Source organism: Gasterosteus aculeatus, chromosome 4, assembly GCF_964276395.1.
Source record: "Gasterosteus aculeatus chromosome 4, fGasAcu3.hap1.1, whole genome shotgun sequence".
Taxonomy (NCBI): Eukaryota; Metazoa; Chordata; class Actinopteri; order Perciformes; family Gasterosteidae; genus Gasterosteus; species Gasterosteus aculeatus.
Genome location: NC_135691.1, coordinates 10,113,911 through 10,375,819, shown reverse-complemented (window position 1 = coordinate 10,375,819; position 261,909 = coordinate 10,113,911). Strand labels below are relative to the sequence as shown.

Sequence of the window (261,909 nt, the reverse complement as noted above, 5' to 3'; positions counted from 1 at the left end):
TGCATACACGCACACACATACACCTACACATACACCTACACACACACACGCTCATGAGCACTGTGAGGAAAGGTTCTACCTTTGCATGGACCAGCTTGCATTTTGCTTGGCCACAGAGTTTACGAATCGCATGAAATATGCATATTACAAATAAACTATGCATACACTGGTGTTTGACTTTGTTACACACATACGTCCACACTCACTAACTCACTCACTCACACACACAAACACACTTGCCAAAGTCCTTTCTGGGCTCCAGCTGGGGACCCAGCTGCAGTGATGTCAGTGCTTGCTGCCACTTTGCTGATTGTGACTTTATTGAAAGCAGAGCACTTTGATTCAGCTTCAAGAGCGGTCACCGTGCACGGTGCACACCCACGCAGACAGCACATAAACATTAAAGTAGATTGCACACATTAAGCACACATACGTACATGCAAAGTCCATACCATCAGCATATTTTAAGCGTGTGCGCACACACGCGCACGGTGTTGGATCATAGTTGCCACATCACTTTAACATCACTTTTCCAAAGTAGACAAACATCTTGAATACTCAGTAGATGAGATGGAAAGCAGGATAAGAGGTGAGAAAAGCTAAAAGCCTGTTACCCTGAAAACCTAAACCTGAAAGAGAGAGAGCGCAAAGAGAGAGAGAGAGAGAGAGAGAGAGAGAGAGAGAGAGAGAGAGAGAGAGAGAGAGAGAGAGGGAGAGAGATGGGAATGCAGCATTGACAGTTTGCAGAGCACAGATAAGAGTGATGGAGTTACACAATGAGGGAATGTCTCCTTTGCCTCTCGAAGCTTTACCCAGATAAGTCCATCTCTCTCACACACATACGTTTACTCACACACCTAGACAGCCGCACAGGAGGCTGACAGACAAACACTCATTACCATGTGCAGAGGTAAATTCAATTCATCTGATATAAAACATAATTCTGCTCTTAATCTCCCCAACAGACACACACACACACACACACACACACACACACACACACACACTTTGTGTCTTTGTGAAAGTCCTGCCAATGTAAAAAGCTGCAAACATGTGAGATCAGTTCTGCACAGTTTCCCCATATTTTAGTCCATCTGGAACTGTCCCAGTACTCCCCCTTCCCTTCTAGCAGGTCTCACTGTCCTCACTGCACAACCCTCAACCTTCCATTGCCTCCTCCGTCACCCCCGCGCCCCCTTCATCCTCGAGACCTTTCCATCCATTCATGTCCCAAGACCCTCTAAGTTGGCCTTTTTCTAAACCTCCAAACCTCAAACCCCTTGCCCTGTCCCCTTCACGTCCCCCCCTTTCCCTCCCGTCTCCCCCTTCCCTTCCTCTCTCCTCTGCCTTGTATACACTCGTCTGTTGGCATGTCCTCTGTCTTTCCAGCCTTTGAAGGCTTTTCAGGCTGCTAATAAAAGACAGGTCCCCACCACAACAAAAGGGCTCAGCGCTGCCTTTGAATAAACAGTTTATTTCGCTCTTTTTCTCCCCCCACTCTCTAGCTCACTCTTGGCTAAGGGGGAAATATGTGCACTTGCTATGTTTTTTTCCATGTGATCACAATGCTCTGGAACAGATTAACAGAAGACAAGGGAGGGAGAGAGGGATGAAAAAGAGCGGAGGAAGGAACGAAAAGAGAGAGCAGGTAACTGTGGCGACCTTGGCCTTCAGAGTAGGCATGCAGTACGTGTGTGTGTGTGTGTTTTTGTTTACGTATACTTCTGTCACTCAGTCAGTCCATTTTTTGTCTCTATCTTTGTGCTGCCTCTGACAATATTGCTCAAGGGTCGTGGGACACATGCTCACCTCCCATCTCCGCGTCTTATCTTCGAAGCAGTGCAGCACACTCCTACAAGCACCTGTAGTCTGCACTCTGACGTAAACTCCCAAAACCCCATAAGGCCTGTGTACACTGGCAACACCTGGCTTTTCCCAAGGGGATTCAAATAAACATCTAGTTGAAGAGAGACCTGTTTTGTTGGATAAACTGGAACAACCTGGCTTTGAATCTGAGCTTAATCCCCCACATCCAGGGGAATCACGTCAAAGTTAACTTGACAATTTGTCCTGTTTTCATGTGTAGAAATATTTCTCTGGGTAGAAATGACTTATAAGGCATATTTGAAGAGGTGTTCCCCCCCTCCAAATGTAAATAAGTTTATTGGAACTGTGTGACTCTGCTAGCTAGAAAGACACTCTGCTACTGATCGGAGCCCTGGGCCAGGCTGGGCTGAGCAGAGTGCCCCCTCCAGCAGAGCTGGACAAATAAACACGGCTTAAAATGTTTCAAATGGATGAAGAGAACCTTAATTCGTCTCATCAGACACTTTGACAAACCTCAGCGTGGACAGAAATCACTTGGGAGATATGATGTTGAAAACTAATGTGTGTTTTAAAATGCTTACAATGAATTCAACAATTTTCTTGCCGGGGTTTGTTTGCCAGCGCGTTTCAGCCCAACCCACACAAGCCACAGACAGACTGTAACACTACCGAACGCTGCACCGGACCAAACCACAGCTCGGTACTCTACATCCACCAGCAAAACCCCTCTCGACCTGTAATTCCTTCCGGCTCATTCTTTTCTTGTTTGTCCGCCGCTCCTCCCTCTGTCCTGATCTGTTGCTGTCATTAGCCTTTCTACTCCCTCCCAGGTTTTGCTCTTTGACTCTTTATATTTCATGTTTTTCATTTTACTGGCAGGCTGTCTGGCCACAAAATAGAGTAAAGTAAATAAAGCCTATTTCTCTTGGAAGATGAAAAACAGCAAGAGGTGCATGTGTGTAAAGGTTTGCATTATCTGTTTAAGTGTGTGTGTGTGTGTGTGTGTGTGTATTCATACGTGTGAATAAATGGGAGTGTATATGTGCATGTGTGTATGAGGCAGCAAACCACAGGCTTATTGGAGCTATTGGAGAGCTGGCCGAGCAGCTCAGCATAGCAGCACCAGATGGGCAACTAGAAGCAGACACATTGAATGTGTCTGTGACAGAGGGAGGAGTGGTGGTACACACATATAAAACACACACACACACACACACATATATAAAAACGAACACTTTGTACACATACACATGGTGCACATTAATATTGTAAGATAGAGGCAGGGGGAGTAATAGTCCATACAACACACATGCGCATAAACAGACTTTGAATGGTATGCAAACAAGTTGATCACACACATGTAGACATGCACGGCTGCCTCTCTGCAGCCCAGTGATGCTCTGCGGTGAGTGATGGACGGAGTGAGACAGAGGACGGGTGACACCAGAGCATCCCTTCATCTCTGTCCCTCGGCTAATCCCTCTCGCCGCACATCAATTACGTCACTCTGCTTCTTGCCAGACACCCCCTCCAAACCCTCTTCCTGTGCGTCAATCGCTTACTTTTTTCCTCCTAAGTTTTCCTACTTTCCCATCCTGAGACTCATCTCATTGATTAACGCCAGCTACCTAAACCTTCAAGTAAAAAAAGGCCGTGGAATTTTTGTTACACTCTTTGGTGGGGGGCAACAGATTATTGCAACCTGCTCTGTCAGACCAGTATTGCAGTCTGAACCACACCTCTCAGAATAGATGATTTATTCGCTTAACATCTGCACCTTGCATTTTATCCAGGATAACCTGTCCAAAAAGCCCTCCTTCCCAGCACTTTCAATGCCACAAAATATCTCAAAGTTATCAGCTTCCCAGAAGTCATAGCAGTGCTTGTCTAGAATTTCTTATTTTCCCTTCAATGTTCCCAATGCATCTCCCTCTTGGCCAGTAAGAATTTACTACGGGCTCCAGCGTTACCCCTAACATTCTCCCATTTGTCATCCATCAAACCTCGCAAAGTTATTGGAACGTTGCAGTGCTTCCCGTGGCGTGGATGCGGCCAGCGGGCACGTTCTTGGGGTTGCAGTAAAACAAGCGTCTAATGACACCCCCTGTAACCACAGCAAAGAGGAGGGGGTTGTGGGGGAGGAGAGGAGGGCGAGGGGGGGGGGGGGGGGACACGCGTCACTAGCGCTAACCCAGGAAATGCTTTGGTTGGCCACAGGGTAATTGGGACTGTCCCATGTAATTTGGGCGGAGAGGCAGGCAAGTTTGGCCGCCACTCCTGCACTTGTCTCTCCCTGGCTGTTGGTCAACCACACAGTACCACAGAAACGACAAAGGGATTGAGGGACGGCGGGTGCGATGTGGGGGGGTGGGGGGGGTGTTGCGGTGGAGTCGATAGGAGATAAGGCCTTCAGTTGCAAATTGGGAGACTGAGTAAAGACAGAATACTGAGAGCTGCCTGGAAAGAGATCCACGATTAGAAAGCAGAGGGAGAAACTGCAGAGAGACTGACGGAGTGGCTTACCGTTGTGTGTGCGGGGGCCTGTGTGTGCTTAAAGAAGTGTCACAGCGAGTAGAGAAAGTGAAGCCTGGCGTGTGTGTGTGTGTTGGGCATTAGTTTTCCCCGCACAGGTTCTCCTGCGCTGAGGCAGATGGAAAATAGGAAAGAGGAGCAGGGGTAAATTCAGCTTACTCAGGTCTTCTGCTCCAGCAGGGTTCTCATCGCGCTGTGAGCGTGTGTGTTTTTTCTCTGTCTGTCAGGTCCTCTTCACGAGCAGCGCTAACTTTAAGTGGGACAGACAGAGTTCCATGTGCTGGTCTGAAACCAAAGGTGGGTGTTTCTGGGGAGCACACACTTGCATCTACCGCGTGTGTACGTTTTCAGACATTCCTGCTGTGGTGTGTACGTATAGGTTCAGATGTGACGGTCGTGCACGTATGGATGTTTATGTTTGTTTGGGAATGTAAGTGACTCAGATCAGGTGTGTTGGTGGCTCCAGCACGCGAGTTGCACCTTGCTAAACACACAACTGTGTACTGGAGTGTGTGTAATCTGTTTGTGTTTTCAGTGGCTGCTGTGTGATACCTGTCTGTCTCGGCAGATTTCTCCGCATTAGCGGATTTAGACGGCTTGTTCCGCATGTTGTCTGCGTGTGTGTGTGTCCTGTCTGCCTATCTGTCTGTGTTTTCTTGGCTCCCTTGTGTGTGTTTGTGTGCGTGAGCAGAAATATGTCTGCGCTGTGCTTAGGTTTATGTGTGTGTGTGTGTGTGTGTGTGTGTGTGTGTGCGTGAGCGTGCGTATAGAAATGTGGAAGAATGTGAATGTGTGTTTTGCAGGCTATGGGGTCACCGGCAGGTCCTCATCTCCTCAGACCAGACCAGACGATGAGGAGGGGAAGCAGCTTGGTGCGCTGCGGCGGCGTGCTGGGTAGGACTCTGTAATCTGGGACATGGCCTTGGGCTGCGACTAAATGAAAAATGAAACAGTGCAGCGTCGGGGGCCTTAAATGTTTGCAAATCGGAGACGGACTAAACCTGGCTGAACACAGAAAAACACACACAGTGCAGACTGCAAACAGATCTCCCACAAAACAGCCCCCTCTGACCCGCTTTCCTGGCCTGGTTCTGGCCCAAGTCCAAACATACTCAGGTACACACCAAAGGCGTTTTCTTCACCAGTGGTCCGCCTCTGGTTTATTTTCCTTGTAAAGGCTGCTTTGTTTTCATGATTAATCAGAGTGAAGGGTTCCCAAGCACGATTCATGACCGCAATTGAATGCATTTTTTACTTCAATAAACAAAATATTTAGCAAGTGTTGTTGTTCTTTGGCCCGGATTCTTGCGTAACAGTAATATGCTTAACAAAGCACAGATGCTGTATCAGCCTGGAGACATACGTCTGCGTTACAGAGGGAGAGAGACTTTTCAGAATGTCCCTACCTTTGCTTGAGCTACAAGAAACACTCTGACCTTTCCCTGGACTTTGCTGACCTATTCGCTCGGTATCATGTTTGTTTTGTGACATTTGGGTTCTGCTTTCCACGCGTGCTTAAGTGAAAAAGCAGGAGAGGAAGGGAGGGGGTGTAAAATGTGATGGAACGGGAGACAAGAGGCAAAATCGGAAAGATATACAGAGTGAGAGGCAAAACGGGGTGAAGTGAGGGGAAGAGGCTCCAGCCCTCAACAGATGGAGTACACGGTACATTTTGCACTAGGTGCCGAGAGAATGTTGAGCCTTTTATTTCTGCAGTTGAGGTTACGAGTAGTTTTCAATTCAGGAAGGAATCAACAAGTCAAAACAGTTCCAGTATTCCTGCACCAGTACGGCTGACAATGCCAAACCTCTGCACAGCTGGGAAAGTCCAATCTGAATCATTGGTGGCCTCCATTCAAAGGCTTTGCATCGGCAGATGGAGAAATACTGCCGCGGCATAAATAAGACCGGAGCAGTGAAATACTGTGCACGCATTCTTTCCACTCAACCTTTTCAACACTTAGCCCAATGAACAGCAGCCACTGACCAAATGTCAATCATCTGCAAGCCCCATTGCCTGATTGACTCTCAATTGATTTTTTTTTGCCTTTTAAAAGTAATTTGAGGAATTTTAGTGGATTAAAGAAAGGTTGTGAATTAATGAGGGAGATGGCGTGAATTAACTCAATCATGTTATGACATGTACTCTTATTTAAAGTATTGAAGGGACCTTTCAGTCTCAACAGATCTCAACACTAATAGTTGTGTCTCTGTTGTTAGGTGAATGAAGAATAAATGCGTTACCAACTTTCAGCCTTGCATCCATTCATTCTGTTGTGTTTGGGGAAATAACATAACATTCTTTCAAACATGTGTTCTCATGCATCCATCCATCATTCTGTGATTCCACACTCTTCCTTGTCTTCTGCTCTCATCCCCTCCCTCCTGCTCCCTGTTTCTCCTTCGTCGTCTTCTTTCATCTCAAGCCAGACATGCCCAACTGTAGCCAATTAGCATCCCCCCCACCCCGCCCCTCACTTTACCCTCCGATTTTACCCTGTCTTCTCTCCTCTTTCTGTTTGTTGTGTAAATTAGATTTAGGGGCTCTCGACAGATTTTGCACTGTTTCTTCTGTTCTCATTCTTTTAACATGAATAAACCTGTTGGCAATTAGACATTTATAGTACTGCCTCCATGTATCCCATCCCACTCCGTCTCTCTCTCTCTCTCTCTCTCTCTCCCAGAAGCTCTCCCTATCCATTCACCTCTAACCTGCTTTCATCCCGTACCGCCAGACTCTCTTTCTTCTTGTGTGTTCGCTCTGACGCTGATTGTCTCCTGCCCCATCACCTCTCAACACCTGCTACGCAGGTCGCTCAGTCACGCGTCCTTCCTCGTCCTTCGGTCCTCCACGTCTCTCCCTCTCTCTCTGGTTCTCTCGCTCTCTACGGCTGGAATAGGGGAATGATTAGTGAGAACACATTCAGATTTTCCTTCCATGTGTCATGCCAGTGAAACGCCCGTGTGCCCTGCAGCATTTGGGACAGCTGTGCCAGGGAAGAAGTGGTGTTTGAGAGTGTGCGTGTGCATATATGTGTGTGTGTGTGTGTGTTAAGGATAAGAAAGTCTAAGGTTAAAAAGCAATGGAGAATGCTGCACAAGCAACACTGTGTGAGGAACCGTGTAGCTGGTCGTCTAATGCGTGTGTAGCTGGGTGTGTGTTGTTGTGACTGTGTTTGTGCACTTGCCCGCCGCTTACAGATCAGAGATATTTGTGTTACAATCTGGGCTCATCAAGGTGTGTTCAGACGCACCTGAGTGTGTGTAGACGTTGTGTTTTCAGTCATGGGAAATCTAATTCTGCCTTCATAGCCCAGATGTGCTGCATGGTGCTATGTAACCTGAGACCCCTCCCCACCCCAACACACACACACACACACACACGCACACACCAACACCAACCAAAGCAGCCCCCTCTACTCCCTTGTCCTCCAAACCCGCCCAGAACTCTGCGTTAAGACGCATGTGGAAACAATTGAGTCAATGCCCTGAGCAGGGTAGCCCTCACACACACACAAACAGACGCGTACACACTCACACACGTACTCACAAGATGCACAGTCAGTTCACACTTACCCCTCTCGTTTACTATGCACACACGTACACACACCAAGCATATGCTCACATGTTGCTCTCGTCTGCCCCGTTGAGGTGCTCATTGCATGGCATTTGACAGTGTGTTGACTCTACTGTGATCCTAAACTGCTATCAGGTTGTCTACACTCAATCAGTAAGACATGTGTATCCCGGCAAAGCTAAAAGGTTTATGGAAAAGGTGAGCAGGGGGCTACACTTTCACAATAATATGTGCAGAATGGGGAGCCACAGATATCTGGGGGTAGTGTGACGTTGCAATGGTTGCTACTAAAGATGTACTTGTCATGCCGGCGTGTTGTCTGCTGTATAATCAGGGGGCCTGACATGAAGCGGTGGAAACGATTAAGATACATTAATATTTTAATATTTTTTCAAAGGTTATTTTGAGATCAAAAGCTGATATGGTAAGTAAACAATTTAAAGCATTGCTAACTAAAAAGTAATGTATTTTGCATGAAGAGAAAATTCAACTAAATATTATATATAAGTGTAATATACTGTTAATAGTGCTTATGTAGTTCAAAGTAGCGTCCTTTCTTAAACCAGATTACTTTGAGTTATTGTTTTGTATGTACTCTATTTGTACATAAACTGCCCTTCACTTTTTTTCAACCAGTGTATGTTGATTGAAATCATTAAAACACACTGATACACAAATTCATCCTATACAGAGAATTATTTATTTATCTGATTACTTTTTCATCTTATTTTAAAGGGCACAGTCAAGAAAAGATGGGAACATTTATATGTTTTCATAGTAGTGTGGTTGCCATCGCTGTTTTTCTCCAGATTTGGTGTGGATCCAATAAACTTAGTGTGATAATCCAAGATAATGATTTAAATCGATCAAGCAAATATTCCCTCCCGATAATCATTGATATCACTGATACCATAGTTCCCTTCCCACTATGAAAAGTCTAATTGTCATATGACGGCCTCGCAAAAGCGGATGCAAATCTTTTCGTAACGTTCAACAACATTTTGCAACAAACAACTGTGTTATATTTACGTCAACTGCTCAACTTAAAACGAACTACTGAAAATCAGCTCCTGACATTGGCAACGCCTGCAAAAATAAATAAACATGAAACCATTAATATTTATATGTAACTAAAGGGTCCGTTAACACCAGCACAGTAAAGGCTTTCTTTTTGCCAGCATCTAGTGGCGTCTACGGGGACTGCACCTCCAGCCAATTCGCCTCAAAGAATCCAGCTGCATTGGTTCTGGCTTGACTCTGATGCAGTGAGTGGAAAAGGTCGTCCTTTAAAACGAGCATGGTTTCGTAACTTAAAGCAAATAATATAAAGTATACACTGCTATCCTACTATACACGTCTGAACACACCATCAAAGCACTGACTGGAAAAAGTAGCAGTACACTCCGGAAGTACAAGCATTACTGTACTTTGGTCCTTTCACTTTCCGTGTACGGTCACACAGTTTGAAATGTCATTGGCAAAATGTGAGCGTGTGTGTGTGTGTGTGTGTGTGTGTCGGGGCAGAGCAGAGGCTGGTTTGTTTTTGATGTAGCTAAAGTGCAGAAAAAAAAGCTCTTTTCTGTAATTTAATATTTCACTGCCTACACATCTGGAGCTGAATGTAAAAATGGAAAATTGAGGGGTGGGATATGAGACTGACATGGAGTGAGGGAGGAAGAAAGAGGAGAGAAAAAACACAGCCTCCTCTCCGGCACATGCATTCATACCCTTCACTCACCCACTGCTCACTATGACCACATGCTCGTCGATGCACTTTTTAAGGTAACACAGGATGCATACTTGTTGCATTCACACACACTTCTTGTCCTTCTTCTTTATTTCCCCTTCTCAATCATGCTTGCTGTTTTGACAAACACACACACACACACACACACACCACTCTGGGGTGACTGGTGTTGTAAGTTGGCGTGAGTGTGTAGGTGATCTGGGTGTGATTACCGCTTGGCTCTCCGACAGCTCTGATGATGACATTCAGTGCTTTGAGCTCCTCTGGCCTGGGCCCGCTCCAAACACAACCAGGCAGTACATTCTCTGTTCCTCGCAGCCATGCATACATGTGGCCCATATGCAACTGCGCCGCACACTGTGCCTCACACACACTATGTGTCGCACCTACAGCTCAGCTGCACAGCCACCAGCTGCAGTTTGTGGTAAAAGAGAGACAACATCCCATGTGTCACCTGTGCACCTTGTGCTCCTTGTAGTCAAATGATGTCCATCTCTTTTGTTTTTAAAGTTCAGGTTTCAAAAGTCACCTTCGCTACCGTAAGTACACTTGCACACTTTATGCCGATCACTGTTATGTTGTTTACAGCCCAGGAATGAACGCAACCTGTTTAAATATTTTCTATATGTGTGTGTTGTCACCGCCTGTGTCTGTATTGCATTTGGTCCAAGTCTCGGTTTGCTTCATTTAAATGCCAAGCTTTGGGAGCAGCTGTGTGCCGGATCATTGCTATCAAGACAGAGTCAACACACACACACACACACACACACACAGACACACACACACACACGCACACACACATGCACACGCCATTCTCTCAGTTGTGGGGCTTCATGCCCAGATTGTGTTAATCCTCTCTGTCCTCACATATTTCTCTACACTCATCAACGTCAACGCCGCTTTGATGAAGACGCACACACACACACACACACCCTAACTACTCTCCATCATTATCAATGTTTCAGCTGGAGAAGAGTCAGTGCTTTTGTTTGTAATTACAGGGGTTTGAAGTGAATAATTATCAAGAAGAGAGAAGTGGATGGATGGAAAATGCTAGGTTAGAAAAAACACACCAGGATGTCTGTGACATATTAGTCACATTTTACCGTAATTGTTGTTCGACCCCATCCCACACTTAAAGAATGAAGAAGAAAAAAATACTTTTGGAATGTGCTTTGCAGTGGATGGCTTCCAGGGGTTGTCTGTTGTGTTCTGTACAAAGGGCAGAAGGAGCTTTGTGGCTAGCTGGTATGGCTTTAAAAACATTACAGCTATGGGTAAAGGCCTGTTCCGCTCCTAAGCTTGGGGCTTCGGTTAGGATTGACCCTATCAAAGCAGAATAGATTGTACCATTTGTAGAGGTTCTAAGGAGTCTTCAGCCATAGTCTTTCAGTTTCCCAAAAATCAAAACAAATCCCTCGGTGCAAAACACAAGATAAAGGAAACATGAAACCAACTTGGTTTCCCTCCATCTGGACATGTGGTGATAAGCCGACCAGATGATCTAAAAGACAGAAAATCCAATGGATTGATTTACATTTCAGCAGATATATCGATTCGACATGAAAAAGAGTTGTGCATGCGAGTCAGAAGCAAGAGCGTGTTTGAGTGAGGCACAGAACTGTTCAAAAACAACACGGCGGAATGATGATGGGCACATGGCACACAGTGACATCCACCCAGCTTGCAGCGCTCCCTCGGGGTCCATAAAAAACAAGCCTTGTTAAAGCCTGCGCCCCCATTGTGACGAGCAACGGAAGGTCACTGATCACGGATAAGGGTTCGCGTGAGTAAAATCAGACGGCGAAGGGAAGCTACCTAATAAACCATACTTTTTTGTCATGCCTTAATCCTTCCATTTTGTATTGCTCGTTTTTTGTAGATTGCCTTTTTCCCTTCTTGGTTTTGAGACAATTTACACAAACCACAATTACACCACAGTCACATTTGCTTCCTGCAGCATCGAGGAATAAGAGCACTGCTTTCAAGGGAACACTTATACGACGAGCAGAAACTGGTTCTGCAGAATGCCTTTAATTCATGCCCGAAACATTAGCACAAAAAGGTAAAAACACACATCTTCGCATACAACTGCTTTTAAACTTGAGGCGCTCGGGGAGCTGTGTGACCTATGCACGTCCTCTCCTGACTCCTAGTGTTGCCCAACAGGGAGTGTTTGTGTGGTATCCAAGGGCAACGGTGAGAGAGGGTGGGGGAGGCTGATGTAGAGAGGCAGGGCTGCAGCCACACTTTCTACTCTGGTTTGTTTGCATGTCTGATTGCTATGTGTGTGTATGCCTGATGAGCATGCAGGTGGGCTTATGCAAGATGTCATTGCGTGGCTATGTTTGTGTATGGACGTGTGTGCGTGAGTGATTTGTGCATGCGTTGTGTGCACATGCTGTGTGTGGAAAGCGTTGTTGTAGACAGACTAACTGTTACTGACAAGCACACACTGACTACTGGAGTCAAAAAGTTAAGCGCACTCTATGCTCTTTTCTCTCCCTGGAGGCTCCCTCTTTCTGCTTCTCTAACTTTTTCTCCTCCCATTTCTATTTTCTATATTTTTCTCTCTGTCACACTCTCCTGCTTTTTCTCTCTCCCTGACGATTTCTTTCTTTTGCTCCCTCCTCCCTCCCTCCATCTCTGATGATTTTAGCAGAGGTGTGACTCATTGGGCATCAAGCCACGATGTCAGGTAGTGAGGGGAGGGCAGGAATGAGGTGGAGAGAGAGAGAGAGAGAGAGAGAGAGAGAGAGGGAGTGAGATTTGATTTAAAAGTGGTGAGGTATAGTCCAAAGGGGGGTAAGAGATATGCAAAAAAGAGTGGAATGTGAGAGGGAAAGAGTGAGGGTGAAAGAGGGAGACTGGGGAGAGGGAGGGGTGTACAGTCAGTTCAAGGAAAACATAAAAAAGGAGGGAAATGAATAATTTCTGCAAATGGTTTCCGTCACGATTTACTTTTTTCCTCCTTGCATGTTTTCTCGATTGCTGCGCACGTTTTGGCCATGCAGCGCACTGTGTGAGCTGACCACCGTGTTTGTATGCAGACCTGTTCATGGGCAGGCCTCCATTCACGACTTTTCATGCTTTAAAGTAGCTAATTACCAAAGGAGTCATTAACATGTTCCTGCCTACCAATAAAAAACTGGAAAAAATAGGGAGGTGGAGGAGGGAAACAGGATCGGAAGAAATATGTAGAGGGTGATGAGGAGGGACGAAATAGGAGAAGTTGTGTGTTTAAGAGTATTTGATATTGAGAGGGTTACATGCAGGCACATTTGTGTGAATGTAGATTATCAATCAGATGTCTTTGTTGCCCTTAAGGCACACACACACACACACACACACACACACACACACACATACACGCACACACGCATGCACACACATGCACACACAGGACTTGGCTGATACTGCGGATATTCTGATGGTTTCTTCCTTGGGATGAGACATTGTACTGAATGATTATGTTTAATGTGTCTTAAGTCAGTCCTAGGACACACACACACACACACACACACAGGAGCGATGACTTCTGTCCTCAGTGCACACTTCATTCATGCCAGAGCCATGTCTCTGTCTCCTTTTTCCTTCTTCCCTTCCTTTACTTCCCTCACATCTCAGGTCACAGTGTTGGAAATCACAATAACAGGTAAAATGATTAAATCAGACTGCATTGAAAAAGATCAAGACTGTTGCTTTCACCTATCTATTTCAAAACATCCCGGTGGTATTGTTTAAGTTTCAGGTTTAGCGCAACTCAACTCAATGGAGCATCTCTCAACATTGCCCCCTTCAGATGACCATCTGTCACTGAACATGGTGCTCCTACAATAAAGAAATGCCGCTGTTCTTCTGCTTCTACTTTACTTTGGACAGAACGCAGGGAAGCATTGACAAGGCACGAAGACAGCCAGTGCAGCGCAACTGCAGGATCCGTGTCAGCTGGTGCTCATATTACCTGATGATGCACACTCACTCCATCACAACCACAGTTTGTCTTTGCGCGTGTTTTGGTGTGGCGCTGTTATTGCATCTCGCCCTGCATATATATGCACATTGTGATTAATTGCAGACCAGGCCTGATCCATTTCAGTGTGTATGTGAATGGTGGTGACAGAGGCAGGGGGAAGATCAGAGGCGTCCCGATAGATTGCTATCGCCACTCCCACCTGTTCCCTCCGGAATTCCCTCCTTTCCCAGTATGCGTGCATGCGCGTGCACGTCTGTTATGTCTATCAGACTGTTTGTGTTTCTGCATGTGTGCCTGAGTTTGCATCTGTTACCAGGTGGACCTGGATGTGTGTGTGTGTGTGTGTGTGTGTGTGTGTGTGTGTGTGTGTGTGTGTGTGTGTGAGCGTTTGTGCATGTGTGTGTAGTCTGTTCCAACACGTCTACAATTTGCGGGAATCTTATAATCTGGAGCTGGAATATGTGCTCATGTCTGTGTCTGTCTAGCCCTGCTCCACCTCTCTCTCCCTCTCTCCCTCTCTCTCTCTCTCCCTCTCTTTTCTCTCACTTTTTGACAGCTCTAATAAGTTCTGTAGATCAGGTTACACCCTTTAATACATGCCAACTTCTCCCTGTTTTTCTCTCCTCTTTCTCTCATTCCGCCTTCTGAGTTGTCCCTTTCCCCGTTAAATGCCATGTCTCACCGACAGACACTTTCTCACGAACATGATTACATGGACACACACACACACGCTGATGGGGAGTGAGACACAGGACATGCGAGCTCTGTCTCTGTAGGCCTCTCCGGTTGCTGACATTTTCCATTTTTGAGCATATAAAGTAATAATAATAATATTAGTGGGGGTGACAGAGCAAGGGTCCATTCGCTGCCACTGCCAGCGTCCTATAAATATCCCCCTTCTTCGGGGGAATCGGAGAAGCAGCAGAGACCTTCAGTTTACACAGCTGAGGAACATGTGGACGAAAACCCTCTCATTCTCTCTCTTTCCCGTTTTGTCCTGGCTCTCCTTCCCCCCCATTCCCCAGGCTTCATTTTCCTGTCATTTCACCGCTGCTGCTACTGTGAGATTTTAGCATCTTTTTTCTTGTCTGCCTGATGTTTGGTCTTATCTCCCCTCACCTGCCTTCCTCCCCCAGGAAGTATTCTCTCCCCTGTCGGGCATGACCTCACTCCTTCGGTTGCACTCTTGCATCCCCCTGTTTTTTAAAGTATGTGTCCTCTCGTGGATTATGTAGTGACACATTGGAAAGAGTTCAACAGGTTCTTGTAGAAAGTGAGGGATGAGGTGATGCTAATTGCAGGTGGAAGTCACCGTCCCTTTCACATTGAGCATGTATTCTATTGTCTAACATATGGTTGCCTTACCCCATCTAGACACACGTATGAAAAAGATATACAAACGAGGGGTCGGGTAGAAATTGTGTTCCCAGTCTTTTATTAGTCGCTGGCTCCTCCTGGTGGAGTTTTGATGTCAACGAGGAAAAGTAAAATGCATCTTGCTGTCCTTGAAGTATGATTTCATTCTAAACTCATTCTAGGCGTGCTGTGAACTCGTCCAGTTTTAGGTATTCCTCGATTGCAGAATAAACTTTGAAATAATATTTCCAAATGCATTGACAAGAGATGGAGTCCGAGTTGTACACGTTCTGAGTACAAGCCATTTATGCAAAATAAGTGAGAAGAAAAAAAAGACAATAAAAAATAATAGCAGCCATATTTGGGTTTATAATAATATGATCTAAATATTACAATTTCAGTTGACAGACTTGACAAACCAGAAATTCCTAAGACCGTAAAAACATGAATTGTAAAATGTTGATCTTCTTTACAGCGATATGTACTGCAGACACATGCTCTCATTAAGATCGTGATGCAACTGCTATAAGTATCGCTGGGTTACTATACCACGTGATCTGTAAGTGACCAGGAAGCTTCTGAATGATCTCATGTGACTTTATTATTTTTGGCATGTCTTCATCCAACAATAGCACTCTCTTTTGAATTGAGTCTTGAGAATAGACATCTCCAAAGCCCACATTGCGTTGCTCATATGAGCTACTTAAAGCAACTATTTAGCTTATTCTACCGCATCGGTTTAGCTCAGTGGTTACTTCCAAACATGAGTTTCTTTCTTCACGGGCTCTTCTGGGGCCCATCGATCGACCACGGGCGCTGTCCGATGCTTTTATTACTGTTCTTAAACATGCCAAATACGTTCTTGAATTCAGAATTTCATCTTACAAACCTCATCAAAACAGAAAGTCATGTCTGGAGTAGAAAAACTAATGTTGCGTTACGATAGATCTTGCACCATGAACAATCACGTAGTTGTTGATCTGTTTTACAGCGATCTCTACTGGAGACAAGCGCCTATGAAGGAGCTGCTCTCATTACTTGTGACCAACACTTCCTGACAACAACAACCGCAGGAAGCGAAACGTTTATTTCCCTGGAGTGTACAAAATCAGACAGAGCAACAATGTTTCATCGTCTTCCTGTATTTGTAACACATATGTGGAGTGCACGGTGAAGCGTAGGCTCTCATAAGTCACGTGATTGTTCATGGTGCGGGTTGAAGCTCTTAAACTACAGTATTCTAACACAACAATTGTTATTTTTCTCCGGACATGTGTTCCTGTTTTCATGAAAGGAATATAAAGTAAAAAAATATAAAGTTAAAGAGCATTTGAAATACGTGACAATCGAATAAAAGCATCGGACAGCGCCCGTGGTCGATCTCCGACGGACAGCAGCCCGTCAGAGAAAGATACGTGGATTGTAGAAGTAACCACTGAGCTAAACCGACGCAGGGAATCTGCTGATGCAACGGCTATAAGTAGCTCAGGCTCACCACACCACGTGATCTTGAACGTCACCAGGAAGCTTCTGAATGGTCTCATGTGACTCATTGATTTTAAAGTAATGTTGTCTGGTCTTTATCCAACAATAGTACTGTCTTTTCAATTCAGCCTTCAAACTATCCCCAATGGCCACGCTGCTGTGCTTACTTATTTACCCACTAAGTAGTTACTGCTTATTTACTTATAGCAGCTATTGATGTTTGGACAATGCGTCGGTTTAGCTCAGTGGTTACTTCTGGTTATGTGTTTGCCTTCCCTCGGGCTCTTCTGGGGCCCTGAGTTCGACCACGGGCGCTGTCCGATGCATTTTTTTTTTTTTTTACAATTGTCAAATCCGCTCTTGAATTCAGAACTTACAAACCTTATTATGTTACAAAACTGGAAGTATTGTCTGGAGAAAAAAAACGATGGCGTGTTCCGATATTATAGTTGAAGAGCTCGTACTATGAATAATCACGTGACTAGTTACAAGTTACACAATAATTACAAGAAGACAATAAAACATATTTGGTCTGAAAGTGCACACTCCAGGGGGATAAATAGTTCGCTTTCTGTAGTTGTTCTTATGCAAAAGTGGTCACAGGTAATGAGAGCAGATCACATATCACAAATCACGTGCTGCTCTTATGGTTTGAGGAATTTGGTTTACAGATTTTGAAGTTTGTTTATATTACAGTTGTCATTTTCGCCACTACAACTGGGTACTTTTACTCTATACTTTGAACCAATAATAGTAATAATGTTAAATAATAATAACGTATGGACGTGGTTATTAATACAAGTATAATGTTGGTAGGAAATAACATCAGGAAAGCTGCGCGATTACTGAGGTAACTTGTTATATGTCCTCACTCTTCGGCTTTAGTAACTGTTGTACTAATTATTCTCCAGTAGGTGGCAGACAAAGACCAGGGATGAAAAGGAATATGACCTCCAAAAATAGCAGACAATAATGAATGCCCTTTTATTGGGACAAAGTAACAACTGCTGAGATTGAATTTAATATACCGATTTGGGATAAGTCTGTTATGAGCATGGGAAACATACGATCAATTGTAATACACTAATCAATCCATTCATTTCATAAATGCAGATACATTGTGTATGTAGTGAGAACTAGTAAGAAACGAATTAACATTGTCCGTGCAATTTTCTTAAGGTTACTTGGCTGAGAGAGACGTCACTAAGATTGCAAGACAGCTGCTTATTTCAACACCTCTTTACATTGTCGAACAGTGCCCAGTAGATGGCGCACGCATATCAAAATCAACATGCAATACGCGTGTCTTTGCATACTGCCATAAAAAAAAGCAGCCGCTCAAATGAAATCCTTTTAAAAAATGAAATATAAGTGTATTACTCGTAAAACGATGAAATTATGAGTCAAAAGTGTCCCACCATCATCGCCCACCGCCACCTTCTCACCCGGTCACCGGTGACCCGACTCCAAAGTGCTGCGCAGCGGGTCACGGTCGGGTGGTTGTTGAGCGGTAGTTCAGAGAAAGTAAAGTCTGTCTTCCCGTTGGACAAAGGGGTTATCCAGGCGATAGGGGCGGATGAGACCGGCTTAAATGTCCGTGTAATGCATGTTAATGTAACAGGCACCGAGGGACCGCCAACCGGAGTGCTTTGGGATTATTTACCACAAAACATTTGTATTCTTCAGTCGGAAAACGGCTGATCCTGGATAGCTGCGCGTGCAGTAATCCTTCACTCCGTTAATTAAAAAGAAGAGGAAAGCAATGGAATTGGTGGTGGTGATTTTTTTCTTTTTCCAGAAATGTAATCTTTTCTGGAGAAGCTTAACCATCTGCTTGAGGTTAAGTCGCAAGCAGATTGTGTTTTCTGCTTATTTAAACCTGAGGATTTCCTTTTCCTGAAAATGGGAGGGTGTCGCAAATGGGGGGGGATTCTTGTCAGAGAGGGGGGTCGGGGACACTTTCTTATCACCAGCGCAGAGTACTTATTTGTATAACATGTTATTCCACAATGACCCCTTAATTCGATATCATTCGAGGTTTTAAGGCTTTTAAAGAACATGCCGCACGAGGAAGTTGATTTATTTTTCTTTCTCTGTCATCTGGCACTTTCTTTGTTAGCAGCTGACACACTCTGTGTCGTCAGCCCCAAGAAGAGACTTTCACATTTCAAGCCACCGCTTTACATTAGGATGCCACTCGTGTCTGTCTACAGACCAACCCGAATACACAAAGACATCCTTCAGTTTTTCTCCCTCTCTCTCTCTGTGCTTTAGTGGTTGTCTAACTGACACGGATTAACAGAGAAAAGATTAGATCTGAACAAACATGTGCAGTACTCTAAAGAGACCCGAGCTTTCTTCTTTATCCAACGAAAACGTCACTGCTCAGTGGAGTGTTTGAAACTGTAAACAACTCACCATATGTGGTATTTATCTAATCCCAAATATAATACCTGATTAGATGATGATTAAGGCTTCATGAAAATGCTTTCATGTTGATTATGCGGATACATGTTCAGGCCTACTTAGGTGGATTAAAGTCGTGTATCACGCATTTGTATGAATTTCACCCCGCTCGGGGTTGTGAGTGTAATCACTTTTATGCTCAAACTGCCTTTAAATATTGATTGAATTCAGTATCCAACCCATCAAAGATTATTTTAGTGAAACCCAATTTTGCGCGTGATGGTTAATGAATGGGATTGTTTTGGTAGTGTGGGCATTTGTCTTCACTGGGCTCTCATTAATACGCATTGTGGAATCCCAGATGCCCACTGGCAGCGGCCAATGGCCCATTTGAGTGCAAAGAGGATGAACATCCAGGCCAGTGTTTTGTTTTCTGCATTGCAAACTGTTATAATTTAACCAAGAAACGTTGAAATGCTACTGTTTATTTGGTTCTGTCCAATGAGAGTTATAACGGAAGAAAGTAAAAATATTTTAGCTACAGCCATCTGCGGGCTTATGAGCACGACAAATCCTTGTCCATCCTCATCTGTTAAATGCAGCCCTAGAAAACGACACCCACAACACAATTTGTCCCTTTAATCCAAATCTTGCTCTGACGTCTGGTGTCAAATTTACGCCTTCTCGTCTCTTTAGTGGGTCAGAGGAACAGACACGAGGATGTGAAAGGGTTACGCGTCTACAGTAATTAGAGTCGCACTTCACGTCTGCGTCCTCCAATACGGAGCTGCGAGAAGTTACGTCCACCCCCTCCATTTCTCTCTTGCACACACACACACACACACACACACACACACACACACACACACACACACACACACACACACACACACACACATACACACACACGCTTCCCCACCACCTCCTCGGTGCGTCTAATACACTGGAAGAATCTGAGCGCAAGCCTCCACCGTTCACACATAACCGGTGTTGCGCGTGGAGCACAACACACACGGACCGAGAGAGAGAGAGAGAGAGAGAGAGAGAGAGAGAGAGAAAGAGAGGTGCCTTTACTCTCTTCTCCTCTCTCGTCCTGTTATTAACTTATCCGTTCGCATACATGTTAAAAACTAAGTTCTAAATAGACATTTATTTATTTTCTTTTGGAAAGGCTTTGTTTTTGTGTGTACTTTTTGTTAGCCCTTTAGTTGAAGGGCTTTATGAGGCAAACCATGTCTGGATGAGATGATTTTTACACAAGCTGCTGAAATGGATCACAGACTCTCCAGAGGCAGCTGGGTACCGGTGACTGGGCTGGTTGTGTGTTTGCTTCTATGTGCGTGCGTCGTGGACCTGGTCCTCGCACAAATTCGTTACTCCATCCCCGAAGAGCTGGACCACGGAGCTTTTGTGGGCAACATTGCCGAGGACCTGGGCTTGGATGTGGCTAAGTTGTCAGCACGTCGGTTCCGAATAGTCTCCGGCGCCAAGAGGCAGTATTTAGAAGTGAACTTGGAGAACGGCATTCTCTTCGTCAACGAAAAGATGGACAGAGAGGAGCTGTGCGAACGAAGCCCGAGCTGTTTTTTACATCTGCAAGTGGTAATTGAAAACCCATTAGAACTGTACAGAGTGGAAGTGGAGATTTTAGATGTGAACGACAACTCCCCCAGTTTCCCGTGGAGCGAGTTTAATCTCGACATCACGGAGTCGGCTGCGCCTGGCTCCTGTTTCCCGTTAGAGAGCGCACAGGACCAGGACGTGGGCACCAACTCACTGCGCTCCTACCAGCTGAGCGCAAACGAGCACTTTGTACTGAACATCCAGACGCGCAACGACGGAAGCAAGTTTGCTGAGCTCGTGCTGGACACTCCATTGGACCGGGAACAGCGGAAACGGCACGAAATGGTTCTGACTGCCTTTGACGGGGGGTCACCGGAACGCTCCGGCACAGCCCTCATAACCGTTACAGTGTTGGACGCCAACGATAACGTGCCCGTATTTGACCGCTCGGTTTACCGGGCGAGTTTGGTGGAGAACGCACCGAGGGGGACGTTAGTGCTGAAGCTGAACGCCACGGACCTGGATGAGGGCTCCAATGGAGAGGTGACCTACGCGTTTAGTGGACACGCACCCCTCAAGGTGCGCGAGCTGTTCAACGTGGACCCGTACACGGGTGAAATCCGAGTGAAGGGCATTGTGGACTACGAGAAAGCCAGTGTGTATGAACTCTATGTGCAAGCGAAAGACAGGGGACCCTCGGCTGTGGCTGTGCACAGTAAAGTCCTCGTAGACATCCTGGATGTGAACGACAACGCGCCCGAAGTCATCCTCACATCAGTCTCCACTCCTGTTCAGGAGGACGCGCCACCGGGCACGGTGATAGCTGTCATCAGCGTTATGGACCGAGACTCGGGAGAGAACGGCAACGTCGACTGCCAAATTCCGAGTAACGTCCCCTTTCAACTCCATTCATCCTTTAAGAACTATTATACTCTAGTGACAAGCGAGTTTCTGGACAGGGAAGCGGTGTCTGAGTACAACATCACACTAACAGCCCGAGACTTGGGCTCTCCTTCGCTCTCCACCAGGAAAACCATCCTCGTTCAAGTGTCTGACATTAACGACAACCCCCCACGGTTCGCTCAACCTTCATACACAGTTTACGTTACTGAGAATAATGCCCCGGGCGCTTCCATTGGCTCCGTAACTGCATTCGACCCCGATTCCAACCAGAACGCCTATCTGTCCTACTCTATTGTCGAGGGTCAGATTCAGGGCATGCCCGTGTCCACTTATGTCTCAATCAACTCTGACAACGGCAATATCTATGCACTGCGCTCTTTTGATTATGAGCAACTTAGAAACTTTATGATCCTGGTGCAGGCGCGCGACGCTGGTTTCCCCCCTCTCGCCAGTAATATCACAGTCAACGTATTTGTCTTGGACCAGAACGACAACGCACCCGTTATAGTGTCCCCGCTTCCCAAAAACGGCACCGTGGCCACAGAGGTGGTTCCGCGGTTAGTGGACGCCGGGTATCTGGTTACTAAAATAACCGCGCTAGACGCGGATGCAGGGCAAAACTCCCGGCTCTCCTATCAGGTGTTGCAGGCTACAGACCCGGGGCTGTTCAGCGTGGCTCTGTACACGGGCGAAATCCGGACCATCCGCCGACTCGTGGAAAAAGACGCAACGAGGCAAAGGCTGGTCATTCTGGTCAAGGACAACGGACAGCCGCCGCTCTCCGCCACCGTCTCCATTGTCCTCACAGTGGTCGACAGCGTGCCCGAGTCCCTGTCAGATTTCGGAGATCTCACGCTCAGCCCACAGCCCCCCTCAAACGTCGCTCTCTACTTGATCGTGTCACTGAGCACAATATCTTTAATATTCCTCGTGGCTATAATTGTGCTTGCTGCAATCAAGTGCTACAAGGACCGGGAGACCCACAGCGGGTACAACCTCCCCCCCTTCGCCTGCTGCTGTTGCGGAGGGTTTCAGCCAGATCCGCCTCCAGAAGTGTTCAAAAAATCTAACCTCAACCTGCAGATTTCATCCGCGGCTAAAGTGCCCACGAACTGTATGGAGGTAAATGGAAACAGCAGTCTCTCCCAGTCATATTGTTATAAAGTGTGCCTGACACCCGAATCTGCCAAAAGTGACTTCATGTTTCTGAAGCCGTGCAGCCCCGGCAGCACGCCGAGGAACAACGAGGCGAAGAGCGCAGAAAACTCGTGGAACGCGCAAAGCCGGAGCGCATCTGTGAACAATGGAGCAACTACTCCAAACGAGGTAGAGTGAAAACACCGTATTGTATCAGACGCAAGAGCTCGTGTTATTAGAAGCCTCTGAGTGACCCCTGCCACAACAAAAAAAACAACAACTCAGTTTTCCATCGGATAACATGTGACATTCGCCCATGAAGGTCAAATCACACATTTGAAGTAAAATGAAGCAAACAAGAGATGCTTTCATAGCATTCATTTTCTTCTTAAAGAAGCATGTCTCAAATGTTTTTATATATGGCAATAATATTACCCAAGTGTGCAGTCAGAGGTAATGTTTTACACCCGGGAAATGACATGAGACGACGTGAGATTGCATTACAATTGACATGCATGGTAATGAGAGGAGCGTATTCTGTGCACGCACCGTGTCTTATCATCTCAGAACGGGAGTAGATATCAATTAGAGGTAGAAGAGATGTAGTTCAAGTTGAATCCTCTTCAGCACGGTACGTACGAATTACACGTGGTAAAAATATTGTATAACAACTCATTAACTTAATTATAAAGTTTGTGACCTGGGATATGAATAGTTCACCCAGTGCACTTCCCCAGAAAGGGAACACACGCCTGCCACCACTGCCCGTCTGAACAAAAAGTCAAGGTTATATAACGGGCAAGGTGAATGGCAGATGCATCTGTCTAGAGTTCAGACTGTTCTTTTTCGGCCATTCGTGTGAGTGTGGCACGCCTTCTTGTCCTCAAACTAACAAAATAGGACAGATAACCTCACTAACTATGCCTCAAGGGCACACGCACGACCATTATACTACACACAATGTGGCGTACGCCTATTCACGGGGGGGCGGGGGTGGGGGTGGGGGGGCTGTCCATTATTGATGAAAAATGGCAAATGGACGGTTTTAGGGAGACAGGGGAGGACATCCAGAGGGGAGGGGGCAAGGGCATGGCTGGACTGAGACGTGGGACGCCTGTAGATTGGCCCCGGTGTTGTCTTCTGAATGAGAGAGAAAGAGAGAGAGGGGGGGGGGGGGCTTCATGTTTGTCGAGGAAGGTACAGGGAGACGAGGCGAAAGGGAATTTACAGAGGCAGGACGTCTTGTGTTTTCTAATTCTAATAGACGGGGCGACTGGCCAATATGAGTGTACGCTCATTGTCGCCTCCGTGTTTTCATCACAACGCAGAAGGACAAAAACTGGGAGCCATGCAACCAGGCTCCATCAGGAAAATTGAAAAATGTTAGTTCGGGCACCAGCACATGCACCTCTGGCCATAATATGGATTTTGAGGTCACGGTGCCCGTATGCTCCGTCGGGAGAAAGTGTCCTTCCTGTCGTTAATTGGCTCCCCCAATTCACCTTCCGTCTGTCCTTCGGCGTACCCAGATGAGACGTCGTGACGTTTTCATTGACACATTTAACCTCAAAGACAAATCTTAATTAAACAGTTTGAGCAGTGCACAAAGACAGTACATACACCTGCTAAGATTGATTAATTCAAGGTGAAAATAGAGATTAAACAAACATGCAAACGTTAGAGGCAGTCGGACAGATGCGTGTGCGCGTGCAGCTGCGCGTGCATTCGTGTTGAGTTGTGCTGTTGCACACAGCTGCCGGCACCGCAAACTTTTCAAGGCTTTCTAAGAGACTTTTAATTAAAAACCTTGCTCGAGGAGCATCTGGCAAATATTAATGTAAAAATGATGCATAAAATCCACAAAACAATGACGTGTGTAATTTTCTTAATTTCCTCCCTGGCACGGTTTCGTTTGAAGATTAAAATCATGTTTCGTTTCATCCCGGTGGGGTTCTAATTGGTTTTGTTCGTTGTTGGCGGGGAGTGTATTTTGAATACCAATTATATTAATACGCTTACGTCGCACTCTCCGTGTTAACAAAATTAATAGAGCGTAGTATTGAAGCTATGAGACTCAGAACCGGGAATAAACATCAGTCGGGTGCTCTCATGAAATTCTTGCGCTGCACCACATACGATGCAAACGAAACTAAGTGTCGGCGGGTCATAGCTGAAGGCGACACTATACCTCCGCTCCGATTCCGTTCCACCAAATATCCACAGGGCGGCAGCCACGGTCCATGTGACACGAGCCATGTCTCCATTTCAGGACAAGCACAAAGATAGACTGCTCCTCATGTCAATTACCACTGACCTCTATTGATTCAATAGGATATGAGCAGGAGTCCTTCGTCATCAAGACCCGTTTGATGGAGAGAACTCTGAAGAGAGACATTTCTCAAAATAGACTCGGACATTGACATTGTACTTTGTTTTGTTGTTGTTGTTGTTGTTGTTGTTAGAAGCTGGCATTTTAATGTGTCCTGCTCTCTTTTCTGCAGTTGAAGCAGCCAAATACAGACTGGACTCTGACGAAAAATCAGAACTCCTCCATCAAAAGGTACTTTGGAACTCTGACCTTATCAACCCAAATGATATGTAAAGCATACATCACTCTAAGCTGAAGACCAGTCCTGTTCAAATGTATACAGTATATATACATACAAGAAAGTATGTTGTCATTACAGCATGGTATCTTGTTTGCAGTTATAACTCCATCAACATGGATGGCACCCTCATGCGAAAGGCCATGCATGCCGATCCAGAACACTATGTCACATCCATGGCGCCCGGACAATACTGGACCTGGGGAACCCATATGAGAGGGGTGAAAGGTAAGGCCAAACACACTGGACCACGAAGAGCCTTCTTCAAAACACATTCATAATTTCATATGCATTTAGCCCTGCATTTAACACTGCACACCTTTGTGCTTTCAAGGAAAGATATTCTGTTTTCTCCTCTGTTCCCTTAATTTGTTTGTTGGTCTTAATCAATCTCCAATAAGACACACGTCATTATGGCTCTTTATTTCCGTTGCTGATACCATTGTTTATTGTCCTGACAGCCAATCACTGAAGCGGCTATGCAAATAAAAACAACACTACACAGCCCTGAGTCAATATTGAATAATTGCTTATCCTCGTCTATATCCCCATCCATCCAACAGACTATAAGATGTCTCCCTCTACCAGTGAGGTCCGCTCTCGCCCCTGGACTCCTCGGTGCACTCCTCCTCCCCAACAGCAGCAGCCATCAGTCCCACCCCACCCTCACCCTCACCCACACCCTCACCCACCCCCTGACTACCACCACAATGTGTACATCCCTGGAACACCATCGGGTTTCTGCACCCTGAGGCCTGCAGCACAGCGAAGCGACCTGGACGTCCACAATGCTTTCTCCACCTTCGGCAAGAGACGACGTCTTCAGATGTCCCCCCAGGGAGAGGCGGCGATTATAAATAATGACCTGTACAATGACTGACCTTTCAGTGGCAGTCAAAGCGCATTATTAGAATGACTTGTAACCTCATTTGAAAGCAAGGGAAGAGAACATTCAGCTAGTAAACGTATGATTTACAAGTTGGATGATGAATACACAAAATAACTATTTAACATGACATTGTGGGTAAAAACCTGAAGGGAAATAAAGTGATGGCTATTTATGCGAGGGTCCGCTGCAACGTGGTCATTGTATGCATCCACATATTATTATTTAGACAATCAAACCGAAGCAGCAATTACATCCAAAATGTATTGGAAAAAGCATTAGTGGACAATTATTTTGCATCCCTTATGCATTTCTATTTTTAGTTTTATGAAAAGAAAAATGGTTCTCTTTTTGTATAATGTTTGTTTGCTGAGCTTGTGTGAGTATTATAATGTATATGCAAGCAGCAGAATGATGCAGTGAACTGTATAAAGGGGGCTTTCCCCAACATATGTACTGTATACATTTATGAAAATAAAGTATTTTTTTCACAAGGTCTATGTAATGACTCCGAGACATGCACGTTTAATTCATAAAACTGAAATCTAATCCAACCCTTGTGATCTGATTTACGTGGGTACTGAAACGCGGTTACGCTTATTTGCATGCAAAAAGAATTACGATGTAAGTTTCCCATATTTATTATTAGCTTGACTCAATTACTTTGAGGTGGATAAAGTTCCACTGCTATTCTGACAAGGGGGAGGGGGGAAGCCTTTCTTCTTGGTAAGCTGTTTTCCACAGTGAGGAATAAACATGTAGTAAAATGCTAACATATGCTAATTGGGGAGCCTGCATCTCCATTTGCCCGCGGAGACTAGTGGGATTCATTAACTGAACAAACAGAACCTACTCTTTCGAAATATCACCTTAATTAAGAACACGAACACAAAAACAAGCACCGGGGGGGGCTCCAAATGTCATACCTGGATGTGAGCTCGAGGGCCTGTGACTTCTCTCTCTGTGCCCTTTTAAATATTACTTCTCAGGGAATTAGGTCCCACCATCAGCAGATGAGAGCTGGCCACTGGCCAGAAATGAGTAAGGTAATTAGGTCATCATAATGCTCACATTGAAAATAATTTGGTTAATAAGGAAATGGGTGTCCTTAGGGAGCATGGAGGGGAGCAGGCTAACCTTCTCTGCGGTAAGGTGATCCATTGGGATGGCTGACGGGGGAAGCCATATTTAGGTCAGCTTGGCTTACTTTCAGATGAGGAATAGAGCTATTCTTGCAGTGGAGGTGTAGGATTATTATTTTAGCTCTTTGCTACAACAAAAGTTTAGTATTCATTTAAAGTAATAACACATGCTTATTTTGGACATAAACATTGAAAGGCATTGAATCCATAGAAAAGTCAAAGAAAGGGCCAAAATCAAGTTGTAGATAAATGATTGTGTGTTTATTGGCAAAATAGTCACTGTACCTCATTAAACCGTGTTGAGCATTTGCACTGGGAACTATCCATGGTGCTGACATTGTTTTGCCCGGTAGTTCTTTCCAAACCAGCTGCAATTACGTCAATGCTCCACCAGAGGGCGCTTATGCTACCACTCAAGAAATATTGGTGCAGTATGTTTTAATGTGGTGGGAGCATAATATTGTGGGAACCCCCCTTTTCCTTATCATCTCTACGACACAAACTTTGAAGGACTTTTATAGTCATTATTCAGATGTTGGCTGGGATCGAATCCAGACTATATATATATATATATATATTGATATATATCATGGGGACACGGTGTATTTCTTTCTATATAAAATAAGTGGGGGGAGAAGTGTATATGGAAGTATGGAGTATAATTATATATGGATACTCAAATAAGACTGGTACTAGTATTTGTATTTGAGTAATTTTCATTCCTCTTCTGCTTTAAGGCCCGGGGTCTTTAATGAATACTGTTGTTTTGTAGAACTCCACAAAGACTATGCTTATGACCAATTACATCCCAGTAATATTAGAGATATTGATCACATTAAAATACTTTATCCAGGTGTTTATCTTATATGGCAGTGGAATACTGGATCATCTTATTAAATAATGACTCATAATAGTGCCATGTTGTAACAGTGGATTGGTAACATGTTCTTCCAGCAGATGGCACCATGGAGTAATTATTACCAAAAAAACGGTATGAGCTTGACTGATGCCTTATAGTAAAGAAGGATATGAAGAAGGACTTGTAGTTCTCTTGTTTCATATGTTGTGCAAATACTTGGTTTTCCTCTTGTGTGTGAGAGAAGGGTTATTAGCATTGTGGTGCATTTCTCTGACTCCTCAGTGCCTGTGAAATCTATACGTGCTGTTGGTCAATACAGACTCATACACTGAGTCACTAAAGCCAAACCTGGAACTTTGACATCACCAAGTGACACGATACATCTCGGGTTTTAGTTGAAGAGTATGTTTTACTTTGATTTCATTTAGATAAATGTCTATTTCTGAGACCAAAACAGAACATTAAAAAGAAGCAAATTCAACCTGGAAGTGGGATAACTTTTCAATGCCGTGGTGGGTTTTTCAATCCAGGAGGGATTTCATTTCCACCCTCTCTAATCTGTGGTTACTTTTTTAATTGTTTGAATTGGATTCATTTGTTGTGAGGATGGCCTGTATTGCTTCCTCTCCACTGCATTGCAGACAGTCCATTAGAACTTGCAGGTGTCAGCTTTGCTTTTCGCTCTGCAGGCCACAATGTGTCTGGATGGTTAATTAATGAAATACAACCGCGTCCTCATACTAAAAACAAAGTTAGGCTTTCCCCCCCAAGCAACTTGCACAATACAGGATATTCTATCAGACATGGGCCGGACAACAGCCCATTTTCCAAGAAATTTTCATCATATTTGAAAATATCTTCTTGAGCCACAAATAGCACAAGTCACAAATCTCATCCTCAGCCAGTTTCCACAATTTATTTAAAGCAGCTGTTGGCTTTTCTGAGTATCATATTGCAGATATTTGACCGTGGGAATTACTTTTTCATCTGTCGACGACTTAGTAAATACGAGGGTCAATACCACTCAATGATCACGGCTGACTGCGATTTGGTTGCTGCTAACCAAGTATTTGTACTTCGTTACTTGACACCTCTGCCTAAAATACTTTGAGATTTGGGGCCAGCACTTTCCCGCCCTACGCTGCGCCCGTCAAGAGTCTCGCGACGCGCCCATGTAGCGCCATGACAACGGCGAGCAGTGTCCCTCCGACAGGACCAGACCCGGACTCGGTACGTTCTCTCCTCAAAGAGCCGTTTGACGGAATAACTTTCACCAGAGAAACTCGAGGTGAAAGAGGTGGACCGGGACCAGCCGGACCTCACGACCAGACAACGGACCGGTGTGAAAGGGAAGCCGAGGCTTCTGTAAAGACTTCTACGCCGGGAGGCTTAGCTAGCTAGTTAGCTACATGCTAACGGCGCCGGTCCGCATGACGTCACCGTGCTAAAGTTAACATCACTGCCCAGCTGCGACGCACCGGACCACGGTGAGGACACACAACCAGGACGTGGATGAAAACGTAAATGTGGCACATTTTAACCAAAATAGTTCATTGTGTGAAGTTCTGTGTGGCTTTTGAGTTGGTCTCTCCTCAACACACTGATGTTTCCCCAACAAACTAGGTTCATAGGTGCATCTAAATATATACATATATATAAACATGTTCTATTTTACATGTTTATTTAACTGCAAAGTAATGATGTGTATTTGATACCCTTTTTTGCATTGAATCATACAGGGATGTTTACTGAAACTGATTGGCTGGCAAAAAGAAAACCCACCAGCCGCCACTGATACACATAAATATACGTAAGTATATGTATGAAGAAGGCCGTCGAGGCACCGGAGGGGCGGTGTGGTAACTGACGGTCGCTGGAGGGAGGCCTTGTTCTTAGTGCAAACTGGACAAGCGGCCACAAACCCCTCCGTGTCCCTCTCAAGTTATGGCCACCAGAAGCGCTGCCAGAAGAAGCAGACCATCCGCCTGACCTCTGGCCGACATCTCATTTAAGGGGCATGTATCAAGGGCATCCTTTTTTAATTTGGTATAACCGATTTAATACAGAATAGTTGATAGCTTAAGTAATTAAGTAAAGTAAGTAAAGTCATTTAAGAACCTTTTAGGCTGTCTTGTGGCTGGTGTCTTTTTTTAACACTATATAGATATTAGGCTGTAAAGCCATTGTATTATTGTTTGATTAAACATTAGGGTTTTTGAATCGCTCTTAGTCTGGACTCTCCCCTGAGATCTGTTGTCCATCGCACAAGGTGCTTGTGCCACAGATCACAGGATCACTGAGCCACTCAAACTCCTCCACCACGTTAAGGTGGCGATTCGCGGAGGAGATTTTTTTTTATGTGGGAAACCCATAGATGGAGGGAAAACCCACAGTTGAACCCATTGGGGCGGACGTACCGGAGGGGGGCGTGGGTGTTGGGGCGCGCCAGGGGATATAATGCTATGGAAAACACTGCATATGATGTTAAGTTATATAATATTAGAAATACTAAGTATGATGCATGTTTGTTATATTAGTCCTATATTATGTTATATGAGATTAGTCCTATATAATCTTCTATGATATTAGAAATATGAAGTATAATAGTATGTTTGTTATATTAGTCCTACATAATGCTATATGATATTAGTCCTATATTATCTTGTTATTATCTATGATATTACAAATATGAAGTATGAAAATATGTTATATATATTGGCATGGCATCATTGAAACTATAGAGGGGGACATGTGTGTCAACCTTTCCTAATGCATAACTTGAAAAATCAAACCGAGATCCCAATGTCCAACGACAGACGAATGAAACTCGGTCTACCTTCACAAGTTGTCACTGTTGATTCGTCAACCCAGCCGTGGTAGTTCATCCAAACACCAGCCAAATGGTGTTCAGGGTTCAGGGTATATGCGCAGATACAGAAATCCCCTCATCTTCATCTGCAGCCTTGCATTAACCAAAGAAGGAAATGGATGAGATGAAAAAGATTCCTCATTCCTCAGAGGCCGTGCCGTGCTACTGTCCAGTCCATGAAGGTGGAAAAAAACACTTCCTGGAGCAAAGGGAATAAAATATACAATGGCAATGATATTTACGAATGAATGAGGAGGCGGTCCATGCCCGGGGTGGGGGTATTTAGCGCTGTGAAGCGCATGTGGAAGGGGAGCGGGGGTAGATGGATGAGGTAGGATGGAGTGGGAGGTGAAGGAAGGTGTTCTTACAGGTCCTGGATGGTCTCCTTTTTCTTTTCTTCTCTCTCCTATTTCTTTGTCTCCTTGTCCTGCATCTTGCGCCTCATTTTGTCCATCTCCGTCTGCCGGTCTTGCATCCGTCTCCCAAAGATGCCTCTTTTTTTTTTTTTTAAGTCGAGGCAGATGTTTTCAAGGACTGTTTTGTCGTCCTCTAATTGTTGGATCCTGGTGATAAGGATCTGATCTTCTTTGGAGATGGTATCCTCCAGTTGTTGGATCCTAGAGATCAGGCACAACTCAGTGAAATCACTGATTGTGACCATCTCGTGGTGGGTCTCCTCTTGGCTCTTTATTAAAGCAGCCAGAGAATCCCTCTGTGTCTTGAGCAGTTTTTTTTCTGCTTCCAACTGCTGCCAGGTCTCATTGTTGACCGTGAGTTCAGCACTTTTGACAGAAAGTTGTTTTGTGGTCTCGGTGAGCTTCAGAGATAAACCCTCGTTCTCCCTGATAGTCTCATCCAGAGCCTCTGTCTTGATCTTCAGCAGTTTGTGTTCTGCTTCCAACTGTTGGTTGTTGGCCTGCTGCTTGTGCAGCTTCTCTTGAAGAGAAATGTTGGTGGAGAGTAACCCTGTTACTTTAGACTCCAATAACTGTTGTTGGTCATCCAGTTTCTTGGTTGTCTTTTTCTCCAGATCTTCATATTTCTGCTGCCAGGTCTCGTTCTTGACCATGAGTTCAGCACTTTTGACAACGAGTTGTTCCGTCTCTCTGACCTTCAGAGATAAACCCTCGTTCTCCCTGATAAGGTCTGAAAACCTCTTTCTGTTCTTGTCAACCATCTGCTCATAGGCAAGATCTTTGCCTTTTAACATGTTGGTCAATTCGAACTTCACAGTTTCAGTGTGAGCGGTGAGTTCGCTCACTTGCCTTTTCAGGCAGTGCACTTCATTCCGTGCACGAGAAAGTGCAATGTTCACATTGTATCCGGTGGGAGGAGTCCCGAGAAGTGAAGCGCCAGCTCCAATTCTCTGGTTGTTTCTACGGTACATGTTAAATGACACTTGTGTAGTCTTGAAAAAGACTGTTGGTCAGCCCTGAAAAGGGGTGTAGTCTTGAAAAAGACTGTTGGTCAGCCCTGAAAAGGGGTGTAGTCTTGAAAAAGACTGTTGTTTTATTTGTCGCTAAATGACTCGATGTAACCTCTGAAAGATGGTGATGAATCTTCCAAAAAACTACTTAAGTCTGTAAAGGACAAATATCGCAGATACTTTCAAGAGAAAATATCCAACTGCACTCTTCTGGAACCAGAAACGCAATGATCTAGTGTTCCGAGACACATAAAAGGAGTTGTTGATGATGTCACAATTCCGTTGTCAGGGAAACGCAGCCCGTGTCATAGAGTGGACTCCATAACAACGGAATGGAGTCCACTCTATGACACGGGCTGCGTTTCCCTGACAACGGAATGCAAAATACAACAAAACTCACTTTGTGTGTTTTTTATATATACACAACGTGATGATGCCGATATATAAAGTCTCATTCACCTCTGTTTCTTCCTGCACCGTGATGCCCATTTCTGAACCACGTTTTGGATGAAGAAGCACTGATATTGAGTGATACAGATCAGACCAGCGTGAAGCACCTCACCATCCCACACATGCTCCGTATGGCGCGGCATGTCTTTATATGGCGAACCTGTAAATAAAGGCACTATTTGCCGTACGGTCAGAAGTGTGTGTTTGGCGCTGAAGTCCATCTTTTTACCTTCCCTGGCCCCAGAAGAATGTGTCACATCAAAGAAGATTTCCACAAGACAGTCCACATATTCCGTGTAAATAGGTGATTGTATTTGATGTTGTGAGATGCATGTAATGGTAAAATATGTTAAAACATTGTCTTGTGCTAAACCCGGGTCTCAAGTGTCCATATTTGACCCTGACGTGCAAAGAGCAGCATGATACAAAATGTTAGTTTGCAGCTGTGTCCTGCACAGCTGCACAAAACCAGCACAGTTAGCACATAAACACATATATAACACCAACACATAGAAAAATCATATTAAAAGCCAATAAAACAGTCTACAACTTTCCTAGCAAGTACATGTTTTTAAATCCTTTCGCATTCAGTCGGTCCACGATTGTTTGCCTGGCTTTTTCTCTTTGTTTAATTACAGTTGCAGCTCTTTATTTTCTTCCTTCTTGGCTTCAGGTGCAGTCAGGATGCAAAGCTCAACATATGTTGTCAGAATTTGCTAGTTGGTACGTTCATTATGCAGGCTGCAGAAGACTTAACGTCACGTAGTGATGGCTATAAAACATCACTAAACATCCAACAATGCGGTGAGCATTACAAATCATAGTACTCTTTGCACCGCAGGCCTAAGATACTGAAATACTTTTACCGTGATCCAAATAATTGCCTATGAGAGCAACATGTAATCCAGCAATGAACACATAATCTCTTTAGTGAAACAGTGTACAACTAATCACACTTTTCAACAAAGCAATTGGTTAACCAGTATGTTCAGGCTTCATGAGCAAATACAGAATCCCTTTGTGTTCATTTCCAAAGCCACATTAAGACACACATCACTTTATTTAATACGCTGCTTGCAAGTCGCTGTGTTGTGCCAGACTCTCAATAAAACATCTAGGACAAACCCACGGTCATGAAGAGACTCATCTAACGTTACATGGACTCTGCGTGAGGAAGAGGAGGAGGAAGAGGAGGAGGCTCCGTGTCGCTAAATACTAACTTTCCACCGACCACTTTTCCCACCCGGTGTCGCTCCGATCTGCCGGCGCTCTATCATTTTGTGCTACTTGTCGAGAACTGCTTCTTTGTAGTATTGGGCATGCGCCGAGTCGATTTTCCAAGTTTCCTTGACACGCCCATAATATTTTGCAACCCTGTCGGTGAACGACGTGTTAACGGAGTAACATCCTCAAAATCCCGATTATTTCCTCTTTTGGCCAAGTTAAAAAGTACATTGAGCGTGTAGATTGTACAATGACCGTTCTCTTGAAATGAAATATTAAATAATTGCATGGACTGTGTATCCTTGCCTCCGTCTACTCTGTTGTATTATCCTGCAATGAGTAGTGGGAGCAATATTTGATAGGGTGTTATTGTGCTATCAAAATCTGCTACCCCTGAACTTTTTATAATAATCGAGTGTCTGGATGCTCAATGTTTATACTTCTCATCCAATCACATTCACTGTCCGCATAGCGCCGTTTATCTGGAGAAGCCGGAAGTAACGAGACTGTTTTTAAAATTTCAGGAGTAGAAGTAAAAAGTCGTGTGAAAAATAAACACTCCAGTAAAGTTTCTACTGATGAACTAACACTTTTCCTTCCACATTATTCATTAGTCATTATTCATTTTAATTAGTAAAAATTAGACCTATCTCTGTATTTTGTTTTGTTGACTCTGGCTGGAATGATTTAGGCCATTGTTCAAATCTCCATTTCTTTTGGATTTTCTATTTTACACAATCAAACTGTTTAAAAAAATCTCCCTTGTGGCCTGAGATGCCCAGGTGCAACAAATAGGTTTGTACTGAATGTTGACATGTCCGCCCTATAACACACTATCATGGCTGAAATAAAGTGATGTTACACTTTTGGGGAAATACTTATTTTGTTTGATGCCCCATGTCCTCTTACTTTGTACGACTCTAAACCAAGTTCTCTAATACTAATGAATCAAAATACACTGACATCGATAAATTGGAGATTTAGAGTGGGCAATGCACCTGACCTGCATGTCTTTGGACAGTGGGTGGAAACCTGAGAGAGGAAGAAAGCCCACTGAGCCACTTCCTCACAGAACATGAAAAACAAAATCATTGCGTGTTCGGATTTCTATCCTGTGAGAAGTTTTTTGTGACAAGAAAGCTGATTCTAACTGCACAGTTACTGCACTACAATGATTCTCTGTCACAAAGTGTCGCTGTTGACCACTAAAGCATTATGCATCGCTCTGCTGATAGTCGTGACACACCCATTACAGTGTATTGTCGGACCCGGTTTTTGGAAGACATGCCGTTTATTTTTTGATTAACAGCACGAGAGTCAGACATGTCCTAGGATTATTTCGGGATTTTTAAAATCAACCGGCATCACATTTTAACTATTTGAAATATTCTTTCAGGCAGACAAAAGGATGCATTTTTGGTCCAACGTCTTTGTCCTGTCTGCAGTATGGCCCTGCGCGCTGTCCGTGACACGGTACTCCATAGCAGAGGAGATGGAACGGGGCTCGATTGTTGCTAATCTCGCTGCTGATTTGGGACTTGAGCTTGGAGGTTTGGCCCAACGTGAGGTAAAACTTGACATTTTTCACAATAAAAAATATCTAGATGTCAATAAAAAGACAGGGGAGCTGTACATCGTGGAAAAGATGGACAGGGAGTATCTTTGTCCGGCGAAAACTACCCCCTGTTTCCTAAAGCTTGATGTCATAATTGAAAGCCCCTTACGTATCTTCAACATTGAACTTGGAATTACGGACATTAATGATAACGCTCCACATTTCCGAAGAGACAGAGTTGAGCTCGACCTCTCAGAATCGGCCACACCAGGAGAGAGATTCTCCCTACCTAACGGCGTCGATCCAGATGTTGGCATTAATACAATCAAAACATACAGACTCAGTGACAGTGAACATTTCACCATCGAAATTCAGAAAGGCAGTGATGGGACTCAATATGTTGATTTGGTGTTGACTAAGTCTTTGGACAGAGAGGAGAAGGCTGTTCATAATTTAATACTGACTGCTGTGGACGGTGGGGTTCCCGTGCGCTCTGGCACTGCCAATATTATTGTGAGAGTACAGGATACGAACGATAATCCTCCGCGGTTTGACAAGCAGAATTACACAGTTAATATGGCAGAAAATTCCCCGATCGGAACATTAGTGACGAAGCTTAACGCTACAGATCTTGATGAGGGGGTTAATTCAGATATAGTATACTCATTCACCCTTTACACGTCGGAAAAAACACAAGACGTATTTGAATTGAACCCCAACACGGGGGAAATAACTGTGAAGGGTACTATTGACTATGAAGACATGACATTCTATGAAATGCACATTGAGGCAAGAGACAAGGGGACGCATCCCTTGCTGGGGCGGTGTAAAGTAGTCGTCCACGTGACGGACATGAATGATAATTATCCGGAAATTACGATACAGTCTGTAAAAAATACAGTGGATGAGAACATCCCAGTTGGAAGTGTCATTGCTCTTGTGGGAATAAGTGATAGAGACACTGGCAATAATGGAAACGTCAGCTTATCTATGAGTCAGCCGATGCCATTTAGTCTTAACAAGTCATCGGAGAGACTTATGCATTATACACTTATAGTGTCTGGACCTTTGGATCGTGAATCAATACCTGAATACGACATCAAACTGGTTGTGACCGATGCAGGAACACCACCTTTGTCTGATAACGAAACAATAACAGTACATCTAATGGATGTTAATGACAACGCACCACAATTCCCACAGTCATTTTATACTATACGCGTAATGGAGAATAACGCACCAGGAGCCTTAATCAGTTCCCTCACTGCGTTTGATCCTGACCTCCATGAAAACCAGTACCTTGTTTATTTCATCCTAGAGAAGGAGATCGCCAACACCTCCATGTCCATGCTGTTCTCCATCAATCCAGAGAACGGAAATCTTTACGCACTGAAAACATTTGACTATGAGATCGAGAATGAGTTTCTTTTCCACATCGAGGCCAGAGACTCCGGCTCTCCTCCGCTCAGCAGCAACGTGACGGTCCACATCATTATAGTGGACCAGAACGACAACGCTCCGGTTATTGTCTCTCCGTGGCGCGCGCAGGGCTCAGTGGTGGAGGAAACGATCCCCAGATCCACCGACAAAGGATCTCTGGTTGCCAAGGTGATAGCTTTAGACACCGACTCGGTGCACAACTCTCGGATTACTTACCAGTTTCTACAAGTGACTGACGCCACGTTGTTCAGTCTGGATCAATACAACGGGGAGATCCGGACTATGAGGATGTTCAGTTACAGAGACCCGCGTCACCAGCGCCTGATTGTTGTTGCCAAGGACAACGGTGAGCCCGCCCTCTCTGCTACGGTCACCATCAAGCTGTCCACATTTGAGACCGCCGTTAATAAGGCCTACTCTGACATGACTGAGGTGCCTCTAGAATACGACATCTTCTCAGACCTGAACCTGTACTTGGTCATCGGTCTGGGCTCGGTGTCGTTTCTCCTGCTGATCACCATACTGGTCACCATCGTGCTCAAGTGTCAGACACCCAAACCCAGCAAAGCGGCTCCTCCGTGCAGAAACAGTGTCCTCAGTGAGAGGAACTCCACCATCGCAGACTCCACTCTGGTCTCCAACGACGCGTACTGGTACAGTATGTTTCTAGCAGAGACCAGGAAAGGAAAGATGGTGGTTAGACAGCCTGTGCCAAAGGGCTCCAGATACATCGTGTCCAGTTTACCAAGAGGCACCGGACTGACAGACACTAGTGACTCAGCAGCGTCCACCTTGCAGGTAAGAAGATCTAATACAAATAGGTTTTATGCAAACAAATGAAATGTGTGAAACGTTTTATTTTACCATTATTTTGGTTTGGTCCTTATCGTGGTAAATATTCCATGCATCTAAACTCTGAAACACGTATTTTCTAATGTGTTTTAATGAGACTGGTGGTAATTACATTTACTTCCAAATGTTTCATTAAATGAATGACATGATAACGTTATCTTATAACTTCAACAAATCAGTTTTTTTTTTGCACGTGGCGTCCAATTAAGTAAAAATGGATTTAGCGAGTTTGCTTTTAGTGACAAATCCAAAAAATATTCAACGAGGAGACTCATTAAATCATTTAAAATAGAGAGTAAATAGTGTGTTAACACCCCATTAATCAATATTGCATTGGTTTTACGCACACAAACCCGCGTAAAAAACAATGCGAAAGTATGACACGGTTATGTGACTTATAGATCACCTTGTAATATATTTTATTCAAAAATAATTTAATGTTCCCGCAGTTGATAGTGCGATATGCATGTGTAGCAATGTCGGGAGGACGACCAAATAATCTTAATTAATATACGAGCAACGCCACCGTGGGAATTTCACCCCCGGAATTAATGACATGGAGCACCTAATTATGGTCAGCAACAGGACACAGATTCGAACAACACCGGCACTAGACGTGATTCCATTATACAAAATTATACGTTTATTTATGAGTACATCGTTCTTAAAAGACAGTCTCGAGACTAGTGATATGGTCTATAAATTGATACACGATTAGACCAAAACAATGAAAAATGCTTAAAAGTCATCCATGTTACAAAAAGAAATAAATCAAACCAGGAAAAGGGGACAGAAGACTGAGGGCTCGCTGGCAGAGATGACTTCTGAGAAAAAGGTGGGGGTGGACGGTCCCTAATGTCACAGCAAAGAAAACCAAACAAAATAAAAGAAAACCACACAGCTGAATATATGATGAAGTAATATAAATCAAACGAAGGGGACCGCCACCACCAGGCTCAGTCAACCACTCTTACCAGCAGCCCAAGAAACTCCTGTTCCTTAAATAAAGAAAGAAAACAATTAATAAACACAAAATATCGGCCACGGGGCCCACACACTCAAACAAAAACAAAGAAAAGAATGATTAATTCACAAAACGAGTTCAGACAGAACAGCAGTGGAGGGGGTTTCCGCAATATCTTGTGGGGCTTGCCTCCGCAGGTGATCCGCTGGTCAGCCGTGCATCAGGCCAGTGCCGCTTGGCTGCAAATTAACACATCGCTTAAAACAGCTGGCCAGAGCAACTGCAATCACAGTACAGATGAGACAGCCTACCGTCGGAATATGGTGTCACACTTGAATACACCAGGCTGGAGAACCACGCTCTTTCAAGCCAACTCAGCCGACAAGCTGGTGAGTACCGTTGATGGCACAGAATGGGAAGTTGCCACACCAGCTTCCTGCAGGCACGCTCCCTCAGCCGCAACCTCCAAACCACGGCTGACTATGCAGACAGGCGCATCAGCTACCACCAAACAATGCCCAACAAATGATATTACCCTAACTTACCCAAAGCCCACGAATGCCACGACCAGGTGAGTCTCACAGGAGCCCCCAAGCAACCATTATACCCCCGAGAAGCGGAGAGGAAGACCCACCACAGGTAGGTGTACTGAAACATATACTCTCCAGGGGAGAGCCCCGCCCTGTGATCACAACGACGGGGAATAATTGTTTGCAGCTGGGTATCCCACCGTGATTGGAGGTGCATAGGTGGCAAGCCACCTGAGTTAGACCAACCCACTAGACAGGTAAATTGAAGTGGACTGAGCCACTCTGTCACATTTACCCCCAGCTTTTGCATCGTCGCCCCGGCGATGAACCTACGGGACGGGGGGGGAAAGGTCTAGAGGTTAACACCAAGGCCGATGGAAGGCCACCTGAACATTGGACACAGCCCTCGGCGGTTCAACAGGGTTATTGTCAAAGCAACCAGCAAGCCGTGGAAGATGATGGACGTTAGGGTGCCTGCCAGCAGTGGACCGACCAGTCCGACGAACAGCGGGTTGACAGACACCGACCGGTTCTGATGGAGATGGACAAGTAACTAGTGTGTCGGCCGGGCCCTTTGCCAGAGGCGCATCAAGGACAGGCAAGTCCTTCGCCACAGCAGGTCCCCTAGTAGTTGGGTAGCCGGTTCCAGTGGTTTCAGAGACCATGACCCACAGATCATCATCGCTGGAGGAGTTACCCTCCGTTACTGTTGGTAACGGTGGTGAAGGAACGGGAAGGGCCACCGTAGGAGGCCCCACTTGAGCCTTCAACATGTTGCGGTGCACATTCCTCAATCTCTCCAAATTGTCTACCGGTGCAATAGTATACACCGGACCCTCGCCATGAGGCGCTCTAAGCACCTGATATACCACAGAACTCCAAATGTTGTGGATTTTATGACGGCCCCTGACACTGTTGTCTCTCATATAGACAAGCTGTCCCACCCGCAATGGTTCATCATGGACCCGCTGGTCATACCGCTCCTTGCGGCGACCAGCCGCTGCCAGCAGACGATCATGCGCCCCCTCAAAAGCCATTCTAAGTCTGGCCTGATGCTCGACCACCCAATCCTGTACTTTCCCGGGTACAGGGTCGCGGACCCGACCCAACAAAAAGTCAACAGGAAGCCCAGGGTCGCGGCCGAACATCAGGAAGAACGGAGATTCCCCTGTTACCTGGTGGGGCGTGGTGTTATAACAGAACAGGACCTGCGGAAGACATGACGTCCAGTCATGCTTTCGTGAAACTGGAAGCGTGCGCAGGAGGTTGTGTAGGGTTCGATTGAACCGCTCACACTGTCCGTTCCCTGCAGGATGGTATGGGGTAGTGCGGGATTTCTCCACCCCATACAAACAACAAAGTTGCCGTATCAAGGCACTCTCAAAACTGCGGCCTTGGTCGGAGTGGATGCGGCTCGGTACCCCAAACTTAAAAAACCATTCGTTCAACAAGACTTGAGCCGCGGTGGAAGCACGCTGATCCCGAGTTGGGACAGCCACTGTGTACTTACTGAACACGTCAGTCATTACGAGGACATTTTCCATGCCAGTGCTGGAAGACTCCAAGATCGTGAAGTCCATGGCAACAATCTGGTTTGGACGGGCTGCCAACAGGTGCCCCATAAAGCTGTGAATGACTGGTCCAGAATCCTTTGCGACCTGACACCGCTCACATTCTTGGACCCACTGCTTTATGTCCGAGCACATCCCTGGCCAGTAGCACCGTTCTCGAACCAATTCAGTTGTTCGATCGATTCCTTGATGTCCGTGCGCTTGGTGGAGCTGCCTCAGTGTCTCCTGCTTTAGACAAGCTGGCAAGATCAGCTGGAGGTTCTCTTCTCCACCATTTGATCGGAACACTCTGCGGTACAGAATACCATCTGTCTCAACCAGGCGGTCCCACTGTCGCAACAATGCCAAGGCTGGCTTGGACAACTCTCGCCTTTCCTCCAGGGTCGGTGGAACCTGCCGCCTCCAAAAAACCATAACCTCCTCTAAGAGGGGATCACCATTCTGCATCGCATGAATGTCCACACACGAGTAGGACGGAAGAGCAGATATCACCGCCTGAGATGCTGAGGGTAGCGAGTCCGAATGAGTAGCTTGCTGAAGTACAGCTGGGACTGATGTGCCTGGTAGAGCCTGTTCAAATAAGCCATGGTCCGAAACGTACTGCCGAGAAAGTGCATCAGCATTTCTATTGCTCCGGCCAGATCGATATTTAATTTCAAAATTGAAAGCAGCCAGTTGTGCAGCCCACCGATGTTCTGTGGCCCCCAATTTGGCAGATTGCAGGTGACTTAACGGGTTGTTATCAGTGAAGATAACACACTTGTGGCCCAACAGGTATTCCCGAAACTTCTCGGTCATAGCCCATTTCAGGGCGAGAAACTCCAATTTCATTGAACTATAATTGTCCATATTTCTTTCAGTGGGCCGAAGGCCTCGACTGGCATAGGCCACTGGCCTAATGCTACCTTCTTGCTCTTGGGACAGGACAGCCCCTAGGCCATTGTGACTTGCGTCAATCTCCAGAATAAAAGGGCAAGAAAAGTCTGCATATGCCAAAACTGGGGCTGAAACCAACTTGGCCTTCAAAGCCTCAAAGCTCTCATCACACAGAGATGTCCATTCCGAACCAAGATCTTGTTTCTGGCGTCGTTTGGACTTGGTACCCGCTTTTTCTGCCACTAGCTTATGAAGAGGGGCTGCCAACTGGGCAAATCCCTCTACAAAGCGTCTGTAATAGCTTGCAAACCCCAGAAAAGAACGCAGCTCTGAAACATGGCGGGGACGCTGCCACTTAGAAACTGCCTCAATCTTTGTCGGGTCGGTGGAAACACCATTCGCCGAAATAACATGCCCAAGATAGCGAACTTCTTTCTGAAAGAATGAGCACTTCCCCAAATTGACCTTTAATCCTTCCTTCTGTAGGCGACTCAAAACAACGTCCAGACGTTGGAGATGTTGAGTGAAGGAAGACGAGAACACAACAATGTCGTCGAGATATAAGAGAAGGGACTGGCAATGTTGAGCTCCGAACATCCTCTGCATTAGCCGTTGAAATGTACTTGGGGCGTTACACAGCCCAAAAGGCATCCGGTTCCATTCAAAAAGGCCAAAGGGTGTGCAGAAGGCCGTTTTAGGCTTATCCTGTTCCGCCACTGGAACTTGGTTATACCCACTGGCCAAATCCAAAGTTGAGAACCAACAGGCACCAGAGAGGGCATCAAGACTCTCCTCTATACGAGGGAGGGGAAAAGCATCCTTCCTGGTCTTACTATTAAGGAGCCGGTAGTCCACGCACAGGCGTAGACTGCCATCCTTTTTCCTAACCAGAACAATAGGTGAAGCATAGGGGCTGCTGCTCTCCTTAATCACCTTGGCCTCCAGAAGTTGATTAATATGGGCCTTTGCCTCCTCATACTCCGATGGAGGGATGCGCCTGTATCGTTGTCGCACCGGGACATCGTCAAGCAATGGTATGTTATGAGAAATAAGCTCGGTGCACCCCAAGTCACCCACATGTGCCGAAAAGACAGAGCTATACTGGCGCAGAAGGTGCCGAGCATCAACTTCGTCTTGGTCAACCAAAGCTGTTAAGTCTACCTCCTCTATACCACTCTGCACAGGGCCACCAGCCGTGCAAGAGGAAACTGTAGCCATGGTTGATCTCACTTCAGTAACCCCAGTGGGTAAACTGACTACTTTGGCACTACCAAGACTGCCCAGTGTGGTGCGTGGGTAGAGGAGGACTTCAGTAGTCCCTACGTTAACTACAGGGATGTACACTGTACCTCGGACAACTTTGATAAGGCAGGGGGATGCAAGGAGCCCTGCCGGAAGCCCAGATGCCCTGGGCTCAAATAGCACCACTGGACTGGAGGGCTGTTCTGGGCAGGTGCTCGCGATGAACTGCATGACCCCACCAGGCAGGCGTACTGCCTGTGGGCCTCGAACTCTCACCATTCCAGAGAGGTCCCTGGATTGTTGGGTGGTTGACTGGTGGCATTGCTGTAGGGCTTCAAGAACTGAATCAGGGGCCTGGTTAACTACCGGCAACGTGAACAGCCCAGTGCCATGTGCTCCAAAGAGCTCTTGGTAACAGCGTCGGATGACGTTCATCCCCAGGATTCCGGGGACTGAAGACGACCCCCCAGGAGGGTCTCGCACCACCAGTATCCCACAACCCTGAAACACCTGGTCACACAACGTCACATCCAGCTCAAGATAGCCGATGTATGGAATTGCCAAGCCATTGGCCGCTCGAAGTTGAAGCCAATGACAAGATTGTAGGCGCTCCTGGCCCCAAGATGAAAAATGCGCCAAAAAGAAACTCTCTATTATAGTGGATACCATGGATCCAGTATCCACCAAGCATGGGACCTTAATGCCTCCCATCAAAAGATTGAGTTGGGGACAAGATGACACTAGTTTACCCACGGCCTCTCCCGTTGAGTCGATTGACTCCCCACCTGAGCTGTGACTCGTGAACTCAGAGGGTTTCAGTTTTCCGAATGGGAAGCAGGAGCGGAAGGTCTTGGCATACTTGTACTTAAACCAAGTGCCGAACCAGCATGAGCGGGAGCTTGTCGGCTATGACACTCCCTGGCAAAATGGCCTGGCCGCTGACACCTACGACATATTACAGGGCCCGTACGACGAGGGTGAGGCGGAAAAGAGGAAGTCTGCAGGGAGGCCACCGTCTGGGTGAGCTGGTTGAGTTGTTGCTGCTGTTGTTTCAACAGTTCCTTCAGCTCTCCCAATTCTGAGCTTGTTGCAGGAACCAGCGGTAGACGAGGACTACTCTGTACTCCATACTGTAGACCGTACACGGCTGGAAGAGAATGACTTCGCTCTCTAACGCCACCTGGGAGTCCCTCTCGTTCCCAGCGGATAGCTTCTGCACGCACTTCTATCAGGGTGACGTACGGCTGACGACGGACCAACTGTTTCAGTTCCCTACGAAGGGCCCCGTCAAGGACATGTTCCACAAATTGGTCTCGAAGAAGAACGGCCGAATTAAGCAGACCATCAGGTGCCCGCTGCTTAACCTGCTCCATCAGGGCCATCAGGGCCAAGGAGAACTCCTGCAAGGTTTCTCCTTGCTGTTGTGTCCTAGCGAAGAAGGCTTGCTGTAAAACTATATATGACCGAGTGCAACCATACAATTCTCTCAGGACGGCAAGAATCTGGACCGAGTCCGCTTGTTCAGTGCTAGTACGATATTTGATCTCGTTCCTTGCCTCTCCCTCTAAATGATCAAATATGAAGTGGGCCTGATCAGCAGCTGTCAAGCGGCGAGTGCGCATGCAGGCTTGAATTTCCTCTGCCCAGTCATCCACACCTATACCGGTTTTTCCATTAAATATTGGACACCGCCGGTCTCGTGGCACCACGACCAGTCGCTCGGTTATGGTAGCACTAGTCTCGGCTAAGGGAGCACCACTCACCGGAGCTGAAAGGGTTGGTGTGATTGAGCTTGGGCCAGCCTGCGAAGCATCCGTTTCCCGGCGCAGCTGCTCATTGTCTGCCTTCAGCTGTATAACAAGGTCTCTGAGCTGTTGCAGTTCCTCTTCCATGGTACCAGAGAGGGACAGGAGCAGAACCTGCTAGGCAAATTTTAGAAATCCAATAGTTAAGCCAAATTAATCCACTGCTGTTCTGTCTCTACAACCACTCACACAAATAACAAAAAAAAATAATAATAATAATAATAATAAAAATGATAATATATATATTTATTTACAACAAAAAAAGGAATACACGTCCGGCTCAAAGTGTTGTCCTGCCAGCAACGCCAAGTTTGTAGCAATGTCGGGACAACGACCAAATAATCTTAATTAATATACGAGCAACGCCACCGTGGGAATTTCACCCCCGGAATTAATGACATGGAGCACCTAATTATGGTCAGCAACAGGACACAGATTCGAACAACACCGGCACTAGACGTGATTCCATTATACAAAATTATACGTTTATTTATGAGTACATCGTTCTTAAAAGACAGTCTCGAGACTAGTGATATGGTCTATAAATTGATACACGATTAGACCAAAACAATGAAAAATGCTTAAAAGTCATCCATGTTACAAAAAGAAATAAATCAAACCAGGAAAAGGGGACAGAAGACTGAGGGCTCGCTGGCAGAGATGACTTCTGAGAAAAAGGTGGGGGTGGACGGTCCCTAATGTCACAGCAAAGAAAACCAAACAAAATAAAAGAAAACCACACAGCTGAATATATGATGAAGTAATATAAATCAAACGAAGGGGACCGCCACCACCAGGCTCAGTCAACCACTCTTACCAGCAGCCCAAGAAACTCCTGTTCCTTAAATAAAGAAAGAAAACAATTAATAAACACAAAATATCGGCCACGGGGCCCACACACTCAAACAAAAACAAAGAAAAGAATGATTAATTCACAAAACGAGTTCAGACAGAACAGCAGTGGAGGGGGTTTCCGCAATATCTTGTGGGGCTTGCCTCCGCAGGTGATCCGCTGGTCAGCCGTGCATCAGGCCAGTGCCGCTTGGCTGCAAATTAACACATCGCTTAAAACAGCTGGCCAGAGCAACTGCAATCACAGTACAGATGAGACAGCCTACCGTCGGAATATGGTGTCACACTTGAATACACCAGGCTGGAGAACCACGCTCTTTCAAGCCAACTCAGCCGACAAGCTGGTGAGTACCGTTGATGGCACAGAATGGGAAGTTGCCACACCAGCTTCCTGCAGGCACGCTCCCTCAGCCGCAACCTCCAAACCACGGCTGACTATGCAGACAGGCGCATCAGCTACCACCAAACAATGCCCAACAAATGATATTACCCTAACTTACCCAAAGCCCACGAATGCCACGACCAGGTGAGTCTCACAGGAGCCCCCAAGCAACCATTATACCCCCGAGAAGCGGAGAGGAAGACCCACCACAGGTAGGTGTACTGAAACATATACTCTCCAGGGGAGAGCCCCGCCCTGTGATCACAACGACGGGGAATAATTGTTTGCAGCTGGGTATCCCACCGTGATTGGAGGTGCATAGGTGGCAAGCCACCTGAGTTAGACCAACCCACTAGACAGGTAAATTGAAGTGGACTGAGCCACTCTGTCACACATGTTTGTTTCAATAATGTCCGTTCATTAATAATTTGTGACATTTAACTTTGTTTTGGTACAAACCTGTATGTATAGCGTTAAAATCGATGTGTCTGGTCAGTGATACAATATATAAATTCACAATGATACCATAGAAATAGTTTTTGAGGAAAATCATATTAACTTTGTTTAAAAATAATTATTATAGAGAAATCTGCAGGATGGCGCTGTTTTCTCACTAAAACACGAGCAGCCCAAGAACCCTAAATCGTTTTCACGAGGACATTGTGAAAAAAACGAACGGCTGCGTGGTGCTGAATATCCAGTCTGAAAACTGCTTGGCCTATGAGGTGGATATACATTCTCCGGATTCAAATTGTGAGAACCTGCTTGGGGGCAGTAATAGGATAGTGCGTTATTCATGGAAATGTTCGGCATTTTTAAAAAATTGATTGAAACACGATGAAAACAAAGAAGGCCGTTGTAACAATGAAGGCTAAAAGGTACGTGCTGATCGTATTTTTTCTTTCTTTCGTTCGTAAAATATCAACTTCAGTGACTCATTATTCAATACCAGAGGAGATGAAAGAAGGATCAGTTGTAGCAAATCTCGCAACAGATCTCAGTCTGGACGTTAAAACACTGAACCAGAGGAAGATGCGTCTTGACATCATTGCAAACAAGAAATATCTGGATGTGAACAAAGAGACCGGTGAACTGTATGTTGTTGAGAAGATTGACAGAGAAAATATATGTTCTGCAAAGTCGTCTTGCTATCTTAGAGTGGAGATTATACTAGAAAGTCCACTACGAATTTTTAACATCGAAGTAGAAATATTGGATATGAATGACAACGCCCCGCAGTTCAGGAGGGACGCCATTCATTTAGATATATCTGAGGCGACGTCAAAAGGAGAGCGATTCTCTCTCAGTAATGCAGTTGATCCTGATAATGGAATCAATTCGGTGAAAACGTATCATCTAAGTGAAAGTGAGTATTTTGATATTGAAGTTCAGACAGGCAGAGAAGGGTCCAAATTTGCCAATTTAATCTTAAAAAAGACTTTAGATCGAGAGGAGTATAGTGTTCATAATTTAATACTCACAGCTGTAGATGGAGGAACACCAGCTCGTTCGGGGACTGCAAGTGTTATTGTTCATGTTTTAGACACAAATGATAACGCTCCCACATTTGACAAGTTAAACTACAGTTTAAAAATAATGGAAAATTCTCCAATTGGAAGCCTGATTGTACGTCTAAATGCCACGGATTTAGATGACGGGTCAAATTCTGATTTAACATACTCATATAGTTTATATACTTCAGAGAAAACCCAAGACACATTTAATCTGAGTCCTTCTACGGGAGAAATTACTGTTAAAGGAATGCTAAACTATGAGGATTTCAGGATTTATGATATGGAAGTTATAGCAACTGATAAAGGAGCAAGTGCATTATCGGGACAATGTAGTATAAAAGTTCTGGTTGAAGACATGAATGACAACCATCCAGAAATATCTATTAAATCATTTCAGAGTCCAGTAAATGAAAACATAGAATTAGAAACAGTGATCGCTGTAGTCAGTGTCAGTGATAAAGACTCAGGTGATAATGGAGTGGTTGATCTTCATATTCCAGATAATATGCCTTTCACACTGAGGGAGTCCTCTGATAACTATTATGAATTAGTTGTGTCAGAGCCTTTAGACCGTGAGAAGGCTCCAGAATATGACATCACTTTCACTGTGACAGACAGAGGTTCTCCTCCTTTATCTGACAATGAAACCATGACGTTAGAACTGCTGGATGTTAATGACAATGTTCCACAGTTCCCTCAGTCGTTTTATACTATACGCGTAATGGAGAATAACGCACCTGGAGCCTTGCTCAGTTCCCTCACTGCGTTTGATCCTGACCTCCATGAGAACCAGTATCTAGTTTATTTCATCCTAGAGAAGGAGATCGCCAACACCTCCATGTCCATGCTGTTCTCCATCAATCCAGAGAACGGAAATCTTTACGCACTTAAAACCTTTGACTATGAGATCGAGAATGAGTTTCTTTTCCACATCGAGGCCAGAGACTCCGGCTCTCCTCCACTCAGCAGCAACGTGACGGTCCACATCATTATAGTGGACCAGAACGACAACGCTCCGGTTATTGTCTCTCCGTGGCGCGCGCAGGGCTCAGTGGTGGAGGAAACGATCCCCAGATCCACCGACAAAGGATCTCTGGTTGCCAAGGTGATAGCTTTAGACACCGACTCGGTGCACAACTCTCGGATTACTTACCAGTTTCTACAAGTGACTGACGCCACGTTGTTCAGTCTGGATCAATACAACGGGGAGATCCGGACTATGAGGATGTTCAGTTACAGAGACCCGCGTCACCAGCGCCTGGTTGTTGTTGCCAAGGACAACGGGGAGCCCGCCCTCTCTGCTACAGTCACCATCAAGCTGTCCACATTGGAGACCGCCGTTAATAAGGCCTACTCTGACATGACTGAGGTGCCTCTAGAATACGACATCTTCTCAGACCTGAACCTCTACTTGGTCATCGGTCTGGGCTCGGTGTCGTTTCTCCTGCTGATCACCATACTGGTCACCATCGTGCTCAAGTGTCAGACACCAAAACCCAGCAGTGCGGCTCCTCCGTGCAGGAACAGTGTCCTCAGTGAGAGGAACTCCACCATCGCAGACTCCACTCTGGTCTCCAACGACGCGTACTGGTACAGTATGTTTCTAGCGGAGACCAGGAAAGGAAAGATGGTGGTTAGACAGCCTGTGCCAAAGGGCTCCAGATACATCGTGTCCAGTTTACCAAGAGGCACAGGACTGACAAACACTAGTGACTCAGCAGCTTCCACCCTGCAGGTGAGTATCTTATATACTTTTTTGTTTTCATATTGTCCATTCATTATTATTGTTTCACTAGTTCATCTATTACTGTATAATTGTTTGGGTCCAGACATGTCCCCCAATTAACTCAAAGCGTAATAAATTAGATTATGTAGGATGATGATACAACATTTAAATTATTAATGATACCAAAAATACGTTTTTAGGTAAATCCTACTATCCTGATGTAAAAAGAAAACTCGAAATAGCTGAAAGGTGGCGCTGTCTTGTTACTAATACACCAGCAGCCCATAAACGCCATTAAAGTGAATCGCGGTAAGAGGACAGATCGTCGCTTCTGTGGTGCCGAATCTCCAATCTGAAAACAGGCTGCTACATTCTCCGGATTAAAATTGGGAGAATATGTTTGGGAAGAAGGCTGTCGCAGGACAATCCAATATCATGTTCGTCATTTCCTTTGAGGTGCAGTAAACCCGATGAAAACAAAGGAGTCCGTTTTAACAATGCAGGCTTGTAAAAGGTACGTGCTCGTGCTCGTTACGTTTTTTTATTTAATTCGTAATACATCGACTTCAGTGACTCATTATTCGATACCAGAGGAGATGAAAGAAGGATCAGTCGTGGCAAATCTTGCAACAGATCTCAGTCTGGACGTTAAAACACTGAACCAGAGGAAGATGCGTCTTGACATCATTGCAAACAAGAAATATCTGGATGTGAACAAAGAGACCGGCGAACTGTATGTCGTTGAGAAGATTGACAGAGAAAATATTTGTCCTGCAAAGTCGTCTTGTTATCTCAGACTGGAAATAACACTAGATAACCCAGTACGAATTTTTAACATAGAAGTAGAAATATTGGATATGAACGACAACGCACCGCAGTTTCGGCGGGACATCATTCATTTAGATATATCTGAGGCGACGTCAAAAGGAGAGAGATTCTCTCTCAGTAATGCAGTTGATCCTGATGTTGGAACAAATTCAGTGAAATCATATCATTTGAGTGATAGTGAACATTTTTTAATCGAAGTCCAGACTGGCAGAGAAGGGTCCAAATTTTCCGAATTAATATTGAAAACGGCCTTAGATCGAGAGCAGCATTCTGTTCATAATTTAATACTCACAGCTGTAGATGGAGGAACACCTGCTCGTTCTGGTACAGCAAGTGTTATTGTGCGTGTTTTGGACACAAATGACAACGCGCCAAATTTTAACAAAGTTAATTACAACATAAATATAATGGAAAACTCTCCCATTGGAAGCCTCGTTATTGATCTAAATGCAACAGACTTAGATGAGGGATCAAATTCTGATATAACATACTCATATAGTTTATATACATCTGAGAAAACTCAAGACACATTTCAACTAAATCCTTCTACTGGAGAAATTACTGTCAAAGGAATGCTAAACTATGAGGACTTGAGGATTTATGATATGGAAGTTATAGCAACTGATAAAGGAGCAAGTGCATTATCGGGACAATGTAGTATAAAAGTTCTGGTTGAAGACATGAATGACAACCATCCAGAAATATCTATTAAATCATTTCAGAGTCCAGTAAAAGAAAACATAGAATTAGAAACAGTGATCGCTGTAGTCAGTGTCAGTGATAAAGACTCAGGTGATAATGGAGTGGTTGATCTTCATATTCCAGATAATATGCCTTTCACACTGAGGGAGTCCTCTGATAACTATTATGAATTAGTTGTGTCAGAGCCTTTAGACCGTGAGAAGGCTCCAGAATATGACATCACTTTCACTGTGACAGACAGAGGTTCTCCTCCTTTATCTGACAATGAAACCATGACGTTAGAACTGCTGGATGTTAATGACAATGTTCCACAGTTCCCTCAGTCGTTTTATACTATACGCGTAATGGAGAATAACGCACCTGGAGCCTTGCTCAGTTCCCTCACTGCGTTTGATCCGGACCTCCATGAGAACCAGTATCTAGTTTATTTCATCCTAGAGAAGGAGATCGCCAACACCTCCATGTCCATGCTGTTCTCCATCAATCCAGAGAACGGAAATCTTTACGCACTGAAAACATTTGACTATGAGATCGAGAATGAGTTTCTTTTCCACATCGAGGCCAGAGACTCCGGCTCTCCTCCACTCAGCAGCAACGTGACGGTCCACATCATTATAGTGGACCAGAACGACAACGCTCCGGTTATTGTCTCTCCGTGGCGCGCCCAGGGCTCAGTGGTGGAGGAAACGATCCCCAGATCCACCGACAAAGGATCTCTGGTTGCCAAGGTGATAGCTTTAGACACCGACTCGGTGCACAACTCTCGGATTACTTACCAGTTTCTACAAGTGACTGACGCCACGTTGTTCAGTCTGGATCAATACAACGGGGAGATCCGGACTATGAGGATGTTCAGTTACAGAGACCCGCGCCACCAGCGCCTGGTTGTTGTTGCCAAGGACAACGGGGAGCCCGCCCTCTCTGCTACAGTCACCATCAAGCTGTCCACATTGGAGACTGCCGTTAATAAGGCCTACTCTGACATGACTGAGGTGCCTCTAGAATACGACATCTTCTCAGACCTGAACCTGTACTTGGTCATCGGTCTGGGGTCGGTGTCGTTTCTGCTGCTGATCACCATACTGGTCACCATTGTGCTCAAGTGTCAGACACCCAAACCCAGCAGTGCGGCTCCTCCGTGCAGGAACAGTGTCCTCAGTGAGAGGAACTCCACCATCGCAGACTCCACTCTGGTCTCCAACGATGCGTACTGGTACAGTATGTTTCTAGCGGAGACCAGGAAAGGAAAGATGGTGGTTAGACAGCCTGTGCCAAAGGGCTCCAGATACATCGTGTCCAGTTTACCAAGAGGCACAGGACTGACAAACACTAGTGACTCAGCAGCTTCCACCCTACAGGTGAGTCTAATTTAAACACATGCGTTTTAATATATTTGATTTATTAATATATTGCGAAATCTTTTCTAAATATTGTACTATCTTTGACTTCGAAATGCTTAGTTTATTTACTCATAATTAGTGTCAATAATAGATTATACTGGACTGCGACAAAACATTTAAATAAACTATCATACAAAGAATTTAATTTTTGAAATACATATTCTTTTACAAAAATAATTATTCTTAAACCAAAGGGTGGTGCTGTTCTGTCGGTGAAAAAACAGCCGCCCGTAAACTCTCCGTCAGTGAGTCGTTTTCACGAGGACAGATCGTTAAACCAATGAACAAATACGTGGTGCCGAATCTCCACTCCAAGCACTGCTTGCTCCAGGAAGTGGTGATTCATTCTCTGGATCCTTATTTGTGAGAATATCCTTTGGATAAAGGACGTCGCAGCGATATTCAATATTCCCGGAAACGTTTTTCTTTTCCTTGGAGGTGCCGCAATACCGCTCCAACAACGGAGTCTTTCGTAACAATGCCGTCTTGTAAAGGGTACGTGCTGCTCTTTATTTGTCTTTCTTTCTCTCGAAATATATTGACGTTAGTGACTCATTATTCAATACCCGAGGAGATGAAAGAAGGATCAGTTATAGCGAACCTTGCTACCGATCTCAGTATGGATGTTAAAACACTGAACCAGAGGAAGATTCGTCTTGACATTATAGCAAATGAGAAATATCTGGATGTGAACAAAGAGACTGGTGAACTGTACATTGTTGAAAAAATTGACAGGGAAAATGTTTGCAATACCAAATCATTAGCGTCGTGCTATCTCAAACTGGAGATTATACTAGAAAATCCTGTACGAATTTTTAACGTAGAAGTAGAAATATTAGATATGAACGACAACGCCCCACAGTTTCGGAGGGACATGATTAATTTAGATATATCTGAAGCAACGTCGAAAGGAGAGAGATTCTCTCTCAGTAATGCAGTTGATCCTGATGTCGGAATCAATTCAGTGAAAACCTACCATCTCAGTAAAAGTGAACTTTTTAATATCGAAGTTCAGACTGGTAGGGATGGCTCAAAGTTTGCTGAATTAATCTTAACAAAGACTTTAGATCGAGAGCAGCATTCTGTTCATAATTTAATCCTGACAGCTGTAGATGGAGGAACACCTGCTCGTTCTGGTACTGCAAGTGTTATTGTGCGTGTTTTGGACACAAATGACAACGCGCCAAATTTTAACAAAGTTAATTACAACATAAATATAATGGAAAACTCTCCCATTGGAAGCCTCGTTATTGATCTAAATGCAACAGACTTAGATGAGGGATCAAATTCTGATATAACATACTCATATAGTTTATATACATCTGAGAAAACTCAAGACACATTTCAACTAAATCCTTCTACTGGAGAAATTACTGTCAAAGGAATGCTAAACTATGAGGACTTGAGGATTTATGATATGGAAGTTATAGCAACTGATAAAGGAGCAAGTGCATTATCGGGACAATGTAGTATAAAAGTTCTGGTTGAAGACATGAATGACAACCATCCAGAAATATCTATTAAATCATTTCAGAGTCCAGTAAAAGAAAACATAGAATTAGAAACAGTGATCGCTGTAGTCAGTGTCAGTGATAAAGACTCAGGCAACAATGGAGTGGTTGATCTTCATATTCCAGATAATATGCCTTTCACACTGAGGGAGTCCTCTGATAACTATTATGAATTAGTTGTGTCAGAGCCTTTAGACCGTGAGAAGGCTCCAGAATATGACATCACTTTCACTGTGACAGACAGAGGTTCTCCTCCTTTATCTGACAATGAAACCATGACGTTAGAACTGCTGGATGTTAATGACAATGTTCCACAGTTCCCTCAGTCGTTTTATACTATACGCGTAATGGAGAATAACGCACCTGGAGCCTTGCTCAGTTCCCTCACTGCGTTTGATCCTGACCTCCACGAGAACCAGTATCTAGTTTATTTCATCCTAGAGAAGGAGATCGCCAACACCTCCATGTCCATGCTGTTCTCCATCAATCCAGAGAACGGAAATCTTTACGCACTAAAAACCTTTGACTATGAGATCGAGAATGAGTTTCTTTTCCACATCGAGGCCAGAGACTCCGGCTCTCCTCCGCTCAGCAGCAACGTGACGGTCCACATCATTATAGTGGACCAGAACGACAACGCTCCGGTTATTGTCTCTCCGTGGCGCGCGCAGGGCTCAGTGGTGGAGGAAACGATCCCCAGATCCACCGACAAAGGATCTCTGGTTGCCAAGGTGATAGCTTTAGACACCGACTCGGTGCACAACTCTCGGATTACTTACCAGTTTCTACAAGTGACTGACGCCACGTTGTTCAGTCTGGATCAATACAACGGGGAGATCCGGACTATGAGAATGTTCAGTTACAGAGACCCGCGCCACCAGCGGCTGGTTGTTGTTGCCAAGGACAACGGGGAGCCTGCCCTCTCTGCTACAGTCACCATCAAGCTGTCCACATTGGAGACTGCAGTTAATAAGGCCTACTCTGACATGACTGAGGTGCCTCTAGAATACGACATCTTCTCAGACCTGAACCTGTACTTGGTCATCGGTCTGGGCTCGGTGTCGTTTCTCCTGCTGATCACCATACTGGTCACCATCGTGCTCAAGTGTCAGACACCCAAACCCAGCAAAGCGGTTCCTCCGTGCAGGAACAGTGTGCTCAGTGAGAGGAACTCCACCATCGCAGACTCCACTCTGGTCTCCAACGATGCGTACTGGTACAGTATGTTTCTAGCGGAGACCAGGAAAGGAAAGATGGTGGTTAGACAGCCTGTGCCAAAGGGCTCCAGATACATCGTGTCCAGTTTACCAAGAGGCACAGGACTGACAGACACTAGTGACTCAGCAGCTTCAACTCTGCAGGTATGAGGACACTTCATTAAATACACATCATACCGCCATTTCCATCCAAATAGAGATAAATTAACGTTTGCAACGTTATTCATCACAACCATTTTAATGTGGTCCTTCCAATAGTAGATATTAAATACATCCCAACGTTTTAAACATAGATATTTATTCATTCATGACTAAGTACAGAAACCTAGCGTCTTCCCAATTCTAAACCTTATTTGAATACTAATATATTGTTTTAATATTGAGATTCAGTTGGCAAGATTAATTAGACAAAACAAATGTAAAGACAAAACTCAGTAAATCCGTTACTATAGAGAGAAATACGGTATTTGTCCACATTGCAATGGTTTTACGCACACACACACAAACACACCTGTGCGTAAATATGTAAAACTAAGCCAAGGACTTTGATTTTCATTTTATTAATATATTAGATCGTATTTAGAATAATATAAAACACATGTGTATACATGTTTTTTACACAACTAAATTAATGTTAAAAAGTAATGTGCAATAAAACCTGTAAACTTTCTGCTGGCCCTAAGGAAAAAATACTGAGAGACGTAAAGATTTTTTTTTTTTTTTCCAAAATTAGATTGACACTTGGCTTTCCTTTACAAAATAAGGACATTTCGATAATTCAACAGCTGCAAAGGCACACTAAGGACATCCATGTCGCTGCTCTCAACAAAAACGAATATATGAAGTCCCCTATTTACCAATATTTCATTGGACACTGCGCAGCGAGGCCTATTTCACGCAATTCTCTGCTGAAACCGGCTAAAAGCAACGTTCTCCTCGAACACACAGGACGACGTTCACCGTTGGAATAAAGGACTTTTTCTCCGTTTTTCACCGGACGCCACATTTCTAGGTTTTAGGTGCGGAATATTTACAATGGCTCGTCAATATCCCGGAAGAGGGTATGTCTCAGTATTTATCTTTCTGTCTACCACGATATACATGGTCTCTACCGTCAGCCATTACTCTGTTCCCGAAGAAATGGAGGAAGGCTCTATCGTTGCTAATTTAGCAACGGATTTAGGATTAGAAGTAAAAACCCTGAATAGAAGAAAAATGCACGTGGACGTTCTAGGCAATAAGAAATATCTTGATATCAACAAAGAAACGGGGGAGCTGTTTATCTTTGAAAGAATAGACAGAGAGTTGTTGTGCTCATTGAAGACAGCCACGTCTTGTTTCCTGAAAATTGATGCTACAATTGAAAATCCAATACGAATGTTTAATATCGAGGTGGAAATCACCGATATTAACGACAACGCTCCTCATTTTCGGAGAGGAACGATGCACTTGGATATTTCTGAATCGAGTCCCGTTGGGGAAAGATTCTCATTGAATAACGCTGCGGACCCGGATGTTGGAACAAATTCTGTGAAAGATTACCATCTGAGCTCAAGTGAACATTTCTCCATTGAAATTCAGACCGGAAGAGATGGGACAAAGTTTGCTGATTTAATACTGAAAAAGTCTTTAGATCGAGAGAAGCAGGCTATTCATAATCTAATTCTCACTGCTGTGGACGGTGGAGTGCCCACGCGCACAGGCACAGCCAGCATAATTGTTCGCGTGCTTGATGTGAACGACAACGCCCCTTCATTTGACAAAGATAAATATATTCTAGATGTGATGGAAAACTCCCCCATCGGCACTCTAGTAGTGAAGCTTAACGCCTCTGATTTAGATGAAGGTTCAAATTCTGCCATTGTTTATTCATACAGTTTATATACGTCAGAGAGAACTCAGCAGGTGTTTAACTTGAATCCAGAGAATGGTGAAATTAGAGTGAAAGAGATGATAAATTATGAAGATTTTAAGCATTATGAAATTGAGGTTATTGCCAGCGATAAGGGTCCTAACTCCTTATCTGGACAGTGTAAACTGTCAATTCAGGTGACAGATATGAATGACAATCATCCAGAAATATCTATTAAATCATTTCAGAGTCCAGTAAAAGAAAACATAGAATTAGACACAGTGATCGCTGTAGTCAGTGTCAGTGATAAAGACTCAGGTGATAATGGAGTGGTTGATCTTCATATTCCAGATAATATGCCTTTCACACTGAGGGAGTCCTCTGATAACTATTATGAATTAGTTGTGTCAGAGCCTTTAGACCGTGAGAAGGCTCCAGAATATGACATCACTTTCACTGTGACAGACAGAGGTTCTCCTCCTTTATCTGACAATGAAACCATGACCTTAGAACTGCTGGATGTTAATGACAATGTTCCACAGTTCCCTCAGTCGTTTTATACTATACGCGTAATGGAGAATAACGCACCTGGAGCCTTGCTCAGTTCCCTCACTGCGTTTGATCCTGACCTCCATGAGAACCAGTATCTAGTTTATTTCATCCTAGAGAAGGAGATCGCCAACACCTCCATGTCCATGCTGTTCTCCATCAATCCAGAGAACGGAAATCTTTACGCACTGAAAACATTTGACTATGAGATCGAGAATGAGTTTCTTTTCCACATCGAGGCCAGAGACTCCGGCTCTCCTCCGCTCAGCAGCAACGTGACGGTCCACATCATTATAGTGGACCAGAACGACAACGCTCCGGTTATTGTCTCTCCGTGGCGCGCGCAGGGCTCAGTGGTGGAGGAAACGATCCCCAGATCCACTGACAAAGGATCTCTGGTTGCCAAGGTGATAGCTTTAGACACCGACTCGGTGCACAACTCTCGGATTACTTACCAGTTTCTACAAGTGACTGACGCCACGTTGTTCAGTCTGGATCAATACAACGGGGAGATCCGGACTATGAGGATGTTCAGTTACAGAGACCCGCGTCACCAGCGCCTGATAGTTGTTGCCAAGGACAACGGGGAGCCCGCCCTCTCTGCTACAGTCACCATCAAGCTATCCACATTGGAGACTGCCGTTAATAAGGCCTACTCTGACATGACTGAGGTGCCTCTAGAATACGACATCTTCTCAGACCTGAACCTGTACTTGGTCATCGGTCTGGGCTCGGTGTCGTTTCTCCTGCTGATCACCATACTGGTCACCATCGTGCTCAAGTGTCAGACACCCAAACCCAGCAGTGCGGCTCCTCCGTGCAGGAACAGTGTGCTCAGTGAGAGGAACTCCACCATCGCAGACTCCACTCTGGTCTCCAACGATGCGTACTGGTACAGTATGTTTCTAGCAGAGACCAGGAAAGGAAAGATGGTGGTTAGACAGCCTGTGCCAAAGGGCTCCAGATACATCGTGTCCAGTTTACCAAGAGGCACAGGACTGACAGACACTAGTGACTCAGCAGCTTCAACTCTGCAGGTATGGAGGAAACATAATTAAATACATATCATACCGCCATTTCCATCCAAACAGAGATAAATTAATGTTTGTAACGTTTTACATCACAACCATTTTATTGTGGTCCTTACAATAGTAGATATTATATACATCCCAACGTTTTAAACTAAGATGTTTATTTATTCATGATTAAGTAATGGAACTTAGTGTCTTCCTAATTCTAAACATGATCTAAATAATAATATATTGTTCAATATTGAGATTAAGTTGGCAGGATTACTTAGACAAAAAAAATGTAAAGTAAAAACTCAGTAAATTCGTTATGATAGAGAGAAATACGCCATTTGTCCACATTGCAGTGGTTTTACGCACACACACCATATGTAAAACTAAGCCAAGGCCTTTGATTTGAATTTAATTAATATATAACATTGTATTTCGAAGTATATAAAACAGATGTGTATGTAGGCCTATGTATTTTACAAAACTAAATTAATGTTAAAAAGTAATGTGCAATAAAACTTCCAAACCGCCTGCTGGTCCTAAGGAAAAAATACTGCGAAACGTAAAGATTTTGTTTTTTCATCCAAAATTAGATTGACACGTAACTCGGCTTTGCTTTACAAAATAAGGACATTTCGATAATTCAACAGCTGCAAAGGCACACTAAGGACATCCATGTCGCTGCTCTCAACAAAAACGAATACATAAAGTCCCCTATTTACCAATATTTCATTGGACACTGCGCAGCGAGGCATATTTCACGCAATTCTCTGCTGAAACCGGCTAAAAGCAACGTTCTCCTCGAACACACAGGACGACGTTCACCGTTGGAATAAAGGAATTTTTCTCCGTTTTTCACCGGACGCCACATTTCTAGGTTTTAGGTGCGGAATATTTACAATGGCTCGTCAATATCCCGGAAGAGGGTATGTCTCAGTATTTATCTTTCTGTCTACCACGATATACATGGTCTCTACCGTCAGCCATTACTCTGTTCCCGAAGAAATGGAGGAAGGCTCTATCGTTGCTAATTTGGCAACGGATTTAGGATTAGAAGTAAAAACCCTGAATAGAAGAAAAATGCGCGTGGACGTTCTAGGCAATAAGAAATATATTGATATAAACAAAGAAACGGGGGAGCTGTTTATCTTTGAAAGAATAGACAGAGAGTTGTTGTGCCCTTGGAAGACGACTACATCTTGTTTCTTCAAAATTGATGCTACAATTGAAAATCCAATACGAATGTTTAATATCGAGGTGGAAATCACCGATATTAACGACAACGCTCCTCATTTTCGGAGAGGAACGATGCACTTGGATATTTCTGAATCAAGTCCCGTTGGAGAAAGATTCTCATTGAATAACGCTGCGGACCCGGATGTTGGAACAAATTCTGTGAAAGATTACCATCTGAGCTCAAGTGAACATTTCTCCATTGAAATTCAGACCGGAAGAGATGGGACAAAGTTTGCTGATTTAATACTGAAAAAGTCTTTAGATCGAGAGAAGCAGGCTATTCATAATCTAATTCTCACTGCTGTGGACGGTGGAGTGCCCACGCGCACAGGCACAGCCAGCATAATTGTTCGCGTGCTTGATGTGAACGACAACGCCCCTTCATTTGACAAAGATAAATATATTCTAGATGTGATGGAAAACTCCCCCATCGGCACTCTAGTAGTAAAGCTTAACGCCTCTGATTTAGATGAAGGTTCAAATTCTGCCATTGTTTATTCATACAGTTTATATACGTCAGAGAGAACTCAGCAGGTGTTTAACTTGAATCCAGAGAATGGTGAAATTAGAGTGAAAGAGATGATAAATTATGAAGATTTTAAGCATTATGAAATTGAGGTTATTGCCAGCGATAAGGGTCCTAACTCTTTATCTGGACAGTGTAAACTGTCAATTCAGGTGACAGATATGAATGACAATCATCCAGAAATATCTATTAAATCATTTCAGAGTCCAGTAAAAGAAAACATAGAATTAGACACAGTGATCGCTGTAGTCAGTGTCAGTGATAAAGACTCAGGTGATAATGGAGTGGTTGATCTTCATATTCCAGATAATATGCCTTTCACACTGAGGGAGTCCTCTGATAACTATTATGAATTAGTTGTGTCAGAGCCTTTAGACCGTGAGAAGGCTCCAGAATATGACATCACTTTCACTGTGACAGACAGAGGTTCTCCTCCTTTATCTGACAATGAAACCATGACGTTAGAACTGCTGGATGTTAATGACAATGTTCCACAGTTCCCTCAGTCGTTTTATACTATACGCGTAATGGAGAATAACGCACCTGGAGCCTTGCTCAGTTCCCTCACTGCGTTTGATCCTGACCTCCATGAGAACCAGTATCTAGTTTATTTCATCCTAGAGAAGGAGATCGCCAACACCTCCATGTCCATGCTGTTCTCCATCAATCCAGAGAACGGAAATCTTTACGCACTGAAAACATTTGACTATGAGATCGAGAATGAGTTTCTTTTCCACATCGAGGCCAGAGACTCCGGCTCTCCTCCACTCAGCAGCAACGTGACGGTCCACATCATTATAGTGGACCAGAACGACAACGCTCCGGCTATTGTCTCTCCGTGGCGCGCGCAGGGCTCAGTGGTGGAGGAAACGATCCCCAGATCCACCGACAAAGGATCTCTGGTTGCCAAGGTGATAGCTTTAGACACCGACTCGGTGCACAACTCTCGGATTACTTACCAGTTTCTACAAGTGACTGACGCCACGTTGTTCAGTCTGGATCAATACAACGGGGAGATCCGGACTATGAGGATGTTCAGTTACAGAGACCCGCGTCACCAGCGCCTGATAGTTGTTGCCAAGGACAACGGGGAGCCCGCCCTCTCAGCTACAGTCACCATCAAGCTGTCCACATTGGAGACCGCCGTTAATAAGGCCTACTCTGACATGACTGAGGTGCCTCTAGAATACGACATCTTCTCAGACCTGAACCTGTACTTGGTCATCGGTCTGGGGTCGGTGTCGTTTCTCCTGCTGATCACCATACTGGTCACCATCGTGCTCAAGTGTCAGACACCCAAACCCAGCAGTGCGGCTCCTCCGTGCAGGAACAGTGTCCTCAGTGAGAGGAACTCCACCATCGCAGACTCCACTCTGGTCTCCAACGATGCGTACTGGTACAGTATGTTTCTAGCAGAGACCAGGAAAGGAAAGATGGTGGTTAGACAGCCTGTGCCAAAGGGCTCCAGATACATCGTGTCCAGTTTACCAAGAGGCACAGGACTGACAGACACTAGTGACTCAGCAGCTTCAACTCTGCAGGTATGGAGGAAACATAATTAAATACATATCATACCGCCATTTCCATCCAAACAGAGATAAATTAATGTTTGTAACGTTTTACATCACAACCATTTTATTGTGGTCCTTCCAATAGTAGATATTATATACATCCCAACGTTTTAAACTAAGATGTTTATTTATTCATGATTAAGTAATGGAACTTAGTGTCTTCCTAATTCTAAACATGATCTAAATAATAATATATTGTTCAATATTGAGATTAAGTTGGCAGGATTACTTAGACAAAAAAAATGTAAAGACAAAACTCAGTAAATTCGTTATGATAGAGAGAAATACGGCATTTGTCCACATTGCAATGGTTTTACGCACACACACCATATGTAAAACTAAGCCAAGGCCTTTGATTTGAATTTAATTAATATATAACATTGTATTTCGAAGTATATAAAACAGATGTGTATGTAGGCCTATGTATTTTACAAAACTAAATTAATGTTAAAAAGTAATGTGAAATAAAACCTCCAAACCGCCTGCTGGTCCTAAGGAAAAAATACTGCGAAACGTAAAGATTTTGTTTTTTCATCCAAAATTAGATTGACACGTAACTCGGCTTTGCTTTACAAAATAAGGACATTTCGATAATTCAACAGCTGCAAAGGCACACTAAGGACATCCATGTCGCTGCTCTCAACAAAAACGAATATATAAAGTCCCCTATTTACCAATATTTCATTGGACACTGCGCAGTGAGGCATATTTCACGCAATTCTCTGCTGAAACCGGCTAAAAGCAACGTTCTCCTCGAACACACAGGACGACGTTCACCGTTGGAATAAAGGACTTTTTCTCCGTTTTTCACCGGACGCCACATTTCTAGGTTTTAGGTGCGGAATATTTACAATGGCTCGTCAATATCCCGGAAGAGGGTATGTCTCAGTATTTATCTTTCTGTCTACCACGATATACATGGTCTCTACCGTCAGCCATTACTCTGTTCCCGAAGAAATGGAGGAAGGCTCTATCGTTGCTAATTTAGCAACGGATTTAGGATTAGAAGTAAAAACCCTGAATAGAAGAAAAATGCGCGTGGACGTTCTAGGCAATAAGAAATATATTGATATCAACAAAGAAACTGGAGAGCTGTTTATCTTTGAAAGAATAGACAGAGAGTTGTTGTGCCCTTCGAAGACGACTACATCTTGTTTCCTGAAAATTGATGCTACAATTGAAAATCCAATACGAATGTTTAATATCGAGGTGGAAATCACCGATATTAACGACAACGCTCCTCATTTTCGGAGAGGAACGATGCACTTGGATATTTCTGAATCAAGTCCCGTTGGAGAAAGATTCTCATTGAATAACGCTGCGGACCCAGATGTTGGAACAAATTCTGTGAAAGATTACCATCTGAGCTCAAGTGAACATTTCTCCATTGAAATTCAGACCGGAAGAGATGGGACAAAGTTTGCTGATTTAATACTGAAAAAGTCTTTAGATCGAGAGAAGCAGGCTATTCATAATCTAATTCTCACTGCTGTGGACGGTGGAGTGCCCACGCGCACAGGCACAGCCAGCATAATTGTTCGCGTGCTTGATGTGAACGACAACGCCCCTTCATTTGACAAAGATAAATATATTCTAGATGTGATGGAAAACTCCCCCATCGGCACTCTAGTAGTGAAGCTTAACGCCTCTGATTTAGATGAAGGTTCAAATTCTGCCATTGTTTATTCATACAGTTTATATACGTCAGAGAGAACTCAGCAGGTGTTTAACTTGAATCCAGAGAATGGTGAAATTAGAGTGAAAGAGATGATAAATTATGAAGATTTTAAGCATTATGAAATTGAGGTTATTGCCAGCGATAAGGGTCCTAACTCCTTATCTGGACAGTGTAAACTGTCAATTCAGGTGACAGATATGAATGACAATCATCCAGAAATATCTATTAAATCATTTCAGAGTCCAGTAAAAGAAAACATAGAATTAGACACAGTGATCGCTGTAGTCAGTGTCAGTGATAAAGACTCAGGTGATAATGGAGTGGTTGATCTTCATATTCCAGATAATATGCCTTTCACACTGAGGGAGTCCTCTGATAACTATTATGAATTAGTTGTGTCAGAGCCTTTAGACCGTGAGAAGGCTCCAGAATATGACATCACTTTCACTGTGACAGACAGAGGTTCTCCTCCTTTATCTGACAATGAAACCATGACCTTAGAACTGCTGGATGTTAATGACAATGTTCCACAGTTCCCTCAGTCGTTTTATACTATACGCGTAATGGAGAATAACGCACCTGGAGCCTTGCTCAGTTCCCTCACTGCGTTTGATCCTGACCTCCATGAGAACCAGTATCTAGTTTATTTCATCCTAGAGAAGGAGATCGCCAACACCTCCATGTCCATGCTGTTCTCCATCAATCCAGAGAACGGAAATCTTTACGCACTGAAAACATTTGACTATGAGATCGAGAATGAGTTTCTTTTCCACATCGAGGCCAGAGACTCCGGCTCTCCTCCGCTCAGCAGCAACGTGACGGTCCACATCATTATAGTGGACCAGAACGACAACGCTCCGGTTATTGTCTCTCCGTGGCGCGCGCAGGGCTCAGTGGTGGAGGAAACGATCCCCAGATCCACTGACAAAGGATCTCTGGTTGCCAAGGTGATAGCTTTAGACACCGACTCGGTGCACAACTCTCGGATTACTTACCAGTTTCTACAAGTGACTGACGCCACGTTGTTCAGTCTGGATCAATACAACGGGGAGATCCGGACTATGAGGATGTTCAGTTACAGAGACCCGCGTCACCAGCGCCTGATAGTTGTTGCCAAGGACAACGGGGAGCCCGCCCTCTCTGCTACAGTCACCATCAAGCTATCCACATTGGAGACTGCCGTTAATAAGGCCTACTCTGACATGACTGAGGTGCCTCTAGAATACGACATCTTCTCAGACCTGAACCTGTACTTGGTCATCGGTCTGGGCTCGGTGTCGTTTCTCCTGCTGATCACCATACTGGTCACCATCGTGCTCAAGTGTCAGACACCCAAACCCAGCAGTGCGGCTCCTCCGTGCAGGAACAGTGTGCTCAGTGAGAGGAACTCCACCATCGCAGACTCCACTCTGGTCTCCAACGATGCGTACTGGTACAGTATGTTTCTAGCAGAGACCAGGAAAGGAAAGATGGTGGTTAGACAGCCTGTGCCAAAGGGCTCCAGATACATCGTGTCCAGTTTACCAAGAGGCACAGGACTGACAGACACTAGTGACTCAGCAGCTTCAACTCTGCAGGTATGGAGGAAACATAATTAAATACATATCATACCGCCATTTCCATCCAAACAGAGATAAATTAATGTTTGTAACGTTTTACATCACAACCATTTTATTGTGGTCCTTACAATAGTAGATATTATATACATCCCAACGTTTTAAACTAAGATGTTTATTTATTCATGATTAAGTAATGGAACTTAGTGTCTTCCTAATTCTAAACATGATCTAAATAATAATATATTGTTCAATATTGAGATTAAGTTGGCAGGATTACTTAGACAAAAAAAATGTAAAGTAAAAACTCAGTAAATTCGTTATGATAGAGAGAAATACGCCATTTGTCCACATTGCAGTGGTTTTACGCACACACACCATATGTAAAACTAAGCCAAGGCCTTTGATTTGAATTTAATTAATATATAACATTGTATTTCGAAGTATATAAAACAGATGTGTATGTAGGCCTATGTATTTTACAAAACTAAATTAATGTTAAAAAGTAATGTGCAATAAAACTTCCAAACCGCCTGCTGGTCCTAAGGAAAAAATACTGCGAAACGTAAAGATTTTGTTTTTTCATCCAAAATTAGATTGACACGTAACTCGGCTTTGCTTTACAAAATAAGGACATTTCGATAATTCAACAGCTGCAAAGGCACACTAAGGACATCCATGTCGCTGCTCTCAACAAAAACGAATACATAAAGTCCCCTATTTACCAATATTTCATTGGACACTGCGCAGCGAGGCATATTTCACGCAATTCTCTGCTGAAACCGGCTAAAAGCAACGTTCTCCTCGAACACACAGGACGACGTTCACCGTTGGAATAAAGGAATTTTTCTCCGTTTTTCACCGGACGCCACATTTCTAGGTTTTAGGTGCGGAATATTTACAATGGCTCGTCAATATCCCGGAAGAGGGTATGTCTCAGTATTTATCTTTCTGTCTACCACGATATACATGGTCTCTACCGTCAGCCATTACTCTGTTCCCGAAGAAATGGAGGAAGGCTCTATCGTTGCTAATTTGGCAACGGATTTAGGATTAGAAGTAAAAACCCTGAATAGAAGAAAAATGCGCGTGGACGTTCTAGGCAATAAGAAATATATTGATATAAACAAAGAAACGGGGGAGCTGTTTATCTTTGAAAGAATAGACAGAGAGTTGTTGTGCCCTTGGAAGACGACTACATCTTGTTTCTTCAAAATTGATGCTACAATTGAAAATCCAATACGAATGTTTAATATCGAGGTGGAAATCACCGATATTAACGACAACGCTCCTCATTTTCGGAGAGGAACGATGCACTTGGATATTTCTGAATCAAGTCCCGTTGGAGAAAGATTCTCATTGAATAACGCTGCGGACCCGGATGTTGGAACAAATTCTGTGAAAGATTACCATCTGAGCTCAAGTGAACATTTCTCCATTGAAATTCAGACCGGAAGAGATGGGACAAAGTTTGCTGATTTAATACTGAAAAAGTCTTTAGATCGAGAGAAGCAGGCTATTCATAATCTAATTCTCACTGCTGTGGACGGTGGAGTGCCCACGCGCACAGGCACAGCCAGCATAATTGTTCGCGTGCTTGATGTGAACGACAACGCCCCTTCATTTGACAAAGATAAATATATTCTAGATGTGATGGAAAACTCCCCCATCGGCACTCTAGTAGTGAAGCTTAACGCCTCTGATTTAGATGAAGGTTCAAATTCTGCCATTGTTTATTCATACAGTTTATATACGTCAGAGAGAACTCAGCAGGTGTTTAACTTGAATCCAGAGAATGGTGAAATTAGAGTGAAGGAGATGATAAATTATGAAGATTTTAAGCATTATGAAATGGAGGTTATTGCCAGCGATAAGGGTCCTAACTCTTTATCTGGACAGTGTAAACTGTCAATTCAGGTGACAGATATGAATGACAATCATCCAGAAATATCTATTAAATCATTTCAGAGTCCAGTAAAAGAAAACATAGAATTAGAAACAGTGATCGCTGTAGTCAGTGTCAGTGATAAAGACTCAGGTGATAATGGAGTGGTTGATCTTCATATTCCAGATAATATGCCTTTCACACTGAGGGAGTCCTCTGATAACTATTATGAATTAGTTGTGTCAGAGCCTTTAGACCGTGAGAAGGTTCCAGAATATGACATCACTTTCACTGTGACAGACAGAGGTTCTCCTCCTTTATCTGACAATGAAACCGTGACGTTAGAACTGCTGGATGTTAATGACAATGTTCCACAGTTCCCTCAGTCGTTTTATACTATACGCGTAATGGAGAATAACGCACCTGGAGCCTTGCTCAGTTCCCTCACTGCGTTTGATCCTGACCTCCACGAGAACCAGTATCTAGTTTATTTCATCCTAGAGAAGGAGATCGCCAACACCTCCATGTCCATGCTGTTCTCCATCAATCCAGAGAACGGAAATCTTTACGCATTGAAAACCTTTGACTATGAGATCGAGAATGAGTTTCTTTTCCACATCGAGGCCAGAGACTCCGGCTCTCCTCCGCTCAGCAGCAACGTGACGGTCCACATCATTATAGTGGACCAGAACGACAACGCTCCGGTTATTGTCTCTCCGTGGCGCGCGCAGGGCTCAGTGGTGGAGGAAACGATCCCCAGATCCACCGACAAAGGATCTCTGGTTGCCAAGGTGATAGCTTTAGACACCGACTCGGTGCACAACTCTCGGATTACTTACCAGTTTCTACAAGTGACTGACGCCACGTTGTTCAGTCTGGATCAATACAACGGGGAGATCCGGACTATGAGGATGTTCAGTTACAGAGACCCGCGTCACCAGCGCCTGATTGTTGTTGCCAAGGACAACGGGGAGCCCGCCCTCTCTGCTACAGTCACCATCAAGCTGTCCACATTGGAGACTGCCGTTAATAAGGCCTACTCTGACATGACTGAGGTGCCTCTAGAATACGACATCTTCTCAGACCTGAACCTGTACTTGGTCATCGGTCTGGGCTCGGTGTCGTTTCTGCTGCTGATCACCATACTGGTCACCATCGTGCTCAAGTGTCAGACACCCAAACCCAGCAGTGCGGCTCCTCCGTGCAGGAACAGTGTGCTCAGTGAGAGGAACTCCACCATCGCAGACTCCACTCTGGTCTCCAACGATGCGTACTGGTACAGTATGTTTCTAGCGGAGACCAGGAAAGGAAAGATGGTGGTTAGACAGCCTGTGCCAAAGGGCTCCAGATACATCGTGTCCAGTTTACCAAGAGGCACAGGACTGACAAACACTAGTGACTCAGCAGCTTCCACCCTGCAGGTATGGCAAACAGAATGATTTTTACACACAGATCCACTTTGTCCATCAAGTCCACTATGGGACCATTTCAGTCATAAACCGGTTATATCAACATTCAAGAATTTGACTTGCCACTTCACTCATGTCAAGATACTTGACTTGAAATAAAAAATGGATCACAAGTAAAAAGTTGCATATTAAGAAATCGTTGGATAGGAATTTCTTTAGTTTTTTCAAAAATCTTAGTCGTATTAAATACAATCTAACAATTCTTTTTTTGAATAATCTATACTTTTATTTTATTCATGTATTGTTATAGAGTTGCCATTACGTGATACACACGCTAAGTACCTGGAGGAAAAAAAGAGTCGAGATGTGGGCCAACAAAATGTTTTATTTGGAAAAAGAAAGTTACCACGCCACATTAAACCATAATAAATATCAGCTTAACAACCTTAAGACAATACTCAAGTCACGTTGATCAGTTACTGAAGCAGAGACATGTTCATAATAATTAACCAAAGATTTTATTTAAGAATCAAAAGGAATAAGTTTGCAGGGACATAGGAAATAACCAAAAACCAGCATCCTATATAATTTTTTACTATGTTTTAATTAAAAAAGGCCTTACTCAAGTCCTGCAACTAAACTAAATACATGGTCTAAGGCAGTGGTTCTCAACTGGTCTGGCTCCGGGACCCACCATCACCCCTTAATGACAAGCTGCGACCCAAATCGAGGAACATTCTCAACTTTTCAAATGTATTTAATGGAAATATGGTTCAGTTTGAACCATAGATCGTATGGAGACAGAATATGTATGCCAACACAAAAACAAGTTTAATGAAAAAACAAAACAGCCAGCTGTTAATTCAAATTTTTATTTTCCCAGCCAAAAGCCAGCGACCCATTAAAAACAGGTCCCACCAGTTGAGAATCACTGGTCTAAGGGAAGCAGACTTGGGAGAGCCCAGGTGTGACAATCTGCTCAGGTGCAACACAGCAATCCACATTCCAAATGGTGCTTTCCAGGCGCTTACTCTAACATTTATGCACGCATGCAATAGGGGAACCTCACCATAGGTGCTGAGCCTCCCAACATTAACGCTCTATGAGTCCTTAAGAAAACAAAACTAAAAGACGTTTAAGACAATAAAACAAACAAACAGTTGGTTTGACACTGTACAATGTACATGAACACAATCATAGAGAAACAGGTAAGACAGACAGAAAAACTTAACCAGGCAAAACAGCAGCAGTTATCTTCTAAACTAGGGAAACAGGTCCAAAAGGGCATGAGGTCACAGCAGCAGGTACTGCTATCACCAAATAGGCCCCATTCTGAGAGCTATGTTAACAAACCCCTTCATACAAACATTATATTAAATGACAAGTCAAGGTCAAGGGAAGATATTACTAATGACACATGGACTTGTTTAATACCATCACATCTTGCAGAGCCTTTATGACCAGAAAATCCATGGTGTAATATTTGAGGATGAAAAAAAGCGGATAGCATTACCTTTATATCAGCATATACGTGTGCGGAAAACTAGAAGACAAAACGTTTATGAATAAATGTAAACATATCTATGACAAAACCAGAACGATCGCTTTCCACATTTAGGAACCAGAAATTGAAACTTTTACTACACTTATTTCCAGTTTACTTACTTCTCAAAACGCTCGCACCCTTTCCTAGTTTAAAAAAAAATACATTTTAACAAGCGCCAACGCTCACACTGGAACATTTTTGTCGCTGCCCTGCCCCAAAAAATCTTCATTGATGAGGTCATCGTTCTCACGACAGTTTATTGGAGCAGAAGCAGTTAGTGTGTCATGCGCGTCACTTCTGTGCACGCGCGCTGAAACATTTTTTTTTGAAGACCCTCGTTCCGTTTTTCTGTTGACGAAGAAGTCGGTTCATGCGCATTTCATCGCGTTTCAATAAGGAATCTACACGATGGCGCATCGTATCGGACGTTTATTCGGGGGACGGTACGTTTCCGCATTCCTCTTCCTCTCCGCAACGATATACACGGCGTCATCCGTGACCCATTACTCTGTTCCCGAAGAAATGGAGGAAGGCTCTGTCGTTGCTAATTTAGCAACCGATTTAAGATTGGACGTAAAGACGCTGAAGGGAAGAAAAATGCGCGTCGACGTTGTGGGCAACAAAAAATATCTTGACATCAACAAAGACACGGGCGAGCTGTTTATCTTTGAGAGGATAGACAGGGAAGTTCTGTGCCCCTTAAAAACAACTACATACTGCTTCCTCAAATTAGATGCCGCGATTGAAAATCCAATACGAATGTTTAATATCGAGGTCGAAATTTTGGATATTAACGACAACGCTCCTCATTTTCGGAGAGGAACGATGCACTTGGATATTTCTGAATCGAGTCCCGTTGGGGAAAGATTCTCATTGAATAACGCTGCGGACCCAGATGTTGGAACAAATTCTGTGAAAGATTACCATCTGAGCTCAAGTGAACATTTTGCACTCGAGATCCAGACCGGAAGAGATGGCTCAAAGTTTGCTGATTTAATACTGAAAAAGTCGTTAGATCGAGAGAAGCAGGCTATTCATAATCTAATTCTCACTGCTGTGGACGGTGGAGTGCCCACGCGCACAGGCACAGCCAGCATAATTGTTCGCGTGCTTGATGTGAACGACAACGCCCCTTCATTTGACAAAGATAAATATATTCTAGATGTGATGGAAAACTCCCCCCTCGGCACTCTAGTAGTGAAGCTTAACGCCTCTGATTTAGATGAAGGTTCAAATTCTGCCATTGTTTATTCATACAGTTTATATACGTCAGAGAGAACTCAGCAGGTGTTTAACTTGAATCCAGAGAATGGTGAAATTAGAGTGAAGGAGATGATAAATTATGAAGATTTTAAGCATTATGAAATTGAGGTTATTGCCAGCGATAAGGGTCCTAACTCCTTGTCTGGACAGTGTAAACTGTCAATTCAGGTGACAGATATGAATGACAATCATCCAGAAATATCTATTAAATCATTTCAGAGTCCAGTAAAAGAAAACATAGATTTAGACACAGTGATCGCTGTAGTCAGTGTCAGTGATAAAGACTCAGGTGATAATGGAGTGGTTGATCTTCATATTCCAGATAATATGCCTTTCACACTGAGGGAGTCCTCTGATAACTATTATGAATTAGTTGTGTCAGAGCCTTTAGACCGTGAGAAGGCTCCAGAATATGACATCTCTTTCACTGTGACAGACAGAGGTTCTCCTCCTTTATCTGACAATGAAACCATGACGTTAGAACTGCTGGATGTTAATGACAATGTTCCACAGTTCCCTCAGTCGTTTTATACTATACGCGTAATGGAGAATAACGCACCTGGAGCCTTGCTCAGTTCCCTCACTGCGTTTGATCCTGACCTCCACGAGAACCAGTATCTAGTTTATTTCATCCTAGAGAAGGAGATCGCCAACACCTCCATGTCCATGCTGTTCTCCATCAATCCAGAGAACGGAAATCTTTACGCACTGAAAACCTTTGACTATGAGATCGAGAATGAGTTTCTTTTCCACATCGAGGCCAGAGACTCCGGCTCTCCTCCGCTCAGCAGCAACGTGACGGTCCACATCATTATAGTGGACCAGAACGACAACGCTCCGGTTATTGTCTCTCCATGGCGCGCGCAGGGCTCAGTGGTGGAGGAAACGATCCCCAGATCCACCGACAAAGGATCTCTGGTTGCCAAGGTGATAGCTTTAGACACCGACTCGGTGCACAACTCTCGGATTACTTACCAGTTTCTACAAGTGACTGACGCCACGTTGTTCAGTCTGGATCAATACAACGGGGAGATCCGGACTATGAGGATGTTCAGTTACAGAGACCCGCGTCACCAGCGCCTGATAGTTGTTGCCAAGGACAACGGGGAGCCCGCCCTCTCTGCTACAGTCACCATCAAGCTGTCCACATTGGAGACTGCCGTTAATAAGGCCTACTCTGACATGACTGAGGTGCCTCTAGAATACGACATCTTCTCAGACCTGAACCTGTACTTGGTCATCGGTCTGGGCTCGGTGTCGTTTCTCCTGCTGATCACCATACTGGTCACCATCGTGCTCAAGTGTCAGACACCCAAACCCAGCAGTGCGGCTCCTCCGTGCAGGAACAGTGTGCTCAGTGAGAGGAACTCCACCATCGCAGACTCCACTCTGGTCTCCAACGATGCGTACTGGTACAGTATGTTTCTAGCAGAGACCAGGAAAGGAAAGATGGTGGTTAGACAGCCTGTGCCAAAGGGCTCCAGATACATCGTGTCCAGTTTACCAAGAGGCACAGGACTGACAGACACTAGTGACTCAGCAGCTTCAACTCTGCAGGTATGGAGGAAACATAATTAAATACATATCATACCGCCATTTCCATCCAAACAGAGATAAATTAATGTTTGTAACGTTTTACATCACAACCATTTTATTGTGGTCCTTACAATAGTAGATATTATATACATCCCAACGTTTTAAACTAAGATGTTTATTTATTCATGATTAAGTAATGGAACTTAGTGTCTTCCTAATTCTAAACATGATCTAAATAATAATATATTGTTCAATATTGAGATTAAGTTGGCAGGATTACTTAGACAAAAAAAATGTAAAGTAAAAACTCAGTAAATTCGTTATGATAGAGAGAAATACGCCATTTGTCCACATTGCAGTGGTTTTACGCACACACACCATATGTAAAACTAAGCCAAGGCCTTTGATTTGAATTTAATTAATATATAACATTGTATTTCGAAGTATATAAAACAGATGTGTATGTAGGCCTATGTATTTTACAAAACTAAATTAATGTTAAAAAGTAATGTGCAATAAAACTTCCAAACCGCCTGCTGGTCCTAAGGAAAAAATACTGCGAAACGTAAAGATTTTGTTTTTTCATCCAAAATTAGATTGACACGTAACTCGGCTTTGCTTTACAAAATAAGGACATTTCGATAATTCAACAGCTGCAAAGGCACACTAAGGACATCCATGTCGCTGCTCTCAACAAAAACGAATACATAAAGTCCCCTATTTACCAATATTTCATTGGACACTGCGCAGCGAGGCATATTTCACGCAATTCTCTGCTGAAACCGGCTAAAAGCAACGTTCTCCTCGAACACACAGGACGACGTTCACCGTTGGAATAAAGGAATTTTTCTCCGTTTTTCACCGGACGCCACATTTCTAGGTTTTAGGTGCGGAATATTTACAATGGCTCGTCAATATCCCGGAAGAGGGTATGTCTCAGTATTTATCTTTCTGTCTACCACGATATACATGGTCTCTACCGTCAGCCATTACTCTGTTCCCGAAGAAATGGAGGAAGGCTCTATCGTTGCTAATTTGGCAACGGATTTAGGATTAGAAGTAAAAACCCTGAATAGAAGAAAAATGCGCGTGGACGTTCTAGGCAATAAGAAATATATTGATATAAACAAAGAAACGGGGGAGCTGTTTATCTTTGAAAGAATAGACAGAGAGTTGTTGTGCCCTTGGAAGACGACTACATCTTGTTTCTTCAAAATTGATGCTACAATTGAAAATCCAATACGAATGTTTAATATCGAGGTGGAAATCACCGATATTAACGACAACGCTCCTCATTTTCGGAGAGGAACGATGCACTTGGATATTTCTGAATCAAGTCCCGTTGGAGAAAGATTCTCATTGAATAACGCTGCGGACCCGGATGTTGGAACAAATTCTGTGAAAGATTACCATCTGAGCTCAAGTGAACATTTCTCCATTGAAATTCAGACCGGAAGAGATGGGACAAAGTTTGCTGATTTAATACTGAAAAAGTCTTTAGATCGAGAGAAGCAGGCTATTCATAATCTAATTCTCACTGCTGTGGACGGTGGAGTGCCCACGCGCACAGGCACAGCCAGCATAATTGTTCGCGTGCTTGATGTGAACGACAACGCCCCTTCATTTGACAAAGATAAATATATTCTAGATGTGATGGAAAACTCCCCCATCGGCACTCTAGTAGTGAAGCTTAACGCCTCTGATTTAGATGAAGGTTCAAATTCTGCCATTGTTTATTCATACAGTTTATATACGTCAGAGAGAACTCAGCAGGTGTTTAACTTGAATCCAGAGAATGGTGAAATTAGAGTGAAGGAGATGATAAATTATGAAGATTTTAAGCATTATGAAATGGAGGTTATTGCCAGCGATAAGGGTCCTAACTCTTTATCTGGACAGTGTAAACTGTCAATTCAGGTGACAGATATGAATGACAATCATCCAGAAATATCTATTAAATCATTTCAGAGTCCAGTAAAAGAAAACATAGAATTAGAAACAGTGATCGCTGTAGTCAGTGTCAGTGATAAAGACTCAGGTGATAATGGAGTGGTTGATCTTCATATTCCAGATAATATGCCTTTCACACTGAGGGAGTCCTCTGATAACTATTATGAATTAGTTGTGTCAGAGCCTTTAGACCGTGAGAAGGTTCCAGAATATGACATCACTTTCACTGTGACAGACAGAGGTTCTCCTCCTTTATCTGACAATGAAACCGTGACGTTAGAACTGCTGGATGTTAATGACAATGTTCCACAGTTCCCTCAGTCGTTTTATACTATACGCGTAATGGAGAATAACGCACCTGGAGCCTTGCTCAGTTCCCTCACTGCGTTTGATCCTGACCTCCACGAGAACCAGTATCTAGTTTATTTCATCCTAGAGAAGGAGATCGCCAACACCTCCATGTCCATGCTGTTCTCCATCAATCCAGAGAACGGAAATCTTTACGCATTGAAAACCTTTGACTATGAGATCGAGAATGAGTTTCTTTTCCACATCGAGGCCAGAGACTCCGGCTCTCCTCCGCTCAGCAGCAACGTGACGGTCCACATCATTATAGTGGACCAGAACGACAACGCTCCGGTTATTGTCTCTCCGTGGCGCGCGCAGGGCTCAGTGGTGGAGGAAACGATCCCCAGATCCACCGACAAAGGATCTCTGGTTGCCAAGGTGATAGCTTTAGACACCGACTCGGTGCACAACTCTCGGATTACTTACCAGTTTCTACAAGTGACTGACGCCACGTTGTTCAGTCTGGATCAATACAACGGGGAGATCCGGACTATGAGGATGTTCAGTTACAGAGACCCGCGTCACCAGCGCCTGATTGTTGTTGCCAAGGACAACGGGGAGCCCGCCCTCTCTGCTACAGTCACCATCAAGCTGTCCACATTGGAGACTGCCGTTAATAAGGCCTACTCTGACATGACTGAGGTGCCTCTAGAATACGACATCTTCTCAGACCTGAACCTGTACTTGGTCATCGGTCTGGGCTCGGTGTCGTTTCTGCTGCTGATCACCATACTGGTCACCATCGTGCTCAAGTGTCAGACACCCAAACCCAGCAGTGCGGCTCCTCCGTGCAGGAACAGTGTGCTCAGTGAGAGGAACTCCACCATCGCAGACTCCACTCTGGTCTCCAACGATGCGTACTGGTACAGTATGTTTCTAGCGGAGACCAGGAAAGGAAAGATGGTGGTTAGACAGCCTGTGCCAAAGGGCTCCAGATACATCGTGTCCAGTTTACCAAGAGGCACAGGACTGACAAACACTAGTGACTCAGCAGCTTCCACCCTGCAGGTATGGCAAACAGAATGATTTTTACACACAGATCCACTTTGTCCATCAAGTCCACTATGGGACCATTTCAGTCATAAACCGGTTATATCAACATTCAAGAATTTGACTTGCCACTTCACTCATGTCAAGATACTTGACTTGAAATAAAAAATGGATCACAAGTAAAAAGTTGCATATTAAGAAATCGTTGGATAGGAATTTCTTTAGTTTTTTCAAAAATCTTAGTCGTATTAAATACAATCTAACAATTCTTTTTTTGAATAATCTATACTTTTATTTTATTCATGTATTGTTATAGAGTTGCCATTACGTGATACACACGCTAAGTACCTGGAGGAAAAAAAGAGTCGAGATGTGGGCCAACAAAATGTTTTATTTGGAAAAAGAAAGTTACCACGCCACATTAAACCATAATAAATATCAGCTTAACAACCTTAAGACAATACTCAAGTCACGTTGATCAGTTACTGAAGCAGAGACATGTTCATAATAATTAACCAAAGATTTTATTTAAGAATCAAAAGGAATAAGTTTGCAGGGACATAGGAAATAACCAAAAACCAGCATCCTATATAATTTTTTACTATGTTTTAATTAAAAAAGGCCTTACTCAAGTCCTGCAACTAAACTAAATACATGGTCTAAGGCAGTGGTTCTCAACTGGTCTGGCTCCGGGACCCACCATCACCCCTTAATGACAAGCTGCGACCCAAATCGAGGAACATTCTCAACTTTTCAAATGTATTTAATGGAAATATGGTTCAGTTTGAACCATAGATCGTATGGAGACAGAATATGTATGCCAACACAAAAACAAGTTTAATGAAAAAACAAAACAGCCAGCTGTTAATTCAAATTTTTATTTTCCCAGCCAAAAGCCAGCGACCCATTAAAAACAGGTCCCACCAGTTGAGAATCACTGGTCTAAGGGAAGCAGACTTGGGAGAGCCCAGGTGTGACAATCTGCTCAGGTGCAACACAGCAATCCACATTCCAAATGGTGCTTTCCAGGCGCTTACTCTAACATTTATGCACGCATGCAATAGGGGAACCTCACCATAGGTGCTGAGCCTCCCAACATTAACGCTCTATGAGTCCTTAAGAAAACAAAACTAAAAGACGTTTAAGACAATAAAACAAACAAACAGTTGGTTTGACACTGTACAATGTACATGAACACAATCATAGAGAAACAGGTAAGACAGACAGAAAAACTTAACCAGGCAAAACAGCAGCAGTTATCTTCTAAACTAGGGAAACAGGTCCAAAAGGGCATGAGGTCACAGCAGCAGGTACTGCTATCACCAAATAGGCCCCATTCTGAGAGCTATGTTAACAAACCCCTTCATACAAACATTATATTAAATGACAAGTCAAGGTCAAGGGAAGATATTACTAATGACACATGGACTTGTTTAATACCATCACATCTTGCAGAGCCTTTATGACCAGAAAATCCATGGTGTAATATTTGAGGATGAAAAAAAGCGGATAGCATTACCTTTATATCAGCATATACGTGTGCGGAAAACTAGAAGACAAAACGTTTATGAATAAATGTAAACATATCTATGACAAAACCAGAACGATCGCTTTCCACATTTAGGAACCAGAAATTGAAACTTTTACTACACTTATTTCCAGTTTACTTACTTCTCAAAACGCTCGCACCCTTTCCTAGTTTAAAAAAAAATACATTTTAACAAGCGCCAACGCTCACACTGGAACATTTTTGTCGCTGCCCTGCCCCAAAAAATCTTCATTGATGAGGTCATCGTTCTCACGACAGTTTATTGGAGCAGAAGCAGTTAGTGTGTCATGCGCGTCACTTCTGTGCACGCGCGCTGAAACATTTTTTTTTGAAGACCCTCGTTCCGTTTTTCTGTTGACGAAGAAGTCGGTTCATGCGCATTTCATCGCGTTTCAATAAGGAATCTACACGATGGCGCATCGTATCGGACGTTTATTCGGGGGACGGTACGTTTCCGCATTCCTCTTCCTCTCCGCAACGATATACACGGCGTCATCCGTGACCCATTACTCTGTTCCCGAAGAAATGGAGGAAGGCTCTGTCGTTGCTAATTTAGCAACCGATTTAAGATTGGACGTAAAGACGCTGAAGGGAAGAAAAATGCGCGTCGACGTTGTGGGCAACAAAAAATATCTTGACATCAACAAAGACACGGGCGAGCTGTTTATCTTTGAGAGGATAGACAGGGAAGTTCTGTGCCCCTTAAAAACAACTACATACTGCTTCCTCAAATTAGATGCCGCGATTGAAAATCCAATACGAATGTTTAATATCGAGGTCGAAATTTTGGATATTAACGACAACGCTCCTCATTTTCGGAGAGGAACGATGCACTTGGATATTTCTGAATCGAGTCCCGTTGGGGAAAGATTCTCATTGAATAACGCTGCGGACCCAGATGTTGGAACAAATTCTGTGAAAGATTACCATCTGAGCTCAAGTGAACATTTTGCACTCGAGATCCAGACCGGAAGAGATGGCTCAAAGTTTGCTGATTTAATACTGAAAAAGTCGTTAGATCGAGAGAAGCAGGCTATTCATAATCTAATTCTCACTGCTGTGGACGGTGGAGTGCCCACGCGCACAGGCACAGCCAGCATAATTGTTCGCGTGCTTGATGTGAACGACAACGCCCCTTCATTTGACAAAGATAAATATATTCTAGATGTGATGGAAAACTCCCCCCTCGGCACTCTAGTAGTGAAGCTTAACGCCTCTGATTTAGATGAAGGTTCAAATTCTGCCATTGTTTATTCATACAGTTTATATACGTCAGAGAGAACTCAGCAGGTGTTTAACTTGAATCCAGAGAATGGTGAAATTAGAGTGAAGGAGATGATAAATTATGAAGATTTTAAGCATTATGAAATTGAGGTTATTGCCAGCGATAAGGGTCCTAACTCCTTGTCTGGACAGTGTAAACTGTCAATTCAGGTGACAGATATGAATGACAATCATCCAGAAATATCTATTAAATCATTTCAGAGTCCAGTAAAAGAAAACATAGATTTAGACACAGTGATCGCTGTAGTCAGTGTCAGTGATAAAGACTCAGGTGATAATGGAGTGGTTGATCTTCATATTCCAGATAATATGCCTTTCACACTGAGGGAGTCCTCTGATAACTATTATGAATTAGTTGTGTCAGAGCCTTTAGACCGTGAGAAGGCTCCAGAATATGACATCTCTTTCACTGTGACAGACAGAGGTTCTCCTCCTTTATCTGACAATGAAACCATGACGTTAGAACTGCTGGATGTTAATGACAATGTTCCACAGTTCCCTCAGTCGTTTTATACTATACGCGTAATGGAGAATAACGCACCTGGAGCCTTGCTCAGTTCCCTCACTGCGTTTGATCCTGACCTCCACGAGAACCAGTATCTAGTTTATTTCATCCTAGAGAAGGAGATCGCCAACACCTCCATGTCCATGCTGTTCTCCATCAATCCAGAGAACGGAAATCTTTACGCACTGAAAACCTTTGACTATGAGATCGAGAATGAGTTTCTTTTCCACATCGAGGCCAGAGACTCCGGCTCTCCTCCGCTCAGCAGCAACGTGACGGTCCACATCATTATAGTGGACCAGAACGACAACGCTCCGGTTATTGTCTCTCCATGGCGCGCGCAGGGCTCAGTGGTGGAGGAAACGATCCCCAGATCCACCGACAAAGGATCTCTGGTTGCCAAGGTGATAGCTTTAGACACCGACTCGGTGCACAACTCTCGGATTACTTACCAGTTTCTACAAGTGACTGACGCCACGTTGTTCAGTCTGGATCAATACAACGGGGAGATCCGGACTATGAGGATGTTCAGTTACAGAGACCCGCGTCACCAGCGCCTGATAGTTGTTGCCAAGGACAACGGGGAGCCCGCCCTCTCTGCTACAGTCACCATCAAGCTGTCCACATTGGAGACTGCCGTTAATAAGGCCTACTCTGACATGACTGAGGTGCCTCTAGAATACGACATCTTCTCAGACCTGAACCTGTACTTGGTCATCGGTCTGGGCTCGGTGTCGTTTCTCCTGCTGATCACCATACTGGTCACCATCGTGCTCAAGTGTCAGACACCCAAACCCAGCAGTGCGGCTCCTCCGTGCAGGAACAGTGTGCTCAGTGAGAGGAACTCCACCATCGCAGACTCCACTCTGGTCTCCAACGATGCGTACTGGTACAGTATGTTTCTAGCAGAGACCAGGAAAGGAAAGATGGTGGTTAGACAGCCTGTGCCAAAGGGCTCCAGATACATCGTGTCCAGTTTACCAAGAGGCACAGGACTGACAGACACTAGTGACTCAGCAGCCTCCACCCTGCAGGTATATATGGCAGCTCCCCTTACCGCATTTTATATAAACCTTAATTTTTTTTCTTTTTTATTCAGAGTAAAAAACACCTAGCAAACTTTTATTGCAGTTCACACTAATATTTCAATAAGTTACATTTTCTAGCTGAAGTGTAATTGCAATTTTTTTGCACTTAATAGTATCTCAGGCAAGTAAAAGTGATATCAAAAGGCAATATTCACCAAGATAAAGACAATACATTTTGTGTTTTCAATCAATCTATAATTTAATTCAACAATATTTTAATGTACTATATAACAAAGATTCCAAAAACAACAACCAAATCACTTTATCAGTGTAAAATCAATGCACAGTAGAATCAGCTAAATTGGAAACAAAAATTAACTTTTATATTGCAGATTTAATTAGATTGCAGAAATCCTCATTTTGACAAAAAAATATGAAATGCAAAAATGATACAAAGAAAAGAATATATTTCCGCCGTTTGCATCTAAACTGTTGTGGTTATTTTAGAGAGCAGCACCTTTTTTTTCTCCTTCAAAACCGTTTCAGTCAAACCATCAGGTTGTTTCCTGTTTATTAGTGGGACCGTTGTGTCTTGATTGTTTTTGTCTCTTCAAATGAAAACTCAATCAGGTACGTATCTGAAATGAAAATGCTGAACACACTGCTTCAACTTCTGTCTTCTCCCCTGGACCAATGCCATTTTATTATTTCATGTATATATGTAAACACATTTATCATCACACCATCTATCAATCTAAGATGGTAAGTATGCTGCTGTAAGAACAAACAACATTTCAGCTCAATATAAAATTGTTTAAACCCACGTTCATAGAATGGATTGTAACAAGCTGCAACATCTGTTAAGGGTCACATCAACCATGCTTATTAGTCTGTGGTATTTCTAAATGAACATTTTAATTGATGGTGCCTCGACACTCTCAATCATAGGATACATACACAAATAACCCTTCCATGTCTTGCAATAACCTGATCATTAAATTGCTTGTTTTTTTTCTCCCCGCTCTTAAGTACCCTAAATGAGGAATGTCCGCACTGCAGTTGGAGGTATGCAGGAGTCTCTCTCCCCCACCCTGGATGCCCTTTTATGAATGATTTTACACCACTTAGTGATTTTTTTTTTGTGCGCAGTGGATCCTTTGCTAAAGTATTTCGTCTTGTGTAGTATCTTTTGGAGAGAATTTGTTTTAATGCAAATGTTGAGTCAGTATAACTAATATGAGGCTGTGTAAACTCCTCATCACTCAAGTCCTCTAAAATCTGTGTATGCAATTCAACTATCGGTGGAGTAAATACTACTTTTTTGTTTTCGTGACTATGATCCTACTCAAAACCTAAAAATCTAAAGCTAATGATTGTATTGACCACAGGAGGAAAAAAACATTAGGTCATACAAATCACAATGATAACATGACGAGTCTGACAAAATAATATGAACATACTGCACAGCCTTAAGGTCAGTGATCAGTTATGAAATGTTTCCAATTCAAGGCGTTACCTTTTTCCCAATCTGACTTTTACTGTTAATGCTCAGTTCACACACACCAAGAGAAAATATTGATATGTTGTTCATTAAATCACAGTTTTTAAGAAGGTCCTGTGCATGATTAAAAAGTGTTCATCCAATACTAACCTAGTCCATCATGTCCAGACTGTGTTGTTGATGTATCACTGGGTTAGTTACTGTAAATGGATTGAATGTAAATTACTTCAGAGAATGACAATTTACTGTCTGCTGTAGTGCAAATTGTGACCTAATTCTTTGTGCAGGAGAGACGGAATCCAGTCACCCTGTTACCTAGCAACCGCTCTCCTTCACATAACATTGGAGCATGGTATTCATAGACCTGCCACCTCACCACTACATGATCAAGGATCTGCCCAATCCCTCCACCCCCTCTGTCCTCTGCCTGAAGCCCCTGTCTGTGTGACAGGCTTTGGCTGCATGAGATGTGTAATTTTGTCCAGTCATATGGCTGTCAGTGCTGTGGTTTTTTTCCAATATTTATCTAATTGTTTTGTCTCATTGGCAGGCATCCAGCAGCAGCAGCAGCAGTTCCACATAAGACCCGATCTGAAGCTGTGTCCTCGTTTGAATCTGATAGGAAAGCTTCCCGGATGACAGAAGAGACCCCTTCTCATGAATGGCCCCACATCCACCCCACTCAGTCTGACCCTTGGTTCTCACAATGTGCAGTTGTAATGCCATAACACCAAATGGACTACGGTGGCTAATTAAGGACGGAGCCCTCTCCCTTATCTTTCTTTAAGCACATGAAAAGCCAATCAACAATCTATTTTCACCGTTTAATATGCACGATAAGACTGCATGACTTCAGCGTCACTCCAAGACCATCGTACATTGAAAAAGAAATCTAGAGGAGATACTTGAAAGGTTTTGAATTTGCAAATTGAAGAAGCCTCAACAAGGACTACCAGACTGGACACAGACATGTTGAAATGCCTTTAAGAGATCGATTTCCTCTTTATACATGAAAGACATTTTGATTACATTATTAACCTCTGTGCTTTAGCTTGGCCCATAACAGCATCAATCTATAATAAACAAGTTAAATAAGTGAAACAGCACAAAAAAAGAGAGCACCGACATCTACTTCTGTGTGAAACAAAAGGAAATCTGTATTTTATAGATGTTGTAGCTTTTAGTAGTTTTGTGTTTTGTACTTGACGTTGTGCTTTATATGTAAGCTAGGGCTAAACATGAACGTGATTCAAACAGACTAAATTGAGGCCTTCAGCCATTATGTATCTGCCTTTCACTTGTTTGTGCATGGGATAATCAAGTGCTTTGATAGCTTAAGATGTTTTATGGTATTGAGCAATTCAATTTCTGTAGTTAGGCCTCTCTGTTTAAGTCATTTTCAAAACAATGATGAGAACACAATGAAGAAGTGCAACAGCATATTACTTTTCCGTGGATCAAAGGTGCAGTGTACTCTCATCCCAAATTTGCATAGTGTGCTTGAATGTTACGTTCACTTTGACATGACCAGAGAACAAGACTGGTTGATCTGAACACAAGTGCATGCTGTGAGTGGAGAGTGTCGTGAGAATGGACTGATGTCTACTCATGACTGCTGGGAAATATATCACAAACATGACCACGTACTTTCACCTTCTATATTTACAATGCCAAACTCTGAATGCTGTTTCATTTCAATGTCTTCTAATATTGTGTGAAAAGATCAAAACTCAAATACCAACTTAGTGTTAACTTTAATAACGAATACTGCTTTCAACCAATGCAAGCTGTGCTCATCTGTAATAATGACTACTGTATGTATCTGCAAATTCAACACAAAGAGGAATACAAATAAGGCTAATGTACAGTATAGAGTAGCATGCATTGGTTTCTATAAATATGCCTTTATTTGTCAATAACACAAAAACATTGGAACTCCTGGGCCGTCAGACGTATGGGCCACGAGAATGATCAGACATCATGGAGTCAAACTCTTTAGCACAGCTCACATTGCATTACTTATATAACGTCTTTTACAGTAATCTTTTACGGTCAAATGTATACATGAAGTGCTGTTGTACAGTGGTACTTTTATCGTGCAATCTATAGTTCGGTGTATTAAGTGAGCTTATTGTATTCTACGTCTGTATGATCTATTAACTACAAAGACAAATTAATACATTAAACTCAATGATTGAACTCGTGAAACTCGTGAGTTTTGCCGACAATATACTGCTGCGTTATTTTAAAAATACTTTTACTTTCCGGTTCACAAAGGCAGGTAATCCGTCAACAAATATAGAATTTACATTTCTGATGAGAACAGGTCAAAGCAATGCAGTTAATTTGAATTTAAATGTTTGCTGATATAAAGGAGTTAAAGTCAACTGGTCAGCTGTAGAAGATTGAGTTCTGACAGAATCGTCTGCTGGTGTCAAATATAAAAATATTGAAATGTCAAACATTTCACCTTGCAAAATGTTTTTTTGTTTATACCAAAGGACGAGTTTTTGTATGGGTCTGTATCAGGTTTTAACCGATAATGTTCCATACCATTTTAATTTGTTACTCCATCATCAGAGAATGTGATAAATTGCAGTTTTCAAACTATCAGAGTATAATTTCAACCTTAGAAAGAGAGCCAATTCTTGCACACAGAACTGGCAGAATGCAAATAATGTTTTGGTCTCTGTCCCGTGTTCTCCGCACAGAAAGGGCAACCCGGCATACATACAACATTACTCAGGATTCCTCATTTGTTTGTTTATTTTGTTCAAAAGGGAACCAGGTAATAAACCTGGAATAATAACAAATGCAACGTTTCAATTTCCATGTGCATAGTACAACCAACACAGCTCCCCAGTTCTTTATCTCAATAACATTATTCAAAATACAAATAAACATTATTAATATACTATAATAACAATAATAATAATCCACCATCATCATAGTTTCATTATTTGCATGTACATTCAAACATTATGCGCCACATTCACAATGCATGCAGTCTTTCCTTAGCAGGAAACTACCGCTGGAAACTACAACTCCCAGAATGCCCCACGGCAAACCAGGAAGTACCTACGTTACATATCAGTCCGCGTTTCATACTTTAAACATATAAAGCTAAAGAAAGTAAACACAGCAGCAACATATTATGGCAACATCAGACAACATGAAGCGTACATCATAAAGTAGACAAGAAAACATTGGACATTAAGAGAGCTTACCAAGTGGCTGCACACGGGGTTGAAAGTAATTACAAACTAAGTGAATCTCGCGCTTCCTTACACGTAGTAAACACCGGTCACATGTCCTCACAGCACACTCCTCTCTTAAAGGGGCACTACACTATTGCGCTGCTAAACCTCAGAGTTTCTCCATAAGTGTTACTGGCATTTATATGTATAGCTCTGGCAGGTAAACATTTGATCACACATGTAAATAAGAAATAACAAAACTTCACAAATTACAAAACTCCACAGAAAACACAACAGTCTCTTAATTCTTGAGTGACAGGCCCTCCTGACTATGCTCCTTGGTAGCAGTTCTGTCTTCAAAATAGAAAATTATAATCACTAATCACGACTGGACTGGAGTTTTAAAGTTTTGCCTCAACTGTCCATGATGTCCTTTGAAATTACCATGGAATAGTTGTTTTTTTGTTTTCATCATTACTATTACTGAAACAGTCTTGATATGGCAACCAAATCTGAGCAATGACCTGAAATATTGTGTGTGTACGCATGTTTACAAGACTGTTTCCGCAACAATCTTTCTTAATTCTGGACTTTTCTACAAACAATGTAAGTATTGACCTTTCAAATGAAACGTTCAGTGTTTCATGATACATTTTATTACACATAAAGGGTAAAGACAAATGAGAATCTATAACATACTAACAGTAATAGTAATAATGTAATATTCAGCAATGTTTTACTGACGTGCATTGTTGAAAGGCTGCATCCTAAAATACTGAATTCAAAGGGCAGGATGATATTGACACAAAACCTCCCAGAGAAGTTCAATGATTATTCCAGGTTAGCATGTGAATAGATCGAACGGACTCTATGCAAGCTGAAAATTCAGTTTTTACTTCCACCTAACAATTAAAGGCATTGCAGTAGCATCGCAGTTATCGCAGTTAAGTGCAGCAAACCTGCAAAAATGCCTGAATTGATGAGAGTGTCTGAAATAAATAGCAAACACTTAAAACAATTGTCAGTAAAATTCAGCCCACAGATGCTGTATGATAATGATTCACCGGGCATTCAAATAATCATAGTTGTCACGGTTTGGGTTTGTTTCCTGTTTTATTTTGTAGTTTTCTGCCTCTTGTGTCCCTGTAACTTCACTTCCTGCCTTGTCCTGTCATCCCCTGTGATTGTCTGATTTTTTCCACCTGTGTCCAATCACCTGCACCTTCCCAGTGTATTTAAGCCATGTGTGTCTCTTGTCCCTTGTCGCGGCATTGTTGAATGTCAGATGTAGTGTCTGCATGTTTGTGGAGCCTGTGGTGTTTCGTTCCTGGTCCCTGCCTGCATTTTTGCCCCTTGGCATTTTTTTGTCTTTGAAATTTTGACCATTAAAGTCTTTTTGTTGTTTTCCCAAAACAATAACATTCTCCATATTCTACACTTTCTTGATTATTTACAGAATGATGAACCTGATAAGCATGCTTGGCCTGCCTGCCCTTCAAAAAACAGACTGAGAACAAGTCTGCTGCTGTACCGGTCGAAAGTATTATGTCTAACAAATTTACAAATAATTATCTCTTTTCATTACTCAAATTCAATTTTAGGCATGTGACCTAGTGAAGATTAGAAGACTCTGCATACAAAGTTTTGAAATGTTCAAAAAAGCGTATTCCGTCTTTAATAGTTGTTTTTTATCACCCTACTGCTAGTCCTTTTTCAAACGCAGCAGGAAAACGTGAAAAATACGTGTGTCTAAAAACAGGAGGGAGAGGCATGGCAATACATAAAGGTTCTGTCTGGACTGTCTTCACTGATCAAAGTCAGCACAATCCACGCACCGTGAGGACATCGGGGCCAGCTTTACCCTAAAAAAACTCAACTGACACTCTAAATAGTCAAATGAATAGCGCTGGAGGCTACATGTTCTATTTGGTGCAGATATGAATTAATAAAACGATTATAGGCAGCTTTTGTTAAGTGTTAACTCAGTTTATTTTGTTTTCCAGAAAGGGTGTGTGCAAGTCTCTGCATTTGCATGTGCACACACACATGACATCTCCCCAGAGAGATGAGATCATGTAATGATCTTTATGAAAGCAGGATGAGTTATTTTCAGAAATGAATCCACTACCCTTACATTTTAGAAGCACTTAAGAGGCGTTTGTCATTGCAATGTTTAACTAAAAGGTTTTTTTATGGGGTCTAAGTTCAGATAATCTTATTTGTTTAAACCGTGTGGCAGCTTGAGATCAGATACATTTTCAGTCTTGTCGGCTCTTTACCCTGAGAGGAGACTCTCACGGTGTCTGCTGCTGGAGTCCACTGGCAGACTAGATCACTGATACACGTTTTTTCATAGCACCAATAAGGAACAAAGCAGAGCCACCACCAGCGGTCACTAGTACACTAACCCAGCGACCCCCAACCACCAGACCCTTCACCGGTATTGGTCTGACGGTCCTATACACTGGTACTGGAACCCAGGACATGAAACCAGTCCGTGAGGGAAAAAAGGTTGGGTACCGCTGCACGAATGCATATCCTACAGCCCGGATGTGATTTCTGTACAATGTAAAACTGGCTAACTGTCTAATTATAATTATTGCATAATTTGGAATACTGAAGAAAAACATGATTTTAAGAGTAATATTTCCTACAGTCTGGGTTGTTTTACATTGTTGCATTCATTACAAAATTATTATTTTGAGTAATAGTGCTAAGAGAGATATGTTTTAGCTAATGCACAGCATCAGGGGATGGGGAAACGAGGCACTCTCTTTGTCTGCAGCTTTCGCACAGATCCTGCATCCCTCCCCCTCTGCTTCCTTCCTTCCTCGGCGCTGCTTGCTTTCAGCACTATGGACAGTTACCAGCCCTTTGGTGCTGCGTTGCCGTGGCAACTGGCTGTCTTTTCGCCGGAGGTCGCGGCGAGCTCTGAAGCTGCCTGTAATTTATTATTCTGACATGGCGCCACTCCCTCTGCGACCCCCCCCCCCTCCTCCTCCGCACACACAACCCAGCCCTGTTTTAAAGTCACAATGCAGCAACCGCAGAAAGCAGACGTCAGATTATCGTTCTCTGTTAAATATTACCGATTAATCAGCCTACCAAGGCCTGGTCATAACACCAATGAGGTTCATAGAAACATGCTTGTACCCCAAAGCAGCATGGTGAAAATGACGGCAGAAGAAAGAGGGAGAAGGTGTCGCACAATGCGACAGTGCTCGTGCACTTGGCCTAATTCCAAACCAGTAGCTCCCGTAGAATGTTGAATGTGGTGCGGATTTTTTTTCCTTTGATTTCGTATACCCCCCTAAAGTTCCTTGCAACCGTTAGTGTGATTATAATCTGAAATCTTCTATCATGGTTTATTCTGCGCAGACCCACTGCGGCAGAATGGAGCACCATTTGGAGAAGATACACATGTGGGCTCGTCATAGTTGCATCTGCAGGTTCAATCCATGAGATGTCACTGCTCACCTCTTCATAGGATAACGATAGTGGGAGTGTGCTGCAGATCATATTTACACAGAGATAATGAATGTGAGAACTTTTACTTTCCCAATAGACAGAAATACCTTCTTCTCACTGTCTTGAATGATGACCTAATTCTTTAAAAGATATTTCATGGATTATTTAAGCGTTCAAGTGGTACATTTTCAATGAATTAATTGTACGTATTTGCTTGCTATATATCTGAGCTGAAAATATGAATACATTGTCCTTTCAACATTAATGCGACCCGTGCCCTTTTTGAAAAGAAGTCAGTCAAGTGACTGATTTTTGTTGCTGCTCCAATATGGAGATATTACCTTTTTGAAAATACACTTATGGGACTTTTGCATTTGAGAAATCTCTAAATTTGTACAGTAAAAATATTTCATTTCTGTATCATTGTCAGAGAGGTCTTTAACACATGTACTTCGTTGTTGCAATCATGCAATTTGACATGGAAATGCTGCTATATTTGTTAGGATAGTGATGACCTTCCGGACATGTTACCCCTTCACGGGGAACAGGGATCGCAGAAGATGGTGTGGCCTCTCCTCATTCACTCTACCTTAAGGCTAAAACTACTGCCATCATTTTGGATGGAACTGCCATGTGCCTATAATCTTTGGGCTTTGTTTACACCCTGAATATGGAGTACCCTCAGCAGCTGAGGAACACCTTTGAGTTTATTAAGTGCTTCTCTCACTTGGACCAAAGTCCTCAAAAACCTGCAGTGAGGGACAGTCTTCATGATGTGCATGGTCTGTGACATGCTGGGTCAGACCCAAGAACTTACTCGTTATGGAAAATATATTATTTTTGGTCCTGTCCAGTTGACTATTGCTTTTGTTTATTGTTACAGTCCAAAGAGATCTTCAAAATGCATTTCACCATTTCATGATGCAAGGCATTCTCATACTGTGGGTAATGGCACGTTATTTTTAATTTAAGACTTTCTTTGTAAAAATTCCGTTCATTTTCGTATGTGAATACTGTGACCACCTGGCATGATACCGGTCTGGTCTTTATGTTTGAGTTCTGTTGTTTTGTGTTTACTGCCACATACTGATACTTCCACATTGCATTGTTTGATTGCTTTTGCTAACAATTAATTGTTTCCTCTTAGCTCACTCGTTGGTCTCCCTGCAGCAGCCAGGCTGTGACAAAAAAGACCAAATTAGCATTTTTTAAATTCTTTATTATGTGAGAAATACTGTTCAATAGCAAATGTTTATGAATTTGAGGTATATTCCTTTAGTTATTTATACTCAATGAATTTGAAATATTTGTAAGTGTTGAGTCACTTCTTTTCAAGTAAACAAACTCAACATATTTGACCAACTTAAAACAATGACAACGCAAACTAATAAACATTGATTTTGGTAAACATAAAATGATGTGGTTTGTTAGGGATTTAAGCCAGAAGTGCACCCCTAGTCAGGACATTATAGTACGTGTAATAATGTTTAGTGTTAGAATTATAGTTTGTGTGTTATTAGATATTAGTTATTACATTAACATGTTAGATGAAGTGAATGCAATTTCAATCAAACACAATTCATAGTCATTTAAATCATATAAACACTGTACACATTAACATTCTGTCACAATGTGATGTTAAAACCTGGGGACGGATGCCAATTGCTGTTCTTTATGGATTTCTCCCAATTTTATCCCCAAAGAGGGTTTTTTGGGAGTTTTTTCTCCTGTCAGGTAATAAAATGAACAACTTAATGCGAGGCAGCCGACTGAGGCAAATGTCTTGAGAATTGAACCACATGAACTGTTTTAGATCTTATGATGAAGTGTGATGAACGGTGATCATTAATGATGGGTTGTTGTAATCAAAGTGTACTAGTTATAAGATGAAGACTTAAACGATGTATGCTTTGTTAAATTCACTCATTGAGGCATAAAGCCAACTGTATCTACATTGAGTGCATTGGAATGTGAGGGACAGCTAGTACAGTGAGGTTTCAGGTTACAGCTGCAGCATCACACCTCGACGTGAAGGGGACAATGGAGGAGGTGACCCTTTGGAGAAGAAGCCAATGACATTCAAATGCACCAAGGAAGACACACCTCAAGAGTTTTCAAAGGACCATGGCGGGGAAAAGACTGTTAGAACTTCTCCTGCAGCCGCGTTGATAAGTCACTTTAGACTTGCTCAGAGGATTCTCTATTTCGCGAAATATTCCACTGTTCGCTTAGTATTTCACTTTGTAATTGTAATCCCTATTACGTTGTTCAGTTATTAAATAACTTTTGATTTTTGAATTTAAACGAATTGACTCATTCGTGTCCTCGTTTCCGGCCGGGACGAGAACAAAGGATTGAGTCCTCCCTCGAGAGCCTTCCGAAACCTTAACAGGTTGTCTAGTTATTTTTTAAATTCGGTGAACTATTTCCAGTGGTTTGAAAACTAAAATTTGAAGTTATAATAATTAAAGAAAATGTAGTGTTAACTGTTAATATTGTAGTTGAGACAAATGATCACTTTAATTTAACAGTTATCAAAAGGTACAAGTAGCAAGTCATCCAACCTTTGACGTTCTGAAAAATGTTGATATTTAAGTTAATCAACTCGAGGTTTTTTGAGATTAAGAAAATGTGTGAGGACAAAACTTTAGAAATAAACTTTGCCTTACAACTTTTCTCTGTTGTTGTTTCAACAGCTCACAGTTTGTGGTAATTTTGTAAAATGTTAAGGTGATTGGTTTTCTGATTATTTTGTGAATGGTTGGACTTTTTCTTATAACTCAGATCTTTAAGTTGTCTGAACTGACTACTCATTGTCAACTATACTCAAGTAATGTTTACTGCAGTTACATGAGTTTCCTAAACATATTTTTTAACAAATTAAAATGAATAAGCTTCTTTACATAGATATTTTAAGGCATTTTTTTTCAAGTAGTCAACTTTATACATTTTTCAGTGTGCAGAGATAATGTAACTTAACTTTCTTAGTAAATAGTGGGGCTATTTTTCAAATCCGTGAGAAAAATTAAAAGATGCACAGCGCTGTCAGACATTACTCCCTCACTCCACCTAATCAGTTCACTCTGTACCTGCTGGTTACATTCACCTTGTCAGCCCAATCGCACTAACCTGTCTCCCTACTCACCCCCTTCAGTATGGAAACCCCAGTCGCACCAACTCGCTGTCAGATCTCTCCGCATTCATGACAGACCTTCCAGCACTTCCTTTAGGACTGATTTCCCGTTGCTGACCCTGCATCTGGCTCCGTACCTCACTCGTTACACACTGTTGATATCAATTATGCATAATGACAGCCTATGTGGGGGAAATATACATTGATGTTACAACAGATCATGAAAAAATAAATAAAGTGCCTGTTGAAATAATAAATTGTTTTTCTTGGAACCGCTATACGACCCAACATTAAACACCTACTGCATCGTCCGAGAGCGTCAGCCCGAATGCAGATGTTCTGAAGAATTTCAGCAAGATTACATACAGGTTACTCCGGAGGAAAACGTATCATCGCGACCGCACCATTGCTACGGTGACAATGGGTGGTGCTGTTACACTACATGTCTGCGCGGTGGCTGGGTGTGTGAGGGGGGCTTATTTTATCAAGTAGGCTACATTCAGTGACAACCCAAAGATACCGATTCAGAGACCGGGCTAAAACGGAATCATGATGGAGGCAGAACCAGAGCTTCATCGTTAACGATCCACGAGAGGAAAACGAAACATACCGCAACGTTTTTTTGAGTGATTAAACCTTCGCTGCAAAGACTTTCTTGTAAAATGGCGTTAAGGAAAATCAAGGAACAATGGCTGGATGCGTGGATTTATGTTTCTCTGCCCCTGCTGATTGTGACTAATTTGGAAGGAATATCTGCTCAAATACGGTATTCCATTCAGGAAGAATTGAAAATAGGCACTGCCGTTGGAAATATGGCAAAAGACCTCGGATTAGATGTTGGGAGACTCGCGGATAGGAATCTGCGTGTTGTGTCAGGAACAAAGCAGGAACTGTTTAAGCTAAATACGGGAGATGGAGTTTTATTAGTGAACCAGAGAATAAATCGAGAGGACCTGTGTGTAAAAACGGTTCCATGCGTCACAAATTTGAAAGCCGTTGTAGAAAATCCCCTCGAGATGCACCAAATAACTGTGGAAATACTCGATGTAAATGACAATTCTCCGAAATTTCCTGATGATAACTACACGTTGGAGGTGCTGGAGTCCGCCGTAGTTGGATCTCGATTTCAAATGGAAGGAGCACACGACATGGATGTTGGTTTGAATGCCTTGCAGTCATATAAGCTCAACCACAACCAGTATTTTCGCCTCGAAACTGAAGAATTTGGGGAGGATGGAAAGGTTCCTTTCTTAATCTTACAGCGACCGTTGGATAGAGAACACGCTGCTCAACACCACCTACTCTTAACAGCTAATGATGGGGGTAAACCTTTAAAATCTGGTACTATTAATGTCACTGTTATTGTGTCTGATATAAATGACAACTCACCAGTGTGTGATAAACAGAAATACACCGTAACAATAAAGGAAAACGTACCGACAGGAACATTCCTGCTGACAGTAAACGCGTCTGACCCAGACGAAGGGGTTAACGGTGAAATCGAATATTCTTTACGGAGTAAACCCGGAAGACTCTCATCTGAACCGTTTGACCTGAATAGCAGAACTGGGAAAATAACGGTGAAAGGAGGTCTTGATTACGAAGCAAAGCAAGTCTATGAGATTAAGATACTGGCTGCAGACAAAGGTGCAGTGTCCCTCTCCACACACTGCAACGTGGTTGTTAAGGTGGAAGACGTGAACGACAATAAACCCGAAATAGAGATCACGTCCCTTTCGAGTCGCATTCCAGAGGATGCACCTCCTGGCACGGTGGTGGCGTTGATGGGTGTGACGGACCTTGACTCGGGTGTGAACGGACAGGTGGCATGCAGTGTGCCTGCACATCTGCCTTTTGACTTAAAGCCGTCCCCGGATGGACAGTCATTCTCTTTGGTCACCAAGGACTACCTAGACAAAGAGACAATGCATATGTATGAAATCACAATAACAGCTAAGGATTTAGGAAATCCAGCGCTGTCATCAACCAAGGTGATACAGGTAAATGTGTTGGATGTTAATGATAATTCTCCCTTGTTCACTGAAAGCCCTTATACTTTTTATGTACCTGAAAACAATAAGGCTGGGATGTCAATATTTTCAGTAAGAGCAGAAGATGTCGATGGAGGCGAAAATGCTGCAGTCATGTATTCTCTCGACCGCAAGAGTTCGTCACCCACCATTACATCATTTTTAAATATCAATGAAGCCAATGGCACAATTTTAGCTCTAAAAGGTTTTGACTTTGAAACCCTGAAAACGTTCCAGTTCCAAGTTATCGCCACAGATTCTGGCACTCCATCACTGAGCAGCAACGTCACGGTGCACGTGTTCATTCTGGATCAGAACGACAACGCTCCGATCATCTTGTATCCTCTCAGCTCTAACGGTTCTGCTGAAGGTGTGGAGGAGATTCCCCGCAATGTGAACGCAGGACACTTGGTGACTAAAGTCAGAGCCTATGACGCTGATATAGGATATAACGGCTGGTTACTGTTTTCACTGCAGGAAGTTACTGACCACAGTCTCTTTGGGTTGGACCGCTATACAGGACAGATCAGAACACTTCGCTCGTTCACAGAGACGGACGATGCTGAGCATAAACTGGTCATACTGGTGAAAGACAACGGGAACGTTTCACTCTCAGCAACAGCTACTGTGATTGTCAAAGTTGTGGAGCCCAAAGAGGCTTTTGCTGCTTCGGATGTTAAAAGTGCAACAAATGACGAGGAGGAGAATAACGTGACTTTTTACCTGATGATAACTTTGGGCTCAGTTTCAACACTTTTTCTCATCAGTATCATCGTGCTGATTGCAATGCAGTGCTCTAAATCCACAGAGTATACTTCTAAATATCTACAAGAGACCAATTATGACGGGACACTTTGTCACAGCATCCAGTACAGATCTGGAGAGAAGCGCTACATGTTAGTTGGACCCAGAATGAGTATAGGATCTACCATCGTCCCGGGAAGCCATGCGAATACACTGATGCTCCCTGACAGGAGATCAGCTACTGCGGAGGTAAGATATATGTAACTGCAACCTTGTTTTAATTGTACAATGATTTTATACACTTATATCTCTTTTTCTCATTTAATCATTTAATTATTTTTTTCAATTGTCTTTTCGTTTGAGTTGTCGAATTTATTGAGATGTTTACTTTTGCAGGTGAGGTTTTATTTTTCGCTGTCTAGTGGTGCGTCTTATAATTGTCGGCAGGTGCGTCTGTCGTAATTATCTGCAGGTGCGCTGCATCTCCCCTTTAAAAGCCCAGTGTTGTAGATCGACAGGAGGTTGGTGCAGCATGAAGAGAGGTGGACAGATGCATTTTATGGTCAAGTCTTTTAAACGGGTGTTGACCCTATGAGTTTTACAAATCCTTCCGCCATTTGGCCTTTTAATCGGTAAGCGCCTCGTCGTCGCGACGAATTGCACTAGTTGTTGCAATAACTATCCCCGTTTTGGCCTTATTTGGGTTCCAATTTTAATTTGTCTTGTTTCTAAGTAAAGGTGCATCTCTTTTAACGGGATAACGTTTACATTCCGTCTTTTATGTTGAGGTTGACTGTTTTTAACTTGTGTAATAAATTCTCTTGCTTTTAAACACATCGGGTTTGTCGCACGCACACACCACCTCGCCACTTTAGCATGTTTTTAGCGTCATTCTTTGTCACAACATTGCTTGGACATAGCCAGGATGAAGAAGTAGACACCTGTTTTGTGGTGGCGTGAATTTGTGATCTGTGGTTCTGAAATATTTTTTTTTTTTCTTTTTAATAAATGATTCTCGAACAAATGCAAAAAAGGCTTCCAACCTTTTTTTTTTTTTAAATTTAAACTTTTTATTCAACAAAATTGAGCCGTTTTCAGGTTTAAAATATACATCTAAACGCGTGTCCCTCGCTTGTCATGGCACTGAGAAACATGCCATGGATGAGGAAGACCGACGCATCCACGTGAAGGGAGATTTTACAGTAGTTGATCACTTGTTCTACGTTCTCTATTAATCGCAGCATACTGTCAGGCACGCTTTGCAATCTATGTTAAGTGCGAAGTATTTGGGATTTCGTTGTTGTTGCTCAATGGTCACATGGTGTCAGTGTCACCTAAATAGTTGCTGTGTGGCTAATTCGGTAGAGGCCCTGCCCATCTCTGGATCATATCTTATGGAGGAAGTACGCTGACGGAGTACACATCGGTGTTGGTCAAGTAATATGAACAGCGGTATATTTTGTTAACGAAAATAGAGGATCTTAAAATGGATTTTATTGGTTTGCTTCGTTGAGCAATTGTTTCAATAAATTACCCATACGATTTTTTTTGCTTCACAATGGGAGATCGAAGACAAAGGCGCCGAGTGAGCGGCTGGTGGGTTGCCGGGATTTTGTTGCAGTGGTGCGGGGAAAATGTTTTTGCTCAGCTTCGATACTCCGTTCCAGAGGAAATACAAGTCGGATCCCCTGTCGGAAATGTTGCCAAGGATTTGGGGCTTGACATCAGCACTTTGACGGGGAGACGGTTTCGTATTGTGTCGGGCCCCAACCATGCTCTGTTTCACTTGAATCAAAACAACGGAGTGTTGTCTATTGGAAATATCGTGGACCGCGAAGAGCTCTGTGATGGAATTAAGGTTTGTTTGATAAACCTGAAAATTGTTGTTGAAAGCCCACTGGAAATACATTACGTTGGCGTTGAAATATTGGATGTTAATGACCATTCTCCGGTTTTTCCCGAAAGCGAGCAGCAACTGGAAATAGCAGAGCATACTCCTCCAGGTACTCGTTTCCAAATTCATGCAGCTAGAGACCCTGATATAGGTCCACAGTCCGTTCAATTGTATAAGTTGAACCCAAATGATCTTTTCGATACTGAAATCAGAGACAGCGAGGAGGACAAAATACCATTTTTAGTGCTGAAAAGGCCCTTAGACAGAGAGCAAAAGTCAGAGCACCATTTAGTGTTAATGGCTCTTGATGGAGGAAGTCCGTCAAAATCTGGGAGCCTTAATTTGACTATAACTGTGCTGGATGCAAATGATAACCGCCCCGTGTTCAGCAGAGACATTTACACTGTTTCATTAGATGAAAATTCCCCAATAGGAACTCCTGTAATACAATTAAACGCAACAGATTTGGACGAAGGTTTGAACAGTGAAATTGAATACACATTTGGAAAAACACAGAAGAAAAAGGTGCAGGACACATTCGAATTAGACAGCCTCACGGGTGAGATTCGAGTGAAAGGAAAAGTGGACTTTGAGGAAATTGAGATTTATAGATTGGATCTGCAGGCATCTGATAAAGGCCATCCACCTTGGACAGCCGAAAGTAGAGTTGTGATAAAAATAAAAGATTTGAATGATAACCAGCCAGAAATTGAAGTAACATCATTGTCCAAAGTCGTCCCAGAAGATTCAAAACCTGGCACAGTTATATCCCTTATTAGTGTAATGGACAAAGACTCTGGATTAAATGGGAAAGTGATTTGTAAAATATTGGACGATGTCCCGTTCGACTTGACACCATCCATTGAGGAAAACATGTACTCACTTGTCACAAAGGGGCATTTGGACAGAGAAAGTGTATCCCATTATGATATCACAATAACAGCTAATGACTGTGGTGATCCTTCTCTCTCCATCGTAAAATCCTTGAGCGTTGAGGTGTCAGATGTAAATGACAATAGACCAGTGTTTAGTCAGAATCCAGTTGAACTGTATTTGGTAGAAAACAATTACCCGGGCGAATCAATAATTTCCGTCAGTGCTGCTGATAGCGATCTGAATGAAAATGCAGCAATCGCATACCACATTGTGAGAAGCAGTGGGGTACATCGTGAAGTGACATCTTTCCTGAATGTAAATTCAGAATACGGACGTATTACCGCACTAAAAAGTTTTGACTTTGAAACCCAGAAAACGTTCCAGTTCCAAGTTGTCGCCACAGATTCTGGGACTCCGTCTCTGAGCAGCAACGTCACGGTGCACGTGTTCATTCTGGATCAGAACGACAACGCTCCCATCATCTTGTATCCTCTCAGCTCTAACGGTTCTGCTGAAGGTGTGGAGGAGATTCCCCGCAATGTGAACGCAGGACACTTGGTGACTAAAGTCAGAGCCTATGACGCTGATATAGGATATAACGGCTGGTTACTGTTTTCACTGCAGGAAGTTACTGACCACAGTCTCTTTGGGTTGGACCGCTATACAGGACAGATCAGAACACTTCGCTCGTTGACAGAGACGGACGAGGCTGAGCATAAACTGGTCATACTGGTGAAAGACAACGGGAACGTTTCACTCTCAGCAACAGCTACTGTGATTGTCAAAGTTGTGGAGGCCAAAGAGGCTTTTGCAGCTTCGGATGTTAAAAGTGCAACAAATGACGAGAAGGATAATAACGTGACTTTTTACCTGATGATAACTTTGGGCTCAGTTTCAACGCTTTTTCTCATCAGTATCATCGTGCTGATTGCAATGCAGTGCTCTAAATCCACAGAGTATACTTCTAAATATCTACAAGAGACCAATTATGACGGAACACTGTGTCACAGCATCCAGTACAGATCTGGAGAGAAACGCTACATGTTAGTTGGACCCAGAATGAGTATAGGATCTACTATAGTCCCGGGGAGCCATGCAAACACACTGATGCTCCCTGACAGGAGACAGGCCCCTGGAGAGGTAAGATCTTAAAAGTATTCCCTACAAATGCAGCTCTTTCCTTGGTTGCGACCGCTCTCCAAGGTGCTGAAACATGTCAATATATATATTTCACTTCGTCACTTCGTTGTTGTTGACTTTTGCCGTTGCTGAGATTTTGTGAAATTCTTACAAGTAAGAGATTGAAAGGCATTACGTTGGTGGTGTTTGTGTTGATTTATGTCTTATGGTTTTATTGTTCATATCAAAACATTATTGAAAGAATGAAATATTTGATCAGTTCCTGAATCATCTTCTCTATTTGTTTTCAACTACAATACTATTAGAGCAACACAACCATATTTGAGGTCACCTTGTTTGAGTGGTAGTGGTTCCTTCTTAAGTCAAACAAACTCTGGACACTTATGTCTGTAGACTGTGGACTCATTTTAAAGGTTCCGCCTACGGATTGGGGCAAAGGTAATCCTTGACTCTATCTTTATGGAATTCTTTTAATAACCTCTTGGTGTCACTGTAACATTGGGACATTTTTGGAGACGTTGTACCTCCCCTGGACAATCTCTTGTCTGCCATTCATACAGCAGGGCATTTATTTGAACGGAGAACCTGAACCGGTGGATTCACAATGTGCATTTTGTAATAATTTGATCGAAAACGGATTGGATATATACATTTTTTTTGTCGCAGTAGAATCTTTATAACGTGTTTTTTTATTTTATGTTAATGATGGAGTCCGAAAAAAAAGGTCGAAAGAGGGAGTTTTATGTATTTGTTTTTCCAATGGCTCTATTGCTTTTCGCCGGAAAGTCGGCTTTTGCGCAGATTAGATACTCTGTTCCAGAGGAGGCAAAAGAAGGAACTGCTGTTGGGAATGTAGCAAAGGATCTTGGCATTGAAATTACATCATTATCCGAACGACGGTTCCGTGTTGTTTCTGGATCAAAGGAGGTATTTTTTGAGGTAAATCAAGAAAACGGGGCTCTGTATGTCCACAGTAAAATCGACAGAGAGGATCTCTGTCGCGGCGATGGTGCATGTCTAATTGAACTGAAAATACTCGTCGAAACCCCCTTGGAAATGCATTACGTGGTTGTAGAAATTACAGATGTCAACGATCACTTTCCATGGTTCCCCGAAAATGAACAACAATTTGAAATAGGGGAACAAACCTTACCAGGGAGGCGATTTCAACTACACGCCGCTCGCGATCCCGATGCTGGAATTAACTCAATCCGCACATACACTTTGACATCCAACGATTATTTTGAAGTAGATGTTCGTCAAAGCGATGAGGATAAAATACCATTTTTAGTGCTGAAGAAATCATTAGATAGAGAACAAAAGAACAATCACACTCTAGTGGTTACAGCAGTCGATGGCGGTAAACCTCCAAAATCTGGGACTCTAAATGTTTCTATTATCGTTCTTGACAGTAATGACAATCGACCAATTTTTAGTCAGGAGATTTATCAAATTACATTGAACGAAAATGTTTCAGTCGGCACTTCAGTAATCCAACTTAATGCAACTGATTCCGATGAAGGCACCAATAGTGAAATTGAATACAGCCTTGGAAAAACTATGAAGAAAAAAGTGTATGACATTTTTGAATTAGATAAATCAACTGGAATGATTACAATTAAAGAAGTAGTCGACTATGAAGAAAACGATGTCTATAAACTGGATATTGAGGCATCCGATAAAGGAACTCCTCCCCTGACAGGTGAGTGTAGAGTCATTATAAAAATTAAAGACGTCAATGACAATCCACCAGAAATAGATGTGACGTCTCTTTCAAATATAGTGTCTGAAGACTCAAAGCCTGGAACAGTCATTTCATTGCTTAGTACTATGGATAGAGACTCTGGAGTAAATGGAAAGATTATAACAAGAATAATTTCAGGCGTGCCTTTTGAATTAAAACCTTCCTATAAGGATAATATATATTCAGTTGTCACTAAAGGCTTTTTGGATCGAGAGGAGGCGTCACATTATGAAATAATAATAAAAGCCACCGATTGTGGTGAACCTCCCTTATCTACTGTCAAAAAACTGAGTATTAATATATCGGATGTGAATGACAACAGTCCACAGTTTGATCGAAATCGATCACAGTTTTACCTTAAAGAAAATAATGCTGCTGGAGCCTCTATTTTTTCTGTAAGCGCAACGGACCAAGATGTGAATAACAATGCAGCAATTTCTTTTCGTGTTGTAAGAGGAGCAACTGAGAATGATGTAACATCATTCCTCAGTATTAACTCTGAAAATGGAGATATTTCAGCACTAAAAAGTTTTGACTTTGAAACCCTGAAAACGTTCCAGTTCCAAGTTGTCGCCACAGATTCTGGCACTCCGTCACTGAGCAGCAACGTCACGGTGCACGTGTTCATTCTGGATCAGAACGACAACGCTCCGATCATCTTGTATCCTCTCAGCTCTAACGGTTCTGCTGAAGGTCTGGAGGAGATTCCCCGCAATGTGAACGCAGGACACTTGGTGACTAAAGTCAGAGCCTATGACGCTGATATAGGATATAACGGCTGGTTACTGTTTTCACTGCAGGAAGTTACTGACCACAGTCTCTTTGGGTTGGACCGCTATACAGGACAGATCAGAACACTTCGCTCGTTCACAGAGACGGACGAGGCTGAGCATAAACTGGTCATACTGGTGAAAGACAACGGGAACGTTTCACTCTCAGCAACAGCTACTGTGATTGTCAAAGTTGTGGAGCCCAAAGAGGCTTTTGCTGCTTCGGATGTTAAAAGTGCAACAAATGACGAGGAGGATAATAACGTGACTTTTTACCTGATGATAACTTTGGGCTCAGTTTCAACGCTTTTTCTCATCAGTATCATCGTCCTGATTGCAATGCAGTGCTCTAAATCCACAGAGTATACTTCTAAATATCTCCAAGAGACTAATTATGACGGAACACTGTGTCACAGCATCCAGTACAGATCTGGAGAGAAACGCTACATGTTAGTTGGACCCAGAATGAGTATAGGATCTACTATAGTACCGGGGAGCCATGCAAACACACTGATGCTCCCTGACAGGAGGACACATGGAGAGGTAAGAAATAATCTATGATTTTATTGTTTTTGTTTAACTAAATCTATTGTAACATTTCTTGCCCAATTTATACATTTTCAAAATATGTATGTTCCTTGTTGGTTAGATTAAAATAGTAATCGTCTGAAGCATGGATTATTGCTGTGAGTATGTTAATCTATTAGTGTATTATGGTTCCGAGTATGACTGGAAGTACTTGATTGATGGCATTGAGCTTCTAAAGGGTTGCAGCCTGTTTTTGTGCTTTATGCTCCAGTGTGATTCTGTCAAAATGACATGTAATGTCAGTCATAAGCGCACACGACTCAACTTTAATAGGGATATTTAATTTCCATGTTGTAAATTCTCCTTCTCCCTTACACTAAACTAAAGCATTTGGTGGTCCACGTGGTGTCAGTGTTACATCAGTGAATTGCAAACGCTTCAATCTAAATTGACTCTGCCCCTTTTGAATTCTTTATTTCGGCTCAAAAGCAAATGCTCTCGTTTCTCATTTCACTTCTCCGTCGTAAACCTGGTTTTCTGAAATATAATCTCGGGAGAACTTCGGGCGTTTTGAAGAGGACGATATCTGTGGATGCTTTTCCAAATGATTACACCCGTGGAAACAAAGGACAAAGAGGCAGAATGACGTCTTTGTCGGGACTTTTGCTTTTTGCTTTCCTGTTTGGCTTCGGTGAGCTGATTTCCGCTCAAATTAAATACTCGACTCCAGAGGAGGTCAAGCTGGGATCAGTTATTGGAAATGTTGCGAAGGATTTAGGCCTTGATGTCAGTACATTGATGAATAGGCGTTTTCGTATTGTGTCTGGACCTCAGGACGCGCTGTTTGAGGTAAATCCGAACAATGGCGTTTTGAATGTTCACAAGAATCTCGATCGAGAAACGCTCTGCGATGGAAATGTTGTTTGTTTAATAGATCTTAAAATTATTGTTGAAAATCCACTTGAGATCCATTATGTCACGGTGGAAATAACGGATGCAAATGACCATTCACCGAGGTTTATTGAGAACGAAAAGGTTCTGGAAATAACGGAGAATACTTTGCCAGGAGCACGATTTCAATTACCAGGCGCACGTGATCCGGACGTTGGAATAAATTCAGTTCAGCGCTATAAACTTAGTCAAAACGATCATTTTAATCTTGAAATTCGAGAAAGGGGGGACGATAAAATTCCCTTCTTAGTGTTGCAGAGGTCCTTGGATAGAGAACAGAAAATAAACCACAGTTTGATTTTAACCGCTATGGATGGAGGGATACCATTGAAATCCGCGAATCTTAATCTAACCGTAACAGTTCTCGATATCAATGATAACAGGCCTAATTTTTCGAAGGAAGTTTATTCTGTGATATTACAGGAAAACGTTGCTTTAGAAACGATAGTTATCAAAGTCGAAGCAACTGATGTGGACGAGGGCGCTAATGGTGAAGTCGAGTACTCCTTTGGAGGTGACATTAATTCTAAGGTTTTGGAGTTATTTTCTCTAGACAAGCATACAGGCGAGATTCGAGTTAAAGGACAAATTGACTATGAGAAAGCTGATGTTTACAAGTTAGACGTCCAAGCATCAGACAGAGGTCACTCACCGACAACAACGGACTGCAGCGTTATAATAAAGATCCAAGATGTCAATGACAATGAACCAGAAATCGAGGTAACACAAATATCTAGCCTGGTCCCAGAGGATTCAAAACATGGTACCGTCATCTCTCTAATTAGTGTGACGGATATCGATTCTGGCCTGAATGGCAAAGTTAAGTGTAGTCTGATCGGGAATGTTCCATTTGAATTAAAACCGTCGTTTAAAGAAAACATGTACTCTTTAGTGACAAAGGAAACTTTGGACAGAGAAGCTGTTTCACATTATGATATTTCAATAATAGCTACAGATTATGGTGAGCCTCCGCTTTCCGCATACAAAACTTTGAGCATTCAGGTATCGGATGTGAATGACAACTTTCCAGAGTTTTCGCAAAGTCCCGTGGAATTATATTTGATGGAAAACAATTTTCCTGGCGATTCGATATTTTCTGTCTTGGCAAATGATAGAGATTTAAACGACAATGCAGCCGTTTCCTATCATATAATTAGAGGGAAAGGCGGTCATAATGACATGGCCTCTTTCCTAAACGTTAATTCTGATAATGGACATATTTCAGCACTAAAAAGCTTTGACTTTGAAACCCTGAAAACGTTCCAGTTTCAAGTTGTCGCCACAGATTCTGGGACTCCGTCACTGAGCAGCAACGTCACGGTGCACGTGTTCATTCTGGATCAGAACGACAACGCTCCAGTCATCTTGTATCCTCTCAGCTCTAACGGTTCTGCTGAAGGTGTGGAGGAGATTCCCCGCAATGTGAACGCAGGACACTTGGTGACTAAAGTCAGAGCCTATGACGCTGATATAGGATATAACGGCTGGTTACTGTTTTCACTGCAGGAAGTTACTGACCACAGTCTCTTTGGGTTGGACCGCTATACAGGACAGATCAGAACACTTCGCTCGTTCACAGAGACGGACGAGGCTGAGCATAAACTGGTCATACTGGTGAAAGACAACGGGAACGTTTCACTCTCAGCAACAGCTACTGTGATTGTCAAAGTTGTGGAGCCCAAAGAGGCTTTTGCTGCTTCGGATGTTAAAAGTGCAACAAATGACGAGGAGGAGAATAACGTGACTTTTTACCTGATGATAACTTTGGGCTCAGTTTCAACACTTTTTCTCATCAGTATCATCGTGCTGATTGCAATGCAGTGGTCTAAATCCACAGAATATACCTCTAAATATCTACAAGAGACTAATTATGACGGGACACTGTGTCACAGCATCCAGTACAGATCTGGAGAGAAACGCTACATGTTAGTTGGACCCAGAATGAGTATAGGATCTACCATCGTCCCTGGCAGCCATGCGAATACACTGATGCTCCCTGACAGGAGACTGGCATCTGGAGAGGTAAGATCTTAAAAGTATTACCGACAAATGCAGCTTTCTTTGGTTGTGACCACTCTCAAAGGTGTTGAACTATATATATATATATATATATATATATATGAGAGAGAGAGAATATCAAGCTTGGGGCGAAACCAATGTTTTCCCAAGCTAAGTCTATTTAAGGACACTGATTGGCTAATGTTAGACCCCGTTTTAATCCTTAGCAATCGGCTGAAGTGCTTCTTAGACCCGCCTTCTCCTAGAACGCGCATTAATGCAGGGCGTGTGTACATTCGGCCCAGATATCATGTTTTACAAATATTACTGTGTACATAGATATTCGACTAATCCAGCATGGACAATTACAGAAGTAAGGGATATGAAGCACCATACGTTTACACACGTCGATTAACAAGTGTTTGTTGATGTTGTCAGCTGATGAATACAAAATATTCAAAACAGGTTAAATGCACTTCTAATTTACAGAAATACTTTGGTTTTCTTTTCTCAAAGATATGATTGCAATATATATTTGGGACCTGTCTGTGACGCTTCTGCAAGCATGAATTTAAATCATAAAATACATCCAACCCAAACATTTCAAGTTGCCTTCGTATCGGTTGATGAGTCTATAAAATACCAAAAAAATGTCTGGTTCCGATCTCCATCCAAGGTTCTGAAACACGCGTGGCACCTTTTTGTTAGACAAAACCATGCTTAAAAAAGACTAATTAAATTGATTTACAAAAATATACATAATACCCGGGGAGGACGATTAGATATGTTATTTAACTAACACATATTTTCCTAATCTTCAAGAGACATTACGCGCACTTCTTGTTTCCCACACAAAGTCAACGCCTCCATCAACGGATTTTATGGTGGAATAAAAAGGGCTACATACGGTCTTAATATTTTCCGGTTTAAGTGCACTGCCTCGTAATCGACCCCTGGGTGTCAGTATTATATTGGTATATCTTGGCACCTCCCCTCATGAAGCTTTTGTTGCTCCTTTGAACGCGCAGGAAGGCAGACTCGAGCTCCTTACATGACGGATTTCTGTTTTGCTCCTTGTGAATATACAACAAATCCTGTGTTTGCTTTACTTTTTTTGAACTGCCTCTGTGGTGTTGAGTAACGATGGGGATCGAAAGAGAAACTCAAAGAAGGGTTTTCTCCGCTTTTGCTTTTAATTTTGCTCTCCTGTTGTTTGTCGCAATATCGGCATTGGCAGAAATACGGTACTCTATTCCAGAGGAGGTACAAGAAGGAACTGTTGTTGGAAATGTCGCAAAGGACCTTGGCCTAGACATGTCCGCTTTGCTTGGCCGACGCTTCCGTGTTGTTTCTGAATCCAAGGATGTATTGTTTGAGTTAAACCAGAACAATGGGGCTCTGTACGTGTTTAAGAAGATGGACAGGGAGGAGCTCTGTCACGGTGGTGGTGCGTGTCTGATGGAGCTGAAAGTCATAGTCGAAAATCCTTTGGAAATACACTACGTGGTTGTAGAAATTACCGATGTAAATGATCACCGTCCTAGTTTTCCTGAAAGGGAGCAGGTATTTGAAATAGCTGAGCATACATTGCCAGGAAAGCGATTCCAACTGCATACTGCTCGTGATCCCGATGCTGGAATTAACTCAATCCGCGCATACACTTTGACGTCAAACGACCACTTTGAAGTAGACCTGCGGCCAAGCGATGAGGAAAAAATACCGTTTTTAGTGCTGAAGAAATCGTTAGATAGGGAACAAAAGAAGAAACACAGTCTATTGGTCACAGCAGTGGATGGAGGTAAACCTCCAACGTCTGGGACACTAAATGTTTCTATTATTGTTCTTGACATTAATGACAATCGTCCGATGTTTAGTCAGGAAATATACGAAATTACAATACAAGAAAACGTTTCAATCGGTACATCAGTATTTAGAATAAACGCAACGGATTCCGATGAAGGCATCAATGGGGAAATTGAATACATCCTTGGTAAAACTCAGAAGAAAAGGGTTTATGAGATTTTTGAATTGGATAAATCAACGGGAGACATTAGAGTTAAAGGACAAGTGGACTATGAAGAAAATGATGTTCATAAACTGGACGTTGAGGCATCCGATAAAGGAGCGCCTCCTCTCACAGGTGAGTGTAGAGTCATTATAAAGATTAAAGACGTCAATGATAATCCACCAACAATAGAAATCACTTCACTGTCAAATACAGTGTCTGAAGATGTAAAAGTTGGCGCAGTTATTTCACTTATTAGTGTGAAGGATAAAGACTCCGGTTTGAACGGGAAAATAATTTCAAGCATAACCTCGGACGTGCCTTTTGAATTAAAACCTTCTTATAAGGAAAACATATATTCAGTAGTTACTACAGATGTCTTAAATCGAGAGGAGGTGTCCCATTATGAAATAACAATAAAAGCCACCGATTGTGGTGAACCTCCCTTATCGACATTTAAAACCCTTCGCATTGACATATCAGATGTTAACGACAATAAACCACAATTCTTTCTAAGTCCATTACAGTTTTACTTGGAAGAAAATAACGTTGCTGGAAGTTTAATTTTTTCTGTAAGGGCTACGGACAGCGATTTGAATGAGAATGCAGCTATTTCCTATCGAATTGTGAGAGAAGGGAGCGCAAATGACGTGACCTCCTTCCTGAATATTAATTCTGATAATGGACTCATTTCTGCGCTCAAAAGTTTTGACTTTGAAACCTTGAAAACGTTCCAGTTCCAAGTTATCGCCACAGATTCTGGCACTCCGTCACTGAGCAGCAACGTCACGGTGCACGTGTTCATTCTGGATCAGAACGACAACGCTCCGATCATCTTGTATCCTCTCAGCTCTAACGGTTCTGCTGAAGGTGTGGAGGAGATTCCCCGCAATGTGAACGCAGGACACTTGGTGACTAAAGTCAGAGCCTATGACGCTGATATAGGATATAACGGCTGGTTACTGTTTTCACTGCAGGAAGTTACTGACCACAGTCTCTTTGGCTTGGACCGCTATACAGGACAGATCAGAACACTTCGCTCGTTCACAGAGACGGACGAGGCTGAGCATAAACTGGTCATACTGGTGAAAGACAACGGGAACGTTTCACTCTCAGCAACAGCTACTGTGATTGTCAAAGTTGTGGAGCCCAAAGAGGCTTTTGCTGCTTCTGATGTTAAAAGTGCAACGAATGACGAGGAGGATAATAACGTGACTTTTTACCTGATGATAACTTTGGGCTCAGTTTCAACGCTTTTTCTCATCAGTATCATCGTGCTGATTGCAATGCAGTGCTCTAAATCCACAGAGTATACTTCTAAATATCTACAAGAGACTAATTATGACGGGACACTGTGTCACAGCATCCAGTACAGATCTGGAGAGAAGCGCTACATGTTAGTTGGACCCAGAATGAGTATAGGATCTACTATAGTCCCGGGAAGCCATGCGAATACACTGATGCTTCCTGACAGGAGGACACATGGAGAGGTAAGAAATAAAATTATTTTATTGTTTTTGTTCAACTAAATCTATTGTAACATTTCTTGCCTAATTTATACATTTTCTAAATGGTTATGTGCCTTGTTGGTTAGATTAAAATAATGGTGTTTGTCAAAATATGACAGTGTGCAACGCTTTCCCTCTGTTGAAGATATAAAATGTGTTACATTCATAACTTGTTGCTGTCCCTTGCACCGAAAGATGGATTATTTTGCTCACATTCTGTCGCTTTAAACCCATCTCGACTGGAGACGGAGAATTATTTATTTATTTATTTAGCAACACTTGGTAGTTATGGATACTTTAAGGTAATCGTCTGAAGCATGGATTATTGCTGTGACATAGTAGTCTATGAGTGTATGATAGTTCCGAGTATGACTGGAAGTAATTGAGTGATTGAAGGCAATGGGCTTCAAAACGGTTGCAGCCTGTTTTTGTGGTTTATGCTCCAGAGTGATTCTGTCAGTCATAAGCGCCCAACACTCAACGTTATTAGGGAGGTTTCTGTTCCATCTTGTAAATTCTCTTTCTCCATTATACTAAACTAAAGCATTTGGTGGTCCACATGGTGTCAGTGTTACATCAGTGAATTGCAAACGCTTCAATCAAAATTGACTCTGCCCCTTTTGAATTCTTTATTTCGGCTCAAAAGCAAATGCTCTCGTTTCTCATTTCACTTCTCCGTCGTAAACCTGGTTTTCTGAAATATAATCTCGGGAGAACTTCGGGCGTTTTGAAGAGGACGATATCTGTGGATGCTTTTCCAAACGATTACACCCGTGGAAACAAAGGACAAAGAGGCAGAATGACGTCTTTGTCGGGACTTTTGCCTTTTGCTTTCCTGTTTGGCTTCGGTGAGCTGATTTCCGCTCAAATAAAATACTCGACTCCAGAGGAGGTCAAGCTGGGATCAGTTATTGGAAATGTTGCGAAGGATTTAGGCCTTGATGTCAGTACATTGATGAATAGGCGTTTTCGTATCGTGTCTGGACCTCAGGACGCGCTGTTTGAGGTAAATCCGAACAATGGCGTTTTGAATGTTCACAAGAATCTCGATCGAGAAACGCTCTGCGATGGAAATGTTGTTTGTTTAATAGATCTTAAAATTGTTGTTGAAAATCCGCTTGAGATCCATTATGTCACGGTGGAAATAACGGATGCAAATGACCATTCACCGAGGTTTGTTGAGAACGAAAAGGTTCTGGAAGTAACGGAGAATACTTTGCCAGGAGCACGATTTCAATTACCAGGCGCACGTGATCCGGACGTTGGAATAAATTCAGTTCAGCGCTATAAACTTAGTCAAAACGATCATTTTAATCTTGAAATTCGAGAAAGTGGAGAGGATAAAATTCCCTTCTTAGTGTTGCAGAGGTCCTTGGATAGAGAACAGAAAATAAACCACAGTTTGATTTTAACCGCTATGGATGGAGGGACACCATTGAAATCCGCGAATCTTAATCTAACCGTAACAGTTCTCGATATCAATGATAACAGGCCTAATTTTTCGAAAGAAGTTTATTCTGTGATATTACAGGAAAACGTTGCTTTAGAAACGATAGTTATCAAAGTCGAAGCAACTGATGTGGACGAGGGCGCTAATGGTGAAGTCGAGTACTCCTTTGGAGGTGACATTAATTCTAAGGTTTTGGAGTTATTTTCTCTAGACAAGCATACAGGCGAGATTCGAGTTAAAGGACAAATTGACTATGAGAAAGCTGATGTTTACAAGTTAGACGTCCAAGCATCAGACAGAGGTCAGCCACCGACAACAACATACTGCAGAGTTTTAATAAAGATCCAAGATGTCAATGACAATGAACCAGAAATCGAGGTAACACAAATATCTAGCCTGGTCCCAGAGGATTCAAAACATGGTACCGTCATCTCTCTAATTAGTGTGACGGATATCGATTCTGGCCTGAATGGCAAAGTTAAGTGTAGTCTGATCGGGAATGTTCCATTTGAATTAAAACCGTCGTTTAAAGAAAACATGTACTCTTTAGTGACAAAGGAAACTTTGGACAGAGAAGCTGTGTCACATTATGATATTTCAATAATAGCTACAGATTATGGTGAGCCTCCGCTTTCCGCATACAAAACTTTGAGCATTCAGGTATCGGATGTGAATGACAACTTTCCAGAGTTTTCGCAAAGTCCCTTGGAATTATATTTGATGGAAAACAATTTTCCGGGGGATACAATATTTTCTGTCTTGGCAAATGATAGAGATTTAAACGACAATGCAGCCGTTTCCTATCATATAATTAGAGGGAAAGGCGGTCATAATGACATGACCTCTTTCCTAAATGTTAATTCTGATAATGGACATATTTCTGCACTAAAAAGCTTTGACTTTGAAACCCTGAAAAAGTTCCAGTTCCAAGTTGTCGCCACAGATTCTGGGACTCCGTCACTGAGCAGCAACGTCACGGTGCACGTGTTCATTCTGGATCAGAACGACAACGCTCCGATCATCTTGTATCCTCTCAGCTCTAACGGTTCTGCTGAAGGTGTGGAGGAGATTCCCCGCAATGTGAACGCAGGACACTTGGTGACTAAAGTCAGAGCCTATGACGCTGATATAGGATATAACGGCTGGTTACTGTTTTCACTGCAGGAAGTTACTGACCACAGTCTCTTTGGGTTGGACCGCTATACAGGACAGATCAGAACACTTCGCTCGTTCACAGAGACGGACGAGGCTGAGCATAAACTGGTCATACTGGTGAAAGACAACGGGAACGTTTCACTCTCAGCAACAGCTACTGTGATTGTCAAAGTTGTGGAGCCCAAAGAGGCTTTTGCTGCTTCTGATGTTAAAAGTGCAACAAATGACGAGGAGGAGAAGAACGTGACTTTTTACCTGATGATAACTTTGGGCTCAGTTTCAACACTTTTCCTCATCAGTATCATCGTGCTGATTGCAATGCAGTGCTCTAAATCCACAGAGTATACTTCTAAATATCTACAAGAGACTAATTATGACGGGACACTGTGTCACAGCATCCAGTACAGATCTGGAGAGAAACGCTACATGTTAGTTGGACCCAGAATGAGTATAGGATCTACGATCGTCCCGGGCAGCCATGCAAACACGCTGATGCTCCCTGACAGGAGGACACCTGGAGAGGTAAGACAGCTTTTGAGGTGTATTTGGATGTAAAATAACAATGAGAACAGCATAATTGTTTGATTATTCTTTTCGAAGTTAGCCTTTTATTTTTTCAAGTCAATGTAATAACAAGCTGGAAATACTTTTTGACAGCACCCACTTTGTGCTCTTTCGTATTTTCCTATTGTGTGGGACGCTGTCCGTGGTGCTGAAATTGACTTTTTAACTATCCCGAGTGCAAACGTGTACGTTTAGTGGTTATTTAGGAATACATGGTAAGAGGGTAACTGACATTTGTGTCCCAGAATATTTACACTTACCATTGGAATGAAAAGTTCAAAGATGTTGCAGTGTTTTTGTTTAAATGTTCGAGCGATGTGGTAACAACACTGAATTGTTTTTATTATTCGAGCAAGATTTTGTTCGTCAGCGGTTGCTATCCGTCTTGTTTTGAAAAGCAAGATTTTCTTAGCCCGACATGTAATGTTAAAGAAGAAAATTAAATAACAAGTGTCATTTAATTCATAAGCGTCTAAAAGACATAGTCTTAAATGGTTTGTATTAAACAAAACAGTTTGCTAATTACCTCTGGGTGTCACTATTACATCAGAAAGCTAAAGACGATTTTATCCCTCCCCTTTCAAGGCTTTTATTTCCTCCTGAAAGAGCAAACACGGTTTTTGAATCAAGCACATCAGTCGATGGAATCACGTTTTGCTTTTTTTTTAATCTGGAATATTCAAAGAGTAATTCATTTTTCGTTGAAGTAACAACCAGACGTGTGTTAATGCGTTGTTGGATAACGATGGGGATCGCTTCGAAATCTCGGACAAAGGACTCCTCCTGGTTTGCTTTCTATTTGGCTCTCCTGCTTTTTGGAAAACAGGCTTTTGCTCAGATAAGGTACTCTATTCCGGAGGAGGTTCAAAAGGGAACGGTTGTTGGAAATGTTGCGACGGATCTTGGCCTCGAAATCACCTCTTTGATTTCTCGACGGTTCCGTGTTGTATCTGGAAATAAGGACTCTATTTTCGAGGTAAACCAGAATAACGGGGCTTTGTACGTCGATAAGCACATTGACAGAGAGGAGCTCTGTCAGGGCAGGGGTGACTGCTTGATGGAGCTAAAAATCCTGGTTGAAAACCCTTTGGAAATACACTACGTAATTATAGAAATCACTGATGTAAATGATCACTCTCCTATTTTTCCGGAAAGGGAACAGATATTTGAGATAGCTGAGCAAACATCGCCAGGAAGGCGATTTCAACTGCACACTGCCGGTGACCCCGATGCTGGAATTAACTCAATCCGTACGTACACCTTGACGTCAAATGAACATTTTGAAGTGAACCTTCGTCAAAGCGATGAGGGTAAGATACCATTTTTAGTGCTGAAGAAATCGTTAGATAGAGAAAAAAAGAATAAACACAGTCTACTGGTCACAGCAGTTGATGGAGGTAAACCCCAAAGATCAGGGAAACTAAACGTGTCTATTATTGTACTTGATAGTAATGATAATCGTCCAATATTTAGTCAGGAGATTTTCCAAATTGTAATACAGGAAAATGTTGCGGTCGGTACTTTAGTATTCAGAATGAATGCAACAGATCTGGATGATGACGCTAATGGGGAAGTTGAGTATAGCCTCGGAAAAACCTTGAGAAGGAAAGTCTATGATTTATTTGAGTTAAATAAATTAACTGGAGAGATTATAGTTAAAGGGTTGGTAGACTATGAAGAAAACGACGCATATGAACTTGACATTGAGGCATCAGACAAGGGAACACCTCCATTAGCAGGTGAATGTAGAGTCATTATAAAGATAGAAGACGTCAACGACAATCCACCAGAAATAGAAGTCACATCACTGTCAAATACAGTGTCTGAAGGTTCAAAGCCTGGCACAGTTATTTCGCTTATTAGTGTAACAGATAAGGACTCCGGTGTCAATGGAAAAATTATGTCGCAAATATCAAATGACGTACCTTTTGAATTAAAGCCCTCTTACAAGGACAACACGTACTCTGTCGTCACAAAGGGCATTTTGGATCGAGAAAATGTTTCACATTATGAAATAACATTAAAGGCCACTGATTGTGGTGAACCTCCTTTATCTACCTTGAAGACACTGACTATTCAGATATCGGATGTAAATGACAACAGTCCACATTTCCAGCAAGCCACCTTAGAGTTTTATCTCGTAGAAAATAATGGAGGAGCGGGATCAATTTTCTCTGTAAGCGCAAAAGACGAAGATTTGAATGAAAATGCAGAAATTTCCTATCATATCGTCAGAGAAGGAACTCAAAATGACAGAATATCGTTCCTAAATATTAACTCAAACAATGGTCAAATTTCAGCACTAAAAGGCTTTGACTTTGAAACCCTGAAAACGTTCCAGTTCCAAGTTGTCGCCACAGATTCTGGGACTCCGTCACTGAGCAGCAACGTCACGGTGCACGTGTTCATTCTGGATCAGAACGACAACGCTCCGATCATCTTGTATCCTCTCAGCTCTAACGGTTCTGCTGAAGGTGTGGAGGAGATTCCCCGCAATGTGAACGCAGGACACTTGGTGACTAAAGTCAGAGCCTATGACGCTGATATAGGATATAACGGCTGGTTACTGTTTTCACTGCAGGAAGTTACTGACCACAGTCTCTTTGGCTTGGACCGCTATACAGGACAGATCAGAACACTTCGCTCGTTCACAGAGACGGACGAGGCTGAGCATAAACTGGTCATACTGGTGAAAGACAACGGGAACGTTTCACTCTCAGCAACAGCTACTGTGATTGTCAAAGTTGTGGAGCCCAAAGAGGCTTTTGCTGCTTCGGATGTTAAAAGTGCAACAAATGACGAGGAGGAGAATAACGTGACTTTTTACCTGATGATAACTTTGGGCTCAGTTTCAACACTTTTTCTCATCAGTATCATCGTGCTGATTGCAATGCAGTGCTCTAAATCCACAGAGTATACTTCTAAATATCTACAAGAGACTAATTATGATGGGACACTGTGTCACAGCATCCAGTACAGATCTGGAGAGAAGCGCTACATGTTAGTTGGACCCAGAATGAGTATTGGATCTACTATAGTCCCGGGAAGCCATGCGAATACACTGATGCTCCCTGACAGGAGATCAGCTACTGCGGAGGTAAGATGTGTTCATATACCGTTACTCCAGCTGGTGATTGTGAATCTCCATATAAACATATTTACATATCAGTTGCAATGAAACCTTTTTTACTTCATCATATGCTGCTGTCAACAATGGTTAGCACTTTTTACTCTACTAATGTTTCACAGTATTTAGATTTGGTATGAGTATTTTACTTTCAAATGCAAATTATGAAATAAGACATAAATAAAAATCCTTCCTAGATTTAACCTTTTTTTCTCTTTTCCATGTGAAATGAATGGTGAATCAAACATCTGTACATTGTTTAGTTGCAATATTATATTTTAAAAAGGACGTGAGATTTATCCGTATTGGTATTACAATCGCATGGTGGCACTAAACATCCATAAATAGGCATTGCCGCAGATAACCAGCCAAATGTCTGTGAGACTGCCGCTAGAGCATTCCGTTTGGCCGCCCAATATCCTCGGAATGAAATTTTCTTACGATTTCTTTGAGTTTATGCAACCTGCGCGAGTCGTGAGACGGTGGATTTTCTTTAAATAATGGACACGTAAACAGCCTGTATATTATTTTGTATGCACTAGATTTATACATTGACCACAGACAATGGAACAAAGCGGACTTGATTCGCGGAAACGAGGAAGCAGAGGGATCGCCTCGATGCTGTTTCTTAGTCTGATTTTTGGAAACGCATCCGGACAAATAAGATATTCTATATCGGAGGAGATCAAAGAAGGGACTTCTGTAGGGAATATCGCAAAGGATCTGGGAATAGACCCACTGATATTGAAATCAAGGGGACTTCGTATTGTCTCTGGCTCGACTGAACCCCTTTTCCAACTGAACCAAAATGATGGAATGTTATACGTAAGTCGCAACATTGACCGTGAAGAAATATGTCAGCGGACCAGTGTATGTTTGATAAACCTTAAAACCGTGCTAGAAAACCCACTCGAGATCCATTACGTGGCTGTGGAAGTGTTAGATGTAAATGACCACTCGCCCTCCTTCCCAGAAGACAACAAAAGAATCGAAATTTCAGAGTCCACTTTACCGGGAACCAAATTTCAGTTGCATGGTGCTCTCGATCCAGATGGTGGAGCAAATTCCATTCAACAGTACAAACTAAGTCCTAATAATCATTTTCGGCTGGAAGTTAAAGACAACGGAAAAGAAGGCAAAGTACCTATTTTACAATTACAAAGTCCCTTAGACAGAGAGGCCGCCAGCAGCCACAGACTGCTTCTTACAGCTCTGGATGGAGGGAAACCCCCTAAATCAGGGTCCATGGATATATTTATAGATGTTCTAGATGTGAACGATAATGCCCCAGTTTTTACAAAAGATGTGTATTCTGCAGATATGAACGAAAATGCACCTATTGGAACAACAGTCATTCGATTAAATGCCACCGACCTGGACGACGGTTTGAACGGAGATATTAGCTATTCTTTTGGCAATGTAAATAATAAGGTACGTGAACTGTTTAATGTCGAGCCAATGACAGGTGAGATTACTGTGAAAGGACAGTTAGACTATGAAGTGGATGATAGTTACGAGATCAATATTCAAGCATCGGACAGCGGTGCGGTTCCATTTCGAACGGAAAAAAGCGTTAGCATAAATATTAAAGACCAAAATGACAATGCGCCTATAATTGAGGTGATGTCACTGTCAAACAAAATTCCAGAAGATTCTAGGTCTGGAACAACGGTGGCACTTCTTAGCATTACGGATTTGGACTCCGGAGTAAACGGAAAAATTATCAGCTTTGTAAAAGGAAATGTCCCTTTCACAATAACACCTTCAATACAAGAAAACATGTACACTGTCGTGACAACGGCATTACTTGACAGGGAAAATGAATCAATGTATGATATTACAGTAATTGCAAAAGATGCAGGTGAACCAGCCTTAACAACTGAAAAGACGTTACGCGTCATCATATCCGATGTAAACGATAACAGCCCAGAGTTTTTAGGGAGGCAATACAATATTTACATCACCGAAAATAACCCTCCAACAGGGTCGGTGTTTTCTGTAATTGCGTCTGATCATGACGAGGAAGATAATGCTCTTCTTTCCTACCACATTATAAGAGATGCAGCTCATGCGAATACAGTGACATCGTTCATCAACGTCAACTCTGAAAATGGAGATATTTTGGCTCTTAAAAGTTTTGACTTCGAAACCCTGAAAACGTTCCAGTTCCAAGTTGTCGCCACAGATTCTGGGACTCCGTCACTGAGCAGCAACGTCACGGTGCACGTGTTCATTCTGGATCAGAACGACAACGCTCCGATCATCTTGTATCCTCTCAGCTCTAACGGATCTGCTGAAGGTGTGGAGGAGATTCCCCGCAATGTGAACGCAGGACACTTGGTGACTAAAGTCAGAGCCTATGACGCTGATATAGGATATAACGGCTGGTTACTGTTTTCACTGCAGGAAGTTACTGACCACAGTCTCTTTGGCTTGGACCGCTATACAGGACAGATCAGAACACTTCGCTCGTTCACAGAGACGGACGAGGCTGAGCATAAACTGGTCATACTGGTGAAAGACAACGGGAACGTTTCACTCTCAGCAACAGCTACTGTGATTGTCAAAGTTGTGGAGCCCAAAGAGGCTTTTGCTGCTTCTGATGTTAAAAGCGCAACAAATGACGAGGAGGATAATAACGTGACTTTTTACCTGATGATAACTTTGGGCTCAGTTTCAACACTTTTTCTCATCAGTATCATCGTGCTGATTGCAATGCAGTGCTCTAAATCCACAGAGTATACTTCTAAATATCTCCAAGAGACTAATTATGACGGGACACTGTGTCACAGCATCCAGTACAGATCTGGAGAGAAACGCTACATGTTAGTTGGACCCAGAATGAGTATTGGATCTACTATAGTACCGGGGAGCCATGCGAATACACTGATGCTCCCTGACAGGAGGACACATGGAGAGGTAAGACATTAAGCTTTAGCATCGGTACTTCTGTATTCAAAAGAACGGGTGAGCTTGTCAGCTTACTACAATTTTGGAATCCGCTTCCTGCTTGTGTTTGCCAAAGCTTCTCACTGTGTCACTTTTTTGTCTTGAAACTTCTCATCTTGGAGTTGCACATTAATGAATCCATATGTGAAATTACGAGGCTTATGTCTTATGGTTTCCTCTCGTTTTTATAAATATATACAGTATGTTTGATTAAACATACAAAATAGCAGTGAATTGTCTGTCTACACGGTTGTGTAGCAGTTCACATATTTATATATAATCTACAATATATTTTGACGACTTAAACGGGGTTGAAACAAAACACCTGCAAGTTGCCTTGGATTCGCTTTCCATTGTCCTGAAAATGAAACAAGTAACTTCCAGTAGCCCCAAGAATATTAAATATTTACTTGCTATGGCATTAAACGTTTGCAGTCATGCTGCTTTTTCACATGAATCGCGACTACAGCAGTGAGATCACCGGAACTGATATTCTGATCAAAAATATTATTATTGTCATCATTATTATTATTATTATTATTAAAATAACCCAATGTTTATTTTCAATGACTTTGAATTGTGTCAGATGTCCCCCCCTTGGTGTCACTGTTACATCAATAGTGCCATATATGGACCCAGTCCCTCCCCTAACAAAGCTTTTGTCTGGTACCTCACATTACGCTAACGGTTCTAACGAGGCGAGTTTGATGAGACGGCTTTGTGCGTTAAATGCGAATTTAAAACGATCGGATACACGTTGGATCTTTGGCAGAAACCTACTCCCCTGCGCATATGTGTTCGTTGATAACTATGTGGAGTGCAAGACAATATCGATCAGGGGACTGTTGTTGGATTGTTTTTCCTTTTTTCGTACTGCTTTTTCGGGCAAATCAGACCTTGGCTGAATTAAGGTACTCCATTCCAGAAGAGATGCAAGAAGGTACTGTTGTTGGAAATATTGCTAAAGATCTTGGCTTGGACAAAACCTCTTTGATTGACAGACGATTTCGAGTTGTTTCTGGATCTAAGGACGCTTTTTTTGAAGTAAACCCGGACAGTGGTGCCTTGCTGGTCCGTAAGAAAATTGACAGAGAGGAGCTGTGTCGCGGTAACGGTGTGTGCTCAATTGAGCTGAAAATCCTTGTTGAAGACCCTTTAGAAATGCACCACGTCGTTGTAGAAATTAATGATGTAAATGACCACTCCCCTACTTTTTCTGAAAAGGAACAGCAATTTGAGATAGCGGAACATACATCTCCGGGAACACGATTTGAACTACACTCGGCACGTGATCCGGATGCGGGAAAAAACACAATCCGTGCATATACATTAACTTCAAATGATCACTTTGAAATAGAAATTATTCAAAGTGATGATGATGATAAAATACCATTCCTGGTGCTGAAGAATGCATTGGACAGAGAACAAAAGACCAACCACTCGATATTTCTAACAGCAGTTGATGGTGGTAAACCCCAAAGATCAGGCTCACTAAATATTTCTATCAATGTTGTTGATATTAATGATAATCCTCCCATATTTAGTCAAGATACTTACCAAATAGAAATATATGAAAACCTCCCAGTTGGTACCACTGTAGCAAAAGTGAATGCCCTTGATGCAGATGAAGGGACTAATGGAGAAGTAGAATACAGCCTTAGCAGAACACTAGCACGTGAAGTTTATGATATATTTGAGTTAGATCGTTTAACTGGGGAAGTAAAATTAAAAGGAGTTGTGGATTTTGAGGAATTGGACATTTTTAAATTAGATATACAGGCATCTGACAAAGGTACACCTCCATTAACGAGCAGGTGTAAAGTCATTGTAAAGATAAAAGATGTCAACGACAACCCACCAGAAATAGAAGTAACGTCACTGTCAAATACAATCTCTGAAGACTCAAAGCGTGGCACAGTTATTTCACTCATTAGTGTAACGGATAAAGACTACAGTGTCAACGGAAAGATACTTTTACGTATAACAGAAGGAGTGCCGTTTGAATTAAAGCCGTCTTATAAGGAAAACATATATTCAGTTGTTACCAAGAGGATTCTAGATCGAGAGGAGGTGTCAAACTATGAAATAATAATAACAGCCACCGATTGTGGTGAACCTCCCTTATCTACATTGAAAACACTGAGTGTTCAGATATCAGATGTAAACGACAATAGACCACATTTCTCCCAAAATCCATTAGAGTTTTACCTGCGAGAAAATAATGTAGCAGGAGCATCGATATTCTCTTTAAGTGCATCTGACAATGATGTCAATGACAATGCAGCTATTGGTTATCAAATTGCCAGGGAAAAGGATGTAACATCTTTTCTAAATATGAACTCTGAAAATGGAGATATTTCTGCACTAAAAAGTTTTGACTTCGAAACCCTGAAAACGTTCCAGTTCCAAGTTGTTGCCACAGATTCTGGGACTCCGTCACTGAGCAGCAACGTCACGGTGCACGTGTTCATTCTGGATCAGAACGACAACGCTCCGATCATCTTGTATCCTCTCAGCTCTAACGGTTCTGCTGAAGGTGTGGAGGAGATTCCCCGCAATGTGAACGCAGGACACTTGGTGACTAAAGTCAGAGCCTATGACGCTGATATAGGATATAACGGCTGGTTACTGTTTTCACTGCAGGAAGTTACTGACCACAGTCTCTTTGGGTTGGACCGCTATACAGGACAGATCAGAACACTTCGCTCGTTCACAGAGACGGACGAGGCTGAGCATAAACTGGTCATACTGGTGAAAGACAACGGGAACGTTTCACTCTCAGCAACAGCTACTGTGATTGTCAAAGTTGTGGAGCCCAAAGAGGCTTTTGCTGCTTCGGATGTTAAAAGTGCAACAAATGACGAGGAGGAGAATAACGTGACTTTTTACCTGATGATAACTTTGGGCTCAGTTTCAACACTTTTTCTCATCAGTATCATCGTGCTGATTGCAATGCAGTGCTCTAAATCCACAGAGTATACTTCTAAATATCTACAAGAGACTAATTATGACGGGACACTGTGTCACAGCATCCAGTACAGATCTGGAGAGAAACGCTACATGTTAGTTGGACCCAGAATGAGTATAGGATCTACTATAGTCCCGGGAAGCCATGCGAATACACTGATGCTCCCTGACAGGAGGACACACGGAGAGGTAAGCAGGTCTACCAGGCCAAAACTTTTATTGTATTTATCTTATTTAATATTGCCCCTCTTTTCATGAGCTGTGTGGCTCAATTGGTCATAGCATTACATTACATTACATCACATGTCATTTAGCTGACGCTGACTTACAATAAGTGCATTCAACCATAGGGTACAAACTCAGAAGAACAAGAAACAAGAAAGTGCAATTTCCTCAAATAAGCCAATTTACAATTTGCTATAGTTGAGTGGCGTTATAAGTAGCACACGCCACCATGTTATGTTAAGCTATCAAAGGTGTTTCTTGAATAATGCCTTGTCTTTATAATGTTACTATCCGCTACGCTGAAACGAGATTTTTTGCCACTATGCTTTACAAATGTATAACTTATGGGTATTTATGCATAAATTGTTATGAAATAACGAGTTATGTTCCAAAAACGGTCAAACGGTCGCTTGTGTTTTGTGAAGAAACGTCATCAGTGCAAAGCGAGCACTGGGTGTCAGTATATGAGCAGAAAATATTTTCACGAGAATCCTTTTGTCAGAGACACGATTCCTCCCCTTGGTGGGATGTTATTTTACATTTCAGTGGTAGCGGCGCCTTGTTCTCCCACGGCGAATTTTCAGAATCCGTGCATTTAATAATCTTGAAAGTCTTAAACATTATTTTTAGTCGATCTACGTTTCTTTTCTTGAAGACAACAATATTCTGACTCATCGGGATGCATTCATATCTTTTGGTTATGGAGCATATTCGACTTGGAACATCACGAGGGAAATGTCGGCCGACTGCTTTTATTGTTTTGATTTTTTTGGTTTGGAGCAGAGCTTCAGCGCAACTAAGATACTCCATCGCTGAGGAAATCGAAGCAGGAGCGGTTGTCGGGAATATAGCGAAGGATTTGGGATTAGATACGAGCACTTTGAAAGAGAGAGGATGCCGTATTGTTGAGAGTTCAACAGAGTCATTTTTTCACGTGAACCAGGACGACGGAATACTGTATGTTGATCGAATAATCGACAGAGAGAAGGTTTGTGAGCGAGGCAATGTTTGTTTGATCAATTTAAAGACGGTGCTGGAAAACCCTCTTGAAATTCATTATGTGACCGTTGAGGTGCTGGATGTGAACGACCACTCTCCCACCTTCTCAACGAAAGACTCACGTCTCGAAATTTCCGAGTCGGTTTTACCAGGTTTGCGTCTCCAGCTGCAAGCGGCACAGGACCCGGATGTTGGTCAGTTTTCGGTACAGGAGTATAAACTAAATCATAATGATCATTTTCGTTTGGAAGTCAAAGATCGTGGAAAAGATGGGAAGATACCTGTATTAGTTTTACTCAAGACGCTAGATAGAGAAACAAAGAAGAGTCATACATTGCTTCTCACAGCTCTTGATGGAGGGAAACCACGTAAATCTGGAACAGTTGAAATTACGGTCGACGTGTTGGACGTTAATGACAATTTTCCAGTTTTTGACCAAGAAACCTACTCATTACTTTTGGAAGAAAATGCTCCTATTGGTACAACTATTATAAAAGTAAATGCTTCGGATTTAGATGAAGGATCCAATGGACTGATTGTGTATTCATTAGGAAAGAATGTGAACAGTAGAATACGTGACATTTTTCGTGCGGATGCAAATACAGGTGAAATTATTGTTCAAGATCTGATAGATTTTGAATTAGAGGAAAGTTTTATAATTGACATACAGGCTTCTGACAAAGGGGCAGCTCCTTTGAGAACAGACAAAAGTGTAATTGTGAAAATTGTTGACCTGAATGACAATACCCCTTATATAGAGATCACATCATTTTCAAAGGCAATACCAGAGGATGCGAGGTTAGGTACCACAGTGGCATTAATCAGTGTCATCGATAAAGACTCTAGTCTTAATGGAAAAGTGATTTGCTCCTTTAACGAGGATGTACCATTCATATTATCTCCTTCAACACAAGACAACATGTATTCTATTGTCACAAAATCACCCCTGGATAGAGAAAAGAAGTCCATATATGACGTTACAATAGTTGCCAAAGATGCAGGAACACCATCACTGTCATCTAAAAAAAGTATGAATATTGTTGTATCAGATGTGAATGATAATAGCCCAGAATTTTCAGGAAGCCCTTACACCTATTATGTTACCGAGAACAATCCTCCAGGAGCTTCAGTGTTTTCTGTGCATGCATCAGACCGAGATGAGGGAGATAATTCTCGTATTCTATATCATATTATCAGAGATGGAAAAGATAAAGACGAATTCCATTCAATCAGTCTCACAATAAACTCTGAAAATGGACACATTTCTGCACTAAAAAGTTTTGACTTTGAAACCCTGAAAACGTTCCAGTTTCAAGTTGTCGCCACAGATTCTGGGTCTCCATCACTGAGCAGCAACGTCACGGTGCACGTGTTCATTCTGGATCAGAACGACAACGCTCCGATCATCTTGTATCCTCTCAGCTCTAACGGTTCTGCTGAAGGTGTGGAGGAGATTCCCCGCAATGTGAACGCAGGACACTTGGTGACTAAAGTCAGAGCCTATGACGCTGATATAGGATATAACGGCTGGTTACTGTTTTCACTGCAGGAAGTTACTGACCACAGTCTCTTTGGGTTGGACCGCTATACAGGACAGATCAGAACACTTCGCTCGTTCACAGAGACGGACGAGGCTGAGCATAAACTGGTCATACTGGTGAAAGACAACGGGAACGTTTCACTCTCAGCAACAGCTACTGTGATTGTCAAAGTTGTGGAGCCCAAAGAGGCTTTTGCTGCTTCTGATGTTAAAAGCGCAACAAATGACGAGGAGGAGAATAACGTGACTTTTTACCTGATGATAACTTTGGGCTCAGTTTCAACACTTTTTCTCATCAGTATCATCGTGCTGATTGCAATGCAGTGCTCCAAATCCACAGAGTATACTTCTAAATATCTACAAGAGACTAATTATGACGGGACACTGTGTCACAGCATCCAGTACAGATCTGGAGAGAAGCGCTACATGTTAGTTGGACCCAGAATGAGTATAGGATCTACTATAGTCCCGGGAAGCCATGCGAATACACTGATGCTCCCTGATAGGAGGCTGGCATCTGGAGAGGTAAGATTAACAGTTTTCAAGTCCAATTGTCTCTACATGCTGATAATAACACTTGCTTAATGTTTTAAATATGGATCCTCTTGATGTGGCCTTCTCTCTTTAGCACGAAATCTTATAACCAGCATCAAAAACATTTTTACACTTTGGGACTTAAATTATTTTTCACAATAGCTTTTTGTCCTGATGGTGTGTTCACTATATGCAAATGTTGATCTTTTTAATGGTGCTCAAACACACATATTTTCTTTTGAAAGGTATTAGCATCCTTTTGTTCGTCAATTTAGTTTTTTTTTTATTTGAGGCTGTCAAAGGTCTGGAATATAAATAACAAGAATAACGCTACAACATTTTTCTCACGATGAAACTGTCAGAGCAGGTCTCATTGCAGGCTTATTTTTCTCCTGAACACTTGATCACGGCTTTTTTGCGAATAACGTCTTTAACACTTGGTGTCAGTGTAGTTCAGTGATTCTCTTTATCTGCCAGCACCTTACGTCACGGGCTTCATTTGGACCAGACCGTTGCAATTTACCCAGCAAATCCGATCGAAAGATCGCGATAGGCAAAGACAGCGATTCATTTTCGCAGTTCTGGGGAGAAAAATGAACTGGGCGTTTTATGGATACACGGCGGATTGAGCTTTTTTGACATCACACAGCAGCTAATGGACAGTTATGTGTCGCCTTCCAGTGATGGAACAAAGAGGAAGCACGGTATGGAGGGAGCTATGGTTTTGCTTCACCTTCGTCTTTGTTTTGGATATTTTACGCAACGGAGCTTCTGCACAGATCAGATATTCCATATATGAGGAGGTTCAACGGGAATCCGTCGTCGGGAACATAGCTAAGGACTTGGGGCTGGATAAGAGTGCACTCAAAGATAGAAGGTATCGCATTGTTTCAGGCTCAACTGAACCTCTCTTTTTAGTGAATCAAGACGATGGTATATTGTATGTGAAACGAGGAATAGACAGAGAGGAGGTGTGCGAAAGGACCAGTCCATGTTTGATCAATCTGAAAACCGTGCTTGAAAACCCACTTGAGATCCACTATGTGGTAGTGGAAGTACTTGATATAAATGACCACGCGCCGGTTTTTCCAGAGAAAGAAAAAAGGCTTGAGATTTACGAGTCGGCCCTAATGGGAGCGAGATTTCAATTACAGGCTGCGCACGATGAAGACGTGGGGCCGTTCACAATTCAGCAATACAGACTAAGCCATAACGAATATTTTAGATTAGAAGTCAAGGACAGAGGTGAGGACCGTAAAGTACCATTTTTAGTCCTGCAGAAGCAGTTGGATAGAGAAACAGTCGGGAAACTTAAGCTTCGTCTAACAGCCGTTGATGGAGGTAAACCGGTGAAGTCTGGCAACATAGATATTATTGTAATTGTGCTGGATGTTAATGACAACTCCCCGGTGTTCACCAACGAGATTTATTCTTCCACACTTAAGGAAAACTCCCCGGCGGGCACTGTGGTGATTCGGGTAAATGCAACAGATTTGGACATGGGTGCAAATAGCGAAATAGTTTATTCATTTGGTCACGAGGTTGATTCAAAAGTGATGGATGTTTTTAGTATTGACTCAAACACCGGTGAAATAAAGGTAACTGGTCAAATCGATTTTGAGCAAAGTAAAAGTTATGAAATTGACATTCAGGCGTCTGATAAGGGGCAAGTTCCTTTAACAGCTGACAAAAGTGTTATGATTACCATTATTGATATCAATGATAATGCACCTGTGATCGAATTGACGTCATTTTCTAGCTCTATCAAGGAAGATTCAAAGTTAGGAACCACGGTGGCTCTGATTAGTGTCAGTGATTTAGATTACGGAGTCAATGGAAACGTCATTTGCACGATCAAAGAAAAAGTGCCGTTTGCGTTAGTCCCCTCATTGCAAGAAAACATGTACGCTATTGTCACTAGATCGCAATTGGACAGGGAAAACGTTTCACAATTTGATGTCACAATTATTGCGAAGGATTCAGGGGATCCGATTTTTTCAACTGAAAAGGCGATAAGCGTCGTAATATCAGATGTCAATGACAATATTCCAGAGTTTTCTTTAAACCCCTATGTCATTTATATCACAGAGAATAACATCCCGGGAGCCTCGGTCTTTGCAGTAAAAGCATTCGATTGTGATGAAAGTGAAAACGCTGTTATTTCATATCGTATTCCGAGGGAAGCAAGCGGGGATAATAAATTCAGCTCATTTTTAAATATTAACTCAGAAAATGGAGATATTTTGGCCCTTAAAAGTTTTGACTTTGAAACCCTGAAAACGTTCCAGTTCCAAGTTATCGCCACAGATTCTGGCACTCCGTCACTGAGCAGCAACGTCACGGTGCACGTGTTCATTCTGGATCAGAACGACAACGCTCCGATCATCTTGTATCCTCTCAGCTCTAACGGTTCTGCTGAAGGTGTGGAGGAGATTCCCCGCAATGTGAACGCAGGACACTTGGTGACTAAAGTCAGAGCCTATGACGCTGATATAGGATATAACGGCTGGTTACTGTTTTCACTGCAGGAAGTTACTGACCACAGTCTCTTTGGGTTGGACCGCTATACAGGACAGATCAGAACACTTCGCTCGTTCACAGAGACGGACGAGGCTGAGCATAAACTGGTCATACTGGTGAAAGACAACGGGAACGTTTCACTCTCAGCAACAGCTACTGTGATTGTCAAAGTTGTGGAGCCCAAAGAGGCTTTTGCTGCTTCTGATGTTAAAAGTGCAACAAATGACGAGAAGGAGAATAACGTGACTTTTTACCTGATGATAACTTTGGGCTCAGTTTCAACACTTTTTCTCATCAGTATCATCGTGCTGATTGCGATGCAGTGCTCTAAATCCACAGAGTATACTTCTAAATATCTACAAGAGACTAATTATGACGGGACACTGTGTCACAGCATCCAGTACAGATCTGGAGAGAAGCGCTACATGTTAGTTGGACCCAGAATGAGTATAGGATCTACTATAGTCCCGGGAAGCCATGCAAACACACTGATGCTCCCTGACAGGAGGACACCTGGAGAGGTAAGACATTTATTTAAACACTTTAAGGTGGCCTAGTTTATTTAGCTTTCGTTTGTAGATAATGTGTTCACAGTGGATTTTCTCACTTATCTTTGTGCATTGTGTTCATGATTTTATGGGGCGTATTCAATTGCTATACTATAGTTAAAAAACTATGATGAAAAAATAAATTAAAAAAACATCGCAATGTGTCCCTGGTGCTGGAAGGATTTTTCTTCGTATTCCGGGAAAAAGGGGTACGATGCAAAGTATTTGCAGTGGGAATAGGGTCGCATGGTGTCAGTATAACATGAAATATCATCGTCACATGAGCTTTGTGTTATAGCTGTTGGGTTCTACCTCCTGACAACATACTCACTTCGATGCTGATGGGATCGTGTCTGCTTATTTTGCGTAAATAGTCGGTTACATCCGATATACATTTGAGGCTAATTATTTTAAACCTTTCTGGAGTTCTTCCAGACATCGAAGCTGTGGTTCCTAGGATGGATTAGTGTTTTTAGGTTTAATCATGGAACAAAGAACATTCAAGGCGCGAAGAGCGAGAGGATTTTTTTTCGGCTGCGTGGTTGCTGTGCTTCTGTGGAGCGTGGCATCGGAGCAAATACGATATTCTATTTCTGAGGAAGTAAACGAAGGAACTGTTGTTGGAAATATAGCGAAGGATCTTGGTTTAGATAAAAATACTTTAAAAGAAAGGAAGTATCGGATTGTTTCCAGTAATGCCGATCATCTTTTCCATGTAAATCAGAATGATGGTGTCCTATACGTGAGCCGCAAGATTGACAGGGAAGAGGTGTGCTCGATAACCAGTGCGTGTTTAATGAATCTGAAGACAGTCCTAGAAGACCCCCTGGAGGTACATTATGTTGTAGTGGAGGTCCTGGATATAAACGACCATTCACCAAGTTTCCCGGATAAAGAGAAAACGTTGGAGATTTCTGAATCGGTGTTGCCCGGAGTACGTATTCCTCTACAAGACGCACGCGATCCAGACGGTGGGCTTTTTTCGGTTCAGCGCTATAAGCTCAGCTCCAATGACCATTTTCGTTTAGAAGTTAGGGATAAGGGAGAGGATGGTAAAATACCTATATTAATTGTGCAGAAATCTTTGGATAGGGAGGCAGCAGGAAGGCACTCGTTAGTGCTGAGCGCGCTGGATGGAGGAAAACCTCCCAAATCTGGGGAAATGCAAATTCTGATAAATGTTTTGGACATTAATGACAATGCACCTATTTTCTCTCAAGATGTTTATTCGGTGATGCTCGATGAAAATGCTCCAATAGGCACAACAGTCATACAAGTCAATGCCACTGATTTAGATGAGGGACAAAACGGAGATGTAGTTTATTCATTTAGCAGTATTGTGAGTCAACGGTTATTAAAACTGTTTGATATAAATACATCAACAGGGGAAATAATTGTAAAGGGTTTAATAAATTATGAGGAGAAGGATAAATATGAAATTGAAATTCAAGCATCAGATAAAGGTGTTGCTACTCTGGCTACACAAAAAAGCGTCATAATTAAGGTAGTTGACATGAATGATAACGCACCAGAGATTGAAGTTACTTCATTTTCAAGGTATGTCTCTGAAGATTCCAGACCTGGAACTACAGTTGCACTTATTAGTGTAAATGACTTTGACGCTGGTCTTAATGGAAAAGTAAAATGCTTCATTGATGAGGATGTCCCATTTACATTATCCACATCCTTACAAGACAAAATATATTCACTAGTTACAAAATCTACTCTTGACAGAGAGAAACTGTCATATTATGATGTCAAAATAGTTGCAAAAGACGCTGGTCAGCCTTCATTATCCTCTGAAAAGACAATAAATGTCATGGTGTCAGATGTTAATGACAACACTCCGGAGTTTTCACTAAGTCCCTATACTTTCTACATTACTGAAGATATGGAACCAGGTACGTCTGTGTTCTCTGTTAGAGCTTTCGACCGTGATGAGACAGACAATGCTCTTATATCCTATCATATCCTCAGGGAGAGAACAAAAGAATATACGGCAGCTTCATTCCTTAATATCAACTCTGAAAATGGAGATATTTTGGCTCTCAAGAGTTTTGACTTTGAAACCCTAAAAACGTTCCAGTTCCAAGTTGTCGCCACAGATTCTGGGACTCCGTCACTGAGCAGCAACGTCACGGTGCACGTGTTCATTCTGGATCAGAACGACAACGCACCGATCATCTTGTATCCTCTCAGCTCTAACGGATCTGCTGAAGGTGTGGAGGAGATTCCCCGCAATGTGAACGCAGGACACTTGGTGACTAAAGTCAGAGCCTATGACGCTGATATAGGATATAACGGCTGGTTACTGTTTTCACTGCAGGAAGTTACTGACCACAGTCTCTTCGGGTTGGACCGCTATACAGGACAGATCAGAACACTTCGCTCGTTCACAGAGACGGACGAGGCTGAGCATAAACTGGTCATACTGGTGAAAGACAACGGGAACGTTTCACTCTCAGCAACAGCTACTGTGATTGTCAAAGTTGTGGAGCCCAAAGAGGCTTTTGCTGCTTCTGATGTCAAAAGTGCAACAAATGACGAGGAGGATAATAACGTGACTTTTTACCTGATGATAACTTTGGGCTCAGTTTCAACACTTTTTCTCATCAGTATCATCGTGCTGATTGCAATGCAGTGCTCTAAATCCACAGAGTATACTTCTAAATATCTACAAGAGACTAATTATGACGGGACACTGTGTCACAGCATCCAGTACAGATCTGGAGAGAAACGCTACATGTTAGTTGGACCCAGAATGAGTGTAGGATCTACTATAGTCCCGGGCAGCCATGCGAATACACTGATGCTCCCTGACAGGAGGACACATGGAGAGGTAAGACATATTTAGACGTTGCTTTTCCCCTGCTAAAATGATTCAAATTGATCACATCGACAGTACCAAATGCTTTTTAAAGAACTATGTGTTGATATTAGAGTATTAATCAACAAACATTATTTGTGAACACACTGGTTCTATGTGGCAGAAGACAGACATCTGGAGAGGTAGGATTTATTCAAAAAAGCTGTTTTTTCCTCCTTTAAAAAAAAACCTTGCATGTTTTTTATTTTTAAATGTGCGTTGCAAATTATTTATTAAACAAACCGTTATGAAACTGTATTTTCTCTCCAAGTATGAATGAAATTTATTTTCGTAGAAACTCCGATCGTCGAATATACTTTTTTTTAAAAAATCATTGTCCTAAACGTTAGGGTTCCCCTATTTTTGCTTGTGAATTAAAACTTTTAGTCTAGAATAGAGAGACGACCCAAACAATATAGAGTTTTTAGTTCAGTCGCACATAGAAAATGGCACCACTCGTTAACACAAGAAAGAAATATGATGGTGGATGGTGTTTTATTGTTGTATGATGAACTTAAATGAATGCAATACTTTCACAAAAAGCTAGAAAATATGGAGACTGCGGTAGTCACTGTCCATGGTCCTGAAAGTATTCCGTCAAAACATTCAGTATATCTTCCATAACGTTACACCACGAAAGTCCATTTTCTCAATCACTCAACTACTGTAATCAGTAAAAATGCATAATATTCGACAATATTATTTTAAATAATTATACATTGCTCATGTAATTTCAACTGTCTTGTGAGTTGTGTTGCTAATTGCAAGGGAGCCTTGTCACCAACGAATTACTCGATGCCATTTGGTAAGAGATTCAATGAAGCTTCAAACCAAATAAGCTTTTGATTAAAATGTTTGCATCCACTTTTACTGTTCTGCGGTTAGACCTGTGGTCGCGTGGTGTCAGTGTAACGTAAAAAGTCGAGAATAACTGAGTTCGTCGTCATCATATTTTGGTTCCACCTCTTGTCTACATTTTCTTAGATTTTCGTACAGCCGTTTCTCAGCTTATTGTTGTAGGACACGATGCCATTGACGGATACGTGAGAAAGTGAATATGAAATAGCGCTAGTCTTTTTATTATTGCTTTTATTGTTATGGATCACTGACAGTTTTCGGGTTTAACCATGGAACAAAGAAATTACAAGCCACAAAGGGCGAGAGGATCATTGGTCGGCTGGATGGTTGTTGTGCTTTTTTGGAGCGCGGTCTCAGCGCAATCACGATATTCCATCTCGGAGGAAGTTAACGAAGGAACTGTGGTTGGAAATATAGCGAAAGATCTTGGACTGGATAAAAGCACGCTGAAGGAAAGGAAGTATCGCATTGTTTCAAGTAATGCCGATCCTCTTTTCCATGTAAATCAGAATGATGGCGTCCTGTATGTGAGCCGAAAGATTGACCGAGAAGAGCTGTGCGCAACAATCAGTACGTGCTTAATTAATCTGAAAACTGTGCTAGAAAATCCTCTCGATGTGCATTATGTCGAAGTGGAGGTGCTGGATATAAATGACCACGGTCCAACGTTCCCTCAAAAAGAGAAACTGCTAGAAATGTTTGAGTCCGTGTTGCCTGGAACACGATTTCAATTGAAACCGTCACATGATCAGGACAGCGGTCATTTCTCCGTGCAGCAATATAAACTCAGTCAAAACGATCATTTCCGCCTGGAAATCAAGAATAGAGGAGAAGACGGTAAAATACCGATATTAGTTGTTCAAAAACCTTTAGATCGAGAAACTGCAGGAAGCCACTCATTAGTACTGACTGCACTGGATGGAGGAAAACCTCCAAAATCGGGCGAAATGAACATAACAGTGATTGTTTTAGATGTAAATGATAACGCACCGGTTTTCTCTAAAGATGTTTATTCTGTGGTGCTCAATGAAAATGCTCCAATGGGAACAACAGTTGTACAAGTGAATGCAACTGATTTAGATGAAGGTCCAAACGGAGATGTCGTTTACTCCTTTAGCAACAGTATGAATCAAAATATATTGAATCTATTTGATATCAATCCGTTGTCAGGAGTACTAACTGTTAAAGGTTTCATAGATTATGAAGAGAAGGACAGATATGAAATCGAAATTGAGGCATCAGATAGGGGTCTCGCTCCTCTTAAAACAGACAACAGCTTGATCATTAAAATAGTTGACATTAATGATAACGCACCTATCATTGAAGTAACTTCATTTTCAAGTTCAATCCCTGAAGATTCGAGACCTGGAACTACAGTTGCACTCATTAGTGTAAATGACTTCGACTCTGGTCTAAATGGAAAAGTGGTTTGCTCTGTAAATGAGGATGTTCCATTCACCTTAAGACCTTCATTAAATGACAAAATGTACTCACTAGTAACCAAATCACTCCTGGACAGAGAAACAAAGGCCCAGTATGAGGTAATATTAGTAGCAAAAGATAGTGGTCAACCTCCAGTATCTTCTGTTAAGAAAATCCATATTGTGGTTTCTGATGTGAATGACAACAGTCCAGACTTTTCACTCAGTCCCTATACGTTCTATGTCCATGAAGATAATGATCCAGGGACCTCTTTGTTTGCTGTTAAAGCTTATGACCATGATGACACAGAGAATGCTCTTATAGCTTATCATATCCTCAGAGATGGAAGTGAAAAAAACAAAGTCACTTCATTTCTCAACATCAATCCTGAAAATGGAGATATCTTGGCTCTAAAACGTTTTGACTTTGAAACCCTGAAAACGTTCCATTTTCAAGTTGTCGCCACAGATTCTGGGACTCCGTCACTGAGCAGCAACGTCACGGTGCACGTGTTCATTCTGGATCAGAACGACAACGCTCCGATCATCTTGTATCCTCTCAGCTCTAACGGTTCTGTTGAAGGTGTGGAGGAGATTCCCCGCAATGTGAACGCAGGACACTTGGTGACTAAAGTCAGAGCCTATGACGCTGATATAGGATATAACGGCTGGTTACTGTTTTCACTGCAGGAAGTTACTGACCACAGTCTCTTTGGGTTGGACCGCTATACAGGACAGATCAGAACACTTCGCTCGTTCACAGAGACGGACGAGGCTGAGCATAAACTGGTCATACTGGTGAAAGACAACGGGAACGTTTCACTCTCAGCAACAGCTACTGTGATTGTCAAAATTGTGGAGGCCAAAGAGGCTTTTGCTGCTTCGGATGTTAAAAGTGCAACAGATGACGAGGAGGAGAATAACGTGACTTTTTACCTGATGATAACTTTGGGCTCAGTTTCAACACTTTTTCTCATCAGTATCATCGTGCTGATTGCAATGCAGTGCTCTAAATCCACAGAGTATACTTCTAAATATCTACAAGAGACTAATTATGACGGGACACTGTGTCACAGCATCCAGTACAGATCTGGAGAGAAACGCTACATGTTAGTTGGACCCAGAATGAGTATTGGATCTACTATAGTCCCGGGCAGCCATGCGAATACATTGATGCTCCCTGATAGGAGACAGACATGTGAGGTAAGACATATTTTAACATGGTTTCCTTTTTTTCGAATCGTATTTCTCAATTCTTCTTGAGATGCTAGTAAAATGTCCTATTCAGAGACAATATGGGCACATTTTTTAAGCACTATTCTATCCCAGGTATTGACAGAATGTTTCATCTGTAGGGCTCTGATGGTCCTAGTTCTAATGTTTGTCAGTAGATGTCAAAATCATATTTCACTTCATTGGCATAAAAAGGATTACAGCAGCAAGGAGAACTTTCTCATCAAAATCTTTCCTAAATAATTAATTTAGATTTTGTGTGTTTACAACACTTCATTATTGGTTGGTGTCATGGTTTTGTGTTGTTATTTGTTCTATATTGCAGGTTTGATCTTTTGTTGTTGTAACAACAGGTTATAATGAATAGTTATTGAACTATTTTTGAGTCAATTCAACGAATTATTATTCTTATCCACACATAGTGGCACATTGCTTATTATTCATTTATTCCAGACTGTAACCTGAATTATGCTTGTACGTCTTCGTGGTTTTTACGGTTCATAACTTTTACATTTTTTTTTATGTCTGCTATTTAAAATTGATCAATATCGTGCATGTGAAGTTTAAGTTCGGTATGATTTCTTTGGTGGTTTAGATTCTAAGTTTGGAGTAGAGTCATGGCTCCAACAACAGGCTACCATATAAAATTACGCTGATCAAAACACATTAATAAAAATAAAAAAGACTTAATTGCAAACAATTCTAGGCATTGACCAAGGTGCTAAACGTATTTCTCGTCAGCATCCAGACAAAGGATCCATGTTAGCTGGACCCGGAATGAGGATAGGATCCAGTCCCAGGCAGTTTTGCGAAAACACCATATACCCGAAAACCATACAGAAAGGTGATTAATCGCATTGGCTACATATCACTTTAGTGATCACTTTCCTCAACCATTGTGCTGAAATTGGATTTAAACACAATCTTTATGAGATACGTTCTTATTCAAACAGGTTTGTTATTGACCAGTTTAACGTATACAATGCGATATCAAACACATTCACAGGGTGGCAGTACCTTATCAGAATAGCGTCCCTTATTACTGAGCGGAAGATACGCAGGAGTCCGCCCCTGTTGTTCAGTGTGGCTCGAGAACATTTAGTAAGCGGACTTGGATTAAGCGCTGGGTGACTGCTTTGTATTTAATATAATCATTTCCAAGAAGACCCGATGGATTTGCAATTTTAGATTAGCAGAGGATGTTGGACGTGTTTGGATTCTTACTTTTACCACAAAACATGAAACAAGGAGGATGGGAGGCAAGGCGACTGCGACCACATTTGCGCTCCGTGTTGATCTTGCTTTTGTTTTTCAGAGCGGCTTCAGCACAGTTGAAGTACTCCATAGCTGAAGAGCTCGAAGAGGGAAGTGTTGTTGGAAATATAGCTAAAGATTTGGGAATTGACCAGAATGTAATGAAGCAGAGGGGATTTCGTATTATGTCCGGCACGACTGAACCTCTTTTCAGGGTAAATGAGAATGACGGGATCCTTTATGCGAACCATAAAATAGACCGAGAGGAAGTGTGCAAAGAGAGCAGTGCATGTTTAATCAACCTTAAAACTGTTCTTGAAAACCCACTGGAAATACACTATGTCACCGTGGAGATAACGGATTTAAACGACCACTATCCCACGTTTCCGGAAAAAACAAAGAGGCTTGAAATCTCTGAGTCTGCGGTGCCAGGTGCACGATATCAGTTGCAAAATGCCTACGACCCGGATGGCGGCACAAACTCTGTTCAACAGTATAAAATCAGTCAGAACGATTATTTTCGTTTAGAGATTAAAGATCGTGGCAGGGATGGTAAAACTCCAATTTTACAACTACAGAGACAGCTTGACCGTGAGGCCAAACCTGCCCACAAATTGAAGTTGACCGCTTTAGATGGCGGAAACCCCCCAAAGACAGGCACAGTTGAAATATACATAGATGTTATAGATGTTAATGACAATATGCCAACGTTCATCAAAGACACGTATTCTGCCTCGCTACAAGAGAACGCACCAGTTGGCACAACAATTATTCAAGTTAACGCAACCGATCTAGACGACGGTCTAAACGGGGAAGTCGTTTATTCATTCGGCAGTGATGTAAAAGACAAAATTCGAGAGCTGTTTGATATCGATTCTGTTACTGGGGAGATCATCGTGAAAGGCCATGTAGACTTTGAAGAACAAGACAGCTATGACATTGATATACGGGCTTCGGATAAGGGAACCATTCCATTCAGAACGGATAAAAGCGTTATCATAAAAATTGAAGATATGAATGACAATCCTCCTGAAATCGAAGTGGCATCATTAACAAGTGCTGTTTCAGAGGATTCGAGACCTGGAACCACCGTAGCGCTTATAAGTATTACCGATTTAGACTCCGGATTGAATGGCAAAATAATCAGCCATGTTGCCGAGGATAGCCCCTTTGCATTAACCCCGTCAATACAGGATAACATGTTCGCTGTTGTCACCAAGTCACATCTTGACAGGGAACAGAAATCGATATATGATATTACAATAATCGCCAAAGACGCAGGTGAACCAGCATTGGCATCGGAAAAGACTATAAGCGTGTTTGTGTCGGATGTGAATGATAACAGTCCTACGTTTTCAGTGAGCCCCTATATGTTCTACATTATAGAAAATAACCCCCCTGCGGCACCTCTTTTTTCTGTCAGAGCGTCTGATTGTGACGAGGGCGATAATGCACAAATTTCGTATCATATTCTCAGGACTGCGGGCTTTGGAAATAAAGTGACATTCTTTCTTAATATCAATCCTGAAAACGGAGATGTTTTGTCTCTAAAGAGTTTTGACTTTGAAACCCTGAAAACGTTCCAGTTCCAAGTTGTCGCCACAGATTCTGGGACTCCATCAATAAGCAGCAACGTCACGGTGCACGTGTTCATTCTGGATCAGAACGACAACGCTCCGATCATCTTGTATCCTCTCAGCTCTAACGGTTCTGCTGAAGGTGTGGAGGAGATTCCCCGCAATGTGAACGCAGGACACTTGGTGACTAAAGTCAGAGCCTATGACGCTGATATAGGATATAACGGCTGGTTACTGTTTTCACTGCAGGACGTTACTGACCACAGTCTCTTTGGGTTGGACCGCTATACAGGACAGATCAGAACACTTCGCTCGTTCACAGAGACGGACGAGGCTGAGCATAAACTGGTCATACTGGTGAAAGACAACGGGAACGTTTCACTCTCAGCAACAGCTACTGTGATTGTCAAAGTTGTGGAGCCCAAAGAGGCTTTTGCTGCTTCGGATGTTAAAAGTGCAACAAATGACGAGGAGGATAATAACGTGACTTTTTACCTGATGATAACTTTGGGCTCAGTTTCAACACTTTTTCTCATCAGTATCATCGTGCTGATTGCGATGCAGTGCTCTAAATCCACAGAGTATACTTCTAAATATCTACAAGAGACTAATTATGACGGAACACTGTGTCACAGCATCCAGTACAGATCTGGAGAGAAACGCTACATGTTAGTCGGACCCAGAATGAGTATTGGATCTACTATAGTCCCGGGAAGCCATGCGAATACACTGATGCTCCCTGAAAGAAGACAGACATCCGGAGAGGTAGGAATAATTTAAAGAAGCCATTCTTTTCCTCATTTAAAAAAATGTGTTTTTTATTTGTGAATATGCAAAATTATATATTCAACGGACACTTTTTCAACACTTTTTGAAACCGTAGTTTCTCCTCAGATATGAGTGGATTTTCGTTTCTTAGAAGCTCTCATGGTCAAATTTGCTCAGTTCAATGTGATACTATTAAAATTGTGGGTTTAAACTAAACCAAAAAAGAGAGCTCACTTTACAAAAGTGTACATCCCAGATAGAAAACGGCACAACTTTGTACCACAAATAAGAAACATTCTGGTGGATGGTGTTTTATTGTTGTGTGACAAACTTGAAACATGATCGCAGTACTTTCATAAAAAGGGTCGTCGGTCGGGGTAGAGAGGGTGCGCTGGGAACCGCAAGGTTGGTGGTTTGAGTCTTGTCTGCCCCGTGTCCCTGAGCAAGACACCTAACACCTAATTGCTCTTCGGGCAAAAATGTCAAAAGCCATGTGTATAAATGCAACCGTAAGTCGCTTTGGATAAGAGCGTCCGCTAAATGATCTGTAATAATAATACAAAGCTAGACTAATTTGCAGACGCTGGCAGTCACTGTCCATGGTCCTGATGGTAGTTGTTCTGAACTTTCAGTATTTCTTCATGTAATCTTACATATCGTCACCTCACAAAAGGCCATTATCTCAGTCATTCAACTATTATACTGCAATAAGTGAAAATGCATATAAATCGAAGATATTATTTAAAATAATTATACTTTGCTTATTTAATTTTCAACTGTTTTGTTAGTTGTGTTGCTAATTGTAAGGGAGCCCACTTCCTTGTCACTTACGCATTACTGGATGACATGTGGTAAGACATTAATTGTAGCTTCAAAAGAAATAAGCGTTTGATTAAAATGGTTGCATCCACTTTTACTTTTCTGCCATTAGACGTGTGGTCGCGTGGTGTCAGTGTAACGTAAAAAGTCGACAGTAACTGAGCTCGTCGTCATCATAATTCGGTTCCACCTCTTGTCCACAATTTCTTAGATTTTTGTACAGCCATATCTCAGTTTATTATTGCAGGACACGATGCCTTTGGCGGATACGTGAGAAAGTGAATATCTATATGGAAGAGCTGTAGTCTTTTTATTATTGTTTTATTGTTATGGATCACTGACAGTTTTCGGGTTTAACCATGGAACAAAGAAAATACAAGCCACAAAGGGCGAGAGGATCATTGGTCGGCTGGGTGGTTGTTGTGCTTTTTTGGAGCGCGGTCTCAGCGCAATCACGATATTCCATCTCGGAGGAAGTTAACGAAGGAACTGTGGTTGGAAATATAGCGAAAGATCTTGGACTGGATAAAAGCACACTGAAGGAAAGGAAGTATCGCATTGTTTCAAGTAATGCCGATCCTCTTTTCCATGTAAATCAGAACGATGGCGTCCTGTATGTGAGCCGAAAGATTGACCGAGAAGAGGTGTGCGCGACAATCAGTACGTGCTTAATTAATCTGAAAACTGTGCTAGAAAATCCTCTCGAAGTGCATTATGTTGAAGTGGAGGTCTTGGATATAAATGACCACGGTCCCACTTTCTCGGATGAAGCGACACGCTTAGAGATTTCGGAGTCCGTGTTGCCCGGAGCACGATTTCAACTGAAACCATCACGTGATCCAGACAGCGGTCATTTCTCCGTGCAGCAATATAAACTCAGTCAAAACGATCATTTCCGTCTTGAAGTTAAGAATAGAGGAGAAGACGGTAAATTACCGATATTAGTTGTTCAAAAACCTTTAGACAGAGAAACTGCAGGAAGCCACTCATTAGTACTGACTGCACTGGATGGAGGTAAACCTCCAAAATCGGGCGAAATGAACATAACAGTGAATGTTTTAGATGTAAATGATAACGCACCGGTTTTCTCTAAAGATGTTTATTCTGTGGTACTCAATGAAAATGCTCCAATGGGAACAACAGTTGTGCAAGTGAATGCAACTGATTTAGATAAAGGTCCAAACGGAGATGTCGTTTACTCCTTTAGCAACAGTATGAATCAAAATATATTGAATCTATTTGCTATCAATCCTTCATCAGGCATACTAACTGTTAAAGGTTTCATAGATTATGAAGAGAAGGACAGATATGAAATTGAAATTGAGGCATCAGATAAAGGACTAGCTCCTTTTAAAACAGACAAAAGCGTGATTATTAAGATAGTTGACATTAATGATAACGCACCTGAAATTGAAGTAACTTCATTTTCAAGTTCAATCCCTGAAGATTCGAGACCTGGAACTACAGTTGCACTCATTAGTGTAAATGACTTAGACTCTGGTCTAAATGGAAAAGTGGTTTGCTCTGTAAATGAGGATGTTCCATTCACTTTAACGCCATCATTAAATGACAAAATGTACTCACTAGTAACCAAATCAATCCTGGACAGAGAGAAAAGGGACAACTATGAGGTAATAATAGTAGCAAAAGATGCTGGTCAACCTCCAGTATCTTCTGCAAAGAAAATCCATATTGTGGTTTCCGATGTGAATGACAACAGTCCAGACTTTTTAATTAGTCCCTATATTTTCTATGTTTCTGAAGCTAATGATCCAGGGACCTCTTTGTTTGCTGTTAAAGCTTTTGACCATGATGAGACAGAGAATGCTCTTATATCTTATCATATTCTCAGAAATGGAAGTGAAAAAAACAAAGTTGCTTCATTTCTCAACATCAACTCTGAAAATGGAGATATTTTGGCCCTTAAAAGTTTTGACTTTGAAACCCTGAAAACGTTCCAGTTCCAAGTTGTCGCCACAGATTCTGGGACTCCGTCACTGAGCAGCAACGTCACGGTGCACGTGTTCATTCTGGATCAGAACGACAACGCTCCGATCATCTTGTATCCTCTCAGCTCTAACGGTTCTGTTGAAGGTGTGGAGGAGACTCCCCGCAATGTGAACGCAGGACACTTGGTGACTAAAGTCAGAGCCTATGACGCTGATATAGGATATAACGGCTGGTTACTGTTTTCACTGCAGGAAGTTACTGACCACAGTCTCTTTGGGTTGGACCGCTATACAGGACAGATCAGAACACTTCGCTCGTTCACAGAGACGGACGAGGCTGAGCATAAACTGGTCATACTGGTGAAAGACAACGGGAACGTTTCACTCTCAGCAACAGCTACTGTGATTGTCAAAGTTGTGGAGCCCAAAGAGGCTTTTGCTGCTTCTGATGTTAAAAGTGCAACAAGTGACGAGGACGATAATAACGTGACTTTTTACCTGATGATAACTTTGGGCTCAGTTTCAACACTTTTTCTCATCAGTATCATCGTTCTGATTGCAATGCAGTGCTCTAAATCCACAGAGTATACTTCTAAATATCTACAAGAGACCAATTATGACGGGACACTGTGTCACAGCATCCAGTACAGATCTGGAGAGAAACGCTACATGTTAGTTGGACCCAGAATGAGTATTGGATCTACTATTGTCCCGGGAAGCCATGCAAACACACTGATGCTCCCTGACAGGAGGACAGAGGTAAGATATATGTTTAGATGTTCTAACTAAGAGGTGACTTACTGTAACGTTTTGTTTACCAATCATAGATGTAAGGTATCCTCACTGAATTGTGTTGCATTGACTGTGCCCTTGTCCGTTTTTTTACACTTATAGCCATATTTCTTACTTTTGCTTTTCCTAGTATCTTCTACTGTATGCTTGAGCTCTCATTTTATTTCAGTACGTTATTTTGTTATCCGTTATTTTCTATTGTTTAGTTTTTCACTCTTACAACTATATTGCATTGCTAATTACCCTTTTCATTTGAAAGGCATATGAATTCTATTTAAAAAAAAAAACTAAACCAAATAGATGTAACATCAGAATACTTTTAAGAAATATTGCCTTAATTAAAGGAGCACACTGTCGCAATTGATGTCAGTGGTGCTGAACATCTTTTGCTTCGTTTCCCGATCTAAACAACAAACGAATATTGGTTTAATGCGTAGTATATCTCTGACATTTCTGCAGTGAGAAATAAGATCACATGGTGTCAGTGTAACATGAAATCTCATCGTTACACGCGGGCTTTGCGTCATTGCTGATTGGTTCCACCTCCCGGCAACGTTCTCACTTCGATACGGACGGGATTGTGTTTTGTTGGATTGCGTTGTGTATTTTGCGTTTTTGGTTGGTTTACCACAATTTCTGGATATATCGGAAGTTAATCAATATGAAGAAATAGGGACGCGTTGGATCCCATCTTTACGTCGAAGCAGTGCTCCGTCTGCTCGATACGGATGTTTTGTCGTTTAGTCATGGAACAAAGAAGATACGAGGGACGAAAGGCGAAAGGATATTTGGTCATCTTGATGGTTGCTGTGCTTCTGTGGAGCGTGGCTGCGGCGCAAATAAGATATTCAATCCCTGAGGAAGTAAATGAAGGAACCGTGGTTGGAAATATAGCAAAGGATCTTGGATTGGATAAAAGCACACTAAAAGGAAGGAAGTATCGAATTGTTTCTAGTAATGCAGATCATCTTTTCCATGTGAATCAGAATGATGGTGTCCTGTATGTGAGCCAAAAGATTGACAGAGAAGAAATTTGCGCGATGACCACTACATGTTTCATTGATCTTAAAACAGTGCTAGAAGACCCTCTTGAGATGCATTATGTTGTAGTGGAGGTGCTGGACGTAAACGACCATTCGCCAAGTTTTCCGGAGAAACTGACAACGTTGGAGATGTCAGAATCTGTAGCGCCTGGAGCACGTATTCAACTAAACGCCGCGCATGATCAAGATAGCGGTTATTTGTCAGTGCAACACTATAAACTTAGTGAGAACAATCACTTTCGTTTGGAGGTTAAAGATAAAGGAGAAGATGGTAAAATACCAACATTAGTTGTTAAAAAATCTTTAGACAGAGAAACTGCAGGTAGCCATTCACTGGTACTGACTGCACAGGATGGCGGTAAACCTCCAAAATCTGGTGCAACGAACATTTTAGTAATTGTTTTAGATGTTAATGATAACACACCCGTTTTCTCGAAAGACGTTTATTCGGTAATGCTCAAAGAAAATGCTCCAGTAGGCACAACAGTCATACAGGTGAATGCAACTGATTTAGATGAAGGAACAAACGGCGAATTAGTTTACTCATTTACTAACGGTATCAATAAAAGGTTATTAAAACTATTTGATATGAATAACTTAACAGGTGAGATAATTGTTAAAGGTTTAATAGATTATGAGGAGAGGGACAAATATGAGATTGAAATTCAAGCATCAGATAAAGGTTTTGCTCCTCTGGTTACAGAAAAAAGCGTCATAATTAAAATAGTTGACATTAATGATAATGCCCCTGTAATTGAAGTTACTTCCTTTTCAAGTTCCATCCCTGAAGATGCCAGACCTGGAACTACAGTAGCCCTTATCAGTGTAAATGATTTGGACGCTGGCCTCAATGGAAAAATTATTTGCTCCATAGTTGAGGATGTTCCTTTCAATTTATCCCCATCTTTGCGAGACAGAATGTATTCATTAGTCACCAAATCAACCCTGGACCGAGAGAGCCAGTCACATTATGATGTCACAATTACAGCTAAAGATGCTGGACAACCTCCTTTATCCTCTCAAAAGACAATACGAGTTCTTATTAGAGATGTGAATGATAACAGACCAGAGTTTACAATGAGTCCGTATACTTTCTATATCACTGAAGCTAATAATCCAGGTGTCTCTGTGTTTTCTGTGAAAGCTTTTGACCTTGATGAGAATGACAATGCTCTTATATCCTATCATATTCTGAGAGATGGAAGTGAAGACAATAAAGTGGCTTCATTTATCAACATTAATTCTGAAAATGGAGATATTTTGGCTCTTAAAAGCTTTGACTTTGAAACCTTGAAAACGTTCCAGTTCCAAGTTGTCGCCACAGATTCTGGGACTCCATCAATAAGCAGCAACGTCACGGTGCACGTGTTCATTCTGGATCAGAACGACAACGCTCCGATCATCTTGTATCCTCTCAGCTCTAACGGTTCTGCTGAAGGTGTGGAGGAGATTCCCCGCAATGTGAACGCAGGACACTTGGTGACTAAAGTCAGAGCCTATGACGCTGATATAGGATATAACGGCTGGTTACTGTTTTCACTGCAGGAAGTTACTGACCACAGTCTCTTTGGGTTGGACCGCTATACAGGACAGATCAGAACACTTCGCTCGTTCACAGAGACGGACGAGGCTGAGCATAAACTGGTCATACTGGTGAAAGACAACGGGAACGTTTCACTCTCAGCAACAGCTACTGTGATTGTCAAAGTTGTGGAGGCCAAAGAGGCTTTTGCTTCTTCGGATGTTAAAAGTACAACAGATGACGAGGAGGAGAATAACGTGACTTTTTACCTGATGATAACTTTGGGCTCAGTTTCAACACTTTTTCTCATCAGTATCATCGTGCTGATTGCAATGCAGTGCTCTAAATCCACAGAGTATACTTCTAAATATCTACAAGAGACTAATTATGACGGGACACTGTGTCACAGCATCCAGTACAGATCTGGAGAGAAACGCTACATGTTAGTTGGACCCAGAATGAGTGTAGGATCTACTATAGTCCCGGGCAGCCATGCGAATACACTGATGCTCCCTGACAGGAGGACACATGGAGAGGTAAGACATGTTCAGATATTTATTTTCCCTTTCAAATAAAGTCAAAGGAATTATTTCGGCAGTATGCCTTTTAAAGAAATGTAAGTGTTGATATTAGAGTATTATTCAACAAACATTATTTGCAAACTTTTGCCTTTTCATTTCCATGTGTACACCAATAATGCAAGATATTGGAAATATTTTTATTACGGTTTTGAGAGAAAGTTTGCTATGACTTAATAATTATTCTAAATTGATCTGATTCGTGCTTTTGAAGATAGTTTGTAGTAGAATATGAATACTTGTCCCGCTAGTGGCCATCACTTCTTCCTGGTTCCCTGCTATTTTTTTCGAACATTGGACTCGTTGCCTACTCCTATGTTTGCATTGCGAAACTGATTCATGAATCAGTCTCACCATGTGTAGTTTTTTACAAAATCCAAGTTTTATGCACAACTGTTTCTGGATAAAAGTGGTCGATGGTTTTATTTCATATAACTTTATCAAATAAACTAAACAAATGTCACCATGGAAGCTTGCGCTCTAGATTTTTGAAAATGTTTGCTTTCTACTTTTTTAGGAGCAGGTTTCGTGTTTAGAGATAGCAACAATTCACGTTGTGCTCAGTAGTCATTCTACTGTATGTTCTACAAAAACTATCGATCATTAAAATACAGTTCTATTGGCTTTACATTTTTTTGTAGTGAGAATTTAGATCGCATGGTGTCAGTGTACAGGAAGAGTCTGGATTGCAGGATCAAATCCGCGCATTTTGGATCCACCCCTTGTGAATTCTTTAGCTGGATATGAAACGGATCGTTTATCAGTTGACGGCTGCCTTTGGAAATACTTCCCTCGTGTCCGTCGTTGTAATACGACAATGAATATTTTCAAACCTTGAAGAGTTTAATTCCGTCACTATGAAACTCTTAATGTTTTGGTGACAGACTACTGGTGATTTCGGAAACAACCATGGAACAAAGACGCTACGAGGAACGAAGGGCAAGAGGATTTTTTGTCGGCTGCGCGGTTGCTGTGCTTTTGTGGAACGTGGCTTCGGCGCAAATACGATATTCCATCTCTGAGGAAGTAAACGACGGAACTGTGGTTGGAAATATAGCGAAGGACCTGGGTTTGGATAAAAGCACGTTGAAAACCAGAAAGTATCGGATTGTTTCTAGTAATGTAGATCCTCTTTTCCACGCGAATCCCGATGATGGTGTCCTGTATGTCAGCCGAAACATTGACAGAGAAGAGGTTTGCGCTCAGAGCAGTGCGTGTTTAATAAATCTGAAAACGGTACTAGAAAATCCTCTTGAGGTGCATTATGTTGTAGTGGAGGTGCTGGATATAAACGACCACTCTCCCAGTTTTACGGAGAAAGAGAAACGTTTGGAAATTTCGGAGTCTGTGTTACCAGGCGCTCGGTTTCAGCTGAAACCCTCCCGAGATCAAGACAGTGGTCATTTTTCAGTGCAGCAATACAAACTCAGTCAAAATGATCATTTCCGTTTGGAAGTTAGGGATAAAGGAGCAGACGGTAAAATACCAATTTTGGTTTTGCATAAATCGTTAGATAGGGAAGCAGCAGGAACTGAATCATTAGTGCTGACTGCACTGGATGGAGGTAAACCTCCGAAAACTGGTAATATGACTATTGTAGTGAACGTTTTGGATGTGAATGACAACACACCTATTTTCTCTAAAGACGTTTATTCTGTTACGCTTTCTGAAAATGCTCCAATAGGCACAACAGTAGTACAGGTAAATGCAACTGATTTAGATGAAGGTAAAAATGGGGAAGTGTATTACTCATTTGGTAACAGTGTGAGTAATGAACTATTTACACTTTTTGATATTAATACAGCAACAGGTGAGATCTGTGTTAAAGGTCTGATAGATTATGAGAAAAGAGAGAAGTATGAAATCGAAATTGAAGCATCAGATAAAGGTTTGGCTCCGCTAACTACAGAGAAAAGCGTCATAATTAAAATAGTTGACCTGAATGACAACACACCAGTAATTGAAGTTACCTCATTTTCAAGTTCAATTCCTGAAGATTCCAGACCTGGAACTACAGTAGCCCTTATCAGTGTAAATGATTTGGACTCTGGTCTCAATGGACAAGTAATTTGCTCAATAGGTGGGGTTAGTCCATTTGCTTTATCACCATCTTTAGAAGACAAAATGTATTCATTGGTCACAAAGTCCCCTCTGGACCGAGAGAAACAGTCACATTATGATTTGACAATTACTGCTAAAGACGCTGGACAACCTGCATTATCATTTGAAAAGACAATAAGCGTCAGGGTGTCAGATGTTAATGACAACAGTCCAAAATTTTCACTGAGTCCCTATACTTTTTATGTCCCTGAAGCTAATGAGCCAGGTGCCTCCCTGTTTTCTGTTAGTGCTTTTGATCGTGATGAGACAGATAATGCTCTTATATCTTATCATATCCTCAGAGATGGAAGTGAAAATGACAAAGTCACTTCATTTCTCAACATCGATGCACAAAATGGAGATATCTTAGCTCTAAAAAGTTTTGACTTTGAAACCCTGAAAACGTTCCAGTTCCAAGTTGTCGCCACAGATTCTGGGACTCCGTCACTGAGCAGCAACGTCACGGTGCACGTGTTCATTCTGGATCAGAACGACAACGCTCCGATCATCTTGTATCCTCTCAGCTCTAACGGTTCTGCTGAAGGTGTGGAGGAGATTCCCCACAATGTGAACGCAGGACACTTGGTGACTAAAGTCAGAGCCTATGACGCTGATATAGGATATAACGGCTGGTTACTGTTTTCACTGCAGGAAGTTACTGACCACAGTCTCTTTGGGTTGGACCGCTATACAGGACAGATCAGAACACTTCGCTCGTTCACAGAGACGGACGAGGCTGAGCATAAACTGGTCATACTGGTGAAAGACAACGGGAACGTTTCACTCTCAGCAACAGCTACTGTGATTGTCAAAGTTGTGGAGCCCAAAGAGGCTTTTGCTGCTTCTGATGTTAAAAGTGCAACAAATGACGAGGAGGAGAATAACGTGACTTTTTACCTGATGATAACTTTGGGCTCAGTTTCAACACTTTTTCTCATCAGTATCATCGTGCTGATTGCAATGCAGTGCTCTAAATCCACAGAGTATACTTCTAAATATCTACAAGAGACTAATTATGACGGGACACTGTGTCACAGCATCCAGTACAGATCTGGAGAGAAACGCTACATGTTGGTTGGACCCAGAATGAGTTTAGGATCTACTATAGTACCGGGAAGCCATGCAAACACACTGATGCTACCAGATAGGAGTCAGACATCTGGAGAGGTAAGACATATTTGGTGAAAAGCTTGGCTTTATTCTACAGGAAGTGTTGTATAAACATATATGATACATCTATTCATTGCATGTTGTATAGTTTTGAGTAGGACACCTCAACTTGAAACAGCTTTCATTCATGGCAAATTGGATATAATTTCATTCATGAGTTTTTGGTTGCTTTCATAACCTGTCGGTCGCTGTCCATAGGACTGACATTTTCTGCCCTAATTTGCAGTTACAATACCTTGTTAAAAAACAAGTCAAACCAATAATCTGTTAAAGGCAATTCACACACTTTTAACGTTTCAACAGTATTTGAAATAGTTGTGAGCTTCAAACATTTGGGTGGATGTGTCCTCCTCAATTCAAGAGCTATTTAAATTTTGTATTTGCTCTTTAAAAGGCAATCTCAACACATAGGAACACAGTATGAACATAATACGTTGTCATTGGCCATTTAAACATGTTACATCGTCAATGGCAACGTCCTATATTTATATTTATTATTTTCTTGCAGTGAGAAATGAAATCACACGGTGTCAGTGTGTTAGCAGAATAACGGCTTTAACTTGATTTTTGGTTCCACCCATTTCTTGCGCTCTCGACGAAGGCAGAATTGCTTGGCTGCCTGCTGCCGTCTTTATTCGTTTGTGTTTATTCATTTTCAACTCAATAAGGGCGATTTCACGTTCTTTGATGTTTTGGATCAGTTGCTTACAGCAGGGTTATTCTCTCCTGTGAGGAATCCTGAAGTGTTTTTTTGGAATCATGGAAAAAAGAGGACGCAACGCAACAAGGGCAAGAAGAGAGTGGGTAGGCTGCGTGGTTGCTGCGCTTTTGTGGACCGTGGCCACAGCGCAAATACGCTATTCAATCTCTGAAGAAGTTAACGAAGGAACTGTGGTTGGAAACATTGCAAAGGATTTGGGGTTAGATAAAGGTACGTTGATAGACAGGACGTACCGGATTGTTTCTAGTACTACGGAACCCCTTTTTCATGTTAATCAGAATGACGGCATTCTGTATGTGAGCAGAAAGATCGACAGGGAAGAGGTGTGCGAAAGAAGCTCTACCTGTTTGATAAATCTCAAAACTGTGCTAGAAAATCCATTGGAGGTGCATTACGTCGGAGTAGAAATTCTCGATATAAATGACCATTCTCCAAGATTTCTAGACGAAGAAAAAACGCTGGAGATTTCCGAATCTGTTTTGCCCGGAGCACGTATCCCGCTACAAGCAGCGCGAGATCCCGACGGCGGTCTTTTCGCTGTTCAACATTATACACTCAGCTCCAACGACCACTTTCGTTTGGAAATTAAGGACAAGGGAGAAGATGGTAAAATACCAATATTGACTGTTCAAAAGCCTTTGGATAGGGAATCAGAAGGACACCACTCATTAGTCCTAACCGCACTGGATGGAGGAAAACCTCCCAAATCTGGCGACATGAGTATTCTGGTAAATGTTTTGGACGTCAATGATAACGCACCTGTTTTTACTCAAGACATTTACTCTGTGATGCTTGATGAAAATGCCCCAGTAGGAGCAATAGTCTTGCAATTAAATGCAACTGATTTAGATGAAGGACAAAACGGAGATGTAGTTTATTCATTCAGCAACAGTGTGAGTCGTAGATTGTTACGCCTCTTTGATATTAATCCATCAACGGGGGAAATCATTGTAAAAGATGCAATAGACTATGAAGAAAAGAACAAATATGAGATTGAAATTCAAGCATCAGATAAAGGCCTGGCTCCACTGGCTACACAAAAAAGTGTCATTATCAAGATAGTTGACGTGAATGACAACGCGCCTGAGATTGAAGTTACTTCTTTTTCAAACTCCATCCCTGAAGATTCCAGACCTGGAACTACCGTTGCACTTATTAGTGTAAATGACTGGGACTCTGGTCTAAATGGAAAGGTAACTTGTTCCATGAAAGAGGAGGTACCATTTACTTTGTCACCATCTTTACAAGACAAAATGTATGCTTTAGTAACAAAGTCTCTTGTGAACAGAGAGACACAGTCACATTATGATTTAACAATTATTGCTAAAGACGCTGGACAACCTCCGTTATCCTCTGAAAAGACAATAAGCGTTGTTGTTAGAGATGTGAATGACAACATTCCAGAATTTTCAATCAGTCCTTATACGTTCTATGTCAGGGAAGCTAATGAGCCAGGTAGCCCTTTGTTTTCTGTTACAGCTTTTGATCGTGATGAGAATGACAATGCTCTTATATCCTATCATATTCTCAGAGATAAAAGAATAGATAATCAAGTAACTTCATTTCTCAACATAAATAGTGAGAATGGTAATATTTTGGCACTAAAAAGTTTTGACTTTGAAACCCTGAAAACGTTCCAGTTTCAAGTTGTCGCCACAGATTCTGGGACTCCGTCACTGAGCAGCAACGTCACGGTGCACGTGTTCATTCTGGATCAGAACGACAACGCTCCGGTCATCTTGTATCCTCTCAGCTCTAACGGTTCTGCTGAAGGTGTGGAGGAGATTCCCCGCAATGTGAACACAGGACACTTGGTGACTAAAGTCAGAGCCTATGACGCTGATATAGGATATAACGGCTGGTTACTGTTTTCACTGCAGGAAGTTACTGACCACAGTCTCTTTGGGTTGGACCGCTATACAGGACAGATCAGAACACTTCGCTCGTTCACAGAGACGGACGAGGCTGAGCATAAACTGGTCATTCTGGTGAAAGACAACGGGAACGTTTCACTCTCAGCAACAGCTACTGTGATTGTCAAAGTTGTGGAGCCCAAAGAGGCTTTTGCTGCTTCGGATGTTAAAAGTGCAACAGATGACGAGGCGGATAATAACGTGACTTTTTACCTGATGATAACTTTGGGCTCAGTTTCAACACTTTTTCTCATCAGTATCATCGTGCTGATTGCAATGCAGTGCTCTAAATCCACAGAGTATACTTCTAAATATCTCCAAGAGACTAATTACGACGGGACACTGTGTCACAGCATCCAGTACAGATCTGGAGAGAAGCGCTACATGTTAGTTGGACCCAGAATGAGTATAGGATCTACTATTGTCCCGGGCAGCCATGCAAACACACTGATGCTCCCTGACAGGAGGACACATGGAGAGGTAAGATACATTGCTATTATCTATAGTATAATAACCTCATTTAATTTGAAGAAGAAATTACATACTTCCGTGGTTACACACATTGAAATATAATGATAAATTCACGTCAGCCATTTTGGTGCCATTAACTTACGTTACAGTCAAATGTCTTCATAGAATAAATATATCCTGGTGTTTAAAAACAGGATATGCGATTCGACTCGATAACATTAAGATATATTTCTTCATGGAAACGTCCTTTATCCTGTTGTTCAATCGAACCTTTGAATAGTGTCCACTCTATTCCGCCACGTCAGAATGCGCTGCCGCTGTCCGTGGTGCTGAAGCTTTGTTGCGGAGTTTTTTTATATAATTTTTATATAATCATATATTTCTGATAAATACGGATTTCTTAGATCAGATTATTAAAGTAAATGCTTTTTCAAGTAGGCACGTCTTGTGACTGAAAGAAATGTAATTATTGCAAATCTCTCCTCATTGTTCGTCTCTGGGCTTCGTTGACGCATCATATTTCTATGCTACAATGTTTTTTGATCAAAATGTTTTGCAATAACATGTTGGATCGCATGGTGTCGGTATAATAGCAAAGTGTTTGCCCAAAGCTTTTCGTCATCACCGTTAGGTCCAATCATGCAGTTTGTCATTGAGGTGTAAGGGCTTCAACACAGAATTAGCGCTGTTCAATTCCAAGGAGTGTATCGGTGAAACAACGCAGTTTGCAAAGGAATACGAATGATTTTATGTCTTAACCATTGAAGTAAAGATACCGGAATTATTTTTTTTCTCCTTTTTTACATTATGGAACAAAGCGGACGCCAGCCGTGGAACGAACGATGGAGATGCGTTGCCTACATGTTGGTTTTGGTAACGTTTTGGAGCAAAGCCTCGGCTCAGATCAGATATTCGATCTCGGAGGAGCTGAAAGAAGGAAGTGTTGTTGGAAATATTGCAAAAGACTTGGGAATGGATAAGGTTACACTGAAAGATAGAGAATATCGCATTGTTGGTGGTTCGACGGAACCTCTTTTTCGTTTGAATCCGGACGACGGCATTCTGTATGTCAGCCGGAAAGTGGACAGGGAAGACATATGTGAACGAAGTAAGGCGTGCATAATCAACCTTAAAACCGTGTTAGAAAATCCTCTGGAAATCCATTACGTGGCCATTGAGGTGCTGGATGTAAACGACCACTCCCCCGTCTTTCCTGAGAAAGAGAAGCGACTCGAAATATTTGAATCGACGTTACCGGGAGCAAAATTCCAGCTCCAACCTGCGCGCGACCCCGACGGGGCTCAGTTTACCGTTCAGCAGTATACACTCAGCCAGAATGATCACTTTCGTTTGGAGGTTAAGGAGAGGGGTGAAGACCGCAAGTTGCCCTTCCTGATATTAAAGAAGCAGTTAGATAGAGAGACTTCGATAGAACACAAGCTTTTGCTCACAGCTGTTGACGGCGGGAGGCCGGCGAGGTCTGGAACATCAATGATATTAATTGAAGTGCTTGATGTTAATGACAATTCACCTGTTTTTACAAAAGATGTATATTCTGCTATTCTTTACGAAAACGCAGATCCAGGTACTTTAGTTATTCAGGTTAATGCAACTGATTTGGATGAGGGTGCAAACGGTGAAATGGTTTTCTCATTTGGTAAAGATGTAGATTTACATTTACAAAAACTTTTTAGCATTGACCCACGGACAGGAGATATTAAAGTTACCGGTGTGATTGATTTTGAAGAAAACGAAAACTATGAAATTGACATTCAAGTTTCAGATAAGGGAACTGTCCCTTTATCCACAGACAGAACTGTGATAATCAAGGTTATTGACCTTAATGATAATCCCCCAGAGATTGAAATTACTTCATTTTCCAAATCAGTTCTTGAAGATTCTAGAATTGGAACAACTGTGGCTTTAATCAGTGTTCATGATTTGGATTCAGGCCCCAATGGGCAGGTTTCCTGCTTAATACGTGAGAATGTCCCTTTTTCTATTTCTCCATCCATGCAAGAAAATATGTACGCGATAGTGACGAAATCACCACTGGACAGAGAAGAAAAACACATTCATGACATGACAATCATTGCAAAAGATGGTGGTGAACCGTCGTTCTCATCTGAAAAAAAAATAAATGTTGTTGTATCAGACGTAAACGACAACAGACCTCAGTTTACACTGAGCCCATATACGTTATATATAACTGAAAACAATAACCCAGTAGCACCAGTATTTAAAGTGAGTGCATCTGACCTTGACGATAGTGACAATGCGCAAATTTCATATCATATCCCAAGGGACAGCAGTAGAGATAATTTAGGTCTGTTTTTGAGCATCAACTCAGAAAATGGAGATATTTTGGCTCTTAAAATTTTTGACTTTGAAACCTTGAAAAAGTTCCAGTTCCAAGTTGTCGCCACAGATTCTGGGACTCCGTCACTGAGCAGCAACGTCACGGTGCACGTGTTCATTCTGGATCAGAACGACAACGCTCCGATCATCTTGTATCCTCTCAGCTCTAACGGTTCTGCTGAAGGTGTGGAGGAGATTCCCCGCAATGTGAACGCAGGACACTTGGTGACTAAAGTCAGAGCCTATGACGCTGATATAGGATATAACGGCTGGTTACTGTTTTCACTGCAGGAAGTTACTGACCTCAGTCTCTTTGGGTTGGACCGCTATACAGGACAGATCAGAACACTTCGCTCGTTCACAGAGACGGACGAGGCTGAGCATAAACTGGTCATACTGGTGAAAGACAACGGGAACGTTTCACTCTCAGCAACAGCTACTGTGATTGTCAAAGTTGTGGAGCCCAAAGAGGCTTTTGCTGCTTCTGATGTTAAAAGTGCAACAAATGACGAGGAGGATAATAACGTGACTTTTTACCTGATGATAACTTTGGGCTCAGTTTCAACACTTTTTCTCATCAGTATCATCGTGCTGATTGCAATGCAGTGCTCTAAATCCACAGAGTATACTTCTAAATATCTACAAGAGACTAATTATGACGGGACACTGTGTCACAGCATCCACTACAGATCTGGAGAGAAACGCTACATGTTAGTTGGACCCAGAATGAGTATAGGATCTACTATAGTCCCGGGAAGCCATGCGAATACACTGATGCTCCCTGATAGGAGGACAGCTGGGGAGGTAAGCACAACGCTATTGCTAATTAATTTATTCATGTACCTATTCATCAATATATTTTTTTATCCAACATATTGTGAATATCAGCATTACGTGGAATCATGTTTATTGCCTGTCCATTCCACATCGTTTAAAATGAAATGGAATTCGACTTATGCTCTCAGCAGGGAACATGTTTAATCACTGCAGGCCACTTAATATGTTTAAAGAGTGTATGCATTGTTGTGTCAGTTCGCATGGTGTCACTGCTTTTGAACGCAAATGACTCCCGGTTGAACAACCTCTACGTCACTTCGGTGCAATTTCTCGTTCGGGTGCGCTTGTGATTCGGGAAGAACGGCTTCACATTTTGCACTCGTTCTCCAACAAATGCCACCCATTGGCATCATTTTTTTAAAATGTGTGTTCCCGTATAGAACCACATTTTAATTCAACACTTTTTTCCCCTTTTTTTTAATATTTCCACCAAATATGGCACGACGAGGATCCATAGCGGGTCGGGAGTGCCATTTTTTTTTAATTCTTTGTTTGATTCTCACTTGTAATATTGCTTCGGCACAGCTACGATACTCGGTTCCCGAGGAGCTCACGGTGGGTGCTGTTGTTGGGAATATCGGTAAAGATTTGGGACTGGATGCCGGTGCTTTGAATGCTAGAGGATTTCGTATCGTGTCCGGATCGACCGAACCCTTGTTCCAACTGAACAGTGACGGCATCTTGCATGCTTACCGAAAAATTGACAGAGAGGAAGTATGCGAAAGGATCAGCACCTGCATTATCAATATAAAGACTGTGTTGGAGAATCCGTTAGAGGTACATTACGTGGCTATAGAGATTTTGGACGTGAACGACCACTCCCCCACCTTCTCTGACAATGACACGCATTTAGAGATATCAGAGTCTGCGTTACCCGGGACGCGATTTCAACTGCAAGGTGCCCACGATCCAGACAGTGACATGTATTCCATCCAGCTGTACAAACTCAGTCAAAATGACCATTTTCGCCTGGAGGTTAAAGATAGTGGAGAGGACGGAAAAATTCCTGTTTTGTATTTACATAAACCTCTGGATAAGGAAACTGCAAGGAGTCATATGTTACTGCTGACTGCCGTTGATGGAGGAAAACCTGCTCGGTCCGGAAGCCTGAGAATCATCGTTCATGTTTTAGATGTAAATGATAATATGCCGATTTTTGGAAAAGACTCTTATACTGCGGTGCTGGATGAAAATTCCCCAATTGGCACAACTATCATGCAAGTAAACGCCACTGATTTAGATGATGGCTTAAATGGGGAGGTGGTTTATTCTTTCGGCAATAATGTAAATAATAAATTACGCAAACTTTTTGAGGTGGACACCAATACTGGTGAAATAATTGTTAAAGGACTGATAGATTTTGAAGCAAAAGACAGGTATGCAATTAACATTAAAGCTTCGGACAAAGGAACAGTCCCACTAGCAACAGAAAAAAGTGTTGTAATAACCATAGCTGACCTGAATGACAACGCACCTGAGATTGAGGTGACATCCTTTTCAAGTGCAATTCCCGAGGACTCTAAACCTGGGACAACAGTTGCACTGATAAGTGTAAATGACAATGATTCAGGTTTAAATGGGAAGGTGATCTGTTATATCAGTGAGGATGTTCCTTTCACATTAACACCCTCTTTGCAAGACAATATGTATTCATTAGTTACCAAATCGCTGCTGGATAGAGAGCATCAGTCCAGGTATGATGTTACAATCACTGCTAAAGATGCTGGTGAAGAACCATTGTCATCTAATAAGAAAATAAGTGTCACTGTATCAGATGTGAATGATAACAGTCCAGAGTTTTCAACAAATCCTTACACTTTTTATGTTATTGAGAACAATGTTGCAGGAGTATCATTATTTTCAGTGAGTGCTCATGATTTTGATGAGGGTGATAATAATCTCATATCATACAGCATTGTAAGAAATGGTAATGAAAACAAAAAAATGACATCTTTTCTCAACATTAACTCAGAAAATGGAGATATTTTGGCTCTTAAAAATTTTGACTTTGAAACCTTGAAAACGTTCCAGTTCCAAGTTGTCGCCACAGATTCTGGGACTCCGTCACTGAGCAGCAACGTCACGGTGCACGTGTTCATTCTGGATCAGAACGACAACGCTCCGATCATCTTGTATCCTCTCAGCTCTAACGGTTCTGCTGAAGGTGTGGAGGAGATTCCCCGCAATGTGAACGCAGGACACTTGGTGACTAAAGTCAGAGCCTATGACGCTGATATAGGATATAACGGCTGGTTACTGTTTTCACTGCAGGAAGTTACTGACCACAGTCTCTTTGGGTTGGACCGCTATACAGGACAGATCAGAACACTTCGCTCGTTCACAGAGACGGACGAAGCTGAGCATAAACTGGTCATACTGGTGAAAGACAACGGGAACGTTTCACTCTCAGCAACAGCTACTGTGATTGTCAAAGTTGTGGAGCCCAAAGAGGCTTTTGCTGCTTCTGATGTTAAAAGTGCAACAAATGACGAGGAGGAGAATAACGTGACTTTTTACCTGATGATAACTTTGGGCTCAGTTTCAACACTTTTTCTCATCAGTATCATCGTGCTGATTGCAATGCAGTGCTCTAAATCCACAGAGTATACTTCTAAATATCTACAAGAGACTAATTATGACGGGACACTGTGTCACAGCATCCAGTACAGATCTGGAGAGAAACGCTACATGTTAGTTGGACCCAGAATGAGTATAGGATCTACTATAGTCCCGGGAAGCCATGCAAACACACTGATGCTCCCTGACAGGAGGACACAAGGAGAGGTAAGAAAGATCACAGAATCTCGATACTTATTCGGAACAGTTGAATGAAAACTGAACATGGCCATATAATCTTACAATATAGGCGTTATGTTACTTTTAAGTTAAATTGTAAATGGACTATACCTGTTTTGACTTTTTCTATTCTTTCGACCACTGAAAGCGTTTAAACACTAAATGTCATTTACTCCTATACTGGTGTCGCATACAGTGCTATCTGTCCATCAGTAAACTTCACACACAGCAATGTCACAGCTACGCTAAGTGTCCCCTGAGTTGGGTTGTTGGTTTACAGCTGGTTGTATGTTTGGTTCTCACGCTGCTTAGAGTCTAAGGCTGTGTTTGTTCCTGAATGCTGGGTTGATCTGGTTTACTTAAAAGTGAAATTCATATGTAAAATAGGATGTTGTTGATGGCCGAGATGAATTGGTAAATTTAGCATGAAACAATAAGTTCATAAATAGAAATATACTCTTTGATACTGAAGACATAGCTGCTTTATAGAACGAGACAATCATTACTTTTACCTTCAGAAAGCGAAAGGCTCCAGACTGCGCTTGCTTCGTATTTGATCACATCTGATTTCTTTGAGACTTTGACAGCTATTTTCAGTGCAATGACAAACCGCCGTGCTTGGCTGTGTCAGTTTATAAACTTGTTGAGAAAGATAAATGCATAATTTAAATCGTGGTTTAACTTTATGAAATATTGGAATAATTGGATTCAGTTTACAATTATTCAGTGCAGTAACCATTCACCCTTTTTGTTAGCATAACCTTAAAACATCAAGATTTATTTACAAACAATAAATATGGTTGCTGTAGCCTTTTCTAACATCTGCATCAGTGCATCATATTTAATCATTTGTTATTGAATTTTGCATAATGTAGGAATTTTAAAAAACTGTTCACAATTTTACATTTTACACACTTCTACATATATTGTGTATTTGTGTGTGTATAAGGAGTAAAATAGTGGCCAACAGACTCACTTGAGGTCTGTGCTTGATTCAGTGGTCCATGAATGGCTGCAGCTATGGCAGAGAGAGGGGAAGAGAAGGCGCCTGTGGCTGATGTGCAGTGAATCACAATGTCAGGTGGAGCTGGAACACTCTTTTTCCATCTGCAGTGATCTTCATTCATTGCAGGCCTGCAAAGCAGCAAGCAATATTTATTTGTACTTTATTTAGTTTTGAAAAAATATGAGACAGCAATGTAAAAGACTATGTCTACACAGTTTATTTAAATTAATATATGTGTATATATATATATATATATATATACATATATATATATATATTGTGAACAGTTTTTTAAAATTATGATATATATATATATATATATATATATATATATATATATATATATATATATATATATATATATATATCATAATTTTCACACTAGCGTCTTTGCCACTGATTCCTTTTTATTGAATACAAAAGTAGGTCATATTTTATCATGTGTTTAAGTCTGCATGCCAGTCTGATTCTCGAACACTATGTGTTGCCCATAGCAACGCACAAGGAGAAGCACTGTCTACTGGTTTCCACAGACTAGCGTGTGCTCAGCTGTCTTAGCAACAGCAGCGAAACAGGGAGGGAGGGATGGAGAGAGCAAAAGAGGAGGGGGAGGGGAAGTGGCTTTTCTACGGCTCATCTACAGCTCACAATATTCAATGAAAATGGATTATATCAAGGAAGTCTCCATTGTATATCAAGCAACAGACGGTGCAGATATCAAAGCAATACTAAAGGCGGGAATAGTTGATGTCATAATTAGATATGGACATAATCTTTTCTCCCAACAAAATCAACCCTTTAGATTTCCTGGATTTTTACACATTAAATAAGTCTCTGTTGAAACCTGAGGGAACACTGTGACCCACTAAGCATGCATATTAAAGCAGGAAGCAGTATGAATATGAGAGGGAAAAGGATGCGTTCAGATTCAGTGTAAGGAAGCAGCTCGGCTTCTTGAAGTTACGGCTGATCACACTTTGTCTGCGCTCCAATGTAGTTCTTTTCAGTCCTCCTCTAGACAGCAATAACTGACTGTGCATATCTGTGCATAGTTTAATGTGCACTTGTTTGTGTGTGAGATTAAAGCGTTTCCGGCCGTCATGTGTTTTACATCACAGCGGCAGTGCTAAGCTGTGCCTGGACAGCAGATGCCCAGAAAAAACATGTATCGACGTGATTAAAAATGATTGCGTCTCATTAAACCTAAAAAGTGCAGATTGATGTCGGTGGATCACTTTGGATGCCCTGGTTTCACAGTGAAAGAGAAACGCCGATGAGAGAGGAGTGGATGAATTTCTATTTTTTTCGAAACAAGCACAAGGGGATGTGCCCGTCTGATTAACCAACGCAGAACGTTTGACTATGCAAGTTGTTTTAGCTTTCATGACAACAGAAAGAGGGTGGCACAAGATAGCAACTGCATTTTCCTAATGCACCTCTGATTGAAAACATTACTGGACAACAGTCGTACATGAAATACAGCATGTTCCTCATAGTATAATCCTAAACCTTCTTTCTGTATATGCTTTCTTTGGCAGGGGTATGGCTGCTTGCTCCAGTAGCTTTCCCCTTTTGCCTGGCTGGCTGAGCAGATGTGTGCAATTGCGTTTGCATGCTGAGTGTCTGCACTAAAAATCATTCACAGCGCAAAAATCTTTGTCTGTGTATGTTGTCTTTGTTAAGTGTCTCTAAGAGAACATTTTCCTCAATAAACCATATTAGGTTTCAGATGGAAAAGGGAAGTTAAATGTCAGAGTATGAGGAGACCCAGCTGTTACAGTAAGACGCTGCGCTCTTAATGTCAGCAGCATCTGCATTATCACATACAGAAATGCTGACAACTTTCTCCCAAGCAAATACCACTTTCGCCTTTTTCTGCATTCACCCCCCTAGCGCGTACACCCACATGTTATGTGAATCTCCCAAAATGTGTTCTGCTGTGTTATCTGCTTTTCCTTTTCCTGTCCATTCTCGACTCTGCTGTGGCCTTTTACCCTTTTTTGTTAGATGACGCAATATGAATGAAACTCGACGCCTGTGTCCCTGTTCGGTTTCATGTACTGGCCTGCTTTTCCTTTCTCCATGTTTGCAGCTTCCCTCTGTGCCTCATTGCTATTTTTCTCCTCCTTCTTTACCCTCCATATAAATATCACTCTTGGTTTTCCCCCTCCCCTGCCCCCTCCCACTTGGCCTCCTTTCCCGCTTTTATGTCTCGGGACGTCTTTTCCTCTCACACAAGCCACCCTTTCATTACTCCTTATCACGTTCTGTCTGTTTCCTTCTGCAGTCTATCTCCTCTCTTGTTCTTCCACATGCTTTTTGGCTCTGTGTTGCTGTGCTTCATGCCTGTAGGGTTGTGGCTGTGGATGGTGCATGTGCTGTTTTGTGTCAGTAGGGCACATTCTCTCATACTGCTCCAGCTTGGGTGGAGGATGGCGCGTCTCACATTGAGGTCAGCCGCAGTGATGGTAATCTAATTTACACACACAAGGGTACTGCGAAAAACAGATACTGATTTCATGTTGACACTTTACATGTGCACGCTTGTGCTGAAGCACACACATTGTACACATTCACAAATCCCTAATCCACTTTACTGAAAGTCACTTCCCCAGAAGAAAGAGGGCTGATAGAAAACCAAGAAGTGATATATGCTCCCTTTGGTGGTGGAAGAAACACATTCACTGTGAGACAATTATGGGTGAACTGTATCAAATAGATTAAAAAACACTATCATCTTCAATGCCAGACCTAACTTTCACCAGTGAGATTAGAAACAAGCTGACCTATGTCACTATAGGTATGAAATGACACATGGAAAGTAGCTTAATGCATAGGATAATTCTGGCTTCCGTAACCCCACTGCTCATTCCGCTTTGCTTTACTGTTTAAAGGAATCATGCTAAAATGGCAGTTTGAACTATTGCATTGTATCTCTAGTGTCATGCATTGCAAACATTCTATATAAAGGTATAACGGTTTCTATTAACTACTTTCCATTTGAGTGACACATCTTTCCTCAAGTTTATATCTAGTGTAAACCTTGTGAGGTCAGTAATTGTACGTCTATGGTCGCTGAGATAAGTCCTCCTACCACCACATGTACATTGTTACCTACCATTAACCTTCATCTGAACTACATTTAAAAAGAGGATAACTTCTGCTTCGGCTCTGGCAGCAATGAGGTCCACAATAATGTCACTTAGATCTGTCTTTCTAGAGGAATGTTGTTGTGTTGTTGTTGTTGTTGTTTTTATTTGATTCTGCGTATTGACATCTATTTATATATTGTTTAACCATAAAGGGTTAACTCAGAGTGTCAGGAAGCATTTCTGTTTCTGTGTCACTAAGTATTGATTTCCATCACCACTCATTTGCAGCTGAGGTTGACTGAAGTTATTTTTCACTAATTAAACTGATGAATCTCTCTGACTCGAAGAAGGGATTTGGTTCATTAAATGTGTTTCTTGACGATTCTATCGGGATTGTGTTGATTAGTTGATTAAACCCTTTTAAGATTTTGCAGTTATACGAGTGTTCATGTGTGCATTAGTGAGTGTGTGAGTGCTTGTTTGCATTAGCCGGCATTATTTGTACACGATTCAGGTGATTTGGTGAATCAGGATGTTAATATAGCGTATGTCAGCAGGCACAGGCAGTGCTGCAGTGCAGCATACAGAGTATTGGTCAATAAGCTGTTCATCCATAGTGCTGTGTTTTGAACACCACAGAGCGGCAGAGAAGGGTTTGAAAAAGTAAAAACACTCTTCTCTATATTGAGTTACACTAAATGTAAATAAGAATTACACAACTTATTTTTTGTGACTTTACATCTAGGTTGGAAACATCAAAGTGCACTAATGCCAATTGGCACAAGCTTTTGACTATAATGTTTGACACTGACACATTACAACTGTACAGAAAACAATATTTTTTTGAATTGCAACAGTTTGACAATGAATTTAAACTGTTAACAACACAGAGTGCCTCCGGGTTCTAACAGTTAACAGGGAGAATCTGAGTTGGTGGTGCAGAAATTGCACTCTGAGCTGCATTTAAACTGTGGTGCAAGATTCCCTGGCCCAGCTCCTTTCGCTCTTTTCATTTGTCCGAGTACATGACGAGACTGGTTCAGAGCCATGTGTGGCTTTGATATGAGTTGGCTATGGCTACAGGCACTATGTGGGTGGAACCTGCGTCTTCCATGTTGATAAATGTAGCAAGGTTTTTATGGGAGCTTGTCTATCTAGTCTGACCTGGTTATCTGTTTGTTCTAGCCAATAGAGAAATAGTTCATACTGTTGTATTCCTTTTCTCTCTCACTGTCTCTGCCGTGCCTGTTGTGTGAGTAGTAGTGACCCTTTGTCCTTCCTACTGGTGATGTAAGCAGGTTGATTATTTTCAGTTCAGTGATTCATAGCTGTGTGAATGTGTTGTATAGGTTGGACCTTGCTACTCTTCCTTAAGAATCACTCCATTGCAGCCAAGCTAAGGCCTTTCTATGTGGGAATGGGTCTATTTCTATGAGCATTGCAACATTGCATTAATTAAAACCATTTGTGCACACCACCTTCAAATCAATAATAGCTTATGGGTGCTGTATCATGCCAATGCTCTCTCTGGCTTTCTTTTCAAATGAATGCATATCTTAATGTAATTTAGATACGTGCAATTATGTTTTGAATAATATATATATATATATATATATATATATATATATATATATATATATATATATATATATATATATATAGTATCTGTCTGTCTGATGTAAAAACAACTGATGTTTATAGTACAGCGAAGACATGTGTTATGTGTTTAAATAGTAGTTCATTTTTTGAATCAACAGACCAGAACAGATGTAGGTCTGCACTTGGCATCGGTACAGCCAGAACATCTGCCGCTGTGCTATAGGTCATCTGAACATGCCTGGAGGATTGAACTGACTGAGCAGACGGCTCAAGTCTGCATGCGTGGCAGACAGCTCTTAAATGTGAAACAAGTGAAGACACAGTTGGTTGAAAGTATGCTTTATGCTCATCCTGTTGGAGGTTCCTGATATCTGCATTTGGGATGTGATCTCTGGAGCAAAGAATGTTTGAATGTGTGAGAGAAGTCAGGTCGAAGTGGCTGCAGCCTCAGTCAGATGATGGCCTTCTTTTATCCCTGACCCGCTTCCTGTATAATAGATACGTTATAGGGCCACAGTTTACAGACTTTTCGGATTTATTCCTCATATTATGTTGATTTCTGATCATGCAGAAATAGATGGAAACAGATGTTGTGTGTATCCAGTCTCTTGCTGTTCTGCATTCCTCTATGGCTATTTGCCCCAATTAAGCTTTTCGGATGTTGTGTCTTGTATTTAAGCAAAAGCAATCTAAATTTGCTAACTGTTTTCTGTCAACAATACAGCTGTTTAATTATTTGTATGTGTTTTTATGAATTACCTTTCTTTCTTTTTATCTTTCTTTTTACTTTTTGTACAACGCGTCAACTACAACACAACTGTAGGAAAACTAATAAAGATATTTTCAAGTAGGTCACTTTCAGTATGTCTTGAGGTAATCGAGTTCATCTGGTCAAACTTAAAAAAATAAAACTCCTAGTTGTTTTTAAAACTTACAAAGTTGTTGCTTAAGACAAGCAAACTGTATTTTTTATTTTTACACAAAAGATGAAATTCCAGAGAAAAACCGAATCCAAATCGAACAAAGAAGTTAATTAACACATTTTAAATTTAATTTTTCCTTACGTGTTCTTCATTCACTATGTTGGTATCAAGGGCATGGGATTAAATTGATATGAATGAATAGATGCGGAGAGAAAGATGTTTTTTCATCTCGAATGTAAAGTTACAGCCTGACACATCGTCTGCGTTTTTTTATACTTCAGTTTGGATCCCTCTGTTCATGGAGTGTGAAACCCGTGAGCTGTTCTGTGGGTGAATCATCTCATCCCACGTGTAGCTTTTCATTTGGTAAAGTCGATCTTCTGTGTTTATTTTCAGGCCAACCATCTGTCATCACGTTTAAATCAGGGACTGGAAGGCTTAAGCTATTATTCAATCATCAGATTTATGATTTTACAATCACATCACACTTGAGCTGCATGTTTACCGACCACTAAATATTATTTCGGTTTCCCACCATTTTATCTTGTGGGTGCATTGTATGAATAAAACAATGAAACATGGGTGTGGAAGATGAGCGTTAGAGCTGTAAGCCTGACTCATATCCCACTCTCTCCTCCTACTGACTAGCTCCCTCTCTCCTTCTCTCCCTGCCTTTGTTCTTGAAAACACGGTGCTTAAGCCCGGTGAGCTTTCCTTCTCATCTTCACCTAAGGATGGCTTCTTTTCATTTGCTTGTTTATTTAGTCCCTCTGTTTGTTTTTTTCTTCTATTCAATTCTTGCGGAAAGAATCTCTTAATTTCCGTAATCTTTGTCCTCCTCACGTGTTGTTATTTCCTCTATCTGATACTCTCTCTTATGCCCCCTCCTGTCTCTTTATATAATTACAAGTTGATAGAAAATGGCTGACATCTTTTGTAAGAAGTGTTACTCTCTCGTTGATCTATTTCATGTTGGTCTCAGTTCAGTTGTTAATTGCATTTGGAAAACATATCCATTGCCCTTTAATATATATGTATATATATATATATATATATATAGCTCTCTTCCCAAGATGTCCCGAGACATCTTCACCTCCTCTCCGTGGAACGTGGAGCTGCGCTCATAGCACCTTCTTCTTTCTCTAGGCAGCAGTAAAAGAGGAGGGGAGGAATGGACTAACCTTACTCTGATTCTTCCCAGCGTCAGTCCTTGAGCCAGATGTGAAATAATCTGAACCTATCATCTGTGCGCAGTTGTGTGTTTTATACAAACACAGAGTGGCTATTTCAGTTACTTGTTGTTGAAGTTATCAAAAATGATGCCTTTTTATTAACGGCTCAGCTCATGTTAACAGATGCAGCTCTGTTGTGTCCTCGTGTCTGTGTGAGGCCTGCACTGTTAGGGAGCATAATTGCTTATGACATTTATATTTTGTTTCCAAGTAACAGTATAACACTACATAAACATTGTTTAAGTTTTAGTTATTTAGTGAATTATCATTCTGGTACTTAAACACAATTCTGTGGCCCCCTTTACAATAAATTGCATTCATGATTACCTGAGTTGAGGGTGTCTCCGTGCACGGGTGAGGGGATGGTGCTTGTCGGGCCTGCTTTCTGTATTTTGATGTTAGCTCTGGTCATACATGTGCACATGGCAACTTCAAAGACTGTGAACAGCTCATCGGTGTAATGCGCTTGCACATTCAGGGTGATGGTACCGACAACAAAATGCTTAGTTTAATGCCTAATTTCATTGTCTTGTGGTGACTTTATATTACTATACTAGTAGTAATATAATATATAAGTACTTACTTATATTCGAGGAGTCCTTTTCTGTATGTGACAGGATACTTTTCTGTGATGCTTGAGAGATACGTGCAGTTTAACAGCAGATAACAACATCAGGTGCTACGTGATTCATTGATAGGTAAACTAGCTTTTTCATTAACACCAAAACTAAATTGTGGACAGTAGACCCTGGCCTAGATTGTTTATGCATCACATTACAGATAATAAATGAAGTGAGGATCTGCTTAATGTAAGTAGAGGAAAAATGAGCAGAAACAAAGTTGTTAAACAAAATATTAAAATAACAAGGAGATTGGTCTTCTTGTGCATGCTACTGTAAATTAGTTTTTGCGTTAAAGCTAGGGCATAATTGTTCCCTAAACCCATGTTTACTCACAAATGTTTGTCTTAATCCTCATTTGCTTCGTCGTCCAACTGAGAACTGGAGCACAGCCTGTGCTGATGGTGCTTCTTACGGAGCAAAGCTATGCGTATAAGGTGTAGAAACATACACTCAGTGACCAAAACAATATAGATACCTTTACAGTGTAATGTAATAATACATTAGAAAATACTGTCTCTGTGGAACCATTAGACGTCCTTGCACCGTGTGGAATTATCAGTGTTCCTTCAGGTGCGTTAGGAACTCCCTGTCAAAGCTGTCTTTCCATTCCTCCACAAATGTCAGTTTTCCCAGTTGCCCTAGATTAAGGCTTAGTAATAGTAATAACTCTACCGCGTTACTGCTCTAATGCGATTAGGTGGAATCATCTTAATGGTGACATGAAGGATATCTTTGAAAAGGAAACAAGACACAGAGTAAACGAAGACGCCACTCACATTTAAATTCCAGACTATAGTCCAGGCTTTGTTTTGATTTTGACCTTGTGTTCTTTTATTGTTATTTTGCGTTGGCCTGATTGAACGGATTACTAACCCTCATTTTTTTTACATGATTGACTGCGTATAATATTGGGTGATGCTGTATTGCAATCAGTTTTAACCAGGTGAACCTGTGAAGTGTAATTCTCACTACATCACTCTTCATCATGCACACAAAAAAAACTACACACTTACGTTTTTTATAACATCTATTGGTTGCTCAAGATGCTCAGGCAATGTCCGTGTAGCTGTTTAAGTTTTGATGCTGATGAGAGTGCAATGTGCTGTTTGCTATTCTCGGAGACCGGCTGCAGCAGAGCACACGCTTGAATGATTGTATAAATAGTCATCTTCATTTTCTGTGTGGAACAACCTCACAAAACCTTTTCATTCATTTTCAACGTCAGATTCTCAGCAGGCCAGCACGCTCCTCTATTATTCAGACCTTTTTTTCTTAAAGAAATGGGACAAGCCCTTGCGCAGCAGCCCTGCACCTGCAGTGCACTTCACATGCGGCACTGCATTCTGCATATTCTGTACTCCATGCCTGATAAGAAAGTAAAAATTGGCATCACACATGGCAACATTGATAAATACATAGATATAATTTGCTGATGGCTAATATATATGGGACACCAACATCTGGACGAACTTTTACATTTACATTTGCCCTTGGAATGTGAATGATATGGAAACAGCATATTCTTCATCATCTTTATTTGTGGCTGATGGAATTCTCTCTTTTCTTCCCCTTTTTGCATTACTATGTATCAAGCTGAATGTGAATGTGCATATATTGTTAGACGCATCCATATCTCCTTCCCCATCTGGGAAGCTAGACATTTCAATTTCCGCAGGCAGAGGAGAAGGGTGACTGACACCAAGGCTGCTGGTGTATCTGCACCACTGATACAATTTTTTCGAGTGCAGTGAGCGTGCTAATCTAATATAAGGTTTTAAACCACTGCCTGCCTCTGACATTTGTGTGTGTTTGACAGTGAATGTGCAGACTGGTATAGAGAACAAAGAGCAGGGTAAATAAGCGCCCCCTGGTGGCATCACATGGAAATTACATCCCTCTTCTATTGTGCATTATATGTGTCAGTGTATTGAATAATTTAGCGTGTTTCCTCTCTGTATGTGCCTGTGTATTGACTGGTATTGTTATCGAGTTTTAATGGCAGTATTCATCCATGGATAGCAAGTCCTGTCCTATTTTACATTCTGATAAAAGGCTAACAAAATGCCTGCCCTCCTCCCCAGTGAGCTGTTTGATCGACAAATCTAGGTTACCCATGCCGTATAAAAATAGATTGAAGCCCACAACAAATGTTTAAGACTGACATGTTGTCTAGGGAAACAGAAAGAGAACCGGACGAGCGTCTGTCCTCGGCTGTATTAAATGTTAAAGTATAAACAAATGTCCACAATGTGGAGAAAATATGCGTTTTAGTGGATAATAACCGGCCTTTTTGTGTTTTGTTTTGTTCTGATCAAAAACAAATAAAACCGCACTTGCAGTGTTCATGAAGAGGGGTGCGGTGAAGGATGGTGAAGGGAGGGGTAACCCATGGGGGCTGCATCTGCGTCACCATGGATACAAGAGAGGAGAGAGTGAATCTATTATGGGTGCGCAATGTGAAAGGAGCGATCTATCAGACGCTGCCGTTGTTTCTATGCACTGTTGAGCCAATCAGAGTGGCCATCACAGTCAAGTGATTCTAGTTGACCAATCAGAGTTTCTTGCTACCTTCGCTGTTACCAAAGCTTGTTGTACATTCCGTGTCCTTTGATTAATAGTCAGTTGCCGCAAAGTAAACCATGAGTGTGATCCTGCTTTTCACAGGTTTGCTGGATTAACAATCAATTGTATATGAGTTGAATTAATGGTCACACATACACGTTTCTCTTTTGTCCTCTTCATCACCAATTGTATTACTACACATCACACCTTTCTTTCTCACACACCGCATGGAAATCCCACAAACACGTCCTGCAGTTAAACTCCTTACAGACACACTGTGATTCATGCTGTATAGATACCTTGATTACCGTGAACTATAAATTTGCTGTTAAAGGTTCAATAACTGACATTTTAATTTCATAGCTCCATTTTTATTATGGATATTTGGGTTTTTAAGAACAGAGTGCCTTTTACATTACTGACCACCTGTAAACTGACTATTCATGAATGTCCTCATGCTTAATGAAAACAGTGGCTACGTTGGTGCCTTAATAGGCCAACACTTCCAATACAGTGTAAAGAAGCAAAGTGGAGAGAAATGTTATGAGGCTCATGAATATGAGTTCAAATCTAAATTCCATAGCTCGCACGTTGGTAAATGACAGCTCATGACAACAACAAACAGTAAAATCAGTGGGGCTATAACCGCATTCTGTTTCTCCTGCATGTGGTTTTACAGTAGAGTAACTAATTATGTGAGATTTGGGCATTGTGCCATTACTTCCCGTATGAGTGAACACTGTGTGTGCCTCTAGTTTTATCTCAAGGGTATGAGCGTGTGTCTGTTTAAGCATCCTCCATATTGCTGTGCCCTGGTTTTCCTCTTGTTCCGGCTCACTTGTTCCCTCCTGTAACTTTGTGTGTAAATATGTATGCGCATACAAGTGCAAGTCCGTATTCTATAGATCGCAATGTGTGCACACCTGGGGATGTGGATCCTGCAAATACAAACATTAAAAAAAAAAACATTGTTTTATAAATATCAATTTTATATTTGATAGAGGTCATTGTCCCATTTAAAAGAAAGTACACCCTCTCCACTCTGGTTAACTCTTTCTCTCGGTTCATCTCCTCTGCTTTATCTGCATATCACAGTCACTTACTGGTGCAATTGGGTGTGGTTCTAGTCATACTGTTATCAAAATTAACTGCTGTATGAGTCCTATCACAGAAAACCTCATATTTAAACTATGTATTAGGTCAGCACTCCAACACACAAAGATAAGGCAAGCATTTGTACCTCAGAGCAAAAGCATGCTCTTGTAGTGTATTGCTACTGAGAAGGGAAGACAAGCAAAAGGAGTAGGTTGCCCCCTTGTGCCGTGAGCTCTATATTCCACACAAAGACCGCACCATGACATCAGCATCTTGTCACATGAAGCAGGATGTGGTGTGTGGACTGTAAGAGTGGGGGTGGTCCCCAGAGCCCCGGCCCGGAGAGTGGGTTGGGCATGGTTGAACGCAAAGGTCAGGCCCACTGGGGAACTGTGGGGGTGGAAAAAGAAGCTAGCTCTGCTGCCAAAGTGAATCTGCCATAGTGGATATGCTGCTGCAGTGCTGCATTATCAATGCATGAGCAGCTTGGAGTGGATGCTTGGTTTGAGTGTGTTTATGTGTATGTATGTTGCTTCTGTGACAATATGATCTGATTTGTTAAAATCAGTCAAATAAAAAGGGCTTTATCAACTGTAAGGGATTTAAATCGGGTCGGGAAACAAATCCAGCTGTACATTACATACAATCCCTTTCCTTTTGACAAATAAACCCATATGCTTCGACATTAGCGAGGGTGTGAGTGTTTCAGCACACATGCATCATGTCTGTGCCTGAGATGGCGTTACTATGGAGACAAGAGAGCTGTGCAGAAGGAGAGGAGGAGGGGGGAGAGACTCGCCTTGGAGCATGTTCGCACCCTTCCCCCCATCAATACTCACACACAGAAAAACTGCACAGTTCACGCCCTGATAGCACACACTTACTCAGAAGCACCCACACAGTTGTGGGAGATCATGGTATTCTTAGTACACAGGAGATATATTTGGCAACTATATGTGGTGGTTGGCATTTAATAATGCATTGAACGCACCTAAAGAACGGCTGTTCACTGCTTCCACCAAAGCCACCCCCTCCCCTGCACTGCTCCCTCTGCCCCTTTGATCACACTGCTCATAGGTGCTGCCTATGTTTGTCCTTTTACCTTCATCACGTGATAAACAACAGAGAGAGAAGCAGGCAAACATGTATCCAAACACCAGATTTATTATGTACAGCTCTCTGTGTTTGAGGGTGTAAATATTGTGTGTTTTTCTAAACCCCCATTTATTCACTTTACATTATTCAAAGATTAAATTAACATATCCTCGGGAAATGTTACTTTCATTAATGGATTACAGAGTTTATTAATACAAACTGAAATGCTGTGAGCGTACAATACTGTGTACCGTGAACACTGGGTGGTTTTAGTCAGCTGAAAATAAAAAAACCGTCAATTAAAGAAATCATGGATATAACAAACCTCTAATAATTGTCGTAGAATAATGGCATTACTGCCATGTTTTCAAAAATGATTAATTGTTTTAGTATAAGTGCATAAAAAGCTATTAATGGATTCATTTGCTCCCCATGCTTCCCAGAGGTGCTGTATGTGGCATTGGTGGAGGAGCTGGTGTGATCATCTTTTATTAACTGAATACGCAACCTGTATTTTTTTCCACATGGCCTTGTGGGCATGCAGTGAAAGGCCTTGCTGTTGCTCTCAGGTTGGTTACAGTATCTGATATCATTCTGTGCAATGTAGTGCAGTACTGGATGATAAATGTAGATACTATGAGGTCCGTTAGTTATGTCTATAAACAGTTTGGCCACCGAGGGATCAAGTGATTGATTTCACATTTAAATGACTTTTCCAAAATGTAACAAAACAAGGTCAAAGCAGTGTCAGCATTCCATGAAGCACAATCCCTGGTATAATAAAGACTGATTATCTTAATACTGCTGAGTAAACTGTAGCATCAGTAGTCCATGTGTGTCATGTGGATTTTTAGTAATACAATCCAGCCAGTGACCTACAAGCAAACTATGAATCATTGAATGTCATCATGATTAGTCTGATGGGCAAGGCGTCTTTGTCTATGTATAAGAAGCGAATGTGCAACATACCCAGAGTGTGCAGAGTGTACATGGAATGTTCAGAACATCCAATGTTTATTTGTCATATATTAGTGAAAATGAGCAAATAGGTCATATTTTGTGAGCAACTACAATTAATGGATTTTGGGGTAAACGGATGACTGCGGCTCAGTACGTGACGGTTTTTAATATTTTCAAATCAAATCATGTTTCCTACAGAATAGAAATAGGACAGGAGTTTCTGAACCCTGGGCTTAATCCTGGGATTACAGACGAGGGAATGTTCATAAACTCAGGACTACTGGAGATGTGAAGAACACTGAAATACAGCACAGCATGCGGATATGAAGGCAGCAGAACAAAAGGGTCCAATTAACAATATCCAGTACCCTCAGGGCTGACTAAAAAAAATAGGAAAACATGAGAAGTGAGTGATGTTGATGTATTACTTATTTCTACTAAAATATTTTGACAAGTCTTTCGGCTCTATAGCAGTTTCATGGAAGCAATTTTTACGATTACAATTTTCTTAATTTTATTTTTTTCTCAAATAGCCATTGTGTTATTCAGACAGAATAATGCCCAAATAAATAGTTTAATTATTTCTGGTGTATTTGTGTGTGTGCGTGTGCGTGTGCGTGTGCGTGTGCGTGTGTGTGTGTGTGTGTGTGTGTGTGTGTGTGTGTGTGTGTGTGTGTGTGCGTGTGCGTGCGAGCGTGTGAAGGACAGTTCTGAAACATTCAACGGGGATCAGATATTGGAAGAGGCAGAGCAGGATTCACTGGTGTGCTGTCCATGGTACTGAAATGTAATATTGTATATATTTTATTTAGGATATTAAGGAGAACCTCCACATATGTACAATGCCAGTCAAACGTTGGACACACTTTCTCATTGAAGTGAATGAGAAAATGGGCCCAACGTTTGAACGCGTAGTGTGACGTAATGGCTACTTAAATGGCTGCAACATTTGGCTTCCTTTTCATTGATCTCTGCATGTTGTCCATTTCACCACGTGGCGCCGCTGTTGATCCACCAGATACAGCTCGACTCTCTGAAAGACGTAGGCCACTCCTGTTTCCATGCAATTGGGCCATTTTTCAGCCTTTGTTAGTGAGGGATGACGGCGGAACGAACACATACTTTTCTAATCAAATCCAAAGCACAGAAGACAGAAAGACAGAAATATGTCTTCGCCCTGTAGATGGATATATTTTGGGATATGTATTGAGCTCTTTCTACTGGGGTTTTGCTTGGAAACGGTGTCTGGGCAGCTGTCCTATTCCGTCTCAGAGGAGGTGAACCCGGGGACTCCGATTGGAAATATCGCTAAGGACTTACACTTGAATGCGATGGACCTGGAGTCTCGTATGTTTCAAATTGTTACTGGATCAAAGAGGAAATTCTTCGAGGTAAATCTGAAGACTGGTGTTCTGTATGTCAGTGAGAGAATAGACAGAGAGGAGCTCTGCGCAGAGGAATTGAAATGTTCAGTTAGTGTGGAAGCCGTCATGAATAACCCATTAAAGCTTTACCGTATTGACGTGGACATTTTAGATGTCAATGACAATGCCCCATTATTTACAACCAAATTACAAAATCTGTACATCGCAGAGAGCACGCTACAAGGAGTTAAATTCGCATTATCTGAAGCAAGTGATTTAGATGTGGGGAGAAACGGAGTCAGTACTTACAAATTAAGCCAGAATACACATTTCTCGTTGGTTGTGCACAAAGCAGGTGACAGTGTGTCGGCTGAGTTAGTGATACAGAAAGCTCTAGATCGAGAAAAGCAGTCTGTGGTCACCATGACACTAATTGCTGTAGATGGAGGGAATCCTGCGAAATCAGGCACATCGCAGCTCGTTATAACCGTTTTAGACGTTAACGACAATATGCCGATATTCAGCGAAACGTTGTATAAAACGAAAATGACAGAGAACGCACCACTGGGCACAATAGTAATTGCAGTGAACGCCACCGACCTTGACGAGGGCCTCAACGGTGAGATCGTTTATTCACTGAGAAGCAAAGATCAAGACCACGTACTTGATATCTTCGAAATCGAAAGTCAAACGGGACTCATAAAGGTGAAAGGCAACATAGACTTTGAGGAGAAAAAAGCGTTTGAGATACGTGTAGAGGCCAGTGATGAAGGACAACCTCCGATGTCTGCTCATTGTAAAGTGCTGGTAGAAGTTGTGGACGTAAATGACAACGCACCTGAGATCACTGTGACGTCAATACACACTACAGTGAAAGAGGACGCTAATCTTGGCACCGTTGTTGCTCTCGTGTCACTCCTTGATAAGGATGGTGGGAAAAACGGTGAGGTAAAAATTCGAATTAAAAATGAAGTTCCCCTGAAACTCGAAACAAACTACAGAAATTATTATTCTTTGTTAGTTGATGGACCACTGGACAGAGAGAGTGTCTCTAACTACAACGTCACCATAGTCGCCACTGACAGCGGAACCCCGCCACTCTCCAGCACGAGGGTACTTTCTATACTAATTTCTGATGTAAACGATAATCCACCGCTTTTCCCAGAGCCCCTTATAAATGTATACCTAAAGGAGAACAGCCCAGTGGGAGAAATTATTAAAACAGTAGCTGCCAGTGATGCTGACGTAAACCAGAACAGCCAGGTGAGCTATACGTTTTTAAAAAGTAACAACAACCCGTCAACTATGGTAAACATCAACTCAGAAACTGGAGATATAGTCACCCTGCAGTCATTTGACCACGAGGAGTTAAACACGTTTCAGTTTAAAGTCCAAGCCACAGACTCCGGTGTTCCTCCGCTCAGCAGCAACGTGACTGTGAACGTTTTAGTCCTGGATGAGAACGACAACAGTCCCACCATCCTCTTGCCCTATTCTGAGCACGGCTCCGTTAACAGTGAGAGCATCCCCTATTCTGCTGAAGCGGGATACTTTGTGGCAAAGATCAGGGCTGTAGACGCAGACTCTGGATACAACGCGCTGCTTTCTTATCACCTCTCTGCGCCCAAAGGAAACAATCTCTTCCGGATCGGAACCAGCACCGGAGAGATCAGGACTAAGAGGAGAATGAGTGACAATGACTTGAAAACTCACGCCTTGGTGGTGTTGGTGTCTGATAACGGAGAACCCTCCCTGTCAGCTACTGTGTCTATTGACGTGGTGGTGGTTGAAAGCACAGCTGACATCCAGACTCAGTTCCGACACGTTCCCCTAAAGGAGGACAGCTTCTCTGACTTAAACCTGTACCTGCTGATCGCCATTGTGTCGGTGTCGGTGATCTTTCTGCTGAGCCTCGTCAGTTTAATAGCTGTCAAATGCCACAGGACAGACGGCAGCTTCAGCAGGTACAGCGCCCCAATGATCACCACGCATCCGGACGGGAGCTGGTCTTACTCTAAATCTACTCAGCAGTATGACGTGTGTTTCAGCTCAGACACACTGAAAAGTGACGTAGTGGTTTTCCCCGCACAGTTTCCGCAAGTAGATGGTGAGCTGATCAGTATAAATGGAGGAGACACTTTTACACGGACTCAGACGTTACCCAACAAGGTAAGCGAATTTGAAAAATCAACATGTTTCATTGGATGTATATTTTATTCTCCAGTTCATCGCCTTAAATTATCTCCCTCCGTGTTGGCGTTTTCATTGTGAAGGAAATTACCATACTGTATTTGAATGTAATGGCAATGTTGAGATTTAGATTTAGTAAGCATGTGTGGCAAGCGTGGGGTCGGGGAAGACTGCCCCGATAGTTTGTATTTTCAAAACAAAAAATCTACGAATAAAGTAAATTACTAAATTTAAGCAAAGGACAACACAAGTTCGATATACTGAGCAGGCAGGAGACGTGTTTCCAAAATAAATATTCAAAGTTTATTTCAACCACAATAAAAACAATTGAAATCTATCAAAAAGGTTACCGTGTTTTCCAGATCTGGGGCCCAAGGTGAGTGAGGGGGAGGGGTGAAGTTATAAACCTAAAATGGGAGTACCACAATCCACTCTTTAACACACACACACACACGCACACGCACACGCGCACACGCGCACACACACACACACACACACACACACACACACACACGCACACACACACACGCACACACACACACGGGTAAAGAAAAACGGGAGTGAATAAGACACTACACACGAGGGGACACCTTCACCAAAAAGGGTTCACCAGTGAGGCCCTCAGCACCTGGAATCACAAAAAGGGGAACAGTTAAATGAGAGACTAAAAATATATTCAAAAATCAAGAATTTATAGGTTCAAAAGACAAATCCAAAAAGAATATCGAATTATACAGTGTAAACTCAAGAAAACTAAATCAATTCAATGATCACAATAATTACAAAAATAATCCAGAAAAGTCTCCCTTGCCATCCACCTCCTGTTGATTCAGGAAACAAAATCAAAATAAGGAATATTAGGTGTTGGAATAGGGTGTTGGCATCAATCTCCATAAAACTGAAACGTCCTTAAAAAGAGGGTTATTTTAGCCCCATAAAATAAAAAGTTCGTTTTTACCCTATAAAAATCAGGTTTGTTGTATCCCCGTTAAAAAGCAGCAGCAGTCCAAACACAGTAAGGTTCGGGGTAGCCGGGTGCCGAGCCCTCAGCGTAACATCGCTCCGGCACCGAAAGGGAAGCTAGCCGACACACGCCATCCAACTTGCCAGCGCCTGCACACAAATGCACGTTATTAATGGTGCAGGGAGGGACACGTTGGCGTGCAATTAATTATGACATACCTGCGCGGAGGAACACAATTTTGCGCCACACCAAAGAGTGCGGAGCGTCTGCAAAAACCTGCAGCCAAGCAACCCGGAAGCAGAAAGTACGCACCCGTCGCCAGAAAGAGAAAAAGAGAGAGCGCAGATCTACCGATCCCTTCTAATGTGGCAGACAATTGAAGGGGCAGGACCCCAAATGGGCAAGGGGCAGTCATCCTGCTTACACATATTTATCCTTTCAAGAGCATTCCCGTGTGACTGTTGTTGTCCATGGTGCTGCAATCAGCCGCACAGATTGTTACGTGCGATGAAACTCTTTTTTTGTATTTCTGGAGGGGATATTCAGATTTTGAAAATACCAAGATGAATTGATATCCAGAGATTTCACTTATTTAAAAAACGTGGGTTTTTCTAGAACAAAATCTGTGATTAAATAATTGCGTGAATTATACTTGTTTTTCTATTTTTGGTGTGTTATTGTCAGCTGTGAGTATTCAGACGTATGGTATAGTTGAACTGTTTTTATTCAGGATGGTAGTTAATTGAACCAACCACGAGGTGACATCGTGAACAGTCAGATTTAGATCTCCACATGTAGCGTCAAGCTCCTCCCAGAATCACAAGCTAATCTTTCTTCTCTGGGCTTTGTGACGAAGAGGCGCAGTGCAATAATGAACTGTGTATCCATCCTCTTGTCGGCTACCCCTCATACAACAAATAAACTGGATTACGGATCCTAGCTTTCGTACGGAATTATTATCGTAGAAACTGGATTTTGGACATTGGGATACATATGTAGTGTTCACGCTAGATCAAGATATGTCGATGTGGATAATGCGAAGCTCTTTCGGGATTTATATACTCGTTGTTCTTTTGGATTGTTGCTGTGACGCGGTGTCCGGGCAGCTCTCGTATTCTGTGTCAGAAGAGGTAAACCCAGGGACTTCTGTGGGAAATCTCGCAAAAGATCTAAACCTGAATGTCCACGATCTGGATACACGTATGTTTCGGATTGTTAGCGGATCGAAAAAAAAATATTTCGATGTTAATTTGAAAACTGGTGTTCTTTATGTGAGGGACCGCATCGACCGCGAGGGGCTTTGTGCGAAAGCTAAAATATGTTCTGTGAATGTTGAGGCAGTGGTTAACAATCCACTGAAGCTTTACCGTTTAGAGGTAAATATAGTTGATATAAATGATAACACGCCTTATTTCCCTGAAAAATTGCAGTCTATTGCTATTGCTGAAAGTACCGCTCCAGGAGGGACATTTGGATTCATAGGGGCGTCGGATCTCGACGTTGGCAAAAATAGCGTGAGTACATACAAATTAAGTCCAAATGACTATTTTTCTTTAGAGGTTCACAAAGGCGAAGAGAGTGTATCTGCGCAGCTTGTGCTTCAGAAAGCTTTAGATCGAGAAAAACAACACATTTTAAGACTAATAGTGACCGCTGTCGACGGTGGAAACCCACCCAGATCAGCAACCTCTCTAATCATTATAAATGTTTTAGATATAAACGACAACGCTCCGGTTTTTAGCAGTTCATTATATAAGGCCCAAATTTCTGAGAACTCAGAAAAAGGACAAACTGTGATAGTTCTAAACGCAACAGACGCAGACGAGGGTGCAAATGCAGATATAGAATATTCGTTGAGAAGTAAAGGACAGGATAACATTTTGCATTTATTTCAAATAGACTCTAAAACGGGTGCAATTTTTGTCGGAGGTAACATCGACTATGAGGAACACCGCGCGTTTGAGATTCATGCAGAGGCCAGTGACAAAGGCCAACCTCCGATGTCTGCTCATTGTAAGGTGCTCGTAGAGGTGGTGGACATAAATGACAACGGCCCTGAGATCAGCGTGACGTCACTACTAAGCACAGTGAAGGAGGACTCAGCGGTAGGCACTGCTATAGCGCTCGTTTCTGTTCTTGACAAAGATGGAGGGAAAAACGGTGTAGTAAAAGCTGCCATTCTAAACGAGACCCCATTTCAATTGGACACAAATTATAAGAATTATTATTCTTTAGTTGTTGCTGGTCCACTTGACAGGGAAACTATGGCCGAGTACAATGTCGTTATCATAGCAACTGATGAAGGGATCCCAGCTCTCTCCAGCACCGGTATAGTGACAGTCCATGTTTCAGATGTAAATGACAATCCGCCTCACTTCTCGGAGCCGCTGGTTAATGTCTATGTTGAAGAGAACAGTCCTGTAGGCGCCATTATTAAAACAGTAACTGCAGTTGATGCCGATAGCAATGAAAATGGTCATGTGATCTATTCATTTTTACAAAGTAGCAGTAACTCTTTGCGGTTATCTTCAATGATAAACATCGACTCAGAAACTGGAGATATAGTCACCCTGCAGTCGTTTAACCACGAGGAGTTAAAAACGTTTCAGTTTAAAGTTCAGGCCACAGACTCCGGTGTTCCTCCGCTCAGCAGCAACGTGACTGTGAACGTTTTAGTCCTGGATGAGAACGACAACAGTCCCACCATCCTCTTGCCCTATTCTGAGCACGGCTCCGTTAACATTGAGAGCATCCCCTATTCTGCTGAAGCGGGATACTTTGTGGCAAAGATCAGGGCTGTAGACGCAGACTCTGGATACAACGCGCTGCTTTCTTATCACCTCTCTGAGCCCAAAGGAAACAACCTCTTTCGGATCGGAACCAGCACCGGAGAGATCAGGACTAAGAGGAGAATGAGTGACAATGACTTGAAAACTCACCCCTTGGTGGTGTTGGTGTCTGATAACGGAGAACCCTCCCTGTCAGCTACTGTGTCTATTGACGTGGTGGTGGTTGAAAGCACAGCTGACATCCAGACTCAGTTCAGACATGTTCCCCTAAAGGAGGACAGCTTCTCTGACTTAAACCTGTATCTGCTGATCGCCATTGTGTCGGTGTCGGTGATCTTTCTGCTGAGCCTCGTCATTTTAATAGCTGTCAAATGCCACAGGACAGACGGCAGCTTCAGCAGGTACAGCGCCCCAATGATCACCACCCACCCGGACGGGAGCTGGTCTTACTCTAAATCTACTCAGCAGTACGACGTGTGTTTCAGCTCGGACACACTGAAGAGTGACGTAGTGGTTTACCCCGCACCTTATCCGCAAGTAGATGGTGAGCTGATCAGTATAAGTGGGGGAGACACTTTTACCAGAACACAGACGTTACACAACAAAGACAAGGTAAGCTATAACATACAAACCCTGTGTATATATAACTTGTTATTGAGCTTTTTACAGGCGTAAGAGATTAAATAAATCAATTCCAGTACTTTTCTATTAAGAGCTTAGTAGTTAGAATGTTGTGCCGTTTTGGTAAATAAGTTGTGCTTTGCAGCAAAAATTAGACTTACACGGATACTCATTTTTTATTAACACAGAATAAATAGGGAAGACATAAACGATGACTTAATGCGTTGTCTCACATTTTGACGGCCTTTCTCGGTTTATCTTTTTAAATAATATATTTTGGCTAATGTTTTGCATGTGGGAGTGTTTCTATCCTTGGTGCTGAACATATCTTTTTAAACTCGCTGTTAGTTCCGAGAAGATAATTGAAAAACAGATGTTGTATATCGTTATTGAATCAACCAACAAATATACTTTGAAAGTTAACATATTTCATAATTCATCTTTGAAGCTCATGTTTAGATTGAAAACACAATCATCTGTAGTTTATAGCAAATAACGCCAGTTTTACAGTGAAAGTCATTTTTCACTGGGTATAACCTTCATCTTAATTGTTTCACCTGCCTTTTTTTGCAATTGCCTTTCGGACTTTTGAAATACATAGATGTTTACAACGTGACTGTCTCATTAAGAATGTAGTTATATAAAATGTCCACATGGAGACACTCTAGACCAGCACATTTGGACGGGTTCGCTTGTAGCTTTGGGCTCCTCCCAGATTCCGCTGACGATGAATCACTGGGCTTTGTTAAGAAGAGAGGTTGGACGACAAAGAGCGGTGTTCTGGTTTTTTCATGTCGAGATTTTTCAATGGATTATATCGCATTTAATCCTGATTCTCGTGGTGTTTCCGATTATTTCCATATTTTCTAGATGCTCCTTCTCTTTATACGGGATAATGCATTTGCCGAGCAGAACGGGCTCTATGTGGATTTATCTCTTGTTCCAGCTGCTGGATTGTTACTGGGAAACGGTATCTGGGCAGCTCTCGTACTCCGTCTCAGAGGAGGTAAATCTGGGGACTATTGTCGGAAATATCGCTAAAGATTTGAGCATCAATGTTCAGGATTTGGAGACCCGAATGTTTCAGATCGTTGCTGGATCAAAGAGGAAATATCTCGAGGTAAATCTAAAGACCGGTGTCCTGTATGTTAATGAGAGAATAGATCGAGAGGAACTCTGCACTTACGAGCCTAAATGTTCTATCAGAGTAGAAGCAGTTATTAACAACCCATTAAAACTGTACAGGATCGAAATTAATATCTTAGATGTTAATGATAATGCCCCATCTTTTCGAATTACGTCACAGGTAGTTAACATTACAGAGAGTACATTAGCAGGGGCTAAATTTCCTCTGCACTCCGCGGACGATGCCGACGTCGGTAAAAATGCAGTAAATGCCTACAAGCTGAGCCCAAACGAACACTTCTCTCTAGCCACATATAAAGGAGTGAGTTCATCTCCAGAGTTACTGCTTCTGAAAGTTTTAGACAGAGAAACACAGCCTGTCATTCGACTCACACTGACGGCCATTGATGGAGGAACTCCTGCTAAATCAGGCACTATGGTGATTGTTATTAATGTCTTGGATAGTAATGATAATTCTCCTGTATTTACTAAGTCGCTGTACAAAGCCAGTGTGTATGAAAACACTAAAATTGGGACATCAATAATCACACTAAATGCTACAGATTTAGATGAAGGAAAAAATGGAAACGTATTGTATTCCTTTAGTGACGTTGGTCGGGGGAAACAAACCGATCTCTTTGCTATAGATGAAAAAACTGGCACTGTAACAAATAGAAAGAATATCGACTTTGAAGTTAATAATGCTTTTGAGATCCGAATACAAGCTAGTGATGGAGCGTCTTCCCCTCTCACTTCACACGCAAAATTATTGATTGAAGTTTTAGATTTGAATGACAATGCCCCTGAAATTTCAGTTACATCATTGTTAAACACCGTGAGGGAGGACGCTTCCATTGGCACCGCTATTGCACTTGTGTCAGTGTTTGATAAAGACGGGGAGAAAAATGGGATGGTAAACTGTCACCTTTCGAATAATGTTCCTTTTAAATTAGAGTCAAATTACAGAAATTACTATTCGTTGGTTGTTGATGGTCCTCTTGACAGGGAGAGCGCATCTCAATATAATATTACCATAATTGCGTCAGATACGGGTAGACCACCTCATTCCAGCACGAGCTTTATTAATGTTCACGTCTCGGATGTAAATGATAACAGTCCTCTATTTAAAGAAAAGGTGATGAATGTATATTTGGAAGAAAACAGTCCAATTGGAGCAGTTATGAAAACAGTTTCAGCAATTGATGCTGACATCGATCAAAACGGTCAGGTGAGCTATTCATTTTTACAAAGTAACAGTAACTCGTTGCCTCTCTCCACAATGATAAACATCAACTCAGAAACTGGAGATATAGTCACCCTGCAGTCGTTTAACCACGAGGAGTTAAAGACGTTTCAGTTTAAAGTTCAGGCCACAGACTCCGGTGTTCCTCCGCTCAGCAGCAACGTGACTGTGAACGTTTTAGTCCTGGATGAGAACGACAACAGTCCCACCATCCTCTTGCCCTATTCTGAGCACGGCTCCGTTAACAGTGAGAGCATCCCCTATTCTGCTGAAGCGGGATACTTTGTGGCAAAGATCAGGGCTGTAGACGCAGACTCTGGATACAACGCGCTGCTTTCTTATCACCTCTCTGAGCCCAAAGGAAACAACCTCTTCCGGATCGGAACCAGCACCGGAGAGATCAGGACTAAGAGGAGAATGAGTGACAATGACTTGAAGACTCACCCCTTGGTGGTGTTGGTGGCTGATAACGGAGAACCCTCCCTGTCAGCTACTGTGTCTATTGACGTGGTGGTGGTTGAAAGCACAGCTGAAATCCAGACTCCGTTCAGACATGTTCCCGTAAAGGAGGACAGCTTCTCTGACTTAAACCTGTACCTGCTGGTCGCCATTGTGTCGGTGTCGGTGATCTTTCTGCTGAGCCTCGTCAGTTTAATAGCTGTCAAATGCCACAGGACAGACGGCAGCTTCAGCAGGTACAGCGCCCCAATGATCACCACCCACCCGGACGGGAGCTGGTCTTACTCTAAATCTACTCAGCAGTACGACGTGTGTTTCAGCTCAGACACACTGAAGAGTGACGTAGTGGTTTACCCCGCACCTTATCCGCAAGTAGATGGTGAGCTGATCAGTATAAATGGAGGAGACACTTTTACCAGAACACAGACGTTACCCAACACAGACAAGGTAAGATATAAAATACAAACCCTATGTTTTAAATAACTTGTTATTGAGCTTTTTACAAGCGTAAGAGATTAAATAAATCAATTCCAGTACTTTTCTATTAAGAGCTTAGTAGTTAGAATGTTGTGCCGTCTTGGTAAATAAGTTGTGCTTTGCAGCAAAAATTAAACTTACACGGATACTCATTTTTTATTAACACAGAATAAATAGGGAAGACATAAACGATGACTTAATGCGTTGTTTCACATTTTGACGGCTGTTCCTTTCTCGGTTTATCTTTTTAAATAATATATTTTGGCTAATGTTTTGCATGTGGGAGTGTTTCTATCCTTGGTGCTGAACATATCTTTTTAAACTCGCTGTTAGTTCCGAGAAGATAATTGAAAACCGGATGTTGCATATCGTTATTGAATCAACCAACAAATATACTTTGAAACTTCACATATTTCATAATTCATTTTTGAAGCTTATGTTTCGATTGAAAACATAATCACCTGTAGTTTATTGCAAATAACACCAGTTTTACAGTGCAAGTCATTTTTCACTGGGAATAACGTTGATCGTAATTGTTTCACTTGTGTTTTTTTCAATTGCCTTTAAGACTTTTGAAATGCATAGATGTTTACAACGTGACTGTCTCATTAAGAATGTAGTTATCAAAAATGTCCACATGGAGACACTCTAGACCAGCACATTTGGACGGGTTCGCTTGTAGCTTTGGGCTCCTCCCAGTTTCCGCTGACGATAAATCACTGGGCTTTGTTACGAAGAGAGGTTGGACGACAAAGAGCGGTGTTCTGGTCTGTTAATGTCGAGACTTTTCAATGGAATATTTCACATTTAATCCTAATTTTCGTGGTTTTTCCGATTATTTCCATATTTTCTAGATGCCCCTTCTCTTTATACGGGATAATGCATTTGCTGAGCAGAACGGGCTCTATGTGGATTTATCTCTTGTTCCTGCTGCTGGATTGTTATTGGGAAACGGTCTCTGGGCAGCTCTCATATTCCGTTTCAGAGGAGGTAAATCTGGGAACTGTTGTCGGAAATATCGCTAAAGATTTAAACATAAATGTGCCGGATTTGGAGCCCCGAATGTTTCAGATCGTTGCTGGATTAAAGAGGAAATTTCTCGAGGTAAATCTAAAGACCGGTGTTCTGTATGTTAATGAGAGAATAGATCGAGAGGAACTCTGCACGAACGAACCTAAATGTTCTATCAGCGTAGAAGCAGTTATTAACAACCCTTTAAAACTCTACCGGGTTGAAATTAATATCTTAGATGTTAATGATAATGCCCCATCTTTTCGAAGCACTTCGCAGGTAATTAACATTACAGAGAATACAGCATCCGGGGCTAAATTTCCGCTGCATTCAGCTCATGATGCAGACGTCGGTAAAAATGCAGTAAATGCCTACAAACTGAGCCCAAACGAACACTTCTCTCTAGCCACAAATAAAGGAGTGAGTTCATCTCCTGAGTTACTGCTTCTGAAAGTTTTGGACAGAGAAACACAGCCTGTCATTCGACTCACATTGACGGCCATTGATGGAGGAACTCCTGCTAAATCAGGCACTACGGTGATTGTTATTAATGTCTTGGATATTAATGATAATCCTCCCGTATTTATGCAGTCGCTTTACAAAGCCAGTGTGTATGAGAATGTAAAGATAGGGGCGTCAATAATAACGGTTAATGCCACTGATTCAGATGCTGGCCAAAATGGTAAAGTATTTTATTCATTCAGTGACGTAGGTCGAGGGAAGCAAACTGACTTGTTTACTATAGATGAAAAAACTGGGACTGTAACAAGTCAAAAGAATATCGACTTTGAAGAAAATAGCGCATTTGAGATCAGATTGCAAGCTAGTGATGGAGCTTCTTCACCGATGACGTCACATGCTAAATTATTGATTGAGGTTTTAGACATCAATGACAATGCCCCTGAAATTTCGGTTACATCATTGTTAAACATCGTAAGAGAGGATGCCGCCATTGGCACCGCTATTGCACTTGTGTCAGTGTTTGATAAAGACGGAGGGGAAAACGGGATGGTAAAGTGTCACCTTTCGAATAATGTTCCTTTTAAATTAGAGTCAAATTACAGAAATTACTATTCGTTGGTTGTTGATGGTCCTCTTGACAGGGAGAGCGCATCTCAATATAATATTACCATAATTGCGTCAGATACGGGTAGACCCCCTCTTTCCAACACGCGTGTTATTAATGTTCACGTCTCGGATGTAAATGATAACAGACCTCTATTCATAGAAAAGGTGATGAATGTATATTTGGAAGAAAACAGTCCAATTGGAGCAGTTATAAAAACAGTTTCAGCAATCGATGCTGACATCGATCAAAACGGTCAGGTGAGCTATTCATTTTTACAAAGTAACAGTAACTCGTTGCTTCTCTCCACAATGATACACATCAACTCAGAAACTGGAGATATAGTCACCCTGCAGTCGTTTAACCACGAGGAGTTAAAAACGTTTCAGTTTAAAGTTCAGGCCACAGACTCCGGTGTTCCTCCGCTCAGCAGCAACGTGACTGTGAACGTTTTAGTCCTGGATGAGAACGACAACAGTCCCACCATCCTCTTGCCCTATTCTGAGCACGGCTCCGTTAACAGTGAGAGCATCCCCTATTCTGCTGAAGCGGGATACTTTGTGGCAAAGATCAGGGCTGTAGACGCAGACTCTGGATACAACGCGCTGCTTTCTTATCACCTCTCTGAGCCCAAAGGAAACAACCTCTTCCGGATCGGAACCAGCACGGGAGAGATCAGGACTAAGAGGAGAATGAGTGACAATGACTTGAAAACTCACGCCTTGGTGGTGTTGGTGTCTGATAACGGAGAACCCTCCCTGTCAGCTACTGTATCTATTGACGTGGTGGTGGTTGAAAGCACAGCTGACATCCAGACTCCATTCAGACATGTTCCCCTAAAGGAGGACAGCTTCTCTGACTTAAACCTGTATCTGCTGGTCGCCATTGTGTCGGTGTCGGTGATCTTTCTGCTGAGCCTCGTCAGTTTAATAGCTGTCAAATGCCACAGGACAGACGGCAGCTTCAGCAGGTACAGCGCCCCAATGATCACCACCCACCCGGACGGGAGCTGGTCTTACTCTAAATCTACTCAGCAGTACGACGTGTGTTTCAGCTCGGACACACTGAAGAGTGACGTAGTGGTTTACCCCGCACCTTATCCGCAAGTAGATGGTGAGCTGATCAGTATAAATGGAGGAGACACTTTTACCAGAACACAGACGTTACCCAACACAGACAAGGTAAGATATAAAATACAAACCCTATGTTTTAAATAACTTGTTATTGAGCTTTTTACAAGCGTAAGAGATTAAATAAATCAATTCCAGTACTTTTCTATTAAGAGCTTAGTAGTTAGAATGTTGTGCCGTCTTGGTAAATAAGTTGTGCTTTGCAGCAAAAATTAAACTTACACGGATACTCATTTTTTATTAACACAGAATAAATAGGGAAGACATAAACGATGACTTAATGCGTTGTTTCACATTTTGACGGCTGTTCCTTTCTCGGTTTATCTTTTTAAATAATATATTTTGGCTAATGTTTTGCATGTGGGAGTGTTTCTATCCTTGGTGCTGAACATATCTTTTTAAACTCGCTGTTAGTTCCGAGAAGATAATTGAAAACCGGATGTTGCATATCGTTATTGAATCAACCAACAAATATACTTTGAAACTTCACATATTTCATAATTCATTTTTGAAGCTTATGTTTCGATTGAAAACATAATCACCTGTAGTTTATTGCAAATAACACCAGTTTTACAGTGCAAGTCATTTTTCACTGGGAATAACGTTGATCGTAATTGTTTCACTTGTGTTTTTTTCAATTGCCTTTAAGACTTTTGAAATGCATAGATGTTTACAACGTGACTGTCTCATTAAGAATGTAGTTATCAAAAATGTCCACATGGAGACACTCTAGACCAGCACATTTGGACGGGTTCGCTTGTAGCTTTGGGCTCCTCCCAGTTTCCGCTGACGATAAATCACTGGGCTTTGTTACGAAGAGAGGTTGGACGACAAAGAGCGGTGTTCTGGTCTGTTAATGTCGAGACTTTTCAATGGAATATTTCACGTTTGATCTTTATTCTCGTGGTGTATAGGATTATTTCCATATTTTCTAGATTCCCCTTCTCTACGGAATAATGCATTTGCCGAGCAGAACGGGCTCTATGTGGATTTATCTCTTGTTCCAGCTGCTGGATTGTTACTGGGAAACGGTCTCTGGGCAGCTCTCGTACTCCGTCTCAGAGGAGGTAAATCTGGGGACTGTTGTCGGAAATATCGCTAAAGATTTGAGCATCAATGTTCAGGATTTGGAGCCCCGAATGTTTCAGATCGTTTCTGGATCAAAGAGGAAATATATCGATGTAAATCTAAAGAAAGGTGTTCTGTACGTTAATGAGAGAATAGATCGAGAGGAACTCTGCACTAACGAGCCTAAATGTTCTATCAGCGTAGAAGCAGTTATTAACAACCCATTAAAACTGTACAGAATTGAAATCAATATCTTTGATGTGAATGATAATTCCCCATCTTTTCGAAGCACGTCACAGGTAACTAACATTACAGAGAGTACATTAGCAGGGGCTAAATTTCCCTTGCAAAAAGCTCACGATGCCGACGTCGGTAAAAATGCAGTAAATGCCTACAAGCTGAGCCCAAACGAACACTTCTCTCTAGCCACAAATAAAGGAGTGAGTTCATCTCCTGAGTTACTGCTTCTGAAAGTTTTGGACAGAGAAACACAGCCCGTCATTCGACTCACACTGACGGCCGTTGATGGAGGAACTCCTGCTAAATCAGGCAGTATGGTCATTGTAATTAATGTCTTGGATATTAATGATAATCCTCCTGTATTTAGTCAGACGCTCTATAAAGCAAGCGTGTATGAGAATGTACAGAAAGGCACCTCAATAATTACACTAAATGCTACTGATTTGGATCTAGGTAAAAACGGAAAAATATCATATTCGTTTCTTGAAATAGACCAGGGGAAACAAACTGATCTGTTTGGTATAGATAAACAAACTGGCACTGTAACAAGTCAAAAGAATATCGACTTTGAAGAAAATAATGCTTTTGAGATGAGAGTTCAAGCTAGTGATGGAGCTTCTTCACCGATGACGTCACATGCTAAATTGTTGATTGAGGTTTTAGATTTGAATGACAATGCCCCTGAAATTTCGGTTACATCATTGTTAAACACAGTAAGGGAGGACGCATCGATTGGCACCGCTATTGCACTTGTGTCAGTGTTTGATAAAGACGGAGGGGAAAACGGGATGGTAAAGTGTCACCTTTCAAATAATGTTCCTTTTAAATTAGAGTCAAATTACAGAAATTACTATTCGTTGGTTGTTGATGGTCCTCTTGACAGGGAGAGCACATCTCAATATAATATTAGCATAATTGCGTCAGATACGGGTAGACCCCCTCTTTCCAGCAGGAGCGTTATTAATGTTCACGTCTCGGATGTAAATGATAACAGACCTCTATTCATAGAAAAAGTGATGAATGTATATTTGGAAGAAAACAGTCCAATTGGAGCAGTTATACAAACAGTTTCAGCAATCGATGCTGACATCAATCAAAACGGTCAGGTGAGCTATTCATTTTTACAAAGTAACAGTAACTCGTTGCCTCTCTCCACAATGATAAACATCAACTCAGAAACTGGAGATATAGTCACCCTGCAGTCGTTTAACCACGAGGAGTTAAAAACGTTTCAGTTTAAAGTTCAGGCCACAGACTCCGGTGTTCCTCCGCTCAGCAGCAACGTGACTGTGAACGTTTTAGTCATGGATGAGAACGACAACAGTCCCACCATCCTCTTGCCCTATTCTGAACACGGCTCCGTTAACAGTGAGAGCATCCCCTATTCAGCTGAAGCGGGATACTTTGTGGCAAAGATCAGGGCTGTAGACGCAGACTCTGGATACAACGCGCTGCTTTCTTATCACCTCTCTGAGCCCAAAGGAAACAACCTCTTCCGGATCGCAACCAGCACCGGAGAGATCCGGACTAAAAGGAGAATGAGTGACAATGACTTGAAAACTCACCCCTTGGTGGTGTTGGTGTCTGATAACGGAGAACCCTCCCTGTCAGCTACTGTGTCTATTGACGTGGTGGTGGTTGAAAGCACAGCTGACATCCAGACTCAGTTCAGACACGTTCCCCTAAAGGAGGACAGCTTCTCTGACTTAAACCTGTATCTGCTGATCGCCATTGTGTCGGTGTCGGTGATCTTTCTGCTGAGCCTCGTCATTTTAATAGCTGTCAAATGCCACAGGACAGACGGCAGCTTCAGCAGGTACAGCGCACCAATGATCACCACCCACCCGGACGGGAGCTGGTCTTACTCTAAATCTACTCAGCAGTACGACGTGTGTTTCAGCTCAGACACACTGAAGAGTGACGTAGTGGTTTACCCCGCACCTTATCCGCAAGTAGATGGTGAGCTGATCAGTATAAATGGAGGAGACACTTTTTCCAGAACTCAGACTTTACCTAACACAGACAAGGTAAGAATGTACAATGTTGTTGCCCTTCGTCCATTTACTCTTGGTTTAGCTCTTTTTTCAATCGCCTATTTTTTTTGCTTACCCAAACATAGTATCTTCCCTCTCTTAAAGTTCGCAAAGACACGACAATCGCAATTTAACTCCTACAAACAAAAACAAAGTGTTACTTTGCATCCTTTTTTAAGAACAGAATATAATGACACTTTTTCTTACACACACTGGGAATACTCCTTCACATAAACACCAAAACATGCCATTAGCTTCGTTTTTTCTTTTTGCTTAATTATCAACTTTAAGCAACTATTGACTAGATACCGGAACGATAACTTCAGAGAACAATGAGACTGACTTTCATCCGATGAATTTGTCAACTCGTTTTCAAAATGACTGATATTTTGAATTTAACATTTTCGTATTTTTTCCATCTCGCCTTGAGAATACATCACCTTCAGAATATCTACACAGGGTTTTAATACGTTTCTCTGCCTTAGAGCGTTGCTACGATATATCTATTTAGGGGTCGTGGACTTTGACTCCTGATACGGGTATAATACTAATGTTAGGTCTGGAATGTAATTAACCGGGTTGGCCAAATATGTAATCCCGTTTTCAAAAAGGAGAAGCACCCACTGGTGTGTGTTGGTTATTATATTTTATTTTACAATGGATCAACAGTTTATTTGGCATAACTTGTTCTCGACTCAAGTCCGTTTTGCATACTACATCAGCATAATGATAATCTATGGTTCTGAAACACGTGGCGAATACAATGCTGCGTAATCAGTGCACCGAGTACACTCAGTAAAGAAGAGCATTTTGTAATCTATAACTAAATAATTATTTTATCACTCTGATTTGAATAGATGTTTGAATGCTTTTTTTAAATCATTGTAAGTATTTTAAACGGCCAGGAGGCGACAGTGTAGACCGTACACCGCCAGCAAGTCGATGACGTGTATAGAAGCCAATCCCACATTTAAAAGGATCACCATTTGTGTCAGTTCTTTGTTAGAATGAAACGCAGGGCGAAGACAGATGGACATAATGGCACAAGATTTGGGCTTTCCCACTTTCGTTTGGGTTCAATGAACGAACGGGACGTGATTTAAGGATCTATGCGTTGTTCTTGTTACTGGAATTATGTATCTGCCGGGAAGAAAGACCTCCATCTGGATATATCTGCTTGTTGTCTTGGAGTGTAACTGTGGAGCGGTATCCGCACAGCTGTCGTATTCGGTATTTGAGGAGGTAAACCTTGGGACTTCTGTTGGGAATATTGCCAAGGATCTGAATCTGAATGTGCAGGAATTGGAGTCGCGTATGTTTCAGATCGTTGCTGGCTCAAAGAAAAAGTATTTTGATGCAAATTTGAAAACGGGTTTTCTTTACGTCAGCGAGAGAATAGACCGAGAAGAGCTTTGTGCTAAAGCTGCAAAATGCACCATAAATGTGGAGGCTGTGATTAATAATCCACTGAAACTTTATCGTATCGAGATTAATGTTATTGACATAAATGATAACCCTCCCTCTTTCAGCGCCAAATCACAGACTATTGATATAGCAGAGAGTATATTGCCGGGTGCTACATTCCCTGTGCTGTCAGCCTACGATGCCGATGTAGCAAGAAACAGTATCAATACTTACAAGCTAAATCCAAATGAGTATATGTCTTTAGCTGTGCATAGAGGAGAGCGAGTGTCAGCCGAGTTAGTGCTTCAGAAAGCGTTAGACCGAGAAAAGCAAGCTTTAATTAAACTCACACTAACCGCTGTAGATGGAGGAACACCTCCTAAATCAGGCACTTCAGAGATAATTATTAATGTTTTGGATAACAACGATAATATACCGACCTTTACGAAATCATTGTATAAAACAAGCATGAAAGAAAATGCTCCTTTTGGCACGACAGTAGTAACGGTGACTGCAAATGACGCCGATGAGGGGACAAACAAAGACATTGTGTATTTACTGAATTCTAAGGATCAGGACCAGGTTTTTGATTTTTTTGAAATTGATTCAGAAACGGGAATAATAACCGTTAAAGGAAATATTGACTTTGAAAAAAATGCTGCCTTTGAAATTCGTGTGCAGGCTGCTGACAAAGGCCAGCCCCCATTAACAGCACAGTGTAAAGTACTCGTGGAGGTGGTGGATATGAATGACAATGCGCCTGACATCACGGTGACGTCACTGCTCAATACCGTGAAGGAAGACGCTGAAATTGGTACTGCAATTGCACTTGTTTCAATTCTGGACAGAGATGGGGGCAAAAACGGTGAAGTCAAATGTGAAGTATTGAATTCGGCCCCGTTTAAATTAGAGACAAATTATAGAAATTATTATTCTTTAGTAATTGGCAGAGCTCTAGACAGGGAACTCATTTCGCAGTACAATATCACTATCAAAGCTGTAGATGAAGGTACGCCCCCTATATCTTCTACCAGTGTGGTTATCATCCATGTTTCTGATGTAAATGACAATATCCCTCAGTTTTCAGAATCTGCAATTAATATATATGTGAGAGAAAATGGTCCTATTGGGGCAGTGTTGAAAGCAGTATCTGCAACTGATGCAGATGTTAGTGAAAATGGGAAAGTGAGGTTTTCCTTAGTCAGTGATAATAAATTAACTCTGTTATCTCCAATGGTTAACATCAAATCTGAGACTGGAGAAATAATCAGTCTGCAGTCGTTTAACCACGAGGAGTTAAAGACGTTTCAGTTTAAAGTTCAGGCCACAGACTCTGGTGTTCCTCCGCTCAGCAGCAACGTGACAGTGAACGTTTTAGTCCTGGATGAGAACGACAACAGTCCCACCATCCTCTTGCCCTATTCTGAGCACGGCTCCGTTAACAGTGAGAGCATCCCTTATTCTGCTGAAGCGGGATACTTTGTGGCAAAGATCAGGGCTGTAGACGCAGACTCTGGATACAACGCGCTGCTTTCTTATCACCTCTCTGAGCCCAAAGGAAACAACCTCTTCCGGATCGGAACCAGCACCGGAGAGATCAGAACTAAGAGGAGAATGAGTGACAATGACCTGAAGACTCACCCCTTGGTGGTGTTTGTGTCTGATAACGGAGAACCCTCCCTGTCAGCTACTGTGTCTATTGACGTGGTGGTGGTTGAAAGCACAGCTGACATCCAGACTCAGTTCAGATATGTTCCCCTAAAGGACGACAGCTTCTCTGACTTAAACCTGTATCTGCTGATCGGCATTGTGTCAGTGTCGGTGATCTTTCTGCTGAGCCTCGTCAGTTTAATAGCTGTCAAATGCCACAGGACAGACGGCAGCTTCAGCAGGTACAGCGCCCCAATGATCACCACCCACCCGGACGGGAGCTGGTCTTACTCTAAATCTACTCAGCAGTACGACGTGTGTTTCAGCTCAGACACACTGAAGAGTGACGTAGTGGTTTACCCCGCACCTTATCCGCAAGTAGATGGTGAGCTGATCAGTATTAATGGAGGAGATACCTTTACCAGAACACAGACTTTACCAAACAAAGACAAGGTAAGATATGATCATGTTGACATTAATCAAAACAAGAGTTTTCTGCTTGTTGGTCCGTTTGCTACAGAGAAACTCTTATTGTGCCAAGCAAAGTGTTTATCCTCACCCCATTGATATATTTTATACTCTTTTTTTTGGATGAAGATCGTTTCATCTAAGAAACACTTGACTATAACTAAGTTTGTACATTTTAAGTCTGAATTAAGTAAACTTTATTCACTTCGGCACAATATGAATTAACGCTGCCCTTTGGTGCTGTCCATGGTGCTGGGACAATCTATTTTTTTTTCGTGCTGTCCTTGGTGCAGATTCTTTAATATATATTGAATGTTTATTAAGTATGAGTATAAAGCAATTAAACAAAACTACATCCAAACATCTAAACAACAACCACAATGTACTGAACTACTTTTTAAAACAGCACAACACAAACTATGAACGTCGAGATGAAGACTTACCACATCCACCCAATGTATTTCACTCTCTCATTCATTAATGCCGGTTCCTGTTCAGTGATTAAAAAGAGAGGAATTCGTTTTTTTGGGCCGTCTTTTTGAATACAGCATCACGAGATGTCGCTAAAGACCACGCAACAATATTGTGTTCACCGTTCAGAAACTCCTCCTCCATGTATGACAGTAATAAAACGTCACCACCTGGCAGTGCTTTGTGAAAATAGCGTAGCGAAGCCCTGCAGAGGGAGGACCCTGAACGAGAATGGATTGATAAAAAAAGCTGTTTTTTATTTTAGTGGAGAGTCTGAAAGAAAGAAATCCGAATTTATTGCTTCACCTTCAACAGCGATGGCTGTTTGGGAACGATGGGATTTTCTCGGATGTATTTTTTTCACCCTGCTTTGTCTCTCGGACCGGTCCGTTGCTCAGATTTCCTATTCTATTTTCGAGGAGGTGGACAAAGGAACAGCGGTGGGAAACCTCGCTAAGGATTTAAATCTCAATGTGCAGCAGCTCTTTTCCACGGGGCTTCAGATCACTTCTGGAAACAACAATCGGTATTTTGACATAAATCAGGAATCTGGAGTACTTTTCGTTAGGGAGAGGATAGATCGGGAGGTGCTTTGTCCTAATACGGTAAAATGCTCTTTAAACATAGAAGCCGCGACGAGTAGCCCGCGTAGCCTCCATCGAATTGAAGTTTCTATTAAAGATGTTAATGACAATGCACCATCTTTTCTGGAAGAAATTAATTCAATTGATCTATACGAGTCCTCGTATGTCGGAGAAAGGCATCCACTGCCGATTGCCTATGACGCAGACGCAGGCGCTAACTCAGTGAAGTCTTACAAATTAAGCCCGAATGAACACTTTACTTTAGATATACAGAACGGTGGTGACCAGAGTTTGTCCGCTGAATTGGTGCTGCAGAAAGGATTAGATCGAGAAAAACAGGCTGTTATTGAACTCACGCTGACTGCAATAGACGGCGGAAAACCTCCCAAAACGGGAAACGTACAGATACAAGTTAATGTACTGGATGTTAACGACAATTCACCTGTTTTCAGTAAATCTCTTTATAAGGTCCAAGTTTCAGAAAATGAAAATGCTGGAACAACGTTGTTAGCACTTTCTGCTACTGATTTGGATGACGGAGTTAATGGTCAAATTGTGTACTCTTTCACAGAAAAGAGGCGTTTTAATCCCGATGACGTATTTTCCCTGAATGAGAGTACAGGAGAAATTAAAGTCAAAGGAAACATCGATTATGAGGAGAATCAAGCATATGAGATTCGTGTCCAAGCACGGGATAAAGGCACTCCTCCTCGCAGCGCACACAGCAAGATTTTAGTTGAAGTTATCGATGTCAATGATAATGCTCCAGAAATCTCAGTTTCATCAATAATGCGTCCAGTGAAAGAGGATGCTGAAATAGGGACAGTTGTTGCTATGGTGACTATCACTGATCACGATGGCGGCAAGAATGGTCTGACATACTGTAAAATTATAGGGTCTCTGCCATTTAAATTAAAATCAAATTATAAAAACTATTATTCGTTGTTGGTTGACGGACCTCTTGACAGAGAGAGTGTTTCACAGTTTAATGTTTCAATTATAGCTACTGACGAAGGGATTCCCTCATTGTCAAGCACAAGCGTCATAAATGTTAAGGTTTCTGACGTTAATGATAATCCTCCTCGATTCCTGGGGCCTGTAATTAATGTTTATGTGAAAGAGAATAGCCCAATTGGAAATACTATTCACATACTCACGACACTTGATTCAGATTTAAATGAAAATGCAAAGGCAACGTACCATTTAATTAACAGTTCACCGAAGGAAACCCAGATATCTTCAATCATAAACATCAACTCGGAGACTGGAGATATAGTCAGTCTGCAGTCTTTCAACTATGAGAACATTAAAACGTTTCAGTTTAAAGTTCAGGCCACAGACTCTGGTGTTCCTCCGCTCAGCAGCAACGTGACTGTGAACGTTTTAGTCCTGGATGAGAACGACAACAGTCCCACCATCCTCTTGCCCTATTCTGAGCACGGCTCCGTTAACAGTGAGAGCATCCCCTATTCTGCTGAAGCGGGATACTTTGTGGCAAAGATCAGGGCTGTAGATGCAGACTCTGGATACAACGCGCTGCTTTCTTATCACCTCTCTGAGCCCAAAGGAAACAACCTCTTCCGGATCGGAACCAGCACGGGAGAGATCAGGACTAAGAGGAGAATGAGTGACAATGACCTGAAAACTCACCCCTTGGTGGTGTTGGTGTCTGATAACGGTGAACCCTCCCTGACAGCTACTGTGTCTATTGACGTGGTGGTGGTTGAAAGCACAGCTGACATCCAGACTCAGTTCAGACACGTTCCCCTGAAGGAGGACAGCTTCTCTGACTTAAACCTGTACCTGCTGGTCGCCATTGTGTCGGTGTCGGTGATCTTTCTGCTGAGCCTCGTCAGTTTAATAGCTGTCAAATGCCACAGGACAGACGGCAGCTTCAGCAGGTACAGCGCACCAATGATCACCACCCACCCGGACGGGAGCTGGTCTTACTCTAAATCTACTCAGCAGTACGACGTGTGTTTCAGCTCGGACACACTGAAGAGTGACGTAGTGGTTTACCCCGCACCTTATCCGCAAGTAGATGGTGAGCTGATCAGTATTAATGGAGGAGATACCTTTACCAGAACACAGACTTTACCAAACAAAGACAAGGTAAGATATGATCATGTTGACATTAATCAAAACAAGAGTTTTCTGCTTGTTGGTCCGTTTGCTACAGAGAAACTCTTATTGTGCTAAGCAAAGTGTTTATCCTCACCCCATTGATATATGTTTTACTCTTTTTTGGTTGAAGATCGTTTCATCTAAGAAACACTTGACCATAACTAAGTTAATACATATTTTAAGTCTTAATTAAGTAAACTTTATTCACTTCGGCACAATATGAATGAATGCTGCCCTTTGGTGCTGTCTATGGTGCTGGGACAATCTCTTTTTTTTTCGTGCTGTCCTTGGTGCAGATTCTTCAATCTATATTGACCGTTTAGTAAGTGATGATAAAGCAATGAAACAAAACTACATCCAAACATCTAAACAACAACCACAACGTACTGAACTACTTTTTAAAACCGCACAACACAAACTATGAACGTCGAGATAAAGATTTACCAAATCCACCCAATGTATTTCACTCTCTCATTCATTAATGCCGGTTCCTGTTCAGTGATTAAAAAGAGAGGAATTCGATTTTTTGGGCCGTCTTTTTGAATACAGCATCACGAGATGTCGCTAAAGACCACGCAACAATATTGTGTTCACCGTTCAGAAACTCCTCCTCCATGTGTGACAGTAATAAAACGTCACCATCTGGCAGTGCTTTGTGAAAATAGCGTAGCGAAGCCCTGCAGAGGGAGGACCCTGAACGAGAATGGATTGATAAAAAAAGCTGTTTTTTATTTTAGTGGAGAGTCTGAAAGAAAGAAATCCGAATTTATTGCTTCACCTTCAACAGCGATGGCTGTTTGGGAACGATGGGATTTTCTCGGATGTATTTTTTTCACCCTGCTTTGTCTCTCGGACCGGTCCGTTGCTCAGATTTCCTATTCTATTTTCGAGGAGGTGGACAAAGGAACAGCGGTGGGAAACCTCGCTAAGGACTTAAATCTCAATGTGCAGCAACTGTTTTCCACGGGGCTTCAGATAACTTCTGGAAACAACAATCGGTATTTTGACATAAATCAGGAATCTGGAGTACTTTTCGTTAGGGAGAGGATAGATCGGGAGGTGCTTTGTCCTAATACGGTAAAATGCTCTTTAAACATAGAAGCCGCGACGAGTAGCCCGCGTAGCCTCCATCGAATTGAAGTTGCTATTAAAGATGTTAATGACAATACACCATATTTTCTGGAAGAAATAAATTCAATTGATCTTTACGAGTCCTCGTATGTCGGAGAAAGGCATCCACTGCCGATTGCCTATGACGCAGACGCAGGGGCTAACACAGTGAAGACTTACAAATTAAGCCCGAATGAACACTTTTCTTTAGATATACAGAACGGTGGTGACCAGAGAGTGTCCGCTGAATTGGTGCTGCAGAAAGCATTAGATCGAGAAAAACAGGCTGTTATTGAACTCACGCTGACTGCAATAGACGGCGGAAAACCTCCCAAATCGGGAAACTTACGGATACAAGTTAATGTACTGGATGTTAACGACAATTCACCTGTTTTCAGTAAATCTCTTTATAAGGTCCAAGTTTCAGAAAATGAAAATGCTGGCACAACGTTGTTGGCACTTTCTGCTACTGATTTGGATGACGGGGTTAATGGTAAATTTGTATTCTCTTTCACAGAAAAGGGGCATTTTAATCCTGATGACGTATTTTCCCTGAATGAGAGTACAGGAGAAATTAAAGTCAAAGGAAACATCGATTATGAGGAGAATCAAGCATATGAGATTCGTGTCCAAGCACGGGATAAAGGCACTCCTCCTCGCAGCGCACACAGCAAGATTTTAGTTGAAGTTATCGATGTCAATGATAATGCTCCAGAAATCTCAGTTTCATCAGTTATGAGTCCAGTGAAAGAGGATGCTGAAATAGGGACAGTTGTTGCTATGTTGACTATCACTGATCGAGATGGCGGCAAAAATGGTCTGACCTACTGTAAAATTATAGGGTCTGTGCCATTTAAATTAAAATCAAATTATAAAAACTATTATTCGTTGTTGGTTGACGGGCCTCTTGACAGAGAGAGTGTTTCACAGTTTAATGTTTCAATTATAGCTACTGACGAAGGGATTCCCTCATTGTCAAGCACAAGCGTCATAAATGTTAAGGTTTCTGACGTTAATGACAATCCTCCTCGATTCCTGGGGCCTGTAATTAATGTTTATGTGAAAGAGAATAGCCCGATTGGAAATACTATTCACATACTCACGACACTTGATTCAGATTTAAATGAAAATGCAAAGGCAACGTACCATTTAATAAACAGTTCACCGAAGGAAACCCAGATATCTTCAATGATAGACATCAACTCGGAGACTGGAGATATAGTCAGTCTGCAGTCTTTCAACTATGAGAACATTAAAACGTTTCAGTTTAAAGTTCAGGCCACAGACTCTGGTGTTCCTCCGCTCAGCAGCAACGTGACTGTGAACGTTTTAGTCCTGGATGAGAACGACAACAGTCCCACCATCCTCTTGCCCTATTCTGAGCACGGCTCCGTTAACAGTGAGAGCATCCCCTATTCTGCTGAAGCGGGATACTTTGTGGCAAAGATCAGGGCTGTAGACGCAGACTCTGGATACAACGCGCTGCTTTCTTATCACCTCTCTGAGCCCAAAGGAAACAACCTCTTCCGGATCGGAACCAGCACCGGAGAGATCAGGACTAAGAGGAGAATGAGTGACAATGACTTGAAGACTCACCCCTTGGTGGTGTTGGTGTCTGATAACGGAGAACCCTCCCTGTCAGCTACTGTGTCTATTGACGTGGTGGTGGTTGAAAGCACAGCTGACATCCAGACTCAGTTCAGACATGTTCCTCTAAAGGAGGACAGCTTCTCTGACTTAAACCTGTATCTGCTGATCGCCATTGTTTCGGTGTCGGTGATCTTTCTGCTGAGCCTCGTCAGTTTAATAGCTGTCAAATGCCACAGGACAGACGGCAGCTTCAGCAGGTACAGCGCCCCAATGATCACCACCCACCCGGACGGGAGCTGGTCTTACTCTAAATCTACTCAGCAGTACGACGTGTGTTTCAGCTCGGACACACTGAAGAGTGACGTAGTGGTTTACCCTGCACCTTATCCGCAAGTAGATGGTGAGCTGATCAGTATTAATGGAGGAGACACATTTAACAGAACTCAGACGTTACCCAACACAGATAAGGTAAGAACCACAAAGAAGGATCACTGTATTGTTAACATCCAGCTTCCGTTAGTCATAGTAACAATGATATTTATATAAACTCTCTGGAAATACGATGTCTTGACAAACATCCACAGTTTTCTTGTTATAATGATGACAAAAACGCTGTCTTTGGTTCTGAATTCCCTCTGCACTTTTGTCTTTGTGGCCCATGGTTGACTTTATGGTTAACAGATATCACTCCACCGTGTCATCGGTATTACGTTTAAAGTGAAAATATGATATAATCAGTGCTTTATTCATTTTCTCAACCCGTTTTTACCTTAGAATCCCCAACAAAAATCACACAGTTGATCAAATATTCGCTGCTTAATGCAGTACTTTGCTTCATTATCTTTCGTTAGTAATTGATACAATTGTTCAAAGAAATAATAATGACACATATTTTTTCCTTCATTTATGAAAACATACCAACTCATCCGTCGAGGATAGTGACCTAAACATTGTGGTCTATCAAAAGAACGCATGATGTCGCTCGAGACCACACATTTATTCGTGTTAATTAAATACGTAACACTCCTTCGTTGTCCGTGAAATGACACACAGCCTGTACGTTCCGTGAGGGCTGGGTTATTTATCCACATCGCCTCATGAGGTGGACCACAAATGACGAAAGAGTTGGATTTTCTTGTGGATATTTCCCGTTTTTATGGATGAATGACGTCTTCTGGTCGGATTTTCTCCACTAAACAAAAGGATGAGTCGCCAACACTATAGAGTGGCAGTATGGATGTACGCCATTCTTCTTTGTTTATCGGACCGGTCTGCAGCTCAGGTTTCCTATTCAATTCCCGAGGAGGTTGACAAAGGCACCGCAGTGGGAAATCTTGTCAAAGATTTAAACATTAATACACAGCAACTGGAAGAACGGGGATTTCGGATTGTGTCGGGATACAGTAAGAAATATTTCGACGCAAATTTAAGAACAGGGTTGTTGGCTGTTAACGACAGAATAGACCGCGAAGAGCTTTGTCCGAATTTACCCAAGTGCTCCTTAAGTATAGAGGTACTATTGAGCCATCCCATGAATATTTATCGCATTGAAGTCAGCATCGTTGACATCAATGATAATGCACCATTGTTTCGCGAGCAAATCCATGTGTTTAATATATCCGAGTCTTCTTCAACGGGAGAGCGGTATCCGCTCCCGATAGCTCAGGATGCAGACACCGGCAGCAATACAGTGAAATCCTACAAGTTAAGTCCGAACGATCATTTCTCCATAGAAGTCAGTGTCGGAGTGGAGAGTGCGTCCGCTGAGTTAGTGCTGCAGAAAGCGTTAGACCGAGAAAAGCGACCCACCATTTACTTAACATTAACCGCTGTAGACGGAGGAAAACCCGCAATGTCTGGCACTATGCAGATTATTGTGAATGTAATAGATGTTAATGATAACACGCCTTCGTTTAGCAAGTCTCTTTATAAAGTAAGAGTCAGCGAAAATGCTCCAATAGGCACAAAAATACTGACACTAAATGCAACGGATTTAGACGAAGGTCTACATGCAGACATCAGATATGCTTTAATGGAGAGAGGAAATGTGAACTCCCCTCAACAATTCACTGTTAGTCCGGAAAGTGGTGAAATCACACTGAATGCTAATTTGGATTTTGAGGAAAGCAATGCATATGAATTAAGAGTAAAAGCAACAGACCAGGGGGCTTCCCCCCGCGTTGGTTATTCTAAAGTACTGGTAGAGGTGGTCGATATCAACGACAATTCGCCAGAAATCTCTGTCACTTCACTAATGAGTACAGTGAAGGAAAATGCTGAAATTGGAACGGTCATTGCATTGGTGACTGTGACGGATAAAGATGGAGGGAAAAATGGCCTTACTACTTGTAAAATTATAGACTCAGTCCAGTTCACACTAAAATCTACTTACAAAAACTATTACTCACTGATAGTTGATGGACTCCTTGACAGAGAGCTTGTAACACATTACAATGTAAGCATTACAGCTACGGATGACGGAATTCCGCCTCTTTCTAACACTGCTGTAATCACTGTGCAAATCTCTGATATTAACGACAACGCACCTCATTTCCCACAAACAGAAGTATATATTTACGTGAGGGAGAATAGTAAGGTGGGAGATATATTAACAAGAATTAGTGCACAGGATGCAGATGAAAATACAAATGCTAAATTGACGTATTCATTAATGAATAATTACCGGGAGAAATCTCCAATTTCATCGATGGTAAACATCAACTCAGAGACTGGAGACATAGTCACCCTTCAGTCTTTTAACAACGAAGAGTTAAAAACGTTTCAGTTTAAAGTCCAGGCCACAGACTCTGGTGTTCCTCCGCTCAGCAGCAACGTGACTGTGAACGTTTTAGTCCTGGATGAGAACGACAACAGTCCCACCATCCTCTTGCCCTATTCTGAGCACGGCTCCGTTAACAGTGAGAGCATCCCCTATTCTGCTGAAGCGGGATACTTTGTGGCAAAGATCAGGGCTGTAGACGCAGACTCTGGATACAACGCGCTGCTTTCTTATCACCTCTCTGAGCCCAAAGGAAACAACCTCTTCCGGATCGGAACCAGCACCGGAGAGATCAGGACTAAGAGGAGAATGAGTGACAATGACCTGAAGACTCACCCCTTGGTGGTGTTGGTGTCTGATAGCGGTGAACCCTCCCTGTCAGCTACTGTGTCCATTGACGTGGTGGTGGTTGAAAGCACAGCTAACATCCAGACTCCGTTCAGACATGTTCCCGTAAAGGAGGACAGCTTCTCTGACTTAAACCTGTACCTGCTGATTGGCATTGTGTCGGTGTCGGTGATCTTTCTGCTGAGCCTCGTCAGTTTAATAGCTGTCAAATGCCACAGGACAGACGGCAGCTTCAGCAGGTACAGCGCCCCAATGATCACCACCCACCCGGACGGGAGCTGGTCTTACTCTAAATCTACTCAGCAGTACGACGTGTGTTTCAGCTCAGACACACTGAAGAGTGACGTGGTTGTATACCCCGCACCGTATCCTCTAATAGATGGTGAGCTGATAAGTATTAATGGAGGAGACACTTTTACCAGAACACAGACTTTACCCAACAAAGACAAGGTAAGAACCATAAAGCCTATCTTTGCTGGATGTGTGTATGCAATTTTAAAAATAATACGTAATTCCATTGATTCTTACGATTTCACAAATTCTCACATGTATTCTACAGTAGTTTAACGTTCTGACTTGGCTACAAGCAGCTCGTCAGTGGATTCATCGAGTTTATGTACAGCGCTTTCGGTGGTGCTGAAGTGAATCCCTGCATCCTCTGGCTTATTCAAACTCTCTATATCTATCTATACGCATCAATACGAATATGTCCTTTCTTATTTGTATACCTTAAGGATTTGTTGGTTGACTAATTAAGTAATTACTAAAAGTATATCAAAGTACATTTAGCCTGATATTGTCTTAAAATAAAACGAGTTGTTTTTAATACACTATGGACAGAACTATTGAAAGGCTATTATATTATATTTAATTTTGCATTTTGTTTAAATAAGCTGAAATGAATACAAATAGGATATATATATATATATATATATATATATATATATATATATATATATATATATATATATATATATATATATATATATATATATATATATTTATTCATGCTCTTATGGCAGATGTCATTACACTTAAAATCGATAAGGTATCGCTATCTTTAGTTATCCTACATTTACCACATGATGTCGCAGGAGACCGCAGATATGATTGTCAGAATTTAAGTAGAACCCCTCCCTGCACAGGACGTCTAACAATGTCATTGCCCAGCAGTTAAGAGATACACTGGTATTGCTCGGTCGGGAGAAGGGCTGCTGCTTCGAGGATCGTGTTCATGACGGAAATATGCATTAGCTGCAAATACAGGATACGTGGGATTTAGTGGTTATTCTACCACGATGGGAAGCAAGGAATATTCCTGGATTCATATTGTTGCGCTGCTGTTTCTTTGTGACTCGTCTTCTTCGCAATTATCTTACTCGATATCCGAGGAGGTGAACAAAGGCACCGTCGTGGGAAATATTGCAAAGGATCTACACCTGAATGTACACGATCTTGAAACGAGGGATCTACGTATTGTTTCGAGTTACAGTAAGACATTATTTAACGTAAATTTGCGGACCGGAACAATTTTTGTTAACGAGAGGATTGACAGAGAGGAGCTTTGTTCAAAAACCGCACAATGCTTGTTGAGAATACAGGCTGTTTTAAGTAATCCTATGAATGTACACCGCATCGAGGTCACCGTTTTAGACGTAAATGATAACTCGCCAGGATTTATTGACCAGTCGTATTCGTTAAACATCTCCGAATCAATGTCACCGGGAGAACGATATCTTCTACCGATAGCAGTGGACGCAGATATAGGCAGTAACTCAGTGAAGAGTTATAAGCTAAGCCAAAATGATTATTTCTCGCTCGATGTGCAGAGCGGTGAACACGGAGTGTCTGCCGAGTTGGTACTGGAGAAATCTTTAGACCGAGAAAAACAGTCGGTGGTATCGCTTGATTTTAACGCTGTGGATGGGGGGAAACCTGCTAGATCGGGGTCAATGCAGATCATTGTAAATGTAATAGATTCAAATGATAATACACCAATTTTTGAAAAACCACTTTATAAAGTAAGTGTTAGTGAAAACACTTCATATGGAAACGTAATAATTAGGTTAAATGCAACGGATTTGGACGAGGGCATGAACAGTAAAATCCTTTACTCATTGATAAAACGAGGAAATATTGATCCAACAAATGAGTTCGGTCTAAATTCAGAAACAGGAGAAATCACTGTGAAGGGCAGTTTAGATTTTGAGGAGACGTCTGCTTATGAAGTTAGAGTCCAAGCAACTGACAAAGGCGCCACTCCTCGTAGTTCGCATGCTAAACTACTAATACAGATAATTGATGTGAACGATAATGCCCCAGAAATATATGTGACGTCACTCATGACCCCAGTAAAAGAAGATGCCGAACTGGGGACCGTCGTTGCTTTGGTTACATTGAGGGACAAAGATGGAGGAAAAAATGGCGTGGCTAATTGTAGAGTAGTTGGCTCTGTTCCATTTAAGCTGCAGTCCAGCTACAAAAATGACTATTCATTAATAGTAGATGGACCTCTGGACAGAGAAAACACTTCTATTTACAACCTGACTGTTACAGCCACAGATGAAGGAAGTCCACCTCTGTCCAGTATCAAGGTCATTACTGTTCATGTTTCCGATGTCAATGACAATGCACCTCGATTTATGGAGCCTGTGATTCATGTATATGTAAAAGAAAATAGTCCAGTTGGCTATAATATTGCTAAGATACATGCAATTGATCCTGACGAAGACAGTAATTCAAAACTGACCTACAAACTGTTAAACAGTTCGCCAAGAAATATTCTAATTTCGTCAATGATAAACATCAACTCGGAGACTGGAGAAATAGTAACTCTGCAGTGTTTTAACCACGAGGAGTTAAAAACGTTTCAGTTTAAAGTTCAGGCCACAGACTCTGGTGTTCCTCCGCTCAGCAGCAACGTGACTGTGAACGTTTTAGTCCTGGATGAGAACGACAACAGTCCCACCATCCTCTTGCCATATTCTGAGCACGGCTCCGTTAACAGTGAGAGCATCCCCTATTCTGCTGAAGCGGGATACTTTGTGGCAAAGATCAGGGCTGTAGACGCAGACTCTGGATACAACGCGCTGCTTTCTTATCACCTCTCTGAGCCCAAAGGAAACAACCTCTTCCGGATCGGAACCAGCACCGGAGAGATCAGGACTAAGAGGAGAATGAGTGACAATGACCTGAAAACTCACCCCTTGGTGGTGTTGGTGTCTGATAACGGAGAACCCTCCCTGTCAGCTACTGTGTCTATTGACGTGGTGGTGGTTGAAAGCACAGCTGACATCCAGACTCAGTTCAGACATGTTCCCCTAAAGGAGGACAGCTTCTCTGATTTAAACCTGTATCTGCTGATCGCCATTGTGTCGGTGTCGGTGATCTTTCTGCTGAGCCTCGTCAGTTTAATAGCTGTCAAATGCCACAGGACAGACGGCAGCTTCAGCAGGTACAGCGCCCCAATGATCACCACCCACCCGGACGGGAGCTGGTCTTACTCTAAATCTACTCAGCAGTACGACGTGTGTTTCAGCTCGGACACACTAAAGAGTGACGTAGTGGTTTACCCTGCACCTTATCCGCAAGTAGATGGTGAGCTGATCAGTATAAATGGAGGAGACACTTTTACCAAAACACAGACTTTACCCAACAAAGACAAGGTAAGAACCATTAAGGCTATATTTGGTGGATGTGAGAATGCATTCTTAAAAATAATACGTAATTCCATTGATTCTTACGATTTTACATTTTTTTTCATTCAGTTTTCAATAAACACAAACATGCTTATTGTTTTAAACGAGTGTGCTTCATACAAGGCCCAACTTGAGTGGATATTTTAGCAATACCTTGCTAATAAACTTTCGACTTCTGCTAGTCAGTAGAGTCACTTTCATTGGTTGAAATTCAGTTACTAGTTTTGAAGACCTGAGGGACCGAGCACCTTTACTCAGATGTATTATACAGTAGTTTGACATTCTGACTTGGCTACAAACAGCTCGTCAGTGGATTCATCGAGTTTATGTACAGCGCTTTCGGTGGTGCTGAAATGGATCCCTGCAACCTCTGGCTTATTCAAACTCTCTATATCTATCTATAAACATCAATACGAATATGCCCTTTGTTATTTGTATACCGTACGGATATGTTGGTTGACTAATTAAGTAATTAATCAAAGTATATCAAAGTACATTTAGCCTGATATTGTCTCAAAATCAAACGAGTTGTTTTTAATACACTATGGAAAGAACTATTGAAAGGCTATTATATTTAATTTTGCATTTTGTTTAAATAAGATGAAATGAATACAAATAGGATATATATAAATCTATATATATATATATATATATATATATATATATATATATATATATATTCATGCTCTTATGGCAGATGTCATTACACTTAAAATCGATAAGGTATCGCTATCTTTAGTTATCCTACATTTACCACATGATGTCGCAGGAGACCGCAGATATGATTGTCAGAATTTGAGTAGAACTCCTCCCTGCACAGGACGTCTAACAATGTCATTGGCCAGCAGTTAAGAGATATACTGGTATTGCTCGGTCGGGAGAAGGGCTGCTGCTTCTAAGATCGTGTTCATGACGGAAATATGCATTAGCTGCAAATACAGGATACGTGGCATTTAGTGGTTATTCTACCACGATGGGAAGCAAGGAATATTCCTGGATTCATATTGTTGCGCTGCTGTTTCTTTGTGACTCGTCTTCTTCGCAATTATCTTACTCGATATCCGAGGAGGTGAACAAAGGCACCGTCGTGGGAAATATTGCAAAGGATCTACACCTGAATGTACACGATCTTGAAACGAGGGATCTACGTATTGTTTCGAGTTACAGTAAGACATTATTTAACGTAAATTTGCGGACCGGGACAATCTTTGTTAACGAGAGGATTGACAGAGAGGAGCTTTGTTCAAAAACTGCACAATGCTTGTTGAGAATACAGGCTGTTTTAAGTAATCCTATGAATGTACACCGCATCGAGGTCAGCGTTTTAGACGCAAATGATAACTCGCCAGAATTTATTGACCAGTCGTATTCGTTAAACATCTCCGAGTCAATGTCACCGGGAGAACGATATCTTCTACCGATAGCAGTGGACGCAGATATAGGCAGTAACTCAGTGAAGAGTTATAAGCTGAGCCAAAATGATTATTTCTCGCTCGATGTGCAGAGCGGTGGAGAGCACGGAGTGTCTGCCGAGTTATTGCTGCAGAAAGCTTTAGATCGAGAGAAACAGCCGGTGATAACACTTCTTCTAACGGCTGTAGATGGAGGTAAACCTGCTCGATCGGGATCAATGCAGATCAATGTAAATGTATTAGATGTAAATGATAATACACCCACTTTTACTAAATCGCTTTATAAAATACGTGTAGATGAAAATACTGATCATGGATCGGTGATAACGAAGTTAAATGCCACGGATTTAGACGAGGGAATGAATAGTGAGATCATGTATTCTTTGATAAAACGAGGAAATACGGATCTGTCAAAAATGTTTGATCTAAACTCAAAAACAGGAGAAATGACTGTGAAGGGAGCTTTAGATTATGAAGAGACGGCTGCTTATGAAGTTAGAGTTCAAGCGACTGATCAAGGTTTATATCCTCGTAGTGCACATGCTAAACTATTGATCGAGATAATTGATGTGAACGATAATGCCCCAGAGATATCCGTGACGTCACTAATGACCCCAGTTAGAGAAGATGCAGAACTTGGGACCATCGTTGCTTTGGTTACAGTGAGTGATAAAGATGGAGGGAAAAATGGCGTGGCTAATTGTAGAGTAGTTGGCTCTGTTCCATTTAAACTGAAGTCCAACTACAGAAATGACTATTCATTAATAGTAGATGGACCGCTGGACAGAGAAAACACTTCTATTTACAATGTAACTATTAGAGCAATAGATGAAGGTACTTCACCTCTGTCCAGCATCAGAGTCATTACTGTTCATGTTTCTGATGTCAATGATAATGCACCTCGATTTATGGAGCCTGTAATTCATGTTTTTGTGAAAGAAAATATTCAAGTGGGTTCCGTCCTTTATACATTAAATGCATTTGATCCTGATTTGAACACTAATTCCAAACTGTCCTACAAACTGTTGTTAGACAGTTCAAAAAATATTCAAATTTCCTCAATGTTAAACATCAACTCAGAGACTGGAGATGTAGTCAGCCTGCAGTCTTTTAACCACGAGGAGTTAAAAACGTTTCAGTTTAAAGTTCAGGCCACAGACTCTGGTGTTCCTCCGCTCAGCAGCAACGTGACTGTGAACGTTTTAGTCCTGGATGAGAACGACAACAGTCCCACCATCCTCTTGCCCTATTCTGAGCACGGCTCCGTTAACAGTGAGAGCATCCCCTATTCAGCTGAAGCGGGATACTTCGTGGCAAAGATCAGGGCTGTAGACGCAGACTCTGGATACAACGCGCTGCTTTCTTATCACCTCTCTGAGCCCAAAGGAAACAACCTCTTCCGGATCGGAACCAGTACCGGAGAGATCAGGACTAAGAGGAGAATGAGTGACAATGACCTGAAAACTCACCCCTTGGTGGTGTTGGTGGCTGATAACGGAGAACCCTCCCTGTCAGCTACTGTGTCTATTGACGTGGTGGTGGTTGAAAGCACAGCTGACATCCAGACTCAGTTCAGACATGTTCCCGTAAAGGAGGACAGCTTCTCTGACTTAAACCTGTACCTGCTGGTCGCCATTGTGTCGGTGTCGGTGATCTTTCTGCTGAGCCTCGTCAGTTTAATAGCTGTCAAATGCCACAGGACAGACGGCAGCTTCAGCAGATACAGCGCCCCAATGATCACCACCCATCCGGACGGGAGCTGGTCTTACTCTAAATCTACTCAGCAGTACGACGTGTGTTTCAGCTCAGACACACTGAAGAGTGACGTAGTGGTTTACCCTGCACCTTATCCTCAAATAGATGGTGAGCTGATCAGTATAAATGGAGGAGACACTTTTACCAGAACTCAGACTTTGCCCAACAAGGTAGGCTATACTTGCTATTTAAGGTTTTAATAATGTTTTTTTTTGCTTAATTGTTTTTATCCACAATTAGATATACCATCTTACTTATTTGATTCACGTTCTGTAATATTACGTTGTATTTTATTATTGATGAATAGGAAGGCAATGAAAGTGTCAGCTAGTCAACAACAGTACATTTGTTTTTTCATCCGTTAATGAACATTTAGTGTAACGTTCCATCAATGCACGACCAGGGTTTGGAGGCTATTGTGATTCATGGGGATTACGTCATGTCAAGTGAAAATAACATTACCAGCAAATTTGTTTCGTAAGAATTAATTCCACTTTACATGTAATCGTTTTCAAGTAATTATTCTCACACACAAAAGTTTTTTTTTTTAATTTTAGGGTATATTTCGGACATCTTCATCCACGTTTTTAAATGAGATAGTTGTCAGTGTGCGAAAAGTAAAAACATTATGGTTTGAAAATATCTAAAAAAAATCTCATGTACGGATTTTCACTTTGAAATAATTTACTCAGAGGTCACACAGCGCTGGCCATGGTACTAGTTTTGGCAACCCTTTTCTTATACGTCATTTTGCCATCAACATTTATCTCCGCAAATCTCTCAACATTCCAGGGCATCGTGACCTCACAGCTCGTTGCTTACATTAAGACAGCCTCACTAGTGGTTAACCAAACCGTCTTTGGTTTCACAAAAGTCCCACTCTTAAATATTTGTTTTTGACTATTCTGAAAATTGCTTTTCCGAAGTTAACATGTGAAATGGTGCTCTCCTTAAAACTGAAGTGAGGCTTTTAATATACGTTATCGAAACCATTCTTTTTTCAATCAAGGATATTTTTCATATACATATATCCTCCTTTGTTATTTTTGTAAAATATCGTTATATTGCATTTTAATCCCACGAGTAAGTATTTGGGCAATTGGTTTTCTGGAGGATTGCAGTCCTTGCACTTTGTGGTGTCTTGTCTGGCTTTGGATATGTCTATCAATGTAGGGTTTCTGCACTCAGTATTGAAATTATTTTTTTATGCACAAACATTGTTAACTAAAATCGTGATAGGATTTTAACGAATGTATCGTGATTTGCGGCCCTTCATTATGCGATGCTGGAGTGCACGTGGTCCACTAAGAACAATATTTTCTTAAGAAGTACATTGCAAATGAATTGGGTTTACCTTCCGCTCACCGCACGAGGTCGCTGGAGACCATAGATTGAAATGCTTCCGTACATCAAAGACTCCTCCTCCGTTCACGGTAGAAAAATACTCGACATGGGTCGTTGTAAACTAGACATTCGATGGTGACTAGAAGGACTGGATCGTAAACGGAGCTATTTGCTTTGTAAGAAACTAATACAACCGATTCATGATTGATTCGGTTCAGTTCTTTCATTGCCACAAGGATGTATGGGCCACGGGAAAAGGAACAAATCTGGATTCACATTGTTGTGCTGCTTTGTCTTTGTGACAGGTCTGTCTCACAGATATCTTACTCAATTTCCGAGGAGGTGACCAAAGACACCGTCGTGGGGAATATCGCAAAGGATTTAAACCTCAATGTCCAAGAAATAGCCAACAGGGAACTCCAAATCGTTTCGGGTTACAAGAAGAAATATTTTGATGTCAATTTGCGCACCGGGGACCTCTTTGTCTACGAAAGAATTGACAGGGAAGATCTCTGTCCAAACACGGTAAAATGTACCTTGAAATTGCAGGCAGTTCTAAAAAATCCAATGAATGCACAGCGGATTGATGTAAATGTTTTAGATGTAAATGATAACTCCCCTGTATTTATTGATAAATCACATTTACTTAATATCTCAGAATCGTTGTCACCGGGAGAGCGATATCTTCTCCCAGTAGCTGTAGACGCAGACATAGGAAGCCACGCAGTAAGGACGTACAAGCTGAGCCAAAATGATTACTTCTCCCTTGATGTGCAGAGCGGTGGAGAGCACGGAGTGTCTGCCGAGTTATTGCTGCAGAAAGCTTTAGATCGAGAGAAACAGCCGGTGATAACACTTCTCCTAACGGCTGTAGATGGAGGTAAACCTGCTCGATCGGGATCAATGCAGATCAATGTAAATGTATTAGATGTAAATGATAATATACCCACTTTTACCAAATCGCTTTATAAAATACGTGTAGCCGAAAATACTGAACACGGAACAGTGATAACGAAGTTGAATGCCACGGATTTAGACGAGGGAATGAATAGTAAGATCCTGTATTCTTTGATAAAACGAGGAAATACGGATCTGTCAAAAATGTTTGATCTAAACTCAAAAACAGGAGAAATGACTGTGAAGGGAGCTTTAGATTATGAAGAGACGGCTGCTTATGAAGTTAGAGTTCAAGCAACTGATCAAGGTTTATATCCTCGTAGTTCACATGCTAAACTATTGATAGAGATAATTGATGTGAACGATAATGCCCCAGAAATATCCGTGACGTCACTAATGACCCCTGTTAAAGAAGATGCAGAACTGGGGACCATCGTTGCTTTGGTTACAGTGAGTGATAAAGATGTAGGGAAAAATGGTGTGGCTAATTGTAGAGTAGTTGGCTCTGTTCCATTTAAACTGAAGTCCAACTACAGAAATGACTATTCATTAATAGTAGATGGACCGCTGGACAGAGAAAACGCTTCTATTTACAATGTGACTATTAAAGCAACAGATGAAGGAAGTCCACCTCTGTCCAGCATCAGAGTCATTACTGTTCATGTTTCTGATGTCAACGACAATGCACCTCGATTTATGGAGCCTTCGATTCATGTTTATATTAAGGAAAATAGTCCTGTAGGGTCCATCATATATACAATACATGCATTTGATCCTGATTTGAACACAAATGCCAAATTAACCTATAAATTGTTTGACACTTCTTCAAGAACAATTCCAATTTCATCATTTTTAAGCATCAACTCAGAGACTGGAGATATAATCAGTCTGCAGTATTTCAACCACGAGGAGTTAAAAACGTTTCAGTTTAAAGTTCAGGCCACAGACTCTGGTGTTCCTCCGCTCAGCAGCAACGTGACAGTGAACGTTTTAGTCCTGGATGAGAACGACAACAGTCCCACCATCCTCTTGCCCTATTCTGAGCACGGCTCCGTTAACAGTGAGAGCATCCCCTATTCTGCTGAAGCGGGATACTTTGTGGCAAAGATCAGGGCTGTAGACGCAGACTCTGGATACAACGCGCTGCTTTCTTATCACCTCTCTGAGCCCAAAGGAAACAACCTCTTCCGGATCGGAACCAGCACGGGAGAGATCAGGACTAAGCGGAGAATGAGTGACAATGACCTGAAAACTCACCCCTTGGTGGTGTTGGTGTCTGATAACGGAGAACCCTCCCTGTCAGCTACTGTGTCCATTGACGTGGTGGTGGTTGAAAGCACAGCTGACATCCAGACTCAGTTCAGACACGTTCCCCTAAAGGAGGACAGCTTCTCTGACTTAAACCTGTACCTGCTGGTCGCCATTGTGTCGGTGTCGGTGATCTTTCTGCTGAGCCTCGTCAGTTTAATAGCTGTCAAATGCCACAGGACAGACGGCAGCTTCAGCAGGTACAGCGCCCCAATGATCACCACCCACCCGGACGGGAGTTGGTCTTACTCTAAATCTACTCAGCAGTACGACGTGTGTTTCAGCTCAGACACACTGAAGAGTGACGTAGTGGTTTACCCCGCACCTTATCCGCAAGTAGATGGTGAGCTGATCAGTATAAATGGAGGAGACACTTTTACCCGGACTCAGACTTTACCCAACAAAGACAAGGTAGGCCATCTGTCCCGAATGCTGTTTGAATATAATATATATCATTAAAATATGCTTTAAGCAAATGTCTTATGAGTTGGGCGATTTACGTTATTTTATTATTAAAAAATCATTCTTTTGTCGAACGTAGATAAAGCATCATGAATAAAAAAAACTCTACAAATTGCGACCATCCGTAATTATTGTTATATGTGCTCTAAAGTGGTATGCAGAAATAATAAGCTACACTCAAGTAAACAGCTTTTATGTTAATATACGTGCTGATATACAACTAATTCAGATACAATTCTTCGTGGTGCTATTTGGATGCTACTAATCTGCAAAACGTGCAGTAACGCCTTTTGAAATCATGCCATCAGTGATGTAATATAGTTCAAGCGATCATTTACTGGAACACAATCAACTGCAAACGTGTCTCTTAGTTTGCTAGTTTGCGGCAGTTTCTGACATTGAATGCTGTCAGAAAAAGAGCTGTCCGTAGTGCTTGATATGGTATTGACAGTAAGCCTATACTCACACATTGATTCATTTTATTCATGGTTGATTTTAATTATGGGACTATTCATGATTGCTTTACATTATGGGACTTTTTGAGTATTTCGATTACATAAAATAACACTTGTTTCTTGATATATCATACTTTAACGGCTCCTTTTTACAAATGAAAAAAAAAACTTCAAAATGTTTTCACTCGAGTTACTAAAATAGATATGTAAACCAGACTATGTTTGTACTTTATAATATTACAAAATAATATGACTATGTCATACAATAGACTGCATTTGTATTCAAATAACTCACCACATGATGTCGCATGAGACCATGGGCATGTTTACGTGTGTACATCCAAAACTCCTCCTTGCTCGTGTGAAAAAAATGAAATCACAATCGGCCATTAGTACACGCGTTGTGGGGAAGTGAAGAGGAGGACCGCAGCCTCTCGCAAAAATTGTCTTTTGGACGAATGTTTTAGTACCGAGGATAAATTATTGATTGGCTCCATCGACAATGTATATTCGGCGACAAACGGAATACGTCTGGATTCACATTGCTGTGTTTCTTTGTCTGGGCAAATGGGCGTTTGCGCAATTATCCTACACGATCTCCGAGGAGGTGGACAAAGGCACCGTGGTTGGGAATATTGCAAAGGATTTGAACATACATTTACAGGAACTCGGGAAGAGGGACTTACGTGTTGTTTCGAGTTACAGTAAGAAATATTTCGACGTGAATATGCGCATCGGAAGCCTCTTAGTTGATGAAAGGATTGACAGAGAGGAGCTTTGTCCAAATGTGTTGAAATGCTCGATCAAAATACAAGCCGTATTAAACAATCCAATGAGTGCGCACCGCATAGAGGTCCATGTTTTAGATATAAACGATAATTCGCCTGCTTTTATTGAAGAAACGTATTCTTTAAATATTTCAGAGTCCTCTTTAACTGGAGAACGATATCTTCTGCCGATAGCAGTAGACGCTGACATAGGAAGTAACTCAGTAAAGAGCTACAAGCTGAGCCAAAATGACCACTTCTCACTTGAATTGCAGAGCGGAGAACACGGAGCGTCTGCTGAGCTTGTGCTGCAAAAAGCTTTAGATCGAGAAAAACAGCCAATAATCACTCTTATATTGACAGCTATAGATGGAGGTAAACCTCCTAGATCGGGCTCGTTACAAATAAGCATAAATGTATTAGATGTAAATGATAATATACCAATTTTCAGCAAATCGCTGTATAAAGTGCGTGTACCTGAAAATACTGCCCATGGAACGGTGGTAATGAAGTTAGAGGCAACGGATTTAGACGAGGGCATGAATAGTAAGATCCTGTATTCTTTGATCAAACGAGGAAATTCAAATCCGTCAAATATGTTTGAACTAAACTCAAAAACAGGAGAAATTACAGTGAAGGGCACTTTAGATTATGAAGAGACGGCTGCTTATGAAGTTAGAGTTCAAGCAACCGATCAAGGCGCCACTCCTCGTAGTGCACATGCTAAACTACTGATAGAGATAATTGATGTGAACGATAATGCCCCAGAAATATCTGTGACGTCACTCATGACCCCTGTTAAAGAAGATGCAGAACTGGGTACCATCGTTGCTTTGGTTACAGTGATTGATGCAGACGGCGGAAACAATGGCGTGGCTAAATGTAGAGTAGTTGGCACTGTTCCATTTAAACTGAAGTCCAACTACAAAAATGACTATTCATTAATAGTAGATGGACCTCTGGACAGAGAAAACACTTCTCTTTACAATGTCGCTATTACAGCCACAGATGAAGGCAGTCCACCTCTGTCCAGCATCAGGGTCATTACCGTTAATGTTTCTGATGTCAATGACAATGCACCTCGATTTATGGAGCCTGTGATTCATGTTTATATTAAAGAAAATAGTCCTGTAGGGTCCATCATATATACAATACATGCATTTGATCCTGATTTGAACACAAATTCCAAATTAACCTACAAATTGATAGATACATCTCCAAGAAATATTCCACTCACATCCGTTTTAAATATAAACTCAGAGACAGGAGATATAATCAGTCTGCAGTCTTTTAACCACGAGGAGTTAAAAACGTTTCAATTTAAAGTCCAAGCCACAGACTCTGGTGTTCCTCCGCTCAGCAGCAACGTGACAATGAACGTTTTAGTCCTGGATGAGAACGACAACAGTCCCACCATCCTCTTGCCCTATTCTGAGCACGGCTCCATTAACAGTGAGAGCATCCCCTATTCTGATGAAGCGGGATACTTTGTGGCAAAGATCAGGGCTGTAGACGCAGACTCTGGATACAACGCGCTGCTTTCTTATCACCTCTCTGAGCCCAAAGGAAACAACCTCTTCCGGATCGGAACCAGCACCGGAGAGATCAGGACTAAGAGGAGAATGAGTGACAATGACCTGAAGACTCACCCCTTGGTGGTGTTGGTGTCTGATAACGGAGAACCCTCACTGTCAGCTACTGTGTCTATTGACGTGGTGGTGGTTGAAAGCACAGCTGACATCCAGACTCAGTTCAGACATGTGCCCCTAAAGGAAGACAGCTTCTCTGATTTAAACCTGTATCTACTGATCGCCATTGTGTCGGTGTCGGTGATCTTTCTGCTGAGCCTCGTCAGTTTAATAGCTGTCAAATGCCACAGGACAGACGGCAGCTTCAGCAGGTACAGCGCCCCAATGATCACCACCCACCCGGACGGGAGCTGGTCTTACTCTAAATCTACTCAGCAGTACGACGTGTGTTTTAGCTCAGACACACTGAAGAGTGACGTAGTGGTTTACCCTGCACCTTATCCGCCTATGGATGGTGAGCTAATCAGTATAAACGGAGGTGACACTTTTACCAGAACACAAACGTTGCCTAATAAAGACAAGGTGAGTTGTTGATAGCTTTTTACTCCTACACCTGCACATTTGTTATAGCCATGAATTCCTAATGAAGAATGTTTAATTTACTAAAATATCATTGTAATTACATTTGCAAACATTTATACTGAAATAAATAACATGCTTGGCTGAAGTTGTCATGTAATTGGCATGTCCTGCAAGCAGGTCTGTAGATCGGTGCTTTCCATGGAGCTGAAAACGTATTGGTGCCTTGTTTGTCTTCATGGCATAATATACAAAAACCTTTGCCCCAAAAAATCCTTCAATAAGATTTTAATGACATAGTATGTTACACATAAAGGAGTCATGGTTGAAAATAGTTGAACGTCGTTGAACTGTAATTGCCGTCAAATATTGGATGATAACAGTACTTTTGACGTTTGTTATGTGGAAATATTCTTGATGTCTTCGAACTTTCCACCAGTCCAATGGAACTATTCAAAATAGTTGTTACGTATGTTAAAGCCAGTGCGTGCAACTTGATCTAACAAACCCTTTTTAGTTCCACCTTGTAACGCCTGGGGTCGCTGAGGACCACAGCTTGCTGTGAGCTCGCAGTTTTAAAGTCTCCTCTTTCTCGTGTGAAGCGTCAGCAGACTGCTAGTGCTTTGTGCGAGGAACATGAGTGGCGAGTGAAAGGAGCGCACTGGAGTGGACGGGATTTAACATTTTTTTCCGATCGAGTTGCGTTTTATGGATCAATATCATCGTCATTCCGTCAATGTCTTTGACAGCAGCAATGGGCCGTGGAAGCAATGAGGGGATTCTACGTTGTATGTTCATCCTGCTTTTATCGGAGTGGTCTGCTGCTCAGATTCTCTACTCTGTTTCCGAGGAGGTGGACAAAGCGACTGTGGTTGGGAATCTCGCAAAGGATTTTAACGTAAACGTTCGAGAGCTGCAAACGAGGAATTTAAATGTCGTGTCTGTGTACAGTAAGAAATATTTCGAAGTTAATTTTAAAACGGGGGATCTTTATGTAAACGAGCGACTAGACCGCGAGGAGCTTTGTCCCAACACGATCAAATGCAGTCTAAACTTAGAGGCGATACTGAGTAACCCTATTGTCCTCCATCGCATTGAGGTGGTTATTGTTGATATGAATGACAATGCACCGACCTTCGTTGAGAAGTCATATGCCCTTAACATATCTGAATCATCACCTAGAGGTGAACACTTTTTGCTCCCCCAGGCTATCGATGCAGATAGGGGAAGCAATGCAGTCAAGACTTATAGCCTGAGTCCAAATGAATACTTCTCTCTCGATGTGCAGGGTGGCGGAGAACACAGTGCCTCCGCTGAATTGGTTTTGTTGAAAGCCTTGGATCGTGAAAAACAAGCCGCCATTAAACTGTCGCTTTCGGCTGTAGATGGGGGGAAGCCTCCAAAATCCGGAACTTTATATATACATGTCAATGTTCTAGATGTCAATGACAACACGCCGTCGTTTAGTAAAACTCTTTACAAGGCACGGGTGAAGGAAAATGCGCCGGCGGGATCAGAGGTAATTCAAATGAATGCTAAAGATTTAGACGAAGGGAAAAACGGCAGGATCACTTATTCTTTTGTCAAGCGTGGGAATTTCAATCCTTCTGCTGTCTTTTCCATCAACGCGGAAAATGGGGAAATTGCAGTTAAAGGTGATTTGGATTACGAAGCACAGTCCACATATGAAATTCATGTTCAAGCAACAGACCAAGGTGTGTTGCCTCGTCAGGCAAATGGAAAGCTGCTGGTGGAAGTAGTTGACGTGAACGACAATACCCCAGAAATTGTGGTGACGTCACTCATGAACCCAGTTAAAGAAGATGCAGATATAGGAAGCGTTGTAGCTTTAGTGACAGTAACTGATAGAGACGGAGGAAAAAATGGCCAGACTCGCTGTACACTTATCGGTTCTCAACCTTTCAAGCTAACTTCCAATTATAAAAATTATTACTCTTTAATTGTTGAGGGAACTCTTGATAGAGAAGGACATAAGTTTTACAATGTCACGATTACAGCTGCTGACGAAGGGACCCCGTCTCTCTCCAGCACCAGCGTTATAACTGTGCATGTTGCTGATGTCAATGACAACGCGCCTCATTTCCTTGAGGCCGTGATTAACATTTATGTAAAAGAAAACAGCCCAATTGGGGCTCGTATCTATTCCGTAACTGCAGTCGATCCTGATATACATGAAAACGCCCGATTAACGTACTCATTATATGGCGATTCAAAGAGTATTCCTATAACGTCTGTTGTAAGCATCAACTCAGAGACTGGAGACATAGTCAGCCTGCAGTCTTTTAACCACGAGGAGTTAAAAACGTTTCAGTTTAAAGTTCAGGCCACAGACTCTGGTGTTCCTCCGCTCAGCAGCAACGTGACTGTGAACGTTTTAGTCCTGGATGAGAACGACAACAGTCCCACCATCCTCTTGCCCTATTCTGAGCACGGCTCCGTTAACAGTGAGAGCATCCCCTATTCTGCTGAAGCGGGATACTTTGTGGCAAAGATCAGGGCTGTAGACGCAGACTCTGGATACAACGCGCTGCTTTCTTATTACCTCTCTGAGCCCAAAGGAAACAACCTCTTCCGGATCGGAACCAGCACGGGAGAGATCAGGACTAAGAGGAGAATGAGTGACAATGACCTGAAGACTCACCCCTTGGTGGTGTTGGTGTCTGATAACGGAGAACCCTCCCTGTCAGCTACTGTGTCTATTGACGTGGTGGTGGTTGAAAGCACAGCTGACATCCAGACTCAGTTCAGACATGTGCCCCTAAAGGAGGACAGCTTCTCTGACTTAAACCTGTACCTGCTGATTGGCATTGTGTCGGTGTCGGTGATCTTTCTGCTGAGCCTCGTCAGTTTAATAGCTGTCAAATGCCACAGGACAGACGGCAGCTTCAGCAGGTACAGCGCCCCAATGATCACCACCCATCCGGACGGGAGCTGGTCTTACTCTAAATCTACTCAGCAGTACGACGTATGTTTCAGCTCAGACACACTGAAGAGTGACGTAGTGGTTTACCCCGCACCTTATCCGCAAGTAGATGGTGAGCTGATCAGTATAAATGGAGGAGACACTTTTACACGGACTCAGACTTTACCTAATAAAGACAAGGTGAGTTGTTTTTAACCCAATATGAATTTCTGCGATATTTTCCTTTTCTTTCTGAAAGACATTCATAAAAATAAGTTAATCAAATTCCAGGAACTTTGAAACGTTGGTGACTTGGTGTGATATATTTAATTTAGCGTTCGAAAGAGTTGGTAAAATTGCATATATTCTGAATGGTTAAATCGTTGGTAAATTTAGATACGTCCTACTGATGACCAGTCGATACACTGTCCATGGTGCTGAACTCTGAACGGTGTTTTTCATGGGAAAACTGCCTCACTTTTATTGGACGGTGGCAAAACCCTCCGATATTGCTCTTACAACACGCATTAGAAACCCGGTTTTATTAAAATATCCTGATCTTGTATTCTCATTTGACTCTCTCCGCTTCATTCGTTTAAATATTATTGCCTATATAGTCTTTGGATATTCGCCCCCAAATAACAGTTGGTGTCGCTGGAGACCACAATATTATTTTGTCTGGTGTTTCTCGGACTCCTCCTCTACGTACGAAGCATCAGCAGTCCTCTGGTGCTTTGTCAGAAATTTCACACATATTCGAAGAACCAGCGAGGGTTTCGTCTGTTATCCACCTAGTGTGGATATGTTAGAAATTATTATTTAACCTATTTTGGCAACGATGGGATGTGGAGGACCAACAGTCACGATTTGGATTCATATAACTGCGTTGCTTTGTTTGTGCGGCGGGTCCACGGCGCAGCTCTCCTTCTCCGTTTCCGAGGAGGTTGACAAAGGAACGGTGGTGGGAAATCTCGCAAAGGATTTACAGATTAATGTTCACGATCTGGAAAAACGGAATTTAAGAGTTGTATCAGGGAATCCCAAGACATATTTTGAGGTGGATTTAAAAACTGGTGCTTTCTACGTTTGCGATCGGATTGACCGGGAAGAGCTCTGTTCGAATTCAGAAAAATGTTCCCTGAACGTCGAAGCCATTCTGAGCAACCCAACGAGTCTGCATCGCATAGAGGTACACATCATTGATATTAATGATAATGCGCCATATTTTCGTGAAAAAGAGAAGACTTTAAACATTTCTGAATCTTCTTTTACCGGAGAGAGATATCTCCTGCCAATGGCTAATGACGCAGACACGGGGAGTAACTCGGTAAAGAGCTACAAGCTGACTCCAAATGAGTATTTCGCTTTGGACGTACAGAGCGGCGGACAGCACAATGAGCCGGCTGAGCTCGTACTGCAGAAAGCTTTAGACAGAGAGAAACAGTCTGTTATCCACCTCACTTTAACTGCTCTGGACGGAGGAAAACCAGCCCGGTCAGGGACATTAAAAATCTTGGTTCTTATAATGGATGTAAACGACAATGCTCCGGTATTTGGTCAACCTCTGTATAAGGCCCAGGTCAGTGAAAACGCTCCATTTCAAACGTCAATAGTGACCATAACTGCAATCGACTTAGATGAGGGAATAAATGGTGAAATAGTGTATTTGTTTATTGAAAAGGGCAATTTCAATCCTGAAACTTTGTTCTCTATTAACCCCGTTACAGGGGAAATATGTGTAAGTGGAAAAGTAGACTATGAAGAGAATACAGCTTATGATATCCGTGTACAGGCTAGAGATAAAGGAACGCCTTCCCGAAGTGTCCATGGTAAAGTGTTAGTGGAAGTAACTGATGTTAATGACAATTTACCTGAAATAATTATTACCTCTCTCATGAGCCCAGTTAAAGAGGACTCTGAGGTGGGTACAGTGGTTGCTTTGGTGACAGTGACTGATAAAGATGGGGGTAAAAATGGCCTCACCAAGGCTAACCTACTCGGGTTGGTGCCTTTTAAACTCAAGCTAAATTACAAAAACTACTATTCACTAACCGTAGATGGACCCCTTGACCGAGAGAGCGTTTCTAAATATAATATCACCATCATAGCTACTGATGAAGGCACTCCACCCCTATCCAGCTCCAGCATTATTCCTGTTCACATTTCTGATGTAAATGACAACTCCCCACTATTCTCAGAGCCTGTGATTAATGTATATGTGAAAGAGAACAGTGCAGTGGGAGCCACTATTTCTACTATAACAGCAGTTGATCCTGATACGGGAGAAAATGCAAAAGTAACGTATTCATCATTGGCTGGTATTTCCAAATTTATTCCAATAACCACTGTTATTAACGTAAACTCAGAGACTGGGGACATAGTCACCCTGCAGTCCTTCAACTACGAGGAGTTAAAAACGTTTCAGTTTAAGGTTCAGGCCACAGACGCTGGTGTTCCTCCGCTCAGCAGCAACCTGACTGTGAACGTTTTAGTGCTGGATGAGAACGACAACAGTCCCACCATCCTCTTGCCCTATTCTGAGCACGGCTCCGTTAACAGTGAGAGCATCCCCTATTCTGCTGAAGCGGGATACTTTGTGGCAAAGATCAGGGCTGTAGACGCAGACTCTGGATACAACGCGCTGCTTTCTTATCACCTCTCTGAGCCCAAAGGAAACAACCTCTTCCGGATCGGAACCAGCACCGGAGAGATCAGGACTAAGAGGAGAATGAGTGACAATGACCTGAAAACTCACCCCTTGGTGGTGTTGGTGTCTGATAACGGAGAACCCTCCCTGTCAGCTACTGTGTCTATTGACGTGGTGGTGGTTGAAAGCACAGCTGACATCCAGACTCAGTTCAGACACGTTCCCCTGAAGGAGGACAGCTTCTCTGACTTAAACCTGTATCTTCTGATCGCCATTGTGTCGGTGTCGGTGATCTTTCTGCTGAGCCTCGTCAGTTTAATAGCTGTCAAATGCCACAGGACAGACGGCAGCTTCAGCAGGTACAGCGCCCCAATGATCACCACCCACCCGGACGGGAGCTGGTCTTACTCTAAATCAACTCAGCAGTACGACGTGTGTTTCAGCTCGGACACACTGAAGAGTGACGTAGTGGTTTACCCCGCACCTTATCCGCAAGTAGATGGTGAACTGATCAGTATAAATGGAGGAGACACTTTCACACGGACTCAGACTTTACCTAATAAAGAAAAGGTGAGTTGTTTTTAACAAAAAAGTCAATTAATTCATAGTCATGTTTTCCTTTCCTTTCTGAAAGACATTTGTAGAAATAAGTTAATCAACTTCTGGGAACCTTGCAATTGTAATGACTTATATTACATTTTTGAAACATTTTTTCCAAACAAGTTATTCGCTACATCATATTGTGGTATAGTGCGAGACTGTCTTTGAAAGAGTTGGCAAAATTGTATGTATTTTAAGTTGTTACGTCGGTGGTAAAGGTAGATATATCCTACTGATGACCAGCCGATTCACTATCCATGGTGCTGACCTCTGAAAGGTGTTTTTCACGGGAAGACTGCCACGTTTTTATATGACGGTGCTAAAACCCTCATGATATCGCTCTTCCAACACGCATTCGAACGCGAGTTTTATTAAAATATGCATTAACTTATATATTTCATTTGATTTGACTTCCTCCCTATAGGCTTTATTCATTTACATGTGATTGCCTTCATAGTCTTGGGATATTCGCCCCAAAATAACAGTTGGTGTCGCTGGAGACCACAATATTATTTTGTCTGGTGTTTCTCGGACTCCTCCTCTACGTACGAAGCATCAGCAGTCCTCTGGTGCTTTGTCAGAAATTTCACACATATTCGAAGAACCAGCGAGGGTTTCGTCTGTTATCCACCTAGTGTGGATATGTTAGAAATTATTATTTAACCTATTTTGGCAACGATGGGATGTGGAGGACCAACAGTCACGATTTGGATTCATATAACTGCGTTGCTTTGTTTGTGCGGCGGGTCCACGGCGCAGCTCTCCTTCTCCGTTTCCGAGGAGGTTGACAAAGGAACGGTGGTGGGAAATCTCGCAAAGGATTTACAGATTAATGTTCACGAACTGGAAAAACGGAATTTAAGAGTTGTATCAGGGAATTCCAGGACATATTTTGAGGTGGATTTAAAAACTGGAGCTCTCTACGTTTGCGATCGGATTGACCGGGAAGAGCTCTGTCCGAATACAGAAAAATGTTCCCTGAACGTCGAAGCCATTCTGAGCAACCCAACGGGTCTGCAACGCATAGAGGTACACATCATTGATATTAATGATAATGCGCCATATTTTCGTGAAAAAGAGAAGACTTTAAACATTTCTGAATCGTCTTTTACCGGAGAGAGATATCTCCTGCCAATGGCCAATGACGCAGACACGGGGAGTAACTCGGTAAAGAGCTACAAGCTGACTCCAAATGAGTATTTCGCTTTGGACGTACAGAGCGGCGGACAGCACAGTGAGTCTGCTGAGCTGGTACTACAGAAAGCTTTAGACCGAGAGAAACAGTCTGTTATCCACCTCACTTTAACTGCTCTGGACGGAGGAAAACCAGCCCGGTCAGGGACATTAAAGATCTTGGTTCTTATAATGGATATAAACGACAATGCTCCGGTATTTGGTCAACCTTTGTATAAGGCCCAGGTCAGTGAAAACGCTGCATTTCAAACGTCAATAGTGACCATAACTGCAACCGACGTAGATGAGGGAATGAATGGTGAAATTATTTACTCATTTATTGAGAGGGGGGATTTCAACCCTGGGACTTTGTTCTCAATAAACGCAGATACAGGGGAAATATGTGTAAGTGGAAAAGTAGACTATGAAGAGAATACAGCTTTTGATATCCGTGTACAGGCTAGAGATAAAGGAACGCCTTCCCGAAGTGTCCATGGTAAAGTGTTAGTGGAAGTAACTGATGTTAATGACAATTTACCTGAAATAATTATTACCTCTCTCATGAGCCCAGTTAAAGAGGACTCTGAGGTGGGTACAGTGGTTGCTTTGGTGACAGTGACTGATAAAGATGGGGGTAAAAATGGCCTCACCAAGGCTAACCTACTCGGGTTGGTGCCTTTTAAACTCAAGCTAAATTACAAAAACTACTATTCACTAACCGTAGATGGACCCCTTGACAGAGAGAGCGTTTCTAAATATAATATCACCATCATAGCTACTGATGAAGGCACTCCACCCCTATCCAGCTCCAGCATTATTGCTGTGCACATTTCTGATGTAAATGACAACTCCCCACTATTCTCAGAGCCTGTGATTAATGTATATGTGAAAGAGAACAGTGCAGTGGGAGCCACTATTTCTACTATAACAGCAGTTGATCCTGATACGGGAGAAAATGCAAAAGTAACGTATTCATCATTGGCTGGTATTTCCAAATTTATTCCAATAACCACTGTTATTAACGTAAACTCAGAGACTGGGGACATAGTCACCCTGCAGTCCTTCAACTACGAGGAGTTAAAAACGTTTCAGTTTAAGGTTCAGGCCACAGACACTGGTGTTCCTCCGCTCAGCAGCAACGTGACTGTGAACGTTTTAGTCCTGGATGAGAACGACAACAGTCCCACCATCCTCTTGCCCTATTCTGAGCACGGCTCCGTTAACAGTGAGAGCATCCCCTATTCTGCTGAAGCGGGATACTTCGTGGCAAAGATCAGGGCTGTAGACGCAGACTCTGGATACAACGCGCTGCTTTCTTATCACCTCTCTGAGCCCAAAGGAAACAACCTCTTCCGGATCGGAACCAGCACCGGAGAGATCAGGACTAAGAGGAGAATGAGTGACAATGACCTGAAAACTCACCCCTTGGTGGTGTTGGTGTCTGATAACGGAGAACCCTCCCTGTCAGCTACTGTGTCTATTGACGTGGTGGTGGTTGAAAGCACAGCTGACATCCAGACTCAGTTCAGACACGTTCCCCTAAAGGAGGACAGGTTCTCTGATTTAAACCTGTATCTGCTGATCGCCATTGTGTCGGTGTCGGTGATCTTTCTGCTGAGCCTCGTCAGTTTAATAGCTGTCAAATGCCACAGGACAGACGGCAGCTTCAGCAGGTACAGCGCCCCAATGATCACCACCCATCCGGACGGGAGCTGGTCTTACTCTAAATCTACTCAGCAGTACGACGTGTGTTTCAGCTCGGACACACTGAAGAGTGACGTAGTGGTTTACCCCGCACCATATCCACCTGATGGTGAGCTGATCAGTATTAACGGAGGGGACACCTTTACAAGGACTCAGACTTTACCTAATAAAGACAAGGTAAGGGTGATGGCAAGACATTGACTTCTCCCAATTAATTTTTTACTTTTTTGACATAACACAATTAGTTTGGTAAAACAGCTGACCAGTTGAACCACAATGAAAGTAAGTCTTCATTGTTATTTACACTTTATTGTTTGTCCTCGATTCACATTTGTGTACTTGTAATCTTGTGAACTCCTCATCAAAACAATGTAAGATTGCTCATCCGTACTGTCATTGAGAGGGTAACACATTACGAAAATTGCCAGTCACAATTTCTTCTTCAGAGATGTTCTCTTACTAATATGTTTAGCCAATGTTTTGTACCCAAAACATAATGTAGCTTTGTTACCAACCCTCCTCTTGTAGATCCATAAGGCAACTCTGTCTAGGATATCAAGTTATGTGTGTTGTTTTTTAAATTGGATCTTAAGATGTTTCAAAATCAACATTTCATATTCCATCCTATATATTTATCTTTTCTTGCCTCAAATTTCAAAAGACCACGAGATGTCGCTATTAGCTCACAGCATTTAACAATTTATTTTATTGCAATGCTCCTCCCCTTTCATGTAAGGGAGAGGTTTGTAATTCATTGTTCGTCGTCAGAGTAAAGCGCATTGCCACTGTATTGAGAGGCTCAGATCTGGATTCTACACCAGAGAATAATGCTACCGCTCATAAAACAAATCTTGAATTAACTTGTTGGGGAGGCTGGACATAATGCAACAAGGGGCTATTTTCAAAAATTGGATTATTGTTTTGTTCCATGTCTCTCGGATATGGAGTCTTGCAGCAGCACAGGTTGTGTATTCTGTTCCGGAGGAATCGAGCACTGGCACCGCTGTCGGGAATTTGGCGAAGGACTTGCATCTGAATGTACAGGATTTGGAAACCCGGAGTTTTCAGATTTCAGGACCTAATGCGAAGTATTTCGAAGCAAATGTGAAGACTGGTATGCTGTTGGTAAAAGACAGAATAGACCGGGAGGAGATCTGCTCTCGTAATGTTAAATGTTCTCTGGAAGTGGAAGCCATTGTGAACTCACCGCTGAATCTCTATCGATTTGAGGTTAAAATTGTGGATATAAATGACAACGTACCGTCGTTTCGGATACCGGGAATTGCTCTCAACGTGTCCGAATCAGCTTTTCCTGGCGAAAGATTTGCACTACCAAAAGCCCTCGATGCAGATGTTGGCAGTTACTCGGTTAAAAACTATAAGCTGAGTCCAAATGAACATTTTAGTCTGGATGTACAGAATGGTGGAGAGCCGGCGATGTCTGCTGAATTGCTGCTGCAGAAAGCCTTAGATCGCGAGAAACAGCCAGTTATCAAACTTACACTGACCGCCTTCGATGGAGGGAAACCTCCTAAATCAGGCACGTTACACATCACCGTTAATGTGCAAGATGTAAATGATAATATTCCTATTTTTGACAAGTCGCTGTATAAAGCCACAGTACTGGAGAACACGCCGCACGGTGCCACCGTGATTTCTGTGCATGCCCGGGACTTAGATGAGGGTCTGAACGGAGAAATACTGTATTCTTTTATCAACCAAGACAATAATAATGATGTTGATCAATTTGCCATTAATCACCAAACGGGAGAGATTACGGTGAATGGTGAATTGGATCACGAAAAAAGCAACGCATTCGAAATCCGGGTTCAAGCGAAAGACAAAGGGGCGAGTACAAGAGCTTCTCATTGTAAAGTACTTGTTGAAATCACGGATGTTAATGACAATGCTCCGGAAATATCAGTAACATCCTTAATCAGCGTAGTGAGGGAGGATGCACCGCCAGACACAATGGTTGGGCTCATAACAGTGAGAGATATTGACGCAGATAAAAATGGCGTTGTTCAGGTAATAATAGTTGATGCAGTTCCTTTTACAATTAAAAACACGTATAAAAATCATTATTCTTTGGTGGTAGATGGATCTCTAGACAGGGAACGAGCATCTCAATATATTGTAACAATAAAGGCGACTGACGAAGGGGTTCCACCGCTTTCCAGTACAAGCGTAATAACAGTTCACGTCTCTGATGTCAATGACAACGCACCTCGCTTTAAGGAGCCCGTCATAAACATTTTCGTAAAAGAGAATAGTGCCGTGGGGGCCGTTATCCATACTATGACTGCATATGATCCGGATGTAGAAGAAAATGCAAAGGTTACGTATTCAATAATAAATAAAAACAATATCATAGGGTCACTAATAAACGTCCACTCGGAGACTGGAGATATAGTCACCCTGCAGTCGTTTAACCACGAGGAGTTGAAAACGTTTCAGTTTAAAGTTCAGGCCACAGACTCTGGTGTTCCTCCGCTCAGCAGCAACGTGACTGTGAACGTTTTAGTCCTGGATGAGAACGACAACAGTCCCACCATCCTCCTGCCCTATTCTGAGCACGGCTCCGTTAACAGTGAGAGCATCCCCTATTCAGCTGAAGCGGGATACTTTGTGGCAAAGATCAGGGCTGTAGACGCAGACTCTGGATACAACGCGCTGCTTTCTTATCACCTCTCTGAGCCCAAAGGAAACAACCTCTTCCGGATCGGAACCAGCACCGGAGAGATCAGGACTAAGAGGAGAATGAGTGACAATGACCTGAAGACTCACCCCTTGGTGGTGTTGGTGTCTGATAACGGAGAACCCTCCCTGTCAGCTACTGTGTCTATTGACGTGGTGGTGGTTGAAAGCACAGCTGACATCCAGACTCAGTTCAGACATGTTCCCCTAAAGGAGGACAGCTTCTCTGACTTAAACCTGTACCTGCTGATTGGCATTGTGTCGGTGTCGGTGATCTTTCTGCTGAGCCTCGTCAGTTTAATAGCTGTCAAATGCCACAGGACAGACGGCAGCTTCAGCAGGTACAGCGCCCCAATGATCACCACCCACCCGGACGGGAGCTGGTCTTACTCTAAATCTACTCAGCAGTACGACGTGTGTTTCAGCTCGGACACACTGAAGAGTGACGTAGTGGTTTACCCTGCACCTTATCCGCAAGTAGATGGTGAGCTGATCAGTATTAATGGAGGAGACACTTTTACCAGAACTCAGACGTTACCCAACACAGACAAGGTAAGAGGTTATACCCCCCAAACAGTTCAGCAACTAATTTTGTAACTTCTATATAATAATTGCTGAGCCTTTGGTAGAAGCGCTATCCATGGTGCTGAAAAGTCTGATTTGCGTTGCACCAGGACGGATTTGGTGAGCTCTGAATAATGTGGGTATATAGTGCTGCCGAAAAATATGACTGTTATTTTCTAAGACTAATAAAGTAAGATGCATTTTTGGAAAAACACAAAGTGCAAGTCACGTTATTATAAAATCCTTACCGTAAAAGTAAAATGAATCCCAACGCGCACTTACGTGCTTAAGAGCACCTCACAGCCCAAAAGTTGTAGTTGCTTCTTCTTCCCCTCATGGTGTTCAGTGGAAATGCGTCACACTCACGGCTTCAAGCGGTATTGCACCACTGTTGTTGTCCACAAGTAAGGACATGGTTGGCTCAACATGTGTTGTATCGTCTTCTTACTGCATAACCGTCCACCTAAGCGCCCCACATGAACTTCAGCTGTTTTTTGCATATTGGTCTTTGGGGTGAGCTATAGGTCAGTCAGTATAGCTAGTTGCAAATCCTCATGCTAACAACCTCATGGCTGGTTTGTAAAACCAGAAGTAAACAGTACTACCAGCATTTTTAATGACCTGGTAGTTTTTTAGCAGAGTACATGTTGTTTTCTCTTTACACAGGCATTTAGGTGATTGGGCTTCTTTGTTTTTCTTTGTATTCTGTTGTGATTCGAGCGCAAAAGACCCTGCACATATGTTCACACAGGAAATATCTTCAGTTGAAGTTGGGAGGGGTTATGCTGGAAATTATGTGAGTTCACCAAAATACTTGCTTCAGACATGTTTGACTTGTCACAGTAGGAAAAGCAGAACCTTTATTAGCAATTTTGATGATTTCTGTTAAATGACTATGCAAACAGTGAGCAGGGTCATGAACCCGTGGGAAACTAAATAGAATTCAGCTTTCACAAAATGTATATTTTACACCTGTGCTCTTTCTACTGTGTTCATTGAAATGTCTTCATTAACGAAGGCCAATGAGAAATGAGATGTAACTCGTGCCATTGGGTACAACAGGGATTTGAGGGAGATCTTAATTAATTACAATATATTTTCACACACACATTAGCTGTGTTGGAATTAAGCAAAATGGCAGTGAAAACAACTGTGTGTGTGGGGAATCATGACAAGCACTCCATTTCCATAACCGTTTTTAAAAATTCCCACTTTTTTATATTTTCTAATATGGTTTTATCTTAGTACCACATCCCCCTTGCACTGTTTGTAATATAACTTCGAAGTATTGTGAAAAAAGCCCATGTCATTCTTTAGCATGGTCTAATTATCTTATTAATACTAAGCTTTTTTTTTTTTAACAAAAACTACTAAATATCTATGAATAGTGAGCAAATTATTTTTGTTCCATGGATGCTTTTTCGAAATACAGCTGCTTACAACAATACATAATTTTTAAAACATAGGGTGCAATTTGATCGATGAGTTGTTCTTCTTTATTTTGCTCTCATGCTTGCTCTGTTTTCTCATTTATCCACTGCTCTGCAATATATCTTTCTTCTCTGTGCTGCCAGAACTACTTCCCCTCCCCCTTCCTTCACCAGCTCTCCCCGAGAAGGGGAGCAGCTGAGATAACTAACAGGGAATTAACATCCATCTCGGCAGACATGTGTGCCATCAGCCTTAGAGCGCTGTAAACACGATCTAATATATTTTCATTAAAGTCCCCAATGTGTGTACGGAATCAACCCTGAACCGCTGATGCCAGATCGGACACATCTGTTTTGGATTCTGTTTTGATTGAATTTGTCAGTGATTAAATCTATTTGTTTGCGTGTGTTTTATATTTAGCCTATTTTATGGTGTAATCAACGCTCCTAAATGCTGGAGCGGGTTCAGATTTTCCGGTAAGGCAAATAGGCGAACATTGTGTTGTGGTGAATCTCTGATGCTTTCAGTCACTCAGACGATGTGACCTCATTTCAGGGAGTGGTCCAGCAGACACAAGCATAATGGCGTATCTTTCAAAACTCAGTTCGTTTAGCCTATTTGGTTGGCGGTGAAGGATACCGAACCAGGGCTTCGCGCGCTCTTAAGAATACTTCAAACATTGCAGTATGCGTGTGAGCGATGTGAAGCTCCTAAGTGGGTCAGCGTGTGGTTTAAAAAATGGCAGTGCGCTTCAATGCGAATTTCTTTTCGTTGCCTCGGTTTCTCCTTCACATATAGTCTCCGCTATACGTACGAGCTCTCCATACTATGCTTCCTGAAACAATGCCTGGAGCTGTGTCTTCGTAAATGTGGCTCGGTATATGTTCAGTGTGCTGCAGCTCTCTGTGAACGTGGTGGAGTGGGGGGAGGGTCAGGTAATTTTCCGCTACTCTCTGCTGCAGCAGGAAGCTTCGGCACCGATCGAGCTATCAGCTTCGCCGGGTTCAGCTCTCCCTCCGTCTCTGCTATGCGGCGGGGCGGGGCCCGGCAGCACCTACTGTCGATCACAGCCAACCCGGTTGGGCGGGGCAAGGGCCGGAGCGGATGAGGAGAAGAGGCTTTTGTCCACGTAACCATCAGAACATCGTGTCTGTGCCAATGTGTTTTTATGGCGTCTCAACTGAGCTTGTTTTTATTTCTTCCAGGCAGCAAATATTGTTGTGTTGTTTTTTTTCTAGAACCACAGGATATTATACAGACATACACATTAAAGAGAGCGATTGCACATGCAGTCTTCATAAGCTGAAGAGCTATTGCATTTGCAGGCTGCATAAGATGATGACTTCTGGTTAAGAGTGTCTGGGAAAAGCTTCTAACGCTGCCTTCCCTTGTGCTGCATTAAATTATTGATTCTACCGAAGGCTATGCACACTATCCTGCTTGAAGCATACGGTTAACAAGATTGCTCTCTTACATCAAAGGCATTCCCTGCAGTTATGTTGGCGGCATACACATATGGTTTGACTGGACTAAAAATGACGTGTATGGATGTTGTTATCTCACCAATTTTACGACAGAGTTGCAGAGAGGTTAACACAGAATATGTCAATTATTATTCCTCCATCCCAAAGTCTGCCTGTCTTATCTTATACTACACTTTTTTCTCCTTTACAAGGGTGCGTCCTTTGTGTGAGCGAGGCAAGCAGCTGTGTGTGGTTACCATAGAGACGGTTCTGAGCCTTAAATGAAATGATGAACTAGTCATTTTCCAGGGAGCTGCCATGTACCCGCCCCCACACAACAGTCCCAGCATGTGATATGAGATGCAAGCAGGAAGGAAGTAGGCTGGACTCAATGGGAGTGGTGGGGGAAGAGAGAGATGGAGAGCAGAGGGAGAGAGACAAAGAGAAAGATGGCCATCAAAGATGTGCAGCAGAAATGCCCAGTCAGAATGAGGGTGAAGGCATCGAGCAAAGGAAGGGATAAGTGTGCGAGAATAGGGGACCAGTTCTAAAAAGGGAGAGGTTTTTCACAAATCCAGCAGAGCAGACTTCTGCCCTGAGCATGAGATAGTGAGGAAACTGGAGCTTCTGAGGATGAGATGGACAAAAAACACATTAAATACATGCCCCGCAGCTGAGTGAGAACATCACAGGCTTACAATTGGTCACAGATAAAAGGAAGAACTTATCACCACCCCTCCCCTTCTCCCCCACTTCCACTAACCCGTCCTCCTGTGCTCCCTCTTTGTGGCATTGGGATGTTGTTGCAGTCATTAGATTAGCTTTGTCATGCTCCGAACCACGGGGTCCATCCTCTCCAATACGGCAAGTATACACAGGCAGGGCATCCTAAGAGGGAAGTATCCAAAGCCTGCCTGCGTTTTTTGATAGCTTTGTTCAGCGCCACAAGAATCTGTTTGATTTATGCACAAGCTGAACCAGAACAAGCAAGGAACTGTTCAGGCCCCAGATGAGGGTGGATTTGCGGCTAGTTCTTTGCCCATTATTTCTGAAAGCAAGGTACACGAGGGATCGGCTCAAACAATCAAACCCGATGCATTACTGTGCCTACTTTTCCACCTGAGTAAAAGGATTTTGGTTGCCACGGGACTTCTCTTTTGGAGATTTATAAAATGGGAAAGTTATTTTGAGAAAGAGTAATGAGAGCGTACGAGAACACAACTTCATGAACCTATTTACAAAATGGACTCCAGTCTGTTTTTACAATTTTTTCTTTTGTGTCTTAGAAGGTTATTTAATTTCCTTTGAAAGAGTGATGCTGATAAAGAGAGTGATGAAATGTTGGCGCAGAATACCTTATCTTGGTTCTTCATTTTATTTTTTAGTGTGGTTTACAGTATCAAATACATAATTGCTTAATGTTACTGTTGATAAATAAAAACACGGTTTGCTGAAGTACCAATGACAGACAGTAGAGCTGTTGAATCTACCATAAGTATGCTCTATACTGCTTTTTTTGTCTCAGCCTCGCAATGGTGTCTTGCCTTATGTCGTGCTTTATCCACTGCAGTCACTGTATCGAAAACAAGGGGAGAGAAAATGACTGCCACTGCAGTCTGACGTCTGTGACCTTCTCTCTTTATCCCTCTCTACCCCTCTCTTTATCACTCTCTCTCTCTCTATTAAACACACACAAAATCATGGCGGGATTATGTTTTAGGGCTTTTGCTTAATGAAAAAGCCTGTGTAGAGGGGCAGTGGGTTTCTAATCACGTGTCCATCCCTTGTACTTCCTATTGAATCCAACAGAGGGACCACTCTCACTGTCTCTCCCAGTAAACAAACATTTGCTTAGTCTGCCTCTCCCACACATTTAGTAAGAGTGAATTGGCAGTGCTATCTGCATTGGATTCTTGCTTTTTTTTTACTGAAGCATGAATAGTAAATGCAGCAATTCTGAGACTGTTTTCTTGTCATACCTATTTTATATTTCGGTTTCAGCAGATACATTAACCAAAGGACAGCAATGTCATGTTTGACAAGCGAATGGTAAAATACGTCTTCGTCTTCAAAAACAATTTTAATTTTATATTAATTTTTTCATAATAACACCTATCGAGGAAGGATCTTTAAAATAATTAGTTGTTGATTTAGATGGCTCTGTCTGCTGTCTCTCATGAGAGATTCTGATTTGTCTGCTTTATTCAACTTAGCTAAATTTTCTGGCACAACAGATGACGCCAACCAGCTACTCAACAGCCTGAAGACACTTCCATCTCACCATCTTTTTGAAATTGAAATTGGTAAAATCAAGAAAACATGTCTGCCTAATACAACAATTGCTTCCGTATTGTCCAGAGTGGCACTAAACAAAGCTTTGTGATATTTTGAATGACATGGAAATCAGACCTTCGGGCCAGCAGTTCTGATTATACGTTATTATTAATTATTTACGCCCTCATTGTGTAAAATAGGGTGCATAATGAGATTCATCTTGGAACCAGCAGGTGTAATCAGCATAACCCTCGGAGCCTTCCTGTGCCTATTCGCTAGAGTCAGTGCATCTGTTTATGTAAGCCTTTGATGGCTGCACTGCCATTTAAGAATATAGGAAAAAACATCACAAGATGCTCTGACATTCATTCGGAGAAGATAATGATGTCCACAGCGTTGGAATCGTTATCATTGTACTGTGTGTTCGGTAGTGTGCAAACATTCATGCCTCCAGGTACAAATGCCCTTTAACTTTGCAAGACTGGCTCTATTTATATATGTGTTAAAATAAGGAGTGATGTAAGGAGTCCTGCTTCATGATGGCCCAGCCATGACCCGTTTTTCTGTGGACCTTTGCTCAATAAACCTGAGGTGGGGGTGGGATCACAGACTCTGAGATGAAGTATTATAAATGCCTTTTTGAATGGCCGCTTACAGTTTTAATGAGTTTGAGTTTTGGTGAAGGGAATATTATTAATATTGCAGCTGCCCTGCATAATTGATGAAAAGTGCGGTTTGGAGGGATGGCAATTTAAATCAAAATAATTACTCTTCCGCGTATATGTCTCAGAGTTTTATATCGCCACTTATTTCTCTGTCGGTTTGAAAAGAAAATTTGCTGTTTTTCCACTATAAGACCCCGTGCAGACGGACTCTAGTTTGCCTGAACCCGGGTTCATTTTTCACACCTACCCACTTTTTAAATCGCGTGCACATGAACCCAGTGAATCCGCTTGACTCCGCTGTAGTACATCCCCCACGCCTGTTGGTGGCGCTTTAAGGTGCTACAGACAACTGAAGAAGACAGGAGCATGCATATAAAGACAGGCGCATGCTTCTGCGTCTGCGTCGGTGCGTCGACGCACTCGTTTCAATTCATGGTTCTGCGTGTGTTGCAGAGCAATTCACCGCCAGAACAACAGGCGGAGTAACGTGTTTTTGTTGAAGACGACCTAGAGAGTCACGTCTATTTATTTGTTTGTTTATTTATTTATCATAGACTTTATTGTCCCGTGCATCACCACTACTGCTTTTCATCGCGGACACATTTGTCCTGTATTTTCCTCCACAACTTTGTGCACCTCTCGACCGGCAAACCGGTGTTTGCGGCGATCTCCCTCCGTGAATCCAACCCACTTATACAAGCCGCCAATGACGGCTTGTATAAGCTGTCATATTTACGCATTTCTTCCGACAAAAGTTCTTAAATCTGATCCGTTCTCTCGTAAATATTCTTCGTTTTAAAAATGGCGGTATCGGGCTATGAAAGCGGAAATGTGAGACTCCGTAAAGGATGTAGTTAGCAGACCAATCGCAGCCTGATGCGCTGCGGGAGGCTTAGAAAAGTGGCTTGACACACTTGTGTAAAGCGGCGCAAGGGACAAGCAAGGGGGTCTTGCGTCTGCGTCGCTCTGAAAACGCAGAAGCATAAACTAGGCTTAAGACATGCGCGCCGTATACCAACGAAAACTCCACAGAAGAATAAGACGACGACTGGGTTAGATTGCATGCAATCACGTGATGCAATCACATGGGGCAATCCGATTAGGTATGCGGAAATCGTGCAGACGAACACCAACAGCAATCGGATTTCGAGTTTACTCACTTTGGACCCCCGATTCGAGGGAGTGCGGATAGAGTGTGCGGTTACAGTGCATTCGTCTGCACAATAGGGCTATCCGGAGACGGGGTTCACCGGGTTCAGACAAACTAGAGTCCGTCTGCACGGGGTCTAAGACCCAACAATACACCTCAGCCAGCTAGCAGGAACTGCACATGAGCAGCTGGAGACTGAATTCAAATTGTCAAAAAAAATGATCTCCTTTCGTAAAGGATGGTTCAGTGGTTCAATGGTTCCTATGCTGAATGCTGAAGTAGGGAAGCATTGAAGCTCCTTTCCTTAACATTAGATAATTCAAACAGCTCTTATCATCGTGGCAACTTATACTACTTCCAGGTCATTTCACTCAGTTAGGAACCTTCCTGAGCAAATTTGACAAATCAAATCCATCCCCACTCCACTTTCACTTAGCTGTGCAGTTCTGATGTGATGGGAGGCGCATGTTAGTGACGGCAGTCTGCAGCAGCAAAAATACAAGTCCTCCGAAGATGGGCTACCAAGAATCGCAGAAGCCTTCGCCCATGTGTTGTTACAGCAGTGCTGAGTCATCCAGACGACATAAAACAACCAGGTTCAAAGTATAACTTTATTAGAAGGCTGCAACATGAATGAGTTATGCTAACGAGTACTTACATGATCTGTGTTTCTCGGTCATGATCAGTAGACGGAATTATCTCCTTTCCTTCTGTAAAGGATGGTGCAGTGGTTCCTATGCTAAAGGAGCTAAGTAAGTGAACATTGAGGCTCCCTTCCTGAGAATTAGATCATTCGAACATCTCTTATGATGGCGCAACTTACACTACTTCCGGGTCATTTCACTCAGTTAGGGACCTTTCTAGGAATAATTTGACAACTCTAATCCAGCCTATGAACACCGTTGATATTGACCACGACAAAATTATGGATTGGGGGCGGGGCGGAGAATACAAAAGATGTCACAGGTAAATTAATTGTCTAGGAGCAGGAATCAAAGTAACAGCCAATTAGCCTATGTGTGTTGATGCGTAACGGCGTCTATGTGTGTTGATGCGTAAAGGCGTCTGTCTGCGGGTGAAATCATGTTGATAGCTTTATCTGCAGAACCCATGGGTGACACATGAAATAATCCACAGCTCGGTGGCGTGTTATGTTGAAACAGATGGATGTATTTGAAACAGGTACGAGGGAGCTGTCTGTAATATATCCAAAACATGGGAAGAGTGGTGAAGGCGGAGTAATGAGAGGGAAGGGGGCAGAGTTCAGGTGTGAATCCAGCTCTGCCTTTGTTTTTGTCGAGATATACGACTATGTTTTTATTCTAATGTCATTGATAAACACAGAGGTCCACATGTCCAACCATAAAAGATGCTATGTATATGTGTGTGTATATATGTGCGCCAAATTATTCTGAAATAGATTGACTGCAATCTGCGAAATATAATATATTTAAATGCACATTATTGTTTTTACTGACTAGGCTACAACATATTTTAATGATTTTACATCATAAACTACTACAAATTGACTGTTCCAGAACCGCGCTGAAGGTGTTTTCGTATATCATCGGACATTTCGATTCTTCTCCAACTCCCCCATTTCGCCACCGCCTCCTCGTCACCTCAGAGTGTGAAGAGTCCCTCTATATCTCCACATCCACCAGCATCCGAGTGAGTCACTGCCTTCTCCCCCGTCTCCCGAGGTGCCAAGCGCTGTGAACGCTGTGAACGTCGATAACTTAATAGCGTTTTTGTTTCTTAGATTAATTGGTGAATACATTTTGGGTGGCTCTTCGTCCGCAATTAACATAAAACTGTAAACAATACATTTAGATTATGTTTTCCACCGCCTTAAATCTTCGATTCCTTCCTTTCGTGTTGACTGCGTTGCAATCAAATGAACGGGAGTACAATTACACTTTCAATACAATTTAGCGACATGAGAATACTTACAGCACAGCCCGAGTAAGGTTATTTTAAGGTTCATTTCACAACCTTCAAGGTGCACATGGTGTTGTTCAGTGTTCCTGTCTGTAAACAACGGTTGTATAAAAGTTAGTCGTCATTTAACATGAGTAACTTGAATTTAAGTCATACGCTGAACATTACAGAGTTACTGCACCAATTCAGATGGTTTCATTTCATCTTCTTTTTTCTTTTATTCCCTAAAATATATTTTGCATGTCAGCAATCTGCTTTTCAATTAGGCTTGAGGGCTCCCAAGTTGTTGCCGGTAGGCAGAATTGAAGAAATGAAATCGTCGGACTGGTTCATAAATCAGTTCCCCAGCGCACAATGAAAAGGGCGGTGGCGCTGACAAAAAAAAGAGAAGAAACGACGGTGTCGAAATATTTCCTCTAAAATAAGTGATGCGGCCATTGTCTGATCCACCGCGGCATCTAGAATTGTATATAAGATAAAGCCAGTGTTTTTTAGTCCTTTTTAATTTGATGATCATTTTGTTCGGAGGCGCTGACATGGAGCCGGCATCGTTTGAGCGAGTGGCTCCCCCTCCCCCTTTTGCCCACGGACTCCATCGCATGGAGAGAGAGGGAGGGAGGGAGAGAGGGAGGGAGAGAGGCAGCGCCGGTGAAAGGAGCCAGAGAATTTTTAAAAACAGTACCCACCACAGACACAGGAAAACATGGATGCACACAGGACGATTCTCTTTAAAAAGGCAACAGAGGGGATGCGGTGGTTGTCCCGCACATAGTCGGAGTTGTGGCCGATTTATTCCCTCGTTTTTTAATGAGGCTGGTGGGCTCGCAGAGCGAACTGAGAAGGAGTAAATATTTATCCAACCCGTCTGCAGATCCCGCCTGCCTGCGATGGCTGTAACGGAACGATGGTGTTATAGTGTGAACGAGAATGTGCCTTTTTCTTTATATGTTTTTATTTTCGTACTCAGTGGCCTTACAAATGCACAGATTCGATACTCCATTCCAGAGGAGCTGGAGAACGGGGCAATGGTCGGAGACGTAGTTCGGGATTTGGGGCTGAACCTGAGAAAACTTTCCACGCGACGAATACGAATCACATCGGACCGGAGATATTTCACCATAAATTACAAAACCGGGAAGCTGGTGGTGAGTGACCGCATTGACCGAGAGACAATTTGCCAGTTCAGTGGCACCTGTTCGCGCAGCCTAGAGGTGGTTTTAGAAAACCCGCTTGAGGTGCACAACGTGGAGGTGGAGATTTTGGACGTGAACGATAACGTGCCACAATTCCCTCGCGATGAATATCAGCTTGAGGTGTCGGAGTCTGCTCTCACAGGGTCCCGCTTTCACATCGAGGGAGCTCAGGACACAGATGATGGCTCCAACTCTGTGAAGCAGTACCGCCTCAGCCCTAACGATCATCTCGGCCTGGATTTGAATAAGCCCTATTCCAACGATAAGCACATTGAGTTTATTCTCAAAAAGCCCTTTGACCGCGAGGATATGCCCTCACATCAGCTAATCCTGACAGCAGTAGATGGAGGCACCCCACAGCGAACTGGCACGGCCAAAATCAATGTACGTATCCTTGATGCCAATGACAATGTGCCTAGGTTCGACAGCTCCGTGTACAAAGTTAAACTGTCCGAAAACTCCCCAAAGGGCGCTCTTGTGATTAAGTTAAATGCGACAGACCCAGACGAGGGCTCAAATGGGGATGTTTTTTACTCCTTCAGCAGCTACACACCAGAAAGAGTGAGACATATGTTTTCCATGGACACAGAAACGGGGGAAATTCGGGTGAAAAACAATATTGACTACGAGGAGACCAACTCATATGAAATGTACATACAAGCAATGGACAAGGGGTCAGCTCCTGTTGCAGTTCACTGTAAAGTAGTCGTAGAAGTTTTGGACGTCAATGACAACATTCCTGAGATTGTGCTGTCTTCGCTCTCCAGCCCCGTGCGAGAAGATGCCAGAGCAGACACAGTTGTAGCATTGATCAGTGTGAATGACAGAGACTCTGGACCTAACAAACAAGTTACACTGGAGATCATGCCCCATTTGCCTTTTAGGATCAAATCTTTCCGTAACCACTACACCATTGTCACATCCGCTTTTCTGGACCGGGAAACTATCTTGTCCTACAATGTCACTGTCAACGCTGTGGATGGAGGCACCCCACCTCTGTCATCCCAAATGACCTTTAAAGTGGATGTTGCAGACGTGAATGACAACCCACCTCGTTTTGAACAAACATCATATACTGTTTACATAACAGAGAACAATGCTCCCGGTGCACCTCTGTGTGTTGTTAAGGCCACGGACGCCGATGTTGCAGAAAATGCACGCATCACCTATACTGTCCTGAATGACAACAACCACGGTATCCCTGTAGCCAGCTACGTCAGCATCAAACCTGATAAAGGTCAGGCCTATGCCCTGCGAGCCTTTGACTTTGAGAAGCTGAGAGAGTTTCACTTTCAGGTCAAAGCCCAGGACAATGGTGTGCCTCCCCTCAGCCGTGTGGCCACAGTGTATGTTTACATCATGGACCAGAATGACCACGTACCCAGGATAGTTTACCCACCCGCTAATGGGAGCCGCACCACAGAGACACTCATGAAAAATGCTGAAGCGGGAGTGCTGGTTAGCAAGGTGACGGCGTGGGATGGCGATGCAGGCCAGAATGCCTGGCTGCTCTTTGCCCTGGAGCAGACGAACGCAGACCTCAACCTGTTCAAGGTGCATGAGTACACGGGGGAGATCCGTACCACCAGGCGCGTCATCGAGGACAACTCCACCTCCTTCCTCCTTTCAGTGGTGGTACACGATAACGGCTTGCCACCACTCTCCTCCACGGCCACCATCCATGTGCATGTGATGGAGCTGCCGCCCAAGTTGACCCCTGATCCCAAGCGCATCATCAGGCCCAACAGTCCACTCATGTTTTCCAATGTTACACTATACCTCATCATTGCACTGTGTGCCACAACATTCGTGTTCCTAGTCACTATCTTTGTTCTGGCCATTGTACGTTGCCATGCCTACTGCACCCAGCCGGGCTCCTGCTCTCCGTGTTGTGTATCCAAGAAGAGTGCTCCAGAGGGGGGCACCTCAGCTGCCAGCGGTGCGGGTGGAGGAAGAGCTGCGCCTGTAGGAGGCGGAGGTGCAGGGCAGTCAAATGAAAATGTAGCTTTGCGCCGTGACCTCAAAGTGGAACCACATTATATTGAAGTGCGGGGAAATGGGTCTTTGACTAAAACATACTGCTACAAGACATGCCTAACTGCCACATCAGGAAGTGACACTTTCATGTTCTACAACACGGGACGTCCGCACAGCGGCACCTGGGGCTCGGGGTACGTCACCAGCCACAGCGGACAGAGCCAGTTGTTTGTACGGCGTCTCAGTATGCCAGATGCCACTGCCATTCAGGTGTGTGTCTGGTGTTATGTCTGTGTTTGTTATTTTCCAAAATTTCTTGAGGGATCAATAAAGTATCTATCTATCTATCTTTAGATGTCCTCATAACATATTCCCGACAAAGCGATAAGCAGTGAAGGGAAATTTCTCAGTTATTGTGCAGGTCTTGCTCTCAGGCGTTGTTATTGTAGCCAGATTGCAGTTGACATTTACGGCTCTGAAGGCTGTTAAATACTTTTTTTTTTTTGCATTGCTTTTTTGAACGGATGGTATTTCTTATGAAAAGTAGCATATTTATATTTATTGCGTCCGTCTCTTGCATGGAAGACGTCTCTGGGAAAAAATGTTGTTCATGTAAATGATTCCATCATTATATTTAGTGGTCTTCATGTTACTTGCATCTATCTTGAGGTTTACATCTGAGAAACCTGGCATACACAAATGTGCGTTGTTTTCTCTGGACTGTGAGCTGAGTGAACTTTGATTTGCTGAATCTGGTAGATGGTATATTCTTGTGTGTTCAACGCTTGCAGAAGAACAGTTGTTTTGGTGATTCAGAGTATGAGATATTCAAGTGCACCTGTTCTTCACAGTACTGCCAAATGCTGTTATCAAAATGTTTTTCATGAACCATTTCTCCCACTCTCTCCCTTTTTTTAGTAACACAGTGCTATCTGTCTTTTGAAAACAAAACAAAAGCTTTCCCCATGTTCACCCATGACCCCACACAGCCAGTCTTATTTGTCTACTGAGAGCGGTATGCAACAATAATCAAGTCCAGTGGGTCCGGAGAGCATTCGTTGAGGAGAGAAAGACTCTAGGAAATAGTGCAGTCTTTGCCAGCCACTAGTCTCACTGCACCAAAATATCCTCTGCTTGTCACGTACCTCTCTGGTACTGAGCAGTAAGCTGGAGTCTCAGGGATCTTTACAGAAAGCAGGAATAAGGCAGATAGTATGCCTGTTTCCTTCAATTTTAGCTTGATTTTCTGCTATTTTCCCATTATGAAAGATGAATATGCACAGGGCTATTTGCACATGCTTCGGTAATACAAACAATATTATTAGGATAACATTTCTAATATCTGTTTTTATTCCGGGCTGTGTTTTTCTGAGTTTGTTTATGCAATTCAGAAATTAATATTTGAGTAAAATAAAATAAAATGTTTAGGGAAATTGCTCTATTACCATGTAAGTCTTCCTCATTATATTCCGGTCATGTTTGTTCTTGCTATGTAATTAACTGGCAATGATGTGTTTCCCAGTACTGTGCGTGGATTGGCTCGCTCTGTGCAGTCGAGGCGGGGGATGAGACGTGATTGGACACCGTGTTGATGGCGGAGGTGTGAGCTCTGTATCCATGCTAGGAGTGTTCACCGTGAGAGGGAGAGGGCAGAATGGAGAAAAGGGCGTTAAAAGGGCTGTGTGGTCAAATAAAAGCGTTCCATATTCTCTGATTTGCAAACAGGCACGTAAGTGAATGCCCTAAAAACTGATTTTGTTCTAATTCCACTTAATTTTACTTCTCCCTTTCAAATGACGATTCCTCCATATAAGTCATAGTGGTTTTGTCTGTCTGACATTTGTTACGGGAACTGGTAACATCTTGGTGTTACACGTATGTCTTACCTTTAGAGTATATCCAAATGCGGACATGTTTAGGTTCCAGATGCTTGTATCCAACGTGTGTGTATGTGCTACTTTATGTGTATAATTCACTCCCGTAAACACCATACGGCAAAACAGACCTCTCCCTTTGGCTATACGAACGTTTAACAAAACCGCTTAGTCCCATTTGCGGACAATCTGGTTTAATTTTTTTTTCATCTGCCTTTCCTTTTGTCCTGTGCAGGTAAACTAGGAAAGAGAACAAGCTTTTTTTACTGTATTTTTAATGCCATACTACCACCTTTTGTCTTTCAGTATCACTCAAAACCATCACTGTCGTCACTGGTTGTTTTTTGAAGTGGGATTATTATTAGTTTTCAGTACTGAGAAGAATCTCCCATGCCACGGTCCTCGGTTTCCTTGAAGTCATTCTGGTCTCTGTGAAAGACTGCAGGAGAAATACCAGGCTTCTCTCATTAGGACCAGATATTGGATTTCCAGGTTGATGAATGTCCACTGCAGACTCATAGCGGCCAAGGCAGCTTCAACAGCAAGTGAACATCTGTCATATTTGAAGGAAATGGAACTGCAGATGCGTCTCTTATGAACAGCATCGGCAAGCAAGGATAATGTAGTGTTCTCGGTCAGATTGGTTTAGCTCTGCTTGGTTTATGTTGTTAGAGAAAATGCAATCTCATTTCATTTATGTGGTGAACTCCACATTTAGCTTCACCTTGAGCCGCATAACTACTGAAATGTAGTCATTTGAACATATATTGTCAGTACTTTCAATGTAGTATCTTTATATATTTGTGAGAATATAATGTATATGAATGAACTGAAGTCTATTAGGATGCTTCAAATGAATTGCATCACTGGCAGACAGGCAGAGGTTATGGTGGTGTAGGGTCCCTTTGTGTCTATTCCGTTGTGGTTGACTGTAGATGCACGGCCGAGGGGAGGTAATCTGATATCTTCCCTTGCCTCTCCCTCCTCCACATGTGACCTTCACAGGAGTGAAATGACAGGGAGCGGTGGGTAAAATCTTGACTGAGCTCTGCACGTTACCATACAGAGATGTGTCAGATTGGCCCAGGAAGCCTGTGTTCCATTAACACTCAAGGTTTTGATCAGTGTTAAGACAATACAACAGGAAGAAAGACATTAGCTGCAGCTTTGAAATTAGTGAGTCTTCAACACTTACAAGAGTATTATGAACGCTCTGCAATGTTCCCATTGTAATTGAGTGCACCACAACCATCTAGGAGAGAGTGGACTAACCAGACCTCTAGCTTCAGGGCTACAGTGAAAACCTTGCATAGTCATAATTTTCCCAAAACATGGCTGATAGAATGAATGGGAGAGACAAGTGTGTGAAGATGGATGGAGGGAGTGCACCAATAAGCTTAAATTCATCATTCATTTCTCTCCAGGGACAGCGGCAAGTGTGTGTGTGCGCCTTTTTTGAAGGTTTCTGTGTTTATTTGCTTACGTGACAGGAATGCATGAGCATTTCTCTCCATGACTTATTAATGAGAGAGTCTTGGCTTTCACCTGTACTTAAGACTCAATATCTCTCACTCTTTTTTGCAGCCTAAAGGGCCGAGTGGTGACTGGAGATATTCAGCCTCCCTGAGAGCAGGAGGTGTAATGCAGAGGTAAGCATCCATCCATTACCTTCTATTTACCATCGTACCTCACCAGTCAAACTTGATTGCATTTTATGAAAGACCACGAGATGTTCACACTTTACTTCCACCTAATAACATTATCCCATCCAATAACCATTTTCTAACTGTGATCTTGAGCACCAACAAATTCTTAATTAAAACTGATTGGTGTACCTCTTTGAACAAAGTTTGATGTATCCACCTATTAGTCATTTAACATACCCTGATGAGGTCCACAGAAATTGCGAATGGAACTAAACTATGAATTTAAGATATAAAATCATATGGAAAAAATTAAATGCAATTATATATTCGAGTGCAATGTAATGCAAAATAATTCTTCTGTCAGTTTGGTGGAAGAAGCCTTGTCATCCTTATGAGGAGACATGAGTTAATATTATCATCATATGTTTAAATGTCTTGGTAACTCCATCTTTCTCTCCACTAAAGTCAGATGAGCCAAACAGGTCTATTGATTGGCCTATATTCTAGTAAAAAATGTCAGAGATTAAGGGGAAAGAGGTTGTGCTTAAAATCAGGCTTTTCCAAAACAGAATAATCAGCATCTTTTTTCACCCAATCGTATTCATTATCATCAATGTGTATGCACATTTTATTAGGTAAATGGTGAGACAATCTCAGTTCTCTCAATGTTATTAAAACACATCTTCTTTTAATAGACATTAATTATTTATTATATTATAATCATTAAAAACAATAGCATGTTAACTATGAGAGAAGGGCCACAGGAAGGAGAAATTCACACGTAACTGGTTTTCCTAACCACAGAGAGATCGATAACTGAAGGGAAAGAAGGTTAAGCAGATAGGGGGTCAGTGATGGATGAAAGGCAGGTAGTCAAGTGAAAAGATGCCAGGTGAGGGATTTCTGCATGACCAAACAAGTGATCACCTTAGACACCGGGCACCTGCTGTGGGATCAGATGGGCCCGACCAAGTCTACGGCCATGCTAATATAATGGCATCGTAATTACAAAATGATATCACTCTCAATGAGTTTGCCATGATATCTTTACCTGTCATTATTATATTCTACTAATCAAGCTTTCCTATCTCTATGTCAGAGAAAATGTTAATATTCCTTTGTATCATACTGTATGCACATACGTCTTTCACAGCTACAGTATATTATTATTATTATATTGCAGCTCACTGACGTGATTCTCTTAAGGCCCTTATATGGATACTACAGATGCACATACTGTGCAGTATATTTCTATTAATGTTTGCACTCAGATGCAAATGTCCCAAAATAACTGCCATCTGAGTGATTCTGTGTAACATTATTACACAGAATCCCGCATAATTACGGCAGGGATTAATGAGCATTTATGTGCTTATTTGAACCAGCCTAACAAATTAAATCCTTGTGATTTTCTATACCTCTGATGCGTTTTAATTTGTCTATCCCCCATTTTGGACATCACACCCAAACACCACGTAATGGCACTGACCTATTTAATTTAATATCTGATGAAATGCACAGCGTTACCTAAGTGTGTTGTTTAGGGGGTTGTCTCTATTCATTTTGTGATCCCCTCCAAAGAATTGACATTGTGATAAGTATTGACGTAAATTATGAAAGAAGGATGTGTTTACAGACAGCAGGAGAAAATGAGAGATTATACGAGAGAAAAGGACATAAGGTGTAAAGTGTATCATCAGGCCAGTGCTTCTCATTAATATTTGATCTTAAATTGATTGAAGGCTTGATCTTTGCAGAATTTAAAATGACAAAGGGGGATTAAGGTGGACTAGTACGATACATATTACATAGATGGTGCTCCCAAATCACCAACATTTGATACTATGGTTAATACTGTATTTAAGGCGTGGTTCAGCTCCTGACTCGGCAACTTTAAGGTCACACATGTATGTTGAATAAAATCTAACCTCAAAGCTACAAAATATAATCCCTTTCTTTCTGAAGGTTTATTGCAAATGAGAGCGACAGAGCTCTGGTTTGTAACAGCATCTCTATTGTCTTGGTATTGTTCAGCCCTACACAGACTGTGGTGTTTCTCAGTAGTGGGGAGAGTGCTGAAATCCCACAGACCATGTGTGAAAATGTAAGAGCGGCCATCTGTAATCCCTAATCCAGAGAATATCAGAAAAATGTTGGGTGAATACTTTAATCCTAATCTGAACGTTGCATTTTCCAAACTCCACACACAGACTACTAAGAATTTGATTTGTAGTATATAGGACACTTATGCAGATTGGGAAATTAAATATGTGAGCTTGTGTGTCACAGAAATCAATCATTACTGTAGAGCTTTACAAAGTATTAAATTATCGGTATTGATTCCTTCTTTTGTACAATTTAATTTAGCATGATTTAGTATATGATATGTAAAAGAATGCCTTTCCAGTGTGTAAAACGTACATGTTCTTTTTGTGTGTGTTTCAGCTCAGTGCACATGGAAGAGTCCTCAGTAATGCAAGGAGCCCAAGGTGTCCTAGTTCAGAACTGGCCCACTGCATCCAGCGCCGCCGGTAAGAATCCCTCATGCTGCTCTAACCTACACCAATCACAACTACTCTGTCTGAAAGAAAAATACAAAAATGAGTATGTGTAGGCACACATGTGGTCCTAAAGGTCTCAAATAGTAGTATTGTCTATTATCTAGTTTAATTGTATATATTACAAACAGCTAAGCCTATCTTATACCAAAAGCTGGACATTTCCAGAGAGTTTATCAAATCAGTAATGAAGAATACAGGTATATGTGCTATGTGATCACCTCGACCTACTCCTACCCCTTCCACCTCTGCAGGGAGAGGAAATGACACATGCTTCAAAGGCGTAGATGCATATCTTTGCTCTCCATTTCAGGAAGGGAGACAATTCAGACAAAAAGAGGGCGAGTAAGAGCCAATAGTGATTTTAATCCTCAGTAAAATGTTTACAGTGCCATACGCCTCTGTACCACAGAGGACAAACCAATTAGATCAAATATTATAACATTTCTTCTCTTTCTAAGACAGAGAATAGAGGGCAGTGATGTTAGTAACTGATCACAATATGTTTTTTTATATTTTAATATGTCTCTAAGCTTTCATCATATGGACATTTCAAATAATGCGTGCATTTGTTTTTCCTTAAATTAAACAAACACATGAATGCTTTCTTGATAGATTGTATAGAATAAACATTATGGAATATAATTCATATTTGAAAGAATTTTAGTCTTTAGGCATTGCAGTTGCCAGACAGCAGATTACATTGCTAATAATAGTCAGATTCAGAGTTTGGTGGTAGTAACTGTGGACATGATGAGTTTCCACTTACCTCATAATGATTGGTGTATTATCCTCTATACTTTATTAACTAAACACAGCAGGAGAGCATGCAGCAGAAGTCATTGGATTTGTTGAAGACAAAAAGACTTTCCTCTTCATCATGGTGGAAAAGAACTCTCCAAGGCTCAAACAAACCACTGCAAAGCTTATTAGAAAACAGTGAGAGCTAAATCAAAAGAACAGAATATATTCGCGGACCAGTCTAGAAGGTCCGGCGGAATAACGGGAGGGGGGCAGTAAGAGGACAATTGTAAACGTGAAGAAAAACGCCTGTTGACACGTAGGGAATATGTCAGAGGGACGAGCGCATATAATTTGTAGAAAAGCCGGTGAATTTTCAAAATAAAACATTTTTCAGAAAAAAAAAAAAAATATTCTTTCTGTGGTGTGGCCCGGTACCAAATGGCCCACGGACCGGTAGCGGTCTGCGGCCCGGTGGTTGGGGACCACTGCTCTAGATGACAGCACACTCGATGCTATATGACATTTCACGGACATTTTGTGATGGGATTGTCACTGTATACGATGCCATATAGTTTCTTTCACTAACAAAGATTCATAACCAAAGATTCACTGCATGCAGGATAACTCTTAAAGCTCATCGTGATGACAGGGAGATGGTCTGAAAAATATTAAGAGTGTAGCAGAAAAGGAGTGGCCTGGTAATGAAACAATGACGGAAGAGAAAAACCGGAAAGAGTGTGTGATTAAGTTTCGATTAAGAAGTGATTTGGTGGAAGTGAGAAAATGGAGATTGCCTGGCCTGGTGTCTTCTGAAGAGGTGGAAAAGCTGCCCACACAGTAGCTACTGTCTCTTCCTTTCTACACGCTCACATACAGCCTCCTCCGCTCTGCCATTGATTTGTTGCTGTGGTTGAGGACTTACAGCCTGCAGGCTCTTCAAAACACACGGGATGGAGAGAGAAAACAGAACAGGCTTTAGTGACGTCTTTGGGTGGGTCAGTGGTAATAAGATCAACTGGTGAGAATTTAAGGTGGTCTAATTGAGCTGTGACAGTTCAAGAGCAACGCATTTTGCACTCACTAATCTTTTCCTAAGGGCTTGCTGTGCCGTCTTTATCTCATCATTAGCTATGTTAAAAATCAAAATATTAGCTGAGGGCTATGTGGCTTTAGGTCAAATTCTAAGGTTGGATTAAGAATAACTCTGGGTTAAAAGTGTTGGATAAATTGAAAAGCATACATTGCTAAAGCTCCCTGACCGGAAGACACGATTAGCAAAGATTTGTGTGTGGACTTTCAAGATTGGGTTGATTGTGTCTCGGAAGTGAGAGAAATGAAGATATTGATTCAATGTGGCCCGTCACATCACTATGAGTCACAGTCTGGGCTATTTATAACAAAGTCATCTTGCTTGCGACTTGGACCGAGGTCTTTAGGTGGTAAACAGGAGGAAATGGAAGCCTGGATTGTCGAGAGAATTGTTTCAGTCTGAGTGCTGTACAAATAGGGTGGTGTTCTACCTCACAGTCTATTTTTTGCCTGGATGTGAGACACAGAGCCACGTCTGACAACGCCTGTTTCGTCTACTTAGATCCAGAGCGAGTGTCTGTGTCGTTTGCATCTTGTTCAGTGTACATGTGTGCTTGCTTTTGCTGTGTTTGGCTGCTTGCTTTGTGTGCGGCTACTGCTGTGACAGATGGAGCGCAGCCCACGCCCAGATTAACGGAAACACATTAACGGGATCAGGGTTCTGCTTGCTGTCTAACTCTCTCTCCCCATCTCTTTCTCTCACTCCCTCCGTGTCTTCCTCCTCACAGCTAACCAAAGGGACATACACTAACTATTCAGAGAGAACTGTTCTGCATTGCAATAGTGATCGAAATAGAAACAGGAGAATAAACAAATAAAGATAAGTGGAGAGACAGGATGAACATAAACAGTTTGGGAGGGAGTGAATGAACAGGAAAGATGGAAAGCAGTGTGAGGCTGCTGTTGCTAGGGCAGGGTGGTTACACTAAACACATTGAGGAAGGAGGAAGAGAGAGAGAGAGAGAGAGAGAGAGAGAGAGAGAGCTTGCAGCATTATTCTCCATCAGCACAAGCGCTGTCGCCATGACTCCAATGTCCTACTGCTTCACCGGAGGACGTAGTTTCCAAGGCAACCATTCATGGCCCTTATATTAGCAGAAGAGTGGAGGGAAGGAGGGGCGTTTACATAGAGGGCAAACATAAGGTGTGGGACAAAAGGTGCCAATGGAGAGGGGGGCGGGAGGGTGTTAAGAAAAAAATAGACTGGCATCTGGTGAAGAACAAGAAAAGGGGAGGTTGAAATGCACATACATGAGCAAAAGCTAAAACAGAGCGAGATAGAGGAAAACAAAATTAAAGGAGAGAAGGATGTGTTTGGAAAGTGAGGGTTGGCGGTAAGAGTTGTAAAGGGAATGAGACAGCAGAGGAGTGAATAGCAGAAAAAGAGTGACCTACATTCTGTTGGGCGGTGGTGTGGTGCAGAGGTGGATCCGGGTTTACTGTTTTCTGCATCACCCAAGCACGCAAGCACAATCAGATATATACATAGAGAATGACTAATTTGATGCCATTTAATAGTAATCAACTGCAGTAAGCAAGGGTAGTGGCAAAATGCAAAGAGAAAAAGGTGGAGGCAAAGACAAACTACTGAGCATGTAATGTAATTGTCATCAGGAAGGGTGTTTGCAGGTATGTGTTGCTTTGTTTCTGTAGTGGAGACAATTACACAAGAACTTAGGCAAATAAGAGATGGAAGATAATTTCCCATTGGTTCCATTCTAGGCTTGATATCTTACTTTTTGATATGGGTTTTTTAGTTCAGTTCAGTCTATTTGAACATGTTTCACACATTCCGAAACGCAAAGTAAAACAGTCTAGTAGGAACTGTACACACCTTTTAAAATGTGGCTGCCCCATCTGTTTCCATTTTTCGACTTCAGTTGAATGTTTTCTGTTCCTATCCTTGTCTCTCAGAGTCTTTATACACCTTGCCAGCTCTCTCCATCCCCTTTTCTCTAGAGAATAAATCAATTCATTGTTTTTCTTTTTTACATAACACCATCGCATATTGGCATACAATAGACACACACAGATAACAACTCAAACTCCCACACACACAACTTCATTGAGTGTTACTTGTATTGTGTTAAACCCTGTCACTTGGATTGCCTGTGTCCACCATCTGCCATATGATCCAGCTGGGACTAGACAGCAAGGTGCTCAACCGAGCATGAAACCCAAAGAGACACACACACACATACCCAATTAGACACCGTGATATACATACACTGAGGAATAATTGCTCTTAAAAGCCCAGGACCATCATTATTGAAATATTACCAAGTTTTCTTTCTACATTTCATTTACTTGAGGAATATGTGGTAATTCATGCAGACACAAAATGTCTTATTCTATCACCATCCAGCCATTGAAGCAGTAAACGCACAGGCACATGAATAGTTATTGTTTTTTGAATAGACCACAACATCACATTGGTTTTATTCCAATGGGTACACACTGTTAAGCACTCCAAACACAGTGTCTATTTTGAGGTCGGGGTGTGGTCCCAACTAACAACTTTGTTATCACATATTTTTCACCACTGCAGTATGGGAGAGAAATATTGCACTTTCAGAGTTTTTAAATCCTTTTTACCCTCCTCCCAACCTTCCGCTTTTGTGTTGTGCATCATGTTTCATATCTGCATCTCTTCACTCCCTTGCTCCTCTTCCTTCTCAGCTAGTTATGTAACGCTGCACTCCACTGCGCTTCTTCCCAACTGGATGAGGTGCGACGAGGCAATGGGATGAATAGAGTAGAGGTGGCAAAATTAGGCTTTGGGAATTTAATTGGCTGTGAAAACTCTGGGCGGCAAGATGGGAGTGAGTGAACACTCAGGGTTTTCAGGGTTGAAGACTCCAGAGATCCAAATAAGGGAAAGAAGCTAAATAATTGATTGTAGTCACCTGTGCCGATTTCAAATACAAGCAGTTTTAAATTGTTGCTGTTAAATGGATAAAGTAATAAACCCGTGGGCAAATAAGAAAACAAATAAGCCATCCCCCTCTCTGATGTGCCTGGTAGTTGTTGTTGATGGACAAGCTGTTTAGTAACCAATCACATTAATATTTCCCATAACACTGATGGCATGATTAAGTCTAGTCAATAGCTGAGAGAGCCGGGTGTTGGCTGGCTGAGTTATCGCACAAGATTAGTTTTAAAGGTCAGGCGAAATGGAGGATGGCATGGAAGAGAGAAGGCGGGAAGCTGTGCGAGGGGAACAGAGAGGAGGGAGGAAGTTTTGCTCTGCAGCAGCCATGGACAAATCAGATTGTTGCAATGGCTGTATGAAGACGAGTGTTGGGCGAGGTGAATCTGTTACCATTGTGAAGGAGTGAGAAAGATAAACCGTTTTAGAAGATAGTTTAACAGGCTTGGATATGGAGGGAATTATCTCATATTTGCAATGAGCATTGCGATTACACATGTTTTAAGAAACATTTGTTTAAAAAAGGAACATAAGGAAACTCCCAAAACATGAAAGGTTGTTATAACATGACTTTCATAGACACAGTGTGTATTTGTATTTTTTTTAAAATCTAGCATAAGAAATGTACCCTTTCAAGAGAGTTGCATGGCGTTACCCTCTTCATTCGGTCTGCACTCAGCATCCCTCATAACTCTCCAGGGTTTTGCTTTGTTTGGGGATTTAATGTTCCATAAGGGCATTGGTGTCTGCAAGTGCCCTCATTGTAATGGACCAGTCGTTCCTTTGGGACTAGAGAGTGCACACTGTAGAACAGAGCATCACCAGCTGCCCGGTATTCTGCATTTTAATTAGTGTATGTTTTCAGTGGGTCAACAAAGGTTCTGAGTTTGCTTATCATTTGGTTATAGTAACCATGGAAATGTATACACCTTCTCATACTTGCTCATTAGTGACAGGTTCACTTTCCACATAAAGCGTGTACTGTAAATTAAGCAATCTTTTATAAATCCATCACAGTATCTCTTAAGCTTGGAATCATCAAGACTAACACAACCTGTACTTTAGATGATGAATTGTCCTTCTTAACTGGGGCGATTCATGAATAAGGTGTGAAAGGGTTTTTAGTAAATGGTCCCTTGTGTGACATGATAATAGCCACAATAACAACCCTTCACCCGTCTCTTTCAGATGCTGAAGGAGGAGAGGTGTCCCCCCCAATGGGTGCTGGAGTAGACAGCAACAGCTGGCACTTTCGCTATGGTCCCGGCGGTCCTGGTGCACCACCCCAACACCTGAAACCTGGCGATGTTCCCCCAGAAGCCTTCATCATCCCGGGCTCACCCGCCATAATATCCATCAGACAGAACCAGGGAGGAGAGGACGACAAGAGCGATTTCATCACCTTTGGAAAGAAGGAGGAGGCCAAGAAGAAGAAGAAGAAGAAGAAGGAGAAGAAAGACAAGAAGGATAAGGGGAAGGATGACGGAGATGAGTAGAGGATTTGAAAGAAGAAACAGCAAAGAAAAGGGCGTTGTTAAAACAGAGGTACCAACCAAAGTCCACTGGGCAAGAAGAAAATGTGAAAGCTATTTCATTTTATTACCTTTTTTCACTGATAATATTTTGAAAATACTGGCCTCACCAAGATTTATTTCAACTTCAGTCTCTTACTTAGGTAAATTATTGATCTTGACTTGATAAATATTAAAATAATTTTAATCGCCCCTTTGTGCCTAACCACCCTTAGTCAACTCATGTTAGTCATGGTTGCCAGTAATAGACAAACACTCTTTGCCCCAGTCTTGAATACTTTTTCCTCTAACCCACTGGGCACGTTGGCACCTCTGTTTTACCCCCTGCCCAACTGATGTGTAAACCGTTCTCTCTGAAGAGAAGACAACAAAAAGCGCTGTGCCAGCCGAGGAAAAGAAGAACGACGACAAAGAAGATTGAGACGGATGCATGCCATCTGCCGCTGGACACGTACCACTTGTAAATAGCACAGGAGTCACTGAAACTAAGGCTTACATGACACTGCTGCAGATTCCTCCGATAATTACCAACAGTGTTTCCTAAGATCTCAATGAAATCACACATACGCATGCTCACACATTCAAACATGCAAAGACAAATACACATATTTGCCATGACTTAATAGACACAGAGCGCACTTGAGAAATAGGGAGAAGATCAACTGACATCAAAGAAATGTGCTCAAAACAAGACACTGAAAGCTTTGTCCTGCACCGTCACCTATGTGGTGCGCATGTGTACATCAGCTCCCTCAGGGTGGAAGCAGCATCCTTTGCAACCACTCTGTATTTGCTCACTGCATTTGAAGGACACGGAGCATCGTCTCCTGCCAGAATCCCAGCTGAGGAATGCAGAGAGCACTGGAAAGATGGAGGGATGGGAGGATGCCTCATGTTCGCCTGAGTCCCGCAAACGTAACATGTGACTCCGCTTTCAGTCAGTGGACTCTGATGAAAACCTTACAGAATATAAGGAGAGCCTTGAGATTTTGATAACACCTTCTCTTCTCCCCCTGCCGCAGCAAAAGGCTAATGCTTTCTGCTTTGAATGTTTGGTAGCAACCAGTCCTTACCTGATTCCTTGAGTTTACTACTGCTCACTTGCTTGCATTTGCCCCAAGCTGCCACGAGCCGCCCTCTCCTCCCCCAACTGCCTCTTCGTGTGATGATAATGTTTCACAACTGGTTCTGTTGTTCATTCATTCTCTAAAGAGATTCCCTGTTACATGTTTCTGCATTTTTGTTTTTCCTTCCAGCTTTAGCTGCTTTTTGAGTGTTCTGCATACCCCCCTTTTCCCCTCAGAAAACTGCGCCTGAGCCCTACTCTGACCCCCCTGCTCAGGATCGACCCTGGGAATGGCCTGCTCTGAACATTGTGGTGTGCTGAGAACAGCATGGAGTAATGTGGATGAGGCCTGGATAAGCCCAGTCGGGGGTCTACGCCGTGAACTCTTATCAGATGTCTCTCAAAGTGCATAACGGTTCAGTGCTTTTAACTTGCGTACACTAATTTCCTTTGTGTAGCCACTGTTGAGGTGGGACCGGGTGGGAGGAAGCAGATTACAACAGTGGAGGCCTGGGATAAAGCGAGGAGAAAGGTGCCGTGGGCTGGCCCTCCATCTCCTTGTACAAGAGAGGGGTTCTCCAAATTGATTGTTTGGAATCGTGGAGTCACATATTAGCTTCTATCTACGCTGTAAATGTAGCATAGCCGTCTTCTTAGATTGTCTCTGCATTAGTAAATGAAACCTGCTTAACATCCGAGCATCTAGGGATTCCCATCCCACAGAAATATCCCACCAATCCTCTCACAGAACGTTTTGAAGAAGGGGCACACTCAGGCCTGCTTCTGTTGGTTCCCCTCCCCTGCCTGTAACTTGTTGCCACGTCCCCAAAGTTTTGCGGCTCGGTATGACGTCACTCCATTATGTGGCTGCTGCATGTACTGCTCTAAGGAAACACATACTATATAGAGAAATATATATATAAATAGATAGATGGCTATGATTTTATTATTTTGTATCATTGTTTTTCTTCATTACTCGCACAGAAGATATTTGTATGTACTTCTGTCTCTGCCCAACATCTATGTACTACAATCATCATGCTCCACAGATGTTGTATGGCATCCACGAAACCTCTTTGTAAATGCTTTAGTGTGATACCTCTCACCGCAAGTTAATCATTTTTATTTTACCACTATAATTTTTCTTTTTGAAAACAAACAAAGCAAGAAAAAAAAATCTCTCCTTGTCCAGCTTTGACATGACGATCTTACTAACACTGTAATATTGTAACTGAAATATGTATGATCCTATGATGAGCTATCACTTCCCTTTCACTATTAAAATAATGAAAATGACTGAAAAAATATCCCATTGTATAAAAAGATATATGTAGTGTATGCTTGTGTTTAGTGAGCGTTCATGCTGTCATTCTTTCCCAATGTATGGTGGTGAACTATGGTGGCAATGTGCTGTCCTAAAAGGACCAGCCCAGATCTGTTGTGAAACCCTTTTTGTAGACCCGCTCATCAACTGTGACAGTGAAGTAGTGAATTTCATTTATTCTTTTATTTTTGTTTTTTATTTTACCTGGATGGATACAGTGGTAATGTGTTTTGTTTATAAATCACTAATAAAGTTTTCTTTCTTAAAATAAATGCAAAGGTATTATCTTGATGGCATTTGTGTGTGTGTGTGTGTGTGTGTGTGTGTGTGTGTGTGTATGCGTGTGTGTGCCTTCACTCTTTCTCTTTCTGTCATTTGAACAGATTTATTGAAATGCATTTAATTCGCTGCTGCCAAAGAGTAGAAATACTGGTATTATTATAGGTATTGGTATTGAATTTAGATATTTTAGATGCGTTTTATTCAAATACACAGTTAATCTTTAATCGGAGACTGTGTTATAAATCAGAAGCTTATAAATTAAAATATAGCCTAGCCTAATGGAAATCTTAATAATCAGTATTACAGTTTGGCTTCTTTTACAGTTTAGGTTTTTTTTTTTTATCTCTTGAGAGATTTGAAAAAGGTTAACGCAACACCCCAACAAATTAATCCATAAGCGAAAGAAAAGAGCACATCTCTTCACCTCAGTGCGGGCAGGGCTGACATGCTGTACAGGCTGCTCTCATCTATCGTACATCCTCACATCTCATTTCTTTATTCGTCCTGTCGAGCCCTCAGAGGAGGACGCATGCATAATGACCTGACCAGGGCAGATGCCTCATTCCTCATTATTGAAAACCATGGTCACAGATGGTCCAAAGAGTCCCTTGTGGGCAAAAAAGCCTTTTTTAATGTTTTAGAGTGGCTAAGTAGATTTTTTGTATCCCAGTGGGTAGGTTTGTGGAAAGAAAATCCCAATAGAGAGATATCATTTGTTCTGGCCGGGATGAAATGCAGCATAATCAATCATTTTGTCGAGTCATCTACTCAGACAGCCTGCTCAATAGTTCCTAACTATCATTTCATTCTCAAACAGGGGACAAACTAAAATGTGACTATAGCTATTTAGGTAGAAGTCTCTATGGCAACAGCCTCATATGTTTAGCAAACAGACGGGCTGAAACAGTGGGTTGTTCAAGATGGGATCAATGTGACTGTGTGTGTGTGTTTGTGTGTGTGTGTGTGTGTGTACGTCTGGTCTTTCATAGAACACTGACAGCACAGAGGACACTGGCTGCCGTGATGATGATGCAATACCCCAAACAGTGTCTGTGACTCCTCTATTACATGTTACTAAGAAACAACACCTTTAGCATAAACCACTAAAACCCACAAATTCAAAATACATATTGAGCATTCACACAATGTCCTCTCTCCCTGGATATTTGTTCATTTCAGTAACACAAACAAATAATAAACAAGGAAATTGGCTCAGTGCAGTAAATTAGGCCTGCGGTGTTTGGTCTGCAGACCAGTTAATCTCTAGCTAATAAATATGAATATATATATATTATGGCAGAATGAACAGAGCCATGCAAGCAGATCGGTGAAGCACTGTGCTCACTCTTTTCCTAACGTTCTGTGGAGACAACTAACACCCGGTTTAATCACAACATAAACATACATTGTATTGTACAGTGCATGAGTCGATCCTAATGTGGACTGAATGAACATCCACGAAACCAAGTGTTAAGATTTGCAGCGGCTGAATTGTGCGTGTGTTTGTCTTACTGGGTGTGTTGGCTGGTGATGTTGCCAACTGCAGTGACTCAGCATAACTATCGTCCTGCTGAGGAAAGCAAATGGAGTTATTTAGAAACAAGGAAGATGGAGATATTCAGGGTGCAGAATAAAGGTGGCCTACGGCTATAACTGCACTACACAACGCAATGTAGAGACGCCGTTTCTGTGTGTGTTTGTGTGTGCGTGTGTGAAAGAGGGAGTTATTGAAAAAGGGTAAGTTGAGAGTTAGGAAAATTTGCTGCAGCCAGTCTTGATGAATGCAAATAATCTTGATTGGTCTATGTGTAGGTAAAATTCAAATGAAAGGTAAGTAGAAATAATGCAAATATATAGTATTGTTTATTATAGTAACTGTTCTTATTTCAATTTGAACAGTTATTATCTATCCCTAATATAAAACCTAAACTAAAAGTGTTAATGGTGGGAGGAAGACACCATTTTATAAGGCTCACCTTGTATCATAATTGTCTGTTAAACTGCATGTACCACGATGCACCACGTGTGGGAGTTATCCCTTTGCGGCGAGTGAGTCATTTTCAGTGAGCTTAATATATGTTAGATATTTGTGGGTTTACAATGTCTGATTACAGGAAACTGTTAATACTGAGGTTCATGTTACAGATTAATGTGAGTAATTACCACGTGATAGTAGCGCTTTCAATCTGCTGCACCTGTTTTCTTTGCAGGAGTAATAAGCAAAAGGCGCCATCTCCTGGAAAAAGCATCAAAGCACATTTGGCCACTTTTTATCTTCTTTTTTTAAACGTTTTTTATACTTGTATTATTAATTTGTGTGACTGACAAACCTTCTCATTTTTAGTTCATATCTGCATTCAAATTGCTAAAAGTTATTGCAGACCACAGATTACTTTTTACACTGTAATCATTCATAAAATAACAGTTGTTATTAACTTACAGTTGTGGATGAAAAACGAATCACTGTTCCTTACATCATGCTAATAATGGTATCCTCACAATCTCAATAGAACATTTCTTGACAAGCCATTTTCTACAACTCAGAAGCTTATCCCATCAAACCATATTGTAACCCATTAAATAACAAACTTGGTTCTTTTGGTGCATAAAGGGACTGAATCCTCTTTTTTTTGTTACTGTATCATATTCGAGAAACCGGCCTGGTTGACCTGCAACTTGCCAGACAAAACAGTCACTCTAGTACAAGACCCCTCCAAAATACTTTACAAAGAACTTGGTCATTGCCCTGGCATCCAGTATTATATACCTGGCAAGGCAGGTATAAGGGCAGCCCATTATTAGGACCCATGGGCAGAGCCTATCATAGTGGGTGGAACCTCACTGGTGCGTTTTTTTCCTGGTGATTAACACACCTGAGCAGCTGAGGCCATCATAGTTGGGGGATTGATTTGGTAAGCTCGGCTTCATTTTTACCGGTTTAAAAGCATGAATTTAATGCTGAATCTGTTTAATAAATCACACTAAACTAATACATTTTATTCATCAGTCTTCTTTGGTGAGGGACAACTCAAAGTACCTACATGTTGCACATAGGGTAAGGGACCGTTATAGTCCAGACAGTTGAACTCCTTGAATGCATGTATTGTGAAATGTTCTGTGAAAGTTTATTTTAAATATCAATTTGTTTTTTAAACTGACATTACAGACCCCACTGTTTTTCCATCATATGTTCGTATTTTTATTAAGTCAATTGCATTGGCCTCCTATGTTTTGATTTTCCTCTGGGACTTTCTGTTTTGCTGAAGAGGTAGATTCAGTGATTTGGCAGCCATCTGGCGTGTGCTTACGGTTTCAAGTTCTTAGTTTCCTGTGATATGATTTTGTTAGAAGCGGTACTTTTCTATATTTTGATTTATTTACTTTGTTTTACATCTTTACACTGAACTCTCGGATGGTGCAGTGGCACTCCCACATGGTTTATTTTCCTTTATTTATTTTGTTTGAGCGGTTTACTTAATCTGATTATTGTGATTGACTCGGATGCCTTTTTATTGAGACTGGCTTGTGGAGTTGATTAATTCATACAGTTCATTCAATAAACACACTTTCGGTGTAGTCTCTGGCTCCAGTTTATTCTGGCTCTTGTGTGTATAGATTACATCATGATTAATACGAATTTATTTAGTATTTAGTAAATTATTACTTATTTAAATGTATGATTCATTCATTCATGCATACATACGGATTTAGTTAAGCTTCTTAAACGCATATATAAATAGCCATAATGCAATACATGAATAATTCCTGTTACTTGTTATATAGATTTTGTGAGACGTCATCTAAACTAAGGTCTGTTAAAGCAGTTACATTGAAAGGCAAACCGTGCCTCAAATTCTCAAGTTATCTTTTAAACCGAAAAGGCAAATAGACTAAACACAATGTAAGAACGATATCAATATCAACTGCAAGAAGCCTGCAATGTACTCGTAGCAATAATGTCCCTTGATTAAGAGCATTAAAAAAAATTGTCCCTTCAGGGTTTTTGGACCTTTTACTAGTACTATTTACTTAATAAAACTTAGGAAAGTTTTTGCACTTAGAAAGTGAAGTAAATTCTACAAGGACGATCATCAAGTAAAACTTACTTGCAGGATATAATTTACTTTTACTAGCAAACCTCAAGTAATTTACTGATTATTATTATTAATATGGACATTGAATTTTACTCCTTCTTTGTAAGTTTTACTCAAGACTCTGACTGCTTCAAACTTAAAAATCTCACCTAAAAATCAATGGTTTTTCAAGGTTATTTTAAATACCTTTTTTGACTTTTATTTATAGACTATATGTAAGTAACATTTACAAAACATTTTTCTGCAGTTTAGATTGCCTAAATTTGTTCTCAATGTTTTTGTGTATTGAAACAATTACACATGACACAAAAAAAAATTCCAAAAGGTTTGCAAACAAAGACAGCACTCACATCTGTGACCCTTAGACAATGGCCCCACAACCAGTTGAGAACCTCCTTCCTTCCTTCACCCGGAGACAGCATGCATTAATACAGTGCAACAATATAAATAACAATTACAACCAGAACATAGACAACTGGCCACATAAACAAATGTGCCGTTTTTTTTCTTTTAGTGCCCCCTTTGAAAAAACAACTCTTGGGGCAAACATGTGCACTCAAGATAAGCTTGTTTCGCAGGGACAGGATCTTCGGGGACAGCTTAAGGACATCAAGCTCTAGCACAGGGGTGCCCAACCTTTTTTGAACCAAGATCTACTTTTAAAGTTGATAGTGTATCGAGACCTACCAAGCCATATCGAAAGCCGTAGCGTAGCCACAATTTATTGCGCACCTATATAGGACACTGTTTTCTGACACATAGATACAGTTTTAACAATCATAATACATTTATTGAAGTAAATGTGAATGTGCAAAGAATAAGCACAAGTAGGCCAGCATCTCAGTCCAGCCTCGTTGAAAATCATCATTGAGGGAGAAGTTGTGATGGACAACATTCAAGATCTGCCAAAAAGCAATGTGCATTCTGTTTGGACTCATGCACTCCATCTTAACTACCCCAAGACTATGAAGCTCACATTTCAGTTCATCCAACAGGTATTGCCCTTGTTAGGCCACACTGACCTAAAGCCAAAGCTACAGACTTTGAAAAATCAGCTCGCAATGTAAAGAGATGTCAAGTCTACTTTAAGAAACTGTTGACTTTTTTTTTTCTTACCTGTGGGGTAAACCTTTTTATTTTCTGCAAAACAGGTGGACAAACAGACGCATAAAACGCAGACACACACACACAGACACATACAACACCCACAAACAACACTGACACACCTATACATACTTATATTTTGTAGCAAGCGTGCTAAAGGATGTGACTTGTGTGACAATTTAAACTAATCGGAGTTGTAGCGGAAAGACATAGGACATTGTTATATTATATACATATTTCAGTTCTTCATCAGTCTATGTAGATTGAATTAGATATTGTTCTGATATTATAGTCTGTTAGTTCATGCTCTGGCCTCCCTTCATTGAGGCAGATGAAACAGATCCTTTTTGTGATTAGCTGTGTTTGGCCATTTTACTTAAAAGTAAAATGCATTGGAGCATTTACAGGTGTTTTTTTTTTTTTATCCAATTTAATTGAAACAATGTTTAATAACATTTAAAAACCAATCAAAAGCTAATTAAATTAGAGGAAAATACAATAATTGTGTTAAATGATGAGTAGCAATAACAAGTCATAATAGCTAGTTTTATCTAATGATTTTGAGTACACAATACTAATGAATATAAATACTAAAGTTAAGGTTCCATGTTAATACAACGCAACATGTTCAGTTTCAGCTTGTGTAAAAACTTACGGTTCCACGTTAATACAACGCAACATTTCTAGTTGCAGCTTGTGTAAAAACTAAAGTGGGATAGGGCAACGGGTTTCCACGCGATTTGCGAGTAAAGTCAACTAATTCGGGTTTACAGTGTAGGACTGGCCCGTAACAACACAACAGACAAACAACCCAAATAAGACAATGCCTAATTCTTTGAACTTTTATAAGAACTAATTCAAGTTGGAAAAGTGGTATTTCTCTACCTTAGTGGGATTTCTGGCACTGAGAGGAGGAAGCTAGTCTCTCATAGTCCGGACAGTAACAGCTGAGTGCCAGCCGTAAGCAGACTGCAAGGTGGTCATCAGTCATGGTGGATCTGTATTTTGACTTGATGATTTTCATATGTGAAAAGGCAGACTCACACAAATATGTTGATCCAAAAAGTGCAGTCAAATTCTCTGCAGTTTGTCTGAGGTTGGGGTACTTCTCTTTCTGCATTAGATTCCAGAATTGGACATTCATGCCAGGTGTTTCTCTGGATTTGAACTCCATGTCATTCTTCAGTGTGAGGATCTCATTGTCAATAGCACAGCTATCCAGGTTGAAGAGTGATGCCACTTTGGACGTTATACAATCCACATCTATATTTTCCCCAAATGGAAAACAGAGCTAGCTGACAACAGGCTCAATGGATGCAAAGTCAGTGAAGCGCCTGTCAAATTCTGACAAGATTCTCTGCACTTGCTCATCATAACGTGCACTCTCAAGCTCCGCCCAGTCTTTGCCCATAGCCTGGACTGCCAACTCTTACGCATTGGCCGTGAGACTTACCCTCAATTTCCACCAACTCTGGAACGGCAACGGAATACGCAGAGCTTCTATTTTTGCCGGATGCCGGAGCGCTCCGCAGTAGTAATGTGTTGTTCGTGAACAATTCATTCACGAACAACACATTTCACGATTTTTCACGTGAAAAATGAACGATGAACAAATCATTGACCCGAAGACTCGGTTGGCAGATGAACGAAACATTGACCTGAAGACACGGTCGGGAGGTGAACGATTTGTTCATCTGCCGGATACAGATCTTGAGAATTTTTCACGTGACCTGCGTAGGCTCAGCACTGATCCACGCTAGCATCGGGTTAACGTCCCCATCCATCCACACTAGCATCAGGCTAATGATCCCATCCATCCACGCTAGCATCAGGCTAACGTCCCCGTCCATCCACGCTAGCATCAGGCGAACCCTTACATACAACACATAATAAAGACCTCGCCACCAGACTGTGGACTTCACCGCTTTATAACAAAGCTGTTTTGCAACGTAAATGGATCAGTACCGCCGCTGCCAATGCCTTATCGCGCTGATGTGTCCGAGCCCGTCCCGGGCCCGACTATATTTTCTGAATAGTTATCCGAACCCGGCCCGACCCGACGGGCTTGAGTCGGGTATCCACCCTCTACTTCTCGTGCAGACAGTGTAGTGATGTTTAACGCCGTGTTTTCGGGTCAATGATTTGTTCATCGTTCAATTTTCACGTGACCTGCATAGGCTCAGCACTGGTACCACTTGGTTGGCAGAAGGATCATTTTCCACGTGACCTGCAACGAATCATTTCTGTTTCCTTGGCTGAGCCTATGCAAGTCCCGATGCGCGGCCACAAGAAAATGAACTAATCTTTTTTTGAGAGGACTCTTTACTCTCGAGTCCTTGTAAGGATTCGTTCAAAATGAACGAATCGTTCACGAACGACACATCATTATTCAACGCCTTAATAAAGTGTCTATCCTGGGGTCTTGCCGAAACTCAGGAAAGGCGGTGAAACGAATTCAAGTCTCCTGTCTCATTCATCTGGCCAAGCTTGCCACAGTAGTTTACACAACAGTAAGAATGGTCCCCAACCGGTCCGTGGGCCGTTCGGTGCCGGGCTGCACCACAGAAAGTTTATTTATATATATTTTTTTTTTTCCTGAAAAATGTTTTATTTTGAAAATTGACCGGATTTTCTCCTAATTATGTGCGCTCGTCCCTCTGACATATTCCCCACGCGCCAGCGTTTTTCTTATCCTTTTATCGTGCACTACACCCACCTTCACCTTTTTATAACATCATTATTATCTATAAGTTTGCTGTGGCATACCTACATCTCTGACGTTTATAACGAACCAAACTTTTTGAGCAAGTTATGGTTATTTAAAAAGTGCATGTTTCACTACCAACACAACGTTATGCTGAGCGACTCGCCCGTCCTGAGATTGGACTCCGTTGGTCGGCAAAGCGGAGGCGGCATCCAGCCTCTGTGTGTCTACGGGAGCGCACGTCTGCGCTGACGGAGGCTGGAAGGAGCGGTGTGACGGTGTGTGGGTGCTCTGGGACGGGGAGGGCTCACGGCAGCACCCGCTACTCGTTGTGGAGAGTAGGTGATACGTGCTTTCACGTCTCCAAAAGTTTCCAATAACACCACAAAAAGTCGCTAGATTTGTTGCTAGTCGCTTTTTCGAAAATAAGTCGCTAGAGGGGTCTGAAAACTCGCTAAGTTAGCAACGCTGTGCGACCCACGTCCACAGGGAGGTTGTGATAGTGACCATAGTGAAACGTGACGTATGGTG

The 261,909-nt window shown here is 42.1% G+C and overlaps 9 protein-coding genes and 3 pseudogenes across 66 annotated transcripts; all 12 read left to right on the top strand.

Annotated features, from left to right (window-relative positions):
• The first annotated feature begins 19,812 nt into the window (after positions 1-19,812).
• On the top strand, positions 19,813-26,495 carry LOC120818116 (protocadherin-10). 2 transcript variants are annotated; one of them, XM_040174897.2, is made up of 5 exons: positions 19,813-22,494; positions 22,585-22,698; positions 25,011-25,069; positions 25,216-25,343; positions 25,679-26,495. In XM_040174897.2, exons 1-5 carry the CDS (start codon positions 20,152-20,154, stop codon positions 25,993-25,995), a joined length of 2,961 nt encoding a protein of 986 aa, XP_040030831.2. In that variant the 5' UTR covers positions 19,813-20,151; the 3' UTR covers positions 25,996-26,495. The 2 variants fall into 2 exon arrangements, with proteins under 2 accessions (XP_040030831.2, XP_040030830.2); XM_040174896.2 differs by having other exon boundaries at positions 19,872-22,698.
• A 20,167-nt stretch (positions 26,496-46,662) lies between these two features.
• Positions 46,663-49,400, top strand: LOC144406202 (protocadherin alpha-C2-like). Its single transcript, XM_078101291.1, has one exon. It carries the CDS (start codon positions 46,878-46,880, stop codon positions 49,398-49,400), a length of 2,523 nt encoding a protein of 840 aa, XP_077957417.1. The 5' UTR covers positions 46,663-46,877.
• Positions 49,401-49,750: 350 nt separating this feature from the next.
• LOC120818128 (protocadherin alpha-C2-like) lies at positions 49,751-83,927 on the top strand. Of its 13 annotated transcripts, none has more exons than XM_078101295.1 (3): positions 49,751-52,168; positions 81,248-81,283; positions 82,270-83,927. In XM_078101295.1, exons 1-2 carry the CDS (start codon positions 49,751-49,753, stop codon positions 81,257-81,259), a joined length of 2,430 nt encoding a protein of 809 aa, XP_077957421.1. In that variant the 3' UTR covers positions 81,260-81,283; positions 82,270-83,927. The 13 variants fall into 13 exon arrangements, with proteins under 13 accessions (XP_077957421.1, XP_077957422.1, XP_077957420.1 ...); XM_078101296.1 differs by lacking the exon at positions 82,270-83,927 and adding an exon at positions 82,007-82,140; XM_078101300.1 differs by lacking the exon at positions 49,751-52,168 and adding an exon at positions 70,174-72,585.
• On the top strand, positions 52,374-55,770 carry LOC144406205 (protocadherin alpha-C2 pseudogene; annotated as a pseudogene). Its single transcript, XR_013467401.1, has one exon. The product of XR_013467401.1 is annotated as a protocadherin alpha-C2 pseudogene (transcript).
• LOC144406203 (protocadherin alpha-C2-like) lies at positions 55,759-58,397 on the top strand. Its single transcript, XM_078101304.1, has one exon. It carries the CDS (start codon positions 55,974-55,976, stop codon positions 58,395-58,397), a length of 2,424 nt encoding a protein of 807 aa, XP_077957430.1. The 5' UTR covers positions 55,759-55,973.
• On the top strand, positions 59,259-61,682 carry LOC144406206 (protocadherin alpha-C2-like). Its single transcript, XM_078101310.1, has one exon. The coding sequence runs from the start codon at positions 59,259-59,261 to the stop codon at positions 61,680-61,682; it is 2,424 nt and encodes an 807-aa protein (XP_077957436.1).
• LOC144406204 (protocadherin alpha-C2-like) lies at positions 62,366-65,644 on the top strand. Its single transcript, XM_078101305.1, has one exon. The coding sequence runs from the start codon at positions 62,544-62,546 to the stop codon at positions 64,965-64,967; it is 2,424 nt and encodes an 807-aa protein (XP_077957431.1). The 5' UTR covers positions 62,366-62,543; the 3' UTR covers positions 64,968-65,644.
• Positions 65,599-68,754, top strand: LOC144383030 (protocadherin alpha-C2-like). The gene has a single exon (XM_078101311.1). It carries the CDS (start codon positions 65,829-65,831, stop codon positions 68,247-68,249), a length of 2,421 nt encoding a protein of 806 aa, XP_077957437.1. The 5' UTR covers positions 65,599-65,828; the 3' UTR covers positions 68,250-68,754.
• An 8,096-nt stretch (positions 83,928-92,023) lies between the features above and the next one.
• LOC120817097 (protocadherin alpha-C2) lies at positions 92,024-253,466 on the top strand. Of its 42 annotated transcripts, none has more exons than XM_078101263.1 (6): positions 146,842-149,347; positions 172,972-173,049; positions 175,465-177,435; positions 241,891-241,955; positions 244,398-244,483; positions 250,461-253,466. In XM_078101263.1, exons 1-6 carry the CDS (start codon positions 146,993-146,995, stop codon positions 250,766-250,768), a joined length of 4,863 nt encoding a protein of 1,620 aa, XP_077957389.1. In that variant the 5' UTR covers positions 146,842-146,992; the 3' UTR covers positions 250,769-253,466. The 42 variants fall into 42 exon arrangements, with proteins under 42 accessions (XP_077957405.1, XP_040028857.2, XP_077957404.1 ...); XM_078101266.1 differs by lacking the exon at positions 146,842-149,347 and adding an exon at positions 149,817-152,500 and having other exon boundaries at positions 175,465-175,548; XM_078101262.1 differs by lacking the exon at positions 146,842-149,347 and adding an exon at positions 149,817-152,500.
• LOC144406146 (uncharacterized) lies at positions 123,700-129,470 on the top strand. The gene is made up of 2 exons (XM_078100921.1): positions 123,700-126,256; positions 126,741-129,470. Exons 1-2 carry the CDS (start codon positions 123,881-123,883, stop codon positions 129,135-129,137), a joined length of 4,773 nt encoding a protein of 1,590 aa, XP_077957047.1. The 5' UTR covers positions 123,700-123,880; the 3' UTR covers positions 129,138-129,470.
• LOC144406145 (protocadherin alpha-10 pseudogene) lies at positions 178,340-180,806 on the top strand (annotated as a pseudogene). Its single transcript, XR_013467353.1, has 2 exons — positions 178,340-178,564; positions 178,751-180,806. The product of XR_013467353.1 is annotated as a protocadherin alpha-10 pseudogene (transcript).
• On the top strand, positions 188,274-191,239 carry LOC120817104 (protocadherin alpha-5 pseudogene; annotated as a pseudogene). Its single transcript, XR_013467400.1, has one exon. The product of XR_013467400.1 is annotated as a protocadherin alpha-5 pseudogene (transcript).
• Positions 253,467-261,909: the final 8,443 nt, after the last annotated feature.

What these genes read in the sequence shown, in the direction of transcription:
- LOC120818116 (XM_040174896.2), top strand. Translation starts at nt 20,152, where the DNA reads ATGATTTTTACACAAGCTGCTGAAATGGATCACAGACTCTCCAGAGGC. An exon ending in GAGCAACTACTCCAAACGAG is followed by an intron (nt 22,699 to 25,010) that starts GTAGAGTGAAAA and finishes TCTTTTCTGCAG; the next exon opens with TTGAAGCAGCCAAATACAGA. An exon ending in CAGAACTCCTCCATCAAAAG is followed by an intron (nt 25,070 to 25,215) that starts GTACTTTGGAAC and finishes TCTTGTTTGCAG; the next exon opens with TTATAACTCCATCAACATGG.
- LOC144406202 (XM_078101291.1), top strand. Translation starts at nt 46,878, where the DNA reads ATGAAAACAAAGAAGGCCGTTGTAACAATGAAGGCTAAAAGGTACGTG.
- LOC144406203 (XM_078101304.1), top strand. Translation starts at nt 55,974, where the DNA reads ATGGCTCGTCAATATCCCGGAAGAGGGTATGTCTCAGTATTTATCTTT.
- LOC144406206 (XM_078101310.1), top strand. Translation starts at nt 59,259, where the DNA reads ATGGCTCGTCAATATCCCGGAAGAGGGTATGTCTCAGTATTTATCTTT.
- LOC144406204 (XM_078101305.1), top strand. Translation starts at nt 62,544, where the DNA reads ATGGCTCGTCAATATCCCGGAAGAGGGTATGTCTCAGTATTTATCTTT.
- LOC144383030 (XM_078101311.1), top strand. Translation starts at nt 65,829, where the DNA reads ATGGCTCGTCAATATCCCGGAAGAGGGTATGTCTCAGTATTTATCTTT.
- LOC120818128 (XM_078101292.1), top strand. Translation starts at nt 70,174, where the DNA reads ATGGCGCATCGTATCGGACGTTTATTCGGGGGACGGTACGTTTCCGCA. An exon ending in CAGCAGCTTCAACTCTGCAG is followed by an intron (nt 72,586 to 82,269) that starts GTATGGAGGAAA and finishes TCTCATTGGCAG; the next exon opens with GCATCCAGCAGCAGCAGCAG.
- LOC144406146 (XM_078100921.1), top strand. Translation starts at nt 123,881, where the DNA reads ATGTGTCGCCTTCCAGTGATGGAACAAAGAGGAAGCACGGTATGGAGG. An exon ending in ACAGGAGGACACCTGGAGAG is followed by an intron (nt 126,257 to 126,740) that starts GTAAGACATTTA and finishes TGTGGTTCCTAG; the next exon opens with GATGGATTAGTGTTTTTAGG.
- LOC120817097 (XM_078101263.1), top strand. Translation starts at nt 146,993, where the DNA reads ATGGAAAAAAGAGGACGCAACGCAACAAGGGCAAGAAGAGAGTGGGTA. An exon ending in CGTTACACAACAAAGACAAG is followed by an intron (nt 177,436 to 241,890) that starts GTAAGCTATAAC and finishes TCTTTTTTGCAG; the next exon opens with CCTAAAGGGCCGAGTGGTGA. An exon ending in CACTGCATCCAGCGCCGCCG is followed by an intron (nt 244,484 to 250,460) that starts GTAAGAATCCCT and finishes CGTCTCTTTCAG; the next exon opens with ATGCTGAAGGAGGAGAGGTG.